Source organism: Haematobia irritans, chromosome 4, assembly GCF_050003625.1.
Source record: "Haematobia irritans isolate KBUSLIRL chromosome 4, ASM5000362v1, whole genome shotgun sequence".
NCBI classification, from domain to species: Eukaryota; Metazoa; Arthropoda; class Insecta; order Diptera; family Muscidae; genus Haematobia; species Haematobia irritans.
Genome location: NC_134400.1, coordinates 166,273,462 through 166,561,819, shown reverse-complemented (window position 1 = coordinate 166,561,819; position 288,358 = coordinate 166,273,462). Strand labels below are relative to the sequence as shown.

General features: G+C 33.4%; 14 protein-coding genes and 1 long non-coding RNA gene across 18 annotated transcripts; 9 read left to right on the top strand and 6 right to left on the bottom strand.

Moving 5' to 3' along the window:
- Positions 1-97,563: 97,563 nt before the first annotated feature.
- On the top strand, positions 97,564-104,386 carry LOC142233888 (CUE domain-containing protein 1). The gene is made up of 3 exons (XM_075304949.1): positions 97,564-97,718; positions 97,785-98,027; positions 98,111-104,386. Exons 2-3 carry the CDS (start codon positions 97,866-97,868, stop codon positions 98,912-98,914), a joined length of 966 nt encoding a protein of 321 aa, XP_075161064.1. The 5' UTR covers positions 97,564-97,718; positions 97,785-97,865; the 3' UTR covers positions 98,915-104,386.
- Positions 104,387-127,510: 23,124 nt separating this feature from the next.
- Positions 127,511-128,648, top strand: LOC142235740 (uncharacterized). The gene is made up of 3 exons (XR_012721864.1): positions 127,511-127,682; positions 127,757-128,201; positions 128,265-128,648. It is a non-coding gene; the product is annotated as an uncharacterized LOC142235740 (long non-coding RNA).
- A 2,368-nt stretch (positions 128,649-131,016) lies between these two features.
- On the bottom strand, positions 131,017-133,956 carry Rap1 (RAS oncogene family member Rap1). Of its 3 annotated transcripts, none has more exons than XM_075303621.1 (2): positions 133,837-133,956; positions 131,017-133,282 (listed from the first exon to the last, which is right to left on the bottom strand). In XM_075303621.1, the coding sequence occupies exon 2, from the start codon at positions 132,230-132,232 to the stop codon at positions 131,675-131,677; it is 558 nt and encodes a 185-aa protein (XP_075159736.1). In that variant the 5' UTR covers positions 132,233-133,282; positions 133,837-133,956; the 3' UTR covers positions 131,017-131,674. The 3 variants fall into 3 exon arrangements, with proteins under 3 accessions (XP_075159736.1, XP_075159738.1, XP_075159737.1); XM_075303623.1 differs by having other exon boundaries at positions 133,716-133,850; XM_075303622.1 differs by lacking the exon at positions 133,837-133,956 and adding an exon at positions 133,468-133,615.
- Positions 133,957-134,697: 741 nt separating this feature from the next.
- Positions 134,698-136,954, top strand: LOC142234316 (acyl-coenzyme A diphosphatase FITM2-like). The gene is made up of 2 exons (XM_075305416.1): positions 134,698-135,550; positions 136,181-136,954. The coding sequence occupies exons 1-2, from the start codon at positions 135,043-135,045 to the stop codon at positions 136,858-136,860; spliced, it is 1,188 nt and encodes a 395-aa protein (XP_075161531.1). The 5' UTR covers positions 134,698-135,042; the 3' UTR covers positions 136,861-136,954.
- Positions 136,955-138,358: 1,404 nt separating this feature from the next.
- On the bottom strand, positions 138,359-140,461 carry LOC142235854 (ganglioside-induced differentiation-associated protein 1-like). The gene is made up of 4 exons (XM_075307108.1): positions 140,447-140,461; positions 139,147-139,339; positions 138,911-139,093; positions 138,359-138,849 (listed from the first exon to the last, which is right to left on the bottom strand). The coding sequence occupies exons 1-4, from the start codon at positions 140,459-140,461 to the stop codon at positions 138,359-138,361; spliced, it is 882 nt and encodes a 293-aa protein (XP_075163223.1).
- Positions 140,462-141,606: 1,145 nt separating this feature from the next.
- LOC142234317 (acyl-coenzyme A diphosphatase FITM2-like) lies at positions 141,607-144,062 on the top strand. Its single transcript, XM_075305417.1, has 2 exons — positions 141,607-142,375; positions 143,006-144,062. Exons 1-2 carry the CDS (start codon positions 141,868-141,870, stop codon positions 143,683-143,685), a joined length of 1,188 nt encoding a protein of 395 aa, XP_075161532.1. The 5' UTR covers positions 141,607-141,867; the 3' UTR covers positions 143,686-144,062.
- Positions 144,063-148,076: 4,014 nt separating this feature from the next.
- Gdap1 (ganglioside induced differentiation associated protein 1) lies at positions 148,077-153,273 on the bottom strand. Its single transcript, XM_075305419.1, has 4 exons — positions 152,770-153,273; positions 149,356-149,548; positions 149,117-149,299; positions 148,077-149,055 (listed from the first exon to the last, which is right to left on the bottom strand). The coding sequence occupies exons 1-4, from the start codon at positions 152,881-152,883 to the stop codon at positions 148,565-148,567; spliced, it is 981 nt and encodes a 326-aa protein (XP_075161534.1). The 5' UTR covers positions 152,884-153,273; the 3' UTR covers positions 148,077-148,564.
- A 4,029-nt stretch (positions 153,274-157,302) lies between these two features.
- On the top strand, positions 157,303-159,331 carry Dhrs4 (Dehydrogenase/reductase 4). The gene is made up of 4 exons (XM_075305415.1): positions 157,303-157,625; positions 157,684-158,086; positions 158,871-159,005; positions 159,081-159,331. Exons 1-4 carry the CDS (start codon positions 157,375-157,377, stop codon positions 159,249-159,251), a joined length of 960 nt encoding a protein of 319 aa, XP_075161530.1. The 5' UTR covers positions 157,303-157,374; the 3' UTR covers positions 159,252-159,331.
- A 492-nt stretch (positions 159,332-159,823) lies between these two features.
- Positions 159,824-160,826, bottom strand: CHMP2B (Charged multivesicular body protein 2b). The gene has a single exon (XM_075305809.1). The coding sequence runs from the start codon at positions 160,748-160,750 to the stop codon at positions 160,109-160,111; it is 642 nt and encodes a 213-aa protein (XP_075161924.1). The 5' UTR covers positions 160,751-160,826; the 3' UTR covers positions 159,824-160,108.
- A 4,170-nt stretch (positions 160,827-164,996) lies between these two features.
- Tcs5 (TP53 regulating kinase) lies at positions 164,997-165,774 on the top strand. The gene has a single exon (XM_075307901.1). It carries the CDS (start codon positions 165,039-165,041, stop codon positions 165,717-165,719), a length of 681 nt encoding a protein of 226 aa, XP_075164016.1. The 5' UTR covers positions 164,997-165,038; the 3' UTR covers positions 165,720-165,774.
- Positions 165,727-168,324, bottom strand: LOC142236663 (pentatricopeptide repeat-containing protein 1, mitochondrial). The gene is made up of 5 exons (XM_075307900.1): positions 167,819-168,324; positions 167,203-167,758; positions 166,409-167,143; positions 166,176-166,350; positions 165,727-166,116 (listed from the first exon to the last, which is right to left on the bottom strand). Exons 1-5 carry the CDS (start codon positions 168,192-168,194, stop codon positions 165,775-165,777), a joined length of 2,184 nt encoding a protein of 727 aa, XP_075164015.1. The 5' UTR covers positions 168,195-168,324; the 3' UTR covers positions 165,727-165,774.
- Positions 168,325-173,149: 4,825 nt separating this feature from the next.
- On the top strand, positions 173,150-175,348 carry LOC142236662 (farnesol dehydrogenase). Its single transcript, XM_075307899.1, has 3 exons — positions 173,150-173,799; positions 174,172-174,312; positions 175,160-175,348. The coding sequence occupies exons 1-3, from the start codon at positions 173,221-173,223 to the stop codon at positions 175,199-175,201; spliced, it is 762 nt and encodes a 253-aa protein (XP_075164014.1). The 5' UTR covers positions 173,150-173,220; the 3' UTR covers positions 175,202-175,348.
- A 1,787-nt stretch (positions 175,349-177,135) lies between these two features.
- Mcm7 (minichromosome maintenance 7) lies at positions 177,136-179,842 on the bottom strand. Its single transcript, XM_075307898.1, has 5 exons — positions 179,659-179,842; positions 179,236-179,605; positions 178,677-179,178; positions 177,563-178,620; positions 177,136-177,502 (listed from the first exon to the last, which is right to left on the bottom strand). The coding sequence occupies exons 1-5, from the start codon at positions 179,687-179,689 to the stop codon at positions 177,301-177,303; spliced, it is 2,163 nt and encodes a 720-aa protein (XP_075164013.1). The 5' UTR covers positions 179,690-179,842; the 3' UTR covers positions 177,136-177,300.
- A 2,419-nt stretch (positions 179,843-182,261) lies between these two features.
- On the top strand, positions 182,262-280,643 carry LOC142232841 (uncharacterized). Of its 2 annotated transcripts, XM_075303531.1 has the most exons (4): positions 182,262-183,030; positions 233,770-233,960; positions 273,209-273,319; positions 277,018-280,643. In XM_075303531.1, the coding sequence occupies exon 4, from the start codon at positions 277,560-277,562 to the stop codon at positions 279,252-279,254; it is 1,695 nt and encodes a 564-aa protein (XP_075159646.1). In that variant the 5' UTR covers positions 182,262-183,030; positions 233,770-233,960; positions 273,209-273,319; positions 277,018-277,559; the 3' UTR covers positions 279,255-280,643. The 2 variants fall into 2 exon arrangements, with proteins under 2 accessions (XP_075159646.1, XP_075159647.1); XM_075303532.1 differs by lacking the exon at positions 233,770-233,960.
- On the top strand, positions 211,737-213,233 carry LOC142236391 (uncharacterized). The gene is made up of 2 exons (XM_075307629.1): positions 211,737-212,218; positions 212,271-213,233. Exon 2 carries the CDS (start codon positions 212,529-212,531, stop codon positions 213,066-213,068), a length of 540 nt encoding a protein of 179 aa, XP_075163744.1. The 5' UTR covers positions 211,737-212,218; positions 212,271-212,528; the 3' UTR covers positions 213,069-213,233.
- Positions 280,644-288,358: the final 7,715 nt, after the last annotated feature.

Sequence of the window (288,358 nt, the reverse complement as noted above, 5' to 3'; positions counted from 1 at the left end):
CAAAAGAAGTTTTTCATATAAAAATTTCAATTTATCTAGGTTTTGGGTGGATTTTTCAATTTTTTTGGGGTGGTCACGAATTAAAGTCCTTTTCGCTCTAGGACGCCTAGTTTAGAAGATATGGGCAAAAGAAGTTTTTCATATAAAAATTTCAATTTTTTTAGGTTTTGGGTGGATTTTTCAATTTTTTGAGGGTGGTCACGAATTAAAGTCCTTTTCGCTCTAGGACGCATATTTAAGGAGATATGGGCAAAAGAAGTTTTTCATATACAAATGTCAATTTTTCTAGGTTTTGGGTGGATTTTTCAATTTTTTGGGGGTGGTCACGAATTAAAGTCCTTTTCGCTCTAGGACGCATATTTAAAGAGATATGGGCAAAAGAAGTTTTTCATATAAAAATTTAAATTTTTTTAGGTTTTGGGTGGATTTTTCAATTTTTTGGGGGTGGTCACGAATTAAAGTCCTTTTCGCTCTAGGAAAGGAGATATGGACAAAAGAAGTTTTTCATATAAAAATTTAGTTTTTCTAGGTTTTGGGTGGATTTTTAAATTTTTTTGGGGTGGTCACGAATTAAAGTCCTTTTCGCTCTAGGACGCTTAGTTTAGGAGATATGGGCAAAAGAAGTTTTTCATATAAAAATTTCTTTTTTTTAGGTTTTGAGTGGATTTTTCAATCTTTTGGGGGTGGTCACGAATTAAAGTCCTTTTCGCTCTAGGACGCATATTTAAGGAGATATGGCAAAAGAAGAAGAAGTTTTTCATATAAAAATTTCAATTTTTTTAGGTTTTGGGTGGATTTTTCAATTTTTTGGGGTGGTCACGAATTAAAGTCCTTTTCGCTCTAGGACGCTTAGTTTAGGAGATATAAGCAAACGAAGTTTTTCATATAAAAATTTAAATTTTTGTAGGTTTTGGGTGGATTTTTCAATTTTTTGGGGGTGGTCACGAATTAAAGTCCTTTTCGCTCTAGGACGCATATTTAAGGAGATATGGGCAAAAAAAGTTTTTCATATAAAAATTTCAATTTATCTAGGTTTTGGGTGGATTTTTCAATTTTTTTGTGGTGGTCACGAATTAAAGTCCTTTTCGCTTTAGGACGCTTAGTTTAGGAGATATGGGCAAAAGAAGTTTTTCATATAAAAAATTCAATTTTTTTTTAGGTTTTGGGTGGATTTTTCAATTTTTTGAGGGTGGTCACGAATTAAAGTCCTTTTCGCTCTAGGACGCATATTTAAGGAGATATGGGCAAAAGAAGTTTTTCATATAAAAATTTCAATTTATCTAGGTTTTGGGTGGATTTTTCAATTTTTTTGTGGTGGTCACGAATTAAAGTCCTTTTCGCTTTAGGACGCTTAGTTTAGGAGATATGGGCAAAAGAAGTTTTTCATATAAAAATTTCAATTTTTTTAGGTTTTGGGTGGATTTTTCAATTCTTTGGGGGTGGTCACGAATTAAAGTCCTTTTCGCTCTAGGATATTTAAGGAGATATGGGCAAAAGAAGTTTTTCATATAAAAAATTCAATTTTTTTAGGTTTTGGGTGGATTTTTCAATTTTATTTTTTGGGGTGGTCACGAATTAAAGTCCTTTTCGCTCTAGGACGCTTAGTTTAGGAGATATGGGCAAAAGAAGTTTTTCATATAAAAATTTCAATTTTTTTAGGTTTTGGGTGGATTTTTCAATTTTTTGGGGGTGGTCACGAATTAAAGTCATTTTCGCTCTAGGACGCTTAGTTTAGGAGATATGGGCAAACGAAGTTTTTCATATAAAAATTTCAATTTTTTAGGTTTTGGGTGGATTTTTCAGTTTTTTGGGAGTTGTCACGAATTAAAGTCCTTTTCGCTCTAGGACGCATATTTAAGGAGATATGGGCAAAAGAAGTTTTTCATATAAAAATTTCAATTTATCTAGGTTTTGGGTGGATTTTTAAATTTTTTTGGGGTGGTCACGAATTAAAGTCCTTTTCGCTCTAGGACGCCTAGTTTAGAAGATATGGGCAAAAGAAGTTTTTCATATAAAAATTTCAATTTTTTTAGGTTTTGGGTGGATTTTTCAATTTTTTGAGGGTGGTCACGAATTAAAGTCCTTTTCGCTCTAGGACGCATATTTAAGGAGATATGGGCAAAAGAAGTTTTTCATATACAAATGTCAATTTTTTTAGGTTTTGGGTGGATTTTTCAGTTCTTTGGGGGTGGTCACGAATTAAAGTCCTTTTCGCTCTAGGACGCATATTTAAGGAGATATGGGCAAAAGAAGTTTTTCATATAAAAATTTAAATTTTTCTAGGTTTTGGGTGGATTTTTCAATTTTTTGGGGGTGGTCACGAATTAAAGTCCTTTTCGCTCTAGGACGCATATTTAAAGAGATATGGGCAAAAGAAGTTTTTCATATAAAAATTTAAATTTTTTTAGGTTTTGGGTGGATTTTTCAATTTTTTGGGGGTGGTCACGAATTAAAGTCCTTTTCGCTCTAGGAAAGGAGATATGGACAAAAGAAGTTTTTCATATAAAAATTTAGTTTTTCTAGGTTTTGGGTGGATTTTTAAATTTTTTTGGGGTGGTCACGAATTAAAGTCCTTTTCGCTCTAGGACGCTTAGTTTAGGAGATATGGGCAAAAGAAGTTTTTCATTTAAAAATTTCTTTTTATTAGGTTTTGAGTGGATTTTTCAATCTTTTGGGGGTGGTCACGAATTAAAGTCCTTTTCGCTCTAGGACGCATATTTAAGGAGATATGGCAAAAGAAGTTTTTCATATAAAAATTTCAATTTTTTTAGGTTTCGGGTGGATTTTTCAATTTTTTGGGGTGGTCACGAATTAAAGTCCTTTTCGCTCTAGGACGCTTAGTTTAGGAGATAAAGGGTGATTCTTTTGAGGTTAGGATTTTCATGCATTAGTATTTGACAGATCACGTGGGATTTCAGACATGGTGTCAAAGAGAAAGATGCTCAGTATGCTTTGACATTTCATCATGAATAGACTTACGATCTGCCACAACGTCGAATTTTCAGTGAATGGGCCCTAGAAAAGTTGGCAGAAAATCCGCTTTTTTATCGACAAATTTTGTTCAGCGATGAGGCTCATTTCTGGTTGAATGGCTACGTAAATAAGCAAAATTGCCGCATTTGGAGTGAAGAGCAACCAGAAGCCGTTCAAGAACTGCCCATGCATCCCGAAAAATGCACTGTTTGGTGTGGTTTGTACGCTGGTGGAATCATTGGACCGTATTTTTTCAAAGATGCTGTTGGACGCAACGTTACGGTGAATGGCGATCGCTATCGTTCGATGCTAACAAACTTTTTGTTGCCAAAAATGGAAGAACTGAACTTGGTTGACATGTGGTTTCAACAAGATGGCGCTACATGCCACACAGCTCGCGATTCTATGGCCATTTTGAGGGAAAACTTCGGAGAACAATTCATCTCAAGAAATGGACCGGTAAGTTGGCCACCAAGATCATGCGATTTGACGCCTTTAGACTATTTTTTGTGGGGCTACGTCAAGTCTAAAGTCTACAGAAATAAGCCAGCAACTATTCCAGCTTTGGAAGACAACATTTCCGAAGAAATTCGGGCTATTCCGGCCGAAATGCTCGAAAAAGTTGCCCAAAATTGGACTTTCCGAATGGACCACCTAAGACGCAGCCGCGGTCAACATTTAAATGAAATTATCTTCAAAAAGTAAATGTCATGGACCAATCTAACGTTTCAAATAAAGAACCGATGAGATTTTGCAAATTTTATGCGTTTTTTTTTTTTTAAGTTATCAAGCTCTTAACAAATCACCCTTTATAAGCAAACGAAGTTTTTCATATAAAAATTTAAATTTTTGTAGGTTTTGGGTGGATTTTTCAATTTTTTGGGGGTGGTCACGACTTAAAGTCCTTTTCGCTCTAGGACGCATATTTAAGGAGATATGGGCAAAAGAAGTTTTTCATATAAAAATTTCAATTTATCTAGGTTTTGGGTGGATTTTTCAATTTTTTTGTGGTGGTCACGAATTAAAGTCCTTTTCGCTCTAGGACGCATATTTAAGGAGATATGGGCAAAAGAAGTTTTTCATATAAAAATTTAAATTTTTTAGGTTTTGGGTGGATTTTTCAATTCTTTGGGGGTGGTCACGAATTAAAGTCCTTTTCGCTCTAGGATATTTAAGGAGATATGGGCAAAAGAAGTTTTTCATATAAAAAATTCAATTTTTTTAGGTTTTGGGTGGATTTTTCAATTTTATTTTTTGGGGTGGTCACGAATTAAAGTCCTTTTCGCTCTAGGACGCTTAGTTTAGGAGATATGGGCAAAAGAAGTTTTTCATATAAAAATTTCCATTTTTTTAGGTTTTGGGTGGATTTTTCAATTTTTTGGGGGTGGTCACGAATTAAAGTCCTTTTCGCTCTAGGACGCTTAGTTTAGGAGATATGGGCAAAAGAAGTTTTTCATATAAAAATTTCAATTTTTTAGGTTTTGGGTGGATTTTTCAGTTTTTTGGGAGTTGTCACGAATTAAAGTCCTTTTCGCTCTAGGACGCATATTTAAGGAGATATGGGCAAAAGAAGTTTTTCATATAAAAATTTCAATTTATCTAGGTTTTGGGTGGATTTTTAAATTTTTTTGGGGTGGTCACGAATTAAAGTCCTTTTCGCTCTAGGACGCCTAGTTTAGAAGATATGGGCAAAAGAAGTTTTTCATATAAAAATTTCAATTTTTTAGGTTTTGGGTGGATTTTTCAATTTTTTGAGGGTGGTCACGAATTAAAGTCCTTTTCGCTCTAGGACGCATATTTAAGGAGATATGGGCAAAAGAAGTTTTTCATATACAAATGTCAATTTTTTTAGGTTTTGGGTGGATTTTTCAGTTCTTTGGGGGTGGTCACGAATTAAAGTCCTTTTCGCTCTAGGACGCATATTTAAGGAGATATGGGCAAAAGAAGTTTTTCATATAAAAATTTAAATTTTTCTAGGTTTTGGGTGGATTTTTCAATTTTTTGGGGGTGGTCACGAATTAAAGTCCTTTTCGCTCTAGGACGCATATTTAAAGAGATATGGGCAAAAGAAATTTTTCATATAAAAATTTAAATTTTTTTAGGTTTTGGGTGGATTTTTCAACTTTTTGGGGGTGGTCACGAATTAAAGTCCTTTTCGCTCTAGGAAAGGAGATATGGACAAAAGAAGTTTTTCATATAAAAATTTAGTTTTTCTAGGTTTTGGGTGGATTTTTAAATTTTTTTGGGGTGGTCACGAATTAAAGTCCTTTTCGCTCTAGGACGCTTAGTTTAGGAGATATGGGCAAAAGAAGTTTTTCATATAAAAATTTCTTTTTATTAGGTTTTGAGTGGATTTTTCAATTTTTTGGGGTGGTCACGAATTAAAGTCCTTTTCGCTCTAGGACGCATATTTAAGGAGATATGGCAAAAGAAGTTTTTCATATAAAAATTTCAATTTTTTAGGTTTTCAAATTTCAATTTTTTTAGGTTTTGGGTGGATTTTTCATTTAAAAAGTCCTTTTCGCTGTAGGACGCTTAGTTTAGGAGATATAGGCAAAAGAAGTTTTTCGTATAAAAAATTCAATTTTTTTAGGTTTTGGGTGGATTTTTCAATTTTATTTTTTGGGGTGGTCACGAATTAAAGTCCTTTTCGCTCTAGGACGCTTAGTTTAGGAGATATGGGCAAACGAAGTTTTTCATATAAAAAATTCCATTTTTTTAGGTTTTGGGTGGATTTTTCAATTTGTTGGGGGTGGTCACGAATTAAAGTCCTTTTCGCTCTAGGACGCATATTTAAGGAGATATGGGCGAAAGAAGTTTTTCATATAAAAATTTCAATTTTTTTTAGGTTTTGGGTGGATTTTTCAATTTTTTTTGGGGTGGTCACGAATTAAAGTCCTTTTCGCTCTAGGACGCTTAGTTTAGGAGATATGGGCAAAAGAAGTTTTTCATATAAAAATTTCAATTTTTTTAGGTTTTGGGTGGATTTTCCAATTTTTTGGGGGTGGTCACGAATTAAAGTCTTTTTCGCTCTAGGACGCATATTTAAGGAGATATGGGCAAAAGAAGTTTTTCATATAAAAATTTCAATTTTTCTAGGTTTTGGGTGGATTTTTCAATTTTTTGGGGGTGGTCACGAATTAAAGTCCTTTTCGCTCTAGGACGCATATTTAAAGAGATATGGGCAAAAGAAGTTTTTCATATAAAAATTTAAATTTTTTTAGGTTTTGGGTGGATTTTTCAATTCTTTGGGGGTGGTCACGAATTAAAGTCCTTTTCGCTCTAGGATATTTAAGGAGATATGGGCAAAAGAAGTTTTTCATATAAAAAATTCAATTTTTTTAGGTTTTGGGTGGATTTTTCAATTTTATTTTTTGGGGTGGTCACGAATTAAAGTCCTTTTCGCTCTAGGACGCTTAGTTTAGGAGATATGGGCAAAAGAAGTTTTTCATATAAAAATTTCCATTTTTTTAGGTTTTGGGTGGATTTTTCAATTTTTTGGGGGTGGTCACGAATTAAAGTCCTTTTCGCTCTAGGACGCTTAGTTTAGGAGATATGGGCAAAAGAAGTTTTTCATATAAAAATTTCAATTTTTTAGGTTTTGGGTGGATTTTTCAGTTTTTTGGGAGTTGTCACGAATTAAAGTCCTTTTCGCTCTAGGACGCATATTTAAGGAGATATGGGCAAAAGAAGTTTTTCATATAAAAATTTCCATTTTTTTAGGTTTTGGGTGGATTTTTCAATTTTTTTGGGGTGGTCACGAATTAAAGTCCTTTTCGCTCTAGGACGCCTAGTTTAGAAGATATGGGCAAAAGAAGTTTTTCATATAAAAATTTCAATTTTTTTAGGTTTTGGGTGGATTTTTCAATTTTTTGAGGGTGGTCACGAATTAAAGTCCTTTTCGCTCTAGGACGCATATTTAAGGAGATATGGGCAAAAGAAGTTTTTCATATACAAATGTCAATTTTTCTAGGTTTTGGGTGGATTTTTCAATTTTTTGGGGGTGGTCACGAATTAAAGTCCTTTTCGCTCTAGGACGCATATTTAAAGAGATATGGGCAAAAGAAGTTTTTCATATAAAAATTTAAATTTTTTTAGGTTTTGGGTGGATTTTTCAATTTTTTGGGGGTGGTCACGAATTAAAGTCCTTTTCGCTCTAGGAAAGGAGATATGGACAAAAGAAGTTTTTCATATAAAAATTTAGTTTTTCTAGGTTTTGGGTGGATTTTTAAATTTTTTTGGGGTGGTCACGAATTAAAGTCCTTTTCGCTCTAGGACGCTTAGTTTAGGAGATATGGGCAAAAGAAGTTTTTCATATAAAAATTTCTTTTTTTTAGGTTTTGAGTGGATTTTTCAATCTTTTGGGGGTGGTCACGAATTAAAGTCCTTTTCGCTCTAGGACGCATATTTAAGGAGATATGGCAAAAGAAGTTTTTCATATAAAAATTTCAATTTTTTTAGGTTTCGGGTGGATTTTTAAATTTTTTGGGGAGGTCACGAATTAAAGTCCTTTTCGCTCTAGGACGCTTAGTTTAGGAGATATAAGCAAACGAAGTTTTTCATATTAAAATTTAAATTTTTGTAGGTTTTGGGTGGATTTTTCAATTTTTTGGGGGTGGTCACGACTTAAAGTCCTTTTCGCTCTAGGACGCATATTTAAGGAGATATGGGCAAAAGAAGTTTTTCATATAAAAATTTCAATTTTTTTAGGTTTTGGGTGGATTTTTCAATTCTTTGGGGGTGGTCACGAATTAAAGTCCTTTTCGCTCTAGGATATTTAAGGAGATATGGGCAAAAGAAGTTTTTCATATAAAAATTTCAATTTTTTTAGGTTTTGGGTGGATTTTTCAGTTAAAAAGTCCTTTTCGCTGTAGGACGCTTAGTTTAGGAGATATAGACAAAAGAAGTTTTTCATATAAAAAATTCAATTTTTTTAGGTTTTGGGTGGATTTTTCAATTTTATTTTTTGGGGTGGTCACGAATTAAAGTCCTTTTCGCTCTAGGACGCTTAGTTTAGGAGATATGGGCAAAAGAAGTTTTTCATATAAAAATTTCAATTTTTTTAGGTTTTGGGTGGATTTTTCAATTCTTTGGGGGTGGTCACGAATTAAAGTCCTTTTCGCTCTAGGATATTTAAGGGGATATTGGCAAAAGAAGTTTTTCATATAAAAATTTCAATTTTTTTAGGTTTTGGGTGGATTTTTCATTTAAAAAGTCCTTTTCGCTGTAGGACGCTTAGTTTAGGAGATATAGGCAAAATAAGTTTTTCATATAAAAATTTCAATTTTTTTAGGTTTTGGGTGGATTTTTCAATTTTTTGGGGGTGGTCACGAATTAAAGTCCTTTTCGCTCTAGGACGCTTAGTTTAGGAGATATGGGCAAAAGAAGTTTTTCATGTAAGAATTTCCATTTTTTTTAGGTTTTGGGTGGATTTTTCAATTTTTTGGGGATGGTCACGAATTAAAGTCCTTTTCGCCCTAAGACGCATATTTAAGGAGATATGGGCAAAAGAAGTTTTTCATATACAAATGTCAATTTTTTTAGGTTTTGGGTGGATTTTTCAGTTCTTTGGGGGTGGTCACGAATTAAAGTCCTTTTCGCTCTAGGACGCATATTTAAGGAGATATGGGCAAAAGAAGTTTTTCATATAAAAATTTCAATTTTTTTAGGTTTTGGGTGGATTTTTCATTTAAAAAGTCCTTTTCGCTGTAGGACGCTTAGTTTAGGAGATATAGGCAAAAGAAGTTTTTCATATAAAAAATTCAATTTTTTTAGGTTTTGGGTGGATTTTTCAATTTTTTGGGGGTGGTCACGAATTAAAGTCCTTTTCGCTCTAGGGCGCATCTTTAAGGAGATATGGGCAAAAGAAGTTTTTCATATAAAAATTTCAATTTTTCTAGGTTTTGGGTGGATTTTTCAATTTTTTGGGGGTGGTCACGAATTAAAGTCCTTTTCGCTCTAGGACGCATATTTAAGGAGATATGGGCGAAAGAAGTTTTTCATATAAAAATTTCAATTTTTTTTAGGTTTTGGGTGGATTTTTCAATTTTTTTGGGGTGGTCACGAATTAAAGTCCTTTTCGCTCTAGGACGCTTAGTTTAGGAGATATGGGCAAACGAAGTTTTTCATATAAAAATGTCCATTTTTTTAGGTTTTGGGTGGATTTTTCAATTTTTTGGGAGTGGTCACGAATTAAATTCCTTTTCGCTCTAGGACGCATATTTAAGGAGATATGGGCGAAAGAAGTTTTTCATATAAAAATTTCAATTTTTTTTAGGTTTTGGGTGGATTTTTCAATTTTTTTGGGGTGGTCACGAATTAAAGTCCTTTTCGCTCTAGGACGCTTAGTTTAGGAGATATGGGCAAAAGAAGTTTTTCATATAAAAATTTCAATTTTTTTAGGTTTTGGGTGGATTTTGCAATTTTTTGGGGGTGGTCACGAATTAAAGTCTTTTTCGCTCTAGGACGCATATTTAAGGAGATATGGGCAAAAGAAGTTTTTCATATAAAAATGTCAATTTTTTTAGGTTTTGGGTGGATTTTTCAATTTTTTGGGGGTGGTCACGAATTAAAGTCCTTTTCGCTCTAGGACGCATATTTAAAGAGATATGGGCAAAAGAAGTTTTTCATATAAAAATTTAAATTTTTTTAGGTTTTGGGTGGATTTTTCAATTTTTTGGGGGTGGTCACGAATTAAAGTCCTTTTCGCTCTAGGAAAGGAGATATGGGCAAAAGAAGTTTTTCATATAAAAATTTAGTTTTTCTAGGTTTTGGGTGGATTTTTGATAGCTTTTGATAGTTTTAAATGTTTTATTGAGACAAAACTGAAAATATGTACAAAGCATTGGAATATATAAATCATGGCTACTAAGACTAGAATGGGAAATCAAAAGTAAAGTACATTTAAACATTCATGTTGCCAAGTATATACATACACATATTCTTAACATTCTAACACTCCTCCTCAACATGGATGTTATAGCAAATGAATAAACAAAAAAAAAATACTTAAGATATTCCAATTAAATTTACAAAATGATTATGTTTTGTCCGACTTAGATTCTTGGTTAAAATATCGGCCACCATATCTTCAGTCGGGCAATATTTGAGTTCAACTTCCTTGTTTCGAATGACTTCACGGACGTGATGGAATTTTACATCTATATGTTTGGAGCGATTATGGAAAACAGGATTTTCTGCTAATTTTCCAGCGCCTTGATTATCGAAATTTAAAATTACTGCTTCCCCAGAATCATAACCAATTTCTGCCATCAATCGCTTCAAATATGTTGCTTCTCTTGCAGCATTTGACATCGCCATATATTCGGCTTCAGTGCTACTTAGTGCTATAGTCTTTTGTTTCTTGCTCTCCCAAGATACGGCACATCCGTTCACGAAAAATATATATCCTGTTGTTGATTTCCTGTCTGTTGTATCGCTTGCCCAGTCTGCATCTGCGTAACCTTGAATTCCTTTCTGACCAGCTTTAAATATTAACTTGTAGTTTTTGGTTCCTGCTAGGTATCGGAGAATATTCTTGACAGCAGTTAAATGCTCCACATGAGGATCCACATTTCTTTGGGCAAGTTTGTTGACAGAATGCTGAATATCAGGACGTGTTGTAATCGAAAGATAAGTCAAAGCCCCAATAATCGATTGGTACTCATGTTGATTTGTCTTCTTGCAATTTTTGTTACATCCTGATTGATATCCACAATTTAAAGGTATATAAGAAGGTTTACAGTCGCTCATACCACATTGTTCTTTTATGTACTGTACTTGACTTAATTTTATAGGACCTGTCGGGGTATCTCTTTCTACCTCCATACCAAGAAAATGTTGCAATTTTCCCTTGTCACTTATGTCGAAATATTCTGCAATATTTGATTTCACCCTCAAGATTTCTTCTTCATTTTTGCATGCAATAATAATGTCATCCACATATACAGCAATTAAAACGGTTTCTCCGTTATCCTTCTTGTACAAGCATGGCTCACTTTCACAAGGAATAAATCCTAATCCTTTTAAAACTGAATCCAATTTATTATTCCATGCTCTACCAGACTGTTTCAGTCCATATATTGATTTTTTTAGCTTAAGAACTTTCTCGTTATCACTACTAAATCCTTCTGGCTGCTGCATATATACATCTTCCTGCAAATCGCTATTCAAATAAGCAGTGCTTACATCAATTTGATGTAAATGCATCTTTTCTTCTGCTGCAATAGCTAAAAGCATTCGTATAGTTGCGTATCTTACTACCGGTGAAAAGGTTTCTTTATAGTCTAATCCATACCGTTGACTACAACCTTTTGCTACCAAACGAGCTTTATACCTCTCGATATGTCCATGTTTATCCCGTTTAACTGCAAAAACCCATCTGCAACCTATAGCTTTACATTTTGGCGGCAAATCAACGACATCCCAGGTCTTGTTTTTCTGCAAGGCTTTGTATTCCGTTTTCATAGCTTCTTGCCAATTTGCAGATTTTTCACTTTCTAAAGCTTCTCGGAATGATTGAGGAATATTTTCGGATACTATTTTGTTTAATTTATTATAAACCTTTTTTGGTCTACCTGGTTTTCCAGACCTAATAATTTTTGGCCTACCGGGTCCAATTTTAACATGTTCATTACCTTCTGAACTGGAGTTATCATCTGCTGTATTAAAATTTTCCTCTCCACAACTGTCACTTCTAATTGCTCGTATTTCATTATTTCCACTTGTATTCGAATTTTCGTTTTCATCTCTTTCAATGTCAATTTCGTATTGATTTGCTTGCCATTGATCCAAATATAGTGTAAGACAATCCTTCTGAGGTAATACTTTTTCCTCAACATTAAATCTATTTTCATCGAAAATAACATCTCTGCTTTCTATTACCTTTTTATTCTCTTTATCATACAATCTATATGCCTTTGAAACTAACGAATATCCCACCATAATATATTCTTTTCCTCTCTTGTCAAATTTGGCTTTCTGGGATTTATTCAAAGCTACGCAATAGCACCCAAAAGTTCGCAAATGTTTCACATTGGGTTTCTTATCGTGCCATATTTCATATGGTGTTTTGTTCATTAATTGCTTGCTTGGGCTTCGATTTCTTAAATATGCGGCGGTCATTATAGCTTCAGCCCACAGAGAGTTTTGTACACCTGCATGTATCATCATGGTCCTTGCCATTTCTACTAAAGTTCTATTGGCACGTTCTGCCATTCCATTTTGTTGCGGTGTATACGGAACAGTTAGTTGTCTAACAATGCCACAATTCTTTAAATAATTGTCAAAATCTGTATTTATGTATTCTCTTCCGTTGTCACTACGAAGGATCTTAATTTTCCTACCAGTTTGATTCTCAACTAGTTTCTGGAATTCTTTAAATTTTGGAAATACTTCATTTTTTGACTTTAAAAAATAAACAAAAATTCTATGAGATTTTTCATCAATAAAAGTCAAAAAATATCTTGAACCTCCTACAGATGGAATGTTTATCGGGCCACAGACATCGCTATGGATGACTTCTAGTATTTCTTTTGCCGATGTATTGGTATCTTTTGGAAACGGAAGTGTGTGTATCTTACCAAGCATACAGCTCGAACATTTTTCGTTTCCTGAATGACCATTTATCTCCATTCCATGCACCATTTCTTTCGTAGATAAATCCATCAAACTTTTATGATTTAAATGGCCATAACGGTTATGCCAAATATCTGCTGTAATCATAAATAATTTTTCCATCCGGTTTTCTAGAACAAACATATTGTCAGTTTTCGACGCTTTCATTACGATTTCATTATTTCTATTCTTAATAATTGCATTTGAGTTTGTGAAGATAGCCTTTAGCCCCTGATTTACGGCCTTACTTATTGAAACGAAGTTAGCTTGTAGATCCGGCGAATGCAATACATTTTTTAATCGAACATTAAAATCCTCGCATTTTAGCAAAACATCGCCAATCCCAATAGCATTCAGAAAATTATTTCCGGCAAGAGCAATTCGTTCGTTATATTTCTCATATGTAGCGAACATATTCCTGTCGTTGCACATGTGCGCAGTTGCACCACTATCAAGATACCACTTAGATTTTTCCAGCTTACCTGAATCCGCAACGGCTATCATTGAAAACGACTGATTTTTCTTGCTGTTCTCCTTGAACTTACAATCATTCGCGTAATGTCCGACTTGGCCACAGCAAAAACATTTACCTTGAAACTGCTTCTTCTTACCAGCATTCATATTCTTTCTAAAATTTTTGCTATTTTCTGAATTTTTCTCCTGTTTCTTGAAAGATTTTACGGCGAAAACCTGTTGTTCCGCACCTTCAATTTCTTGCACTTGGCTTCTTCTCTCTCCTTCTTCCATCAGTTTTTGCTTTAATGCTGAAAAACTAGGAAGGCTGTCTCTAGTTTCTATAGCAACCACGAAATTGTCATACTGCTTTGGAAGACTAGTCAGCAAAATGATTGTCAAGAGCTCCTCCTGAATCTCGATTCCGATTTCTGACAGCTTTTCCGACACTTCCACGAATTCATTTATGTGTTCAGCTATTGATCTGTTCTCCTTCATTGACAAATTCAACAGCTTTTTGTATAGGCCAACCTTTTGCAATGGCCCTTGGGGTTTATGGACGCTTTGAAGTTTTATCCATGCCTCATTCGATGTGGAACAATTTTTTACCAAAATCAGTTGTGTGGACTTAACGCTGAGACAAATTGTTGCCAGAGCTTTCTCATCTTCCATCTTCCACTTTTGAGTCTCACCAGCATCTTTACAATTTTCGAGTTTCGTATCCCCGTTAACAATGCTCCAATGTCCGCAATGTATAAGAACGCTCTTCATCTGGATACGCCAGCTCTCATAATTTCCTTCCTCGAGTTTTTCAATTTGACATATTGAATTCATTTTTCACAAATTATATTTTTTCACAAAATGTCAAACAATACAACTGGTGCCCATAACCTGATAGCTTTTGATAGTTTTAAATGTTTTATTGAGACAAAACTGAAAATATGTACAAAGCATTGGAATATATAAATCATGGCTACTAAGACTAGAATGGGAAATCAAAAGTAAAGTACATTTAAACATTCATGTTGCCAAGTATATACATACACATATTCTTAACATTCTAACAATTTTTAAATTTTTTTGGGGTGGTCACGAATTAAAGTCCTTTTCGCTCTAGGACGCTTAGTTTAGGAGATATGGGCAAAAGAAGTTTTTCATATAAAAATTTCAATTTTTATAGGTTTTGGGTGGATTTTTCAATTTTTTGGGGGTGGTCACGAATTAAAGTCCTTTTCGCTCTAGGACGCTTAGGTTAGGAGATATGGGCAAAAGAAGTTTTTCATATAAAAATTTAGTTTTTCTAGGTTTTGGGTGGATTTTTCAATTTTTTGGGGATGGTCACGAATTAAAGTCCTTTTCGCTCTAGGACGCATATTTAAGAAGATATGGGCAAAAGAAGTTTTTCATATAAAAATTTCAATTTATCTAGGTTTTGGGTGGATTTTTCAATTTTTTTGTGGTGGTCACGAATTAAAGTCCTTTTCGCTCTAGGACGCATATTTAAGGAGATATGGGCAAAAGAAGTTTTTCATATAAAAATTTCAATTTTTTTAAGTTTTGGGTGGATTTTTCAGTTCTTTGGGGGTGGTCACGAATTAAAGTCCTTTTCGCTCTAGGACGCATATTTAAGGAGATATGGGCAAAAGAAGTTTTTCATATAAAAATTTCAATTTTTTTAGGTTTTGGGTGGATTTTTCATTTAAAAAGTCCTTTTCGCTGTAGGACGCTTAGTTTAGGAGATATAGGCAAAAGAAGTTTTTCATATAAAAAATTCAATTTTTTTAGGTTTTGGGTGGATTTTTCAATTTTATTTTTTGGGGTGGTAACGAATTAAAGTCCTTTTCGCTCTAGGACGCAAAAGAAGTTTTTCATATAAAAAATTAAATTTTTTTAGGTTTTGGGTGGATTTTTCAATTTTATTTTTTGGGGTGGTCACGAATTAAAGTCCTTTTCGCTCTAGGACGCTTAGTTTAGGAGATATGGGCAAAAGAAGTTTTTCATATAAAAATTTCAATTTATCTAGGTTTTGGGTGGATTTTTCAATTTTTTTGGGGTGGTCACGAATTAAAGTCCTTTTCGCTCTAGGACGCTTAGTTTAGGAGATATGGGCAAAAAGATTTTTCAGTTTTTTGGGAGTTGTCACGAATTAAAGTCCTTTTCGCTCTAGGACGCATATTTAAGGAGATATGGGCAAAAGAAGTTTTTCATATACAAATTTCAATTTATCTAGGTTTTGGGTGGATTTTTCAATTTTTTTGGGGTGGTCACGAATTAAAGTCCTTTTCGCTCTAGGACGCTTAGTTTAGGAGATATGGGCAAACGAAGTTTTTCATATAAAAATTTCCATTTTTTTAGGTTTTGGGTGGATTTTTCAATTTTTTGGGGGTGGTCACGAATTAAAGTCCTTTTCGCTCTAGGACGCATATTTAAGGAGATATGGGCGAAAGAAGTTTTTCATATAAAAATTTCAATTTTTTTAGGTTTGGGTGGATTTTTCAATTTTTTGGGGGTGGTCACGAATTAAAGTCCTTTTCGCTCTAGGACGCTTAGTTTAGGAGATATGGGCAAAAGAAGTTTTTCATATAAGAATTTCCATTTTTTTTAGGTTTTGGGTGGATTTTTCAATTTTTTGGGGATGGTCACGAATTAAAGTCCTTTTCGCCCTAGGACGCATATTTAAGAAGATATGGGCAAAAGAAGTTTTTCATATAAAAATTTCAATTTTTTTAGGGTTTGGGTGGATTTTTCAATTTTTTGGAGGTGGTCACGAATTAAAGTCCTTTTCGCACTAGGACGTCTAGTTTAGGAGATATGGGCAAAAGAAGTTTTTCATATAAAAATTTCAATTTTTTTAGGTTTCGGGTGGATTTTTCAATTTTTTGGGGGTGGTCACGAATTAAAGTCTTTTTCGCTCTAGGACGCATATTTAAGGAGAAATGGGCAAAAGAAGTTTTTCATATAAAAATTTAGTTTTTCTAGGTTTTGGGTGGATTTTTCAATTTTTTTGGGGTGGTCAGGAATTAAAGACCTTTTCGCTGTAGGACGCTTAGTTTAGGAGATATAGGCAAAAGAAGTTTTTCATATAAAAAATTCAATTTTGTTAGGTTTTGGGTGGATTTTTCAATTTTTTTTTGGGGTGGTCACGAATTAAAGTCCTTTTCGCTCTAGGACGCTTAGTTTAGGAGATATGGGCAAAAGAAGTTTTTCATATACAAATTTCAATTTTTTTAGGTTTTGGGTGGATTTTTAAATTTTTTGGGGGTGGTCACGAATTAAAGTCGTTTTCGCTCTAGGACGCTTAGTTTAGGAGATATGGGCAAAAGAAGTTTTTCATATAAAAATTTAGTTTTTCTAGGTTTTTGGTGGATTTTTCAATTGTTTTGGTGTGGTCACGAATTAAAGTCATTTTCGCTCTAGGACGCATATTTAAGGAGATATGGGCAAAAGAAGTTTTTCATTTAAAAATTTCATTTTTTTTAGGTTTTGGGTGGATTTTTCAATTTTTTGGGGGTGGTCACGAATTAAAGTCTTTTTCGCTCTAGGACGCATATTTAAGGAGATATGGGCAAAAGAAGTTTTTCATATAAAAATTTCAATTTTTTTAGGTTTTGGGTGGATTTTGCAATCTTTTGGGGGTGGTCACGAATTAAAGTCCTTTTCGCTCTAGGACGCATATTTAAGGAGATATGGGCAAAAGAAGTTTTTCATATAAAAATTTCAATTTTTTTAGATTTTGGGTGGATTTTTCAATTTTTTGGGGGTGGTCACGAATTAAAGTCCTTTTCGCTCTAGGACGCTTAGTTTAGGAGATATGGGCAAAATAAGTTTTTCATATAAAAATTTCAATTTTTGTAGGTTTTGGGTGGATTTTTCAATTTTTTGGGGGAGGTCACGAATTAAAGTCCTTTTCGCTATAGGACGCATATTTAAGGAGATATGGGCAAAAGAAGTTTTTCATATAAAAATTTCAATTTTTTTAGGTTTTGGGTGGATTTTTCAATTTTTTGGTGGTGGTTACGAATTAAAGTCCTTTTCGCTCTAGGACGCATATTTAAGGAGATATGGGCAAAAGAAGTTTTTCATATAAAAATTTCAATTTATCTAGGTTTTGGGTGGATTTTTCAATTTTTTTGGGGTGGTCACGAATTAAAGTCCTTTTCGCTCTAGGACGCTTAGTTTAGGAGATATGGGCAAAAGGATTTTTCAGTTTTTTGGGAGTTGTCACGAATTAAAGTCCTTTTCGCTCTAGGACGCATATTTAAGGAGATATGGGCAAAAGAAGTTTTTCATATAAAAATTTCAATTTTTTTAGGTTTTGGGTGGATTTTTCAATTTTTTCGCCCTAGGACGCATATTTAAGGAGATATGGGCAAAAGAAGTTTTTCATATACAAATTTCAATTTTTTTAGGTTTTGGGTGGATTTTTAAATTTTTTCGCCCTAGGACGCATATTTAAGGAGATATGGGCAAAAGAAGTTTTTCATATACAAATTTCAATTTTTTTAGGTTTTGGGTGGATTTTTAAATTTTTTGGGGGTGGTCTCAAATTAAAGTCCTTTTCGCTCTAGGACGCTTAGTTTAGGAGATATGGGCAAAAGAAGTTTTTCATATAAAAATTGAGTTTTTCTAGGTTTTTGGTGGATTTTTCAATTTTTTTGGGGTGGTCACGAATTAAAGTCATTTTCGCTCTAGGACGCATATTTAAGGAGATATGGGCAAAAGAAGTTTTTCATATAAAAATTTCAATTTTTTTAGGTTTTGGGTGGATTTTTCAATTTTTTCGCCCTAGGACGCATATTTAAGGAGATATGGGCAAAAGAAGTTTTTCATATACAAATTTCAATTTTTTTAGGTTTTGGGTGGATTTTTAAATTTTTTGGGGGTGGTCACAAATTAAAGTCCTTTTCGCTCTAGGACGCTTAGTTTAGGAGATATGGGCAAAAGAAGTTTTTCATATAAAAATTGAGTTTTTCTAGGTTTTTGGTGGATTTTTCAATTTTTTTGGGGTGGTCACGAATTAAAGTCATTTTCGCTCTAGGACGCATATTTAAGGAGATATGGGCAAAAGAAGTTTTTCATATAAAAATTTCAATTTTTTTAGGTTTTGGGTGGATTTTTCAATTTTTTGGGGGTGGTCACGAATTAAAGTCTTTTTCGCTCTAGGACGCTTAGTTTAGGAGATATGGGCAAAAGAAGTTTTTCATATAAAAATTTCAATTTTTTTAGGTTTTGGGTGGATTTTCCAATTTTTTGGGGGAGGTCACGCATTAAAGTCCTTTTCGCTCTAGGACGCATATTTAAGGAGATATGGGCAAAAGAAGTTTTTCATATAAAAATTTCAATTTTTTTAGGTTTTGGGTGGATTTTTCAATTTTTTCGCCCTAGGACGCATATTTAAGGAGATATGGGCAAAAGAAGTTTTTCATATACAAATTTCAATTTTTTTAGGTTTTGGGTGGATTTTTAAATTTTTTGGGGGTGGTCACAAATTAAAGTCCTTTTCGCTCTAGGACGCTTAGTTTAGGAGATATGGGCAAAAGAAGTTTTTCATATAAAAATTGAGTTTTTCTAGGTTTTTGGTGGATTTTTCAATTTTTTTGGGGTGGTCACGAATTAAAGTCATTTTCGCTCTAGGACGCATATTTAAGGAGATATGGGCAAAAGAAGTTTTTCATATAAAAATTTCAATTTTTTTAGGTTTTGGGTGGATTTTTCAATTTTTTGGGGGTGGTCACGAATTAAAGTCTTTTTCGCTCTAGGACGCTTAGTTTAGGAGATATGGGCAAAAGAAGTTTTTCATATAAAAATTTCAATTTTTTTAGGTTTTGGGTGGATTTTCCAATTTTTTGGGGGAGGTCACGCATTAAAGTCCTTTTCGCTCTAGGACGCATATTTAAGGAGATATGGGCAAAAGAAGTTTTTCATATAAAAATTTCAATTTTTGTTAGGTTTTGGGTGGATTTTTCAATTTTTTGGGGGTGGTCACGAATTAAAGTCCTTTTCGCTCTAGGACGCTTAGTTTAGGGGATATAAGCAAACGAAGGTTTTCATATAAAAATTTAAATTTTTGTAGGTTTTGGGTGGATTTTTCAATTTTTTGGGGGTGGTCACGAATTAAAGTCCTTTTCGCTCTAGGACGCATATTTAAGGAGATATGGGCAGAAGAAGTTTTTCATATAAAAATTTCAATTTTCTTAGGTTTCGGGTGGATTTTTCAATTTTTTGGGGGTGGTCACGAATTAAAGTCATTTTCGCTCTAGGACGCTTAGTTTAGGAGATATGGGCAAAAGAAGTTTTTCATATAAAAATTTCAATTTCTTAGGTTTTGGGTGGATTTTTCAGTTTTTTGGGAGTTGTCACGAATTAAAGTCCTTTTCGCTCTAGGACGCATATTTAAGGAGATATGGGCAAAAGAAATTTTTCATATAAAAATTTCAATTTATCTAGGTTTTGGGTGGATTTTTCAATTTTTTTGGGGTGGTCACGAATAAAAGTCCTTTTCGCTCAATTTTTTGGGGATGGTCACGAATTAAAGTCCTTTTCGCCCTAGGACGCATATTTAAGGAGATATGGGCAAAAGAAGTTTTTCATATAAAAATTTCAATTTTTTTAGGGTTTGGGTGGATTTTTCAATTTTTTGGAGGTGGTCACGAATTAAAGTCCTTTTCGCTCTAGGACGTCTAGTTTAGGAGATATGGGCAAAAGAAGTTTTTCATATAAAAATTTCAATTTTTTTAGGTTTCGGGTGGATTTTTCAATTTTTTGGGGGTGGTCACGAATTAAAGTCTTTTTCGCTCTAGGACGCATATTTAAGGAGATATGGGCAAAAGAAGTTTTTCATATAAAAATTTAGTTTTTCTAGGTTTTGGGTGGATTTTTCAATTTTTTTGGGGTGGTCACGAATTAAAGTCCTTTTCGCTGTAGGACGCTTAGTTTAGGAGATATAGGCAAAAGAAGTTTTTCATATAAAAAATTCAATTTTGTTAGGTTTTGGGTGGATTTTTCAATTTTTTTTTTTTTGGGTGGTCACGAATTAAAGTCCTTTTCGCTCTAGGACGCTTAGTTTAGGAGATATGGGCAAACGAAGTGTTTCATATAAAAATTTCAATTTTTATAGGTTTTGGGTGGATTTTTCAATTTTTTGGGGGTGGTCACGAATCAAAGTCCTTTTCGCTCTAGGGCGCGTATTTAAGGAGATATGGGCAAAAGAAGTTTTTCACATACAAATTTCAATTTTTTTAGGTTTTGGGTGGATTTTTAAATTTTTTGGGGGTGGTCACGAATTAAAGTCGTTTTCGCTCTAGGACGCTTAGTTTAGGAGATATGGGCAAAAGAAGTTTTTCATATAAAAATTTAGTTTTTCGAGGTTTTTGGTGGATTTTTCAATTTTTTGGGGGTGGTCACGAATTAAAGTCATTTTCGCTCTAGGACGCATATTTAAGGAGATATGGGCAAAAGAAGTTTTTCATATAAAAATTTCAATTTTTTTAGGTTTTGGGTGGATTTTTCAATTTTTTGGGGGCGGTCACGGATTAAAGTCTTTTTCGCTCTAGGACGCATATTTAAGGAGATATGGGCAAAAGAAGTTTTTCATATAAAAATTTCAATTTTTCTAGGTTTTGGGTGGATTTTGCAATTTTTTGGGGGTGGTCACGAATTAAAGTCCTTTTCGCTCTAGGACGCATATTTAAGGAGATATGGGCAAAAGAAGTTTTTCATATAAAAATTTCAATTTTTTTAGGTTTTGGGTGGATTTTTAAATTTTTTGGGGGTGGTCACGAATTAAAGTCCTTTTCGCTCTAGGAAAGGAGATATGGGCAAAAGAAGTTTTTCATATAAAAATTTAGTTTTTCTAGGTTTTGGGTGGATTTTTCAATTTTTTTGGGGTGGTCACGAATTAAAGTCCTTTTCGATCTAGGACGCTTAGTTTAGGAGATATGGGCAATAGAAGTTTTTCATATAAAAATTTAGTTTTTGAAGTTTTGGGTGGTTTTTTCAATTTTTTGGGGGTGGTCACGAATTAAAGTCCTTTTCGCTCTAGGAAAGGAGATATGGGCAAAAGAAGTTTTTCATATAAAAATTTAGTTTTTCTAGGTTTTGGGTGGATTTTGCAATTTTTTGGGGGTGGTCACGAATTAAAGTCCTTTTCGCTCTAGGACGCATATTTAAGGAGATATGGGCAAAAGAAGTTTTTCATATAAAAATTTCAATTTTTGTAGGTTTTGGGTGGATTTTTCAATTTTTTGGGGGAGGTCACGAATTAAAGTCCTTTTCGCTCTAGGACGCATATTTAAGGAGATATGGGCAAAAGAAGTTTTTCATATAAAAATTTCAATTTATCTAGGTTTTGGGTGGATTTTTCAATTTTTTTGGGGTGGTCACGAATTAAAGTCCTTTTCACGAATTAAAGTCTTTTTCGCTCTAGGACGCTTAGTTTAGGAGATATAAGCAAACGAAGTTTTTCATATAAAAATTTAAATTTTTGTAGGTTTTGGGTGGATTTTTCAATTTTTTGGGGGTGGTCACGAATTAAAGTACTTTTCGCTCTAGGACGCATATTTAAGGAGATATGGGCAAAAGAAGTTTTTCATATAAAAATTTCAATTTTTTTAGGTTTCGGGTGGATTTTTCAATTTTTTGGGTTTGGTCACGAATTAAAGTCCTTTTCGCTCTAGGACGCTTAGTTTAGGAGATATGGGCAAAAGAAGTTTTTCATATAAAAATTTCAATTTCTTAGGTTTTGGGTGGATTTTTCATTTTTTTTGGGAGTTGTCACGAATTAAAGTCCTTTTCGCTCTAGGACGCTTAGTTTAGGAGATATGGGCAAAAGAAGTTTTTCATGTAAGAATTTCCATTTTTTTTAGGTTTTGGGTGGATTTTTCAATTTTTTGGGGATGGTCACGAATTAAAGTCCTTTTCGCCCTAGGACGCATATTTAAGGAGATATGGGCAAAAGAAGTTTTTCATATAAAAATTTCAATTTTTTTAGGTTTTGGGTGGATTTTTCAATTTTATTTTTTGGGGTGGTCACGAATTAAAGTCCTTTTCGCTCTAGGACGCTTAGTTTAGGAGATATAGGCAAAAGAAGTTTTTCATATAAAAATTTCAATTTTTTTAGGTTTTGGGTGGATTTTTCAATTTTTTTGGGGTGGCCACGAATTAAAGTCCTTTTCGCTCTAGGACGCTTAGTTTAGGAGATATGGGCAAAAGGATTTTTCAGTTTTTTGGGAGTTGTCACGAATTAAAGTCCTTTTCGCTCTAGGACGCATATTTAAGGAGATATGGGCAAAAGAAGTTTTTCATATAAAAATTTCAATTTATCTAGGTTTTGGGTGGATTTTTCAATTTTTTTGGGGTGGTCACGAATTAAAGTCCTTTTCGCTCTAGGACGCTTAGTTTAGGAGATATGGGCAAAAGAAGTTTTTCATATAAAAATTTCAATTTTTTTAGGTTTTGGGTGGATTTTTCAATTTTTTGAGGGTGGTCACGAATTAAAGTCCTTTTCGCTCTAGGACGCATATTTAAGGAGATATGGGCAAAAGAAGTTTTTCATATAAAAATGTCAATTTCTTTAGGTTTTGGGTGGATTTTTCAGTTCTTTGGGGGTGGTCACGAATTAAAGTCCTTTTCGCTCTAGGACGCATATTTAAGGAGATATGGGCAAAAGAAGTTTTTCATATAAAAATTTCAATTTTTTTAGGTTTTGGGTGGATTTTTCATTTAAAAAGTCCTTTTCGCTGTAGGACGCTTAGTTTAGGAGATATAGGCAAAAGAAGTTTTTCATATAAAAAATTCAATTTTTTTAGGTTTTGGGTGGATTTTTCAATTTTATTTTTTGGGGTGGTCACGAATTAAAGTCCTTTTCGCTCTAGGACGCTTAGTTTAGGAGATATGGGCAAACGAAGTTTTTCATATAAAAATTTCCATTTTTTAGGTTTTGGGTGGATTTTTAAATTTTTTGGGGATGGTCACGAATTAAAGTCCTTTTCGCCCTAGGACGCATATTTAAGGAGATATGGGCAAAAGAAGTTTTTCATATAAAAATTTCAATTTTTTTAGGTTTTGGGTGGATTTTTCAATTCTTTGGGGTGGTCACGAATTAAAGTCCTTTTCGCTCTAGGACGCATATTTAAGGAGATATGGGCAAAAGAAGTTTTTCATATAAAATTTTCAATTTTTTTAGGTTTTGGGTGGATTTTTCATTTGAAAAGTCATTTTCGCTGTAGGACGCTTAGTTTAGGAGATATAGGCAAAAGAAGTTTTTCATATAAAAATTTCAATTTTTTTAGGTTTTGGGTGGATTTTTCAATTTTATTTTTTGGGGTGGTCACGAATTAAAGTCCTTTTCGCTCTAGGACGCTTAGTTTAGGAGATATGGGCAAAAGAAGTTTTTCATATAAAAATTTCCATTTTTTTAGGTTTTGGGTGGATTTTTCAATTTTTTGGGGGTGGTCACGAATTAAAGTCCTTTTCGCTCTAGGACGCTTAGTTTAGGAGATATGGGCAAAAGAAGTTTTTCATGTAAGAATTTTCAATTTTATTTTTTGGGGTGGTCACGAATTAAAGTCCTTTTCGCTCTAGGACGCATATTTAAGGAGATATGGGCAAAAGAAGTTTTTCATATAAAATTTTCAATTTTTTTAGGTTTTGGGTGGATTTTTCATTTAAAAAGTCCTTTTCGCTGTAGGACGCTTAGTTTAGGAGATATAGGCAAAAGAAGATTTTCATATAAAAATTTCAATTTTTTTAGGTTTTGGGTGGATTTTTCAATTTTTTGGGGGTGGTCACGAATTAAAGTCCTTTTCGCTCTAGGACGCTTAGTTTAGGAGATATGGGCAAAAGAAGTTTTTCATGTAAGAATTTCCATTTTTTTTAGGTTTTGGGTGGATTTTTCAATTTTTTGGGGATGGTCACGAATTAAAGTCCTTTTCGCCCTAGGACGCATATTTAAGGAGATATGGGCAAAAGAAGTTTTTCATATAAAAATTTCAATTTTTTTAGGTTTTGGGTGGATTTTTCAATTTTTTTGGGGTGGCCACGAATTAAAGTCCTTTTCGCTCTAGGACGCTTAGTTTAGGAGATATGGGCAAAAGGATTTTTCAGTTTTTTGGGAGTTGTCACGAATAAAAGTCCTTTTCGCTCTGGGACGCATATTTAAAGAGATATGGGCAAAAGAAGTTTTTCATATAAAAATTTCAATTTATCTAGGTTTTGGGTGGATTTTTCAATTTTTTTGGGGTGGTCACGAATTAAAGTCCTTTTCGCTCTAGGACGCATATTTAAGGAGATATGGGCAAAAGAAGTTTTTCATATAAAAATTTCAATTTTTTTAGGTTTTGGGTGGATTTTTCAATTCTTTGGGGTGGTCACGAATTAAAGTCCTTTTCGCTCTAGGACGCATATTTAAGGAGATATGGGCAAAAGAAGTTTTTCATATAAAATTTTCAATTTTTTTAGGTTTTGGGTGGATTTTTCATTTAAAAAGTCCTTTTCGCTCTAGGACGCTTAGTTTAGGAGATATAGGCAAAATAAGTTTTTCATATAAAAATTTCAATTTTTTTAGGTTTTGGGTGGATTTTTCAATTTTATTTTTTGGGGTGGTCACGAATTAAAGTCCTTTTCGCTCTAGGACGCTTAGTTTAGGAGATATGGGCAAAAGAAGTTTTTCATATAAAAATTTCCATTTTTTCAGGTTTTGGGTGGATTTTTCAATTTTTTGGGGGTGGTCACGAATTAAAGTCCTTTTCGCTCTAGGACGCATATTTAAGGAGATATGGGCGAAAGAAGTTTTTCATATAAAAATTTCAATTTTTTTTAGGTTTTGGGTGGATTTTTCAATTTTTTGGGGGTGGTCACGAATTAAAGTCCTTTTCGCTCTAGGACGCTTAGTTTAGGAGATATGGGCAAAAGAAGTTTTTCATGTAAGAATTTCCATTTTTTTTTGGGTTTTGGGTGGATTTTTCAATTTTTTGGGGATGGTCACGAATTAAAGTCCTTTTCGCCCTAGGACGCATATTTAAGGAGATATGGGCAAAAGAAGTTTTTCATATAAAAATTTCAATTTTTTTAGGTTTTGGGTGGATTTTTCAATTTTATTTTTTGGGGTGGTCACGAATTAAAGTCCTTTTCGCTCTAGGACGCTTAGTTTAGGAGATATAGGCAAAAGAAGTTTTTCATATAAAAATTTCAATTTTTTTAGGTTTTGGGTGGATTTTTCAATTTTTTTGGGGTGGCCACGAATTAAAGTCCTTTTCGCTCTAGGACGCTTAGTTTAGGAGATATGGGCAAAAGGATTTTTCAGTTTTTTGGAGTTGTCACGAATTAAAGTCCTTTTCGCTCTAGGACGCATATTTAAGGAGATATGGGCAAAAGAAGTTTTTCATATAAAAATTTCAATTTATCTAGGTTTTGGGTGGATTTTTCAATTTTTTTGGGGTGGTCACGAATTAAAGTCCTTTTCGCTCTAGGACGCTTAGTTTAGGAGATATGGGCAAAAGAAGTTTTTCATATAAAAATTTCAATTTTTTTTGGTTTTGGGTGGATTTTTCAATTTTTTGAGGGTGGTCACGAATTAAAGTCCTTTTCGCTCTAGGACGCATATTTAAGGAGATATGGGCAAAAGAAGTTTTTCATATAAAAATGTCAATTTCTTTAGGTTTTGGGTGGATTTTTCAGTTCTTTGGGGGTGGTCACGAATTAAAGTCCTTTTCGCTCTAGGACGCATATTTAAGGAGATATGGGCAAAAGAAGTTTTTCATATAAAAATTTCAATTTTTTTAGGTTTTGGGTGGATTTTTCATTTAAAAAGTCCTTTTCCCTGTAGGACGCTTAGTTTAGGAGATATAGACAAAAGAAGTTTTTCATATAAAAAATTCAATTTTTTTAGGTTTTGGGTGGATTTTTCAATTTTATTTTTTGGGGTGGTCACGAATTAAAGTCCTTTTCGCTCTAGGACGCTTAGTTTAGGAGATATGGGCAAACGAAGTTTTTCATATAAAAATTTCCATTTTTTAGGTTTTGGGTGGATTTTTCAATTTTTTGGGGATGGTCACGAATTAAAGTCCTTTTCGCCCTAGGACGCATATTTAAGGAGATATGGGCAAAAGAAGTTTTTCATATAAAAATTTCAATTTTTTTAGGTTTTGGGTGGATTTTTCAATTCTTTGGGGTGGTCACGAATTAAAGTCCTTTTCGCTCTAGGACGCATATTTAAGGAGATATGGGCAAAAGAAGTTTTTCATATAAAATTTTCAATTTTTTTAGGTTTTGGGTGGATTTTTCATTTGAAAAGTCATTTTCGCTGTAGGACGCTTAGTTTAGGAGATATAGGCAAAAGAAGTTTTTCATATAAAAATTTCAATTTTTTTAGGTTTTGGGTGGATTATTCAATTTTATTTTTTGGGGTGGTCACGAAATAAAGTCCTTTTCGCTCTAGGACGCTTAGTTTAGGAGATATGGGCAAAAGAAGTTTTTCATATAAAAATTTCCATTTTTTTAGGTTTTGGGTGGATTTTTCAATTTTTTGGGGGTGGTCACGAATTAAAGTCCTTTTCGCTCTAGGACGCATATTTAAGGAGATATGGGCGAAAGAAGTTTTTCATATAAAAATTTCAATTTTTTTTAGGTTTTGGGTAAATTTTTCAATTTTTTGGGGGTGGTCACGAATTAAAGTCCTTTTCGCTCTAGGACGCTTAGTTTAGGAGATATGGGCAAAAGAAGTTTTTCATGTAAGAATTTCCATTTTTTTTAGGTTTTGGGTGGATTTTTCAATTTTTTGGGGATGGTCACGAATTAAAGTCCTTTTCGCCCTAGGACGCATATTTAAGGAGATATGGGCAAAATAAGTTTTTCATATAAAAATTTCAATTTTTTAGGGTTTGGGTGGATTTTTCAATTTTTTGGAGGTGGTCACGAATTAAAGTCCTTTTCGCTCTAGGACGTCTAGTTTAGGAGATATGGGCAAAAGAAGTTTTTCATATAAAAATTTCAATTTTTTTAGGTTTTGGGTGGATTTTTCAATTTTATTTTTTGGGGTGGTCACGAATTAAAGTCCTTTTCGCTCTAGGACGCTTAGTTTAGGAGATATAGGCAAAAGAAGTTTTTCATATAAAAATTTCAATTTTTTTAGGTTTTGGGTGGATTTTTCAATTTTTTTGGGGTGGCCACGAATTAAAGTCCTTTTCGCTCTAGGACGCTTAGTTTAGGAGATATGGGCAAAAGGATTTTTCAGTTTTTTGGAGTTGTCACGAATTAAAGTCCTTTTCGCTCTAGGACGCATATTTAAGGAGATATGGGCAAAAGAAGTTTTTCATATAAAAATTTCAATTTATCTAGGTTTTGGGTGGATTTTTCAATTTTTTTGGGGTGGTCACGAATTAAAGTCCTTTTCGCTCTAGGACGCTTAGTTTAGGAGATATGGGCAAAAGAAGTTTTTCATATAAAAATTTCAATTTTTTTTGGTTTTGGGTGGATTTTTCAATTTTTTGAGGGTGGTCACGAATTAAAGTCCTTTTCGCTCTAGGACGCATATTTAAGGAGATATGGGCAAAAGAAGTTTTTCATATAAAAATGTCAATTTCTTTAGGTTTTGGGTGGATTTTTCAGTTCTTTGGGGGTGGTCACGAATTAAAGTCCTTTTCGCTCTAGGACGCATATTTAAGGAGATATGGGCAAAAGAAGTTTTTCATATAAAAATTTCAATTTTTTTAGGTTTTGGGTGGATTTTTCATTTAAAAAGTCCTTTTCCCTGTAGGACGCTTAGTTTAGGAGATATAGACAAAAGAAGTTTTTCATATAAAAAATTCAATTTTTTTAGGTTTTGGGTGGATTTTTCAATTTTATTTTTTGGGGTGGTCACGAATTAAAGTCCTTTTCGCTCTAGGACGCTTAGTTTAGGAGATATGGGCAAACGAAGTTTTTCATATAAAAATTTCCATTTTTTAGGTTTTGGGTGGATTTTTCAATTTTTTGGGGATGGTCACGAATTAAAGTCCTTTTCGCCCTAGGACGCATATTTAAGGAGATATGGGCAAAAGAAGTTTTTCATATAAAAATTTCAATTTTTTTAGGTTTTGGGTGGATTTTTCAATTCTTTGGGGTGGTCACGAATTAAAGTCCTTTTCGCTCTAGGACGCATATTTAAGGAGATATGGGCAAAAGAAGTTTTTCATATAAAATTTTCAATTTTTTTAGGTTTTGGGTGGATTTTTCATTTGAAAAGTCATTTTCGCTGTAGGACGCTTAGTTTAGGAGATATAGGCAAAAGAAGTTTTTCATATAAAAATTTCAATTTTTTTAGGTTTTGGGTGGATTATTCAATTTTATTTTTTGGGGTGGTCACGAATTAAAGTCCTTTTCGCTCTAGGACGCTTAGTTTAGGAGATATGGGCAAAAGAAGTTTTTCATATAAAAATTTCCATTTTTTTAGGTTTTGGGTGGATTTTTCAATTTTTTGGGGGTGGTCACGAATTAAAGTCCTTTTCGCTCTAGGACGCATATTTAAGGAGATATGGGCGAAAGAAGTTTTTCATATAAAAATTTCAATTTTTTTTAGGTTTTGGGTAAATTTTTCAATTTTTTGGGGGTGGTCACGAATTAAAGTCCTTTTCGCTCTAGGACGCTTAGTTTAGGAGATATGGGCAAAAGAAGTTTTTCATGTAAGAATTTCCATTTTTTTTAGGTTTTGGGTGGATTTTTCAATTTTTTGGGGATGGTCACGAATTAAAGTCCTTTTCGCCCTAGGACGCATATTTAAGGAGATATGGGCAAAATAAGTTTTTCATATAAAAATTTCAATTTTTTAGGGTTTGGGTGGATTTTTCAATTTTTTGGAGGTGGTCACGAATTAAAGTCCTTTTCGCTCTAGGACGTCTAGTTTAGGAGATATGGGCAAAAGAAGTTTTTCATATAAAAATTTCAATTTTTTTAGGTTTCGGGTGGATTTTTCAATTTTTTGGGGGTGGTCACGAATTAAAGTCTTTTTCGCTCTAGGACGCATATTTAAGGAGATATGGGCAAAAGAAGTTTTTCATATAAAAATGTCAATTTCTTTAGGTTTTGGGTGGATTTTTCAGTTCTTTGGGGGTGGTCACGAATTAAAGTCCTTTTCGCTCTAGGACGCATATTTAAGGAGATATGGGCAAAAGAAGTTTTTCATATAAAAATTTCAATTTTTTTAGGTTTTGGGTGGATTTTTCATTTAAAAAGTCCTTTTCCCTGTAGGACGCTTAGTTTAGGAGATATAGACAAAAGAAGTTTTTCATATAAAAAATTCAATTTTTTTAGGTTTTGGGTGGATTTTTCAATTTTATTTTTTGGGGTGGTCACGAATTAAAGTCCTTTTCGCTCTAGGACGCTTAGTTTAGGAGATATGGGCAAACGAAGTTTTTCATATAAAAATTTCCATTTTTTAGGTTTTGGGTGGATTTTTCAATTTTTTGGGGATGGTCACGAATTAAAGTCCTTTTCGCCCTAGGACGCATATTTAAGGAGATATGGGCAAAAGAAGTTTTTCATATAAAAATTTCAATTTTTTTAGGTTTTGGGTGGATTTTTCAATTCTTTGGGGTGGTCACGAATTAAAGTCCTTTTCGCTCTAGGACGCATATTTAAGGAGATATGGGCAAAAGAAGTTTTTCATATAAAATTTTCAATTTTTTTAGGTTTTGGGTGGATTTTTCATTTGAAAAGTCATTTTCGCTGTAGGACGCTTAGTTTAGGAGATATAGGCAAAAGAAGTTTTTCATATAAAAATTTCAATTTTTTTAGGTTTTGGGTGGATTATTCAATTTTATTTTTTGGGGTGGTCACGAATTAAAGTCCTTTTCGCTCTAGGACGCTTAGTTTAGGAGATATGGGCAAAAGAAGTTTTTCATATAAAAATTTCCATTTTTTAAGGTTTTGGGTGGATTTTTCAATTTTTTGGGGGTGGTCACGAATTAAAGTCCTTTTCGCTCTAGGACGCATATTTAAGGAGATATGGGCGAAAGAAGTTTTTCATATAAAAATTTCAATTTTTTTTAGGTTTTGGGTAAATTTTTCAATTTTTTGGGGGTGGTCACGAATTAAAGTCCTTTTCGCTCTAGGACGCTTAGTTTAGGAGATATGGGCAAAAGAAGTTTTTCATGTAAGAATTTCCATTTTTTTTAGGTTTTGGGTGGATTTTTCAATTTTTTGGGGATGGTCACGAATTAAAGTCCTTTTCGCCCTAGGACGCATATTTAAGGAGATATGGGCAAAATAAGTTTTTCATATAAAAATTTCAATTTTTTAGGGTTTGGGTGGATTTTTCAATTTTTTGGAGGTGGTCACGAATTAAAGTCCTTTTCGCTCTAGGACGTCTAGTTTAGGAGATATGGGCAAAAGAAGTTTTTCATATAAAAATTTCAATTTTTTTAGGTTTTGGGTGGATTTTTCAATTTTATTTTTTGGGGTGGTCACGAATTAAAGTCCTTTTCGCTCTAGGACGCTTAGTTTAGGAGATATAGGCAAAAGAAGTTTTTCATATAAAAATTTCAATTTTTTTAGGTTTTGGGTGGATTTTTCAATTTTTTTGGGGTGGCCACGAATTAAAGTCCTTTTCGCTCTAGGACGCTTAGTTTAGGAGATATGGGCAAAAGGATTTTTCAGTTTTTTGGAGTTGTCACGAATTAAAGTCCTTTTCGCTCTAGGACGCATATTTAAGGAGATATGGGCAAAAGAAGTTTTTCATATAAAAATTTCAATTTATCTAGGTTTTGGGTGGATTTTTCAATTTTTTTGGGGTGGTCACGAATTAAAGTCCTTTTCGCTCTAGGACGCTTAGTTTAGGAGATATGGGCAAAAGAAGTTTTTCATATAAAAATTTCAATTTTTTTTGGTTTTGGGTGGATTTTTCAATTTTTTGAGGGTGGTCACGAATTAAAGTCCTTTTCGCTCTAGGACGCATATTTAAGGAGATATGGGCAAAAGAAGTTTTTCATATAAAAATGTCAATTTCTTTAGGTTTTGGGTGGATTTTTCAGTTCTTTGGGGGTGGTCACGAATTAAAGTCCTTTTCGCTCTAGGACGCATATTTAAGGAGATATGGGCAAAAGAAGTTTTTCATATAAAAATTTCAATTTTTTTAGGTTTTGGGTGGATTTTTCATTTAAAAAGTCCTTTTCCCTGTAGGACGCTTAGTTTAGGAGATATAGACAAAAGAAGTTTTTCATATAAAAAATTCAATTTTTTTAGGTTTTGGGTGGATTTTTCAATTTTATTTTTTGGGGTGGTCACGAATTAAAGTCCTTTTCGCTCTAGGACGCTTAGTTTAGGAGATATGGGCAAACGAAGTTTTTCATATAAAAATTTCCATTTTTTAGGTTTTGGGTGGATTTTTCAATTTTTTGGGGATGGTCACGAATTAAAGTCCTTTTCGCCCTAGGACGCATATTTAAGGAGATATGGGCAAAAGAAGTTTTTCATATAAAAATTTCAATTTTTTTAGGTTTTGGGTGGATTTTTCAATTCTTTGGGGTGGTCACGAATTAAAGTCCTTTTCGCTCTAGGACGCATATTTAAGGAGATATGGGCAAAAGAAGTTTTTCATATAAAATTTTCAATTTTTTTAGGTTTTGGGTGGATTTTTCATTTGAAAAGTCATTTTCGCTGTAGGACGCTTAGTTTAGGAGATATAGGCAAAAGAAGTTTTTCATATAAAAATTTCAATTTTTTTAGGTTTTGGGTGGATTATTCAATTTTATTTTTTGGGGTGGTCACGAATTAAAGTCCTTTTCGCTCTAGGACGCTTAGTTTAGGAGATATGGGCAAAAGAAGTTTTTCATATAAAAATTTCCATTTTTTTAGGTTTTGGGTGGATTTTTCAATTTTTTGGGGGTGGTCACGAATTAAAGTCCTTTTCGCTCTAGGACGCATATTTAAGGAGATATGGGCGAAAGAAGTTTTTCATATAAAAATTTCAATTTTTTTTAGGTTTTGGGTAAATTTTTCAATTTTTTGGGGGTGGTCACGAATTAAAGTCCTTTTCGCTCTAGGACGCTTAGTTTAGGAGATATGGGCAAAAGAAGTTTTTCATGTAAGAATTTCCATTTTTTTTAGGTTTTGGGTGGATTTTTCAATTTTTTGGGGATGGTCACGAATTAAAGTCCTTTTCGCCCTAGGACGCATATTTAAGGAGATATGGGCAAAATAAGTTTTTCATATAAAAATTTCAATTTTTTAGGGTTTGGGTGGATTTTTCAATTTTTTGGAGGTGGTCACGAATTAAAGTCCTTTTCGCTCTAGGACGTCTAGTTTAGGAGATATGGGCAAAAGAAGTTTTTCATATAAAAATTTCAATTTTTTTAGGTTTCGGGTGGATTTTTCAATTTTTTGGGGGTGGTCACGAATTAAAGTCTTTTTCGCTCTAGGACGCATATTTAAGGAGATATGGGCAAAAGAAGTTTTTCATATAAAAATTTAGTTTTTCTAGGTTTTGGGTGGATTTTTCAATTTTTTTGGGTGGTCACGAATTAAAGTCCTTTTCGCTGTAGGACGCTTAGTTTAGGAGATATAGGCAAAAGAAGTTTTTCATATAAAAAATTCAATTTTTTTAGGTTTTGGGTGGATTTTTCAATTTTTTTTGGGGTGGTCACGAATTAAAGTCCTTTTCGCTCTAGGACGCTTAGTTTAGGAGATATGGGCAAAAGAAGTTTTAAAGTCCTTTTCTCTCTAGGACGCTTAGTTTAGGAGTTGTGGACAATAGAAGTTTTTCATATAAAAATTTCAATTTTTTTAGGTTTTGGGTGGATTTTTCAATTTTATTTTTTGGGGTGGTCACGAATTAAAGTCCTTTTCGCTCTAGGACGCTTAGTTTAGGAGATATGGGCAAAAGAAGTTTTTCATATAAAAATTTCCATTTTTTTAGGTTTTGGGTGGATTTTTCAATTTTTTGGGGGTGGTCACGAATTAAAGTCCTTTTCGCTCTAGGATGCATATTTAAGGAGATATGGGCGAAAGAAGTTTTTCATATAAAAATTTCAATTTTTTTAGGGTTTGGGTGGATTTTTCAATTTTTTGGGGGTGGTCACGAATTAAAGTCCTTTTCGCTCTAGGACGCTTAGTTTAGGAGATATCGGCAAAAGAAGTTTTTCATGTAAGAATTTCCATTTTTTTAGGTTTTGGGTGGATTTTTCAATTTTTTGGGGATGGTCACGAATTAAAGTCCTTTTCGCCCTAGGACGCATATTTAAGGAGATATGGGCAAAAGAAGTTTTTCATATAAAAATTTCAATTTTTTTAGGTTTTGGGTGGATTTTTCAATTTTTTTGGGGTGGCCACGAATTAAAGTCCTTTTCGCTCTAGGACGCTTAGTTTAGGAGATATGGGCAAAAGGATTTTTCAGTTTTTTGGGAGTTGTCACGAATTAAAGTCCTTTTCGCTCTAGGACGCATATTTAAGGAGATATGGGCAAAAGAAGTTTTTCATATAAAAATTTCAATTTATCTAGGTTTTGGGTGGATTTTTCAATTTTTTGGGGGTGGTCACGAATTAAAGTCCTTTTCGCTCTAGGACGCTTAGTTTAGGAGATATGGGCAAAAGAAGTTTTTCATATAAAAATTTCCATTTTTTTAGGTTTTGGGTGGATTTTTCAATTTTTTGGGGGTGGTCACGAATTAAAGTCCTTTTCGCCCTAGGACGCATATTTAAGGAGATATGGGCAAAAGAAGTTTTTCATATAAAAATTTCAATTTTTTTAGGTTTTGGGTGGATCTTTCAATTTTATTTTTTGGGGGTGGTCACGAATTAAAGTCCTTTTCGCTCTAGGACGCTTAGTTTAGGAGATATGGGCAAAAGAAGTTTTTCATGTAAGAATTTCCAATTTTTTAGGGTTTGGGTGGATTTTTCAATTTTTTGGAGGTGGTCACGAATTAAAGTCCTTTTCGCTCTAGGACGCCTAGTTTAGGAGATATGGGCAAAAGAAGTTTTTCATATAAAAATTTCAATTTTTTTAGGTTTTGGGTGGATTTTTCAATTTTTTTGGGGTGGCCACGAATTAAAGTCCTTTTCGCTCTAGGACGCTTAGTTTAGGAGATATGGGCAAAAGGATTTTTTCAGTTTTTTGGGAGTTGTCACGAATTAAAGTCCTTTTCGCTCTAGGACGCATATTTAAGGAGATATGGGCAAAAGAAGTTTTTCATATAAAAATTTCAATTTATGTAGGTTTTGGGTGGATTTTTCAATTTTTTTGGGGTGGTCACGAATTAAAGTCCTTTTCGCTCTAGGACGCTTAGTTTAGGAGATATATGCAAAAGAAGTTTTTCATATAAAAATTTCAATTTTTTTAGGTTTTGGGTGGATTTTTCAATTTTTTGAGGGTGGTCACGAATTAAAGTCCTTTTCGCTCTAGGACGCATATTTAAGGAGATATGGGCAAAAGAAGTTTTTCATATAAAAATGTCAATTTTTTTAGGTTTTGGGTGGATTTTTCAGTTCTTTGGGGGTGGTCACGAATTAAAGTCCTTTTCGCTCTAGGACGCATATTTAAGGAGATATGGGCAAAAGAAGTTTTTCATATAAAAATTTAAATTTTTTTAGGTTTTGGGTGGATTTTTCATTTAAAAAGTCCTTTTCGCTGTAGGACGCTTAGTTTAGGAGATATAGGCAAAAGAAGTTTTTCATATAAAAAATTCAATTTTTTTAGGTTTTGGGTGGATTTTTCAATTTTATTTTTTGGGGTGGTCACGAATTAAAGTCCTTTTCGCTCTAGGACGCTTAGTTTAGGAGATATGGGCAAACGAAGTTTTTCATATAAAAATTTCCATTTTTTTAGGTTTTGGGTGGATTTTTCAATTTTTTGGGGGTGGTCACGAATTAAAGTCCTTTTCGCTCTAGGAGGCATATTTAAGGAGATATGGGCGAAAGAAGTTTTTCATATAAAATTTTCAATTTTTTTAGGTTTTGGGTGGATTTTTCAATTTTTTGGGGGTGGTCACGAATTAAAGTCCTTTTCGCTCTAGGACGCTTAGTTTAGGAGATATGGGCAAAAGAAGTTTTTCATATAAGAATTTCCATTTTTTTTAGGTTTTGGGTGGATTTTTCAATTTTTTGGGGATGGTCACGAATTAAAGTCCTTTTCGCCCTAGGACGCATATTTAAGGAGATATGGGCAAAAGAAGTTTTTCATATAAAAATTTCAATTTTTTTAGGTTTTGGGTGGATTTTTCAATTTTATTTTTTGGGGGTGGTCACGAATTAAAGTCCTTTTCGCTCTAGGACGCTTAGTTTAGGAGATATGGGAAAAAGAAGTTTTTCATATAAAAATTTCAATTTATCTAGGTTTTGGGTGGATTTTTCAATTTTTTTGGGGTGGTCACGAATTAAAGTCCTTTTCGCTCTAGGACGCTTAGTTTAGGAGATATGGGCAAAAGGATTTTTCAGTTTTTTGGGCGTTGTCACGAATTAAAGTCCTTTTCGCTCTAGGACGCATATTTAAGGAGATATGGGCAAAAGAATTTTTTCATATAAAAATTTCAATTTATCTAGGTTTTGGGTGGATTTTTCAATTTTTTGGGGGTGGTCACGAATTAAAGTCCTTTTCGCTCTAGGGCGCATATTTAAGGAGTTATGGGCAAAAGAAGTTTTTCATATAAAAATTTCAATTTTTTTAGGTTTTGGGTGGATTTTTCAATTTTTCGCCCTAGGACGCATATTTAAGGAGATATGGGCAAAAGAAATTTTTCATATACAAATTTCAATTTTTTTAGGTTTTTGGTGGATTTTTCAATTTTTTTGGGGTGGTCACGAATTAAAGTCATTTTCGCTCTAGGACGCATATTTAAGGAGATATGGGCAAAAGAAGTTTTTCATATAAAAATTTCAATTTTTTTAGGTTTTGGGTGGATTTTTCAATTTTTTGGGGGTGGTCACGAATTAAAGTCTTTTGCGCTCTAGGACGCTTAGTTTAGGAGATATGGGCAAAAGAAGTTTTTCATATAAAAATTTCAATTTTTTTAGGTTTTGGGTGGATTTTCCAATTTTTTGGGGGAGGTCACGAATTAAAGTCCTTTTCGCTCTAGGACGCATATTTAAGGAGATATGGGCAAAAGAAGTTTTTCATATAAAAATGTAAATTTTTTTAGGTTTTGGGTGGATTTTTCAATTTTTTGGGGGTGGTCACGAATTAAAGTCCTTTTCGCTCTAGGACGCTTAGTTTAGGAGATATAAGCAAACGAAGTTTTTCATATAAAAATTTAAATTTTTGTAGGTTTTGGGTGGATTTTTCAATTTTTTGGGGGTGGTCACGAATTAAAGTCCTTTTCGCTCTAGGATGCATATTTAAGGAGATATGGGTAAAAGAAGTTTTTCATATAAAAATTTCAATTTTTTTAGGTTTCGGGTGGATTTTTCAATTTTTTGAGGGTGGTCACGAATTAAAGTCCTTTTCGCTCTAGGACGCTTAGTTTAGGAGATATGGGCAAAAGAAGTTTTTCATATAAGAATTTCCATTTTTTTTAGGTTTTGGGTGGATTTTTCAATTTTTTGGGGGTGGTCACGAATTAAAGTCCTTTTCGCCCTAGGACGCATATTTAAGGAGATATGGGCAAAAGAAGTTTTTCATATAAAAATTTCAATTTTGGGTGGATTTTTCAATTTTTTTGGGTTGGTCACGAATTAAAGTCCTTTTCGCTCTAGGACGCCTAGTTTAGGAGATATGGGCAAAAGAAGTTTTTCATATAAAAATTTCAATTTTTTAGGTTTTGGGTGGATTTTTCAGTTTTTTGGGAGTTGTCACGAATTAAAGTCCTTTTCGCTCTAGGACGCATATTTAAGGAGATATGGGCAAAAGAAGTTTTTCATATAAAAATTTCAATTTTTTTAGGTTTTGGGTGGATTTTTCAATTTTTTGAGGGTGGTCACGAATTAAAGTCCTTTTCGCTCTAGGACGCATATTTAAGGAGATATGGGCAAAAGAAGTTTTTCATATAAAAATTTCAATTTTTTTAGGTTTTGGTTGGATTTTTCATTTAAAAAGTCCTTTTCGCTGTAGGACGCTTAGTTTAGGAGATATAGGCAAAAGAAGTTTTTCATATAAAAAATTCAATTTTTTTAGGTTTTGGGTGGATTTTTCAATTTTATTTTTTGGGGTGGTCACGAATTAAAGTCCTTTTCGCTCTAGGACGCTTAGTTTAGGAGATATGGGCAAACGAAGTTTTTCATATAAAAATTTCCATTTTTTTAGGTTTTGGGTGGATTTTTCAATTTTTTGGGGGTGGTCACGAATTAAAGTCCTTTTCGCTCTAGGACGCATATTTAAGGAGATATGGGCGAAAGAAGTTTTTCATATAAAAATTTCCATTTTTTTAGGTTTTGGGTGGATTTTTCAATTTTTTGGGGGTGGTCACGAATTAAAGTCCTTTTCGCTCTAGGACGCTTAGTTTAGGAGATATGGGCAAAAGAAGTTTTCATATAAAAATTTCCATTTTTTTAGGTTTTGGGTGGATTTTTCAATTTTTTGGGGGTGGTCACGAATTAAAGTCCTTTTCGCTCTAGGACGCATATTTAAGGAGATATGGGCAAAAGAAGTTTTTCATATAAAAATTTCAATTTTTTTAGGTTTTGGGTGGATTTTTCAATTTTTTGGAGGTGGTCACGAATTAAAGTCCTTTTCGCTCTAGGACGTCTAGTTTAGGAGATATGGGCAAAAGAAGTTTTTCATATAAAAATTTCAATTTTTTTAGGTTTCGGGTGGATTTTTCAATTTTTTGGGGGTGGTCACGAATTAAAGTCTTTTTCGCTCTAGGACGCATATTTAAGGAGATATGGGCAAAAGAAGTTTTTCATATACAAATTTAGTTTTTCTAGGTTTTGGGTGGATTTTTAAATTTTTTTGGGGTGGTCACGAATTAAAGTCATTTTCGCTTTAGGACGCTTAGTTTAGGAGATATAGGCACAAGAAGTTTTTCATATAAAAAATTCAATTTTTTTAGGTTATGGGTGGATTTTTCAATTTTTTTTGGGGTGGTCACGAATTAAAGTCCTTTTCGCTCTAGGACGCTTAGTTTAGGAGATATGGGCAAACGAAGTTTTTCATATAAAAATTTCAATTTTTATAGGTTTTGGGTGGATTTTTCAATTTTTTGGGGGTGGTCACGAATTAAAGTCCTTTTCGCTCTAGGGCGCATATTTAAGGAGATATGGGCAAAAGAAGTTTTAAAGTCCTTTTCTCTCTAGGACGCTTAGTTTAGGAGTTGTGGACAATAGAAGTTTTTCATATAAAAATTTCAATTTTTATAGGTTTTGAGTGGATTTTTCAAGTTTTTGGGGGTGGTCACGAATTAAAGTCCTTTTCGCTCTAGGGCGCATATTTAAGGAGATATGGGCAAAAGAAGTTTTTCATATAAAAATTTCAATTTTTTTAGGTTTTGGGTGGATTTTTCAATTTTTTGGGGGTGGTCACGAATTAAAGTCCTTTTCGCTCTAGGACGCTTAGTTTAGGAGATATGGGCAAAAGAAGTTTTTCATATAAAAATTTAGTTTTTCTAGGTTTTTGGTGGATTTTTCACTTTTTTTGGGGTGGTCACGAATTAAAGTCATTTTCGCTCTAGGACGCATATTTAAGGAGATATGGGCAAAAGAAGTTTTTCATATAAAAATTTCAATTTTTTTAGGTTTTGGGTGGATTTTTCAATTTTTGGGGGTGGTCACGAATTAAAGTCTTTTTCGCTCTAGGACGCATATTTAAGGAGATATGGGCAAAAGAAGTTTTTTATATAAAAATTTCAATTTTTCTATGTTTTGGGTGGATTTTGCAATTTTTTGGGGGTGGTCACGAATTAAAGTCCTTTTCGCTCTAGGACGCATATTTAAGGAGATATGGGCAAAAGAAGTTTTTCATATAAAAATTTCAATTTTTTTAGGTTTTGGGTGGATTTTTCAATTTTTTGGGGGAGGTCACGAATTAAAGTCCTTTTCGCTCTAGGACGCATATTTAAGGAGATATGGGCAAAAGAAGTTTTTCATATAAAAATTTCAATTTTTTTAGGTTTTGGGTGGATTTTTCAAATTTTTGGGGGTGGTCACGAATTAAAGTCTTTTTCGCTCTAGGACGCATATTTAAGGAGATATGGGCAAAAGAAGTTTTTCATATAAAAATTTCAATTTTTTTAGGTTTTGGGTGGATTTTTCAATTTTTTGGGGGTGGTCACGAATTAAAGTCCTTTTCGCTCTAGGACGCTTAGTTTAGGAGATATGGGCAAACGAAGTTTTTCATATAAAAATTTCAATTTTTATAGGTTTTGGGTGGATTTTTCAATTTTTTGGGGGTGGTCACGAATTAAAGTCCTTTTCGCTCTAGGGCGCATATTTAAGGAGATATGGGCAAAAGAAGTTTTAAAGTCCTTTTCTATCTAGGACGCTTAGTTTAGGAGTTGTGGACAATTGAAGTTTTTCATATAAAAATTTCAATTTTTATAGGTTTTGAGTGGATTTTTCAATTTTTTGGGGGTGGTCACGAATTAAAGTCCTTTTCGCTCTAGGGCGCATATTTAAGGAGATATGGGCAAAAGAAGTTTTTCATATAAAAATTTCAATTTTTTATGTTTTGGGTGGATTTTTCAATTTTTTGGGGGAGGTCACGAATTAAAGTCCTTTTCGCTCTAGGACGCATATTTAAGGAGATATGGGCAAAAGAAGTTTTTCATATAAAAATTTCAATTTTTTTAGGTTTTGGGTGGATTTTTCAAATTTTTGGGGGTGGTCACGAATTAAAGTCTTTTTCGCTCTAGGACGCATATTTAAGGAGATATGGGCAAAAGAAGTTTTTCATATAAAAATTTCAATTTTTTTAGGTTTTGGGTGCATTTTTCAATTTTTTGGGGGTGGTCACAAATTAAAGTCCTTTTCGATCTAGGAAAGGAGTTATGGGCCAAAGAAGTTTTTCACATAAAAATTTCAATTTTTTTAGGTTTTGGGTGGATTTTTAAATTTTTTGGGGGTGGTCACGAATTAAAGTCCTTTTCGCTCTAGGACGCCTAGTTTAGGAGATATGGGCAAAAGAAGTTTTTCATATAAAAATTTCAATTTTTTTAGGTTTTGGGTGGATTTTTCAATTTTTTGGGGTGGTCACGATTTAAAGTCCTTTTCGCTCTAGGACGCTTAGTTTAGGAGATATGGGCAAAAGGATTTTTCAGTTTTTTGGGAGTTGTCACGAATTAAAGTCCTTTTCGCTGTAGGACGCTTAGTTTAGGAGATATAGGCAAAATAAGTTTTTCATATAAAAAATTCAATTTTTTTAGGTTTTGGGTGGATTTTTCAATTTTATTTTTTGGGGTGGTCACGAATTAAAGTCCTTTTCGCTCTAGAACGCTTAGTTTAGGAGAAATGGGCAAACGAAGTTTTTCATATGAAAATTTCAATTTTTATAGGTTTTGGGTGGATTTTTCAATTTTTTGGGGGTGGTCACAAATTAAATTCCTTTTCGCTCTAGGGCGCATATTTAAGGAGATATGGGCAAAAGAAGATTTTCATATAAAAATTTCAATTTTTTAGGTTTTGGGTGGATTTTTCAATTTTTTGGGGGTGGTCACGAATTAAAGTCCTTTTCGCTCTAGGACGCATATTTAAGGAGATATGGGCAAAAGAAGTTTTTCATATAAAAATTTCAATTTTTTTAGGTTTTGGGTGGATTTTTCAATTTTTTGGGGGTGGTCACGAATTAAAGTCCTTTTCGCTCTAGGACGCTTAGTTTAGGAGATATGGACAAAAGAAGTTTTTCATATAAAAATTTCAATTTTTTTAGGTTTTGAGAGGATTTTTCAATTTTTTGGGGGTGGTCACGAATTAAAGTCCTTTTCTCTCTAGGACGCTTAGTTTAGGAGATATGGACAATAGAAGTTTTTCATATAAAAATTTCAATTTTTATAGGTTTTGGGTGGATTTTTCAATTTTTTGGGGGTGGTCACGAATTAAAGTCCTTTTCGCTCTAGGGCGCATATTTAAGGAGATATGGGCAAAAGAAGTTTTTCATATAAAAATTTCAATTTTTTTAGGTTTTGGGTGGATTTTTCAATTTTTTCGCCCTAGGACGCATATTTAAGAAGATATGGGCAAAAGAAGTTTTTCATATACATATTTCAATTTTTTTAGGTTTTGGGTGGATTTTTAAATTTTTTGGGGGTGGTCACGAATTAAAGTCCTTTTCGCTCTAGTACGCTTAGTTTAGGAGATATGGGCAAAAGAAGTTTTTCATATAATAATTTAGTTTTTCTAGGTTTTTGGTGGATTTTTAAATTTTTTGGGGTGGTCACGAATTAAAGTCATTTTCGCTCTAGGACGCATATTTAAGGAGTTATGGGCAAAAGAAGTTTTTCATATGAAAATTTCAATTTTTTTAGTTTTTGGGTGGATTTTTCAATTTTTTGGGGGTAGTCACGAATTAAAGTCTTTTTCGCTCTAGGACGCATATTTAAGGAGATATGGGCAAAAGAAGTTTTTCATATAAGAATTTCCATTTTTTCTAGGTTTTGGGTGGATTTTTCAATTTTTTGGGGTGGTCACGAATTAAAGTCCTTTTCGCTCTAGGACGCATATTTAAGGAGATATGGGCAAAAGAAGTTTTTCATATAAAAATTTCAATTTTTTTAGGTTTCGGGTGGATTTTTCAATTTTTTGGGGGTGGTCACAAATTAAAGTCCTTTTCGCTCTAGGACGCTTAGTTTAGGAGATATGGGCAAAAGAAGTTTTTCATATAAAAATTTCAATTTTTTTAGGTTTTGGGTGGATTTTTCAATTTTTTGGGAGTTGTCACGAATTAAAGTCCTTTTCGCTCTAGGACGCATATTTAAGGAGATATGGGCAAAAGAAGTTTTTCATATAAAAATTTCAATTTATCTAGGTTTTGGGTGGATTTTTCAATTTTTTTGGGGTGGTCACGAATTAAAGTCCTTTTCGCTCTAGGACGCTTAGTTTAGGAGATATGGGCAAAAGAAGTTTTTCATAAAAAATTTCAATTTTTTAGGTTTTGGGTGGATTTTTCAGTTTTTTGGGAGTTGTCACGAATTGAAGTCATTTTCGCTCTAGGACGCATATTTAAGGAGATATGGGCAAAAGAAGTTTTTCATATAAAAATTTCAATTTATCTAGGTTTTGGGTGGATTTTTCAATTTTTTTGGGGTGGTCACGAATTAAAGTCCTTTTCGCTCTTGGACGCTAAGTTTAGGAGATATGGGCAAAAGAAGTTTTTCATATAAAAATTTAAATTTATCTAGGTTTTGGGTGGATTTTTCAATTTTTTCGCCCTAGGACGCATATTTAAGAAGATATGGGCAAAAGAAGTTTTTCATATACATATTTCAATTTTTTTAGGTTTTGGGTGGATTTTTAAATTTTTTGGGGGTGGTCACGAATTAAAGTCCTTTTCGCTCTAGTACGCTTAGTTTAGGAGATATGGGCAAAAGAAGTTTTTCATATAAAAATTTAGTTTTTCTAGGTTTTTGGTGGATTTTTCAATTTTTTGGGGTGGTCACGAATTAAAGTCATTTTCGCTCTAGGACGCATATTTAAGGACTTATGGGCAAAAGAAGTTTTTCATATAAAAATTTCAATTTTTTTAGGTTTTGGGTGGATTTTTCAATTTTTTGGGGGTGGTCACGAATTAAAGTCCTTTTCGCTCTAGGACGCTAAGTTTAGGAGATATGGGCAAAAGAAGTTTTTCATATAAAAATTTCAATTTTTTTAGGTTTTGGGTGAATTTTTCACTTTTTTGAGGGTGGTCACGAATTAAAGTCCTTTTCGCTCTAGGACGCATATTTAAGGAGATATGGGCAAAAGAAGTTCTTCATATAAAAATTTCAATTTTTTTAGGTTTTGGGTGGATTTGTCAATTCTTTGGGGTGGTCACGAATTAAAGTCCTTTTCGCTCTAGGACGCATATTTAAGGAGATATGGGCAAAAGAAGTTTTTCATATAAAATTTTCAATTTTTTTAGGTTTTGGGTGGATTTTTCATTTAAAAAGTCCTTTTCGCTCTAGGACGCTTAGTTTAGGAGATATGGGCAAAAGAAGTTTTTCATATAAAAATTTCCATTTTTTTAGGTTTTGGATGGATTTTTCAATTTTTTGAGGGTGGTCACGAATTAAAGTCCTTTTCGCTCTAGGACGCATATTTAAGGAGATATGGGCGAAAGAAGTTTTTCATATAAAAATTTCATGTTTTTTAGGTTTTGGGTGGATTTTTCAATTTTTTGGGGGTGGTCACGAATTAAAGTCCTTTTCGCTCTAGGACGCTTAGTTTAGGAGATATGGGTAAAAGAAGTTTTTCATATAAGAATTTCCATTTTTTTTAGGTTTTGGGTGGATTTTTCAATTTTTTGGGGATGGTCACGAATTAAAGTCCTTTTCGCCCTAGGACGCATATTTAAGGAGATATGGGCAAAAGAAGTTTTTCATATAAAAATTTCAATTTTTTTTAGGTTTTGGGTGGATTTTTCAATTTTTTGGGGGTGGTCACGAATTAAAGTCCTTTTCGCTCTAGGACGCTTAGTTTAGGAGATATGGGCAAAAGAAGTTTTTCATATAAGAATTTCCATTTTTTTTAGGTTTTGGGTGGATTTTTCAATTTTTTGGGGATGGTCACGAATTAAAGTCCTTTTCGCCCTAGGACGCATATTTAAGGAGATATGGGCAAAAGAAGTTTTTCATATAAAAATTTCAATTTTTTTAGGGTTTGGGTGGATTTTTCAATTTTTTGGAGGTGGTCACGAATTAAAGTCCTTTTCGCTCTAGGACGCATATTTAAGGAGTTATGGGCCAAAGAAGTTTTTCACATAAAAATTTAAATTTTTTTAGGTTTTGGGTGGATTTTTCAATTTTTTGGGGGTGGTCACGAATTAAAGTCCTTTTCGCTCTAGGACGCCTAGTTTAGGAGATATGGGCAAAAGAAGTTTTTCATATAAAAATTTCAATTTTTTTAGGTTTTGGGTGGATTTTTCAATTTTTTGGGGGTGGTCACGAATTAAAGTCCGTTTCGCTTTAGGACGCATATTTAAGGAGATATGGGCAAAAGAAGTTTTTCATATAAAAATTTAAATTTTTTTAGGTTTTGGGTGGATTTTTCAATTTTTTGGGGGTGGTCACGAATTAAAGTCCTTTTCGCTCTAGGACACTTGAGTTAGGAGATATGGGCAAAAGAAGTTTTTCATATAAAAATTTCAATTTTTTTAGGTTTTGAGTGGATTTTTCAATTTTTTGGGGGTGGTCACGAATTAAAGTCCTTTTCGCTCTAGGACGCATATTTAAGGAGATATGGGCGAAAGAAGTTTTTCATATAAAAATTTCAATTTTTTTAGGTTTTGGGTGGATTTTTCAATTTTTTGGGGGTGGTCACGAATTAAAGTCCTTTTCGCTCTAGGACGCTTAGTTTAGGAGATATGGGCAAAAGAAGTTTTTCATATAAGAATTTCCATTTTTTTTAGGTTTTGGGTGGATTTTTCAATTTTTTGGGGATGGTCACGAATTAAAGTCCTTTTCGCCCTAGGACGCATATTTAAGGAGATATGGGCAAAAGAAGTTTTTCATATAAAAATTTCAATTTTTTTAGGGTTTGGGTGGATTTTTCAATTTTTTGGGGGTGGTCCCGAATTAAAGTCCTTTTCGCTCTAGGACACTTGAGTTAGGAGATATGGGCAAAAGAAGTTTTTCATATAAAAATTTCAATTTTTTTAGGTTTTGGATGGATTTTTCAATTTTTTGGGGGTGGTCCCGAATTAAAGTCCTTTTCGCTCTAGGACGCATATTTAAGGAGATATGGGCAAAAGAAGTTTTTCATATAAAAATTTCAATTTTTTTAGGTTTTGGGTGGATTTTTCAATTTTTTGGGGGTGGTCACGAATTAAAGTCCTTTTCGCTCTAGGACACTTGAGTTAGGAGATATGGGCAAAAGAAGTTTTTCATATAAAAATTTAGTTTTTCTAGGTTTTTGGTGGATTTTTCAATTTTTTGGGGTGGTCACGAATTAAAGTCATTTTCGCTCTAGGACGCATATTTAAGGACTTATGGGCAAAAGAAGTTTTTCATATAAAAATTTCAATTTTTTTAGGTTTTGGGTGGATTTTTCAATTTTTTGGGGGTGGTCACGAATTAAAGTCCTTTTCGCTCTAGGACGCTAAGTTTAGGAGATATGGGCAAAAGAAGTTTTTCATATAAAAATTTCAATTTTTTTAGGTTTTGGGTGAATTTTTCACTTTTTTGAGGGTGGTCACGAATTAAAGTCCTTTTCGCTCTAGGACGCATATTTAAGGAGATATGGGCAAAAGAAGTTCTTCATATAAAAATTTCAATTTTTTTAGGTTTTGGGTGGATTTGTCAATTCTTTGGGGTGGTCACGAATTAAAGTCCTTTTCGCTCTAGGACGCATATTTAAGGAGATATGGGCAAAAGAAGTTTTTCATATAAAATTTTCAATTTTTTTAGGTTTTGGGTGGATTTTTCATTTAAAAAGTCCTTTTCGCTCTAGGACGCTTAGTTTAGGAGATATGGGCAAAAGAAGTTTTTCATATAAAAATTTCCATTTTTTTAGGTTTTGGGTGGATTTTTCAATTTTTTGAGGGTGGTCACGAATTAAAGTCCTTTTCGCTCTAGGACGCATATTTAAGGAGATATGGGCGAAAGAAGTTTTTCATATAAAAATTTCATGTTTTTTAGGTTTTGGGTGGATTTTTCAATTTTTTGGGGGTGGTCACGAATTAAAGTCCTTTTCGCTCTAGGACGCTTAGTTTAGGAGATATGGGTAAAAGAAGTTTTTCATATAAGAATTTCCATTTTTTTTAGGTTTTGGGTGGATTTTTCAATTTTTTGGGGATGGTCACGAATTAAAGTCCTTTTCGCCCTAGGACGCATATTTAAGGAGATATGGGCAAAAGAAGTTTTTCATATAAAAATTTCAATTTTTTTTAGGTTTTGGGTGGATTTTTCAATTTTTTGGGGGTGGTCACGAATTAAAGTCCTTTTCGCTCTAGGACGCTTAGTTTAGGAGATATGGGCAAAAGAAGTTTTTCATATAAGAATTTCCATTTTTTTTAGGTTTTGGGTGGATTTTTCAATTTTTTGGGGATGGTCACGAATTAAAGTCCTTTTCGCCCTAGGACGCATATTTAAGGAGATATGGGCAAAAGAAGTTTTTCATATAAAAATTTCAATTTTTTTAGGGTTTGGGTGGATTTTTCAATTTTTTGGAGGTGGTCACGAATTAAAGTCCTTTTCGCTCTAGGACGCATATTTAAGGAGTTATGGGCCAAAGAAGTTTTTCACATAAAAATTTAAATTTTTTTAGGTTTTGGGTGGATTTTTCAATTTTTTGGGGGTGGTCACGAATTAAAGTCCTTTTCGCTCTAGGACGCCTAGTTTAGGAGATATGGGCAAAAGAAGTTTTTCATATAAAAATTTCAATTTTTTTAGGTTTTGGGTGGATTTTTCAATTTTTTGGGGGTGGTCACGAATTAAAGTCCGTTTCGCTTTAGGACGCATATTTAAGGAGATATGGGCAAAAGAAGTTTTTCATATAAAAATTTAAATTTTTTTAGGTTTTGGGTGGATTTTTCAATTTTTTGGGGGTGGTCACGAATTAAAGTCCTTTTCGCTCTAGGACACTTGAGTTAGGAGATATGGGCAAAAGAAGTTTTTCATATAAAAATTTCAATTTTTTTAGGTTTTGAGTGGATTTTTCAATTTTTTGGGGGTGGTCACGAATTAAAGTCCTTTTCGCTCTAGGACGCATATTTAAGGAGATATGGGCGAAAGAAGTTTTTCATATAAAAATTTCAATTTTTTTAGGTTTTGGGTGGATTTTTCAATTTTTTGGGGGTGGTCACGAATTAAAGTCCTTTTCGCTCTAGGACGCTTAGTTTAGGAGATATGGGCAAAAGAAGTTTTTCATATAAGAATTTCCATTTTTTTTAGGTTTTGGGTGGATTTTTCAATTTTTTGGGGATGGTCACGAATTAAAGTCCTTTTCGCCCTAGGACGCATATTTAAGGAGATATGGGCAAAAGAAGTTTTTCATATAAAAATTTCAATTTTTTTAGGGTTTGGGTGGATTTTTCAATTTTTTGGAGGTGGTCACGAATTAAAGTCCTTTTCGCTCTAGGACGCATATTTAAGGAGATATGGGCGAAAGAAGTTTTTATATAAAAATTTCAATTTTTTTTAGGTTTTGGGTGGATTTTTCAATTTTTTGGTCACGAATTAAAGTCTTTTTCGCTCTAGGACGCATATTTAAGGAGATGTGGGCAAAAGAAGTTTTTCATATAAAAATTTCAATTTTTCTAGGTTTTGGGTGGATTTTGCAATTTTTTGGGGGTGGTCACGAATTAAAGTCCTTTTCGCTCTAGGACGCATATTTAAGGAGATATGGGCAAAAGAAGTTTTTCATATAAAAATTTCAATTTTTTTAGGTTTTGGGTGGATTTTTCAATTTTTTGGGGGTGGTCACGAATTAAAGTCCTTTTCGCTCTAGGACGCATAGTTTAGGAGATATAAGCAAACGAAGTTTTTCATATAAAAATTTAAATTTTTGTAGGTTTTGGGTGGATTTTTCAATTTTTTGGGGGTGGTCACGAATTAAAGTCCTTTTCGCTCTAGGACGCATATTTAAGGAGATATGGGCAAAAGAAGTTTTTCATATAAAAATTTCAATTTTTTTAGGTTTCGGGTGGATTTTTCAATTTTTTGGGGGTGGTCACGAATTAAAGTCCTTTTCGCTCTAGGACGCTTAGTTTAGGAGATATGGGCAAAAGAAGTTTTTCATATAAAAATTTCAATTTTTTTAGGTTTTGGGTGGATTTTTCAATTTTTTGGGGGTGGTCACGAATTAAAGTCCTTTTCGCTTTAGGACGCTTAGTTTAGGAGATATGGGCAAAAGAAGTTTTTCATATAAAAATTTCAATTTTTTTAGGTTTTGGATGGATTTTTCAATTTTTTTGGGGTGGTCCCGAATTAAAGTCCTTTTCGCTCTAGGACGCATATTTAAGGAGATATGGGCAAAAGAAGTTTTTCATATAAAAATTTAAATTTTTTTAGGTTTTGGGTGGATTTTTCAATTTTTTGGGGGTGGTCACGAATTAAAGTCCTTTTCGCTCTAGGACACTTGAGTTAGGAGATATGGGCAACAGAAGTTTTTCATATAAAAATTTCAATTTTTTTAGGTTTCGGGTGGATTTTTCAATTTTTTGGGGGTGGTCACGAATTAAAGTCCTTTTCGCTTTAGGAGGCTTAGTTTAGGAGATATGGGCAAAAGCAGTTTTTCATATAAAAATTTCAATTTTTTTAGGTTTTGGATGGATTTTTCAATTTTTTTGGGGTGGTCCCGAATTAAAGTCCTTTTCGCTCTAGGACGCATATTTAAGGAGATATGGGCAAAAGAAGTTTTTCATATAAAAATTTCAATTTTTTTTAGGTTTTGGGTGGATTTTTCAATTTTTTGGGGGTGGTCACGAATTAAAGTCCTTTTCGCTCTAGGACGCTTAGTTTAGGAGATATGGGCAAAAGAAGTTTTTCATATAAGAATTTCCATTTTTTTTAGGTTTTGGGTGGATTTTTCAATTTTTTGGGGATGGTCACGAATTAAAGTCCTTTTCGCCCTAGGACGCATATTTAAGGAGATATGGGCAAAAGAAGTTTTTCATATAAAAATTTCAATTTTTTTAGGGTTTGGGTGGATTTTTCAATTTTTTGGAGGTGGTCACGAATTAAAGTCCTTTTCGCTCTAGGACGCATATTTAAGGAGATATGGGCGAAAGAAGTTTTTCATATAAAAATTTAAATTTTTTTTAGGTTTTGGGTGGATTTTGCAATTTTTTGTGGGTGGTCACGAATTAAAGTCCTTTTCGCTCTAGGACGCATATTTAAGGAGATATGGGCAAAAGAAGTTTTTCATATAAAAATTTCAATTTTTCTAGGTTTTGGGTGGATTTTGCAATTTTTTGTGGGTGGTCACGAATTAAAGTCCTTTTCGCTCTAGGACGCATATTTAAGGAGATATGGGCAAAAGAAGTTTTTCATATAAAAATTTCAATTTTTTTAGGTTTTGGGTGGATTTTTCAATTTTTTGGGGGTGGTCACGAATTAAAGTCCTTTTCGCTCTAGGACGCTTAGTTTAGGAGATATAAGCAAACGAAGTTTTTCATATAAAAATTTAAATTTTTGTAGGTTTTGGGTGGATTTTTCAATTTTTTTGGGGGTGGTCACGAATTAAAGTCCTTTTCGCTCTAGGACGCATATTTAAGGAGATATGGGCAAAAGAAGTTTTTCATATAAAAATTTCAATTTTTTTTAGGTTTTGGGTGGATTTTTCAATTTTTTGGGGGTGGTCACGAATTAAAGTCCTTTTCGCTCTAGGACGCATATTTAAGGAGATATGGGCAAAAGAAGTTTTTCATATAAAAATTTCAATTTTTTTAGGTTTTGGGTGGATTTTTCAATTGTTTGGGGGTGGTCACGAATTAAAGTCCTTTTCGCTCTAGGACGCTTAGTTTAGGAGATATGGGCAAAAGAAGTTTTTCATATAAAAATTTCAATTTTGTTAGGTTTTGGGTGGATTTTTCAATTTTTTGGGAGTTGTCACGAATTAAAGTCCTTTTCGCTCTAGGACGCATATTTAAGGAGATATGGGCAAAAGAAGTTTTTCATATAAAAATTTCAATTTATCTAGGTTTTGGGTGGATTTTTCAATTTTTTGGGGGTGGTCACGAATTAAAGTCCTTTTCGCTCTAGGACGCTAAGTTTAGGAGATATGGGCAAAAGAAGTTTTTCATATAAAAATTTCAATTTTTTTAGGTTTTGGGTGGATTTTTAAATTTTTTGAGGGTGGTCACGAATTAAAGTCCTTTTCGCTCTAGGACGCATATTTAAGGAGATATGGGCAAAAGAAGTTTTTCATATAAAAATTTCAATTTTTTTAGGTTTTGGGTGGATTTTTCAATTCTTTGGGGTGGTCACGAATTAAAGTCCTTTTCGCTCTAGGACGCATATTTAAGGAGATATGGGCAAAAGAAGTTTTTCATATAAAATTTTCAATTTTTTTAGGTTTTGGGTGGATTTTTCATTTAAAAAGTCCTTTTCGCTCTAGGACGCTTAGTTTAGGAGATATGGGCAAAAGAAGTTTTTCATATAAAAATTTCCATTTTTTTAGGTTTTGGGTGGATTTTTCAATTTTTTGGGGGTGGTCACGAATTAAAGTCCTTTTCGCTCTAGGACGCATATTTAAGGAGATATGGGCGAAAGAAGTTTTTCATATAAAAATTTCATGTTTTTTAGGTTTTGGGTGGATTTTTCAATTTTTTGGGGGTGGTCACGAATTAAAGTCCTTTTCGCTCTAGGACGCATATTTAAGGAGATATGGGCAAAAGAAGTTTTTCATATAAAAATTTCAATTTTTTTAGGTTTTGGGTGGATTTTTCAATTTTTTGGGGGTGGTCACGAATTAAAGTCCTTTTCGCTCTAGGACGCTTAGTTTAGGAGATATAAGCAAACGAAGTTTTTCATATAAAAATTTAAATTTTTGTAGGTTTTGGGTGGATTTTTCAATTTTTTTGGGGGTGGTCACGAATTAAAGTCCTTTTCGCTCTAGGACGCATATTTAAGGAGGTATGGGCAAAAGAAGTTTTTCATATAAAAATTTCAATTTTTTTTAGGTTTTGGGTGGATTTTTCAATTTTTTGGGGGTGGTCACGAATTAAAGTCCTTTTCGCTCTAGGACGCATATTTAAGGAGATATGGGCAAAAGAAGTTTTTCATATAAAAATTTCAATTTTTTTAGGTTTTGGGTGGATTTTTCAATTGTTTGGGGGTGGTCACGAATTAAAGTCCTTTTCGCTCTAGGACGCTTAGTTTAGGAGATATGGGCAAAAGAAGTTTTTCATATAAAAATTTCAATTTTGTTAGGTTTTGGGTGGATTTTTCAATTTTTTGGGGGTGGTCACGAATTAACGTCCTTTTCGCTCTAGGACGCATATTTAAGGAGATATGGGCAAAAGAAGTTTTTCATATAAAAATTTCAATTTATCTAGGTTTTGGGTGGATTTTTCAATTTTTTGGGGGTGGTCACGAATTAAAGTCCTTTTCGCTCTAGGACGCTTAGTTTAGGAGATATGGGCAAAAGAAGTTTTTCACATAAAAATTTCAATTTTTTAGGTTTCGGGTGGATTTTTCAGTTTTTTGGGAGTTGTCACGAATTGAAGTCCTTTTCGCTCTAGGACGCATATTTAAGGAGTTATGGGCAAAAGAAGTTTTTCATATAAAAATTTCAATTTATCTAGGTTTTGGGTGGATTTTTCAATTTTTTTGGGGTGGTCACGAATTAAAGTCCTTTTCGCTCTAGGACGCTAAGTTTAGGAGATATGGGCAAAAGAAGTTTTTCATATAAAAATTTCAATTTTTTTAGGTTTTGGGTGGATTTTTCAATTTTTTGGGGGTGGTCACGAATTAAAGTCTTTTTCGCTTTAGGACGCATATTTAAGGAGATATGGGCAAAAGAAGTTTTTCATATAAAAATTTCAATTTTTTTAGGTTTTGGATGGATTTTTCAATTCTTTGGGGTGGTCACGAATTAAAGTCCTTTTCGCTCTAGGACGCATATTTAAGGAGATATGGGCAAAAGAAGTTTTTCATATAAAATTTTCAATTTTTTTAGGTTTTGGGTGGATTTTTCATTTAAAAAGTCCTTTTCGCTCTAGGACGCTTAGTTTAGGAGATATGGGCAAAAGAAGTTTTTCATATAAAAATTTCAATTTTTTTAGGTATTGGGTGGATTTTTCAATTTTTTGGGGATGGTCACGAATTAAAGTCCTTTTCCCCCTAGGACGCATATTTAAGGAGATATGGGCAAAAGAAGTTTTTCATATAAAAATTTCAATTTTTTTAAGGGTTGGGTGGATTTTTCAATTTTTTGGAGGTGGTCACGAATTAAAGTCCTTTTCGCTCTAGGACGCATATTTAAGGAGTTATGGGCCAAAGAAGTTTTTCACATAAAAATTTCAATTTTTTTAGGTTTTGGGTGGATTTTTCAATTTTTTGGGGGTGGTCACGAATTAAAGTCCTTTTCGCTCTAGGACGCCTAGTTTAGGAGATATGGGTATAAGAAGTTTTTCATATAAAAATTTCAATTTTTTTAGGTTTTGGGTGGATTTTTCAATTTTTTGGGGGTGGTCACGAATTAAAGTCTTTTTCGCTTTAGGACGCTTAGTTTAGGAGATATGGGCAAAAGAAGTTTTTCATATAAAAATTTCAATTTTTTTAGGTTTTGGATGGATTTTTCAATTTTTTTGGGGTGGTCCCGAATTAAAGTCCTTTTCGCTCTAGGACGCTAAGTTTAGGAGATATGGGCAAAAGAAGTTTTTCATATAAAAATTTCAATTTTTTTAGGTTTTGGGTGGATTTTTCAATTTTTTGGGGGTGGTCACGAATTAAAGTCCTTTTCGCTCTAGGACACTTGAGTTAGGAGATATGGGCAAAAGAAGTTTTTCATATAAAAATTTCAATTTTTTTAGGTTTTGGGTGGATTTTTCAATTTTTTGGGGGTGGTCACGAATTAACGTCCTTTTCGCTCTAGGACGCATATTTAAGGAGATATGGGCGAAAGAAGTTTTTCATATAAAAATTTCAATTTTTTTAGGTTTTGGGTGGATTTTTCAATTTTTGGGGGGTGGTCACGAATTAAAGTCCTTTTCGCTCTAGGACGCTTAGTTTAGGAGATATGGGCAAAAGAAGTTTTTCATATAAGAATTTCCATTTTTTTTAGGTTTTGGGTGGATTTTTCAATTTTTTGGGGATGGTCACGAATTAAAGTCCTTTTCGCCCTAGGACGCATATTTAAGGAGATATGGGCAAAAGAAGTTTTTCATATAAAAATTTCAATTTTTTTAGGTTTTCAATTTTAGGTTTTCAATTTTTTGGGGGTGGTCACGAATTAAAGTCCTTTTCGCTCTAGGACACTTGAGTTAGGAGATATGGGCAAAAGAAGTTTTTCATATAAAAATTTCAATTTTTTTAGGTTTTGGATGGATTTTTCAATTTTTTGGGGGTGGTCCCGAATTAAAGTCCTTTTCGCTCTAGGACGCATATTTAAGGAGATATGGGCAAAAGAAGTTTTTCATATAAAAATTTAAATTTTTTTAGGTTTTGGGTGGATTTTTCAATTTTTTGGGGGTGGTCACGAATTAAAGTCCTTTTCGCTCTAGGACACTTGAGTTAGGAGATATGGGCAAAAGAAGTTTTTCATATAAAAATTTCAATTTTTTTAGGTTTTGGGTGGATTTTTCAATTTTTTGGGGGTGGTCACGAATTAAAGTCCTTTTCGCTCTAGGACGCATATTTAAGGAGATATGGGCGAAAGAAGTTTTTCATATAAAAATTTCAATTTTTTTTAGGTTTTGGGTGGATTTTTCAATTTTTTGGGGTGGTCACGAATTAAAGTCCTTTTCGCTCTAGGACGCATAGTTTAGGAGATATGGGCAAAAGAAGTTTTTCATATAAGAATTTCCATTTTTGTTAGGTTTTGGGTGGATTTTTCAATTTTTGGGGGGTGGTCACGAATTAAAGTCTTTTTCGCTCTAGGACGCATATTTAAGGAGATATGGACAAAAGAAGTTTTTCATATAAAAATTTCAATTTTTCTAGGTTTTGGGTGGATTTTGCAATTTTTTGGGGGTGGTCACGAATTAAAGTCCTTTTCGCTCTAGGACGCATATTTAAGGAGATATGGGTAAAAGAAGTTTTTCATATAAAAATTTCAATTTTTTTAAGTTTTGGGTGGATTTTTCAATTTTTTGGGGGTGGTCACGAATTAAAGTCCTTTTCGCTCTAGGACGCTTAGTTTAGGAGATATAAGCAAACGAAGTTTTTCATATAAAAATTTAAATTTTTGTAGGTTTTGGGTGGATTTTTCAATTTTTTGGGGGTGGTCACGAATTAAAGTCCTTTTCGCTCTAGGACGCATATTTAAGGAGATATGGGCAAAAGAAGTTTTTCATATAAAAATTTCAATTTTTTTAGGTTTCGGGTGGATTTTTAAATTTTTTGGGGGTGGTCACGAATTAAAGTCCTTTTCGCTCTAGGACGCTTAGTTTAGGAGATATGGGCAAAAGAAGTTTTTCATATAAAAATTTCAATTTTTTTAGGTTTTGGGTGGATTTTTCAATTTTTTGGGAGTTGTCACGAATTAAAGTCCTTTTCGCTCTAGGACGCATATTTAAGGAGATATGGGCAAAAGAAGTTTTTCATATAAAAATTTCAATTTATCTAGGTTTTGGGTGGATTTTTCAATTTTTTTGGGGTGGTCACGAATTAAAGTCCTTTTCGCTCTAGGACGCTTAGTTTAGGAGATATGGACAAAAGAAGTTTTTCATATAAAAATTTCAATTTTTTAGGTTTTGGGTGGATTTTTCGGTTTTTTGGGAGTTGTCACGAATTGAAGTCCTTTTCGCTCTAGGACGCATATTTAAGGAGATATGGGCAAAAGAAGTTTTTCATATAAAAATTTCAATTTATCTAGGTTTTGGGTGGATTTTTCAATTTTTTTGGGGTGGTCACGAATTAAAGTCCTTTTCGCTCTAGGACGCTAAGTTTAGGAGATATGGGCAAAAGAAGTTTTTCATATAAAAATTTCAATTTTTTTAGGTTTTGGGTGGATTTTTCAATTTTTTGAGGGTGGTCACGAATTAAAGTCGTTTTCGCTCTAGGACGCATATTTAAGGAGATATGGGCAAAAGAAGTTTTTCATATAAAAATTTCAATTTTTTTAGGTTTTGGGTGGATTTTTCAATTCTTTGGGGTGGTCACGAATTAAAGTCCTTTTCGCTCTAGGACGCATATTTAAGGAGATATGGGCAAAAGAAGTTTTTCATATAAAATTTTCAATTTTTTTAGGTTTTGGGTGGATTTTTCATTTAAAAAGTCCTTTTCGCTCTAGGACGCTTAGTTTAGGAGATATGGGCAAAAGAAGTTTTTCATATAAAAATTTCCATTTTTTAAGGTTTTGGGTGGATTTTTCAATTTTTTGGGGGTGGTCACGAATTAAAGTCCTTTTCGCTCTAGGACGCCTAGTTTAGGAGATATGGGCAAAAGAAGTTTTTCATATAAAAATTTCAATTTTTTTAGGTTTTGGGTGGATTTTTCAATTTTTTGGGGGTGGTCACGAATTAAAGTCCTTTTCGCTTTAGGAGGCTTAGTTTAGGAGATATGGGCAAAAGAGGTTTTTCATATAAAAATTTCAATTTTTTTAGGTTTTGGATGGATTTTTCAATTTTTCTGGGGTGGTCCCGAATTAAAGTCCTTTTCGCTCTAGGACGCATATTTAAGGAGATATGGGCAAAAGAAGTTTTTCATATAAAAATTTAAATTTTTTTAGGTTTTGGGTGGATTTTTCAATTTTTTGGGGGTGGTCACGAATTAAAGTCCTTTTCGCTCTAGGACACTTTAGTTAGGAGATATGGGCAAAAGAAGTTTTTCATATAAAAATTTCAATTTTTTTAGGTTTTGGGTGGATTTTTCAATTTTTTGGGGGTGGTCACGAATTAAAGTCCTTTTCGCTCTAGGACGCCTAGTTTAGGAGATATGGGCAAAAGAAGTTTTTCATATAAAAATTTCAATTTTTTTAGGTTTTGGGTGGATTTTTCAATTTTTTGGGGGTGGTCACGATCTAAAGTCCTTTTCGCTTTAGGACACTTAGTTTAGGAGATATGGGCAAAAGAAGTTTTTCATATAAAAATTTCAATTTTTTTAGGTTTTGGATGGATTTTTCAATTTTTTTGGGGTGGTCCCGAATTAAAGGCCTTTTCGCTCTAGGACGCATATTTAAGGAGATATGGGCAAAAGAAGTTTTTCATATAAAAATTTAAATTTTTTTAGGTTTTGGGTGGATTTTTCAATTTTTTGGGGGTGGTCACGAATTAAAGTCCTTTTCGCTCTAGGACACTTGAGTTAGGAGATATGGGCAAAAGAAGTTTTTCATATAAAAATTTCAATTTTTTAGGTTTTGGGTGGATTTTTCAATTTTTTGGGGGTGGTCACGAATTAAAGTCCTTTTCGCTCTAGGACGCATATTTAAGGAGATATGGGCAAAAGAAGTTTTTCATATAAAAATTTCAATTTTTTTAGGTTTTGGGTGGATTTTTTGGGGGTGGTCACGAATTAAAGTCCTTTTCGCTCTGGGACGCATATTTAAGGAGATATGGACAAAAGAAGATTTTCATATAAAAATTTCATTTTTTTAGGTTTTGAGTGGATTTTTCAATCTTTTGGGGGTGGTCACGAATTAAAGTCCTTTTCGCTCTAGGACGCTTAGTTTAGGAGATATGGGCGAAAGAAGTTTTTCATATAAAAATTTCAATTTTTTTTAGGTTTTGGGTGGATTTTTCAATTTTTTGGGGGTGGTCACGAATTAAAGTCCTTTTCGCTCTAGGACGCTTAGTTTAGGAGATGTGGGCAAAAGAAGTTTTTCATATAAGAATTTCCATTTTTTTTAGGTTTTGGGTGGATTTTTCAATTTTTTGGGGATGGTCACGAATTAAAGTCCTTTTCGCCCTAGGACGCATATTTAAGGAGATATGGGCAAAAGAAGTTTTTCATATAAAAATTTCAATTTTTTTAGGGTTTGGGTGGATTTTTCAATTTTTTGGAGGTGGTCACGAATTAAAGTCCTTTTCGCTCTAGGACGCATATTTAAGGAGTTATGGGCCAAAGAAGTTTTTCACATAAAAATTTCAATTTTTGTAGGTTTTGGGTGGATTTTTCAATTTTTTGGGGGTGGTCACGAATTAAAGTCCTTTTCGCTCTAGGACGCCTAGTTTAGGAGATATGGGCAAAAGAAGTTTTTCATATAAAAATTTCAATTTTTTTAGGATTTGGGTGGATTTTTCAATTTTTTGGGGGTGGTCACGAATTAAAGTCCTTTTCGCTCTAGGACGCCTAGTTTAGGAGATATGGGCAAAAGAAGTTTTTCATATAAAAATTTCAATTTTTTTAGGTTTTGGATGGATTTTTAAATTTTTTTGGGGTGGTCCCGAATTAAAGTCCTTTTCGCTCTAGGACGCATATTTAAGGAGATATGGGCAAAAGAAGTTTTTCATATAAAAATTTAAATTTTTTTAGGTTTTGGGTGGATTTTTCAATTTTTTGGGGGTGGTCACGAATTAAAGTCCTTTTCGCTCTAGGACACTTGAGTTAGGAGATATGGGCAAAAGAAGTTTTTCATATAAAAATTTCAATTTTTTTAAGGGTTGGGTGGATTTTTAAATTTTTTGGGGGTGGTCACGAATTAAAGTCCTTTTCGCTCTAGGACGCATATTTAAGGAGATATGGGCAAAAGAAGTTTTTCATTTAAAAATTTCAATTTTTTTAGGTTTTGGGTGGATTTTTTGGGGGTGGTCACGAATTAAAGTCCTTTTCGCTCTAGGACGCATATTTAAGGAGATATGGCAAAAGAAGTTTTTCATATAAAAATTTCAATTTTTTTAGGTTTCGGGTGGATTTTTCAATTTTTTGGGGGTGGTCACGAATTAAAGTCCTTTTCGCTCTAGGACGCTTAGTTTAGGAGATATGGGCGAAAGAAGTTTTTCATATAACAATTTCAATTTTTTTTTAGGTTTTGGGTGGATTTTTCAATTTTTTGGGGGTGGTCACGAATTAAAGTCCTTTTCGCTCTAGGACGCTTAGTTTAGGAGATATGGGCAAAAGAAGTTTTTCATATAAGAATTTCCATTTTTTTTAGGTTTTGGGTGGATTTTTCAATTTTTTGGGGATGGTCACGAATTAAAGTCCTTTTCGCCCTAGGACGCATATTTAAGGAGATATGGGCAAAAGAAGTTTTTCATATAAAAATTTCAATTTTTTTAGGGTTTGGGTGGATTTTTCAATTTTTTGGAGGTGGTCACGAATTAAAGTCCTTTTCGCTCTAGGACGCATATTTAAGGAGTTATGGGCCAAAGAAGTTTTTCACATAAAAATTTCATTTTTTTTAGGTTTTGGGTGGATTTTTCAATTTTTTGGGGGTGGTCACGAATTAAAGTCCTTTTCGCTTTAGGAGGCTTAGTTTAGGAGATATGGGCAAAAGAAGTTTTTCATATAAAAATTTCAATTTTTTTTGGTTTTGGATGGATTTTTCAATTTTTTTGGGGTGGTCCCGAATTAAAGTCCTTTTCGCTCTAGGACGCATATTTAAGGAGATATGGGCAAAAGAAGTTTTTCATATAAAAATTTCCATTTTTTTAGGTTTTGGGTGGATTTTTCAATTTTTTGGGGATGGTCACGAATTAAAGTCCTTTTCGCTCTAGGACACTTGAGTTAGGAGATATGGGCAAAAGAAGTTTTTCATATAAAAATTTCAATTTTTTTAGGTTTTGGGTGGATTTTTCAATTTTTTGGGGGTGGTCACGAATTAAAGTCCTTTTCGCTCTAGGACGCATATTTAAGGAGATATGGGCAAAAGAAGTTTTTCATATAAAAATTTCAATTTTTTTAGGTTTTGGGTGGATTTTTTGGGGGTGGTCACGAATTAAAGTCCTTTTCGCTCTGGGACGCATATTTAAGGAGATATGGGCAAAAGAAGATTTTCATATAAAAATTTCATTTTTTTAGGTTTTGAGTGGATTTTTCAATCTTTTGGGGGTGGTCACGAATTAAAGTCCTTTTCGCTCTAGGACGCATATTTAAGGAGATATGGCAAAAGAAGTTTTTCATATAAAAATTTCAATTTTTTTAGGTTTCGGGTGGATTTTTCAATTTTTTGGGGGTGGTCACGAATTAAAGTCCTTTTCGCTCTAGGACGCTTAGTTTAGGAGATATGGGCAAAAGAAGTTTTTCATATAAAAATTTCAATTTTTTAGGTTTTGGGTGGATTTTTCAATTTTTTGGGGGTGGTCACGAATTAAAGTCCTTTTCGCTTTAGGACGCTTAGTTTAGGAGATATGGGCAAAAGAAGTTTTTCATATAAAAATTTCAATTTTTTTAGGTTTTGGGTGGATTTTTCAATTCTTTGGGGTGGTCACGAATTAAAGTCCTTTTCACTCTAGGACGCATATTTAAGGAGATATGGGCAAACGAAGTTTTTCATATAAAAATTTAAATTTTTTTAGGTTTTGGGTGGATTTTTCAATTTTTTGGGGATGGTCACGAATTAAAGTCCTTTTCGCTCTAGGACACTTGAGTTAGGAGATATGGGCAAAAGAAGTTTTTCATATAAAAATTTCAATTTTTTTAGGTTTTGGGTGGATTTTTTGGGGGTGGTCACGAATTAAAGTCCCTTTCGCTCTGGGACGCATATTTAAGGAGATATGGGCAAAAGAAGATTTTCATATAAAAATTTCATTTTTTTAGGTTTTGAGTGGATATTTCAATCTTTTGGGGGTGGTCACGAATTAAAGTCCTTTTCGCTCTAGGACGCATATTTAAGGAGATATGGCAAAAGAAGTTTTTCATATAAAAATTTCAATTTTTTTAGGTTTCGGGTGGATTTTTCAATTTTTTGGGGGTGGTCACGAATTAAAGTCCTTTTCGCTCTAGGACGCTTAGTTTAGGAGATATGGGCAAAAGAAGTTTTTCATATAAAAATTTCAATTTTTTAGGTTTTGGGTGGATTTTTCAATTTTTTGGGGGTGGTCACGAATTAAAGTCCTTTTCGCTTTAGGACGCTTAGTTTAGGAGATATGGGCAAAAGAAGTTTTTCATATAAAAATTTCAATTTTTTTAGGTTTTGTGTGGATTTTTCAATTCTTTGGGGTGGTCACGAATTAAAGTCCTTTTCGCTCTAGGACGCATATTTAAGGAGATATGGGCAAAAGAAGTTTTTCATATAAAATTTTCAATTTTTTTAGGTTTTGGGTGGATTTTTCATTTAAAAAGTCCTTTTCGCTCTAGGACGCTTAGTTTAGGAGATATGGGCAAAAGAAGTTTTTCATATAAAAATTTCCATTTTTTTAGGTTTTGGGTGGATTTTTCAATTTTTTGGGGGTGGTCACGAATTAAAGTCCTTTTCGCTCTAGGACGCATATTTAAGGAGATATGGGCGAAAGAAGTTTTTCATATAAAAATTTCATTTTTTTTTAGGTTTTGGGTGGATTTTTCAATTTTTTGGGGGTGGTCACGAATTAAAGTCCTTTTCACTCTAGGACGCTTAGTTTAGGAGATATGGGCAAAAGAAGTTTTTCATATAAGAATTTCCAATTTTTTTTTAGGTTTTGGGTGGATTTTTCAATTTTTTGGGGATGGTCACGAATTAAAGTCCTTTTCGCCCTAGGACGCATATTTAAGGAGATATGGGCAAAAGAAGTTTTTCATATAAAAATTTAAATTTTTTTAGGTTTTGGGTGGATTTTTCAATTTTTTGGGGATGGTCACGTATTAAAGTCCTTTTCGCCCTAGGACACTTGAGTTAGGAGATATGGGCAAAAGAAGTTTTTCATATAAAAATTTCAATTTTTTTAGGTTTTGGGTGGATTTTTCAATTTTTTGGGGGTGGTCACGAATTAAAGTCCTTTTCGCTCTAGGACGCATATTTAAGGAGATATGGGCAAAAGAAGTTTTTCATATAAAAATTTCAATTTTTTTAGGTTTTGGGTGGATTTTTTGGGGGTGGTCACGAATTAAAGTCCTTTTGGCTCTAGGACGCATATTTAAGGAGATATGGGCAAAAGAAGATTTTCATATAAAAATTTCATTTTTTTAGGTTTTGAGTGGATTTTTCAATCTTTTGGGGGTGGTCACGAATTAAAGTCCTTTTCGCTCTAGGACGCATATTTAAGGAGATATGGCAAAAGAAGTTTTTCATATAAAAATTTCAATTTTTTTAGGTTTCGGGTGGATTTTTCAATTTTTTGGGGGTGGTCACGAATTAAAGTCCTTTTCGCTCTAGGACGCTTAGTTTAGGAGATATGGGCAAAAGAAGTTTTTCATATAAAAATTTCAATTTTTTAGGTTTTGGGTGGATTTTTCAGTTTTTTGGGAGTTGTCACGAATTAAAGTCCTCTCGCTCTAGGACGCATATTTAAGGAGATATGGGCAAAAGAAGTTTTTCATATAAAAATTTCAATTTATCTTGGTTTTGGGTGGATTTTTCAATTTTTTTGGGGTGGTTACGAATTAAAGTCCTTTTCGCTTTAGGACGCTTAGTTTAGGAGATATGGGCAAAAGAAGTTTTTCATATAAAAATTTCAATTTTTTAGGTTTTGGGTGGATTTTTCAGTTTTTTGGGAGTTGTCACGAATTAAAGTCCTTTTCGCTCTAGGACGCATATTTAAGGAGATATGGGCAAAATAAGTTTTTCATATAAAAATTTCAATTTATCTAGGTTTTGGGTGGATTTTTCAATTTCTTTGGGGTGGTCACGAATTAAAGTCCTTTTCGCTCTAGGACGCTAAGTTTAGGAGATATGGGCAAAAGAAGTTTTTCATATAAAAATTTCAATTTTTTTAGGTTTTGGGTGGATTTTTCAATTTTTTGAGGGTGGTCACGAATTAAAGTCCTTTTCGCTCTAGGACGCATATTTAAGGAGATATGGGCAAAAGAAGTTTTTCATATAAAAATTTAAATTTTTTTAGGTTTTGGGTGGATTTTTCAATTTTTGGGGGGTTGTCACGAATTAAAGTCCTTTTCGCTCTAGGACGCATATTTAAGGAGATATGGGCAAAAGAAGTTTTTCGTATAAAATTTTCAATTTTTTTAGGTTTTGGGTGAATTTTTCATTTAAAAAGTCCTTTTCGCTGTAGGACGCTTAGTTTAGGAGATATAGGCAAAAGAAGTTTTTCATATAAAAAAATCAATTTTTTAGGTTTTGGGTGGATTTTTCAATTTTATTTTTTGGGGTGGTCACGAATTAAAGTCCTTTTCGCTCTAGGACGCTTAGTTTAGGAGATATGGGCAAAAGAAGTTTTTCATATAAAAATTTCCATTTTTTTTAGGTTTTGGGTGGATTTTTCAATTTTTTGGGGATGGTCACGAATTAAAGTCCTTTTCGCTCTAGGACGCATATTTAAGGAGATATGAGCAAAAGAAGTTTTTCATATAAAAATTTAAATTTTTTTAGGGTTTGGGTGGATTTTTCAATTTTTTGGAGGTGGTCACGAATTAAAGTCCTTTTCGCTCTAGGACGCATATTTAAGGAGTTATGGGCCAAAGAAGTTTTTCACATAAAAATTTCAATTTTTTTAGGTTTTGGGTGGATTTTTCAATTTTTTGGGGGTGGTCACGAATGAAAGTCCTTTTCGCTCTAGGACGCCTAGTTTAGGAGATATGGGCAAAAGAAGTTTTTCATATAAAAATTTCAATTTTTTTAGGTTTTGGGTGGATTTTTCAATTTTTTGGGGGTGGTCACGAATTAAAGTCCTTTTCGCTTTAGGAGGCTTAGTTTAGGAGATATGGGCAAAAGAGGTTTTTCATATAAAAATTTCAATTTTTTTAGGTTTTGGATGGATTTTTCAATTTTTTTGGGGTGGTCCCGAATTAAAGTCCTTTTCGCTCTAGGACGCATATTTAAGGAGATATGGGCAAAAGAAGTTTTTCATATAAAAATTTAAATTTTTTTAGGTTTTGGGTGGATTTTTCAATTTTTTGGGGGTGGTCACGAATTAAAGTCCTTTTCGCTCTAGGACACTTGAGTTAGGAGATATGGGCAAAAGAAGTTTTTCATATAAAAATTTCAATTTTTTTAGGTTTTGGGTGGATTTTTCAATTTTTTGGGGATGGTCACGAATTAAAGTCCTTTTCGCTCTAGGACGCATATTTAAGGAGATATGGGCAAAAGAAGTTTTTCATATAAAAATTTCAATTTTTTAGGTTTTGGGTGGATTTTTTGGGGGTGGTCACGAATTAAAGTCCTTTTCGCTCTAGGACGCATATTTAAGGAGATATGGGCAAAAGAAGATTTTCATATAAAAATTTCATTTTTTTAGGTTTTGAGTGGATTTTTCAATCTTTTGGGGGTGGTCACGAATTAAAGTCCTTTTCGCTCTAGGACACTTGAGTTAGGAGATATGGGCAAAAGAAGTTTTTCATATAAAAATTTCAATTTGTTTAGGTTTTGGGTGGATTTTTCAATTTTTTGGGGGTGGTCACGAATTAAAGTCCTCTTCGCTCTAGGGCGCTTAGTTTAGGAGATATGGGCAAAAGAAGTTTTTCATATAAAAATTTCAATTTTTTAAGTTTTGGGTGGATTTTTCAATTTTTTCGCCCTAGGACGCATATTTAAGGAGATATGGGCAAAAGAAGTTTTTCATATAAAAATTTCAATTTTTTTAGGTTTTGGGTAGATTTTTCAATTTTTTGGGGGTGGTCACAAATTAAGGTCCTTTTCGCTCTAGGACGCTTAGTTTAGGAGATATGGGCAAAAGAAATTTTTTATATAAAAACTTAGTTTTTGTAGGTTTTGGGTGGATTTTTCAATTTTTTGGGGGTGGTCACGAATTAAAGTCCTTTTCGCTCTAGGACGCTTAGTTTAGGAGATATGGGCAAGAGAAGTTTTTCATATAGAAATTTACATTTTTTTAGGTTTTGGGTTTATTTTTCAATTTTTTGGGGGTGGTCACGAATTAAAGTCCTTTTCGCTCTAGGACACTTAGTTTAGGAGATATGGGCAAAAGAACTTTTTCATATAAAAATTGCAATTTTTTTAGGTTTTGGGTGGATTTTTAAATTTTTGGGGGTGGTCACGAATTAAAGTCATTTTCGCTCTAGGACGCATATTTAAGGAGATATGGGCAAAAGAAGTTTTTCATATAAAAATTTCAATTTTTTTAGGTTTTGGGTGGATTTTTCAATTTTTTGGGGGTGGTCACGAATTAAAGTCCTTTTCGCTCTAGGACGCTCAGTTTAGGAGATATGAGCAAAAGAAGTTTTTCATATAAAAATTTCAATTTTTTTAGGTATTGGGTGGATTTTTCAATTTTTTGGGGGTGGTCACGAATTAAAGTCCTTTTCGCTCTAGGACGCTTAGTTTAGGAGATATGGGCAAAAGAAGTTTTTCATATAGAAATTTACATTTTTTTAGGTTTTGGGTTGATTTTTCAATTTTTTGGGGGTGGTCACGAATTAAAGTCCTTTTCGCTCTAGGACGCTCAGTTTAGGAGATATGAACAAAAGAAGTTTTTCATATAAAAATTTCAATTTTTTTAGGTATTGGGTGGATTTTTCAATTTTTTCGCCCTAGGACGCATATTTAAGGAGATATGGGCAAAAGAAGTTTTTCATATAAAAATTTCAATTTTTTTAGGTTTTGGGTGGATTTTTCAACTTTTTGGGGGTGGTCACGAATTAAAGTCCTTTTCGCTCTAGGACGCTCAGTTTAGGAGATATGAGCAAAAGAAGTTTTTCATATAAAAATTTCAATTTTTTTAGGTATTGGGTGGATTTTTAAATTTTTTCGCCCTAGGACGCATATTTAAGGAGATATGGGCAAAAGAAGTTTTTCATATAAAAATTTCAATTTTTTTAGGTTTTGGGTAGATTTTTAAATTTTTTGGGGGTGGTCACAAATTAAGGTCCTTTTCGCTCTAGGACGCTTAGTTTAGGAGATATGGGCAAAAGAAATTTTTTATATAAAAACTTAGTTTTTGTAGGTTTTGGGTGGATTTTTCAATTTTTTTGGGGTGGTCACGAATTAAAGTCCTTTTCGCTCTAGGAGGCTTAGTTTAGGAGATATGGGCAAAAGAAGTTTTTCATATAAAAATTTAAATTTTTTTAGGTTTTGGGTGGATTTTTCAATTTTTGGGGGGTTGTCACGAATTAAAGTCCTTTTCGCTCTAGGACGCATATTTAAGGAGATATGGGCAAAAGAAGTTTTTCGTATAAAATTTTCAATTTTTTTAGGTTTTGGGTGAATTTTTCATTTAAAAAGTCCTTTTCGCTGTAGGACGCTTAGTTTAGGAGATATAGGCAAAAGAAGTTTTTCATATAAAAAAATCAATTTTTTAGGTTTTGGGTGGATTTTTCAATTTTATTTTTTGGGGTGGTCACGAATTAAAGTCCTTTTCGCTCTAGGACGCTTAGTTTAGGAGATATGGGCAAAAGAAGTTTTTCATATAAAAATTTCCATTTTTTTTAGGTTTTGGGTGGATTTTTCAATTTTTTGGGGATGGTCACGAATTAAAGTCCTTTTCGCTCTAGGACGCATATTTAAGGAGATATGAGCAAAAGAAGTTTTTCATATAAAAATTTAAATTTTTTTAGGGTTTGGGTGGATTTTTCAATTTTTTGGAGGTGGTCACGAATTAAAGTCCTTTTCGCTCTAGGACGCATATTTAAGGAGTTATGGGCCAAAGAAGTTTTTCACATAAAAATTTCAATTTTTTTAGGTTTTGGGTGGATTTTTCAATTTTTTGGGGGTGGTCACGAATGAAAGTCCTTTTCGCTCTAGGACGCCTAGTTTAGGAGATATGGGCAAAAGAAGTTTTTCATATAAAAATTTCAATTTTTTTAGGTTTTGGGTGGATTTTTCAATTTTTTGGGGGTGGTCACGAATTAAAGTCCTTTTCGCTTTAGGAGGCTTAGTTTAGGAGATATGGGCAAAAGAGGTTTTTCATATAAAAATTTCAATTTTTTTAGGTTTTGGATGGATTTTTCAATTTTTTTGGGGTGGTCCCGAATTAAAGTCCTTTTCGCTCTAGGACGCATATTTAAGGAGATATGGGCAAAAGAAGTTTTTCATATAAAAATTTAAATTTTTTTAGGTTTTGGGTGGATTTTTCAATTTTTTGGGGGTGGTCACGAATTAAAGTCCTTTTCGCTCTAGGACACTTGAGTTAGGAGATATGGGCAAAAGAAGTTTTTCATATAAAAATTTCAATTTTTTTAGGTTTTGGGTGGATTTTTCAATTTTTTGGGGATGGTCACGAATTAAAGTCCTTTTCGCTCTAGGACGCATATTTAAGGAGATATGGGCAAAAGAAGTTTTTCATATAAAAATTTCAATTTTTTAGGTTTTGGGTGGATTTTTTGGGGGTGGTCACGAATTAAAGTCCTTTTCGCTCTAGGACGCATATTTAAGGAGATATGGGCAAAAGAAGATTTTCATATAAAAATTTCATTTTTTTAGGTTTTGAGTGGATTTTTCAATCTTTTGGGGGTGGTCACGAATTAAAGTCCTTTTCGCTCTAGGACACTTGAGTTAGGAGATATGGGCAAAAGAAGTTTTTCATATAAAAATTTCAATTTGTTTAGGTTTTGGGTGGATTTTTCAATTTTTTGGGGGTGGTCACGAATTAAAGTCCTCTTCGCTCTAGGGCGCTTAGTTTAGGAGATATGGGCAAAAGAAGTTTTTCATATAAAAATTTCAATTTTTTAAGTTTTGGGTGGATTTTTCAATTTTTTCGCCCTAGGACGCATATTTAAGGAGATATGGGCAAAAGAAGTTTTTCATATAAAAATTTCAATTTTTTTAGGTTTTGGGTAGATTTTTCAATTTTTTGGGGGTGGTCACAAATTAAGGTCCTTTTCGCTCTAGGACGCTTAGTTTAGGAGATATGGGCAAAAGAAATTTTTTATATAAAAACTTAGTTTTTGTAGGTTTTGGGTGGATTTTTCAATTTTTTGGGGGTGGTCACGAATTAAAGTCCTTTTCGCTCTAGGACGCTTAGTTTAGGAGATATGGGCAAGAGAAGTTTTTCATATAGAAATTTACATTTTTTTAGGTTTTGGGTTTATTTTTCAATTTTTTGGGGGTGGTCACGAATTAAAGTCCTTTTCGCTCTAGGACACTTAGTTTAGGAGATATGGGCAAAAGAACTTTTTCATATAAAAATTGCAATTTTTTTAGGTTTTGGGTGGATTTTTAAATTTTTGGGGGTGGTCACGAATTAAAGTCATTTTCGCTCTAGGACGCATATTTAAGGAGATATGGGCAAAAGAAGTTTTTCATATAAAAATTTCAATTTTTTTAGGTTTTGGGTGGATTTTTCAATTTTTTGGGGGTGGTCACGAATTAAAGTCCTTTTCGCTCTAGGACGCTCAGTTTAGGAGATATGAGCAAAAGAAGTTTTTCATATAAAAATTTCAATTTTTTTAGGTATTGGGTGGATTTTTCAATTTTTTGGGGGTGGTCACGAATTAAAGTCCTTTTCGCTCTAGGACGCTTAGTTTAGGAGATATGGGCAAAAGAAGTTTTTCATATAGAAATTTACATTTTTTTAGGTTTTGGGTTGATTTTTCAATTTTTTGGGGGTGGTCACGAATTAAAGTCCTTTTCGCTCTAGGACGCTCAGTTTAGGAGATATGAACAAAAGAAGTTTTTCATATAAAAATTTCAATTTTTTTAGGTATTGGGTGGATTTTTCAATTTTTTCGCCCTAGGACGCATATTTAAGGAGATATGGGCAAAAGAAGTTTTTCATATAAAAATTTCAATTTTTTTAGGTTTTGGGTGGATTTTTCAACTTTTTGGGGGTGGTCACGAATTAAAGTCCTTTTCGCTCTAGGACGCTCAGTTTAGGAGATATGAGCAAAAGAAGTTTTTCATATAAAAATTTCAATTTTTTTAGGTATTGGGTGGATTTTTAAATTTTTTCGCCCTAGGACGCATATTTAAGGAGATATGGGCAAAAGAAGTTTTTCATATAAAAATTTCAATTTTTTTAGGTTTTGGGTAGATTTTTAAATTTTTTGGGGGTGGTCACAAATTAAGGTCCTTTTCGCTCTAGGACGCTTAGTTTAGGAGATATGGGCAAAAGAAATTTTTTATATAAAAACTTAGTTTTTGTAGGTTTTGGGTGGATTTTTCAATTTTTTTGGGGTGGTCACGAATTAAAGTCCTTTTCGCTCTAGGAGGCTTAGTTTAGGAGATATGGGCAAAAGAAGTTTTTCATATAAAAATTTCAATTTTTTTAAGTTTTGGGTGGATTTTTCAATTTTTTCGCCCTAGGACGCATATTTAAGGAGATATGGGCAAAAGAAGTTTTTCATATAAAAATTTCAATTTTTTAGGTTTTGGGTGGATTTTTCAATTTTTTGGGGGTGGTCACGAATTAAAGTCCTTTTCGCTCTAGGACGCATATTAAAGGAGATATGGGCAAAAGAAGTTTTTCATATAAAAATTTCATTTTTTTTAGGTTTTGGGTTGATTTTTCAATTTTTTGGGGGTGGTCACGAATTAAAGTCCTTTTCGCTCTAGGACGCTCAGTTTAGGAGATATGAGCAAAAGAAGTTTTTCATATAAAAATTTCAATTTTTTTAGGTATTGGGTGGATTTTTCAATTTTTTGGGGGTGGTCACGAATTAAAGTCCTTTTCGCTCTAGGACGCTTAGTTTAGGAGATATGGGCAAAAGAAGTTTTTCATATAGAAATTTACATTTTTTTAGGTTTTGGGTTGATTTTTCAATTTTTTGGGGGTGGTCACGAATTAAAGTCCTTTTCGCTGTAGGACGCTCAGTTTAGGAGATATGAGCAAAAGAAGTTTTTCATATAAAAATTTCAATTTTTTTAGGTATTGGGTGGATTTTTCAATTTTTTCGCCCTAGGACGCACATTTAAGGAGATATGGGCAAAAGAAGTTTTTCATATAAAAATTTCAATTTTTTTAGGTTTTGGGTGGATTTTTCAACTTTTTGGGGGTGGTCACGAATTAAAGTCCTTTTCGCTCTAGGACGCTCAGTTTAGGAGATATGAGCAAAAGAAGTTTTTCATATAAAAATTTCAATTTTTTTAGGTATTGGGTGGATTTTTCAATTTTTTTCATTTTTTTTAGGAGATATGGGCAAAAGAAATTTTTTATATAAAAACTTAGTTTTTGTAGGTTTTGGGTGGATTTTTCAATTTTGTTGGGGTGGTCACGAATTAAAGTCCTTTTCGCTCTAGGAGGCTTAGTTTAGGAGATATGGGCAAAAGAAGTTTTTCATATAAAAATTTCAATTTTTTAGGTTTTGGGTGGATTTTTCAATTTTTTCGCCCTAGGACGCATATTTAAGGAGATATGGGCAAAAGAAGTTTTTCATATAAAAATTTCAATTTTTTAGGTTTTGGGTGGATTTTTCAATTTTTTGGGGGTGGTCACGAATTAAAGTCCTTTTCGCTCTAGGACGCATATTAAAGGAGATATGGGCAAAAGAAGTTTTTCATATAAAAATTTCATTTTTTTTAGGTTTTGGGTGGATTTGTCAATTTTTTGAGGGTTGTCACGAATTAAAGTCCTTTTCGCTCTATGACGCTTAGTTTAGGAGATATGGGCAAAATAAGTTTTTCATATAAAAATTTCAATTTTTTTTTGGATTTGGGTGGATTTTTCAATTTTTTGGGGGTGGTCACGAATTAAAGTCCTTTTCGCTCTAGGACGCTTAGTTTAGGAGATATGGGCAAAAGAAGTTTTTCATATAGAAATTTAAATTTTTTTAGGTTTTGGGTTGATTTTTCAATTTTTTGGGGGTGGTCACGATGTAAAGTCCTTTTCGCTCTAGGACACTTAGTTTAGGAGATATTGGCAAAAGAAGCTTTTCATATAAAAATTTCCATTTTTTTAGGTTTTGGGTGGATTTTTCAATTTTTTGGGGGTGGTCACGAATTAAAGTCCTTTTCGCTCTAGGACGCTTAGTTTAGGAGATATGGGCAAAAGAAGTTTTTCATATAGAAATTTACATTTTTTTAGGTTTTGGGTTGATTTTTCAATTTTTTGGGGGTGGTCACGAATTAAAGTCCTTTTCGCTCTAGGACACTTAGTTTAGGAGATATGGGCAAAAGAAGTTTTTCATATAAATATTTCAATTTTTTTAGGTTTGGGTGGATTTTTCAATTTTTTGGGGGTGGTCACGAATTAAAGTCCTTTTCGCTCTAGGACGCATATTTAAGGAGATATGGGCAAAAGAAGTTTTTCATATAAAAATTTCAATTTTTTTAGGTTTTGGGTGGATTTTTCATTTTTTTGGGGGTGGTCACGAATTAAAGTCCTTTTCGCTCTAGGACGCTCAGTTTAGGAGATATGAGCAAAAGAAGTTTTTCATATAAAAATTTCAATTTTTTTAGGTATTGGGTGGATTTTTCAATTTTTTCGCCCTAGGACGCATATTTAAGGAGATATGGGCAAAAGAAGTTTTTCATATAAAAATTTCAATTTTTTTAGGTTTTGGGTGGATTTTTCAATTTTTTGGGGGTGGTCACGAATTAAAGTCCTTTTCGCTCTAGGACGCATATTTAAGCAGATATGGGCAAAAGAAGTTTTTCGTATAAAATTTTCAATTTTTTTAGGTTTTGGGTGAATTTTTCATTTAAAAAGTCCTTTTCGCTGTAGGACGCTTAGTTTAGGAGATATAGGCAAAAGAAGTTTTTCATATAAAAAATTCAATTTTTTTAGGTTTTGGGTGGATTTTTCAATTTTATTTTTTAGGGTGGTCACGAATTAAAGTCCTTTTCGCTCTAGGACGCTTAGTTTAGGAGATATGGGCAAAAGAAGTTTTTCATATAAAAATTTCCATTTTTTTAGGTTTTGGGTGGATTTTTCAATTTTTTGGGGGTGGTCACGAATTAAAGTCCTTTTCGCTCTAGGACGCATATTTAAGGAGATATGGGCAAAAGAAGTTTTTCATATAAAAATTTCAATTTTTTTAGGTTTTGGGTAGATTTTTAAATTTTTTGCGGGTGGTCACAAATTAAGGTCCTTTTCGCTCTAGGACGCTTAGTTTAGGAGATATGGGCAAAAGAAGTTTTTCATATAAGAATTTCCATTTTTTTTAGGTTTTGGGTGGATTTTTGAATTTTTTGGGGCTGGTCACGAATTAAAGTCCTTTTCGCCCTAGGACGCGTATTTAAGGAGATATGGGCAAAAGAAGTTTTTCATATAAAAATTTCAATTTTTTTAGGGTTTGGGTGGATTTTTCAATTTTTTGGAGGTGGTCACGAATTAAAGTCCTTTTCGCTCTAGGACGCATATTTAAGGAGTTATGGGCCAAACAAGTTTTTCACATAAAAATTTCAATTTTTTTAGGTTTTGGGTGGATTTTTCAATTTTTTGGGGGTGGTCACGAATTAAAGTCCTTTTCGCTCTAGGACGCCTAGTTTAGGAGATATGGGCAAAAGAAGTTTTTCATATAAAAATTTCAATTTTTTTAGGTTTTGGGTGGATTTTTCAATTTTTTGGGGGTGGTCACGAATTAAAGTCCTTTTCGCTTTAGGAGGCTTAGTTTAGGAGATATGGGCAAAAGAGGTTTTTCATATAAAAATTTCAATTTTTTTAGGTTTTGGATGGATTTTTCAATTTTTTTGGGGTGGTCCCGAATTAAAGTCCTTTTCGCTCTAGGACGCATATTTAAGGAGATATGGGCAAAAGAAGTTTTTCATATAAAAATTTAAATTTTTTTAGGTTTTGGGTGGATTTTTCAATTTTTTGGGGGTGGTCACGAATTAAAGTCCTTTTCGCTCTAGGACGCATATTTAAGGAGATATGGGCAAAAGAAGTTTTTCATATAAAAATTTCAATTTTTTTAGGTTTTGGGTGGATTTTTCAATTTTTTGGGGGTGGTCACGAATTAAAGTCATTTTCGCTCTAGGACGCATATTTAAGGAGATATGGGCAAAAGAAGTTTTTCATATAAAAATTTCAATTTTTTAGGTTTTGGGTGGATTTTTTGGGGGTGGTCACGAATTAAAGTCCTTTTCGCTCTAGGACGCATATTTAAGGAGATATGGGCAAAAGAAGATTTTCATATAAAAATTTCATTTTTTTAGGTTTTGAGTGGATTTTTCAATCTTTTGGGGGTGGTCACGAATTAAAGTCCTTTTCGCTGTAGGACACTTGAGTTAAGAGATATGGGCAAAAGAAGTTTTTCATATAAAAATTTCAATTTGTTTAGGTTTTGGGTGGATTTTTCAATTTTTTGGGGGTGGTCACGAATTAAAGTCCTCTTCGCTCTAGGGCGCTTAGTTTAGGAGATATGGGCAAAAGAAGTTTTTCATATAAAAATTTCAATTTTTTTAAGTTTTGGGTGGATTTTTCAATTTTTTCGCCCTAGGACGCATATTTAAGGAGATATGGGCAAAAGAAGTTTTTCATATAAAAATTTCAATTTTTTTAGGTTTTGGGTGGATTTTTCAATTTTTTTGGGGTGGTCACGAATTAAAGTCCTTTTCGCTCTAGGACGCATATTAAAGGAGATATGGGCAAAAGAAGTTTTTCATATAAAAATTTCATTTTTTTTAGGTTTTGGGTGGATTTGTCAATTTTTTGAGGGTTGTCACGAATTAAAGTCCTTTTCGCTCTATGACGCTTAGTTTAGGAGATATGGACAAAAGAAGTTTTTCATATAAAAATTTCAATTTTTTTGGTTTTGGGTGGATTTTTCAATTTTTTGGGGGTGGTCACGAATTAAAGTCCTTTTCGCTCTAGGACGCTTAGTTTAGGAGATATGGGCAAAAGAAGTTTTTCATATAGAAATTTACATTTTTTTAGGTTTTGGGTTGATTTTTCAATTTTTTGGGGGTGGTCACGAATTAAAGTCCTTTTCGCTCTAGGACACTTAGTTTAGGAGATATGGGCAAAAGATCTTTTTCATAAAAAAATTGCAATTTTTTTAGGTTTTGGGTGGATTTTTCAATTTTTTGGGGGTGGTCACGAATTAAAGTCCTTTTCGCTCTAGGACGCATATTTAAGGAGATATGGGCAAAAGAAGTTTTTCATATAGAAATTTACATTTTTTTAGGTTTTGGGTTGATTTTTCAATTTTTTGGGGGTGGTCACGAATTAAAGTCCTTTTCGCTCTAGGACACTTAGTTTAGGAGATATGGGCAAAAGAAGTTTTTCATATAAATATTTCAATTTTTTTAGGTTTGGGTGGATTTTTCAATTTTTTGGGGGTGGTCACGAATTAAAGTCCTTTTCGCTCTAGGACGCATATTTAAGGAGATATGGGCAAAAGAAGTTTTTCATATAAAAATTTCAATTTTTTTAGGTTTTGGGTGGATTTTTCATTTTTTTGGGGGTGGTCACGAATTAAAGTCCTTTTCGCTCTAGGACGCTCAGTTTAGGAGATATGAGCAAAAGAAGTTTTTCATATAAAAATTTCAATTTTTTTAGGTATTGGGTGGATTTTTCAATTTTTTCGCCCTAGGACGCATATTTAAGGAGATATGGGCAAAAGAAGTTTTTCATATAAAAATTTCAATTTTTTTAGGTTTTGGGTGGATTTTTCAATTTTTTGGGGGTGGTCACGAATTAAAGTCCTTTTCGCTCTAGGACGCATATTTAAGCAGATATGGGCAAAAGAAGTTTTTCGTATAAAATTTTCAATTTTTTTAGGTTTTGGGTGAATTTTTCATTTAAAAAGTCCTTTTCGCTGTAGGACGCTTAGTTTAGGAGATATAGGCAAAAGAAGTTTTTCATATAAAAAATTCAATTTTTTTAGGTTTTGGGTGGATTTTTCAATTTTATTTTTTAGGGTGGTCACGAATTAAAGTCCTTTTCGCTCTAGGACGCTTAGTTTAGGAGATATGGGCAAAAGAAGTTTTTCATATAAAAATTTCCATTTTTTTAGGTTTTGGGTGGATTTTTCAATTTTTTGGGGGTGGTCACGAATTAAAGTCCTTTTCGCTCTAGGACGCATATTTAAGGAGATATGGGCAAAAGAAGTTTTTCATATAAAAATTTCAATTTTTTTAGGTTTTGGGTAGATTTTTAAATTTTTTGCGGGTGGTCACAAATTAAGGTCCTTTTCGCTCTAGGACGCTTAGTTTAGGAGATATGGGCAAAAGAAGTTTTTCATATAAGAATTTCCATTTTTTTTAGGTTTTGGGTGGATTTTTGAATTTTTTGGGGCTGGTCACGAATTAAAGTCCTTTTCGCCCTAGGACGCGTATTTAAGGAGATATGGGCAAAAGAAGTTTTTCATATAAAAATTTCAATTTTTTTAGGGTTTGGGTGGATTTTTCAATTTTTTGGAGGTGGTCACGAATTAAAGTCCTTTTCGCTCTAGGACGCATATTTAAGGAGTTATGGGCCAAACAAGTTTTTCACATAAAAATTTCAATTTTTTTAGGTTTTGGGTGGATTTTTCAATTTTTTGGGGGTGGTCACGAATTAAAGTCCTTTTCGCTCTAGGACGCCTAGTTTAGGAGATATGGGCAAAAGAAGTTTTTCATATAAAAATTTCAATTTTTTTAGGTTTTGGGTGGATTTTTCAATTTTTTGGGGGTGGTCACGAATTAAAGTCCTTTTCGCTTTAGGAGGCTTAGTTTAGGAGATATGGGCAAAAGAGGTTTTTCATATAAAAATTTCAATTTTTTTAGGTTTTGGATGGATTTTTCAATTTTTTTGGGGTGGTCCCGAATTAAAGTCCTTTTCGCTCTAGGACGCATATTTAAGGAGATATGGGCAAAAGAAGTTTTTCATATAAAAATTTAAATTTTTTTAGGTTTTGGGTGGATTTTTCAATTTTTTGGGGGTGGTCACGAATTAAAGTCCTTTTCGCTCTAGGACGCATATTTAAGGAGATATGGGCAAAAGAAGTTTTTCATATAAAAATTTCAATTTTTTTAGGTTTTGGGTGGATTTTTCAATTTTTTGGGGGTGGTCACGAATTAAAGTCATTTTCGCTCTAGGACGCATATTTAAGGAGATATGGGCAAAAGAAGTTTTTCATATAAAAATTTCAATTTTTTAGGTTTTGGGTGGATTTTTTGGGGGTGGTCACGAATTAAAGTCCTTTTCGCTCTAGGACGCATATTTAAGGAGATATGGGCAAAAGAAGATTTTCATATAAAAATTTCATTTTTTTAGGTTTTGAGTGGATTTTTCAATCTTTTGGGGGTGGTCACGAATTAAAGTCCTTTTCGCTGTAGGACACTTGAGTTAAGAGATATGGGCAAAAGAAGTTTTTCATATAAAAATTTCAATTTGTTTAGGTTTTGGGTGGATTTTTCAATTTTTTGGGGGTGGTCACGAATTAAAGTCCTCTTCGCTCTAGGGCGCTTAGTTTAGGAGATATGGGCAAAAGAAGTTTTTCATATAAAAATTTCAATTTTTTTAAGTTTTGGGTGGATTTTTCAATTTTTTCGCCCTAGGACGCATATTTAAGGAGATATGGGCAAAAGAAGTTTTTCATATAAAAATTTCAATTTTTTTAGGTTTTGGGTGGATTTTTCAATTTTTTTGGGGTGGTCACGAATTAAAGTCCTTTTCGCTCTAGGACGCATATTAAAGGAGATATGGGCAAAAGAAGTTTTTCATATAAAAATTTCATTTTTTTTAGGTTTTGGGTGGATTTGTCAATTTTTTGAGGGTTGTCACGAATTAAAGTCCTTTTCGCTCTATGACGCTTAGTTTAGGAGATATGGACAAAAGAAGTTTTTCATATAAAAATTTCAATTTTTTTGGTTTTGGGTGGATTTTTCAATTTTTTGGGGGTGGTCACGAATTAAAGTCCTTTTCGCTCTAGGACGCTTAGTTTAGGAGATATGGGCAAAAGAAGTTTTTCATATAGAAATTTACATTTTTTTAGGTTTTGGGTTGATTTTTCAATTTTTTGGGGGTGGTCACGAATTAAAGTCCTTTTCGCTCTAGGACACTTAGTTTAGGAGATATGGGCAAAAGATCTTTTTCATAAAAAAATTGCAATTTTTTTAGGTTTTGGGTGGATTTTTCAATTTTTTGGGGGTGGTCACGAATTAAAGTCCTTTTCGCTCTAGGACGCATATTTAAGGAGATATGGGCAAAAGAAGTTTTTCATATAAAAATTTCAATTTTTTTAGGTTTTGGGTGGATTTTTCAATTTTTTCGCTCTAGGACGCATATTTAAGGAGATATGGGCAAAAGAAGTTTTTCATATAAAAATTTCAATTTTTTTAGGTTTTGGGTGGATTTTTCAATTTTTTGGCGGTGGTCACGAATTAAAGTCCTTTTCGCTCTAGGAAGCTTAGTTTAGGAGATATGGGCAAAGGAAGTTTTTCATACAAAAATTTCCATTTTTTTAGGTTTTGGGTGGATTTTGCAATTTTTTGGGGGTGGTCACGAATTAAAGTCCTTTTCGCTCTAGGACGCTTAGTTTAGGAGATATGGGCAAAAGAAGTTTTTCATATAGAAATTTACATTTTTTTAGGTTTTGAGTTGATTTTTCAATTTTTTGGGGGTGGTCACGAATTAAAGTCCTCTTCGCTCTAGGGCGCTTAGTTTAGGAGATATGGGCAAAAGAAGTTTTTCATATAAAAATTTCAATTTTTTAAGTTTTGGGTGGATTTTTCAATTTTTTCGCCCTAGGACGCATATTTAAGGAGATATGGGCAAAAGAAGTTTTTCATATAAAAATTTCAATTTTTTAGGTTTTGGGTGGATTTTTCAATTCTTTGGGGGTGGTCACGAATTAAAATCCTTTTCGCTCTAGGGCGCTTAGTTTAGGAGATATGGGCAAAAGAAGTTTTTCATATAAAAATTTCATTTTTTTTAGGTTTTGGGTGGATTTGTCAATTTTTTGAGGGTTGTCACGAATTAAAGTCCTTTTCGCTCTATGACGCTTAGTTTAGGAGATATGGACAAAAGAAGTTTTTCATATAAAAATTTCAATTTTTTTGGTTTTGGGTGGATTTTTCAATTTTTTGGGGGTGGTCACGAATTAAAGTCCTTTTCGCTCTAGGACGCTTAGTTTAGGAGATATGGGCAAAAGAAGTTTTTCATATAGAAATTTACATTTTTTTAGGTTTTGGGTTGATTTTTCAATTTTTTGGGGGTGGTCACGAATTAAAGTCCTTTTCGCTCTAGGACACTTAGTTTAGGAGATATGGGCAAAAGAACTTTTTCATATAAAAATTGCAATTTTTTTAGGTTTTGGGTGGATTTTTAAATTTTTGGGGGTGGTCACGAATTAAAGTCCTTTTCGCTCTAGGACGCATATTTAAGGAGATATGGGCAAAAGAAGTTTTTCATATAAAAATTTCAATTTTTTTAGGTATTGGGTGGATTTTTCAATTTTTTGGGGGTGGTCACGAATTAAAGTCCTTTTCGCTCTAGGACGCTTAGTTTAGGAGATATGGGCAAAAGAAGTTTTTCATATAAAAATTTCAATTTTTTTAGGTATTGGGTGGATTTTTCAATTTTTTGGGGGTGGTCACGAATTAAAGTCCTTTTCGCTCTAGGACGCTTAGTTTAGGAGATATGGGCAAAAGAAGTTTTTCATATAGAAATTTACATTTTTTTAGGTTTTGGGTTGATTTTTCAATTTTTTGGGGGTGGTCACGAATTAAAGTCCTTTTCGCTCTAGGACGCTCAGTTTAGGAGATATGAGCAAAAGAAGTTTTTCATATAAAAATTTCAATTTTTTTAGGTATTGGGTGGATTTTTCAATTTTTTGGGGGTGGTCACGAATTAAAGTCCTTTTCGCTCTAGGACGCTTAGTTTAGGAGATATGGGCAAAAGAAGTTTTTCATATAGAAATTTACATTTTTTTAGGTTTTGGGTTGATTTTTCAATTTTTTGGGGGTGGTCACGAATTAAAGTCCTTTTCGCTCTAGGACGCTCAGTTTAGGAGATATGAGCAAAAGAAGTTTTTCATATAAAAATTTCAATTTTTTTAGGTATTGGGTGGATTTTTCAATTTTTTCGCCCTAGGACGCATATTTAAGGAGATATGGGCAAAAGAAGTTTTTCATATAAAAATTTCAATTTTTTTAGGTTTTGGGTGGATTTTTCAACTTTTTGGGGGTGGTCACGAATTATAGTCCTTTTCGCTCTAGGACGCTCAGTTTAGGAGATATGAGCAAAAGAAGTTTTTCATATAAAAATTTCAATTTTTTTAGGTATTGGGTGGATTTTTCAATTTTTTCGCCCTAGGACGCATATTTAAGGAGATATGGGCAAAAGAAGTTTTTCATATAAAAATTTCAATTTTTTTAGGTTTTGGGTAGATTTTTAAATTTTTTGGGGGTGGTCACAAATTAAGGTCCTTTTCGCTCTAGGACGCTTAGTTTAGGAGATATGGGCAAAAGAAATTTTTTATATAAAAACTTAGTTTTTGTAGGTTTTGGGTGGATTTTTCAATTTTTTTGGGGTGGTCACGAATTAAAGTCCTTTTCGCTCTAGGAGGCTTAGTTTAGGAGATATGAGCAAAAGAAGTTTTTCATATAAAAATTTCAATTTTTTTAAGTTTTGGGTGGATTTTTCAATTTTTTCGCCCTAGGACGCATATTTAAGGAGATATGGGCAAAAGAAGTTTTTCATATAAAAATTTCAATTTTTTAGGTTTTGGGTGGATTTTTCAATTTTTTGGGGGTGGTCACGAATTAAAGTCCTTTTCGCTCTAGGACGCATATTAAAGGAGATATGGGCAAAAGAAGTTTTTCATATAAAAATTTCAATTTTTTTAGGTTTTGGGTGGATTTTTCAATTTTTTGGGGGTGGTCACGAATTAAAGTCCTTTTCGCTCTAGGACGCTTAGTTTAGGAGATATGGGCAAAAGAAGTTTTTCATATAGAAATTTCCATTTTTTTAGGTTTTGGGTGGATTTTTCAATTTTTTGGGGATGGTCACGAATTAAAGTCCTTTTCGCTCTAGGACGCTTAGTTTAGGAGATATGGGCAAAAGAAGTTTTTCATATAGAAATTTACATTTTTTTAGGTTTTGGGTTGATTTTTCAATTTTTTGGGGGTGGTCACGAATTAAAGTCCTTTTCGCTCTAGGACGCTCAGTTTAGGAGATATGAGCAAAAGAAGTTTTTCATATAAAAATTTCAATTTTTTTAGGTATTGGGTGGATTTTTCAATTTTTTCGCCCTAGGACGCATATTTAAGGAGATATGGGCAAAAGAAGTTTTTCATATAAAAATTTCAATTTTTTTAGGTTTTGGGTGGATTTTTCAACTTTTTGGGGGTGGTCACGAATTAAAGTCCTTTTCGCTCTAGGACGCTCAGTTTAGGAGATATGAGCAAAAGAAGTTTTTCATATAAAAATTTCAATTTTTTTAGGTATTGGGTGGATTTTTCAATTTTTTCGCCCTAGGACGCATATTTAAGGAGATATGGGCAAAAGAAGTTTTTCATATAAAAATTTCAATTTTTTTAGGTTTTGGGTAGATTTTTAAATTTTTTGCGGGTGGTCACAAATTAAGGTCCTTTTCGCTCTAGGACGCTTAGTTTAGGAGATATGGGCAAAAGAAATTTTTTATATAAAAACTTAGTTTTTGTAGGTTTTGGGTGGATTTTTCAATTTTTTTGGGGTGGTCACGAATTAAAGTCCTTTTCGCTCTAGGAGGCTTAGTTTAGGAGATATGGGCAAAAGAAGTTTTTCATATAAAAATTTCAATTTTTTTAAGTTTTGGGTGGATTTTTCAATTTTTTCGCCCTAGGACGCATATTTAAGGAGATATGGGCAAAAGAAGTTTTTCATATAAAAATTTCAATTTTTTAGGTTTTGGGTGGATTTTTCAATTTTTTGGGGGTGGTCACGAATTAAAGTCCTTTTCGCTCTAGGACGCATATTAAAGGAGATATGGGCAAAAGAAGTTTTTCATATAAAAATTTCATTTTTTTTAGGTTTTGGGTGGATTTGTCAATTTTTTGAGGGTTGTCACGAATTAAAGTCCTTTTCGCTCTATGACGCTTAGTTTAGGAGATATGGGCAAAAGAAAAATTTAAATTTTTTTTGGATTTGGGTGATTTTTCAATTTTTTGGGGGTGGTCACGAATTAAAGTCCTTTTCGCTCTAGGACGCTTAGTTTAGGAGATATGGGCAAAAGAAGTTTTTCATATAGAAATTTAAATTTTTTTAGGTTTTGGGTTGATTTTTCAATTTTTTGGGGGTGGTCACGATGTAGAGTCCTTTTCGCTCTAGGACACTTAGTTTAGGAGATATGGGCAAAAGAAGCTTTTCATATAAAAATTTCCATTTTTTTAGGTTTTGGGTGGATTTTTCAATTTTTTGGGGGTGGTCACGAATTAAAGTCCTTTTCGCTCTAGGACGCTTAGTTTAGGAGATATGGGCAAAAGAAGTTTTTCATATAAAAATTTCAATTTTTTTAGGTTTTGGTTGGATTTTTCATTTTTTTGGGGGTAGTCACGAATTAAAGTCCTTTTCGCTCTAGGACGCTCAGTTTAGGAGATATGAGCAAAAGAAGTTTTTCATATAAAAATTTCAATTTTTTTAGGTTTTGGGTGGATTTTTCAATTTTTTGGGGGTGGTCACGAATTAAAGTCCTTTTCGCTCTAGGACGCATATTTAAGGAGATATGGGCAAAAGAAGTTTTTCGTATAAAATTTTCAATTTTTTTAGGTTTTGGGTGAATTTTTCATTTAAAAAGTCCTTTTCGCTGTAGGACGCTTAGTTTAGGAGATATAGGCAAAAGAAGTTTTTCATATAAAAAATTCAATTTTTTTAGGTTTTGGGTGGATTTTTCAATTTTTTTTTTAGGGTGGTCACGAATTAAAGTCCTTTTCGCTCTAGGACGCTTAGTTTAGGAGATATGGGCAAAAGAAGTTTTTCATATAAAAATTTCCATTTTTTTAGGTTTTGGGTGGATTTTTCAATTTTTTGGGGGTGGTCACGAATTAAAGTCCTTTTCGCTCTAGGACGCATATTTAAGGAGATATGGGCGAAAGAAGTTTTTCATATAAAAATTTCCATTTTTTTTAGGTTTTGGGTGGATTTTTCAATTTTTTGGGGGTGGTCACGAATTAAAGTCCTTTTCGCTCTAGGACGCTTAGTTTAGGAGATATGGGCAAAAGAAGTTTTTCATATAAGAATTTCCATTTTTTTTAGGTTTTGGGTGGATTTTTCAATTTTTTGGGGATGGTCACGAATTAAAGTCCTTTTCGCCCTAGGACGCATATTTAAGGAGATATGGGCAAAAGAAGTTTTTCATATAAAAATTTCAATTTTTTTAGGGTTTGGGTGGATTTTTCAATTTTTTGGAGGTGGTCACGAATTAAAGTCCTTTTCGCTCTAGGACGCATATTTAAGGAGTTATGGGCCAAATAAGTTTTTCACATAAAAATTTCAATTTTTTTAGGTTTTGGGTGGATTTTTCAATTTTTTGGGGGTGGTCACGAATTAAAGTCCTTTTCGCTCTAGGACGCCTAGTTTAGGAGATATGGGCAAAAGAAGTTTTTCATATAAAAATTTCAATTTTTTTAGGTTTTGGGTGGATTTTTCAATTTTTTGGGGGTGGTCACAAATTAAGGTCCTTTTCGCTTTAGGAGGCTTAGTTTAGGAGATATGGGCAAAAGAGGTTTTTCATATAAAAATTTCAATTTTTTTAGGTTTTGGATGGATTTTTCAATTTTTTTGGGGTGGTCACGAATTAAAGTCCTTTTCGCTCTAGGACACTTAGTTTAGGAGATATGGGCAAAAGAACTTTTTCATATAAAAATTGCAATTTTTTTAGGTTTTGGGTGGATTTTTAAATTTTTGGGGGTGGTCACGAATTAAAGTCCTTTTCGCTCTAGGACGCTCAGTTTAGGAGATATGAGCAAAAGAAGTTTTTCATATAAAAATTTCAATTTTTTTAGGTTTTGGGTGGATTTTTCAATTTTTTGGGGGTGGTCACGAATTAAAGTCCTTTTCGCTCTAGGAAGCTTAGTTTAGGAGATATGGGCAAAGGAAGTTTTTCATACAAAAATTTCCATTTTTTTAGGTTTTGGGTGGATTTTGCAATTTTTTGGGGGTGGTCACGAATTAAAGTCCTTTTCGCTCTAGGACGCTTAGTTTAGGAGATATGGGCAAAAGAAGTTTTTCATATAGAAATTTACATTTTTTTAGGTTTTGAGTTGATTTTTCAATTTTTTGGGGGTGGTCACGAATTAAAGTCCTTTTCGCTCTAGGACGCTCAGTTTAGGAGATATGAGCAAAAGAAGTTTTTCATATAAAAATTTCAATTTTTTTAGGTATTGGGTGGATTTTTCAATTTTTCGCCCTAGGACGCATATTTAAGGAGATATGGGCAAAAGAAGTTTTTCATATAAAAATTTCAATTTTTTTAGGTTTTGGGTGGATTTTTCAACTTTTTGGGGGTGGTCACGAATTAAAGTCCTTTTCGCTCTAGGACGCTCAGTTTAGGAGATATGAGCAAAAGAAGTTTTTCATATAAAAATTTCAATTTTTTTAGGTATTGGGTGGATTTTTCAATTTTTTCGCCCTAGGACGCATATTTAAGGAGATATGGGCAAAAGAAGTTTTTCATATAAAAATTTCAATTTTTTTAGGTTTTGGGTAGATTTTTCAATTTTTTGAGGGTGGTCACGAATTAAAGTCCTTTTCGCTCTAGGACGCTTAGTTTAGGAGATATGGGCAAAAGAAGTTTTTCATATAAAAATTTCAATTTTTTTTAGGTTTTGGGTAGATTTTTAAATTTTTTGGGGGTGGTCACAAATTAAGGTCCTTTTCGCTCTAGGACGCTTAGTTTAGGAGATATGGGCAAAAGAAATTTTTTATATAAAAACTTAGTTTTTGTAGGTTTTGGGTGGATTTTTCAATTTTTTTGGGGAGGTCACGAATTAAAGTCCTTTTCGCTCTAGGAGGCTTAGTTTAGGAGATATGGGCAAAAGAAGTTTTTCATATAAAAATTTCAATTTTTTAGGTTTTGGGTGGATTTTTCAATTTTTTGGGGGTGGTCACGATGTAAAGTCCTTTTCGCTCTAGGACATTTAGTTTAGGAGATATGGGCAAAAGAAGCTTTTCATATAAAAATTTCCATTTTTTTAGGTTTTGGGTGGATTTTTCAATTTTTTGGGGGTGGTCACGAATTAAAGTCCTTTTCGCTCTAGGACGCTTAGTTTAGGAGATATGGGCAAAAGAAGTTTTTCATATAGAAATTTACATTTTTTTAGGTTTTGGGTTGATTTTTCAATTTTTTGGGGGTGGTCACGAATTAAAGTCCTTTTCGCTCTAGGACACTTAGTTTAGGAGATATGGGCAAAAGAAGTTTTTCATATAAAAATTTCAATTTTTTTTGGTTTTGGGTGGATTTTTCAATTTTTTGGGGGTGGTCACGAATTAAAGTCCTTTTCGCTCTAGGACGCATATTTAAGGAGATATGGGCAAAAGAAGTTTTTCATATAAAAATTTCAATTTTTTTAGGTTTTGGGTGGATGTTTCATTTTTTTGGGGGTGGTCACGAATTAAAGTCCTTTTCGCTCTAGGACGCTCAGTTTAGGAGATATGAGCAAAAGAAGTTTTTCATATAAAAATTTCAATTTTTTAGGTTTTGGGTGGATTTTTCAATTTTTTTTGGGATGATCACGAATTATCGTTCTTTTCGCTCTAGGACGCATATTTAATTATACCCTGCTCCAAACTGTGGAACAAGGTATTATAAGTTAGTGCATTTGTTTGCAACACCCAGAAGGAGACGTCTTTGGCAAAAATGCTCATGGTGGGCTCCTGAGTCGATATAGCCATGTCCGTCTGTCCGTCTGTCCGTGAACACATTTTTGTAATCAAAGTCTAGGTCGCAGTTTTAGTCCAATCGACTTCAAATTTGGCACAAGTATGTGTTTTGGCTCAGAACAGATCCCTATTGATTTTGGAAGAAATCGGTTAAGATTTAGATATAGCTCCCATATATATATATTTCGCCCGATATGGACTTATATGGCCCCAGAAGCCAGAGTTTTACCCTAAATGCTTAAAATTTTGCACAAGAAGAACAATTAGTGCTATAGTCAAGTGTGCCAAATTTTATTGAAATCGGTTCAGATTTAGATATAGCTCCCATATATATCTTTCGCCCGATATGGACTAATACGGTCCCGGAAGCCAGAGTTTTACCCCAATTTGGTTGAAATTTTGCACATGGTAGAATTAGCATTGTTGCTATGCGTGCCAAATTTGGTTGAAATCGGTTCAGATTTAGATATAGCTCCCATATATAGCTTTCGCCCGATTTACACTCATATGACCACAGAGGCCAATTTTTTGCTCCGATTTAGTTGAAATTTTGCACAGAGAGTAGAATTAGCATTGTAGCTATGTGTGCCAAATTTGGTTGAAATCGGTTCAGATTTAGATATAGCTCCAATATATAGCTTTCGGCCGATTTACACTCATATGACCACAGAGGCCAATTTTTTGCTCCGATTTAGTTGAAATTTTGCACAGGGAGTAGAATTAGCATTGTTGCTATGCGTGCCAAATTTCGTTGAAATCGGTTCAGATTTAGATATAGCTCCCATATATATGTTTATCTGATTTCGACAAAAATTGTCAAAATACCAACATTTTCCTTGTAAAATCGCCACTGCTTAGTCGAAAAGTTGTAAAAATTACTCTAATTTTCCTAAACTTCTAATACATATATATCGAGCGATAAATCATAAATAAACTTTTTCGAAGTTTCCTTAAAATTGCTTCAGATTTAAACGTTTCCCATATTTTTTTTACTAACATTGTGTTCCACCCTAGTGCATTAGCCGACTTAAATCTTGAGTCTATAGATTTTGTAGAAGTCTCTCAAATTCTGTCCAGATCGAGTGATATTTAAATGTATGTATTTGGGACAAACCTTTATATATAGCCCCAACACATTTAACGGATGTGATATGGTATCGAACATTTAGATCTACAAAGTGGTGCAGGGTATAATATAGTCGGCCCCGCCCGACTTTAGACTTTCCTTACTTGTTTTAATTTAATTTATTTATTTTCATATGTAACTAAGCATTAAAAAGGCCTTATACAGTTACTTAAATCAACATTTTAAATACTACTCAAAACAATTCTCTTATTTCTAACATTAATATACCAACAATAATACAACAACAGGATACTACTCTATTATAATGTATAATAAAATTAAAATTATAAATATTTGGACACAATATATATATAATAAATAAACACTTAAAACAAAACATATAACCTATACAACAAAAAAGCATAATTACAAAAAGATATACATTAAAGAAAAAAAAATAAATAAAACTAAAACTTATTTTTAAAAAATATATATAAATAACACCACTTTATGAAACGTACTTTCTCTCTTTCAAAAACTACTCTGAAAGGAGATATGGCCAACAGAATTTTTAATATAAAAATTTCATTTTTTTAGGTTTTGGGTGAGTTTTTCCATTTTTTTGGGGGTGGTCACGAATTAAAGTCTTTTTCGCTCTAGGACGCATATTTAAGGAGATATGGGCAACAGAAGTTTTTCATATAAAAATTTCAATTTTTTTAGGTTTTGGGTGGATTTTTCAATTTTTTGAGAGTGGTAACTAATTATCGTCCTTTTCGCTCTAGGACGCTTAGTTTAGGAGATATGGGCAAAAGAAGTTTTTCATATAGAAATTTCCATTTTTTTAGGTTTTGGGTGGATTTTTCAATTTTTTGGGGGTGGTCACGAATTAAAGTCCTTTTCGCTCTAGGACGCTTAGTTTAGGAGATATGGGCAAAAGAAGTTTTTCATATAGAAATTTACATTTTTTTAGGTTTTGGGTTGATTTTTCAATTTTTTGGGGGTGGTCACGAATTAAAGTCCTTTTCGCTCTAGGACGCTCAGTTTAGGAGATATGAGCAAAAGAAGTTTTTCATATAAAAATTTCAATTTTTTTAGGTATTGGGTGGATTTTTAAATTTTTTGAGAATGGTCACGAATTATCGTCCTTTTCGCTCTAGGACGCATATTTAAGGAGATATATAATAGTTTTTCATATAAAAATTTCAATTTTTTTTAGGATTTGGGTGGATTTTTCAAATTTCTGAGAGTCGTCACGAATTATCGTTCCTTTTGCTCTAGTACGCATATTTAAAGAGATATGGCCAAAAGAAGTTTTTCATATAAAAAATTTCATTTTTTTTAGGATTTCGGCGAATTTTTAATTTTCTGAAGGTGGTCACGAATTATCGTCCTTTTCGCTCTAGGACGCATATTTAAGGAGATATGGCCAAAAGAAGATTTTCATATAAAAATTTCATTTTTTTAGGTTTTGGGTGGATTTTCAATTTTTTTTAGGGTGGTCACGAATTATCGTTCTTTTCGCTCTAGGATGCATATTTAAGGAGATATGGCCAAAAGAAGTTTTTCATATAAAAATTTCATTTTTTTAGGTTTTGGGTGGATTTTCAATTTTTTTTTAGGGTGGTCACGAATTATCGTTGTTTTCGCTCTAGGACGCATATTTAAGGAGATATGGCCAAAAGAAGTTTTTCATATAAAATTAAAATTTTTTTAGGTTTTGGGTGGATTTTTCAATTTTTTGAGAGTGGTCACGAATTATCGTCATTTTCGCTCTAGGACGCATATTTTGGGTTTTGGGTGGATTTTTAACTATTTTGGGGGAGGTCACGAATTATCGTCCTTTTCGCTCTAGGACGCATATTTAAGGAGACATGGCCAAAAGAAGTTTTTTTATATAAAAATTTCATTTTTTTTTTGGGTGGATTTTTCAATTTGTTGAGAGTGGTCACGAATTATCGTCCTTTTCGCTCTAGGACGCATATTTAAGGAGATATGGGCAAAAGAAGTTTTTCATGCAAAAATTTAAATTTTTTTAGGTTTTGGGTGGATTTTTCAATTTTTTGAGAGTGGTCACGAATTATCGTCCTTTTCGCTCTAGGACGCATATTTAAGGAGATATGGCCAAAAGAAGTTTTGCATATATAAATTTCATTTTTTATGTTTTGGGTGGATTTTCGACTTTTTTTGGGGTGGTCACGAATTATCGTCCTTTTCGCTCTAGGACGCATATTTAAAGAGATATGGCCAAAAGAAGTTTTTCATATAAAAATTTCATTTTTTTAGGTTTTGGGTGGATTTTCAATTTTTGTTTTAAGGTGGTAACGAATTATCGTCCGTTTCGCTCTAGGGCGCTTAGTTTAGGAGATATGGCCAACAGAAGTTTTTAAAATAAAAATTTCATTTTTTTAGGATTTGGGTGGAGAAGAATTATCGTCCTTTTCGCTCTAGGACGCATATTTAAGGAGATGTGGCCAAAAGAAGTTTTTCATATAAAAATTTCATTTTTTTATGTTTTGGGTGGATTTTAAATATTTTTTAAGGTGGTCACGAATTATCGTCCTTTTCGCTCTAGGGCGCATATTTAAGGAGATATGACCAATAGAAGATTTTAATATAAAAATTTCATTTGTTTTAGGTTTTGGGTGGATTTTTCGATTGTTTTAGGGTGGTTCGATTGTTTGAGGGTGGCATACGCAGATGATGTGGCGCTAGCAGTCAGGGGAAAATTCCCATCCACAATCAGAGATATTATACAGAGAGCTCTCCGGATGACTGAGAAATGGGCGACAGATAATGGTACTGAAATTCCCCTTGATGAGTGTGCAAAATACCTTGGCGTTATTTTGGACAGGAAGCTGAATTTTAGGCTTAATATTGAAGAGAGGGCGAGAAAAGCCACGGTAGCTTTGTACTCGTGCAAAAAGGCAATAGGGAAAAAGTGGGGACTAAGACCAAAAATTGTGCATTGGCTATACACGGCAGTAGTTAGACCTATAATGCTATATGGTGTTGTAGTCTGGTGACCGGCACTTCAGAAACCGACTTGTTTAGATAAAGTTCAGCGTATGTCGAGCTTATGTATCTCAGGCGCATTTAGTAAAACAGGAACAGACTCCCTTAATGTCATGCTACATCTATTGCCTTTAGACATTTTGGCCAAACAGTCAGCTGCAACAACGGCTGTGCGGTTGCGCGAGCTATCGGTGTGGTCGGAAAAAATGGACGGTCATAGTTCGGTCCTCAAAGTAATGCCAGATGTGCCTAACGTAGTGGATTACACCCTTGCAAAACCACTTTTCGACAAAAAGTTTGAAACTCTAGTTCCCAACGGTGAGGCGTGGTGTACACAGACCCCGGGGAATAAAATATATATAGATTTCTATACTGATGGCTCCAAATTGAATGGACAAGTGGGCTTCGGAGTATATTCTAAAGATCTGGAAATTCGAATAGCGAAAAGATTACCTAATCACTGTAGTGTTTTTCAGGCTGAAATATTGGCAATAAGAGAGGTGGTGAATTGGCTGAGAAGTAATGTTCCAACAAATATTGGCATTAATATATACTCAGACAGTCAACCTGCAATAAAATCCTTGGACTCTGTGTTTCTTAACTCGAAAACGGCCATAGACTGCCGCAAATCTCTCAACGAGATGGCTGAGCAGTACAATATTCACCTAATATGGGTGCCTGGCCATAGAAACATACCGGGGAACTGCGAAGCAGATGTGTTAGCAAGGCTAGGCTGCAAGCTCTTACTGCGTGAGAAGGCTGTTATGATGGCCAATATTCGATGGGAAAATTGCAAGGGTTGTAACGACACCAAGCAAATAGGGCCCCATTTAAACTTAAACCGCACACTAGATATGCTAGTGTTCTCAAGGCGTCAGATAGAACTCCTGACATCTGCTATAACGGGTCGCTGCCTGATAGGCGAATTTGCAAAAACTATAGGTGCAAAGTATAATGACTATTGTATAAGCTGTCATGATGTGGAGGAAAAGGAATCATTTAAACACCTCTTGTGTGAGTGTCCTGCTTTTTGTGTAAGGCGTAAGCGAATTTTAGGAGCATATAGCTTTAGATTACTGGCTGACCTGGAAAACGTTAACTTAAGCAGTTTGTTAATGTTTTTGGAGCAATCTGGTTGGTTCCACAAAAGTAAATAATAGAGAAGGTTCAGTGGTTAAGACTAGAAGTGCCCATATGTAATAGGTACTTTTAGTTAAATGTGGTATCACAATGGACTGAATAGTCTAAGTGAGCCTGAAATTTAATCGGGCTGGCACTTTAACCTAACCTAACCTAGGGTGGTCACGAATTATCGTCCTTTTCGCTCTAGGACGCTTTGTTTAGGAGATATGTCCAAAAAAAGTTTTTAATATAAAAATTTCAATTTTTTAGGATTTGGGATTTCAATTTTTTGAGAGTGGTTACGAATGATCGTCCTTTTCGCTCTAGCACGCATATTTAAGGAGATATGGCCAAAAGAAGTTTTTCATATAAAAATTTATTTTTTTTAGGTTTTGGGTGGATTTTCATTTTTTTAGGTTGGTCACGAATTATCGTCCTTTTCGCTCTAGAACGCTTAGTTTAGGAGATATGGCCAAAAGAAGTTTTTAAAATTAAAATTTCAATTTTTTCGGATTTGGGCGGATTTTTCAATTTTTGAGAGTGGTCACGAATTATCGTCTTTTTCGCTCTAGGACGCATATTTAAGGAAATATGGCCAAAAGAAGTTTTTCATATAAAAATTTCAATTTTTTAGGATTTGACGGTGGTCACGAATTATCGTCCTTTTCGCTCTAAGACGCTTAGTTTAGGAGATATGTCCAAAAGATTTTTTTTTTTTAATTTTTTTTTTTTTTTAGGTTTTGGGTGGATTTTCAATTTTTTTTAGGGTGGTCACGAATTATCGTCCTTTTCGCTCTAGCACGCTTAGTTTAGGAGATATGGCCAAAAGAAGTTTTTAAAATAAAAATTTCAAGTTTTTAGGATTTGGGTGGATTTTTCAATCTTTGAGAGTGGTCACGAATTATTGTCCTTTTCGCTCTAGGACGCATATTTAAGGAGATATGGCCAAAAGAAGTTTTTCATATAAAAATTTAAATTTTTTTAGGATTTGGGTGGATTCGTCAAATTTTTGAGTCTGGTCACGAATTGTCGTCCTTTTCGCTCTAGGACGCTTTGTTTAGGAGATATGGCCAACAGAAGTTTTTAATGTAAAAATTTAAATTTTTTAGGATTTGGGTAGATTTTTCAATTTTTTGAGAGTGGTCACGAATTATCGTTCTTTTCGCTCTAGGACGCATATTTAAGGAGATATGGCCAAAAGAAGTTTTTCATATAAAAATTTCATTTTTTTAGGTTTTGGGTGGATTTTCAATTTTTTTAGGGTGGTCACGAATTATCGTTCTTTTCGCTCTAGGACGCATATTTAAGGAGATATGGCCAAAAGAAGTTTTTCATATAAAAATTTCATTTTTTTATGTTTTGGGTGGATTTTAAATATTTTTAAGGTGGACACGAATTATCGTCCTTTTCGCTCTAGGACGCATATTTAAGGAGATATGGCCAAAAGAAGTTTTTCATATAAAAATTTAATTTTTTTAGGTTTTGGGTGGATTTTCAATTTTTTTTAGGGTGGTAACGAATTATCGTCCTTTTCCCTCTAGGACGCTTAGTTTAGGAGATATGGCCAACAGAAGTTTTTAATATAAAAATTTCATTTTTTTAGGATTTGGGTGGATTTTTCAATTTTTTGAGGGTGGTCATGAATTATCGTCCTTTTCGCTCTAAGACGCTTAGTTTAGGAGATATGGCCAAAAGAATTTTTTTCTTATAAAAATTTAAATTTTTTTAGGATTTGGGTGGATTTTTCAATTTTTTGAGAGTGGTCACGAATTATCGTCCTTTTCGCTCTAGGACGCATATTTAAGGAGATATGGCCAACAGAAGTTTTTAATATAAAAATTTCATTTTTAGTTTCTGGGTGGATTATTCGATTGTTTTAGGGTGGTCAAGAATTATTGTCCTTTTCGCTCTAGGACGCATATTTAAGGAGATATGGCCAAAAGAAGTTTTTCATATAAAAATTTAAACTTTTTTTTTAGGTTTTTGGTGGATTTTCAATTTTTTTAGGGTGGTAACGAATTATCGTCCTTTTCGCTCTAGGACGCTTAGTTGAGGAGATATGGCCAACAGAAGTTTTTAAAATAAAAATTTCAATTTTTTAGGTTTTGGGTGGACGCATATTTAAGGAGATATGGCCCAAAGAAGTTTTTCATATAAAAATTTCAATTTTTTTAGGATTTGGATGGATTTTTACATTTTTTTGAGGGTGGTCACGAATTATCGTCCTTTTCGCTTTAGGACGCATATTTAAGGAGATATGGCCAAAAGAAGTTTTTCATATAAAAATTTCAATTTTTTAGGATTTTGGTGGATTTTTCACTTTTTTGAGCGTGGTCACGAATTATCGTCCTTTTCGCCCTAGGACGCTTAGTTTGGGAGATAGGGCCAAAAGAAGTTTTTCATTTAAAAATTAAAATTTTTTAGGTTTTGGGTGGATTTTTAACTTTTTTTGAGGGTGGTCACGAATTATCGTCCTTTTCGCTCTAGGACGCTTAGTTTAGGAGATCTGGTCAAAAGAAGTTTTTTCATATAAAAATTTAAAGTTTTTTAGGATTTTGGTGGATTTGTCAATTTTTTTGAGGGTGGTCACGAATTATCGTTCTTTTCGCTCTAGGACGCATATTTAAGGAGATATGGCCAAAAGAAGTTTTTCATATAAAAATTTCATTTTTTTTTTGGTTTTGGGTGAATTTTTCAATTTTTTGAGAGTGGTCACGAATTATCGTCCTTTTCGCTCTAGGACGCTTAGTTTAGGAGATATGGTCAAAAGAAGTTTTTTCATATAAAAATTTAAAGTTTTTTAGGATTTCGGTGGATTTTCAATTTTTTTGAGGGTGGTCACGAATTATCGTTCTTTTCGCTCTAGGACGCATATTTAAGGAGATATGGCCAAAAGAAGTTTTTCATATAAAAATTTCATTTTTTTGAGTTTTGTGTGAATTTTTCAATTTTTTGAGAGAATTATCGTCCTTTTCGCTCTAGGACGCATATTTAAGGAGATATGGCCAAAAGAAGTTTTTCATATAAAAATTTATTTTTTTTAGGTTTTGGGTAGATTTTTAACTTTTTTGAGTGTGGTCACGAGTTATCGTCCTTTTCGCTCTAAGACGCTTAGTTTAGGAGATATGGCCAAAAGAAGTTTTTTCATATTAAAATTTTAAATTTTTTAGGATTTTGGGTGGATTTTTCACTTTTTTGAGGGTAGTCACGAATTATCATTCTTTTCGCTCTAGGACGCACATTTAAGGAGATATGATCAAAAGAAGTTTTTCATATAAAAATTTTAATTTTTTAAGGTTTGGGTGGATTTTGCAATTTTTTTGAGGGTGGTCACGAATTATCGTCCTTTTCATTCTAGAATGCTTAGTTTAGGAGATATGGCCAAAAGAAGTTCTTCATATAAAACGATCACTTTGTTTAGGTTTTGGGTGGATTTTTCAATTTTTTTGAGGGTGGTCACGAATTATCGTTCTTTTCGCTCTAGGACGCATTTTTAAGGAGATATGGTCAAAAGAAGTTTTTCATATATTTCATTTTCTTTGGTTTTTTGGTGAATTTTTCAATTTTTTGAGGGTGGTCACGAATTATCGTCCTTTTCGCTCTAGGACGCTTAGTTTAGGAGATATGGCCAAAAGAAGTTTTTCATATAAAACCAAGTAAGGAAAGTCTAAAGTCGGGCGGGCCGACTATATACCCTGCACCACTTTGTAGATCTAAATTTTCGATACCATATCACATCCGTCAAATATGTTGGGGGCTACATATATAAAGGTTTGTCCCAAATAAATACATTTAGATATCACTCGATCTGGACAGAATTTGATAGACTTCTACAAAATCTATAGACTCAAAATTTAAGTCGGCTAATGCTATAGGGTGGAACACAATGTTAGTAAAAAAATGGGAAACATTTAAATCTGAAGCAATTTTAAGGAAACTTCGCAAAAATTTATTTATGATTTATCGCTCGATATATATGTATTAGAAGTTTAGAAAAATTAGAGTCATTTTTACAACTTTTCGACTACGCAGTGGCGATTTTACAAGGAAAATGTTGGTATTTTGACCATTTTTGTCGAAATCAGAAAAAAATATATATGGGAGCTATATCTAAATCTGAACCGATTTCAACCAAATTTGGCACGCATAGCAACAATGCTAATTCTACTCCCTGTGCAAAATTTCAACTAAATCGGAGCAAAAAATTGGCCTCTGTGGTCATATGAGTGTAAATCGGGCGAAAGCTATATATGGGAGATATATCTAAATCTGAACCGATTTCAACCAAATTTAGCACCCATAGTTACGATGCTAATTCTACTCCCTGTGCAAAATTTCAATTAAATCGGAGTAAAAGATTGGCCACTGTGGTCATATGAGTGTAAATCGGGCGAACGATATATATGGGAGCTACATCTAAATCTGAACCGATTTGGCTGATATTTTGCAAGTTTTTCGAGACTCATAAAATATTCGGATGTACGGAATTTGAGGAAGATCGGTTGATATACACGCCAATTATGACCAGTTCGGTGAAAAATATATATGGCAGCTATATCTAAATCTGAACCGATTTCTTTCAAAATCAATAGGGATCGTCTTTGAGCCGAAACAGGACCCTATACCAAATTTTAGGACAATCGGACTAAAATTGCGAGCTGTACTTTGCACACAAAAATACACGAACAGACAGACAGACGGACATCGCTAAATCGACTCAGAATTTAATTCTAAGACAATCGGTATACTAAACGATGGGTCTCAGACTTTTCCTTCTTGGCGTTACATACAAATGCACAAACTTATTATACCCTGTACCACAGTAGTGGTGAAGGGTATAAATATGGGAAACATTTAAATCTGAAGCAATTTTAAGAAAACTTCGCAAAAGTTTATTTATGATTTATCGCTCGATATATATGTATTAGAAGTTTAGGAAAATTAGAGTCATTTTTACAACTTTTCGGCTAAGCAGTGGCGATTTAACAAGGAAAATGTTGGTATTTTGACCATTTTTGTCGAAATCAGAAAAACATATATATGGGAGCTATATCTAAATCTAAACCGATTTCAACCAAGTTTGGTACGCATAGCTACAATGCTAATTCTACTCGCTGTGCAAAATTTCAACTAAATCGGAGTTAAAAATTGGCCTCTGCGGTCATATGAGTGTAAATCGGGCGAACGATATATATGGGAGCTATATCTAAATCTGAACCGATTTCAATAAAATTTGGCACACATGACTATATTACTAATTGTACTCCTAGTGCAAAATTTCTACCAAATTGGGCTAAAACTCTGGCTTCTGGGGCCATATAAGTCCATATCGGGCGAAAAATATATATGGAAGCTATATCTAAATCTGAACCGATTTTAATCAAATTTGGCACACATGACTATACTACCATTGTACTCCTTGTGAAAAATTTCAAGCTAATCGGGATAAAACTCTGGCTTCTGGGTCCATATAAGTGCATATCGGGCGAAAGATATATATGGGAGCTATATCTAAATCTGAATCGATTTCAACCAAATTTGGCACGCATAGCTACAATGCTAAATCTACTCCCTGTTCAAAATTTCAACCAAATTGGGCCAAAACTCTGGCTTTTAGGACCATATTAGTCCATATCGGGCGAAAGATATATATGGGAGCTATATCTAAATCTGAACCGGTTTCAATCAAATTTTGCACACTTGACTATACGACTAAGTGTTATGCTTGTAAAAAATTTCACGCAAATCGGTATAAAACTCTGGCTGCTGGGTCCATATTAGTGCATATCGTGCGAAAGATATATATGGGAGCTATATCTAAATCTGAACCGATTTCTTCCAAAATCAATAGGGTTCTATTCTGACCCAAATAAGGAACATGTGCCAAATTTGAAGGCGATTGGACTTAAATTGCGACCTAGGCGGACAGACGGACATGGTTATATCGACTCAGGGACCCACCCTGAGCATTATTGCCAAAGACACCATGTGTCTATCTCGTCTCCTTCTGGGTGTTACAAACATATGCACTAACTTATAATACCATGTTCCACAGTGTGGCGCAGGGTATAAAAAAAAAACAAAAAAGAAGAAAATATGAAGTGTGTTATTTTTACTGGGCGAAAAATGAATAATAAAGTATTGTATGTGAATGATCAAAAAATAAATAAAAAATGCAAACGTTTAAATACATTATCAGTCTCTTTCATCCAAATGAAAAATAAGAATAAATAAGAAATGGAATCGGATATTTTCGTAACTACACTCATAGCAAAAAGTCTGCTAAAAACAGCAGTCGATGTCTGCTGTTATATTTTTGTACTTCTGGGCCAAATGAACAACAATTTATAAAATTTTTAGGTTATAAATTTTTCCTCAAAGCATATTTAAGAACCAAAAGTAGTTTTTTTGTATATTTTTGCACTGTAATATACTTACAAGCTCCTAAATACGATCAGCAAACATTTTGTTTGCTGTTATGCCTCAATTCGATAAATATTCAGATTTTTGGTCACATACTATAGATATTCATAAAATATTGTTTTAATTATGTTAGGATAGCTCCTAAGTTGACATTTTTATTTGTTTTAGCCAAAATAAAACATGTTTTAGAGTAATCGAGCTTCAAAAATAGCAGGAAATGTTTGCTATTTCAGCAAACAGTGACTGCTGTCCCTTTTTCAGCAGACTTTTCTGCCGTCCCTACTAACAAATTTCTTTGGGTGTAACTATGAATGTGCAATGAAAAATGCAGAGATTAACCAATTCCCCAGTGTACGCCTGAGTAATTGAGAAAAGCTATTTTCATATTTTTGTAGAACTATGTGGTCAACATTAAATGTTATAGTTATATTTGCAGAAACAATGTTAAAACAATACATTATTAAAAAATCGCGCCACACATATTTCTATTAAAAATTTTCAATTAAAATTAGAATCCTTGCGAGGCCGTATTTTCTCAACTTGTATACTGCACTTTTGTTAGTGGGAAGAAATGAACAAATGTCCAGTATATGTTACAAGTGAAATATTGTGCTAGAGCAGAGTAATGGTGAGGAAAAAAATACGTTGTAGCAATTATTATGGATGATACATATCTCCTTGATAATGTGAAAATTACTGTAAGTGACACCTTATCCGAAACAACTCGTTCAGGAAATGTGAACGTGGAAAAGACAGATGCGGAAACAGAACCAACTGCGGAGAAAAGTGTTGATGAAGATAATGTCCAACGAAAGTAACAAAGGCTGCGTTGTTTGCCAGGCCAATAGTCCAAATATAGATTTTTTACCTTGCAAATACTTAGTCGTAAGCTATGAATGTAACAGGCGGATGCAATAGAAAGGCGTCAGGATGTGTATAAATGTCCTTGTTGTCGTCATGTAGTCCAGGATGTAATGCAAGTTGCGCTGAACCCGATTTTTTCATTAATGAATTTAGTAAATTGATTAATTGCTATTGATTGCTATATTTGCACTTATCATAATAACATAAAACGATAAAACCCGACCAAACTCTGATTATTTTGATTTCAAAACCATTTTAAGTAAGTTTTGAAGCTTTAAAACTCAAACAAGTTTTAAAATGAAATAACTATGCGATAGCAGAACCCCAAAAATAAACAAAATTTCGTGTTGTTGTATGACATATAATTATTCATTTTCATTAGACAAAGTAGGGCTCATTTTCATGGGGCCCATATTCATAGCGCCTTAGGAGGTATAGCCAAAAAATATCATATTGCATTTTTAAGGACATACAGCCAAAACATGTTTTCATATACAAAATTTAATTTGTTGAGGATTTTCATCGATTTAACGTCATTTTGGCCCTAGGGCGCCTAATTTAAGAGATATGGCCAAAACAAGTTTTTCATATAATAAAGGTGGGTATTAAGTTCGAGTTTAGCCGCTAATTTTCACTAAAGTGAAATCTAAATCAGTAAAAGAAAGTCATAAAAAATTTAATTTGTTGAGGATTTTCATCGATTTAACGTCATTTTGGCCCTAGGGCGCCTAATTTAAGAGATATGGCCAAAACAAGTTTTTCATATAATAAAGGTGGGTATTAAGTTCGAGTTTAGCCGCTAATTTTCACTAAAGTGAAATCTAAATCAGTAAAAGAAAGTCATAAAATTATACATATTTGTTGCAGATTTCATTATAACTTGATGGGGAATATCCCAAAGCAAATTTTCACAATGTTTGTATTCCTTAAAATGGATTATTAAAGAAAAGTAATCGTGAAAAAATTACAATTTTATCGGCTAAACTCGAACTTAATACCCACCTTAAAAATTTAATTTTTTTTTTTTGAGGATTTTCATCGAAATTTTGATTTTTTTGGTGATGGTCACGAATTAACGTCATTTTGGCTCTAGGACGCACATTTAAGGAGATATGGCTCTAGGACGCATGTTTAAGGACATACAACAAAAACAAGTTTTTCATATAAAAATTGGAACTTTTTGAGGATTTTTATCGAAATTTCGATTTTTGAAGGTGGTCACGAATTAAGGCCCTGTTGGCTTTAGGCCGCATATTTAAAGAAATTTGCCCGAAACAAGTAACTTAAAATATTTAAAGAATCCCGCAAAAAATGCCTGGATTCTTTTTTTTTTTTTTGTAAAAATCGAAAGTAATTCGCAAACAATTTGAAATTGTATTGAAGGTGAGCTGTGTCAAACCAATATATATGTTGAAAATGATATTTACCCTCAAAGTGAAAAGTTGTTGTATTTGAAAAACGCTCATGTGTTTATTGACTTTGAAAACAATTTTATTATATGGAGTTGAACCGATTTATACAAGCTTTTGTTAATTTATGAAAGGCCTATTCGAACATTTTACAATGTAAACATGGTTCTATAATGACATCAAAAACACTTGGAAACAAGAAAAGAAGACATATTATACAGTCGTTGTGAAAAAATGTTTCGACAACCGCCTACCGCAATGGTTTTATTTACGCATTTATTTGAATTTGAGAATCTATATCACCCTGTTTTGGTTTCAGTTTTGCTGTCAAAAGTTGGCTAAGTCGGTAACTTCACCATGTCAAACGAGAAAAGAAATCAAACAGCTGATAACCCGAAGTTCTTCTACCTTTGATTTGTTTGTCGAATAAAAATAAAAGGTGTTGTAAATTGTATACTGTGAATAATGTAAATTAAATTTTGAAAACACGCGTCTTGAAACAGTAGCACGAAAGGTAAATCTGCACAATCATTGATAATAGAAACCTAAATATATTAGACATCCAACTTGTTGTGAATAGGAAAAACACATTTGTGAAGTGAAGAAAACTATACAAAAACGCGAACTATAGGGCCCACGGACGGAAAAGGCTACCGACAAAATGGCCTCAACAATGCAATTAGAATTTGCCCAGGCAATGTCAGATTTCAAGATAATGTTTCCAGACATGGATAGGGATGTGATTGAAGCTGTATTGAGAGCAAACCAAGGAGCTGTTGATGCCACCATTGATCAGCTGCTGCAAATGTCCACAGATAATCAGGTGAGTGTAGCAATTCAGTGAAGGACATGGCTTTTATATATGTATACACATGAAATAATATATTCCCATTATTGCGTATTTAGAATGAAAAACTACGCAATGAATTGGAAAATGTTTCCCCACAAAGAAGCCTCATTAATCTGAGTGACAGTGATACAGAAGCAGTCAGTCGGCAACCTAATAAACCACCAGCAACTGGCCAATTAATAGATGTCGATGATATCGATGGCATTAATAGTGGCATAGCAAAACCTTTACCAACATCTGCTGCTCTCATGAATCTCAATACGAATTCACCAAATCACAGTACAGGAGCTTCACCGAAAGTCAGACCACCAAATCAATCCACCAAATCGTCACAGGGTAATACACCTAAAAAGTCACAAGCTACACGTAACCAACCGTCGGTTAACAAACGTTGGAATCCCATGCTCTTACCTTTGCCAACAACATTTTTACGCATAAATCCAGTAGGCAGTGCAGGCAGCAATACTATAGCTTTGCCCTATGATGCCAATCGAGATTTCGATTTGCCTGATGAACAATTCGCCATGATGTTACAAAATGAAGAATTCATGAATCAATTGCGAATCAATCAAGAGTTCATGAATGCCCTCGAAAAGGAGCACGGGGGTAAAGGTAAACCTGATGGAGATGCCGATTTCAAGGAGCGTCTAAAGAACATGGGAAAAATGTCAAGGAAGAAATTCTTACAGGTAGCTAGGGTATTCACATGGCAACGTAATAAAAAGGTAACAACAGCCAAACAAATTGATTCCTTGCCCCTAAAAGAGGAACCCAGTGATGACGAAGAAAACCACAAAAATCTAAATGCCAGTGATCATCATTCACAAACACAAGCTTCTTTACAACAGCAACGCAAGTAAGTGTCTCTCGTCTCAGCTTTCCCCAAGGCTATGCACACTTTGAAAGAAAACAAAATGAATCTCTTAGGCAGATTCTTAAAGATTTAAGTTCTTATCATAATCTTGTGTTGTTATCAATGTTTGTTATATGATTATACTTATTTTTGAGAGATAAAAATCAGAAAATGTGAAACATTAATACATGTCTGCATCACATCCATATTTGTCATTGAAAGATTTTCAAAATCAAAAAGACGTATCTAATGAGAATCTCATATGTATTGTGTCATAAACCAAAATATTCATATTTTAAATGTTATTATCAATGTACAGTGATGTTATAAGCCCATTGTGTCATGCTCTATTACAAATGTTTAATTTTTATTTTCTTTATATTATAATTCTTTATATTACTGCTTAATAGAAAGCTCCCCTAATAGACTAGAATCGTGTAAGAATCTCTCATATAATAATAACAACTTATCTTTTTATTTCTTGTAATAAGTGCAATATTTACAATGTGATATATTTTCCATTATATTTTCTTTTATTTTTTTTTTTTTGCCATGTTTATATTTGTATGCTAATAAAATATATGTGTTATTTTAAATACAATTAATTTTTAGTTTTTGATTTCTTAAATACAGAACATTAATTTCTTTTGTTTCCTCAGGTGATCGCATAGTAGTCGTGCAAATTACTGCTATTTTACTGTTTCTTGCTGCAATAGCAATACAGTGATTTTTTTCAAATTAATATCTTTATTTACTATATATTTTTTCGATGTTTGAACATCATACCATTTTAATACAATTAATTACTACATCTAAGCTTTTAACGATTTTTAGCAAATTAAAACATTTTCGTTCGTATTTTATTTCGGATTTTAATTGTGAACTACGAACTATCATAAATAAATTTTGCTTTCGGTTTGATAAGATGATGTTAACGCCATCTTAATTTAGTATATATAATAAAACAGTATCGAACTTTTCAGAAGTAAGATCGATTCTTAACATTAATAGGTTAAACAATTAAAAACCTAATTTATAGCCCATTGGCATTAGGCTCGAAATCAACTAGAGTGGATTTGAAATTCATTTTTTATAAGACAAATGATAGCCAAATGAAGTCTAGTCTATTATGGAGTACAAATCCTTAAAATTGTTGCTGGGTATTAAAATCGCAGACTTCCATGTTTAAATCAGGAGGAAATTGTTTGGAGAATTATATCGAGGAATCAGAATAGACCTATAGTGGTATAAATTGACATCACTTCAATTCAAGAATTGATGTCAACCTCTACAACCTAACCTAACCTAAGGAGGGTCAATCACGGATGGAAGGACTTGAATGTGGCCCACCAAGATTTGCAATTTTAGCACCTTCTTTTTGTCGGACCATTACGCATATATCTCGTAAGAAATCTCTTCAAGCCATATTTTCATAGAGGTATAGTCCGTTTAATTAAAAAAATATTAACGATCTTCGTATGGTTCATGTATTAAAAATGGCGACCTGTTTACAAATGTTATGCATAATCAAAAACTACTAATTTTTTTAATATTTGATGGTTTTTTAGAGTTTCATTCGACTATTTGGGCATACATCAATAGTATTTCCATTATCAGATAGACCGGAGTTAATTCATAATTTTATTCGGATCCGCAGAAAGTTTCATCAAACTAATAACTTTTCACCAGTACGTCTGCTACTCTTTGCTATTTCAGGAAAAAAAACTTGCAAAACAGCAGTATTTTAGTAACATAGCTGAAAAACAGCATACATTGTTTGCTATTAACAGCAGTTTTGTTTTCTCACTGCCGATTAAATATCTCATTATTAATATACGGTCTATGAGCTATATTTTGTTCATTTTCTGATGCCATGTTAGGATATTGTATAAAAATGTGCCGATATTTTAGAATATGTATATGTGATTATAAAAATAGCGGGTTAGCATTACAGATTCTAGAGTAAACTCTTTTGGGCGCTATACAAAATATGGACCGATATAAATTATCTCCGTATCGCAATGGTCACCATGGCTACCTTGCATATGTTACACTAGCTTCTATATCAGTTTCAGCTAAACATAAAAACGTTTTTCAACGGTGACTGGGGTCATTGCTGAGGGTTTCAAATATGACCTCAACCAACGAAATTATGTTTTGTGGCTGAAATTATGCAAACAGTGACTGATTTTCCCTTTTCAGCAGATTTTAGCTGATCTTTTTACTGCGTCAAATAAACAATTTCTTTAAGGGCATATTTGCTTTTGGGTTTATTTTTTACGCTTATATTAAATAATCATCAATGTTAGTTTTATTTCGAAGAAAATTGTTGTCTTTCTTTATATTGCAATTTTGATAGTAATTATAATATAAAAGTTTTTGTTGGTCTCTGATATTCACAATAATTACAAAATTTGCGATATTATCAGGTAATATTGTATATTACATACTTGTACATCTTCTATTCCAGAATTGTCCAGCGAAAATTATAAATAAATCATGGAAACCTTTTACCTTGTAGATCATTGTTCATTGTGAGCCCTTTAACAAGTACTATAAACACTTTATAAAATTTCTTCACAATTCAAATAGAAAGTGAATAAATAATAAAGATCAAAATACCAGATTCTATTTTACGGTTAATGCTAAGATGTATGTAGGTAACCTTATATACTATTAAAATATTTATTAAATATATTAGACTGATTTAAGAAAACAAAAGTTAATTTAATTTTTAAATTAAGGGAATCATTTTTATTTTAAAATTATATGGCTGAAGATATTGTATGATTTTAACGTTTATTTTAAGTATTTAGTTGCATGCGGTAATTACTTTAAGAAATATTTACAAAAAAAATCTACCTAGCCAGTAACAACTTAAGCAAACATTCCTGTTGAATGCAGTTTGGTGTTGTGTTTCTAGAAGTCGGTTAACACCTGGATCTAAAATGTTACTACCCATAGTAGCTACTTTTGAAATTTCCCTTAGAACGTTTATCTTTTCTCCCATAAGAAATGCATGGAAAAAATCTATTAATCGCATGCGAACGAAAAATTTCGCTAGAGTTTTGATTAAACGACAATAATACATAATTTGTTGTTTCTTATATCGATAAAACCGAATTTTTCGATAGCAAAAATAGTAATGCATATCTTAGAAATGTTTTATTTCAAAATTAATTGACACAATTACACCCAAAGAAATTTGTTAGTAGAAACAGCAGAAAAGTCTGCTAAAATAGCAAAAAGCAATCACTGTTTGCTGAAAAAACAAATATTGTCTGCTATTTGTGCCTCGATTACTCTAATATATGTTTTAGTTTGGCTAAAAACATTTCGTTGTGCTGTTCACTAAAAAAAAAACAGAATCGAATCGCCAACAGATATTTCAAATACATTATTCATGTTTTTACATTCCGTGGACACTCCGCATCGATACATAATAATAAATTCTCTGCTATTACCAACAAACACCGTGTAATGTTTTTCAAAACAGTTTGTTTGGCTGTAACAGCAACACATGCAATTTTGTCAATGAATACATCCAAACATTTTCGTAGTAGACACAGCAGAAAAATCTGCTACAGCAGCAGAAACAGTCACTGTTTGCTGACATAGCAAACATTGTCTGGTGGTTATACCCTGCACCACACTGTGGAACAGCGTATTATAAGTTAGTGCATATGTTTGCCACACCCAGAGGGAGACGAGATAGACACATGGTGTCTTTGGCAATAATGCTAATGGTGGGTACCTGAGTCGATCTAGCCATGCCAGTCCGTCTGTCTGTGAACACATTTTTGTTATCAAAGTCTAGATCGCAGTTTTAGTCCAAACTTCAAATTTGGCACAAGTTTCTGTTTTGGGTCAGAATGGAACCCTATTGATTTTGGAAGAAATCGGTTCAGATTTAGGTATAGCTCCCATATATCTCTTTCGCCCGATATGCACTTATATGGGCCCAGAAGCCAGCGTTTCACCCTGATTTGCTTGAAATTTTGTACAAGGAGAACAATTAATACTATAGTCAAGCTTGCCAAATTTGATTGAAATCGGTTCAGATTTAGATATAGCTCCCATATATATCTTTCGCCCGATATGCACTTATATGACCCCAGAAGCCAGAGTTTTACCGCAATTTGGTTGAAATTTTGCACAAGGAGAGCAATTAGTACTATTTTCAAGTATGCCAAACTTTGTTTACATCGCTTCAGATTTAGATATAGCTTCCATACATATGTTTTTCCGATTTGGGCAAAAATGGCCAAAATTCCCACATTTTCCTTATAAAATCGCCACTGCTAAGTCGAAAACTTGTAAAAATGACTCCAATTTGCTCATACTTCTAACACATATTTATTGGCCGATAATTCATAAATACACGTTTGCCAAGATGGCTCAAAATTAGTTCTTATTTAAATATTTCCCTTTTTTTACTAACATTGTGTTCCACACCAAGGCATTAGCCGACTTAAATTTAAAGTCTATAAATTTTGTAGAACTCTAACAAATTTTGTGCAAATCGGGTCAGATATAAATATATATAAATATATGTATATGGGAACACAAATCGTTATATACAGCACCCAACAGATTGGACGGATTTGATATGCTATCGAAAATGATGATCTACAAAGCGGTGCAGGATAATATAGTCGGCCCCGCCCGACTTTAGACTCGATTTCGACAAAAAGTAGATTACTTGGATCCAAGGATTTAATGGATCAATGATAATAAACTTTAGATTGATAATATTGCTACTTTTATCATATACCCCTAGTCAATAAAAGGCCAACGTCATGTAATTAAGTAGACAGTTTTATTTTCGTTTGCTTTTTGTAAAATTATTGATTTTTATTTTTGTTCTCATGATATTAAAGTATACAAAGTGCTAAGGTAAAAAAATCATTGTTACAAATTACAATATAAATTATGTCAATAGAAATATTACAAAATATTTACCATTACATTTAAACAAATACTATTAATTATAAAACATTAAATGACAATTATCACAGTATTGAGAAGTGAGAATTTGGAATAACATAAATATTAAAACTAAATAAATAAAAATTAACTAAAAACCAATTTAATTCCTTTTTAAACTACAAAAAAATCAAGCAAATATAAAAAGAACAAAATCACAATTATTCAAATTCATATCAATCATGCTTCTAAGATTAGATGCATTTAGTTTTCCCTTGAAACTATTGTAATTGGTGCATAACTACATAAAAAAACTAAAAACCATAAATTACCAAAGAATATGAAGCATTTGTATTTCGTAAAACAAAATTAGAAAACGACATAGCTTTCATTTTGATTAAAATATGTATAGTAAATATATAGCAAAATTCAAATAATCATTGTCTTTGTGGGAAGGATTTGGAAATCTCCATCTTCTTTATGCAAAGAATATGTCATATGATGTAACTATAACAAATAAAATATATACAACAGAATGGAATATAAAAATAAACACGTTTTTTTTTATTAAAAAGGAATAAGTGTTTATGGGCGAAAGTTCTATACTCACAACCATGGCTAAAAAGGAAATTCACATGTTGAAAAAACTCGTTTGTTGATGTGAAAAATTTGTACTCACTTTTGACCAAAAACAACGTGTTGTTGTTGTAACAGTTTTTAATGTAGTTTCATCCATTTTGTTCTATGCTTATGTAGTTCAATTAGTAGCCAGATCAAGGAACTCTGCGACAAGGATGGGATGTGTCCAGAGTGAATTGGTGGTGAGACGGGTAGGCTTAGCTGGGCAAACGAAAAGTTGACGAGTGTCATGTGGACCTTGATTACAGATGGGTCACACGTCAGCTACCCTGGAGGAGAGTGGATAGAGACCTCCCTAGGTAGGTATCTCTCTTCCGGTGGGCGGTGGTCGGACTCCGAGAACTGGATTAACCTTGTAGCTTCTCACCGCTTCAGCTTATCGCCGAGCTTATCGCAACTTGCAGTGGCATGGGCGGATGACTTAAAGAGGCTGTCGAATGTGACCCCGAGAGTCTTGGGGTGATTTGTGGTCAGAATTATTTCGCCGTCGACTCTGACATGTAACTGCTTTCGTACTTCCGTCGGCCATATAGTGAATAGTGTGGCTGAGGATTTGGTGGGAGATATCCTCAAATTTCTTGCAGCGAAATAACTGGTAAGATCAGCGAGGTAGACGTTCAATCGATCGCATATGTCATCAACAGTGGGCCCGGATGCCATGATTGGACAATAGTCCGCATATGATCTCGACGCCGCCAGGAGGGGGTGAAATCGAGGACAGGTAGAGATTAAACGAGTTGATAATTCAGAGCAGTGCGTTATGAGGCCAATGTCAGGTTTTTGACGCATTATATCATGCAAAACTATTTTTCTCGCTAAACATAAACATGCTTGCCAAAATCAGATACATAGTCTCCGAGTAAGTACCATGTTTACGATAAAAAGTCACATGCTCCCCGTGAAAAACTAACATATTTGGAATTATTTCTCTGTGTAACACTAAGCATGAGAAAACAGTGTAATAAAATTTTTGGACCGATCCGCCCACTGGCACACCTACTTGCTAATTGGAAGGTACATCTAAAATTTTGGAACGTTTCCAAATCTCGGGGATTAAAGGTTCTTTTAGTTCTTAGCCCCTTTTTCTGTAATACAAACATTGTAGGAGAAATTATTCGATTTTATAATTTTTTTAAATTTTACCTTTCGCCTGGACGGAGAATCGAACCGCGGACCATACGATTTGAAAGCCAACACACTATCCACTGGGCTACGAAGCTGTTATTGTCATCAATAGACAATTATCCATATAAGTTATATTTATATAGCATCGTTTTCGGCGCCCACGAGCCGATGCAAAAACATTATTTAACAGAAACATACATTTATTTGGGCACCGTAGAGCAATGGTTAGTACTTCCGCCTTGCATACCAAGGGTCGTGGGTTCGATCCCTGCTTCGACCGAACACCAAATTTTTTTTTACATATATTCCAGATATGTTCGGAAGATTCCGTTCAATATTACATATTACTATATTAATTGTTTAATATGATACTATAAAATGTGTCTTATTAAAGACTTAAAATCAAAAAAGAATAGTGCTTGATATAAACGAAATGAACAGCGTTTTTGGTTCAAAAATTATTTTTTTATTGAAAAAAATAAAAAATGTATAACAAACGATTTTTTATTTTGCTGATAAAAGTTTAAAATTTTCGAAGAAATTCAAAAAACTTTAACAAAAGAAAAACGTTTACGAAACACGTTTTTTTCTTTGCGTGTATACCATTAAAAATTAAAAAATTAAAAAGCTTAACGAATTTACAAAAAAACTATTTGAAGCAATATTTATTGTTGAACTATTAGAAACAGAAAAAAGAATACAGAATTTTATTTTCTAAATGACAAAATATAAAAGTCAAATTCATAGACTACTACGATAGATAGATGACAAGTAGAAATTATTTAAATTGTACAAAGTATGAATATAAAAACTTCAACACGCCTCCTCAAATTAAATAATTTCTTAAACACCCATTGATGATATAAATTGTTTATGTTTGATTCGAGGTAGTGGTTTTGTTAAAACGTCAGGAGGCATTTCACTCGTAGCCATATATTGAATATCGATAACTTTATCTTCAATTGCTTGACGAATAAAATGATACCTATAATCAATATGTTTAGTTCGAGAGTGATGTCCGCCATATTGGACCATCGCTTGAGCACTTTGTGAATCGCTATAAATCTTTGTCGGACTGGTATCAACAAATCCCAATTGGGATGTTAAATATCGCAAGTAGTAGGCCTCTTTAGCTGCCTCAGACAGTGCTATATATTCAGATTGGTCACTCCAAATAGCAACTACGCTGCTTTCTTGGTTCCCAAGATATTACGGCTCCTGCGAGTGTAAAACAAAATCCAGTTTGCGACTTCCTATCATTAGAATCATTCGCCCAACTAACATCGACGTATCCGACGATGGGCAAGATATATTATGGGCCAGATATATTATAATTCGGAGTAAAATTTTGGGTTGAATTCAAATATTTTAATACATTCAGTGCTGCATTCCAATGTTGCTTACGGGGGTCAGAATTCAATTGAGATAGCATATTGACACTACATGCTATATCTGGTCTACTAAATACTGAGAGATGCAATAGAGATCCGATGAGCTCTGGATATTTGGTGGTATTTACTTTTTCGACTTCTTCCGGAATTTTTGGATCTTTCTCAAGACAAATTTGTGGTTGCATTGGAATTTTGACAAGCTTTGAATTTTCTTGACCGTACTTTTGAATTAAATTAGATATATAACCAGGTTGTGATATCGATATTGAGTTATCAGAAATATTGACTTACAAACCAATACAATGCTTTGGTTGTCCTAAGTCTTTTACTCTAAAATCATTTTTGAGAATACCTATACGACGGTCAACTTCGTTGTTATTATTTGACGCTATAAGGATATCATCGACATATAATGTGACAATAGTCGTGGAACCATTAAAAGTTTTATAAAAAACACATTGGTCGGAATTCGATTGCTTCAATCCAAATTGTGTAAAAACGCAATTTATTCGCTTAAACCATTGTCGAGCTGCTTGTTTTAATCCATATATACCTTTTTTGAGTTTGCACACCTTATTCCGATCTTGGACAAACCCTTCAGGTTGACTCATGTAAATTTCTTCCTCCAAGTTACCATTAAGAAATGCCGAGGACATATCCAGCTGTCGAAGTTTCAAATTTTTCTCAACACAAAGAGCATACACTAATCGAATAGTACTTTGGGGAACTACTGGTGCGAAGGTATCCATATAGTCAATGCCGTATTTTTGGACATAACCTTTCGCCACCACTCTGGCTTTTCTTTTGTCCACACGACCATCTGGAAAACATTGTGTCTTAAAACCCATCTGCAATCAATTGGCCTTTTCCAGCTGGCAATCCCAAATATCATTTTCTATAAGACATTCAAATTCTTCCAACATGGGATTATACCAGTCTTTAGAGCTATTTGACTCAATTGCCTCTTTATACGTTTTAGGATCACAAAGTTCGATATTCACGGCCGCGCAAGCTGAATTTTTACCTTTCGCCCATGATCTTAAACTTTGTTTTATAGAACTTACCATGGGAATATTCACTTCAACTTAAGGAGCTCCGCTTTCTTCTTCTACTAGTAATTCTGAGTCATCAAAGCTATCAACAAATATACCTGGCTCTTCATCATCTTGATCTGTTATTTGATTGTCTTCTTGTATTTGCTCATTTTCCGGTTGTGATTTTTGATTTTCTACTTCTTCATTTTCTTGAAATTCATAAAATCTCCGTGATTCTTGATTATTTCCGTCAGATTGATAAAATACATTTCGATTCTTCTGTATGAGATTGGTTCCTGGTTTCCACAAACGATACGCTTTAGATTCTTCGTCATAACCGACCATAATATATTCATAGCTTCGTGGCATAAATTTTGATTCTGTTTTTTCTTATTCAAACCATATGCTATACATCCAATTTTTCGAAAATGACTGACAGTAGGCATTTTTCCCGTCCATAGTTCTTCGGTTGTTTTATCAAGGTACAGTTTAGTTGGACACCTGTTTCTTATATATGCCGCAGTATGTACAAGTTCTCCCCATAAAGATTCTGCTAAATTTGCTTCCATCATAAAACATCTTACAATTGCGATAAGAGTTCTGTCCATTCTCTCGGTAACGCCGTTTTGCTGAGGGGTGTATTCAACAGTCAATTGCCGTTTGATTCCACATTTCTGGAGAAAATATGAAAATTCTTTACTAATAAGTTCAAGTGCATTGTCACTCCTTAAACATTTAATCTTCTTTCCAGTTTGGAGTTTTTCGGTTTACGGTTTTCTTAAAATTTTAAAACGTCTTCAAATATTCACTTCTATTTTTCATGCAATAAACGAAAACTTTTCTTGAAATATCATCGATGAAAGTAGGAAAAAATTTAATCTTCCTACTAGAGATCCGACTTGCATGAGTCCACAAAGACCTGTGTGTATCAAAGCCAAAAGTTCTTCAGCAGACTTCTCATTTTTCTTTGGAAATGGTTCACGTGTCTGTTTGGACCTTACACGGTTGAAAAAGACTGTTTTTCATATGTTTGGCTATAAACATTATATGTTTGGAACACAAATTTTTAAACACAATATTTTTGAGTGCAAGCATATAACGTTCAAAAACTAGCATAACATGTTTGGGACATATATGTTAATATGTTAGAACATATTATGTTTGGGACATAAAATTTTTGTAAATATAATATGCTTGAATGCAAACATATATTAATTTAGAAATAGCCTATAAACATATATGTGTTTAGTAGCTTGGAGCGCTATTTAACAGGGAGCGATATTGAATTAAGTTGGTGGTTGTTGCTTGTTATTACAAAATTAACATTTTATTTTTCCTTGGGCAATTGATCAGCTACTTCTTTGATCCTTACAAACTGTGTGGTCCGCTGTTCGAATCCCCGTCCGGCAAAAGGTAAAATTAAAATAAAATAAAAAATCATAAAATTGAATAATTTCTTCTACAATGTTTGTATTACAGAAAAAAAGGAACTAAAAAATCTCGTGGAAGTGAGAAAGATGTCGGGGAATATACAATTGGTCAGAAACAAAATTTTGAGCATTCAGGTCGAAAACCTATGTTGTTAGCACCTATATTACCTGTTTATTTTCATAATTCATTATGATTGTAAATATATAAATAAATAAATAAAATTTTGAGCACAATATTGTTTGGGAGAATTTTTTTTAAGCATATAATATTTTTGGGTGCAAAATGCTTCCAAACATATTATATGGTCACATAATAACATATTGTTTTTTTGGAAGATAACATTATTGAATTTGGATGCAAAAATACAAAATGTTTGGAACTTAGACTACCCAAACATATATTGTTTAGACCAATATGCTTTCAAACATATTATATATTGGTAGAGATCAAACATATAAATGTTTGGGCAATACCCAAAAATGTATATGCTTGAAGCAAAATATGTTTGGGAGTATATGTTACAGAAGCGATTTTTTGTGAGGGTGTATACACACACTGTCTTGATTCTTGATATCTGGCAAACCATAAATCATCTTCTTCGATTGCAATTGTTTTAGGTCACCAAAATGCAAGTGGCCATACCGAGTATGCCATAAACCAAATTTCTTTGTGGTAGATGAAACTCTCTTACAATCTGCACTGACATAAGATTTCACCAAATATAAACCATTTTCTTTTACAGCTTCCATAAAAGTGGTATTTACTTTCAAAATTTTCGCAGAATTTCCTTTCATTAAAACTTCGTAGCCGAAATCCGTAATTTTAAACATAGAAATCAGATTTCCTCCAAGAAGTGGGACAAATAATGTATTGTTCAATCGAATATTATTTTTCTTTCCGCCAACTAGTAAATTGAGACTGTTCCAATACCTTAGGCTTTCACGACAGTATCATCAGCAAGGGTCACTTTGGCATCATAATCTTTGTTCATGTCAGAGCTTTTCATCAACACACATATGGGAGGTAGCTCCGCTATCAAAGCACCATTCAGAATACGAATTGTCCTTCATAGTATTTACCTTATGATCTTTACAACCCTGTAAGTTTAACTCTACAATCCTTAGCTTTGTGTCCCTTCTTGCCACATCTATGACAATTATACTGAAAGTTCTTATCTGACGTACCTGAATAATGCGACTGATATTTTTCATGTTTTCTGTTCCATCTTTTTACTTTTAACGCATTTTCGGCTTCATCGTTATCTTTTTCAACACCAGCTTCCAACAATCTTGACCGTAACAAATTCAGTGATGGAAACTCATTGGCAGTATCAAATGCGGCTCGAATTTCTTTAAATGCGTCTGATAAACCATCAAGCAAAATAACTACCAATAGACTTTCATCGAGATTAACATCCATTTCCGATAAAGAAGATACACAAATATCAAATTCAATCAGATATTCGGACACATTTCGAAAAGACGACATTTTCAGACTGAGTAACTAGCGGAAAAATTCAGCTTGCGTCTGGTTGACATACGGTCATATGTTTCTTGAAAATATTTCCAAATTTCTCTGGCTGTTTTGAAATTCTTGACCATTGTTACTATGTTTGACTCCAAGGATATGATAATCTCCGATCGAGCATCCAATGCTAGTTAATCAAGAATTCGTTGTTGCTCTAATCGTCTAGCATGTTTATCTTGTTGTGCTGCATCTGCTCCTTCTGGCAAATCTGGAACTATTGGTCGTTTTCATCATTCACAAATTTCAACAATCTTGCTTCTTGTAGATCAGCTTCCATTTTGGAGCCATTAAAGAATGGTATTCCGCTATTCAAACTAGCCATCTTGAACTAATTTTAACGATTTATATATTTATATTATATTATATATATTTATTTAGCAATGGTTATGGTTCTGGGTCCATAAACTGTTAAAATTAAAAAGCTTAACGAATTTACAAAAAACTATTTGAAGCAATATTTATTGTTGAACGATTAGAAACAGAAAAAATAATACAGAATTTTATTTTCTAAATGACAAAATATAAAAGTCAAATTATACTACTACTACGATACGACTACTACGATAGATAGATGACAAGTAGAAATTATTTAAATTGTACAAAGTATGAATATAAAAACTTCAACACCATCAAATTCACAGAATGAGGGTATACGAACTTTGTCATTTCGTCATCGAAATATTGGAATCAGACTCCATAATGTATAAATATTCTGGATCGTGTCCATCCATCTGCTTGCGGGGGCTCTTGGGGAAGCAAATCTCGTTAGATCCGATTGAAATTTGGTATGTGGTGATAACATATGCCTTCTAATGCGCTTTACAGATTATCAGTTATTCCGGACGGAATGTCGGTGTTTGTTAAGAATCTTACAGTGTGTCGGATCGATACGACTTGTCGGCGATGACTAAATAATCGGTAAATGTGTTATCGATCCCATAAACATGCAGCAGTATTGATTATGCCTTCGGACTTAACTTATAATGTGCACAATATATGGGATATGTTCGACACGAGCACTGTCGTCCGGAATAACTGATAGTCTGTAAAGCGCATAACAATCATCCAAAAATTGGTCCATAAATATATATAGCCTCCATATAAACCGATTCCCAGATTCGATTTCCTGTGCTTTCTGGAGGTGCAAATTTCATACGATCCGCTTGAAATTTGATCGTCATTACCGTGCGAAAATTGGTTGATATTGGTTTATAATTATTTATAAACTCCTTTATATAAACCGATCAAGAACTTAATTTGGAATTTACGCAGAGGTTCTTCTCAGTTAGCGCAATATTTAGTCAATAGCTCCAAATATTTTAATTTCTGGTGTTGGGTAGAACTGGCTCTCTTTTGATACAGAAATATGCTGTCATATTACATGGTAACATTTCTCTTTTTGTGGAAGTAGAAACTTGTCCTTGTTGTCCCTAACTAAAATCATTAATGGTCAGTTTCCCATCCTCCGATTAATACTTAACCTAAAGATAGACCACCGGTTAGTAAATTTTTTATATACGATCAGCCAACACATTGAGAAACCGACCCTAAATTTACAAAATAATACCCCCAATTTAAAAATTTTACGTAATAAAGCAAAATGCTAACATTTTTGAAATGTTTTATAGCTTCTTTAAAAGAAACAAATTTTTGCCACAAGAATCTCAGAACTCGTCGAAAAAGTCAAGATACGAATTTTTGAATTTGGTAGATTTTTTCCAATTTTGTTAGACTATATTTTACCCGCGACTATGCCATGACTATGCCACCCGCGATTTCAAATGCCAGATTTCAAATTGGCAAAGCCAGTACATTCAAGAAAAAAACAGTACATTTGCAAAAAACCAGTACATTTTCATTTTAGCAATAAAAACATAAACAATTCAACAATAAACATTAAATGAATAAAATTACATGAATTTTGCGAACGATTTTAGCTAGTTTCGTTTTTCCGCAAGTGAAATCGGAGTTTTTGTGGAGTCCCAATATGCGCTTTACAGATTATCAGTTATTCCGGACGACAGTGCTCGTGTCGAACATATCCCATATATTGTGCACATTATAAGTTAAGTCCGAAGGCATAATCGATACTGCTGCATGTTTATGGGATCGATAACACATTTACCGATTATTTAGTCATCGCCGACAAGTCGTATCGATCCGACACATTGTAAGATTCTTTACAAACACCGACATTCCGTCCGGAATAACTGATAATCTGTAAAGCACAATAAACACAAACGTTTGAAAAATGCTAAATTTCAACAAATTTTCAAACATTTTTTCAAAGGATTTGGGTTATATTCAAGTTGAGAAAATCGCGTTCTCAACAAAAAACAGACATTACCCTCAACAGTGAAATTCAACACATTAGCAATAATATCTCAAGTGTTATCCTCAAATTGAAATGCATCGCTACTCAATAATTTGTCAAACAATTTTCGATACGAGTCAAATTCAAACTTAACATCGTTGCAAATACTTTTCAACCTACACCCTAAAAAAAATCGCTTCTGTAACATATACTCCCAAACACATTTTGCTTCAAGCATATACATTTTTGGGTATTGCCCAAACATTTATATATTTGATTTCTTCCAATATATAATATGTTTGAAAGCATATTGGTCTAAACAATATAATATGTTTTGGTAGTCTAAGTTCCAAACATTATGTGTTTTTCCATCCAAATTCAATAATTTTGTCTTCCAAAAAACTATATGTTATTATGTAAACATATAATATGTTTGGAAACATTTTGAACCCAAAAATATTATATGCTTAGAAGAATTTTCTCCCATAGAAGATTGTGCTCAAATTTTTTCTGCCTAATTATATATTCCCTCACATTTTTCTCACTTCCACGAGTTTTTTAGTTCAAAGCACCTTTTTCTGTAATACAAACATTGTAGAAGAAATTATTAAATTTTATAATTTTGTTAAATTTTAACTTTTTGCCGGACGGGGATTCGAACAGCGGACCACACAGTTTGTAAGCCAGCACACTAACCACTGGGCTACGTAGCTGTTATGGTCATCAAGAGATAATTATCGTTATAAGTCATATTTATATAGCATAGCTTGCGGCACCCACTAGCCGATGCAAACATAACATTGTTAAACATACATCTGTTGGCGAGCAGTGGTTGTTACGTCCGCCTTGCATGCCAAGGGGCCTGGGTTCGATCCCTGCTTCGACCGACACCATTTTTTTTTTACATATATTTTTTTACGTATATTCCAAATACGTTCGGAATATCCCGAAAAGGTGTTCAACATTACATACTACTATATTAACTTTTTACTATGAAACTGTAAAGTGTGTCTTATAAAAGACTTAAATTCAGAAAAGAACAGTGCTTGATATAAACGAAATGGACTGATTTCAAATCATATATTATTTTTTATTGCAAAAATAAAAAATTTATAACAAAAAAGGGTTTTGTACACAAGTTTGAAATTTTCGAAGAAATTCAAAAAACTCTTACAAAGGAAGAATGTGAAGTCGAGTAATGTGCTTTACAGACTATCAGTTATTCCGGACGACAGTGCTCGTGTCGAACATATCCCATATATTGTGTACATTATAAGTTAAGTCCAAAGACATAATCGATACTGCTGCATGTTTATGGGATCGATAACACATTTACCGATTATTTAGTCATCGTCGACATGTCGTATCGATCCGACACACTGTAAGATTCTTTACAAATACAGACATTCCGTCCGGAATAACTGATAGTCTGTAAAGCGCATAATATGTAAATATTTTTCCATCGAATCCTAAAGTTAACGATAACCATTCAAAAGCACATTATATTTAAATTCGAAACAATAATTTTACAACCAACACATAAATTTATTTAGGTGTGAACAATTGTTTGCTTTCTTTAATAATTTATTCTAAAGAAAATAAACTTATTCAATTGTTGCTTTGGATCATTCCCACCAAGTTATAATACAATTTGCCTAAAAAAGTTATAATGTTATTCTGGTTTAACCGATGCGAGTTTTGCCGTTAAAATGAGAAATAATTTTAGTGGCAAAACTCAAACTCAATGTCCGCTTTTATTTTCGAAAGTATCCGTCAACTCCTCTTGGACTACTTATTAATAAAGAGGAACAAAACTTTATTTTTATAGATCTTACTGTTTAGCTTAGACGACGCATTTCTCTAATATAAAGTTTTTTTTGTTCAAAAGTCGATAAACTTTTCAATGAAGTCGTGATTTGACTTGAAAATGGGTATCATAACATGAAAGGAAAAATTTTGAACTAAGGTCAACTTGACTTTAATAATTCAGAAAAAATCTTTTAGACTAATGAAATTGTCTTTAAATTTGTTGCATTTTTGCATCTTGACTACAAACCAAAAATCGTTAAAAAATAGGACATGTTTTTCAACACTTTATTTCAAAGACGTTAAACATAGCACAATTTCTACACTCTCAAAAAAATCGCTTTTCTACACCCAGAAAAAAGTGACCCCTTCTTTAAGTTAAAATGAACTCATTGTGAAGAAAGTTGAACTTCGTATAGCGCCAAAGACATTTTTATTTGTTTGAACGATGTGATTTTCGTAGAAATTAGGAATAATGCATTCCATATATTAGTTAACATTTTCCTATATTTATATACCACTATACTACAGAATGAAAAAATTTAACTAATTTGAATTCATATATGGAATGATTTTATTGAAATTTTTTCATTCATTTCGACAAATCTTACACATTTGTGGTAAAACTTTTACTTCATAATTAGAACTGCTTACCTTCGTTTTTAAATACAATTTCATTTATTTCTATAAGAAATTTTATCTTCAATAAAAGACATGTTTTATTAATATATTGAATATATTTATTAAGAATCGACAGCATCGAATCTCTTTGAAATATTAGTTTATTATTCCACTATTTCCAATTTCCGTGTGATATTATCAACTGTAAAACGCACATTTTCTTCTTCTTGTACTTTTCACTTTTAATAAGTTGCTGCCTAACGATTTTGTCCTCCTTTTACAATTTCAATACCTACAAATATAAAAAATCATAAAACATTTTTGTTGCAAAAGGTTAGCGTCACTGAATATTACCTGATAATTGAAGATTCCAAAATGAAGACAAATGAAAGGGTTGTTATTCTGCTGGTGTTTTCTTTCTTTATACACTATCACGAACATTGATAGATTTATTTAAAAAAACGAAAATTTTTCTCACTAATTTAAAATAACAAATATTTTATATATTTTATTTGTTATTTATTATATTATTTTACCATATTATTTTTTAACAATCTCTCCGAAACAACGCGATTCCAATTAAAAAACAACCGACGAGCAAGTATATCGATTACACCCACGCGCAAACACATCGATTACGATGACAGGTATCGATTGCAGGTAGACAATAGAAATTTAGGAAAATTTCCTATATTCTAACAAGTGTGTTTCCTTAAGTTTTGAAAGGATTGCATACTTCTTAGTACGAATGAACTAAAATATATTTCTATGCCAAGTGTTGTTCGTATGTATGAAAAACTTTCTATTATAAAGGAAGTCGCAATTATCATTTTATAAGAAATTTTACTAATTTTGAGGAAACTTGGTTTTAGTTCGGTTTTTGTTTATTTTTACGAATGCTTTGTTATCGGTGAATAAAATTTTCTTTTTCAGTAGTAAATTCTTATACCCAGCGAAGAAAATAGTATGAGTAAAATTCCATGCCTTATTCTAGTTAATGAACTATTCCTAACTGCTTACAGTTTAGGATTTTTTTACTGAAACGAGTAAATTTTATTATTTTTCACAAAAATTTACCTTAATGGAAATAAAATGGATAAACTATATTGATGAAAATTTTTTCCTTTAGTTTCAAAGGCACTTTTTTCTGGGTGTAACATATGTTCCAAACATATTTTGCAGGAAGCACATATATTATTGGATATTGCCGAAACATTATTATGTTTGTTTTATGTGAACATATTATATGTTTGGAAGCATTTTGAGCCCAAAAATATTATATGCTTGGAAGAATTTTCTCCCCAAGAAGATTGTGCTCATTCCCTCACCTAATTTTCACTTCCACGAAATTTTTAGTTCTTGGCACCTTTTTCTGTAATATAAATAATGTTGAAGAAATTATTCAATTTTATAATTTTTTTTAAATTTTACCTTTCGCCTGGACGGAGAATCGAACCGGGAACCATGCAATTTGTAAGCCAACACACTACCACTGGGCTACGTAGCTGTTATAGTCACCAATAGACAAATATCGTTATAAGTTACATTTATATAGCATCCCAGCAAAAAAAGCGTCGCCAGAAAAGTAGTGAAAATTTTCTTTTTGGATTCGGAAGTGGTGCAAAATTGGCGCAGAAGCGATGATTTTAACATGGGCTTGTCATAGGATGGAAGTCCTCCATTTCAACTGCCGTTGAACTGAATTTGCCTCACTTCTTAAGGTGTGATGCGCATCCAGTGATTTGGATGTGAATAAAGAAATTTTGTGATATTTTGACAAATAAATAATTTTTACAATTTTTGTATGATTTTTAACGCATTATAACGCTTGTCTAGAACGTTTGACATCAAATATTTTTAAAAATTCGCAATTTTTCTAGAAAGGATTTAGCATTTTTTTCGACAAAATTTAAATAATATGCACTATTTTATTAATTTTTAATCTGTTTCTAACCCATTTGAAACAATAAAATTTTAAATTTCCCATTAAAAATATGAAAAAATCGAGTTATAAAAAAGTGACTCAAATGAACTTCCTGTGCAGTTAAAATAAAGAACATCTTTGGGAGGACATTTTTGGAAGTGCTTTTAAAGTTGTGCCTTAAGAAGAACTTCCAAATTTTTTTTGCTGGGATAGTTTGCAGCGCCCACCAGCCCATGCAAACATAACATTATTTAACATTATATTATTAGCATACGTTCCGATTTCTTTTAACGAACCAAGAAAAAAAAATGTGCCCATAATGCCAAAATGATAAACAAAACACATGTCCACACATACATAAAATGCTGCTCTCAAGACGAAAACACACGCTGTTTCTTTTTCAAATGTCCATTCTCTTGGTTCCGAATGTCTATTCTCTTTACTCCGAATACTCATTCTAATATTCAAATTAAATAATATTTAGACTTAAGCATATCAAATTTTTGGCCTTATAAAACATTTTTCCGAAACAACATACAAGCGGTTTCACAGAAATTGCTCTCTTTTCATTCTCTCGCTGTGTTATGTTGACATCTTTCGTCAACCCTCCCGGTTTCCATCTCTATTTCTTTCTCTATACTCTCTCTCTCTCTCTGTCGCTCTCTGAATAAAATATCACAACATATATATGTTTACTCGAAATGTGTAAATTTATATATGTTTACATTCACACATATTATTTTTATAAAACATTCATGCCCCAAACATAATATATTCTAACATATTAACATATGTGTCCCAAACATTTAGTGTTAGTTTAGGAACATTACATGTTTGCACTTAAATATATTGTGTTTAAAAATTGTGCCCGAAACACATTTTGTTTATATCGGAACATATGAAAAACAAATTTTTCTAACAGTATACTGTCTTGTTTTTAACGGACTTTTTATAGTATATGAAAAAGCTGAAAAAGCGAAAAAATAAAATTTGCTTCATAGAGTCAAATACACAAAACCCACATTTAAAAGAGAATTGTGTCTTAAAAGTATTCTTACTTGAATTCTCGGGTTCATTTATTCCAAATACCAAAATTTTTAAAATAGAGACACAATTTTTGGAACGGGGCATGCTATTTTTCAGTGTATAGTGCCCTTTCGTTAGTTTTTATGAAGATCCCTTTAATTACCTTTGTTTGAATATTTTGACTTACTCGTCCTACACTCAAAAAAAGTGAACTCTCTATTTCACTAAAGCCAATTTAACTTTATTTTAGTTCATACACGGATGAAAAAGACTGTTTTTCATATGTTTGGCTATAAACATTATATGTTTGGAACACAAATTTTTAAACACAATATTTTTGAGTGCAAGCATATAATGTTCATAAACTAGCATAACATGTTTGGGACATATATGTTAATATGTTAGAACATATTACGTTTGGGACATAAAATGTTTGTAAATATAATATGCTTGGATGCGAACATATATTAATTTATTTTATTTATTTTTATTTTATTTCATATATTTTATAAATAAATTTACAAAATATATTGATAGGGTGCCGGATAGCAGAGATCATATGCACCCATCCATTTCCAAAAAAATACAAGTTAACTTAACTAAACTAATCTATGACAAAAAAAAACATTAGAATAGAAATAAAAGTAGATCAAGAAATTAAAAAGTTAAAAAAAAAACTATATTATTTAAAACTGTTTTCTGTTCTAAATGTCACATATGTTATGGATCCGAAGTGAAGCCCGAATCTTTGGAAGCATATCGGCTCTGGAGCAATCTAATAATTCAGTCAATGTAGAGTCAGTCCTTGAGGAAGCACATTTAGCAAGGATATGTTTGACCGTAAGAGGGATGAAACAAAATTGACACATAACAGCCTCAGTATCGTCATAATAATGTCTTGTGTTAAAAATACACTTGTTAACTCTAAGTCGGGAAAGTAAAATACACTCGGGCCTACTGAAAGAGGGATAATAATTCGGTCGATCCAATGATGGGTTGACCTCATGAAGAAAAGTCGTCGATTGACTCCAACAATTCATGTCCTTCCTTCGTCTCGCGGCTCGAAAAGGGGTGATAATCGATACGGGAAAAGAGGGAGGGTCAGAAAAGTGCGGGAGAGACAATGCCTCCCTAGCAGCTCTATCCGCGTACTCATTACCCCCTATGCCGATATGGGACGGAATCCAGAGGAGTGTAACTTCCGAAGACAGGGGGATAGAAAAAATAGAGTCGAAAGTTCCCCTACGGTTATTATGAGCGGATCTCATCACACTTAAACTATCAATACAAAGAAGAGTCCTACCTCCGACGTCAGACGCAAAGTCGAGGGCAGACATCAAACCTGCCAATTCAGCAGTAAAAATTCCAGTGCCATCAGGTAGTCTAGCGCTGATTATAGACTCAAATGCACCATCGGAATTACGTCTAACCACTGAATAAGAAGTGCGAGTCCCATCGAACGAACCGTCTGTAAACAATACGTTATCAGGTCGAAGAGCATCGACCTTCTCTAGAAAAAGTGTCTTGAAGCAGACGGAATTCGTGTCACTCTTCTTATATGTCGACAGACCGAAGTCAAATTTAAAATTCCTAGCCTGGGGCCTTGCACGACGTGGTCTATTAGGTACCCTTATACCATACTCATTCAAAAGGCCCAAAATCCTGTCAATGGAGGTGGGTCTACCATGTGTATCAAACTCAATGTGACGCCAAAAGGTATCATGCAGTCCGTCAGAGGGCAAAGTTATGGATCTAGAGGCCAGGTTCATAGAGTTCTTCTCCAAAAGAGAGAAAAAATCTACAAATCTGCCCTCAATTCTCAGAGCCTCCACAGGTGTGGCACGAAGAAGTCCGGTTGCAGTACGAAAACATTCGTTAAGAGACGCATTCAGGGCTGAAATATTCGACCTCGATGTCCAGCCATAAATCGTCACCACATGAGAGAGTACACCCGAGGTCAATGCTCTACAGATGTTGACGGCAGTATCCATATGGGGTCCCCTGGATCTGGGACAAATCAATTTCATCAGATTATTAATCTCCGTAAGTCTGTTTCTCAGCCTCTTGACATGCCTATCCCATAAAAGATTCCTAGAGAAGATCAACCCAAGTATTCTCAGCTCATCCTCGACCGGTACGTCAGAGTCCCCCAGTGAGACATGTTCAATACGACACCCTCTCCGCCTACAAACGTGTAAGGCCTCCGTCTTTTCAATAGGAATTACTGCACCCGATGATGCCGCCCAATCCTGTACGGCCTGATTGAAATCAGAAAGGCAAAGCTCAACATCTTCTGGGTCACCAGAAGAGACGGCAAAAATATTGTCCGCGTAGATGCCGACAAAGTCAACACCCTCAACCGCGGAGACGGCTCTGCTCAGTGAATTCGCATAAACATTGTAAAGGAATACAGAGAGAGGCGAACCCTGGGGCACCCCATTATCAAGTGGAAAAGAGTCCGAGAGATATCCGTCGATCTTGATTAAGATCCTACGGCCAGAGAGAAACGATAATAATAAATGAAGCAAACGCTTCGGCACACCCCATCTATTAAGCTCAACTATAATTCCAGTAATAACCACTCGGTCAAAAGCCTTTTCCAAATCTTGTGAGATAACCAGACTGTGTCTGCCAGCTGACAGATTCGAACGTAGGATCTCCTCCAACTCATGACACAAGGTATGTACACCACGTCGTGGCAAAAAAGCATGTTGATTCAACGCAAATAAATGGACAGTCTCTTGTAAAAAACGTCTGACCAGTAATTTCTCGAGAACTTTGGAAATGACAGATATTAAAGAAATGGGTCTATAACCCTCAAGACCACCTGGGTCTTTACCTCGTTTCGGTATCGGACAGAGGACAGCTATCTTCCAATCATGAGGGAAAGTACCTGATAACAATATCATATTATAAAGTCCGCAGAGCCTCTTCCTAAAATCCAACGGAGCATTCTTTATCATAGGGTAAGTGATCCTATCCAATGAGGGCGTAGACCCCCTCAGAGTGGAAAGGGTGTCGTCAAGTTCACGAACGTCAATAGGACGTATGAGGCCTGGAAAAACCTCAGTGTACGTCTCCAGTCGACGAATATCAAGCTGATATTTGGAATCCATCACCATTTGGTCAAATGCGTCGTCCGAGCTAAGTGAGCTCCAGTAGTTACCAAATCCATTCGCAATGTCGCGAGGATGTGAAAAATTCACGCCGTCGATCCTGACAGCGGGAAAGTTCCTAACTCTGGCTGTCCTCAATTTAGTGACCCTGTTCCACAGGATCCTCACGTCCAAAAAGGGATTCAAAGAATTCAAAAAGTTAGTCCAAGTCTGTCTTTTCGATAGTTTACATTCCCTTCTAACAAGCGAGCAAGACCTCCTGTAAGTAATACAATTATCCGCACTACGGAACCGCTTGAAGTCCCTCCAAGCTTTGGATCTCTGACGAATCAGCTTAGAAATGAGAGAATTAAACCAAACTGGCCTAGGTTTCGGGGTTGGCCTTCTCGTAGAAGGCATAGACTCATTGGCGGACCTCCTGAGCAAGCGTTTGACCTGGGCTGCCTCCCTGTTGATGTTATCGGAGGAATGGAAGATGGAGTTATATTGTGTAACCTTGGACTGAAAAAGAGACCAGTCAGCTCTGGAGTCTATAAAACGGGGGATAAATCCCCGTTTTGGCGTAGAATGGTGGGTGGAGATCTTGATGGGGAAATGATCGCCAGATTCCGGTAGCTCCAAGCAAGTCCAGCTCAGATAGGGCGCAAGAGCAGAATCGCACATCGTAACATCAACCGCAGTGAGGGTATTACGTGTATTCAATAGAGTAGGTGATCCGTCGTTAAGAATCAAAAGACCCCTATCATTCGCGAAATTCTCCCAAAGCTCACCACTACGGGAGGTAAAAGCCGAACCCCAAAGTGTGTTCTGAGCATTCAAATCCCCGAGAACAAGTCGGTGACCCGCGGCAAAATCATCAATCTGATGGATAATGTCCCGACTAACCCTAAGGTCGCATTCCTTGTAAATATTGGTAATCGACAAAGTGTTGCCAAAGTCGATGGTCACCGTCTGGAAAAGTAGATCGCCCGAGGAGGTGGTGTGTCGCGATACATTCAATCCGTTACTCACGAAAATCGCTGTTCCCGACTTAGAGTATGTGTATTCCTTATTATGATGAAGTGACCTGTAAAGTGGGAGATGTAATAGATGTAAGTCCCTCGACGTGATATGTGTTTCCTGAAGTACTATAATGTCCGGACGGTGTAAGGATACGAGAAGCTCCAGGGCGTATTTATTATTCAGAAAGCCCTGAATATTCCATTGAAGTATGGTGACATTTAGATCAAAAACCATAAGAAATTAATAAAAAAAGAACATAAATTATGCACATTCAAGGGAACAATATTAAGAAATAATGAAATTAAAAAGTAATAAAATTAAGTCTTGTATAGTGGATTTGAAGAGGTTTTCTTAAAAGTATCAGGTGAAATTAAAACATTTAAGTTGGGAAATTTTTTATATGCCTGACTGCAAGGCGATAAGGAGTTATCCAAATCGTTAGATTCTGAATTGTCAGGAGAATTTGAATCTTTTGTTTCAGATGATGGCGTTTTTGAATACGGCAAGGCAGGGTTTGATGTATCTGTGGGAAGATCAAATTCGTCCATTGTAAAGTCAGTAATTGGAATATCTTGCGTGTCAGAAGAAACGGAAGTTATTTTGTTGGAAGAAGTTGATGTTTGTTTTACTAAATTGTTGGAAGGTGTAGAGTTGTGTTGAGCTGTCTTAGAGACTGGTGAGGCGGTTGAGAGTTCTTGTAGAATTATTTTTGAGGTAGACGATTGAATTATGGGGTTGAGTTTTACGTTAGGTGTGATAGAAGTGGTGTTTTGATTGTTATTGGTGATTGTTGATCCTTCTATAGTTTGTTCCTGGCTAGTATTCAGGTCAGCGGAAGGAACTACGGTTAGTCTTTCATTGTTAGATGATAACATTTGGGCATATGAGTGTCTTGGGGTAGAAGCTTCAATGAGGTGTGCAGGCGGGTCTTCGTTGAAAATGCGCCAAGCTTCACGAGCTGTACAACGGAAGTTTATTTTTATTTTGTTGACTGATTTATGTTCCAAAAAACTTTGGCATTTACTGTCGTTAGATGAATGAGTATCAATATTGCAGTTAACACAGAATTTTTTTCCACAAATTTCATGACTCGTAGTCACACCACATATCTGGCAAACCTGTATTCGTTTACAATGATTCTTGGTGTGTCCCAGACGCTGACATTTTTTACACCGAAGAGGATTTGGAATGTATTCGTTAACAATCACTTCTTGATATCCAACTTTCATACGTTTTGGTGGATGTATATCGTCAAAAGTTATCACAGCGGCGCCGGTAGCAACCAGTTGTTTGTTTTCGTTTGCCATGATCTTACGGACGTTTGAAATTGAAGGCATGTCTTTCTTTAATTCTGCAAGCAATTCGTCTTCAGGTATATTGATGATTTTTTTGCAAAATATTCTCCCGAAGGATGAATTAAGTGTTTTATGAAGAGAAAATTTCACTGGAATCGAATCAATATATTTTGCGTTCAAAAATTTTTGGGCTGCTTTGAGATTGTTGGCCTTGATAAGAAGATCACCACTTTTTAACTCTGTAACTTCTGCATAGTCTTTACTAATGTGTGTTAATCCACGTCCAATCTGGAATACGTTGTGAGCTCCAAGTGATTTGGTTTCATTAGTAGCATCAGTTGATATAGCAGTTGCAATTAAAAATCTAGGAAGGTGATCGTAATTTGGTAGTGTATTGCTTAAATTGGGGAAGTCATTTGGATCTAATACGCTGCGTTTGGTTCCAGCAAGCTTTCGCCTTTTGTTTGTTGGGTCCAGCGCACTGAACCTATTATAGTTGGGGGGATGAACCCCATTCATTTCGGTATATTAAAGCCCAATACAGGAGAAGAGTTATTAAATCTTCTTTAAACAAAAAAATTAACTCCAAAAAACAAATAGAAAGAGACAGGTATAGTTTCAGTACAAGAGTACACAACAATAATCGCCCGTGTCACAGAAAACAGATGTTTACTCGGCAAATGCCAGAACACGACTGATATATTAATTTAGAAATAGCCTATAAACATATATGTGTTTAGTAGCTTGGAACGCTATTTAACAGGGAGCGATATTGAATTAAGTTGGTGGTTGTTGCTTGTTATTACAAAATTAACATTTTATTTTTCCTTGGGCAATTGATCAGCTACTTCTTTGATCCTTACAAACTGTGTGGTCCGCTGTTCGAATCCCCGTCCGGCAAAAGGTAAAATTAAAATAAAAAAAATCATAAAATTGAATAATTTCTTCTACAATGTTTGTATTACAGAAAAAGGTGCTAAGAACTAAAAAATCTCGTGGAAGTGAGAAAGATGTGGGGGAATATATAATTGGGCAGAAACAAAATTTTGAGCATTCAGGTCGAAAACCTATGTTGTTAGCACCTATATTACCTGTTTATTTTCATAATTCATTATGATTGTAAATATATAAATAAATAAATAAATAAAATTTTGAGCACAATATTGTTTGGGAGAATTTTTTTTAAGCATATAATATTTTTGGGTGCAAAATGCTTCCAAACATATTATATGTTCACATAATAACATATTGTTTTTTGGAAGACAACATTATTGAATTTAGATGCAAAAATACAAAATGTTTGGAACTTAGACTACCTAAACATATATTGTTTAGACCAATATGCTTTCAAACATATTATATATTGGAAGAGATCAAACATATAAATGTTTGGGCAATACCCAAAAATATATATGCTTGAAGCAAAATATGTTTGGGAGTATATGTTACAGAAGCGATTTTTTGTGAGCGTGTAGAAATATTATGTTTGGAGAAAGTTTTCTTTACTCTAATACTTTTTTGTGTACGTTAGTTAAATGAACTAAACCCGAGGAAAAAAATATACTCAAATGAAGCATAAAGATTAACTAAATTCGTGTCTTCCACAAAATAGTTCAGAATTTCTTTAAATTTGTAAATTTTACCAAAAATGCGTCCATCGTGAACTTCGTATGTCACTAAAGACATTCTTGCAATTTTGAACTCCAAGTTTTTTCTTCAAACTACAAAATTTTCTTTAACAAGTGAAAAAACTTAGTAATGTCTAATAAATTTTCTTGTATTTGTCGAAGAATATTTACTTATTTTTATGACATCGGCGTGATGCCAATATTTGTAATACTGTTTAGTTAAAATTTTCTACAAATATTCAAAATTTTCTAAAATTAACCGAAAGTTTTCTTCCTGGTGGGTTCACTGTTTTTTCAGTGTACGTTCCGATTTGTTTTGACGAAACAAAAAAGTGCCCGTAATGCGAAAATGATAAACAAAACTCATGCTTTTTTTTAAATGTCTTTTCTCTTGGTTCCGAATGAATTTTCTCTCCGAATACTAATTTTAATCGTTTTACTTAAGCATATACAATTTTTGGCGGTCTTATATCACAACATATATATGTTTACTCCAAATTTGTAAATGTATACTTGTTTATATTCACACATAGTATTTTTCCAATCTTTAATGGAATTTTCTTTGTGTATATATATTTTTAAGGCGCCAATTGGTTACTTTCATTATTTTACTTCCAGCATAAACTTTATGTCTCTCTTTCTAAACACATATATGTTTATAGTCTATTTCTAAATTAATATATGTTTGCATCCAAGCATATTCTATTTACAAACATTTTATGTCCCAAACACAATATGTTCTAACATATTAACATATATGTCCCAAACATATTATGCTAGTTTATGAACATTATATGCTTGCACTTAAAAATATTGTGTTTAAAAATATGAGTTCCAAACATATAATTTTTACACCCAAACATATGAAAAACAGTCTTTTTCGTCCGTGTGGGTGACGATAATACGATTGAAACATAGTAGATTCCTGATCTTAACAAAGTCCTCAAAGGAACATTGTAGGAATTCCTGAGCAAATGGCGAAACATGATCCCTCATCCTGAGACCGTAAACATATCTAATAATCCTATTAAAAACAACATGCAGCTTCCTCAGAATGCCTAGACCCGTGTCACAGTAAACCTCCAAGCAATACAAAATGTGAGTCATCAATAAAGCATGCGAAATCCGTACTTTGACGGGTGTAAGTAAATAATCAAGGTTGTATAAACAGCGTAAGGTGCTGCAAATTTTGGAAGAAATCTTTGATATGTGTTCCTCAAACTTTAAATCACAGTCAAGGTAGACTCCTAAGCATCTTATTCTCTCAACAAATTGTACAAGAACACCAGTAAAGCGAATATCAAATTGATAAGGAATACTGAAATGTTGCACAAACTCGTTCTTGTGTGCTGGCAGGTCATGTTCGATGATGAGCTATGTCGGTTCATATTTCGAGGTGGCCCCCATATAAACCAATATCCCGATTTGACTTATTGAGCATATAGACGCCGCTGCTGGTATTTGTTTGAAATTCGAAACTTAGCAGTATTTTAGGTCCATGAAGATATATGCTAAATTTGGTATACATCGGTCAATGATTTAATATAGCCCCTATTTATACCGATGTCCTGATTTGACTTCTTGAGGTCAAAAATTGAGGTTTAAATTTTTATCCGATGTGCTTGAAATTTCAAATCTATATGTATTTTAAGTCTTCAAAGGGCTATGCCAAATTTGGTACACATAGCACATTATAAGTTAAGTCCGACGGCATAATCGATACTGCTGCATATTTATGGGATCGATAACACATTTACCGATTATTTAGTCATCACCGACAAGTCGTATCGATCCGACACACTGTAAGATTCTTTACAAACACCGACATTCCGTTCGGAATAACTGAAAGTCTGTAAAGCGCATGAGTAGTGAACAAAATCTGAAGCACCTCCCGTGAATTTGCGTCAATGGGACTGAATGTGCGTAAATAAATTCCCTCACGAAAAAAAAACAAGATTTAATTCTTACTCGTATGTTAACTGAAATTAATTTAGCTGTCGAACTGTATTCTATTCATGAATTTTGTTACATTTGCTCATTCCAGGTTGGAAAATGTCGTGAGTCACGTGAATTGTCGTGAATCGTGCGTGAGCATGAATCTTTAAAAGTAGTTCGTTCGTGAGCGTGCCTGAGTACTGGTTTTTATTGTATTAATGTGCGTGAGTGGCTACCACACGTATCGTGTGAGAATACATTTTGCTTCGTGAATGTTCGTGAGTGTGAGTGAAATTTCACTCACGCGCACACCACTAATCCATATAAATGTTCCCGAATCCAAAACAGAATTTGTTTACTGTTCGACACTTGTTATCATCATCAAACCAGCAATTTGAAAAGGTGCGAATAGCCAAATATGTATACATGCACATGTTGGACTAACATGAATTCCTCCTCTATAAGTCACCACATTCTACAGTCGTCCACCTGTTTATTCCAAAGATAATTATGTGTATTTCATCATCGACATTGCTGTCAGTCCTTCTAATTTGGTATGAAATAATTATTCCGTTAAATAAACAATTTTGACTTAGAATATTTTCCAACAAGTACAGAAACGGGTAAATGAAATACACTTAGGAAAGCATTCTGATGCCATGGATATTTATAATTTAAGCCAATATGCGATACTGATACTATCATCATCATCATCATATGAAGGGATAGAATAATCATCAATGAGCAGAGATTGATAGAACTGAGACTGTTGAATTACACGCAAAAAATTATTTTGAAGCAAAGTATATAAACAATATATAAGATAATTTTCGGTTTTTTGAAAATATACCTTTCGTCCAGACGATCATACAGTTTGTAAGCCAAAACACTATCGACTGGACCATGTAGCTCTTATTGTCATTAGCACATAATTATCGCTATAGCCACCAATGTATTTTGTTTTTTTTTTTTGTTATTGTATAAAGTGACGTTTTTAAGTATTTCATTATATTTTTTTTATTGATTTTATATTTTTTTTTGGACAAAATTATGGATCCAAAATAATGCCAAAGATCAGTATAGGGGTTAAAACGTATACGACTGGTATACTCAATATACTGCACATTTCATTATAGACCTGTAATAACACCAGATTAAAAATGTCAGGCAAATCGAATGAAAGTTGAGGGTTGTATGCGCTCAAGAAGACAAATCAACAGATCGGCCGATGTATAAAAAGATTTAAATAATTTGTTATTAAATGCTGAAAAACGCTAAATAGGGAATTTAGGTGAAATCGGATTTTAAATGAGTCACCCATGACGATGGTTTTAAAAAATGGATGCTGCTAAAGATGTATCCCGAATAGTTTCGTTTATATTACTTAAAAAGGTAACATTTTTCTCCACATATGAGCAAAAAGAAATTTCCAACAGCTAAAGTCTTCCAACAAACAAGTTGTTTTGTAACTTACAATATGAGGATATGTAATGAGAACTTTAAAATCCCCATAGCACAGATTGTGGCACATAATTCTCTGTCCTTTTTTTGTCTATTGTTTTATGGATTTGTAAAGAAGGCGACTACTCTGCATACTCATCAGACATCCATCCCTCAAATAAATAACCTCGACATGTGCTATTTATAACAAGGCAAATGCTTTGCTATTCCGTGGTGTTTATCTGGAGTCAGTGAAACGTAAATAATTTAGATAAAATGACCTTAAACATTTCTCCATCATGGTTTCATATTCTTAAACTGATACCAATGACTACACTGAAAAAATGTTATCGCGAGTGCAACGATTTTCGTTGCGAGTCGATAAAATTTTATAATTCTTTATTTTATTAAAATCTACCTTGAATGCAGAAATATTAGATGTCTTTTAAATCCTTTTTTTAATGTCGCTTTTTGCTTGAAACATTGCATAACTGTCGTGATGAATTTTTTTCAGTGTAGCGTTAGGTTGATTGTTCTCCCATTACATTGAATTATAATCCAACAAAAGACTTACATAGTATACAAACCAATGTCCTAATTATTTACACCATTGGTAATTTGATATAATTACCCAGACCAAATAGTTTCTTTCAGAGGAAATGTTAATTTCCAGCTATCGACCAACAAAAATTGTTTTACTTTGCCATTACCTTATATTTCAAATGTTTTCATAATTTGTAAGTATTTGATATTGAAAATACTGAGGACCAATTTTGTGTGTGTTTTTTGTTTGTATGTTCGGAGAAGGTTCGTAAATGAAACAGTAATGACCTTTCCTAACCGGAGACGATAAGGACCTCTTGACTTTTTCGAAGTACGGTCTTCGATTTATGTTTTCAGGAAATTAAATACTTACTCTAAATGTAAAAGAGGACCGTAACTTCCCGACATCTTGTCGAGAATGGAGCCATGAGTAGAAAATGGTGACATTTGACTCAGGTAACCAAATCTCGGAAATATTGAATTCTCTCGCCGATTACAATGTATCAAAATAGGGCGAGTAATGTTGTAATATGAACATTACTTGAATGAAAGCGAATATTGTAGAGAAAAAAAAGAAAAACAAAAAAATGTAACATATGCATCTAAATAGGATTAAATGTAACATTTAAAATAGAAATAAATGTGGGTTGTATATAGGAGTTGGATTCATGGATAACTAATAAAGCATTTATTTAAAACACAATATGGTAATATCATTAATTTAAAACAATTATTATGAAATAACGTTATATTACATATTCTGTTTTTTAAGTAAATATTCAATTATGCGAATAATATTGTACCTAATGATACCATCATTTATTCTATTTTATTAAGTCATTAACAGCCAACGGCATTACGTCTTGAGAACAACAATTCAAAAATTACCGAGAAGTATTTATTATTGTCATTACAAGTTAGACATTATAACTCACCGCAATGTAATGCAAAGTGTTATGTAAGCTTTACTCCTGCTAATGCAAATTGTAATGATATGTGGTTACCTAGTTTTTGCTGGGGATATACTAACTGTGTCAACTTTGCCCTGTATAGGCCCGTTAGTGGCAATTTGCACCGATTCCCGGTAGGACCCTCTATGTTTCGATATAGCCACCATATCCCAAGACTCATTCTAAGATCACAAAGGGCTGTTATGGTTCACATTGGTGGTCTTTTTGATATAGCTACGTTATATGTTCATGTATTCCGTTGTTTTTCTAAGAAAATCCTTGATTGCAAAACATTTTGGTGGGTATTTAACATTTGGCCTTGCAGAACTTTTGGACGTAATTACTTCTTTCAATATGACAAAAACAAAAGCGAGTTCTATTAGTAATACTACGACAAAACCTCTTATGCGATGCATTCTATAAGAAAAAGCAATAGTTTAAAAGATTTTTAATTTAATTAATAAATTTTATTTAGATTTCTTTACAGAACCTAAAAGGCTTAAGGGTTTACAACTATTAATGGTTTCTCTTTATGTTTATGGAAGTTTAAAGTTTTTTTATTATTATTAAATTATTATTTAGAACTAAGACCTTTCTTTATGAAAAATTTTCAAGAGTAGTTTTTCTTTTTATTTTTTATCGTTTAATATAAATTTTCTTTTGTATATCATTTTTAAAAATAATTTACCCATATATAATGAAAATAATTGAAATCAATAATAATAATAATAAGTATATATAATAGAAAAAATCAGTAGCAAAAGGCGACAATAGTGTGGATTGATTCTTTGTTTCTTTGTATTGTTTTGCTGTTGTTATTATATTGTAAGACTATCCTTTTGTATTTTGTTAATATTGAGACAACTTTTTTAATATAAAAAGTTTAATTTTCATTTTGATATAGCTTTTGGATAGTAGAGAGTACAGTACAAACAGTTGATATAGTGGGAGGGGGCGGGGATAGTTGGTCATAAAAACGGAAGGGATATCTTTTTATTTTTTGTTATGGGTATATAGTTTGAGTGTATGTGTTTTGTTTGAATATTTTCTTAATGTGCTGTTGATGTTTTCCGATTTGATTTATGTTTATAGTCTTAGAGAAGAACACACAGTTTGTTCTTACTGGCTTTTTTCTGTTTCTTTTCTGGTGACTTTTTGTTGATCTGTCTGACCAGATCATAGAATATATCAACAACATTCACTTTTGCTTTGGCAGATGTTTCCATAAAGGCGCAGTTGAATTGATTGGCCAGCGATTTACCCAACTCCTTGCCTACAACACGTTCATCCTCCAAATCGCATTTATTACCCACTAATACCATGGGTACATCATCTGTATCCTTTACACGTAGAATTTGTTCCCTCAAATCTTGCAGATCATTGAAGGTGGATTGTGCTGTTATAGAATAGACCAAAACAAATCCCTGGCCATTTTTCATATACAAATCGCGCATGGCGGTAAATTGTTCTGTACCGGCAGTATCTAAAATCTCCAACATGCATTGTTGCCCGTCAACTTCGACTTGTTTGCGATAGCTATCCTCAATTGTCGGATCGTATTTCTCCACAAAAATGCCTTGCACAAATTGCACAGTAAGGGCCGATTTACCAACACCACCACTACCCAATACAACGATTTTGTATTCGCGCATTTTGATTTATCAAAACTAGGTGCGTCGCCGTATAATAGATAAGAGCAGAAACAATTTAGAATAATCTAGGACACTGGTGAAATGGGAATGGACTTAGTTGTTATTGTTGTTGATTGTTGATAAATAAGGCGTTCCAATCGTTTATATTTTGAAGAGATTTTCCCCGAGTTCTTATCTCGTGATTGTCTTTGTTATTGAGTAATATTTTTGCACAGATACAATAGGTGCAACGATAATGTTACGTTTTATTGTTGTTTTTAATTTATTAATGTTGAGAATATATTTTTATTAGCGTTTTTTTTTTAATAATGCGATAGTTGCCTTTTCGGCGATTTAGCGGCTATCGTATATGGGGGCTGTTCAGCGTTTAAGCGGCTGACGATTCTAGTAATTTAATTGTTGTTGTAGTTTTCGTTTTACAGGCGTTGTTTAATAAAATGATTGCTTTCCGTTTGCTGTATTTTATTGTTGTTAAATCTAAAAGTATATTACACTTTTTTCTACTTTTTTGTTTCTCAGTTTCACATATAATTCTCACTGTATGTGTGTTTGTGTGTGTTATGTGGTGGTTTGTTCAGACTTTATTTTTGTCAAAATATTAACTATTGTGTTGCTGGTTGCGCTATATGTTACTTTTACGATATTCTTATTTCTGCTATCAGTCACTTTCTCTGCTACTGATATTATAACTCAGATGTACGTGTGTAAGTGTATCTCTCTTAATTAACAAAGGAATTGTTTGCTGGCCGCCGCTCACTCTTAACGTCGTAATGTAGAAAACTTTTCTTCTTGTTGCTTTTTAAAGAGGGCCTTGTCTTTTGTTAAATTGTACGTGTTTACTTGTACGTTGTTTGTAGTTGTTGCGTTTCAACAGACACACACCCTTCTTTTCGTTTGCTTCTAAATAAATTTAATTCTACTATTTGGCACTATGAAATCGTCGTGTCTATGACTTTATCATCATTCAATAACCACATACAAAATTGTTGCTTTGTTAGTTTCTTCTTCTACGTTTTGGCTCTCAATAAGTGCCGCCGCAAAAAATCAAACCTAAAAAACGGAGAGAAGAAAACGATATTAAATTTTGTGTGTTTGGACACTGTATGAAGTTAAGCATTTTTCGAAAACAATTTCTTTCTGTATTTTTTCTAAAATTATGGCCGATTCTTCATCACTTAGTTTAAACTACTTGTTCTCTAAGTTTCTTATTCTATTCATTCAATTGATAAACTCACTTTAAACTTCACAGTCATTAGTACAATTTAACTAAATCTCTTAAACGAAGGCATTCAGCGCACTGACACAGCTTTATTATGACTCACCGCCCTTTCTTGTTTCGCTGTATCCGAGCATTTTACTATAAAATTCACTTTATAATTTTTCTCATCATCGCTATTTCTCGCACATATACATTCACTATCCGTACTCTTCTCATGTACCCATACACAATAAAAAATTGAGTACAAATTTCTGTTGAACTTGCCTTTCTCCCTTCAACTAAATCCAAACCAAATGCATGCAAATTTTGCGCGTCCTTTGCTGATTGTTTTTTAAATTATTTATACTTAATTTTAATAAAGAACACATAAATTTTAATATTTTACCGGTTTCTTTTAATTATGTAGTTATTTTGTTAATGAAATTACACGAAACATGAGAGGTATGAAATTTTCCTTTCTGTATTCTCGGTTTCCACAATGAATGACTACAGTGTTGCCACGCTAAATTGTGAGTCATTTGAACATCCCCCATATTAATTCGGGAATTTCCTACCTTTAAAAAGGGCGTTTTCTTTTAGAGCAGTGACAATTGAAATATTTTGAATTTCACGAAATCTTCGCGGCTACTTTACTAAAATAGAAAATAATTTAACTAACTTACTTTTCTTTTCATAATCAAAATTATAAATGAAAACTAACTTTAACTTAAGTCTTCCCAAAATCTAGAGAAACAATAAACTACGCTCCAATGAGCTAATTTTGAACTGTTTTATTGAAGTAACCACGCAAAAATTTTAAATTATATGATCAGTACTATGTTCGCATTTCGCGTTGAAATTTTCGCGGTTACTCTATTCAAACAGTTCAATAGTTCGGCAAGACTTTACAGGAATGTCTGTGTATGTAAAGAATCTTACACTATGTCCAATTGATACGACAATTCGTTGATGACTAAATAATCGGTAAATGTGCTATCGATCCCATAAACATGCAGCAGTATCGTTTATGCCTTCGGTCTTAACTTATAATGTGGCCAATATATGGGATATGTTCGACCCGACCACTGCCGTCCGGATAAACTTATAGTCTACAAGGCGCATTAGACAGTTACAAATTGATACTTTGGAAATAATATTGTGGAAATTGTTCAAAAGACTTGGCACCACTTTTTACATAATGCGAAAACGGGAATATAAATATCCCTTCGATATGCCATAAATGACATAAGGCGAAAAAAATTTCCCAAAATAAAAAAGCAGGTGAAATGATATTTATTTTTACACGGCCAGACACAGCATGCAGAATGACCAGATAAATGTACAAAAAACTTTGAATCAAAATATTTTAAAATCGTTTTTAACTGAAAAAGTTTTTATCATATTTTTGTACATGACGGGTGTTGACAAAACAAATCAAAAACATTGAAAAGCAACCAGTTGCAACGTGAACTTTGACACGAATATCAATCACAACACAAAACACAGTAGAGCTTACTTTCTCTTTTATTGGCGAAAAACTTTGGCAAAACCGTGTTATCAAGCATCTCGTGGCCAGCTTTTTTCAAAAAGTAAGCGTTTAAAACGACGCAACATGGCTACAAAAAGGCGGCCCATTAGACCGACAGCTGGACCCACTCCACACATGAATTTTCGCCCTGGGGGACCAGATGTAGCAAGATCGGAATCGAAGGGAACACGACCCACCGCACCACCGACAAGTATTAGAGAAATATTTGTTATGATGGTCATGCATGTCTGTAAGAAGACGATATTCTTTGATACCAATCTCAAAGTTGCGTTATATTTGGGTAGTTTGTTTTTGGTTTCACTGATCGGTGATTTTATACCATTTCCAAAAACCTATTTCGCCCGGTCCGATAATCTTTTCAATGTGTACTTTGTCAAAATCGGTTGGGGCTGGACCCTCCTATTTACGGTACCATTTCTAGTCATGACTTCCTATACTTTGTGTTGTGGGGATATGAAGAAATTATTGCGTCACCACGCACCGCGAATTGTTATAGCTACATTCTTTTGGTTCTTCTGGACAAAGTTTTTCAATATTATTGAGACTTCATATGGAAAGTGCACTGTACGAAGTGAGTATAAACGTTGTGAAAAAAACACGAATAACATTTGCCTTATCATTGATGTTGTATACAAAGTGGTATTCAGAACAAACCATTAACATTAGTCGAATGTCATACATACCTATCGATACAGAATCACAGCCGACCTTATTTCTATCCATCTATGTGCAATTCATATAATAGAGGTATCATTTCTTAACCATTCTTTACGAAATTTGTTGCATAGCTTTTTTTAAAGTTCGGAAATATCCGATTAATTTCTGAACTTTATGTAAGTCAGATTTGCACAATCATTTAGTAATCTTCATAAATCTCATGCGGGCTTCTACATGTAGGGGGTTCTTTATCTAAATCGAAATATATTTATGAAATTTTGCAGCTTTAAGATTATAAAGATAGGTTAAGAATTTCGATCTGTATCTCGCGATCAACAAATAGAGGAACGGACAGATAGATGACCATAAGAACGAACAAATTTAGATTGACTAAGAATTCTGAGTCGATTGGTATATAGTTTATGATATTTAGAACCAATGTTTCACATTGATAAAATGTGGATTTGTTGTAATTATTTCCAATTATATTATAGCGCAATCTATTTTAAAATAACGTACATCTCTTTGTTTTTATTTATTCAAGGTTTTCAAACAAAATCTAGCTGTCTGAAAGCAGGTCATCTATGGAGTGGTTTCGATATTTCTGGTCACGCTTTCATCCTCATTCACTCAAGTTTGGTGTTAATCGAAGAAGCCAGACCTATTATTAAATGGGAATCTATAAAGGAGCATTTACGTAATGAATTACATGATCGTTCAGTATCAGAACAATCGAGCACGAATCCTTTGAGAAATTTAAATCAAGAACAAATGAAAAATTTGAAATTTTTGTACGAAAGATTAACGCCAGTTATTCGTACATTATTCATTGGTATGGCTGCCTTACAACTTTTGTGGGATGTTATGCTAGTTGGAACCATGCTTTATTATCATCGAATGATAGAGAAATTTTTAAGTGGTATAATAGCTATCCTCACATGGTACTTTACATATCGATTTTGGTATCGCTCGCCCGCCGTATTGCCTGACCCAGCAGGAAGTGGAGAGTTTTTCTATCAACGCGAGAATAAGGAAACCTTTGTATTTAAACGAACGAATAGCATGACGTCCGCCCCATCAACCAGTTCGGGATTGCGAAATGGAGCCAACATAAACAGTCCGGGCTCACAAGTTCCCAAATTTATGGGAATGCCTCTGTATACAAGTCCCAGGACACCTAATAATAATTCTCAATTAGCTAATCCGAGTAATGACACAATATGATTGATTCAGTCAAATAGCTTGGTATTTTGATACATATTCTTGTATTATGTAATAAAGTTAAAGGTCAAAGCTTTTTTTTATCTCTCAAACTTAACTATGATCACAAATTGTGTATAAATAGCATAACTGTAGAGGCTGCTTATGATATTTACCAAAAAAAAAACAAATCAACGAAGAAGAATTTAGTGCAATATGTATTTGTAGTGGTTTAATTAATCATCATGTATATTATAATTTATTTACACATCTCTATTATTTGTCTTAACAACTTTGTGTCTCCTATCCTTTTGGTTTTTTCTCCCTAATGTAGTTGGGTTTATTTTTGTTGCAATTAAATTATGTTCGAATATGTTTCATTACAAATTGGAATTGTGTGTATTTTTTATTTATTTTGCTATTTTTGTTTGTATTCTCTTCAAAAATAGCTCAAAGAAGATGGGAAAGGCTATCGAAATCTGAAACCACGGCAGTATGATAAATGTGTCCATGTTTCCCCCAATTAAGTCAAGCAACATCCATAGCAATAGTTACACAAATATATTTAAATATCGGAGTCAAAAATTGTATGTGCTTGTATATATCTACAATCATATCCGAGAAATTGTAATATATATTCCCGATAAAGAAGACACCCATGTAAAATAGGCGGATCTAATTTGATATGATTCAATTTGACCTAGAAAATTACTTAAATCAATTGATAACTAACTTCATGGAGTGGGGAATGTGTTCTCGATTTTTAAGGCGACTCTCAGTGTGTTTAAACGATATTTTTGATTCGAAAATGTATCCTATATGTTGATGCAAAGTTTGTGTTCCAATGTGAAATTATGCCTTAATGTTCTTGTAGCCCTATTAATTTGTGTATGTCTTGTTTTATTTATTTTGTTTGCATTCACACATGTCTTTTTTTTTTTTTGCATTCACATATGTCTTGTTTTAAGAAATTATACACTTGTATTGTGCTTAGAGTCCTTCTATGTTATCCTGTATCCAGATTAAGGAACTATGGTTTATGAGTCTAAAGTGGGCTAGACCATGGGTCTTGAAAGTTGGTCACATAGAGGGTGTAAAATGATGTTAACTGCTAAATCCGTATTACCGGACCGATCTTTTCCCTGATGAAGAGAACATTTAAAATCCTACCAGAAACGTATGTATATCTGTATATCTATAAGTTGGCTAATATTTTTTCAAAATTTTAACAAAGAAATTTTCTATTTGGGTTTGGCAGCTAAAACAAAAATTCACATCCGCAGAGGTGACCAACTTTCATGTCCTCAACTCGTGAACCCAAACTTATAAGAAACTAACTCAACTTTCACCCAAAAAATGTTTCGCTTTGATATTTTTTTCTTCAAAAATTTGCAAATTAAAAATATGAACGCCTAACTGAAATTGAAAGATAGCTTTCAATTTCAGTTCGACACAAACCAGTTTCCCATCTTCTCTTTTTTTGTTTTGTTGTTATCTTTTTTATTTTGAGGACGTTCTCATCCTATTTATGGGCAAATGCAGCAAATACTGCCATTCCCAAAACACCAGCTCCAGCACCAATAATATAGTTCGATGGAGTCATTTGCCATATATCTTTGAGTATTTCAAAGTTACTAGGCATTAGTTTGTCATATGAAGGTCTCTTTTTAAAGCGCAGAAAATAACTCTCTATTCGGGGCATTTTACCGTAGGACCAATAGTAGTTTTCAAAACCGAGTTGATATAGACGCAATAAGAGCAAACCAAAACAAATATCTGCCATGCAAAAATTATTTGAAATTAACCATTCACGATGTGTATTGGCATTCATATCATCTTCGACGAACCGTAAAACATTTTGGATGGCATCCAAAATCTTTTGATATTCTAAACGAGAGTAGACCAGACGTTTTCTTCGCTCTTGTAAATCCAATTTTCGCAATAATACCGCTTTGTGATCTTCCGTCTTATCAATTGACTCCTTCAATAGAGTATGCACTTTCTCATTATTCTCTATAACAGAAACAAAAATACATTAACTTAATCATCAATTACAAGATTAAATTAGTTTTACTCAAACAAGTTTTCCTAATGGGTCCAATGAATGGTGGTTTTGGTACCAATTTTAAATCATCATGTATGAAAGATCCAAGACTCAATGCTCCCACTGGTAGATTACTGAATATTTGATCATATAGAATAATTTTTTCATTTTCTATTTTATTACTTGGCTTGGGTTTCAATGACTTGTAATCACCTATGTACATAAAAAAATAATATTTTCGTTATTATTTCACAATCAGGACTTACCTCCACGAAATTTATTTTCTATATAATTTATGATATGCACTGAATCCGGTATGACAAATGATCCGTCTTGTAAGACAGGTACATCCGCCTTAGGGTTAAGGTTTAGAAACCATTGTGAATACTGTTCACCATTTAAAAGATCAACCACGTAAGGTGTGAAGTCAACATTTTTCTCGTACAAAAGAAGTAGTACCTAGAATGCACAGTAAATTAAAGAAAATTTAAATACACACATAGAAAACCATCTGCTAATATTAGCAGTTGTTTTTCAGCAGACAAATTGTGTTCTTAGTGCTGTTTTAGCCGTTGTTTTGCTGAAACAGCAAACAATCTGCTATTTTGGAATAACAGACGTACTGCTGAAAAGACTGTAGTTTGTTGAATTTTTTTTTTAATTAAATGGGCGGAAATTTTTGTGTGAGACTTAGAGTTGTCTCTCAAATTTATTTCTATAATACCCTCAAATGCTTAAGTTTACTAATTCAGTAGAAAGGATTAGGGTATGATAACTTTTTTTAATTGAAATTATGTACTTCAATCATGGAAATGATAGTATCAATCACAGAAATAATTAGAAAAAAAAATATAGTCAAGTAAATAATGATAAAATGATTAACTATTTTTTATTTCAGACTATCCATTACTTATTTATCATTATTTCACCTCTATATAAATAATTTTGGTTTTGAAATTATACCCTGCGCCACACTGTGGCGCATATGTTTACAACAACCAGAATGAGACGAGATAGACACATGGTGTCTTTGCCATTAATACTGAGCTTCCGCCTTTGAGTCGATTTAACCACGCCCGTCTGTCTATCTGTGAACACATTTTTTGTGATAAAAGTCTAGGTGACAGTTTTAGTACCGATTTCAAATTTGGCACAAGTATGCATTTAGGGAGAAATCGGTTCAGATTTAGATATAGCTCTCCTAAAAAAGTTTTACTCCGATGTACGTGAAATTTTGCATAGGGAGTAGAATTAACATTCTTATTAGGCATGCCGAATTTAATTCAAATCGGTTCAGATTTTGATATAGCTCCCATATATATCTTTCGCCCGGTATGTACTTATATGACCACAGAGTCCATATTTTCTCTCCGATTTGCGTGAAATTTGGCACAAAGAGTAGAATTAACATTCTTACTAGGTATGCCGAATTTGGTTGAATCCGATTTAGATTTAGATATAGCTCCAGTACATACACATCTTTCACCCGATTTGCACTCATAGGGCCACAGAGTTCATAGTTTCCATCCGATTTTCGTGAAATTTTGCACAGGAAGTAGAATTAACATTCTTACTAGGCATTATGGCTGTCATTCGGGATAAATCCAGTCCCGAAATCCCGTAATCGACTCATTGTTTACTGTGAGAGATGTTTTTCATCGCGTTTATTTGGTGGAACTTTAGATGCTTGATATTTTTATGGTTACTTACAACGATGAAGTACAAAAATTAACACAATGGTACATACCTAATATAATGAAAATATTTGTTTTTGAGTAAATTAGCAATGTGAAATTATTTTCTAATTTATTTTTGTGATAATTTTTTTGGGGTTCTTTTCTTTATAGGACACTGAACTACCAAATACTTTACAATAAAAAATATTTTTTATCGAGTTAGCTACGAATATTGTTTTGTTATTCATTCGATGTATATTCTATCAACTATCAAAATATAATTGTCTCCTAAAAAATACTTTTTTAAATAAACAATCAATTTTGGACAATTATAATTGGTGACCCCGAAGTTTGAATATGCCGCCAACAAGGGTGCAGTAGGTAATTCTGGAAGTCGAACGTTACATTATGGTTTGTGCTAGCAGAGGCTCAGTTTAGCCAACATGGAATCGAAACTGAATCCGCGAAATCATTTATTATAATTGCCGAAATGGATCAAGAGATTCTGAGGTTGGTAAGCGATATAGTATTGGCACAGCCAACAAATATGTATCAACAGCTCAAAAACCGGCTGGTCGATTATTTCGCTGTTTCATCCGAACATCGCATCCAGGAATTGACAAAAAACCGTCTCAAATACTTAGAGAGATGCGCATTCTGTCGCACAATCTAGTCATCGACGACTTTCTTAAAACAATCTGGGTTAGACGTCTTCCTTCTCAGATGCAAAGCATCATTGCGGCATCATCCTAAAAAATACTTTTTTAAATTAAAAATCAATTTTGGACAATTATATCTTCATAAAGTAAAGTTCAATTGGACTAAGTGCTACCATTTGTTTTTAATTTTTTTAATTTGCTCTTGTATTCCTTTGTTGTGTGTTTTTTTTTTGGTGCTGTAGGTTGCTATTACACATAACATTTAAAGAATCCCGAAAAAAATCCAAAAAAAAACAATAAATCAATCCCGAATGACAGCCCTACCAGACATGCCGAACTTGGTTGGAATCGGTTTAGATTTAGATATATGTGGATTATCCACATATGACCACCGTTTCGTTCCGATTTACTTGAAATTTTGTATTTTTGTACATGACGGGAAATTTCAATTCCACGAAGTGTTGACAAAACAAATCAAAAACATTGAAAAGCAACCAGTTGCAACGTGAACTTTGACACGAATATCAATCACAACACAAAACACAGTAGAGCTTACTTTCTCTTTTATTGGCGAAAAACTTTGGCAAAACCGTGTTATCAAGCATCTCGTGGCCAGCTTTTTTCAAAAAGTAAGCGTTTAAAACGACGCAACATGGCTACAAAAAGGCGGCCCATTAGACCGACAGCTGGACCCACTCCACACATGAATTTTCGCCCTGGGGGACCAGATGTAGCAAGATCGGAATCGAAGGGAACACGACCCACCGCACCACCGACAAGTATTAGAGAAATATTTGTTATGATGGTCATGCATGTCTGTAAGAAGACGATATTCTTTGATACCAATCTCAAAGTTGCGTTATATTTGGGTAGTTTGTTTTTGGTTTCACTGATCGGTGATTTTATACCATTTCCAAAAACCTATTTCGCCCGGTCCGATAATCTTTTCAATGTGTACTTTGTCAAAATCGGTTGGGGCTGGACCCTCCTATTTACGGTACCATTTCTAGTCATGACTTCCTATACTTTGTGTTGTGGGGATATGAAGAAATTATTGCGTCACCACGCACCGCGAATTGTTATAGCTACATTCTTTTGGTTCTTCTGGACAAAGTTTTTCAATATTATTGAGACTTCATATGGAAAGTGCACTGTACGAAGTGAGTATAAACGTTGTGAAAAAAACACGAATAACATTTGCCTTATCATTGATGTTGTATACAAAGTGGTATTCAGAACAAACCATTAACATTAGTCGAATGTCATACATACCTATCGATACAGAATCACAGCCGACCTTATTTCTATCCATCTATGTGCAATTCATATAATAGAGGTATCATTTCTTAACCATTCTTTACGAAATTTGTTGCATAGCTTTTTTTAAAGTTCGGAAATATCCGATTAATTTCTGAACTTTATGTAAGTCAGATTTGCACAATCATTTAGTAATCTTCATAAATCTCATGCGGGCTTCTACATGTAGGGGGTTCTTTATCTAAATCGAAATATATTTATGAAATTTTGCAGCTTTAAGATTATAAAGATAGGTTAAGAATTTCGATCTGTATCTCGCGATCAACAAATAGAGGAACGGACAGATAGATGACCATAAGAACGAACAAATTTAGATTGACTAAGAATTCTGAGTCGATTGGTATATAGTTTATGATATTTAGAACCAATGTTTCACATTGATAAAATGTGGATTTGTTGTAATTATTTCCAATTATATTATAGCGCAATCTATTTTAAAATAACGTACATCTCTTTGTTTTTATTTATTCAAGGTTTTCAAACAAAATCTAGCTGTCTGAAAGCAGGTCATCTATGGAGTGGTTTCGATATTTCTGGTCACGCTTTCATCCTCATTCACTCAAGTTTGGTGTTAATCGAAGAAGCCAGACCTATTATTAAATGGGAATCTATAAAGGAGCATTTACGTAATGAATTACATGATCGTTCAGTATCAGAACAATCGAGCACGAATCCTTTGAGAAATTTAAATCAAGAACAAATGAAAAATTTGAAATTTTTGTACGAAAGATTAACGCCAGTTATTCGTACATTATTCATTGGTATGGCTGCCTTACAACTTTTGTGGGATGTTATGCTAGTTGGAACCATGCTTTATTATCATCGAATGATAGAGAAATTTTTAAGTGGTATAATAGCTATCCTCACATGGTACTTTACATATCGATTTTGGTATCGCTCGCCCGCCGTATTGCCTGACCCAGCAGGAAGTGGAGAGTTTTTCTATCAACGCGAGATTAAGGAAACCTTTGTATTTAAACGAACGAATAGCATGATGTCCGCCCCATCAACCAGTTCGGGATTGCGAAATGGAGCCAACATAAACAGTCCGGGCTCACAAGTTCCCAAATTTATGGGAATGCCTCTGTATACAAGTCCCAGGACACCTAATAATAATTCTCAATTAGCTAATCCGAGTAATGACACAATATGATTGATTCAGTCAAATAGCTTGGTATTTTGATACATATTCTTGTATTATGTAATAAAGTTAAAGGTCAAAGCTTTTTTTTATCTCTCAAACTTAACTATGATCACAAATTGTGTATAAATAGCATAACTGTAGAGGCTGCTTATGATATTTACCAAAAAAAAAAAAAAAAAACAAATCATCGAAGAAGAATTTAGTGCAATATGTATTTGTAATGGTTTAATTAATCATCATGTATATTATAATTTATTTACACATCTCTATTATTTGTCTTAACAACTTTGTGTCTCCTATCCTTTTGGTTTTTTCTCCCTAATGTAGTTGGGTTTATTTTTGTTGCAATTAAATTATGTTCGAATATGTTTCATTACAAATTGGAATTGTGTGTATTTTTTATTTATTTTGTTATTTTTGTTTGTATTCTCTTCAAAAATAGCTCAAAGAAGATGGGAAAGGCTATCGAAATCTGAAACCACGGCAGTATGATAAATGTGTCCATGTTTCCCCCAATTAAGTCAAGCAACATCCATAGCAATAGTTACACAAAAATATTTAAATATCGGAGTCAAAAATTGTATGTGCTTGTATATATTTACAATCATATCCGAGAAATTGTAATATATATTCCCGATAAAGAAGACACCCATGTAAAATAGGCGGATCTAATTTGATATGATTCAATTTGACCTAGAAAATTACTTAAATCAATTGATAACTAACTTCATGGAGTGGGGAATGTGTTCTCGATTTTTAAGGCGACTCTCAGTGTGTTTAAACGACATTTTTGATTCGAAAATGTATCCTATATGTTGATGCAAAGTTTGTGTTCCAATGTGAAATTATGCCTTAATGTTCTTGTAGCCCTATTAATTTGTGTATGTCTTGTTTTATTTATTTTTTTTATTTTGTTTGCATTCACACATGTTTTGTTTTTTTTTTTTTTTCATTCACATATGTCTTGTTTTAAGAAATTATACACCTGTATTGTGCTTAGAGTCCTTCTATGTTATCCTGTATCCAGAGTAAGGAACTATGGTTTATGAGTCTAAAGTGGGCTAGGCCATGGGTCTTGAAAGTTGGTCACATAGAGGGTGTAAAATGATGTTAACTGCTAAATCCGTATTACCGGACCGATCTTTTCTCTGATGAAGAGAACATAAACGTATGTATATCTGTATATCTATAAGTTGGCTAATATTTTTTCAAAATTTTAACAAAGAAATTTTCTATTTGGGTTTGGCAGCTAAAACAAAAATTCATATCCGCAGAGGTGACCAACTTTCATGCCCTCAACGCGTGGACCCACAAATTTCCAAACTCATAAGAAACTAACTCAACTTTCACCCAAAAAATGTTTCGCTTTGATATTTTTTTCTTCAAAAAATTGCAAATTAAAAATATGAACGACCTATAGCCCTTTCCGACCGTGTACGCACAATTGTGCGGGTAAGTTTAAGTCTCTACCCAATAAACACAGGATGAGCGTTTTTCAAATGCAACAACTTTTCAGTTTGAGGGTAAATATAATTTTCAACATAAATTCAACTTGACTTGAAATAGCTCATCTTCAATATATCTTCAAATTGTTTGCGAATTACTTCCAATTTGCCAAAATGTTTACGAAATCTTTGAAAAGGTGTTGAAGATAATATGAGAAAACTTTGACAAAACACTACCCTAAAATGCAACGAAAAAACCATGTGGTTTTCAATACTTATTTGTGCAACGAAGTTCGTGGTCAATTGCAAGAAATAAAAAAAAAAGGAAAATTTTAGACAAATAACCAAATAGTTTTTAATAATAGGTAAGTGAAAATAAAAAATGAAATAAAACTTTAAGGAAGTCACTAAATGTATATCTCTTTGTAGAAAACTAAAATTATGGATTTTACGTTCTTGAAAACATTAAAAAGCTGACAAATGAAAAAAAGGTGAACAATTAACTGGAACTGCTTCAAATAGTTTATAATAATTGGTACGTCAATATGAAAAATTAAATCAACACTTTAAAGAAGTCACTAAATTTAAATCTCTTTGCAGAAAACTAAAATCTTTGGATGTTACATTCTTGCAAACAATAAGAAGCCGACCAATGAAAAATGAGTGGCTTATCGACAAGAAAAAGTTTCCAGAAACATTACAAGTGCAACCAATTAAAATTGTTAAAAACAACAAATTGTTGAAATCAACAACTTCTGGATGAAAATGTGCATCACATCGTCAGTTTAATTCATATGCTATTATCAGTTTAAAATGGATATTTTGTGAATTCCTTCTTCTGGAAATCAATTCTAACACGCGGTCCAGTACGTTCCTAATTTCAAATTGCCCGCATGTTAATACATTTTAATGCTGTTTTATGACACCAAAAGGAAGGAAATCGAATTATCAATGCAAAAGTGTTTACTAATAATGTTTAAGATATTTAAAGTTTTGTTGTTTGTTTTTTTTTTTTGTTCTTATTTGTTGATATGTTTAATCAATTGGTATTGTAGTGTATTATGTAGTGTAGTGTATTATTATATATTTTTTTTGATGAAAATGAATAAATTATACAAAATTCATAGAATTTTGGCTTTGACTTTCAATTTGAAGTGGGGATACCATTCATACAAATTTAGGTTGAAAAGTATTTGCAACGATGTTAATTTTGAATTTGACTCGCATCGAAAATTATTTGACAAATTATTGAGTAGCGATGCATTTCAATTTGAGGATAACACTTGAGATATTATTGCTACTGTGTTGAATTTCACTGTTGAGGGTAATGTCTGTTTTTTGTTGAGAACGCGATTTTCTCAACAATTTCTCAACTTGAATATTACCCTAATCCTTTGAAAAAATGTTTGAAAAATTGTTGAAATTTAGCATTTTTCAAACGTTTGTGTTTATTGGGTATAATCTCTTTAATATATGACGTACTGCGATAAGAGCGGCAAAAAAATAATTGTGTATGCTCCCAATAAACACAAACGTTTGAAAAATGCTAAATTTCAACAATTTTTCAAACATTTTTTCAAAGGATTAGGGTAATATTCAAGTTGAGAAATTGTTGAGAAAATCGCGTTCTCAACAAAAAACAGACATTACCCTCAACAGTGAAATTCAACACAGTAGCAATAATATCTCAAGTGTTATCCTCAAATTGAAATGCATCGCTACTCAATAATTTGTCAAATAATTTTCGATGCGAGTCAAATTCAAAATTAACATCGTTGCAAATACTTTTCAACCTAAATTTGTATGAATGGTATCCCCACTTCAAATTGAAAGTCAAAGCCAAAATTCTATGAATTTTGTATAATTTATTCATTTTCATCAAAAAAAATATATAATAATACACTACACTACATAATACACTACAATACCAATTGATTAAACATATCAACAAATAAGAACAAAAAAAAAAAACAAACAACAAAACTTTAAATATCTTAAACATTATTAGTAAACACTTTTGCATTGATAATTCGATTTCCTTCCTTTTGGTGTCATAAAACAGCATTAAAATGTATTAACATGCGGGCAATTTGAAATTAGGAACGTACTGGACCGCGTGTTAGAATTGATTTCCAGAAGAAGGAATTCACAAAATATCCATTTTAAACTGATAATAGCATATGAATTAAACTGACGATGTGATGCACATTTTCATCCAGAAGTTGTTGATTTCAACAATTTGTTGTTTTTAACAATTTTAATTGGTTGCACTTGTAATGTTTCTGGAAACTTTTTCTTGTCGATAAGCCACTCATTTTTCATTGGTCGGCTTCTTATTGTTTGCAAGAATGTAACATCCAAAGATTTTAGTTTTCTGCAAAGAGATTTAAATTTAGTGACTTCTTTAAAGTGTTGATTTAATTTTTCATATTGACGTACCAATTATTATAAACTATTTGAAGCAGTTCCAGTTAATTGTTCACCTTTTTTTCATTTGTCAGCTTTTTAATGTTTTCAAGAACGTAAAATCCATAATTTTAGTTTTCTACAAAGAGATATACATTTAGTGACTTCCTTAAAGTTTTATTTCATTTTTTATTTTCACTTACCTATTATTAAAAACTATTTGGTTATTTGTCTAAAATTTTCCTTTTTTTTTTATTTCTTGCAATTGACCACGAACTTCGTTGCACAAATAAGTATTGAAAACCACATGGTTTTTTCGTTGCATTTTAGGGTAGTGTTTTGTCAAAGTTTTCTCATATTATCTTCAACACCTTTTCAAAGATTTCGTAAACATTTTGGCAAATTGGAAGTAATTCGCAAACAATTTGAAGATATATTGAAGATGAGCTATTTCAAGTCAAGTTGAATTTATGTTGAAAATTATATTTACCCTCAAACTGAAAAGTTGTTGCATTTGAAAAACGCTCATCCTGTGTTTATTGGGCTCTCTCTTTGTCTAAGAATGTGAAGAACCGTTATAAATATTTGTTTTTTATATTAATTTTGTAGTTTCAGCAGTGTACTTTGCGCATTTGTAAAAATTAGTGGAAGATTTCATCAAGTTGTGGAATATTTCATCAACAAGTGTTTTCAATAAGAAAACATATTAAATATTGTATGCAAACAGTAACTTCGTGATTATTTTGTGTTTTTTGATATTTTTACGTCCGGACTTTTACCGGAATTTACCGGACGGCAACAATTGTGCGTATCCTGAAAAAACAGGATACAGGATCAAACTGAACAAACTTATTAATTTAAAATGTTCTATGTGCACATAAATAACAGAATTCAAAAATTTAGGAAAATCTATCACGTGGATCGGCTATAGGTCGGAAAGGGATAGCTATCTTTCAATTTCAGTTCGACACAAACCAATTTCCCATCTTCTCTTTTTTTTTTGTTGTTGTCTTTTTTAATTTGAGGACGTTCTCATCCTATTTATGGGCAAATGCAGCAAATACTGCCATTCCCAAAACACCAGCTCCAGCACCAATAATATAGTTCGATGGAGTCATTTGCCATATATCTTTGAGTATTTCAAAGTTACTAGGCATTAGTTTGTCATATGAAGGTCTCTTTTTAAAGCGCAGAAAATAACTCTCTATTCGGGGCATTTTACCGTAGGACCAATAGTAATTTTCAAAACCGAGTTGATATAGACGCAATAAGAGCAAACCAAAACAAATATCTGCCATGCAAAAATTATTTGAAATTAACCATTCACAATGTGTATTGGCATTCATATCATCTTCGACGAACCGTAAAACATTTTGGATGGCATCCAAAATCTTTTGATATTCTAAACGAGAGTAGACCAGACGTTTTCTTCGCTCTTGTAAATCCAATTTTCGCAATAATGCCGCTTTGTGATCTTCCGTCTTATCAATTGACTCCTTCAATAGAGTATGCACTTTCTCATTATTCTCTATAACAGAAACAAAAATACATTAACTTAATCATCAATTACAAGATTAAATTAGTTTTACTCAAACAAGTTTTCCTAATGGGTCCAATGAATGGTGGTTTTGGTACCAATTTTAAATCATCATGTATGAAAGATCCAAGACTCAATGCTCCCACTGGTAGATTGCTGAATATTTGATCATATAGAATAATTTTTTCATTTTCTATTTTATTACTTGGCTTGGGTTTCAATGACTTGTAATCACCTATGTACATAAAAAAAAAATAATATTTTCGTTATTATTTCACAATCAGGACTTACCTCCACGAAATTTATTTTCTATATAATTTATGATATGCACTGAATCCGGTATGACAAATGATCCGTCTTGTAAGACAGGTACATCCGCCTTAGGGTTAAGGTTTAGAAACCATTGTGAATACTGTTCACCATTTAGAAGATCAACCACGTAAGGTGTGAAGTCAACATTTTTCTCGTACAAAAGAAGTAGTACCTAGAATGCACAGTAAATTAAAGAAAATTTAAATACACACATAGAAAACCATCTGCTAATATTAGCAGTTGTTTTTCAGCAGACAAATTGTGTTCTTAGTGCTGTTTTAGCCGTTGTTTTGCTGAAACAGCAAACAATCTGCTATTTTGGAATAACAGACGTACTGCTGAAAAGACTGTAGTTTGTTGAATTTTTTTTTTAAAGAAATGGGCGGAAATTTTTGTGTGAGATTTAGAGTTGTCTCTCAAATTTATTTCTATAATACCCTCAAATGCTTAAGTTTACTAATTCAGTAGAAAGGATTAGGGTATGATAACTTTTTTTAATTGAAATTATGTACTTCAATCATGGAAATGATAGTATCAATCACAGAAATAATTAGAAAAAAATATAGTCAAGTAAATAATGATAAAATGATTAACTATTTTTTATTTCAGACTATCCATTACTTATTTATCATTATTTCACCTCTATATAAATAATTTTGGTTTTGAAATTATACCCTGCGCCACACTGTGGCGCATATGTTTACAACAACCAGAATGAGACGAGATAGACACATGGTGTCTTTGCCATTAATACTGAGCTTCCGCCTTTGAGTCGATTTAACCACGCCCGTCTGTCTATCTGTGAACACATTTTTTGTGATAAAAGTCTAGGTGACAGTTTTAGTCAAACCGATTTCAAATTTGGCACAAGTATGCATTTAGGAAGAAATCGGTTCAGATTTAGATATAGCTCTCCTAAAAAAGTTTTACTCCGATGTACGTGAAATTTTGCATAGGGAGTAGAATTAACATTCTTATTAGGCATGCCGAATTTAATTCAAATCGGTTCAGATTTTGATATAGCTCCCATATATATCTTTCGCCCGGTATGTACTTATATGACCACAGAGTCCATATTTTCTCTCCGATTTGCGTGAAATTTGGCACAAAGAGTAGAATTAACATTCTTACTAGGTATGCCGAATTTGGTTGAATCCGATTTAGATTTAGATATAGCTCCAGTACATACACATCTTTCACCCGATTTGCACTCATAGGGCCACAGAGTTCATAGTTTCCATCCGATTTTCGTGAAATTTTGCACAGGAAGTAGAATTAACATTCTTACTAGGCATTATGGCTGTTATTCGGGATAAATCCAGTCCCGAAATCCCGTAATCGTAATTGTTTACTGTGAGAGATGTTTTTCATCGCGTTTATTTGGTGGAACTTTAGATGCTTGATATTTTTATGGTTACTTGCAACGATGAAGTACAAAAATTAACACAATGGTACATACCTAATATAATGAAAATATTTGTTTTTGAGTAAATTAGCAATGTGAAATTATTTTCTAATTTATTTTTGTGATAATTTTTTTGGGGTTCTTTTCTTTATAGGACACTGAACTACCAAATACTTTACAATAAAAAATATTTTTTATCGAGTTAGCTACGAATATTGTTTTGTTATTCATTCGATGTATATTCTATCAACTATCAAAATATAATTGTCTCCTAAAAAATACTTTTTTAAAAAAACAATCAATTTTGGACAATTATAATTGGTGACCCCGAAGTTTGAATATGCCGCCAACAACAAGATCCGCAGACGCGCCCACCGAGGGTGCAGTAGGTCAAACAGCGAATTCCTCAACTACAAATGCAATAAAATTACCAAAATTCTGGAAGTCGAACGTTACATTATGGTTTGTGCTAGCAGAGGCTCAGTTTAGCCAACATGGAATCGAAACTGAATCCGCGAAATCATTTATTATAATTGCCGAAATGGATCAAGAGATTCTGAGGTTGGTAAGCGATATAGTATTGGCACAGCCAACAAATATGTATCAACAGCTCAAAAACCGGCTGGTCGATTATTTCGCTGTTTCATCCGAACATCGCATCCAGGAATTGACAAAAAACCGTCTCAAATACTTAGAGAGATGCGCATTCTGTCGCACAATCTAGTCACCGACGACTTTCTTAAAACAATCTGGGTTAGACGTCTTCCTTCTCAGATGCAAAGCATCATTGCGGCATCATCCTAAAAAATACTTTTTTAAATAAAAAATCAATTTTGGACAATTATATCTTCATAAAGTAAAGTTCAATTGGACTAAGTGCTACCATATGTTTTTAATTTTTTTAATTTGCTCTTGTATTTGGTCAAAATCGGCTCAGACATATATCAATTACCGATTTGGGTAAAACTTTCCAAAATGCACAGATTTTCCTTGTAAAATCACCAAATCACCGAAAACTTATAAAAATGACTCAAATTTTCCTATATTTCTAATACCTGTATATCGACCGATAAATCATAAATTCACTTTTGCGAAGTTGCCTAAATATTGCTTTAGATTTAAATATTTCCCATATTATATTCCACCCCATGGCGTTAACCAGTTTAAATTTAAGTCTATTGATTTTGTAGAAGTCTAACAAATTTTGTCCAAATCGGGTCAGATTTAAATATATGTATGTATATGGGAACATAAAGCTTTATAAATAGCACCCAACAAATTTGAAGGATTTGAGATGGTATCGAAAATGTATATCTACAAAGGGTGCAGGGTATATTCTAGTGGGCCTCGTCCGACTTTAGACTTTTCTTACTTGTTTTATATTTTTATTAAGTATTGTAACAAAAATGTAATGAACCAATGGATTTATATACTAATTATTTCCGAAGCAAATTTTCAATTACATTTTTAATTGGAAACATTATTATATGTTATTTGGGAAATCAATATTTTTATTAAAAACTGAAATTCCTTCAATCGCTTTCTTAACTGATTTTATTTATTTAATTTGATTATAACTTTTTAATTAATTACGTTTTCAGCTCTAATCAACTGCTCGATTTTGGTGATATTTTTCTGTGCAGATAATGTTATTTTGTTGTTTTTGTTTTTTCTGCTAATAAAACTTCTACGAGTTCATAAAATTTTTTCATTATTAGTTTTTGTTTTTTTTTTTCGTAAAAAAAAAATCAATAATTAACAATATAAACTACTTTACACCATCTAAAAATAAATATTTCAAAATTTTTATTATAGTCTTGTTAAACCTTTTCTGCATTGAGATGGCAGACGATATGTATGTATTTATTTGCTAATAGATAATTTTGATGATCGCTACGAAAATAAACGACTCATCTTCTTAAGCATTTAGATCACATGATAAAGAAAACAGTAAAAAGTTATCAATTTGTGTTGAATTTTTAACATACTTTTTGTGAATAAAAATTGTAAGGATGCACGTACACCACTACTTCATTTTCTCTAAATGTTGGAGCCTTGAAATCTTTTAATGATTTTACATGACTATCGCTGGATTCACTCATTATTTTCGCTCTGTATAACAACAAAAGTTTAAAATTTTTTGATGACTTTAAATTTTGTTCAATATTTAGTTAGTCAATCACGATAAAAGTATTAACTATTGTTTGCGTTTAATTGATATACGTATGAAGGTGTGTAAGTGCGTTATGTTTTCAAAAAGTAATCACATGCTTTATTTAGTAATATTTTTTAGCCGGTGTTATTAAATAGATATGCTTGTACTTGACATAGGGAAGTTTTTTTTTTAATTATGAATATAAAAATCTGAACACAAACTGAAGGGCAGCATCGTTTTCTAAAGCGCCTATGTGAACCGCTTATTTGAACCGTTACTATCTGTCGCACACCGTACCGGTTTGGATGACGATCTGTTAAAAACTGTTACTCTTACTAAAGTAGTTGCAGTTGCTTAACTTGGCCCAGTGAAAACCATAGAATGGAGTGTTAGTGTTTTCGGGAAAATGTATCTTCGTGTCATCTATATATTACTTACGCCACATACATCCAAACACATACAATGGTCAAAAAAAGTATTCGACATGTATCAATCATGTCATTTATTATTTAATAAAAACCAACTGACAGTGTAATATAATAAAATTAATATAAAATTAACAACAATTAGGAACAACGAATTATATTCAGTACAAAAAATGAAATGTTAAAAGGAAGTTGTATTAGTAATTAAATGTTTTAAACATAATGAAAAAAAAACAAAAAGAGTATTCGACATACTAATTATTTTTAGAACCTAAAGTATTTCTAAGTAATTTAATAACGTGCAGCCCTTCCTTCTAGAATGAATAATTTGCACACTTTTTAACTGCTTATGATAGAACAGCTACAGCACAAATATCATTCTATTGGTAAAATTCAATGTAACATAAACGTATTTGGAAGATTTGCAGAAATTGTATATATTGTCGAATACTTTATTTGGCTAGTGTTTATTTAACTGATGTATACTTACTTAGTTTGAATATCTTGTGTGTAAATTTTGTAGTAATTGCGCTAGTAATTCTCACATACACTTGTGGAAAATTAAACACGCCGCTAAATGTATATTTCTCAGTACACCTAAAGAATATTCGAATTAAACACAAATGACCATATGCAAAACAATTTATTGACAGTTTATCAAAGGAATTTCTATGGTAAAAGTAAGCTTGAAGTTTTCTATATTTTTTTTTTGTAGTTTCAAAGTATATGAGTTGCAGGTGTATTTTAATCAAATGTTTTTCTAATGTAAGTTATGCGAAACTTCGGCCAGGCCTTTTCTTAATTATTGACCACCATGGATAGAATAAATTTATTCGCAACTCATAGAATAAAAGAAGCTCTTAATAATAAATAGTAAACACTGACTGATATTTTTTAGCTTACAAAACGACAGCTATTTTAGCATTTTTTGATAAAGCAGCTTATAATCTGCTATTTGAAAAAGTATGCCTATACGAGGACGGTTCGGAAACTTCTTAGCCTATTAATGAAAGAGAATAGTTAGTTTTTCAAAAATATTTTTATTTTTCAATATAATCTCCTGAAACTTAAATACACTTAGTCCAATGCTTTTCTAGCAACTTAGTCCAATGCTTTTCTAGCAATTCTTAAAATCCCGTGTAAAAATTGGTGGATCTGGCCAGATATTATTAGATCTCCTGCCATATCTGATTAGATATGATAGTATATGCAGGCAGATCTGGTCAGATCCGAAAAATGGTAATATCTGATCAGATCTAATTCTAAAGGAAATATAACACTATATATAACATATCTCCGTAGATCTATTTATATCCACAACCATATCTGAACAGATGTAATTATATATACTTAGATATTATTAGATATGATCAGATCCACCGATTTTTACACGGGTAGTTTTCCTCAATGTCTTCAAAATAGTGGTTTACAACTGTAATTGCATCTTCATTTGAGGTAAAACGCTTGTCAGCAAGGAATTTCTCGTACTTTAATTCGTTGATTTTAGCCATTGTTAAAACACTCTTGTGCGCTGGTGCGTTGTCTTGATGAAAAATTATTTTTTTGTGTAAGCCAGGACGTTTTTCTCGAATTTGAACATTTAATTGATCCAAAATGTTGCAATAGTACTCTGATTTTTTTGTTTTACCCTTTTGCAGATAGTCAATCAATAAAATAGCTTTGAAGTCCCAAAAAACCGTTGCCATAACCTTATCAGCCGATTGCATTATTTTTGCCTTCTTTGGGGCACTTCCTCCAGCTTCAGTCCATTGTTTGGATTGTTCTTTCGTCTCTGGAGTATAGTAATGGATCCATGTCTAATCAACAATTATGAAACGACGCATTCTTATGCGTTTTTGATCGACCATCTTGCAGAAAGCTTTTTCATCTGTAGTTCTTCATGCAAAATTAAATGGACTCGATCATTTGAGATGGCCATGATATTAGCAATTTCACGCACTTTTATTCGTCGATTATTTAGTACCATATCATGCACTTTGGCTACAATTTCTGTTGTTGTTGCTGTTTTTGGACGTCCACTACGTGGTTCATCTTCAATACTTGTACGAGACCACGTTTACATTCAGCAACCCAATTTTTTCACCTAACACATTCACCATATCATTATGAATTTCTTGTCCCAATAAACCTTTTTTATGTAAATATTTAATGACAGGACGCATTTCTAATTTTTCCATTGTAAGAAAATTGCGGATTCGTCTTTTTTGAACACCTGTTTCTATATGAAGGAGTTGCCAGATCGAAACAAAATTTAACAAGTGTTCATAACAGAGATCGAAGTTTCCAAAATACTTAACTTTTTTCTGTTTATATCGCGCTTTTTGTGCTAGGCTAAGAAGTTTCCGAACTGCCCTCGTACTGCTGAAAAGTCAATAGTGTGCTTACATTTTCGACTGATTCTACTGCAATAAGCCCCAAAGAGTCGAATAATACATATTGGACCTTTAAAAACCTCAAACATTAAAAAATTTAAAAAAAGTAGTTTTAAATCTTTTATTACCGAATTAAACGTAATGTCTTCACTTTTTTCTTCTTTTTTACTGTACTAACAGTATGTAGAAAAAATTGTAATTTTGAGGGCCGACCCTAATTTTTTAACTAATTGCTGTATGATTTTTCTTGGTTCTTTAATTATGTGCAAACGGCCTTATGAAGATAAACGTAATTTGGCCTATAATATCTGTTGAAGCGTTAAAAATATAAATAAGGAATCCGAAAAAATATCTGCTACAGTTTTTGAACGAATGTAAATTCACTAGAAAAGTACACTCATAGAAAAAAGTCTGCTAAAAACAGCAGTCGATATCTGCTGTTATATTTTTGTACTTCAGGGCCAAGTGAACTACAATTTATAAAATTTTTAGGTTATAAATTTTCCCCAAAGCATATTAAAGAACCAAAAGTAGTTTTTTGTATATTTTTGCACTGTAATATACCTACAATCTCCTAAATACGATCAGCAAACATTTTGTTTGCTGTTATGCCTCAATTCGATAAATATTCAGATTTTTGGTCAAATACTATAGATATCCATAAAATATTGTTTTAATTATGTTAGGATAGCTCCTAAGTTGACATTTTATTTGTTTTAGCCAAAATAAAAAATGTTTTAGTGTAATCGAGCTTAAAAAATAGCAGGAAATGTTTGCTATTTCAGCAAACAGTGACTGCTGTCCCTTTTTCAGCAGACTTTCTGCTGTTTTAGCAGACTTTTCTGCTGTCCCTACTAACAAATTTCTTTGGGTGTACGTTATAAAAATGGTATTTGCGTATTTTTCGTTGATTTAACGAAGTTAAAAGAAATGCATTTCAGTGCCCACTAATATGGAAAATATTTACATCATACTTAGATTACAGCATCTACTTTAAAATAACGACGAGAAATAAATCGAAACTAAGTGGGAAGTTAGAGTTTGGCGTCTTTTGGCCTCTGTACTGGACATCGGTGGTCAAGGGTTAATATATGACCCAAAAAGAGATCGTAATGTAAATCTCATTTCAAATATTCTTTTAATTAAACGGATCATGAGATTTTTATACACTAAAGATGGGTATTAAGTTCTAGTTTAGCCGCTAATTTTCACTAAAGTGAAAACTAAATCAGTAAAAAAAGTCATAAAATTATACACATTTGTTGCAGATTTCATTATAACTTGATGGGGAATATACCAAAGCAAATTTTCACAAAGTTTGTATTCAATAAAATGGATAAATGGATAGAAAAGTAATCGTAAAAAAATTACGATTTTAGCGGCTAAACTCGAATTTAGTACCCACCTTTAACCTCTATGAAAAAGTGGCAAAAAAATGTTCTCACTGTACAAAATGGTATGGAAAATCCCATATATTTACATATTTTCTCTAATATTTCAGTCAGCTGTTGTATTCTCTCAAATACTTCAATCAGTGGTTGTATTCTCTCAAATGGTGTTCCATAAGTATAGCATATCTATCAAGTGTATTAACGAGAGCGATAGCTATATTCCGTGAACATGTTGAATATTATTAAGCAAACTCACAAAACAGCTCCGCAAACTGTGTCTTTACTTAACGATTATACTGGGTTCAAAGTTCTCGCTCCGTTTAGTATCTACAGTAATTCAGGCAATCGCTACAAGATTAAAATTTCCAGCAATATTTGCCAAAACCAGAAGCGATTTTTAGCCACCAGTAATATAACACAAGTGGAAAGTATGAAACGTCTACAAGGAAAAGTTGCAGTAGTAACAGCATCAACTGATGGGTAAGTAGGCAGTTTATACAGAGTCCATATGTATCATTCATAAAATTTTTTATTGTAGAATTGGGTTCTCCATAGCCAAAAGACTAGCCCAAGATGGATGTAATGTAGTCATTAGTAGTCGTAAACAAAATAATGTCGACAAAGCTGTTATGGAATTGCGTAAGGAGAACTTAAATGTTCTAGGTTTAAAATGTCACGTTGCAGAGGCACAAGATCGGAAACATCTCTTCGATGAGACAATGAAAAAGTTTGGCAAAATTAATATTTTAATATCAAATGCCGCCACTAATCCGGCTGTAGGTGGCGTACTTGACTGTGATGAAAAAGTATGGGACAAAATTTTTGATGTTAATGTCAAATCATCCTATCTATTGGCCAAGGAAGCTCTGCCTTTCTTGCGTAAGGAGAAGAACTCTAGCATTATATTTGTGTCTTCCATAGCAGGATATGATGCCTTTGGTGTAAGTATTTGTCTCTTATCTTCAAATTGCTATACGTATAAACCAAATTTGAACTTTTAATTACATAGCGATAACGATTAAATGTATTGATTGATTATTCACCTATTGATTTCTCTTCAAGAGATATTCTTAATATTTTGTTTTATACAAATCAGCAAAGGGCATATGGATTATATGCATTCATAGAAAACATCAGCTAAAAGCATAACAAAAAGACAAAAGAAAAAAATTAGCCCTCCCAACAGCCTTTAACATAGACATAGAAATACGTCTGGGGAAGGTCTTAACTCCCATCAGAAAAAGTTTAGCCCCCAGAATGTGAAATCCTATTTACGATTTTACACTGCATATTATTACTGTATTTTAGATATGGAGCTATAGCCCCAACTGAAAATTGCCTAGGTACTAATGATTATAGGGCAGAAAAAACTATTTTCGGTTCTTGAAAATAAACATAAACATTTTAAATTTCGAAACCACATTTCTCTTCAGCAAGATATTACTGCGTGTAATATGATAAATGTGTGCTATGAGATTGTCTCAAATGGCTAAAGACCATGAACAATAAAATTAGCACCTCTACTGTTCTGTGGTTTATACTATGTTCGGTTTTCACGAAGAAAATCTGTTTCATTTCGTGGCTTCTTTTTTAATATTCTCATCGCCATGTTTTAATTACTAAATTTAAATCCAATCATTATATATATTTTTTTATTTATATATTATATTTTTATATATAGACCATGTAATTTTCTTTTAATTACTTAATATGATTTGCCTTTAGCTGCTTGGCGCGTATTCTGTAAGCAAGACTGCATTAATTGGACTCACCAAAGCTGCCGCTAAAGACTTGGCTCCAGAAGGAATAAGAGTTAATTGTTTGGCACCCGGAATAATCAAAACCAAATTCTCTAAAGCGGTAATAAAAAAGCCGGAAATTTTCATTGATAATATGCATATTAATTTTTTTATTCCCTTGTGTTTTTTTTTCTAGCTATACGAAGACGAAGCAGCCAACGAGCAAGCACTTTCAAAAATTCCGCTAGGTCGCTTAGGTCAACCTGAAGAAATGGCAGGCATTATTTCGTTCCTTGTTTCCGATGATGCTAGTTATATTACCGGGGAGACCATTGTAGCTGCAGGTGGCATGGCCGGACGTTTGTAAATAGCATTTTTTGTGGTTATATGTAAATAGTTATGATTTTTGATACAAATAAATCTGATAAAAAAAAATCCACAATAGATCCTGTCAGCTAATCATTGCACCACAGTAGTGCATTGATTAGCATTCTCGCATTGCATACAAAGGGACATGGATTAAATTCCATTTTCGACCGAATACGAAAAGTTTCTCTACTAACAGCTGCTCTAAGTGGTTTTAGCAAAATAAAGGCTATAAACATTTCCTCGACATTGAGCTAAACATGGAATCGGGCAGCACTTAGTGATAAACGAGAAGTTCACCACTGTAGTATCACAATGGACTGTATAGTCTAAATGTGCCTAAAAAACGGTCTGACACTATACCTAACTTAATCTAGCTTCAGGTTCCCTTTTTCTATGTACATTATTCATAGTTCGTGTTATGGTATTCATTGAAAGTTTCGGGACTCCTAACCGATGAGTTTTCCTTGTTGTTTCTTATGGCTACCATTTCAAGTTATCGAAAAGGCCGTTTTAGCTGTAATGGTAGTATGTAATGTTTAAGCCCTTTTTTGTTAATAGAAATTAAATATGTTTTTAGTGTTTTTCTATGTAATATTATACGATTTTTATTGGAATACATATACATATATGACATTAAATCAGAACTAAGTAATATAATGCATATCCCTCAGCACAATTGGTAGGCCACATGATAGTCACTTCTTAAAAGCTAAAAGTAAACATGATACTGAAAACAATGAATTTAGCCATTGGAAGAAAAACTTGATAAAATCAACTAAATTTCATATAAATATGATTTCCATAACAACAAAATTGTGGAAAGTTCCCACTTCCAAAACCAATAATTGTAAATTTCTATGTAGATCTCAATTTAGCCAATTGTGCTGCAATGTCTTTATCCGTACGCTGATCTTCCAATTCGCCCATACCCGTCGACGGTATTGTAGACATTTTTCCTGAGATTTCAATGCCAATCTCGTCGAGAACTTGATTGACAATTGCATTTGATTCTTCTTCGTCACCAGATTCAGTTAGCATATCATCCAAAGTGTCATTTATCATTTCATCAGTCATTTCCATTTTCATATTTGCCTGTTGGAAGTTCCTAACATTGGCAGCTATTGCCTCTGGCTTCATTATTTTATTCATATTGCTCATTGTCTCTGCAGTGGAGCTCATCGCATTTGTCAAAGCTATATTAGCGCCCATGTTTTTATTCTGATAGCCAATGGATGTTATTTTACTGTTTGCCGCATATGTCCTGGCTTTTTGTTTCCTTATTTCGATCAATTGTTTGGCCAGAATACGACAGGCATCTTTATTCCCTTGAGCTGCATTTTTCTTGATTTCCTGTTCGAGTTTCTTTTCTTCCTCCTCCAGTTTTCGGCGCTCCCTCTCTATGTCGCGGGTAGCTTTTCTTAAATTTCGATCATTTTCTCGTTGTTGTTCTTTAACGGTTGGTTTTTTACCAAAAATATTGTCGAAAAGATTGGACATTTCTTATGTTTTAATTATTTCGAAATAATTTTTATAATGAATGATTCATTTTTGATAAACAAACAAACAGCTGATATCGGTGATGGCATTGTTGTGATTATCGTGAATGATTTATTTTTGGAAACCGCTTATCCGAATTAACCGTTTACATAATCCGATTTATTTTTATAGGGTGTGTGCGAGATCGAAAAAAAGCTTATTTGATCGACAAAGGCTCAACGAGTAGACATTAATACTAATAGCCTGTTTCTGTATGTCGAACCAAGGCATATTAAAGAGGTAAAGTCCATAGACCAAGAAAATATAGAGACATACTTTGATAATTCACCATGGTTTTGTTTATTTGCAGTGCGCAGTCATTCCACTCAATTGCGCAGTCAAGTGACTCAATTTATTTGTTTGAAAACGACAATTACCGTACAAATCAGTCAATTTGTAGACGAAAAAGAACCATCTACAGTGTGCACACAAACTACAGCGCTGTGAATTAACTTGAGATGTCTATACCTTCCTTGGTCTATGGTAAAGTCATGCAATCAGGTGACTAATATCGACATTCATCTTGTCAAAGGCTTTGTTTACGTTTAGTAGGTTTGTTTACATTCTTTGTGTACATAAATATTGCTTTTATTAACAATGTGTTACAATACAACAACACTACACATACACAAAATGTCAACTTAAGTGACCTGTCATATTATGGTGTTTTCTTTTCTTATGAAAAATGCGCACTTTTTTTGCATTTTGGCCGGAAAATTTACTTTTTAGGTTCTTTTCTAAAAAAACAGGCAAAAGTGCGAAAAGGCTTCGAATTGTGTTGTGAAAATAGTGCCACGCATAGAGGCAAATTACGGGCATTTTCAGCACTGCCAACAAACGAGAGTGCTGCGATTGCCCTGTTTCCTTCTTTGAATTCTTTTCTGCCCGCTGAAATGATAGCATTTTTTTAGGTTGCTGGTAACATTTTAAAAATGCGCATTCTGTACAGACAAAATGACGGCAAATCACATTCTTCAGAAAAGAAAACACCATTAGTTTGACTTCTAAATATCATGGGGTGTACACACGCTTGCTCTTAACTTTACCTTTAATTAATATGCCTTGATGTTGAACGAGCACTATCGATCGACTGAAAAATGCATAGAAACAGCTGATTTTTTGTTATAAATTCAGCTGTTTCTTTCTATTTCAGTCGATCGATAGAGCTCGTTCGACTGATGCGCTTTACAGACTATCAGTTATTCCGGACGACAGTGCTCGTGTCAAATATATCCCATATATTGTGCACAATATAAGTTAAGTCCGAAGGCATAATCGATACTGCTGCATGTTTATGGGATCGATAACATATTTACCGATTATTTAGTCATCGCCGACAAGTCGCATCGATCCGACACACTGTAAGATTCCTTACAAACACCGACATTCCGTCCGGAATAACTGATAGTCTGTAAAGCGCATGAAATGCATAGAAACAGCTGATTTTTGGTTATAAATTCAGCTGTTTCTTTCCATTTCAGTCGATCGATAGAGCTCGTTCGACATACAGAAACAGGCTGTAGGTTCACACTATGCCTGAAATATATATATTTTTTTGAAAGTTGTGAAAGTTGTATAATTCCTTCCAGCATTTCAGTTCGATTTTAGCGATGGGCACCGTTAATTGTGATGGGGAAAATGTACCAAACGAATTTGAAAGCATTTGCCATCACTATTGTTAGAAGAGCCATTTTGATATTTTGTAAGTACTCTTCCAAAATTTTTCGAATTTGACGGCACTTTGTACAATTCTCAGTAGTTGTGGGGATAACTCGAACTTTGAATACCGGCAAAAAGAGCTTAAAGACTGGAAGCAATTCGATTAGCTTCATTTTGCGGCTATTTTTTTAATGAATTTAATAACGCATAATTGTTTTTTAGCGATAAAACATTGAAAATCGTGTCTGTTCTGGTACACACATGTACAATTTTCGTGTGGTGTCACACTTAAAAGGTTTTCTGGCCAACAATATACACCGTAATAGACCTGAAAAATGTACACGAACATTTCTTTTGTGTAGGCTTAGTGTACAGCCATCGTATGCAAAGTTAGAAGTTTTTATAACAAATAAATAACAGATTCTGAAACTTTAATATGTTTTTTATAAATATTTGCAAATTTTATTGGGAAAGTCACTTATAAAGGGTGATTCTTTTGAGGTTAGGATTTTCATGCATTAGTATTTGACAGATCACGTGGGATTTCAGACATGGTGTCAAAGAGAAAGATGCTCAGTATGCTTTGACATTTCATCATGAATAGACTTACGATCTGCCACAACGTCGAATTTTCAGTGAATGGGCCCTAGAAAAGTTGGCAGAAAATCCGCTTTTTTATCGACAAATTTTGTTCAGCGATGAGGCTCATTTCTGGTTGAATGGCTACGTAAATAAGCAAAATTGCCGCATTTGGAGTGAAGAGCAACCAGAAGCCGTTCAAGAACTGCCCATGCATCCCGAAAAATGCACTGTTTGGTGTGGTTTGTACGCTGGTGGAATCATTGGACCGTATTTTTTCAAAGATGCTGTTGGACGCAACGTTACGGTGAATGGCGATCGCTATCGTTCGATGCTAACAAACTTTTTGTTGCCAAAAATGGAAGAACTGAACTTGGTTGACATGTGGTTTCAACAAGATGGCGCTACATGCCACACAGCTCGCGATTCTATGGCCATTTTGAGGGAAAACTTCGGAGAACAATTCATCTCAAGAAATGGACCGGTAAGTTGGCCACCAAGATCATGCGATTTGACGCCTTTAGACTATTTTTTTTGGGGCTACGTCAAGTCTAAAGTCTACAGAAATAAGCCAGCAACTATTCCAGCTTTGGAAGACAACATTTCCGAAGAAATTCGGGCTATTCCGGCCGAAATGCTCGAAAAAGTTGCCCAAAATTGGACTTTCCGAATGGACCACCTAAGACGCAGCCGCGGTCAACATTTAAATGAAATTATCTTCAAAAAGTAAATGTCATGGACCAATCTAACGTTTCAAATAAAGAACCGATGAGATTTTGCAAATTTTATGCGTTTTTTTTTAAAAAAAAGTTATCAAGCTCTTAACAAATCACCCTTTATATGGCAGAAACCACGATTTTAAAAATTCATCTAAAATTTGAACCGAAATTTCCTCTGATTGGTGTATAAATTTTGGGGTTGTGTTAATCAGCTGATTTTCAGTGTGTTCGAAACTATAATGTTGCCACAATTTTTAAAAGTTAACACAAAAAAGTTTTAAGCAAAATTATCTTTGATTTTTGTGAATACTATCCGCTTTAGTAAACAAATCAAAGGTCTTTTTGAAAATATAAGGTAATTAAATTATAACTTTTACAAAATCAATGGGCTAAGAAAAGTGAATTTTACCAAATTTATTGCATGAAAAATATGGCATCTTCAATTCTGCAAAGTGTTCTTGGTGCACAAATCACTGAGCAAATTAAAAAAACTAACGCCGCCAATATCTTTCTGCACATGAAGGTCGCCACGATAGAAAATTTGTTTGCAATATTATTGTAAATATTAAGGCAATACAAATGAGAAAAACCTTAACAGAATAGTTAATTATGCCCACTATAATTAAATTTCCTTTAATGTATGGATGTTAAAAACTGTTTGACCAAAACCAAAATAAAAACTATAATTAAATTTCCTTTAATGCATGGATGTTAAAAACTGTTTGACCAAAACCAAAATAAAAACTTCTCCGCCGTCAAAAACGAGAACGACACGGAGATCGTTTGTTCATGCGTAAAAGTGAGGAGGGATTTGAAGCATCACGCAATTGTCGCCTTGTTCTTGATAAATTGCTCCTCTCCTTACATTATTCACTGCTAACAAAAATCCGGCAGGCATTTTATGGCTTTGAATTACGCACTTACTTTTAATTTTTTATGTTTATACCGGCAAAATATGTTTTGTTTATAATTTCTGTCTGCAAATAATATGGCTTGCAGAAAAAAATCAGCTGTCACATTTTTCGATTAAAAGTCCGAATAAAGTGTTCACACGTTTGACTCAGAACAACTAACTTTGTGTGTGGTGTGTAGAAAGTGTATAGTGTGGTGCACAATGCGGTGTGACCCAGAACAGGCATGATTATTTACCTTCACCTCACAATACTAACAAGTACGATTTTGCATGAAGTAACCGTAACCGGATAAATTTTGAATTATCGATCACCACTAAAATTTCACAAATCATATGTTTTCTATCACATTTTGTAGATACGAATTATTATAGAGTATACATGGCTGTAGAAATTCTGAAACAAGGAGCAGAAGGACGTCTGTTTCTAGGCGACTTCAAGGGCCAAAAGTGTCTTGTTAAAGAACGTTTTGTAAAGAAATATCGTCACCATGATTTGGATACTCAGATCAGTAGACAACGCATGAAGGCCGAAGCAAAGGCAGCAGGAAGATGTCAAAGCGCAGGAATTCTAGCGCCTAAAATATATCATATGGACCTAGCAGAACGAAAGTTGTACATGGAATACTTCGATAAGGCATTAACAGCGAAACAGTTCATACAAAAAGTTGTAGCCGAGAAAGATGAACCTGAAGAAGTCCTAAAGACATTTTGTACAAGGGTTGGTTGCCTTATTGGAAAAATACATGCAAACAATATAATCCATGGAGATTTGACAACCTCAAATATTCTAATAAATCCTAAAGAAGAAGACATTTTCCAAGACTATGATATAATTTTCATTGATTTCGGTCTAAGTCATTACAATCAAGGCACAGAAGACAAAGGTGTCGATCTATATGTCCTTGAAAGAGCCCTTTTAAGTACGCATTCTGAACAACCCTATTTGTTTGACTATATGCTTCAGGCTTACCGCAAGGATTGTGGCACGGATGAGCAATCTGTGCTTGCAAAATTCGAAGAAGTTCGGGCCAGAGGACGTAAGCGAACAATGATTGGCTAAGATACGATTCCAATATGGTTTCATATTTAATAAATAAATGTTAAAATACCTTAAATTATGTTAATCTGAAAGGATTTTTGGTATTGACAGTAGTTGGTTCTTTTTGTTGTACATCTTCAAGTAAATCAACATCGCCGTCATCCCCTCTAAGATTTTGGATTTTAATTTTTTTTATGTATTTTCGTAATTTCTGTTTGCCGGCCAGTTTTTCATTTTTGATAGGTTCAAGGCCGTCATTTGATTCTTCCTTGTATTGCTGATACGGTCGTTCTCTGATTTTTTTAATTGCATCGTCTATTTTCAAACTTGCAATGTCATGCTCTTCTTGATATAGACGATATTTATCGCAGAAATGCATATGTTCTTTCTTAAATTGTTTTGTCTTTGTCGATGGATGCTGCAAAAAAAAAGAAAACTTCATTTAGTATAAGATTGACACAATAGTACAGGACATACCCTTGCATCTATAGCTCTGGCACACTGCACATGGAAGTTGTGTAAATGCCTAAGGAATACATCATTTGGTTTGATATTTTCGTCTAAACTAATTTGCATAATTTCACATATGTAGGGAAATGACTTTTTTGAACACCCTTGACGTAGCATAGCACCTAATATTTGTATATTCATTCTAAAAGAATAAATGACTTTGAAATTGACATGCTGGGGAATATTCAATCTGAATGTACCTTATGTCATTTTGCCTCATTTGCTGTAGTAGTTCCCTAGAACTCTCAACTGTTGCGCATCCTAGGGCTAAAACTCCATATGTCACTATATCTGGATGTAAGCCTGCAGTCCGTATCATAGACAACACTTCTTTTCCTCCTTCGTAGTCGAAACGCATGGCCCTCTTCTTTATCAGAACATTAAAGAAGTCAATGTCAGCTTTAAGACCAATCTTACGTATATAAGTGAGTAGTTGTTTCTCGGCGGAATTAGTTGGTGGGATAACTTCCAACATCATGGTAAATGTTTCTATGTCAGGTGTAATGTGATATGATTTCATTTGCTCTAGAAAACCTTGTAGGCCTCCAAGCAGTAAAAATCGTTCGTGTGGCTTTGTAACTTCCGCCAAAGAAACCATGCTACCCAAATGTGGCTGAGCCGCTAACAAATTTGGTAATTCCAAGGCTATTGCATTTGTTTGAATGTGAAGAGAATTTGGTTCAGATGGGTTTTCATTTACTGTTGCTATTCTAGTATCACTCATTGAAGTTGATTCATTTTCCCCCATTTTAAGTTCTTGTCGGTTTGATGGAAGATATGCGACTTTGTCATGGAGAATTGTCTTCAGATCTTCTTCCATGGACTCAAGCTCACCAAAACCACAATCACGAACACATCTTAATACAGCGTTGAATGAATAGTAATCCGGTTGTATGCCTTGCCGCAACATTTTATGCCATGTAATAAGACTATGCCTAGAAAACCCCAAACATATAAAATAGTTAAAAAATGGAATCCAAATTTTTTTAATTACCTGAATCCCATTTTAGGATCGCTGGCACATGCCTGAAGTAAAAAATTATATGTTTCACCATTCATCTCTAGTTTCTTATCAACCATTTCATCAGCCAACATATATGCTGTCTCAATATCACCCCAACGACCAAAAGCCTTTAACATAGCATTATAGTTCCTAACATTTGGTTCATAACCCTTTTCCAAAAGATTTTCTCTTAAACGTTTTGCTGTTGTAATACCATCCAGACGTGAGGGGGCATTGGCACATGCATTGAACAGGGAGGTATATGTGCTTTCCTTTACTTTTAATCCACGTTGGCGCATTCGGTTATATAATTGGAATGCTTTCCGTGTATAGCCGGCTTTTGCACATCCACTTATAAGTAAATTATATATATAATTTTCAGGTTTAACGCGATCTTCTTTTAGCATGCGAATTTCTAGTACTTCTAAGGCTTCTTTCAGACGATGATTGTTCAGATGTTCCTTAATTATGGCTGCATATTCTTTGGTGCGCAATTGTTTGGAACGACGTGTAGGACGACTAATATATGCCTCTTCCGCAATATCACCTAAAAACAATTGATAAAGCAAAGTAGTATATGTTGCTTAAAAGAAATGGAGGAACTTACCTTCATCCTCTGGCATCGGCTCTTTAGGGGCATTGCCAAATGTGTCGGAATCCTCTGTCAAGTTACCAGTTACACTCTCGCTTCCCGATTTCGATGTGTTTAATATATTCTTGCTCTTGCTATACAACTCTTTATTGAAGGTTTCATTTTTCAATTGTGGCTGAATATTATTACTTTCTTTTTGATCGCTTTCCTGTGTTGATTGCTTTTGTCTATTAACTTCCCGTTGTTCACTGAAACCGGCATCTTTATCGTATACTTTTACATGGAGAAACCTCGAGTGCAACCAAGATGCATGTTGTTGCGTCACACAAACTTTTTGGTGAAGTCTGAACAAATGTTTTGTTGGTCCACATGCTAAAATTCTGGTAAACATAACTTGGTTTGGTTGTCTGGTGTGTTTTATTTAACAAATCACATTAATTTGTTTATAAATTGAAAACACACTTCCTTTTTCCTTACAATCAGAATCAAAAACAATTGTTTTTGATCAGAATAATCATATGTTGTGATTATAAATCCACCACGTTTATGTTTATAAAAGCATAATTCATGACATAACCATCAAGGTAGCGTTCATTCGCAATCCCAAGACCGAACACTTTTCATACGATATGAATTCTTTTCCGAAGGAAAAGAGTACGAACTTCATAGAAGAAGTCAAATATATTCAATCGGTCTGTCATAAGTAGTCTTGTGTCGTTCCGGAACGAACTAGTTCCAATGAACGGTTCACTAAAAGGAACGACTGTCACTAGTTCCATCTCTTTCGTTCTCATCGTTCCTTTTGTTTAGTTCTATTTTCCATTTACGATCCATCGTTCTTCGGATCGCAGTTTGATTTCTTTACTTCTGTTAGAGCTATTTACCAATTCATTCATTTTGGCGCGTATGTATTTAAACCATTGGCTGATATGCTGCTATTTAATAGAATCTTTAATTCCATCTCAGACTCTTCACAAACGACAAAAAAACATCGTAATTACTTCCAATGAATAATTTTGCACAGAGTATAGTATTATTCAATCCAAAAATCCATCCAAAGAGTTTGGCATCCTGAATTTAGTTATTTCCTTAAATTTTCCATTCCTTTAATTTTTGTATATTACTATAAACTATTTGAAGTAATTTCACTCAATTTTTCATATTTTTGTGTCTTTCAATTGACCACGAACTTCGTTACATAAAGTAAACAAACAATGTAATGTTTGTCTTTAGTAGATGACAGTGATGACAAATATACAAATCCGGAACGAAAAGGAACGATGGAACGATTTGAAGAAACTAGTTCCTTTGTACAAAAGGAACGATGAGTCCGAATCACTACGGTGAACGATTTTGCCCAAGACTAGTCATAAGTAAATATTTTCTAGCGAAAAAAAAACATTTCGGCAAATTACTTTTATATTTCTCAGACATGGAATGATCTGTCTAGGACCATCATACTGACAATCGATTTTCTTGCTGTACAAATCTTTTGTATATAATACTTAATTTTTATTAAAAGATTGTGTGCTAGTATAGGCTTAATAGATAGTTTTAAGTCAATTTTTCCTGAATTGTACTAAATTCTATCAACATGTCCTATAGGGCGTTGGTTGATTAAATAAATGAATAAATAAATAAATAAATACCCTGCCAACATTTTTTGAATTTGACGGCGCTTCTGAGAATGCCCACCACGTCGAAAACAGTCATATACGATATCCAAAACTTCTCGCAAAAGCGCCGCCACTATTGAGACGTTGTACCACGCCAAGTTACTACAAAAAAGTATCGCCTGAGTGCAATTATTAGGTGCCTTTTTAATAAATTTAGAACGACGCCAATAAGAGCCTCTTCAAACTATCAGAAAAAGTGCATTTAAAGATAGTTGTAAAAGAATCATTGTGGTCAAGTAAAACACGATTTTTTGGATGTCTATTAATTTGATTAAACATTTATAAATTCTTACAAATAGAACATTTATACGACACATCACATTTAATATAATTTTTTGCATTAATATAAGAGTGATGATGAGTTACAAGTAGAAAGTTACATGTTGCAGCGTCTATCAGCCAGTGTTTTTATTCTCGATGGAGGCAACGTGCCTTCATAATTTTAAGCGAAATAAATATGTTTTCAACACTTTATTATCGTTATTATTTAAATAAATTATAATAAGCTAGTTGCGCTTGGTGTTTCAATATAAAATGGCTCTTGTAACAATAGTGATAGCAAAACACTTTCATGTACATTTCATACTTTTTGATACGCTTCCCCCATCACAGTTGGCGATTGTTGTAGTGTCACTTACGAGTCTGTGGTAGCGATGAGGATCAATCACGAAATTAATTGATCCAATTAATTTTTTAATTAAAATTTCTTCAATCACAGAAATGATAGTATCAATTAAAAAATTAATTGAATGTCAATTCAAAAAAATAATTGATACAATTAGAAAATTAATTGATACTATTAATTTTTGTGACTTATTTTTGTTTCAATTAAAAAATTTGTTGAATCAATTAAATTTTTAATTGAATATTTTTAAAACTCAATTAAGACTTTAATTGGTAAAATTCCGCGAAATTTTTTTCTGTGTAGTCCTTAGTTCAAGCCAAAGTAAAATACGTTCTATTGTAATTGAGGTTTAAAAATGTGCGACAATTGTTACTATTTCAGCAAACAATAACTTCTTTCTATTTTTCAGAAGAACAAATTAAAATAAAAACAAAACAATGACGACGGACTTGACAGTAGGTTAGGTAATGTGACAGCCCTTTAGACTAAAGGTGGGTATTAAGTTCGAGTTTAGCCGCTAAAATCGTCACGATTACTCTTCTTTGATAATCCATTTTAAAGGCCGGTATGCACCTCTAGCGAAATTTTCGGTAGCAAAAATTTATTTAAGTCTACAACAAAAAAACAGGGCTGTGTACACAAATTTTAAACCAGCTAATCGCTTTTAAAAATTGTTAATATATGTTCCAAATATTCCTCAAATAAATTGTTTATTATTTACCTTTTAAGACCTTTTAAAACACAATGATTGTAATAAATTAAATGTTTGCTGCCAAAATATGCTTTTGACAACCCTGTTATTTTCATTAGAGGTGCGTACCAGCTTACGAAATTGAACGCTACCGAAAATTTCGTTAGCATAAATAGCAATGCATTTCTTATGGGAATGAAATTTTTCGCTAGAGGTGCATACCGGCCTTAAGGAATAAAAACTTTGTGAAAATTATCTTTGGGCTATTCCCCATCAAGTTATAATAAAATTTGCAACAAATAGGTATGATTTTATGGCTTTTATTTACTGATTTAGTTCTCACTTTTGCGATTTTAGCGGCTAAACTCGAACTTAATACCTTTAAAAGATATAGATCTATTACACTATTGTTAAATTTATACAACTGTATAGCTGATGGCCTTAGCAGCCAATGCTACTTTTCCCTTTTCTTTTTTATCATACATTTACTGTATGATTAAAATAAACAATAAATAAATAAATAATACCTTTAAGGTGGGTTTTAAGTTCGAGTTTAGCCGCTAAAATCGTCATTTTTTCACGATTACTTTTCTTTAATAATCCATTTTAATGAATACAAACTTTGTGAAAATTTGCTTTGGGATATTCCCCATCAAGTTATAATGAAATCTGCAACAAATGTGTATAATTTTATGGTTTTTTTACTGATTTAGTTTTCACTTTAGCGGCTAAACTCGAACTTAGTACTCACCTTAAGGCTCACTTAGTCTATTCAGTCCATTGTGACACCACAGTAGTGAACTTCTCTCTTATAACCGAGTACTAGCAGATTCCATGGTAGCACAATGGCAATGGCTCTCTTCCAAATCCGAATGGCATTTCACGTTAAAGGTGGGTATTAAGTTCGAGTTTAGCCGCTAAAATCGCTAAAGTGAAAACTAAATCAGTAAAAAACGGCGTATAATTATACATATTTGTTGCAAATTTTATTATAACTTGATGGGGAATACACCAAAGCAAATTTTCACAAAGTTTGTATTCCTTAAGTTGGATTAATTAAGAAAAGCGATTTTAGCGGCTAAACTCGAACTTAATACCCACCTTATAGGTGAGTATTAAGTTCGAGTTTAGCCGCTAATTTTCACTAAAGTGAAAACTAAATGAGTAAAAAATGTCATAAAATTATACATATTCGTCGCAAATTTCATTATAACTTGATGGGGTATTAAGTTCGAGTTTAGCCGCTAAAGCTGAGTACTATGTTCCGTTTTCAAGCTGAAAACTAGCCAGTTTTCACGGTTACTTACAAGACTTGATAAAAATATAATCGTCTTCATATATATTTTTCTACTTTTAATTTATGGCGATTTCGATTGGGAAAAAAGGTGCAACATTCTCGAAATTGATTGCCAAATATAAAGGACACTGTCATAGAATTTGGATCCTGTATCCCTCCCAATATTATGAATTCACTATAACTTTGGAATAACACTATTATTTGAGCGAAAATACAATGAGGGAAAAAGTAGTGTAACACCAGGGCAACATATTTTTTGCAAAACGAAAACGACCTTAGTGTTTTGGTGAAAAAACCGAACATAGCACTCACCTTAAAATCGTATTTTTTTCACGGTTACTTTTCTTTAATAATCCATTTTAAGGAATACAAACTTTGTGAAAATTTGCTTTGGGATACTCCCCATCAAGTTATAATGAAACCTGCAACAAATATGTATAATTTTATGACTTTTTTTTACTGATTTACTTTTCACTTTAGTGAAAAAATGCGGCTAAACTCGAACTTAATACCCACATTTACAGTGAAAGCACTTAGAGTAGCTTTGAAACGCTCAGAAATATCATCGACATTATTGGGGATAAACCACAGCTGATATTTTTTTGGTGTTCGGCCAAAACTGGTATTGAACCCATGACCCTTTGCATGCAAAGCGGACATACTAACCATTGCACTACTGCACTTCCGGAATTGGCGGTTGATGTCATATATTTCCAACCGGACTGTCAAAATTCTTCTTTCAGAAGGCCACTACTATATTCGGGGTTTACATTGAAAACCTCTATATTTTTTCGTCAACTTTTTATTTACTTGTAATTTATAAAATCAATTTAAGTTACTAAAATAATTTAGAAAAAAAAAATGAAAATGTGTTTCCATTACGTAAGTCTAACTACAATACAAGAAATGCCAATGTGAGCTTGGGTGAATTTGGAAAATTTGAATAGCGTACATACGATTCAGCCCTTCCGAATTGTCGGCCCTATTCACTTGTTAGTGTTAGTTTTTACACACATTAAATTACTATTTGCTACATCCCTAATTTATGCACAGAATACTTGTACGGTTTCATTGGATTCGTATAAGTTTGTTCTACAGGAAAATTGATTATTATCGGTTTATTTCATCATGGAACGTTGGACGAATAAGGTAGCAGTAGTGAGCGGTGCAAGTGGTGGAATTGGAGCAGCTTGTTGTAAGGCTTTAGCTTGTGCTGGCATGATTGTAGTTGGACTTGCAAGAAGGAAGGAACGTATTGCAAAAATTAAGGATGACCTGCCTATAGAACTTCAAAAAAATCTCCATCCAGTGTATTGCGATGTTACAAAGGAAGATGACGTGAACAAGGCATTTGACTGGACTGAAAAGGAATTTGGCGGTTGTGATGTGCTTGTTAATAATGCTGGAATTATTGCAACAGCCCTTCTATCCGATCGAAATAATACAAAACCGATACGTGACACAATTGATACGAATTTATTAGGAACTGTATTCTGTACTAGAGAAGCTTTTCATTCAATGTCAACACAAAAAAATGGTAATGGACACATAATTATCGTGAACAGTGTGGCAGGACTGCAAGTACCAAACTTAGGACCGGATTTGCCATCTTTAAATATTTACCCAGCAACAAAATTTGCTTTAAGGGCTATGAATGAAATTTATCGTCAGGAATTCCAAAGACGTAAAACTCAAGTTCGAATGACGGTATGTCTCATAAATTGCGGACGGAGAATGAAGTCGACCTATTTTGCGTTAAAAAAAAATCATTCAAATGGACAGAGTTTCGACCACACAATATTTTAGAATATGGTGTGGATGAACATGGGTGGTCCGATTAGTACTTCGAGAGATAAAAACAAAGATGCGAGTGCGATCTGGCTGAATTTATGACAGTAGCTGTTTACGAGAATATTCTCTTGGACTATGCAGTGAGTCTAAGTACTATTTGGACAACTCGAGTAATTAAAATGAATAATTATAGGAAAATAGCAAATAAAATAGGTGACTTCATACTCTAATTGAAATCAATGTTCTTGATGCCTTTTATATACATATATATTGGAATTTCGAATCTAGACCATTAGTCCCGGTGTAGTCAATACGGATATTCTACCAACTGAAATTCAAACCGTGGTCAAACAATTTATGCCCATGCTAAAACCTGAAGAAGTGGCTGACGCTGTCTTATGGACTTTAGAAACACCGCCAAATGTACAGGTAATCAATCACCCTTATTCCAGATATTATTGTCTATATTTTTGCACAGCAAAAACGACTAGCAATATTATTTCAATGAAATTTTTAATGAAATTGAAAATATATAAAAATAAAAATTATTTGTTTCAATTAAGTTGTTAATAAAAAAAGCGGTCACGTAAATAGATTGTATAAAATAAAATAGTAATTTCAAATTTTTGGCAAAAATTAATTGAAAATTATATGGTTATATATTCAGCAATAATGCATACGAAAACAGTTGTAAAAACTTATTAGGAAATAGGAGAAATATTCTATAAATATTTCGTATTTTATTTCGCAAAAAGAATTTAACAAAAAGTAGACAAATTTTCGGTTTTTAAAAACATTGCAATTTTCAACAAAATATTTGCTCTTATACGATATTTTTCAGTTGTAGCTACTAACAAAATTTTTTATATACATATACATTTGGAATAAAAAAATCGGGAAGCATGGATGATGGAATTTGTATAATAAGATATTCTTTGGTTTAAAACTACTGGCAAGACGAGATCAATAATAGCTTGGTACTAAATTAATCGAAATAAAAAAAAAATACGTTTGCTACATTTCAAATTTTAAATGGCATGTCATCAGCCAACTAATATTCATTATTATATTAAGCTGGGTACATTTAGGTTTCAAGTCACCATTATTGTGTATATACATCGTTCACACGCTACAAGGGAATTGCTCGAGCAACAAGATATCTCTTTTTGAAAGATTCAAAGATGTTATAATTTTATTTTGATTTCAAACAATTATTTTTGATTACCAAACTTAGTATCTAACATTAGTAAAAGTTTTTTTTCTTATTTTATTCCAGGTTCACAATATCACTATTAAACCTATGGGCGAAAAGTTTTAATGTAAAAAGTATGAAAACTAAAATTATTGGAAGCATGTAATTGTAGTTGCATTTGCTAAAAATTTTATTGCAATCGAGAGCTTGGTGTAATAGACATCCATAATCAATATACAGAATAAAAAATTAACGAAAAAATTTTCCAATTAATTCTTAATTGAGTTTTAAAAAATATTCAATTAAAAATTTAATTGATTTAGCATTTTTTTTTAATTGAAATAAAAACCATTCCCGTCAATTACGAATAAATGTAGCCGATTTGTAAAATTGAAAAGAAAAGAATTAACATTTTAAATATATGGGATGGGGTCATTTAAACTTTCCTTTTCACTCAGGGGGCTAATCACGGCATTCGATATCGAATTCATAATCGTATCGAAAAAATTGTCGATAGGATTAAAAGTTTGGATCACGCCATTCGATCGAAATTTGATGCAATTTCTAGCATTGCCAACAGCAAAAAACGAAGCAGAACAAAATGAATTGACAAAATTAAGTTAGCGGCACAAAATAGAATGTAGAAAAACACATGTTTTTGAAGATTTCAAAGTAAAAAGTAAATTTTATTGTATTTTATATTATGGACCCATATCTCTATTTACATTCCTCCGAATACCTTCCTAATTGGAGGATGAGATGAATATAAAATAATTCGGCGACAGATAAGGAATAAAAGTGCACATTGTTATTGGTGTAAGTGTACATGGGTTTGAAATGGTGTGCACTGTTAGAAAGTCACCTTTTTGCAAGCTCAATGGACGATTTCGGCTGACAAAGGATGTATTCAAATGGAAAATAATTTTTGGTGGCATATCAACGTCAATTCTATCGCTTTACAATTGTCTGCCGTCTTGACATTTTTTGCCAGTGGAAGCCTTCATCATTCACTATTCTTACAAGGTGGTCCAGAAGCGTTATGTTTGTCACGGAATGGTACGGTAATTAGTTGATCACAACCTCTTGGATATCGATCTAGCATGTGCACTTTATGTATGGCTCTTTGCCAAGCGAGGATGCTCGCTCCTGAACTCGACTATGACCAATTTTTGTTTAACTTTTATTGGAGTTGCATTAGTCCTAAATATTCAAAATATGTTCATTATATGTAAATTTACTACAATTCGAACTAAAACTAATATATTTACTATTCCTATATGGCGAAAACAATGTAAAAACTAGTGAAAAATGTTTTACGATTGCAATTTACCAATCGAAAATATTGTCGATCAAAAAAACTCGATATCGACTCCCGTGATCCGAAAAATTTAGATTTCGATAAAAAAATTCTCGATATCGAATGCCGTGATTAGATGTCTGTGAAAAGATTTAATGATTTTTTAATGTATTTTAGAATTTCCGCGAAAAATGGGATGTTGATTTTTCGCGCCCTTTAAATTTTAACTCGGGAACAATTTAACATTTTTGAAAAAATCAGCTTTGTTAGCATTGTTCAACCCAAATACTTAAATTTATTACCTGATCTTGTTCCTTATTCTTAACGGACGATTAGGCTTCGAGATGAAATGATGTTCATCCATTCATATGCATCCATTGTCACATATCTCAAACCACTGCTCCTAATCATCAACTTGTCTTTGGTGATGAGTGAATTTGCGCTGCACTTACTTTGCATAGCCTTCGCACGACCATATATTATATATTAGGGGTACATGATATTTCTTCCAAATCATTGATTTCTTCACAATAACAAATATGGATAACTACCAGTCGTATGTGTTTACATCTTGCACTATATATAGGTGTCAGATAGGAAACGTTCAATTGTTCTGGAAATTTGCCGGATGCAATGTTAAAAATAAAAATTGCATGGCTTTAATCAATATTTTACCGGACTGAAGCAATACATTTTACGCGAACGAATTTTGATTCAGTTTCACTGTGCATTGGCCTTTGTTTCTCATTGATACTAAATAGTATTTCAATATATATATATTTTTTTTTTATTTAAAAATATGAACTTGAAATGAAATACGGTCAGATATGAAGGTGAAAACAATCACTTAAACTTAGATAAACTTTAGTTGGTATAAAAAATATTGGATTGAATGCAACAACCCCACCGGCAATGACAAAGAACTTAATTACATAAAAGTTATTTTCGTACGAGCCATATTAACTTGCCAAACATTGAGCTCCTCATAATCTTCAATACATTTATCAACTTGATCTGGCTTAAAGCCCTTTGTCGTGCATCGATCCATGACATCGGCAATTTTAACTGTTGTGCTATTGCCAGCCAACTCGCGAACAACAGCAAAGATCTTGTCGGATGTGTTTGGAACGCTAGATTAAAGAAAAAACTAAGAAATTTGCATACTTGGCTAAAATAAAGCAAATACTTACTGTCCCTTTTGATGTTCATGGATTTGGTTAAGGGAATCTTTGGACATCTCTAAAAGGCGCAATGCTTCTGCCACATCATCCTTTTCAACTTTATCGGACAAACGTAGACGGGCCAAGGCGGTTGACAAACGTAAGATTCCCAAGAGATTACGAGCCGATGTGAAGGTCATGTCCTTTTGAGTCCTTGCCTCACGTCTCAGTTCAACGTATGCACCAACAATGTAGTCGGTTAGTTCATCTGGTATTGTTGGGTTCTTACGTTTACACAGATTTATATAGCGTCGCATTAGATGCATGTCGAGAGCCTTGACACGAGTTGGTGGTTGCTTTGAATGGCTGTGTACATATGTAATATGCTTGGCTAAACGCAAGTCATTGTCACGATCTGGTTTATCCTGTATCAACCATAAAAGATCAAAACGGGAAAGTAGTGCAGCTGGAAGTTGTATATTTTGCTCTACGGTACGTCTGGGATTATAGCGACCGAATGCAGGATTTGCTGCTGCCAAAATTGAAACTCTCGCATTAAGGGTAGTCATAATACCAGCTTTGGCAATGGAAATAGTTTGCTGTTCCATGACTTCATGTATAGCGGTACGATCTGCTTCTGCCATTTTATCGAATTCATCAATACAACAAACACCCTGATCAGCCAAAACCAAAGCTCCACCTTCTAAAGTCATTTCGCCAGTTAATGGATCTTTCATTACGGCTGCAGTCAAACCCACTCCCGACGAACCTCTACCAGTAGTGTATTGTGACCGTAATGCCAAGCGGCTAATATAACCTAATAATTGAGATTTCGCAACACCAGGGTCTCCCATTAGGCAGATATTAATATTGCCTCTAATCTTCATTCCATCTGGTCTTTTGTCTACGCCGCCCACCAAAAGTAACAATAAAGCTTTCTTGACATCTAAATGTCCGTAGATTTCAGGAGCCAAACTTGTGGCCAAGCGTTCGTAGAAATCGTCTTGAGCCAATTCATTTAATTCTTCTGGAGTTAATTCAGAATCCTTGTCGGAAATTTCATCATTTTTATTGATGCAAATGATACGCTAAAGAGAAAACTTATAAATTTGCATATCCAATGGGCAACTTTACTATTACTTACATAGGCTTGCAAGAAAGTCTCCGACAGTAGACCTTGTATGATTTGTTGGAAACCAGTGCGCATTAGTGGAAGGAAAGTACCCGATATTAGGACATGGTCACCCGGTTGCGCCATTCGCGTTACCTCACCACGACACATAATTGTCATAGTACGAGGTATATGTCCTACTGGTACTTGATCGCTGTGCTCCTGTATTTTTATTTCCTGGAATTTCACGAACTTCGAACCGCGAGTTTGCAGATATAGACGACCACCGGCTTTGTTGACTCTGCAATCATCGGAGGGACAGTCACTTATTGGAGTGAAGGACAATGAATTAACGGGCTGATACGTTTCGGCACCACATCGATCGCAAGTGTAGGTGGCTACGACCATCATTGGTTTAACTTCCGTGCACCGTGTAACAATACCTCGCACTGTGACCAACTTTCCAATATGTTCCGCCTTAATTTCACGTATGGAATGAGCTTTAACATTAGATTGAGGTTTAAATCCGACTTCACTGCAAAATAAAAAGTTATTGAATAAGACTAATGTTTCGCAATTTCCATCTACTTACAATCTCTTCATTAGTTCTGCCGGGAAGTGATTGCGTTGATCATGCTGCTCCATTTGATTACGAGTACGGGTTTCCATTAGCAAACGATGTTCAATATAAACATCCAAAGCATCTTTAGCATGGACTTCCCGCTCCTTGTAGCTGGGCAACATTTCAGCAATAACATCGCTGAACATCGACGCGTAGCGCCTACTATTGCTAACTACAGCTTCGGCTAAACCTTCATTGAATTCTGCCAAATGATCCAGATCAATTGTTAAAAGAACTTGCTCCCTATGTGCGATTTTTACCAGTTGTTGTGCATAAACGAAATGTTTTTTTCCATCATCATCTTGTTTGCAGAACTCACCGAGAAATGCTTTGATGGCCTCTGAAAAAATAACACAGCGCTATATAGATGCACGCCTTTATTAAGCAGCCTACCTTTGTCCTGTGCATAATCCCTTCTTGCCATTTTATTAGTAATTTATTTATTCTCTTGTCTGGAGTGTTATTCAATTCAATATGTGTGTTCTTCACCGTCTGCGTGCTCTTACCAAAATATTTTCTTCAACTGCAGAATCCTTTGAAATGCAAGCACCTAAACAACGCACCAACCACACATCTGTCTATTGGCGGGAAAATTATGAACTCAGGGTTGTATCATGGAGACAATAAATAATAGTTGAGTTCCTTAAAGGTCGGTATTAAAGGTACTAAGTTCACTTTTCGAGTTGTTACTTTATTAAAGCAGATAAATTAACTCAATTGATTTGATGCGCAGTTTCTTGTTCCTCTAAATTTCGGCAAGACATTATGGGAATGTGTTTGTTTTCATTTATAATTTTGATTATTTCAGGAATAGTAATCGCGAAAATAAGGTGATTTTCAACGCAAAAACCGAACATAGTACTCACCAAAAAATATCCTTTTTACTAGTTTTCGAGTGTTTTTGATGATGTATTGATCATTAAAAAGTATCCGTAAACAAGAAAATAGGAATTTTTGGAGGACAAGCTTATTGTATTTGTCGTCGCGGAAAAATTGTTTCGCCTACCGCCTATCGCTATGGTTATATTTACACGTAAGGGCGGTATGCACCTCTAGCGAAATTTTCGGTAGCAAAAATTTATTTAAGTCTACAACAAAAAACAGGGCTGTGTACACAAATGTTAAAAAGCTAATCGCTTTTTAAAATTGTTAATATATGTTCCAAATATTCCTCAAATAAATCGTTTATTATTTACAGACATTTTAAAACTTTTACGCACACAATGATTGTAATAAATTAAATGTTTGCTGTCAAAATATGCTTTTGACAACCCTGTTATTTTTATTAGAGGTGCGTACCAGCTTACGAAATTGAACGCTACCGAAAATTTCGTTAGCATAAATCATAGATAATAGAAATACATAGATGTCCCATGGGTGTCAAACTAAGTTTGACAGTTCCGAAGATTAAGAATAAACGAAGAAAATCAAGAGAATTGAGAGATTTTTGGTACTCTTTTTAACACAACAGGGTGTTCTGTAATAAAAAACTCCTCATAAAAAATTAATTGTGAATGGACAACGAATACAAAAGAATCTCTCTTAACGAAAAAAACAAAACGAAATGTCAGAAAATTATTTTTTGGAACTGGCACATTTTTTTTAAAGAGAAGAGTGGGACATCTATGTATTTTTATTATCTATGACGGCGGTTTTCCGAGGAGTTTTGGATATCGTCTACGACTGTTTTCGACGTAGTGGTGATTCTCAGAAGCGCCCCCAAATTCAAAGAATTTTGGCAGGGAAGCCGTTCTAAGAATTTCGTCGGGCGAAACTGCCTTAAGTGGTCTCAAATTAAAGGGAATTTTATATAGATTGAAAATATCGCAAATTTTTCTACTCCGGCTAGTGTATTTCATTTAAATTAGCAAACAATGTTCAATTTTGCAAGCTGTTTATGTGCTATTCTTTCATTCCATCGATTTTCCTGGCAGGGTTGACAAGAAATACAGAATCCCACTACAGATTTTTGTTTTTTATATACGACAGCTCATACAAACGATTACCCAACGTTTGCACAACGTAAGCCTGTCGTAAGATTCAGAAAAAACAGAAATTTACGTGTCGTTGTCGTCATAGATAATAAAAATACATAGATGTCCCACTCTTCTCTTTAAAAAAAATGTGTCAGTTCCAAAAAATAATTTTCTGACATTTCGTTTTGTTTTTTTCGTTAAGAGAGATTCTTTTGTATTCGTTGTCCATTCACAATTAATTTTTTATGAGGAGTTTTTTATTACAGAACACCCTGTTGTGTTAAAAAGAGTACCAAAAATCTCTCAATTCTCTTGATTTTCTTCGTTTATTCCATAGATAATAAAAATACATAGATGTCCCACTCTTCTCTTTAAAAAAAATGTGTCAGTTCCAAAAAATAATTTTCTGACATTTCGTTTTGTTTTTTTCGTTAAGAGAGATTCTTTTGTATTCGTTGTCCATTCACAATTAATTTTTTATGAGGATTTTTTATTACAGAACACCCTGTTGTGTTAAAAAGAGTACCAAAAATCTCTCAATTCTCTTGATTTTCTTCGTTTATTCTTAATCTTCGGAACTGTCAAACTTAGTTTGACACCCATGGGACATCTATGTATTTCTATTATCTATGGTTTATTCTTAATCTTCGGAACTGTCAAACTTAGTTTGACACCCATGGGACATCTATGTATTTCTATTATCTATGACCGCCGTCACCATTGAGAATTTGTACCACGCCGAAGTATCGCATGAGTACAATTATTATTGCAATATTTAGAACGAAATGCAATATTTAGAAATGCATAAATATTTAGAAATGCAAAAAAGTATCGCATGAGTACAATTATTATTGCAATATTTAGAACGAAATGCAATATTTAGAAATGCATAACCAGGCCTTAAGGCCTTAAATCGGTTATTTTGAATTTTTTATCTCTGTGCCACCCTGTAGTTATGTAGAGTTATCGTAATTTACCGACTCCGCTATCTTCACGCAGGTAGTTGATTATCAAAATACTTAGAAAAGTTAAACCTACGAGTTATCGCAGTGGCCTCGCGGACGCTGTTCAAAGTTGCAAATTGGGGCTGTGGGGTTTCGCTCATCGTCTTTTCATTTAAATTCCGAATAAAAGAATTTGTTTTTGCAAAAGCGGTGGTGACTTGCAAAATCTAAAATCGATCGGCTCTTAATATCGAATATGTAGTTTTAAGTGTGCACAAATACAGTTTGCCGAGAAAAGAGCATCATTTATCCATCTATCATCGCATCCACAGCTTGCGAAGTTATAACCAGTCCACACCCCCTATTGTGTTTATCGTTTATCGGCTCTGTGTCGGGTTTTGCATTTCGAATGTGCGTCCTTTTTGATGCGGGTGTTTGGGTGTCAACATAAAAACATATGCTGCTTGTATCTTCTATATATATGTTTCCAGCATCTACACCCAACCGATAGTAAATTATATGAGTTTATAAAGTGAAATTCCAAAGAGGCCGGTAATAAGAAAAAGGTGTAAGGTGGTGGTGTTCAATAAGAAAAACAAAAAGAAGAACGAAATATCGATTGCTAATATCAATGGCAAAAAATGAAATTCCAAGTGAAAACAGTGGAATAAAAAAATCTCAAAGTACTGAAGTGATTCTGTGCAATATCGACTGTGGAATGTCTAAACTGAGTGATGGACACTAACTCTACCATGTGATTATTATCGTGCTCAATCCTTTATCATTCTTGCTTCAATTTTGTCCTTATAATTTGCTGGATTCACGAGTTGTTTTATGTGTTCAGGGTAAGTTAAAGGGCTACTACCCCACCACTGAGTACTCTCTACTTTGACATCTTTTATTTTTTACTCTTTTATATTTTTCGTTGTCATATTTATCGTCCTCGCACCTGGGATGACAAATTCAATACTTTGGTAACCCCTACGAGCTAAAAAGTACTTTTTCTAATAAAATAAAAAAATATTTAGTTTCTCATTCAGTCTCATTTCTTCTGCGAGATCCATTTAAAAAAAGAAATGCTTGCAAATTTTTTGAATTTATGCCACTTTCTTCTTATTTTTATTATCTTCTTATCTCTTTATTTGTGGTTGACTCTTCACCGTAGTGGGTCACCTCGACAGTTTTCTTAGGAGTGGTATTATGAAGCCTAAATTGTCAAGGAAGTAATTTTAAACAGCCTAAATGTCAAGAAATTGTAACCGTAACTGGTTCCCACAATAATTTGAAAATAGCCCAATACTTCAATATATCATTTTACTCAATCAATAGTAATAGATGAAAGCACAGTGGTCTCGAATTTAGCAATAATTGTATGGGGTTTTGACAGGAAGAGTCACGATAGATTTTAGGTTTTAAAAATTCCTGCACAATTTAGTTTTTGAGTAGTTTAGTTTTGAGTTCGAAAAATTCATTAGAAATGTGAATGTAATAGCTCAAATAGAAGAAAAAGACTTATTGAAATTTAAAACTATTTTGGTGCTGATAGTCATGGTGTTTGTTAAATATGCAGCTACAAGATGGCTTTCCTGTTGCTGATAGATTTTTGGATTACTGATATCCGCTTGTATATATAATTTTAAATTAAATGACCGCGCAACATGCGAAAAAAAGTTACATTTATTTTTTCAAGCCTTGCAAATTCAGAGCTTAAAATGTATCATCTGTTTCGGTCGCATATTTTAAATGTCATAAACATTTAATATTAACATATAATTTTATGCATATTAATGGACAAATATACCTAATGAATTGCTACACAGGAAAAAAAATCTCCCGAAAATTTTTCCAATTAAAGTCTTAATTGAGTTTTAAAAACTATTCAATTAAAAATTTTATTGATTCAACAAATTGTTTAATTGAAACAATTACAATTGAAAGAATCACAAAAATTAAAAGTATCAATTAATTTTTTAATTGATACTGTAATTTCTGTGATTGAAGGCATTTCAAGTAAAAAGTTAATTGGATCAATTAATTTCGTGATTGAATCAGAAAAAAATGTGTGTAATAACTATTTGTGTTACTACTAGTGCTACGTATTAATGTCACATTAATGTTACATTAATTATAAAACATGTTATGAAATAAATTACACTTTTGTTTTAAAATTTTACTATTTTGTGTTCATTTTATTAGTTTTTAAAAATTCCACTTTTCATCCCTCTCACTCTCACTATTGCAATGGCTGTACATTCATCTCGGTAGGTACACACAAAAAAAAATTGATTCAATCATGAAATTAAGTGATCCAATTTTTTTTAATTAAAATGTCTTCAATCACATCAATGATAGAATCAATTAAAAATTAATGGATCCAATTAAAAAATTAATTTGTACTATTAATTTTTGTGATTTATATTTGTTTAAAAAATTTGTTGAATCAATTAATTTTTTAATTGAATATTTCTTAAAATTCAACTAAATTTTAGTTGAAAAAATTTTCGTGAAATTTTTTTCTCTGTATGTGATGTGCATTGTATTTGTGCTTTTTGTTTTGTGCCAGTACACCCTTTTTATACCCTGCGCCACACTGTGGAACAGGAACACATTTTTGTAATCAAAGTCTAGGTCGCAGTTTTAGTCCAATCGACTTCAAATTTGGCACAAGTATGTGTTTTGGCTCAGAATAGAACCTTATTGATTTTGGAAGAAATCGGTTCAGATTTAGATATAGCTCCCATATATATATTTCGCCCGATATGGACTTATATGGCTCCAGAAGCCAGAGTTTTACCCTAGTTTGCTTAAAATTTTGCACAAGAAGAACAATTAGTACTATAGTAAAGTGTGCCAAATTTTATTGAAATCGGTTTAGATTTACATATAGCTCCCATATATACCTTTCGCCCGATATAGACTAATACGGGCGAAGTGAAAAAAATAACTAACGCTAAATGAACCAAAAATATGAAATTTCAAATTAAATAATTTTTCTATTTTCTTTTTCTTTCTTTATTTATTTGCTTTCCCATGCACAAGTCCACTTGAGTCTCATATTTCAGCATGAGAAGTTTAAAATCATAATGTACAATTAAATAAATATAAAATAATTACAATATTAGGTTTCATGAAAAAAAAAATTTTTAAATTTAAAAAATTAATCAAAATAGATCTATAAGCAAATAACCTTAATATTTTATATTGAACTACTGATTACAGACTGAAAAAAAAACACTATTAAAATTTAAGTTTGACAATTGTAAAAAGAGGAGAAAAATAACAACAATTAAAATAAGATTTATAAAATTTATAATTACAGATAATGGATAAAGAATATTAAAATTGAAAATATGAAAAAGAAAAACAAAAACAAAAAATTGAACGAAAATTTTATAACAAATAAAAGAAAGTTATAAATAAAAGTACATATTGCATAAAAATAAGGGTACATATTGCATGAAAACGAAAACAAATTTTAAGAATTAAAACTAGCTAGCAAACAGTTTAGAGTAAAATAAAACAAATGATAAAGAATCTTGTTTAATTATTACTCAAAAACGAGATAACATTTTTCTTAAAGACATCTGCATTACTTATACATTGGATATTATAAGTGAGTTTTTTTCTCCATTTCATTTTTTTTTTAATTGTTATTAACCCAAAAACGTGTCATTTAAACACCCATTTATAAAAATTTTCCTAGACCTACTTAAATGAATGGTTGTGAAAATATTTAACTTTAATTTGAAATTGAAATTTTGCACAGGGAGTAGAATTAGCATTGTAGCTATGCGTGCCAAATTTGGTTGAAATCGGTTCAGATTTAGATATAGCTCCCATATATATGTTTTTCTGATTTCGACAAAAATGGTCAAAATACCAACATATTCCTTGTAAAATCGCCACTGCTTAGTGGAAAAGTTGTAAAAATGACTCTAATTTTCCTAAACATCTAATACATATATATCGAGCGATAAATCATAAATAAACTTTTGCGAAGTTTCCTTAAAATTGCTTCAGATTTAAACGTTTCCCATATGTTTTTACTAACATTGTGTTCCACCCTAGTGCATTAGCCGACTTAAATTTTGAGTCTATAGATTTTGTACAAAGTGGTGCAGGGTATAATATAGTCGGCTCGCCCGACTTTAGACTTCGGCCAGGTATTGCACATCAGCATCATTAATGTCGTTTGCGAATGATTTTATACAGGTGATGTGACAGTGTTATCATTTCTTCAATGTTTCATTTGCAATCACAATCAATTCTCCATGTGCTTGTTTGTTATCTTGAAATCAAGGGCATTGGTTATGATACTGGGTTCGTTTTCTTACTGCCCGCTTTGCGACACATACATTGGCCCCTATAAAATTTATGCAGTGAAGCAGTCAACAGAGAATGTTATTAGAAAGTGTAAGCATTGACATCCTACACAGAAAAAATATCACCAAAATATTTCCAAGTTGATTCAAGTTGAAAAATTTTTGATTAATAAATTAATTATATACAATATAATTGTATATGTTAAACAAAACTATTAATGTATAAAATCCGAGCTAAATTATAATTTATATTATCTAATAGCTTTAAATTGCTAAATAAATAAATAAACTTTTTTCAAGATAGAAATATTAAGTTAATTATGTCAATGATTGAAATTTTTAAAATTTTTAATTAAAAAATTAATTGATACAATTAACTTTTTAATCAAGCTCGGAAGACTAAGGGCGTTTTCGTTTCGCAAAAAATATGTTGCCTTGGTGTTACACTACATTTTCCCTCATTGCATTTTCGCCCAAGTTATAGTGTCATTCCAAAGTTATTGTTAATTCATAATAATGTGAGGGATGCAGGATCCAAAATCTATGACAGTATCCTTCATATTTACTAATCAATTTCGAGAATGATGCACCTTTTTTCCCAATCGAAATCGCCATAAGTCAGTTAAAAAAGTGATGGACATTTTTTTTTTAATTTTTAATCAACAAATTTATTTCAAACAATCAGTTGTTAGCCAAACTAAAAACACTACGTCAATTCAAGGAGTAATTGAAAATAGTTACCTTTTTTAATTAAAAAAATTAATTGACTTTTGCATCAACATCAATTAAATTTTTAAATGAATCAATTAAAAAATTAATTGAAATTTGCAAAAGAAATCAATTAATTTTTAATCATGTACATTATTTATGCCCAATTAAATTTTCAATTTTCGTGATTGGCGACCTTTCAATTGTGATTGAATCAAAAAAAATTTTATGTTTGTTTAAATTCAATAAATAATAAAAGAAAACATTGTCTGACATTTTTTAAGCTTGATTACACTATGTCTGAAACAAATAGAAATGTCAACTTAGGGGCTATCGTAACACAATTAAAACAATATTTTACGAATATCTATAATATTTGCCCAAAAATCTGAATATTTATCAAATTGAGGCATAAAAGCAAACAAAATGTTTACTGGTTGCATTTAAAGGGTGATACGGTCAAAATTTGGTTAATATAAACTTGACGTATTTCTTTCAATTTTGCATTTAAAAAACCTGAACACCCCTCATTTTGAAGGTGTGTGTGTGTAGAATGTTGCTCCTATTTTGATTTTGGAATTCACTCTTCAGTTGTCAAAATGCCGTCCAAGCAAGAAGAGCAGCGTATCAAAATTTTGCTCGCGCATCGCGAAAATCCGAGCTACTCGCACACAAAGCTGGCAAAATCGCCAAAAGTTGCCAAATCAACCGTTACAAATGTAATTAAAGTGTTTGGAGAACGTTTGTCGACAGCCAGGAAGTCTGGATCGGGGGGAAATCGAAAACCGGAAGCCGCTGAGACGACAAAGAGAGTTGCCGGTAGTTTCAAGCGAAACCCCAAACTCTCTCTCCGAGATGCCGCAAATAAGCTGGGTGTATCGTCTACAACCGTGCATCGAGCCAAAAAACGAGCCGGACTATCGACTTACAAGAAGGTAGTGACTCCAAATCGCGATGATAAACAAAATACGACAGTCAAAGCGCGATCCCGGAGGCTGTACACGACGATGCTGACGCGTGGTAATGGACGACGAAACCTACGTCAAAGCCGACTACAAGCAGCTTCCGGGACAGGAGTTTTATACGGCAAAAGGAAGGGGAAAGGTAGCAGATATTTTCAAGCACATAAAACTGTCAAAGTTCGCAAAGAAATATCTGGTTTGGCAAGCCATCTGTACCTGTGGCTTGAAAAGCAGCATTTTCATAGCTTCCGGGACTGTCAACCAAGAAATTTACGTGAAAGAGTGTTTGAATAAACGTCTGCTGCCTTTCCTGAAGAAACACGGTTGTTCCGTACTGTTTTGGCCGGATTTGGCATCCTGCCATTACGGTAAAGAGGCTATGGAGTGGTACACCGTCAACAACGTGCAGGTGGTTCCCAAGGACAAGAACCCTCCCAACACGCCAGAGCTCCGCCCAATTGAGAAATACTGGGGTATTGTCAAGCGGAACCTAAAGAAGACCAAAAAAACTGCTAAGGACGAGTAGCAGTTCAAGGCAAACTGGCTTTCTGCGGCGAAGAAGGTGGACAAGGTGGCTGTACAAAATCTGATGGCAGGTGTCAAGCGTGAGGCTCGGCAATTCGGATTTGGAAAAGCGAAAGCCTAACTGAATATTTTTCCTGAATTTTATACTAATTGAACTTGAAAAAGTAATTTAATTTGATTTTTTAAATAAACGAGTTCACCGATTTACAGGCGCTTTCCCTTGACCAAATTTTGACCGTATCACCCTTTAGGAGCTTGTAAGTATATTACAGTACAAAAATATACCAAAAAAATACTTGTGGTTCTTAAATATGCTTTGGGGAAAAATGTATAACCTAAAAATTTTATAATTTGTTGTTCGTTAGACACATAATTACAAAAATATAACAGCAGACATCGACTGCTGTTTTTAGCAGACTTTTTTCTATGAGTGTAGCATTATACAAATCTGTTATGTTCACCATGACATCTTTCTATATATGGCTAAATTTGAACTGATTGGGACAAAACTCAGGACACACAGAATAAGAGTCCAACTCTCTGTGCAAAATTTCAAGTAAGTCGGAGACGTATCAATAAATCAGATGTAAGTACTAGCTTAAATCTATTATCAGGTCAACATATTTGTCATAATTTCATTTCGTTTCATCAGAACTATATGCTTGTAATGGCGACAATGACCTTCACTTACAGTATCATTAGAAAACTACTAACCACCGTACATATCAAAAAGTCCTCATACCAATGCTACATTTTAAAATAAGTGTATATAATGGCTAGACTCGTGGCACGCACAACATAGTATACAACATAGTCATATATGCCATCAACAGAAGTCTTGTGTGGGATCCTATTTTTTTTACACAATGAGGCAGGAGTGAATCATTAGATGAGAGTCTATTCGAAAAAAACTCACATATTTCAATCGAATGAATTTGTTGACTGTTTCCAATTCAGAGTTACAAACTAAGTTCAAGGTCAATGTATGGTTTCTTTTCTCGAACATAGGAAGGGGGTGTTCCCAGCTGCATGTATTGTAGACAAGTGTGAAACTCTACAGCGATAGTGGTACCCATCGTTACATTGTCGAGGGAAAAGCAATGAAAATGAGTGGTAGAAAATCGGATCAGAAGAAATGAATTTTATACCTCATTCCAATTACACTTCCAAAAACAACTTTAACTACACAGAAAAAATTATCTCCAAAATATTTCCAATTAAAAAGTTAAGTGAAGTTGAAAATGTCTTCAATTAATAAATTCATTAATACAATTAACTTTTTAATCAAGGTAGAAACATTAAGTTAATTAAGTAAATGATTGAAAATTTTAAAATTTTTAATTAAAAAATTAATTGATACAATTAACTTTTTAATCGAGGTAGAAACATTAAGCTAATTCAGTTAATGATTGAAAATTTTAAAATTTTTAATTAAAAAATTAATTGATACAATTAACTTTTTAATCAAATTCGAAAGACTAAGTCAGTTAAAAAAGTGATGAACATTTTTTTTATTTCATAATTAAAAATGTATTTCAAACAATCATTTGTTATTCCAAATAAAAACTCTAAGCCAGTTCAGAAAGTAATTGAAAATATTTACCTTTTTTAATTAAAAAATTAATTGAGGTTTGGAATCAACATCAATTAAATTTTTAATTGAATCAATTAAAAAATTAATTGAAATTTGCTATTGAAATCAATTATTTTTTTAATCAAGAATTTTTTCTAGGCCCAATTAAAACTGTGATTGATACTATTATTTTCGTGATTGAAGACATTTCAATAAAAATAATTAATTGGTTCAATTAATTTCGTGATTGAAACAGAAAATTTTTTGTGTAGATTTCAACTGTCATTTGCCTTATAAATAACGTATTTAATTCCAATAATCCTTTATTCAATCGTTATATATGTGTACGGTATCAAACGCCTTGTTAGTTGTGCTAAATGGCTTAATGGTGTAGAATTTGCGCAACTACACAGTCTTACACAAGTTTACATACGGTTTAAGAAATTGTATTTTCTTTAATTATTAAAATATAATAAAATATGCATATATATGCTTTAGATTTTGTAAATTAATTTGAAAAACAAAGTATTTGTCCATTTTCAAGAAGATGTTTTTAGTCTGGATTATAAACAACAACAAGAAACATGTTTAGTTATAAGGTAAAAACCTCAAGGGTATGTAAACTTATGTGAGACTGTGTATATTCAACAGCAGAGCGTTAATTTTGCTGCAAAAGATTATCTATACCAAAGAACCAAAATATCTTTATGATAAATTACGTTTTGGGAGATCCAACAGAAGTTTTTTAATAATTCCACAACAACATTAGCTACTAGTATTTGAATGGCACTTCTTCTTCAACGCCGTTCACCTGTGGGACTATTTACCTGAGTCGACACAATTTATTGGCAATACATTGAAGAATACATTATATGGATATTTATCTGCCTAGTACTAACCTATGCTCGCCATTTTCATTCTTATTTATGTCTACATATTTTGTTAAAAAATTCTTTCGTTTTTGATACATATTTGTTATGATTGTAATTGCTTAATGTTCAATCACATACTGAAATTTAAAAGATTTTTTATATCTTGTAGTATGTGAATGAACAATTAAAATAAAATAATCTTTAAATTTTGAAGTGACTTGGACCCAAACTCCCGAGCACAGATCCTATTTAAATTTAATTTTAGCTAGCAACTCGTATTTTATTCATGGTTTTATATACCAAAATCGATTGTATCGTTTTTATCGAGCTATGCATTTTCGTTTTTTACAATCTACGTTTGGTTAGGTGAGGTGCTTGTCTCTATTAAACACACACTGTATCGGCCACAGACGATGCGCGTCTCTCTTATCAATGAGTTATGCCCGAGTCTATTTTTAGCTCAATCAAAGCATGTACCGTATTTTTCCGTATGGATTTTTATACCCACTTTGGAACAGGGTATTATAAGTTAGTGCATATGTTTGCAACATCCAGAAGGAGGCGAGATAGACACATGGTGTCTTTGGCAATAATGCTCAGGGTGGGTCCCTGAGTCGATCTAGCCATGTCCTTCTGTCCGTCCGTCCATCCGTCTGTCCGTGAACACATTTTTGCGATCAAAGTCTAGGTCGCAGTTTAAGTCCAATCGCCTTCAAATTTGGCACAAGTTCCAGTTTTGGGTCAGAATAGAACCGTATTGATTTTGGAAGAAATCGGTTCAGATTTAGATATAGCTCCATATATATCTTTCACCCGATATGGTCTTATATGGACCCAAAAGCCAGAGTTTTACCCTAATTTGCTTGACATTTTGCACCAATAAGTACCATAGTCAGGTGTGCCAAATTTGGTTGAAATCGGTTCAGATTGAAATATAGCTCTCATTAATATCTTTCGCCGGATATGGACTTATATGGCCCAGAAGCCAAAGTTTTTGTCCAATTTGGTTGAAATTAGGAGTACAATTAGTAGTGTAGTCAAGTGTGCTAAATTTTATTGAAATCGGTTCAGATTTAGATATAGCACCCATATATATCTTTCGCCCGATTTTCCGTAATATGACCGCAGAGGTGTAGTCCGATTTATTTGAAATTTTGCACAGGGAGTAGAATTAAAATACTAAATATGCATGTCAAATTTGGTTTAAATCGGTTCAGATTTCTATACAGCTTCCATATATATGTTTTTCCGATTTGAGCAAAAATGGTCAATATACCCACATTTTCCTTATAAAATCGCACTGCTTAGTCGAAAACTTGTAAAAAATACTCAAATTTTCCTTTATTTCTAATACATATCTATCGCCCGATAATTCATAAATACACTTTGCGAAGTTGCCTCAAAATTGGTTCAGATTAAAATGTTTCCCATATTTTTATACCCACCACCATAGAATGGTGACGGGGGTATAATAAGTTTGTTATTCCGTTTGTAACACATCGAAATATCGATTTCCGACTATATAAAGTATATATATTCTTGATCAGGGAGAAATTTTAAGACGATATAGCCATGTCCGTCTGTCCGTCTGGCTGTCTGTCTGGCTGTCTGTCTGTCTGTTGTAATCACGCTACAGTCTTCAATAATAAAGCAATCGTGCTGAAATTTCGCACAAACTCGTCTTTTGTCTGCAGGCAGGTCAAGTTCGAAGATGGGCTATATCGGTCCAAGTTTTGATATAGTCCCCATATAAACCGACCTCCAGATTTGGGGTCTTGGGCTTATAAAAACCTTAGTTTCTATCCAATTTGCCTGAAATTGGAAATCTAGAGGTATTTTATGACCATAAATAGGTGTGCCAAAAATGATGAGCATCGGTCCATGTTTTGGTATAGCCCCCATATAGACCGATCTCCCGATTATATTTCTAGGGCTTCTAGAATCGATAGTTTCTATCCAATTCGCCTGAAATTGGAAATCTACAGGTATTTTAGCAGCATAAAGAGGTGTGCCAAAAATTGTGAGTATCGGTCCATGTTTTGGTATAGCCCCCATATAGACCGATTTCCCGATTTTAGTTCTTGGGCTTCTAGAATCCGTAGTTATTATCCAATTTGGTTGAAATTTAAAATCTAGAGGTATTTTAGGACCACAAAGAGGTGTGCTAAAAATGGTGAGTATCGGTCCAGGTTTTGGTATATCCCCCATATAGACCGATCTCCCGATTTGGGGTCTTGGGCTTATAGAATCCATAGTTTTTATCCAATTTGCCTGAAATTGGAAATCTAGAGGTATTTTAGAACAATAAAGAGGTGTGCCGAAAATTATGAGTATCGGTCCATGTTTTGGTATAGCCCCCATATAGACCGTTCTCCAGTTTTTACTTCTTGGGCGTCTAAAATCTGTAGTTTTTATCCAATGAGCCTGAAATTAGAAATCTAGAGGTATTTTAAAACCCTAAAGAGGTGTGTTGAAAATGATGAGTATCGGACCATAGCTCCCATATAGACCGATCTCCAGATTTTATTCTTGGGCTTATAGAAACCGTAGTTTTTATCCAACTTGCCTCAAATTGGAAATCTAGAGGTATTTTACGACTAGAGGTCTGCACAATTGCATTTGTAAATGCAGAGTACACGTGTACTTGCTACATGAGTACATCTATTTGAGAGAGTCGCAAAACAATTGGTACACATTTTAATGAACATCAAAAGCCACGAGTAACTTCTTGTTGCTACTCTGATGTCTTCACTACCAACAAACACATATTCCTCTTTCTCTCTTATTGAAGTGTACTCAGATTGATCACGTCGAGTATGTTGCGAGAACAAAACTTCATAGAGTACTCCATGTACCACGTGAAGTTTCAGAAATACAAGAAAACAGTTACTGTCCATAATATATGTTTTCGGATTGATATAAAGAACGGAAAACATTAAGGTAAGTAGGTAAGTGTGTGACATACATAAATATATGAAATATGTGACATACATACATATCTATGATTAATAATAATGGAAAGTTTTGCTTCGCACATAGCTAAGCAATACTTGTGGTACCACGTGAAGTGAAGAGAATCCATGTTGTACTTTTTCTCAAGTACTTACATTTTTATTGTTCCTTTTTTTCGGAACACATATTGTTTCGGATAAGTAATTGGTGGTATTTGACAAGCAAGCGTTCTCTTCACTTCACTACTTGCGCTCTGAGAGAAAGACAGTGTATGTACTATATTCGACAGCGAATTGCATACATGTAGTGAAAAGTTATTCGATGCAGACCTCTATTTACGACCATAAAAAGGTATGCCAAAAGAGTATAGGTCCATGTTTTGATATAGCCATCAGATAGACCGATCTCCCGATATTACTTTTTGGGCTTCTAGAAACCGTAATTGTTGTCCACTTTGCCTGAAATCGAAAATCTGGAGGTTTTTAGGAGTACAAATAGGTGTGCAAGAAATGATTTTATTTTTTAGGCTTCTAGAATCCGTAGTTTTTATCCAGTTTGCCCGAAATGAGAAATCTACAGTTATTTTAGGACCTTAAATATGAGAGCCGAAAATGGCGTGTATTGGTCCATGTTTTGGTTTATCTCCCAAATAGACCGATATCCCGATTTTACTTCTTGGGCTTTTAGAAACCATGGTTAGGTTAGGTTAGGTGGCAGCCCGATTGTGATACCACATTGGTGAACTTCTCTCTTATCACTGAGTGCTGCCCGATTCCATGTTAAGCTCAATGACAAGGGACCTCCTTTTTATAGCCGAGTCCGAACGGCGCTCCATATTGCAGTGAAACCACTTTCAAACCCTCAGAAATTTCACCAGCATTACTGAGGTGGGATAATCCAACGCTGAAAAACGTTTTGGTGTTCGGTCGAAGCAGGAATCGAACCCACGACCTTGTGTATGCAAGGCGGGCATGCTAACCATTGCACCACGGTGGCTCCCACAGTTTTTATCAAATTTGCATGAAATTTTAAATCTAGAAGTATTTTAGGAACATAAAGAGGTGTGCCGAAAATGGTGAATATCGGTCCATGTGCACTGATAATGAAAATGGCTTGAAACTGAATTATAGTTTCCATATTTTACTTCTGGTAATCATTTAAATAATGGGGGTAAAAATCTACAGATGTTAGATTTTAAATCAAGGCGTTATTTCATTTTCATTTTCTTGCACACTTGCACACGATGTTTATGATTCCGCTAAAACTCAAAAAAATATGCTTCTTATAAATCCAGAATGTTATGTAGTCTTCATAGGCAAAATCTTTGAATTAATCTTCGGGACGTGTACTGGTTGAACTGATCTGCTTGTCACCAAATCCCCGTGAGATTTTCACAGGAAACTATAATATTTGATTCATGGTGGTGGGTATTTAAGACTCGGCCCGGCCGAACTTACTGCTTTATATACTTGTTTTTACTAACATAGTGTACCATCCCAGGGCGTTAGCCGACTTAAATTTTAAGTCTATAGATTATAAATTTTATTCAGATGGAGTCAGATTTAACTGTATGTATTTGGGACAAAAACCTTTATATATAGCAACCAACACATTTGACGGATATGATATTGTATCGAAAATGTGGATTTACAAAGTGGTGTAGGGTATAATGTAGTCGGCCCCGCCCGACTTTAGACTTTCCTTACTTGTTTTGTTTGTTTTATAGCCTGAACAAAGAAAAAATGGGTATTCGAGCGTTAAAGATTAACCACTCAGTTTGTCGAAGCCCTCATTGCAGTCGGTCACACTTACCGGGGTCAACAGGAGAAGGTCTTCATTGTTTAATGTTGCATGGCTGAATATTTTCCATTTTTTGAGTTCTAAACAAAGTAACAACTTAATGCATGTTTTCCCCAAAAGAAATCAATATCATAAACATCAATATCACAAATAGCGAGACAAAGTTTTTGGATTTGGAAAAGCATTTTTGCAATTAATGTAAAATTGGACTTACTATTATTTGCCTTCCTATTACAAAACATAAAAGCTGCGATTTTGCCCAAATATTTTAAGTATCACATGTCTTAGTTTATATTTTAAATACCTATGGATGAAATCAGCATTTTTATTGACATGACATTGTTTAATCCAGATTGTGGTAAGAGGTATATGTATTCCTTTTGTAAAGGCCAGATACACACACAGCTTTTAACGCTTTGAAATTTTCTTACACGCAACAAGGAGTTCCCAATAATAACAAGGACGTACTGTGACAAAACCCAATCATACAGAATAGCAAATGACAACAATTTGTCACACCTTCATTTGTCGTTTCCTGAAGGGGGGAAATTTGAAAACGTGGGGGTCTGTTGCCCCGACGTTTTCAACGCTAAAAGGAGCGCCTTCTATAATATTCTCCTATTATGTCCAAAGATTGTTTACAAACATAAATACTACTGGGTAGCTGAAACGAAGTACCATCATTTGAAAAAAAAATATATATCTTTTTATTCACGTTAATAGGAAATATCACATATTAAAACAACCAAGCAAAAACAAAAATTGGAAGTTGGTCCACAAACATTTCTTCTAAAGCGTATCCCGGAATCCCCCATCAATTTTTGTCCTTTTCCGATGCAGTCCTTTTGGAAAAGTCCACAAACATTTATTTTAAAGCGCATCCCGGTATGCTATATCGATTTTTTCAACTTCCGATGCAGTCCTTTTGGACAACCCAGCAAAACTCTCGTTAACTCTCATTAATTGGCATCGCTCCGGATTACATTTACGTACGCATGTCCTACACGCTCACAAAAAATCGCTTCTGTAACATATACTCCCAAACATATTTTGTTTCAAGCATATACATTTTTGGGTATTGCCCAAACATTTATATGCTTGATCTCTTCCAATATATAATATGTTTGAAAGCATATTGGTCTAAACAATATATGTTTGGGTAGTCTAAGTTCCAAACATTTTGTATTTTTGCATCCAAATTCAATAATGTTATCTTCCAAAAAACAATATGTTATTATGTGAACATATAATATGTTTGGAAGCATTTTGCACCCAAAAATATTATATGCTTAAAAAAATTCTCCCAAACAATATTGTGCTCAAAATTTTATTTATTTATTTATATATTTACAATCATAATGAATTATGAAAATAAACAGGTAATATAGGTGCTAACAACGTGGGTTTCGACCTGAACGCTCAAAATTTTTCTGCCCAATTGTATAGTCCCCCACATCTTTCTCACTTCCACGAGATTTTTTAGTTCTTAGCACCTTTTTCTGTAATACAAACATTGTAGAAGAAATTATTCAATTGTATGATTTTTTTTATATTTTAATTTTACCTTTTGCCGGACGGGGATTCGAACAGCGGACCACACAGTTTGTAAGGATCAAAGAAGTAGCTGATCAATTGCCCAAGGAAAAATAAAATGTTAATTTTGTAATAACAAGCAACAACCACCAACTTAATTTAATATCGCTCCCTGTTAAATAGCGCTCCAAGCTACTAAACACATATATGTTTATAGGCTATTTCTAAATTAATATATGTTTGCATCCAAGCATATTATATTTAAAAACATTTTATGTCCCAAACATAATATGTTCTAACATATTAACATATATGTTATGCTAGTTTATGAACATTATATGCTTGCACTCAAAAATATTGTGTTTAAAAATTTGTGTTCCAAACATATAATGTTTATAGCCAAACATATGAAAAACAGTCTTTTTCATCCGTGTAGGAGGGAAGTACTTCACCCCAGGCTTACCTTCGGGCATAAAATAAGTAATGCTCTTAAAGCATATAATCACCTAATATGCAATCACTTATTGGTAGATATACCAAAGTTTGAAAAATAAGTACTTATTGTCTCAGGTAACCAAATCGTGAAAATAACGACTTCTCTCGCCGATTACAATGGTTCGAAATATGTCGAGTAATGCTGTTATATGGACACTATTTGAATAGAAACGAATATTGTATAAATTAAAAAATGTTAATATATTCATATAAATAAGATAAGATGCAATAACATAAATAATTACACTAGTTTACACTGAAAATGTACACTTGATGAGAGTCGACTTTTCTTATCTATTTTGATCTGCTGAATCCAAAAAAAATGTTTAAAATTTTTGTATGGAACAGTTTTTGAAATATCCCGTTATTTTTAGTTTTTCGCTCTTTTTTCACTAAACAAATTATATCTCGAGTAAAAAATGTCCGATTATATCGTTGTTGGTACTTAAATGAAAGGTATTATGATGACAAATAATTGTGTATAATTGGATCTGTGATAAGTTAAGTGGTTCAAACAAGTATATACGGCCGTAAGTTCGGCCAGGCCGAATCTTATGTACCCTCCACCATGGATAGCGTAGAAACTTCTGCGAAAGATTGTCATCCACAACGAATTACTTGCGTTGTGGTAATACTCACCGATGGTAAGGTATCTTAAAACTTCTTAACATCGATTTCTAAATTGTGAGTTAGTCCATACGTGGTATATATTAGACAAAAAAGTTATTTATAGGTAAGTCTACAAATAATTACGAACCGATATGGACTTTTGCGCGGTACATGGAGAACCAGAATTGAAATATGGGGCTACAATTATGAACTTGATATGGACCAATTTATGTGTGATTGGGATCGATTTATCTGAGGGCTATATATAACTATAGACCGATATGGACCTAGTTAGACATGGTTGTTAACGGCCATATACTAGCACAATGTACCAAATTTCAACTGACTCGGATGAAATTTGCTCCTCCAAGAGGCTCCGAAACCAAATCTCGGGATCGGTTTACATGGGGGCTATATATAATTATGGACTGATATGGACCAATACCTGCATGGTTGTTAGATACCATATAATAACACCATGTACTACATTTCAATCAGATCGGATGAATTTTGCTTATCCACCGGTGGTCAAATCTGGGGATGGGTTTATAGGGGGGCTATATATAAGTATGGACTGATATGAACCAATTCCTGCATGGTTGTTGGATACCATATACTAACATCGCGTACCAAATTTCAACCGAATCGGATGAATTTTGCTCTTCCAAGGGGCTCCGGAGGTCAAATCTAGGGATCGGTTTATATGGGGGCTATATATAATTATGGGCCGATTTCGACCAATTTTTGCATGGGTGTTTGAGGCCATATATTAACACCACGTACCGAATTTCAACTGAATCAGATGAATTTTGGTCTTCCAAGAGGCTCCGGAGGTCAAATCTGGGGATCGGTTTATATGGGGGCTATATATAATTATGAACCGATGTGGACCAATTTTTGCATGGTTGTTAGAGATCATATACAAACACCATGTATCAAATTTCAACCGGATCGGATGCAATTTGCTTCTCTTAGAGGTTCCGAAAGCCAAATCGGGGGATCGGTTTATATGGGGGCTATATATAATTATGGACCGATGTGGACCAATTTTTGCATGGTTGTTAGAGATCATATACAAACACCATGTATCAAATTTCAACCGGATCCGATGAAATTTGCTTCTCTTAGAGCAATCGCAAGCCATATTTGGGGGTCCGTTTATATGGGAGCTATACGTAAAAGTGGACCCATTTGCAATACCATCCGACCTACATCAATAACAACTACTTGTGCCAAGTTTCAAGTCGATAGCTTGTTTCGTTCGGAAGTTAGCGTGATTTCAACAGACGGACGGACATGCTCAGATCGACTCAGAATTACACCACGACCCAGAATATATATACTTTATGGGGTCTTAGAGCAATATTTCGATGGGTTACAAACGGAATGACAACGTTAATATACCCCCATCCTATGGTGGAGGGTATAAAAATATCGAAGCGAAAAAGCCAAATTTTCAAAAAAATCGTATTTTGCATTAATTAACAATTAAAAAATTAATTGATACTATTAATTTTTGTGATTAATTTTAGTTTCAATTAAAATTTTTTTTGAATCAATTATACTTTTAATTGAATGTTTTTTAAAACTCAAGACTTTAATTGGAAAAATTTTCGTGACATTTTTTTCTGTGTAGCTTGTTTAGGGGAATTGGATTCGTTATAATATACCAATAGCCCATTCACATTAGGTTCGAAAGTGAACTTTGAATCCCTTTTTTATAAGGCAAATGAAGGAAGGAAGTATAATATGAATGAGGTATAATAAAGCATTTGCTTAAAACATAATATGGTAATGTCATTAATTTAAAACACAATTATTATGAAATATTTATGAAGAATATTCGTTAACGGAAACATTTTTAGCATTACCGTTACATTACATATTCTTTTTGCGTTTTTTAAGTAAATGCTCAATTATTCGAATAATTATACCTTATGATACCATAATTTTTTCTATTTATTGAGCCATTAACAGCAAACTGCATTACATTTTGACAATAAGAATTCAAACATTACCTAGAAGTACTTATTATTGTTATTATAAGTTAGTCATTATAACTCACCGCAATGTAATGCAATGTGTAATGACAGCTTTAAAAATAAAAAGTGAAATTGGAGAATGTTGTTTTGTTTTTTAGTATTTTAAATTTCTTCATCCAAATGAACATCCAAGGCGCAACTTCTAAAACAATGCAAAGGATCCAAAAATGGCGTACTTCCATCCTATGACAAGCCAATGTACCATGTCAATGATTTCTGCTGAATCCTAGCATTCACTCAACGAGCAATTTAAGGTATTGTTCAAGTTTTTTTGGACTAGACGTCATTTGGTTTGGCAACGCGCGAGACTGAAAGTTTTGTACATTTTAATTTGTTTAATTTCGCCAACAAGAGCCTGTTATACTTTTACAACATTACCCATTAAATGCTTTTAGACTCCTAAACGAAAACTTGGTGGTTTTGTGAGCTGCCATTTCTAGTTTGATAGATACACTTCGTGTCAGTTTCCCCATTAATAAGTCCGGTATTATACTTTACGTTTTCATTTGCATATTAGTTTTTTATTCAGAAATAAAACTGACTATGGGACTTTGAAAGCCAAAAAGGGCAAGTGTTTTAATATTGGCAATTAAGTTCTACAAATTGATCATCATTGATTCCAAGAATTAAAGCTAATTTTTGTATATCGAATGAGAGCCTTCTTTCGTATTTCAAACGAAAGAAAATTGATTTGGGTTCGTTATGTCGAAAAGTCACTTTATATTTTGTTGTCGTGTAGGAAATATGGGTCAAGAAAATAGTAAAAAACATTGTTAAAATATGAAAATACTCATTTTTGATAACACTAGTTTACAAAATAAAATTTTTTTCATGTACATTTGATGACATGTGACTTTTATGTATTTATTATGTTTTATGTATTTTAATCTGCTGAGTTCGAAAAAAAAATTATGGAACCGTTTTTGAGATATCCCGTTATTTTTAGTTTTTCGCTCTTTTTTCACAAAACAATTTATATATCGAGTTAGAAATATCCGATTATTGTTGGTACTTAAATGAAAGGTAATGAGATGACGAATAATTGTGACAGTATCAAATAACTGAAAATTTATTTAATTTAATACTTGTATACCTCTGTTGTGAGAAACCATTAAAACTGATTGGAACAATCCAATGCTACGTGTACCCAGAGAGATCACATTTTAGATCAACTGCATCTGGAGGAAATAAGATTATAATTTTAAAATTAAAATACAAACTTTTTAAGTTAACATGTTTTTTCATTATTCTCTTTAATTGAATTAAATGTCAACGAACATGTGTATTTATCAAAAAAAATTGTTTTCAATGTTACCAGAAAAATGTAAAAATAAACTGCTACCAAAAAATAAATCCTATAATAAAAAAATTAACAACAGAAGGAAGATCAAAAAAAGAGAGGGAGAAGTAAAATGAAAACAAATCACATTAAAATGCCAACGAACTTTGGAGTGTATCAAAAACCAGCAGATTGGGAGACAAACAAAATGGTCGCACATGAAACGTGCGATTTTTTAATTCGTACGAAAAAAATATTGTATATCTTTTTTATATTTGTTTTTATTGTTTATAGGTAATTTTTGTTATTGTGCTTCTCATATGATGCTATGTAAATAAATAGTAGGCAAACACAAATTAGAGTAGTCGTTCATATAAAGGGTGATGACAGTAGTTGTCATTTAGGGAAAGTTCTGTAAGAATATCTACCAACAAATTTATTTATCTATCATATCAAAGTAGCAAGCATATTGCGGTTAAGATTTTAAATTTTGGAATCTTATCACTAACTACAACAATTTCTTAAAGATCAAGGTTAAACGGCAATACTGATAGCGATGTTGTATTGAAGTCTAATTAAATGCACATGAGAGGAGGTACAATGTATATTGTCAGTAAAAAAAATAAACTTTCTTTTTATTATCAATTAGATCTTTAGCGAAGACAAATTAACAATCACATATTGATGTAAAGTTATTTTCATCACAATAAAAAAAAAAAAAAACAAAAAGTTAAAATGTAAATATTTCTTATGGATGACACACCAAGATAAATTAATAAATTCAAGTCGATGAACTTTCAATGAAGTCGTTTTGTCCTTATACTTAAGTGATTCGACTTAAAATTGGGTATCCTAATATGAAAGAAAATTTTGTTTGACTAAGGTTAACTTGGCTTTAATAATTCAGAAAATTTTTTCGTAATTAAAGAAATCATTTTTAAATTTGTGTATCTTCACTACAAAGCAAAAAAGCGTTCAGAAATGTCTTTCAACGCTTTATTTTAAAGACGATTTTCACTTGAAACATAACATAATTTCTGCATGAAGTCGAGTCTGAATTTAAAAATTTAAGTTTTCGTTAATATGTCTTTGGTAGCACACGAAGAAAAAAAGCAGGGAAACCGAATAAATTCAAATTGTTTCCTAGATGTCCGTGAAAATAAAGTTAACTTTAAAATTTATGATAACATTGTCTTAACGTTAACAGAGTGTTAACAGAGCTCTGCTAAGTGCTTAACAGAGAAAAATAAAGTTAACTTTAAAAAGAACAAATAGTTAAAATAAGAAAACGATCATTGTGCAAAAACTAAAGAGGGGGCAGTATACACCCATATACCAAATTTTAGGGCACGATGAGTAGAATCTAAATCCGAAATAATTTCATAAAGTTCATTGCCAAAATTCGAGATATTTTCACTTTAAGTTGCGATTGAGTTAAAGTTAAAAACAAATGTGACAACTGTGTAAAGACAAAATTTTTGGAACCGGGCATGCTTTTTTCCAAATTTTTAACTCAACGTTAAGAATTTGGACGTTCGTTAAATTGAATTTCCCCTAAATACACTGTAATGGTTTGGGAAGTTTTTGAGTGTTTTGTTGGTTTTGTGGTGTTTAAGAATTTTTTTGATGGCCTGCCTAATGAGGTGCCGGAACTTAAAAGTTTACTTGGATCCAAAGATTTTGACCTTCCTTTAAAGATTTTGGTATTGATTCCGAGCGAAAGATGCGGATTCTTTAAAATAAGGAAATTTTTTTGTGACCTATCTGGCTTTAAATCTAGGATCTATAAAATTAAAATTATGATACAGATCTCAATTTTTGAATTTTCATTCTATTTTTCCGGTATATTAATAAAGCTATTCACGTACAAACAAATGCCAGTTTAAAAATCCAAATTATGACGGATATTTCGAAGTACATATTTTCTTAATTCCAAAATAACTTTAAACCAAAGATGCTAAATCCTCAAAATAAGTCTTAGCCTATATATGAAGCGTTTTTATCTTAAATCTAAATATTCAATATTTCAGTTAATTTAAGGACGATTTCTTTAAATCAAAAATGTGCTTCTTTACTTTAACGAAAATTTGCCTTAGTTTAAAGTCATGTAACTTTAACGAAGGGACGCAAATTTTCAAAATGTGTGTCCTAAATTTAATGAAAAAAATCTTTGAAGCAAAGATTATAAACTTTCTTTTAATTAAAATTTCATTATTTTAAAGAAATTTGTTCTAAGTAGTGTGTAAATTGCGCATCCTAAAATTTAAGTTGCGTAATCTTTAATATCACGTAAATATTTTCTTTAGTGTAGGGTATTTGTGGTTTATCAATTCCGTGATTGAGGCAATATCATTAGAAACAAAAAAATCTCTCACTGCGTAACGTTTCTAAACATACTTTTCCGAAAATGTAATATTACACATACCACATTTTATAATGGTTTATAATATTTAGTTAAAATTTCATTCATAAATATATGGGGTTTTGCATCTGGGTACACACAGAGAAGAAACATGATCATATTCGAAGAGCTAAATAATATGATAGGAGCTATTTTTGCTGCGACCATGTAACATTTTCAACTGCAACCATGTTGGCTCAGTGAACATGGTTTTACGAAAAATAAAATTGTCCTTATCTAAAATGTTATTATATTGATAAAAAGAATTTTTTTTTTGTATCAAAAGACAATGGTCACGATATAAAATGTTATGGTATTCATCAAAAATGTTTTTCTTCCAGTTAAATGAACATGGTCACAACCTAAAATGTTTTGATCTTTATCAAAAATTTTTTCGTCGTCGAAAAAAGGACGCCATTTGAGAAAAGAAACCCCAAAATTAACTTTATTTATTTGTTTTTTAATTTATTTATAAACTAATTCATTGTTTATTGTATTTATACTGCCGTGCAAGCAAACATCACATATTTTTACACACTCTATTTTGTTTCAATTTCAACAATAAGTAATCATTCCATATTCGTGCCCATCGAATGTACAAACGCAGTAACTGCAAATAAAAATAAATGGTACCATATAGCAAAATACAGAACAAAAAATTGGTACATTTTTCGTGTTCACATAAAACCACGTGCCACTACTGAATAAATAAATTAACACAAAACACAATAATTCCGTATTCTCCGTCCATTCCAAGCAACAATCAACACACGACAGACGCGCAAAATGAAAATTGTGTGTACCCAGCAAAAAAAGTTGGAAGTTCTTACAATGGCACAACTTTAAAAGCACTTCCAGAAGATGCACTCCCAATGATGTTCTTTATTTTAACTGTCCAGCAAGTTCGTTTAATTCAATTTTTTATATCTTGGTTTTTCGTACATTTAATGGGTAATTTAAATTTTTTTGTTATAAGTTAAAAACAGAGTAAGAATTCATAAAATGGTACAAATCATTTAAATTTTGTCGAAAAAAAATGCTAAATCCAATCTGAAAAAAATTGTGAATTTTTGAAAATATTTGAGGTCAAACGTTTCCGACAAGCTTAAAAATTATAAAAATTATTTATTTGACAATATATCACAGAATTTTTTAATTCACACCCAAAACATTGAATTAGGATCACACCTAAAGAAGTGATGCACTTTCAGTGCAACAGCTGTTGAAATGAAGGACTTCCGTCCTATGACAGGCCCATGTTAAATTCATCGCTTCTGCGTCAATTTTGCACCACTTACGGATCCAAAAAGAACATTTTCATTACTTTTTTGGCGACGCTTTTTTGCAACCTGCTCAATGTTTTATAAAATTCTTTTCGCTGCAAAAAAGTTAAAAAATTAAATGGTCACGAATGTACATGGTCTTTATGACCATGTAATAGTTCTAGACATATCAATACGTAACCCATAAAAATACTTTTTTTTTCCCTGTAAACAAGTCAAAAAATTGAATGGTCAGGTATATGAATTTCCCGACCATTTAATGGTCTCAAATTCTATCATTTAAATAATTGAACATGTTTGCGGCATTTGAGAACCATTTAAATGCTTATTGACAGCATTATTTTTACAATGACAAAATACATGGTTTTCGCGACAATTACATGCTCCAGATAAGCATTAAATGGATGCGGAAACGTTGTCCAAACATGTGTTTTCTGTGCGTGTATATAAAATAGGATCTTTTGCCGTGAATTCATGTGCGAAATTAGGATTGACAATTTTTATGTTGGAAACTTGATCTGGGTTAATTACATAAACTATAAAAATATCGTATGTGAAATTAGTTAATCTTTTATACTAATTACTAGTATTATGTGATTATAACAAAATTATTATGAATATAACCAATATAAATGTCACTGTGAACATTGTAGTATTAATTTGACCACCACCGATATGAAATACATATCTATACATTCAATCAATTCATTTGTTTTCACACAAACTTAGTAAAGAGAAAATAATTTTGATACCATCCAGCACTATACCATAGGTGTTCAATATCTAATTTTGTGACATTTACAGCTATGGCAAATTCAATCAAAAAATCAAGATAACAACATGTAATAATCAATACAAAGATATAAACATATTTGTATCTTGGGTCGTTAGTGTTAATGATGCATTAACCTAATGGTATAACTCGCTGCTAGGTATAGCAAATTTTGTTTTTTGATTAACGTCTGTTGTATATTTATACGTTTGTTGTATATTTTTTGTTATAAATAGAAAAGCAAATCGGTTGTAGGCGGATAAAAATTAAGTGGATCGAAGAAGTAAATGAAAATATTAATTTTAAATTTTTAATCAAACCAGAAATTAATTAAAGTATTTTTTAATGAAACCTTGATGTGGTGATTAACTCTTTCACTACAGAATTAAACCGAATGTTAAAAACTTAAATTTTTCTTCTTTTTTAATTGTACAAACAACATATAGAAAAAAATTTTAACTTTGAGAGTCTACCTCAATTTGTTAAAAATCAATATAAGTTTGTTCTGAAAACTTAATTCTGGAGTTGTGACAAAATGGCCTTACCAAAATGGGCTCTAATATCCGTCGAAGTGTGAGAAAAAATACAAAAACGACTATGAACTAATATCAGCTATAGTTTTTGCATGAATGTCCATAGAAAAATGGTCTCAATATTGCATATTTTTCGTTGATTGTTAAAATTTTTTATAAAAATGCATTTTAGTGTCCACCAATATGTAAAATGTTTATAGCGTATTTAGATTACATGCCTACTTTAAAATAACATCGAGAAATAAATCGAAACAAGTTGGGGAGTTAGAGTTTTCGAATGTACTCTGTAGTGGTTGGTAAAGGGTAGGTAAAGGGTTAATGCCAGTGATTGTTATTACACTCAAAAAACATTGAACCCACATGGACGAAAAATACTGTTTTTCATATGTTTAGGTGTAAAAATTATATGTTTGGAACTCAAATTTTTAAACACAATATTTGTAAATATAATATGCTTGGATGCAAACATATATTAATTTAGGAATAGACTATATTTGAAAAAAAAGAGCATGAGTTTTGTTTATCATTTTCGCATTACGGGCACAAGTAAGTCAAAATATTCAAACAAAGGTAATTAAAGGGAACTTAATAAAAACTAACGAAAGGGCACTATAAACTGAAAAAAAAAAAACCATGCCCGGTTCCAAAGAGAATTCAAGTAAGGATACTTTTAAGACACAATTCTCTTTTAAATGTGTGTTTTTTGTATTTGACTCTATGAAGCAAATTTTAATTTTTCGGTTTTTCAGCTTTTTTCATATGCTATAAAAAGTCCGTTAAAAACAAGACTTCCAGTAGAAATTACGAGGGTAGTTCGGAAACTTCTTAGCCTAGCACAAAAAGCGCGGTATAAACAGAAAAAAAGTTAAGTGTTTTGGAAACTTCCATCTCTGTTATGAACACATGTTAAATTTTGTTTCGATCAGGCAGCTCCTTCATATAGAAACAGGTGTTGAAAAAAGACGCATCCGCAATTTTTTTTACAATGGAAAAATTAGAAATGCGTGCTGTCATTAAATATTTACATAAAAAAGGTTTATCGGGACAAGAAATTCATAATGATATGGTGAATGTGTTAGATGAAAGTGCTCCTTCATATGCAACAGCAAAAAATTGGGTTGCTGAATTTAAACGTGGTCGTACAAGCATTGAAGATGAACCATGTAGTGGACGTCCAAAAACAGCAACAACAACAGAAATTGTAGCCAAAGTGCATGATATGGTATTAAATGATCGACGAATAAAAGTGCGTGAAATTGCTAATATCATGGGCATCTCAAATGATTGAGTCCATTTAATTTTGCATGAAGAACTACAGATGAAAAAGCTTTCTGCAAGATGGGTGCCGCATTTGTAAACAGTCGATCAAAAACGCATAAGAATGAACATTTCTCAAGCTTGTTTGGATCGTTTTAGGCGAAATAAAATGGTTTTTAAGCGTCGTTTCATAACTGTTGATGAGACATGGATCCACCACTATACTCCAGAGACAAAAGAACAATCCAAACAATGGACTGAAGCTGGAGGAAGTGCCTCAAAGAAGGCTGGTAAGGTTATGGCAACGGTTTTTTGGGACTTCAAAGGTATTTTATTGATTGACTATCTGCAAAAGGGTAAACCAATAAATTCAGAGTACTATTGCAACCTTTTGGATCAATTAAATGTACAAATTCGAGAAAAACGCCCTGACTTACAACACAAAAAAATAATGTTTCATCAAGACAACGCACCAGCGCACAAGAGTGTTTTAACAATGGCTAAAATCAACGAATTAAAATACGAGTTACTGCTCACTCCTGCACTGACAAAAAAGCATACTCGGTAACAAAGATTTTGTTTTTACTTTAAAAATTTTGGTATTGATTCCGAGCCAAAGAAGCGGAGAATACAAGTAAGGATACTTTTAAGACACAATTCTCTTTTAAATTTAGGTTTTGGGTACTTGCTTCTAGGAAGCAAATTTTAATTTTTCGCTTTCTAAGTTTTTTTTTCTTCATATGCTATCAAAGTCCTTTAAAAACGAGTTACGGCAACTTTATTTTCCAAATTAGGACTCGACTTCCAGTAGAAATTATGCTATGTTTGAATTAAAAAACTTCTTTAAAATAAAGTTTTGAAAAACATATCCCATATTTGAACGATTTTTTGCTTTGTAGTCAAGATGCAAAAAAACAACAAATTTAAAGACAATTTCATTAAATTTAAAGAATTTTTCTGAATTATTAAAGTCAAGTTGACCTTAGCCTATAAATTTTTTCTTTCATGTTAAGATACCCATTTTTAAGTCAAATCACTTAATTATAAGGACAATATGACTTCATTGAAAAGTTTATCGACTTTTGGACAAGGAAAATAACTTTACTTTAGAGAAATGTGTCTTCTATGCTAAGCAAAATTTGTATTCGTATTTTAAAGACATGAAATCTTTGACCTCACTACAATATTTTTTCAGTGTGGTTTAGCTCCCAGTGACTTTTACTTGTTCCCAAATCTAAAAAAATTCCTTGCTGGCAACCGTTTTACCTCAAATGAAGATGCAATTACAGTGGTAAACCACTATTTTGAAGACCTTGAGGATAACTATTTTAATCAAGGGATAGAATTGCTAGAAAAGCGTTGGACTAAATAAGTGTATTGAAGTTTCAGATGATTATATTGAAAAATAAAAATATTTTTGAAAACCTCACTATTCTCTTTCATTGATAGGCTAAGAAGTTTCCGAACCGCCCTCGTATGCTTTGTTTCAAGTAAAAACGTCTCTAAAATAAAGTGTTGTAAGCATGTCCTATTTTTTAATGATTTTTGCTTTGCAAGATGCAAAATGCAACAATTTTTTTTAAAGACAATTTCACTAATTTTAAAGAATTTGTCTGAATTAATAAAGTCAAGTTGACCTTAGTCCAAAAATTTTTTCTTTCATGTTTTGATACCTATTTTCAAGTCAAATCATTTAATTATTAGGACAACGCGACTTCATTGAAAAGTTTATCGACTTTTGAACATGGAAAAAAACTTTAGAGAACTTTATAGAGAAATGCGTCTTCTAAGCTAAGCAAAATTTGTATTCTTATTTTAAGGATATGAAATCCTTGGTCTCACGACAATATTTTTTTCCGTGTACTCTTTTTAGAGTTGTGACAGTAAAATGAAAATATTGGGAAACAGTGAAAAATTAAAAAGTAAGATCTATAAAAACAAAGTTTAGTTCCTCTTTATTAATAAGTAGCCCAAAAGGATACTTTCGAAAATAAAAGCGGACATTGAGTTCGAGTTTTGCCACAAAAATTATTTCTCATTTTAGCGGCAAAACTCGAATCGGTAAAACCAGAATAAAATTATAACTTTTTTCGGCAAATTGTATTATAACTTGGTGGGGAATGATCCAATTGAATATGTTTATTTTCTTTAAAATAAATTAATAAAGAAAGCAAACAATTGTTCAAACCTAAATAAATGTATGTGGTGGTTGTAAAATTATTGTTTAGAATTTAAATATAATGTGCTTTTGAATGGTTATCGTTAACTTTAGGATTCGATGGAAAAATATTTATATATATACTCGACTTCACGTTCTTCTTTTGTAAGAGTTTTTGAATTTCTTCGAAAATTTCAAACTTTATACAAAAACCTTTACAAAATTTTTATTTTTGCAATAAAAAAAAATATATGTGATTTGAATTCAGTCCATTTCGTTTATATCAAGCACTGTTCTTTTCTGACTTTAAGTCCATTTCGTTTATATCAAATCACATATAAAAAAATATATGTGATTTGAACTCAGTCCATTTCGTTTATATCAAGCACTGTTCTTTTCTGACTTTAAGTCTTTTATAAGACACACTTTACAGTTTCGTTGTAAAAATTTAATGTAGAACACCTTTTCGGGATATTCCGAACGTATCTGGAATATATATTTAGGAAATTATTGTAATTTTATTATGATACATTGGTATTACTCAATTATGTATGAAACAAAATATCGGTCAAATGGGCGCCGCGACCTCGGTGGCACACCTTCATCCGATGGTCCAAATTTTCGATGACGCTGAGGCATAATGGAGGTTCTATGCCGTTAATGTGCCGAATTATCTCATCCTTTAGCTCTTGAATTGTTGCTGGCTTATCGACGTACACCTCCTGCTGAAACCACATATCGTCCACATCCATATCTTCCAATTCGGCCCATAAAAAATTCGTTATCATCTCGCGATAGTGAACACCATTCACAGTAACTGCCTGACCGGCCTCATTTTGGAAAAAATACGGCCTGATGATGCCACCAGCCCATAAACTGCACCAAACAGTCACTCTTTGTGGGTGCATTGGTTTTTCGACTATCACTCTTGGATTCTCATTTGCTCAAATGCGGCAATTCTGTTTATTGATGAATCCACTGAGGTGAAAATGTGCCTCATGACTGAAGATGACTTTCTTCGAAAATTGATCATCCACTGTTGCCATTTCTTGGAACCATTGGAACGTTGTTGGATTGTGTATCTCTCCATGGTTCAAATTGAGTACGTCTGAAATAGAGAAATGTCAAATAAAATTCGGAAAAAAACTTGGCGTTTAGGTGTGGTTCACATTCAACATCGGCCCTTACAATTTAACCACCCTTTATGTAAAAAAATATATCGCCCATGTTCTTCATTTCGATTTAGCTCATTTAGAGAATATTCCGATTGTCAAGGTGTTCTTCAATCCGAATTAGAGGAAAAATTCTCTAAATATTTTAGAGCAAACACAAGTAATCTAAACCAATTAGAATGACAATATATTAAAAAATTCTCATCCAAAATAGCATTAAAAGGCGTATATTTATAAAGTACAATATGTTTTCTAGCTATTTCTTACATAATATATGTTGTTGGATAACATGAAATACAAGTAATTTTTAAAAATAAATAGGTCTCTTTTTCCTGTGAATATTTAGAGTGTGATTTTCTCTAAATGCCCGGAAAAAAACGTTCGAGAGAAGTTAGAGTTGCCTTAGTGTTTCGTGTGCACTGCAGACTGTATGTAAAAACCATTGCAACCAGAAAAAATGCAATTTGGTAACCCCGAATGGTAAAAACATATGACAAAAAATAAACAAAACATTTGCAGTCAGTGACGCGGGAAACAAAGTTTGTAAAATGTAAGTAAATAAATATGTTGATAATAAAACTACTAACAATTTCTCATTTTGCAAGGGAAAACATAAAACTGCTGCCCAAGATCAAATATTTTTAGATTTTTTTACTATACATCCTGGATTAGCAAGAGGATTTGAGAAGGGAGACCGTGTGGTTCACGACGAGCTATGGCTGAAATTATCTGAAGAACTAAATGCGTCAGGACCACCAGTGAAGGATGCTAGCAATTGGAAGAAGGTTTTTGATGTCATTTATTTAAGTTTCATAAAATTATTTGAATTTGTTTCAGGCATGGCAGGACTGGCGGCTCAATATTAAGAAGAAACTTGCAGATAATAAAGCTGAAGACCGTCGTACTGGAGGAGGACCCTTCAACAAGCACCACTTAACACGCACGGAAGAAGAGTTGGCTGTTATATGTGGATTGTATGCAGCAGTAGAAGGAATAGAAGGAGCTAAAACGTTTGGTTGTTCTCAAAAAGTGCCGGGGAAGAAAATTATTGTTGGTCAATCAAAAAAAAGTGAATCGGACATAGTACATAAAGACATGTGTACATCAAAACAAAGTGCTTATTCATCCAAGAAAAGTGTTACTTCCAATCAAGCGGACATGGATTTTAATAGCATGTCTTCCAGCAATTTTCAAGTCCTTGCTACAGAAGATGGTAGCGTGTCTGTCGACTTCACAAATGGAACGATCGGTGAAGTAGACGTATCATTTACAAACGGTACACAGGAAATCGAAACTCCTAGTCCATATGCTCCACCGTCACCGAAAAAAAAGAAAGCTCTTAACGATGTAACGCACATAATGGAAGAAGAGTCCAAAAACTTTAATCTCTTAGGAGAAAAAATTGAAAAGCTATGCGGACAAAATGAGTGCCTCTTAAAAAGACTTAAAAATATAGATAGTTCTCTAGACAAGCTACGTTATCTCAAAAAAGAAGAAATTCAGGAAAACAAACGACATCATATAGAGATTGAGAAGAAACTAGCAGAAAAAAACGAGATGAAACTTGAACTTATCAAACTTAAAAAACTGAAACTAGACATAATGGAAACCATGGCCTATGGGAAACAGAATTAAATCAACCCATTTTTAATGCTAAAAAAATATGTTTACTATTATAAGATATTGATAGCTAAACTCGGCTGGACCGAAAATGAATTGTTATTTTTTGTTTTTATCGTTATTGTTTTTTTCTTTTATTTTAATAATATTAATAAAAATGGAACTGATTTTATTTTAAAATGTGGCTTTCTATCTTAGTGACGCGGCAATGCTATCCCTAATAGATAAAGCTTCCTCACTGGTAAAAAATTCCTGCTCATCTTCGCCAGATTCTTCTGTTGGCTGTGGGGGTTCTTCGTCAAAAATTACATTATAATGTTTGCAAATATTGTGCAATGCACAACACACGTTGATTATTTTCACAGCTTTTGATGGTATATAATGAAGGGCGCCTTGTTGAAGGCACCGGAATCGGCTTTTTATATTTCCTATAGTTCGCTCGACAATGTTTCGGGCAGAACAGTGTCTCTTGTTAAATTTATGCTGTGTACTACCATAACTTGGAGCTCTATAGGGTATCATCAAAAAGGGTTCTAGTGCATATCCGGAATCACCTAAAAGCCATCCACTATATTCGCTGCTTTGATGTAGATCCATGAAATAACTTCTCGCTGCGCTTAGGCCCCACACAAATGAATCATGGCATGAACCAGGACGACTTGCATCTACTGCTCTAATTTTCATTGTGTTATCACAAATCTAAAGAAAAACTTTTTTTAAACAAAATGTTAATGCATGTATGAGGCTTATGCACTCACAATCATAACATTTAAACTAAAATAACCTTTGCGGTTGTAGTATAAAGATTCATCCGATGGGGGCTTGATTATACGAACGTGTGTTCCATCGATGCATCCAATCACGCCCGGTATTCCATATTTTGTAAAGAAGAAATTTTTACTAGATCTTATTTCTTCACCAGTCATCTCCAATTTTATCCATATCGGACATATCGTGTCTTCCAACAAATTTATGACACGCCACATAAGTTTGCAGAAGGTTGTACGTGCAAGGCTAATATTGAGGTCATTGGCAATTACTCCTTGAAATGATCCGGTAGCCAAATATCTAAGGGTGGCCGTTAATTGTAGAATTGGTGGAATGGAATATTTTCTTAGACGCGGGGCTACCTCTCGCAGAACTGACACGAATGAGTCCTTGTTAAGGCGATATAAAGCAACAAAGCTATGAGCGGATAATTATAATTTTGAATATAGCACAACAATTGCTTTATATAGACTTACGCAGCATCTGGAATGTCCATGGGATCTAAAGAATTCCTAAGGCATCGTCTCATAACACGGGACTCTTGAAATTTGCGCTTCTTTAACAACAAAACAGATAATAAAAATCCGCACGGCATTTTAACAACACTTCAGAAGAAATACTTTTTTAAACAGCTGACTCGAAAATGAAATCCAAAACCACTCTAATTTAAGAACAGGAAATTTGTACCGAAAATAATTAGAGCGGATTTTATTATTTTTTCGGATTCGGAATAGACTCGAAAATAAGAACATGGCTGTATGTAAAAAAATAAAAAAAAAATGTTGTCGGTCGAAGCAGGGATCGAACCCAGGACCCTTGGCATGCAAGGCGGATGTACCAACCACTGATCCACGTCGCCAACAAGTGTATGTTTAACAATGTTATGTTTGCATCGGCTCGTGGGCGCCGCAAGCTATGCTATATAAATATAACTTATAACGATAATTATCTCTTGATGACCATAACAGCTACGTTGCCCAGAGGATAGTGTGCTGGCTTAACATACAAACTGTGTGGTCTGCTGTCCGGCAAAAGGTAAAATTTAAAAAATTTATAAAATTGAATAATTTCTTCTACAATGTTTGTTTTACAGAAAAAGGTGCTAAGAACTAAAAAAAACTCGTGGAAGTGAGGGAATATACAATTAGGCAGAAAAAAATTTTTGAGCACAATTTTCTTTGGGAGAAAATTCTTGCTTCAAGCAAAATGTGTTTGGGAGTATATGTTACAGAAGCTATTTTTTTTTTTGAGGGTGCACCAGGAAGGAAGATGTTGGTTAATTTTAGAAAATGTATTAGTTCATTCAAATATCGCAAAAAAATATTAAAATCTAGGAAACTTTCGCAAAACATAATAATTCCATGATCTAAAATAGAAGTAAATTGGTTTTAATGCCAAAAACATAAATGGGAGATATTAAATAATATTTGAAATAAACTTATTTTTATTATTATTATGGGAGCCACCGTGGTGCAATGGTTAGCATGCCCGCCTTGCATACACAAGGTCGTGGGTTCGATTCCTGCTACGACCGAACACCAAAAAGTTTTTCAGCGGTGGATTATCCCACCTCAGTAATGCTGGTGACATTTCTGAGGGTTACAAAGCTTCTCTAAGTGGTTTCACTGCAATGTGGAACGCCGTTCGGACTCGGCTATAAAAAGGAGGTCCCTTGTCATTGAGCTTAACATGGAATCGGGCAGCACTCAGTGATAAGAGAGAAGTTCACCACTGTGGTATCACAATGGACTGAATAGTCTAAGTGAGCCTGATACATCGGGCTGCCACATAACCTATCCTACCTATCCTATTATGGTGGTGGGATTAAAATTCTTTAAAAATTCTTTAAAATTCTTTTTGATGTTTGATAAACGAAACTATGAAATAAAATAATTTAAGTAAAAATGTCAATTACTTTCGAAATTGTATTCCGTTTAAAGGAAGGTTTATCTTCCTAAATAATGATCTGATCGCAATTTTTTTACGAATGTACCAATTTACCTTACCCACAGACAAAATCAAAAAGTTCTTGATTAAAAAATTAATTGATTTCATTAACAAATTTCAATTAACGTATTAATTGATTCATTTGAACATTTAATTGATAATTTATTTGATAATTCAATTTAAAGGATGATACCGTCAAAATTTGATCAAGGGAAACGCGTGTAAATCGGTGAAATCGTTTATTTAAAAAATCAAATTAAATTTCTTTTTCAAGTTCAATTAGTATAAAATTCAGGAAAAATATTCAGTTAGGCTTTCGCTTTTCCAAATCCGAATTGCCGGGTCTCACGCTTGACACCTGCCATCAGATTTTGTACAGCCACCTTGTCCACCTTCTTTGCCGCAGAAAGCCAGTTTGCCTTGAACTGCTGCTCGTCCTTAGCAGTTTTTTGGTCTTCTTTAGGTTCCGCTTGACAATAGCCCAGTATTTCTCAATTGGTCGGAGCTCTGGCGTGTAGGGAGGGTTCTTGTCCTTGGGAACCACCTGCAGGTTGTTGGCGGCGTACCACTCCATGGCCTTTTTACCGTAATGGCAAGATGCCAAATCCGACCAAAACAGTACGGAACAACCGTGTTTCTTCAGGAAAGGCAGCAGACGTTTATTCAAACACTCTTTCACGTAAATTTCTTGGTTGACAGTCCCGGAAGCTATGAAAATGCTGCTTTTCAAGCCACAGGTACAGATGGCTTGGCAAACCAGATATTTCTTTGCGAACTTTGACAGTTTTATGTGCTTGAAAATATCTGCTACCTTTCCCCTTCTTTTGCCGTATAAAACTCCTGTCCCGGAAGCTGCTTGTAGTCGGCTTTGACGTAGGTTTCTTCGTCCATTACCACGCAGTAAAACTTCGTCAGCATCGTCGTGTACAACCTCCGGGATCGCGCTTTGTTTATCATCGCGATTTGGAGACACTACCTTCTTGTAAGTCGATAGTCAGGCTCGTTTTTTGGCTCGATGCACGGTTGTAGACGATACACCCAGCTTGTTTGCGGAATCTCGGAGAGAGAGGTTAGGGTTTCGCTTGAAACTACCGGCAACTCTCTTTGTCGTCTCAGCGGCTTCCGATTTTCGATTTCCCCCCGATCCAGACTTCCTGGCTGTCGACAACGTTCCCCAAATACTTTAATTACATTTGTAACGGTTGATTTGGCAACTTTTAGCGATTTTGCCAGCTTTGCGTGCGAGTAGCTCTGATTTTCGCGATGCGCGAGCAAAATTTAGATACGCTGCTCTTCTTGCTTGGACGGCATTTTGACAACTGAAGAGTGAATTCCAAAATCAAAATAGGAGCAACATTCTACACACACACACCTTCAAAATAAGAGTGTTCAGGTGTTTTAAATGCAAAATTGAAAGAAATACGTCAAATTTATATTAACCAAATTTTGACCGTATCACCCTTTAATTGATAATTCAATTAATTTTTTATTAAAAACATAACTATTTTCAATCCCTTTCTCAACTGACTTAGTGTTTGATTATATATTTAATTGTTTCAAATTCTTTCTTAATTAAAAATTGTACAAAAAAAATCCTTAGTCTTCCGAGTTTGATTATAACGGTAATTGTGTCAGTAAATTTTTAATTAAAAATTTTAAAATTTTTATTTTTTTATTTATTATTCCTTGTAAGATTAAAAGGTAGTTGTATTAATTAAGTTTTTAATTGAAAAAGTTTTCAGCTTCAATCTGTGCATATTTTAAAACTATTTTCATTATATTTATTATATAAATATTATTGTAAGGATTTTTTATTAAATATAATAATGCCATGACAGATATTATTTAATTTAAACACATCTAAGGGTATGGTCAAATTAGGCAAATATTTGCCCAAAATGAGTGTCAAAGTTTTTTCCTGGAGCACTTTCGAAATATCTGGATACCGTTTTAGAAAAATACTCATATTATGAATGTATGAAATATGAGCTGAAAATTTTTTCTGGGTTGACTGTTGCGACGAATTCCTGTTTGATTTCTGTCAAATATTTGCCCAGTGTTACCATACCGTAATTCTCCAAAAATACCTTAATTTACCAACAATTTTTTTATTAAGGTGAGTATTAAGTTCGAGTTTAGCCGCTAAAATCGCTAAAGTGAAAACTAAATCAGTAAGAAAAATGCAATAAATTATACATATTTGTTGCAAATTTTATTATAACTTGATGGGGAAAAGCCCAAAGCAAATTTTCACAAAGTTTGTATTCCTTAAAATGGATTATTAAAGAAAAGTAATCGTGAAAAAATTACGTTTTTAGCGGCTAAACTCGAACGTTATTTGGAGACCCTACACGCACAGAAAAAACATGTTTGGACATGGTTGCCGCATCCATTTAATGCTTATATAGAGCTTGTAATTGTCGCGAAAACCATATATTTTGTATTTGTAAAAATAATTTTCGAGCGGAGAAAAATATATGTTGGCAATAAGCATTTAAATGGTTCTCAAATGCCGCAAACATGTTCTATTATTTAAATGATGGAATTTGAGACCATTATATGGTCGGGAAAATCATGTACCTGACCATTCAATTTTTTTACTTTTTTGCAGAGAGAAAAGTATTTTTATGGGTTACGTATAGACATGTCTAGAACCATTACATGGCCATAAAGACCATGTACATTGTTTTCGTGATCATTTAATTTTTTATTTTTTTTTGCAGCGAAAAGAATTTTATAAAAACATTGTACACACGATTTTCAATTTGCGCGTCAGTCGTGTGTTGATTGTTTTTTTGGAATGGAAAAAAATGTACCTGTTTTTTGTTCTGCATTTTGATATGTGGTATAATTTATTTTTATTTGCATTTACATGATGTCTGCATCGGTACATTTGATGGGCACGAAGTAAATATGGAATGATTACTTATTGTTAAAATTGAACCAAAATAGAGGTGTAAAAATATGTGATGTTTGCTTACACGACATAGTAAATACAAATAAACAATGAATTAGTTTATAAATAAATAAAAACAAATAAATAATGTTAATTTTTTCATAAAGATCAAAACATTTTAGGTTGTGACCATGTTCTTTTAACTGGAAGAAAAACATTTTTAACGAATACCATAACATTTTAGATCGTGACCATTAGATAGGGTCACGAAAAAAAGTTGATGCGACCATCAACTTTTTTTTTTCCTTTAGGCCGTGGCCCTATCTAGTGACCATTGTCTTTTAATGGAAACAAAATTCTTTTTATCAATATAGTAACATTTTAGATAACAATTTTATTTTTCCTCCAGACATAAGCTCCTACCTAGTTTTTAATTAAGATTTCATTATGCCTCGTGTATTATACTTTTATCGCTACATTTAAGGTTTAAGTCAACACCAAACCACGTGAAAATAGTTTTGTGCACACGCAGCATGGTGTAGACGTAGAAATGGTAACCATTTCAACGACGAAGTTAGCATGTGACAGACAAAAAGACGTACATGTCTGTCTGCATATGTACATGGTAATACGAAACAAAATTTGCATTTCCAGCTTAATGAATCACAAATGGCTGTATGGCAAAAGACAAACCTAACACGTAGTAGTGCGGAAACTGCCCTCCCCATCTTCATGTCCCATACTCTGGATACCTTTTTTGATTTCAGACAATTGAAGTATTTGTCACAATGTGCCTTATAAGAATATATCCATATTTTAAGTAGGAATGTATTCTAAAAGGAAATCCGAATTGAATGGGCCAATATTTATATATGGAGTAATATTAAGGATACCAAAGTTTCGACTAATAGACATTTTGTCAGAAAACGTAAGGGCTCATCGGTCGCATTCATCATGGTCAAACCAAAGCGCCTGTCTCTAGGCGAACAATTGTTTTTATAACCTGCGTCACACGTCAACTAGAAATGGCTTATACAGGTTCCTCACTTCTTTTCTACAGCACAATGGCCAACAAAATATTCGGATCTCAATCAAGGTTGCCATAATTGGTAGAATTCTACCAAAAATGGTAGATTTTTTTATTGTTTGGTAGATTTCTTGATGTTTTGGTAGATTTTGTAAAATATTCCTCCCCAACTAACAGGTGCTTCACAAATTTTCTATAGAAATAAATTTTTGAGAAAATTTTCTATAGAAATAAAATTTGAAGAAAAGTTTCTATAGAAAACGAAAATTACAAAAATTACTATAGAAATGAGAATTTTGACAAATTTTTTTGTAGAATAAAAATTGTAAGAAAATTTTTTATAGAAATAAATTTTTGCAAAATAAGATTGTTTTGTTTGGTAGTTTTTTTTTGGTAAAATGTTCTCGAGTGGCAATCGTGATCTCAATCCGTTGGACTTCTGTAGCATTTTATTTGACACTGAAAAATATCAAAGTGTCAATCATATCAAGACAGCACTTCACCGGGACTGAGCCACTTTCGTGCAGCGTGTGATGGCTTGTCGGACTTTTGATGGCCATATGTTAATTCGTGCCAAAGGTATCCAATTCGAACAAATCTAAACAAATGAAAAATATAGCGCTTTACTATGCTGTATTACATAATATCCACCTTGTATACTAATTAAGGGAGTTTTCGTCCTAATGGTAGAAAAACTTAAAATATTTTCTGTTTACTAGTGTCCATCTTGCAACATAGCTATTTTACAATGGGTCCAACGGACATGTTGTCTTGGCATAACTAGGGCAATGAAGAGCCCGTCAATCAGAGTCTTGGGGACTATACTGGACTTAAGACCTATACAGGTTCAGATCAAAACCGAAGTAGCCATGACTGCGATGAGATTGAATATGTTGGGAAAATGGACAGAAACACCAAACATGACGAACCATCAAATGATAATATCGTGGTGGGTGTAAAGCGGATGTTGCAACAATCCATAATCGTGGTGGCCATGGCAGCCGAGTGTGACATTCTGACGCCAGTAAGATACTGCTGGGATAATGGGACCCCAGAACCGATACCAGAGGGAAATAACTTATACACCGAGGGATCGAAAATCGGTAAGATGAAGGATATGGGCGTATATGTGGAGGACCCAGACACCGAGATCCTATTCCGATTACAGGACCACAACACACCCAGAGAAGGAATATGATCACCTCAAACATGTTTTAAGAGCAAAATGTTATTTTTGGGTGGTGACCATGTACCATGGTTTTCGCAACCATGTTATTTTCTCGGAACACTGTGGAACAGGGTATTATAAGTTAGTGCATATGTTTGCAACACCCAGAAAGAGGCGAGATAGACACATGGTGTCTTTGGCAAAAATGCTCGGGGTGGGCTCCTGAGTCGATATAGCCATGTCCGTCTGTCCGTGAACACATTTTTGTAATCAAAGTCTAGGTCGCAGTTTTAGTCCAATCGACTTCAAACTTGGCACAAGTATGTGTTTTGGCTCAGAATAGAACCTTATTGATTTTGGAAGAAATCGGTTCAGATTTAGATATAGCTCCCATATATATATTTCGCCCGATATGGACTTATGTGGCCCCAGAAGCCAGAGTTTTGCCCTAATTTGCTTAAAATTTTGCACAAGAAGAACAATTAGTACTATAGTCAAGCGTGCCAAATTTTATTGAAATCGGTTCAGATTTTGATATAGCTCCCATATATATCTTTCCCCCGATATGAACTAATACGGTCCCAGAAGCCAGATTTTTACCCCAATTTGGTTGAAATTTTGCAATAGGAGTACAATTAGTAGTGTTGTAGAGTGCCAAATTTGGTTGAAATCGGTTCAGATTTAGATATAGCTCCCATATATAGCTTTCGCCTGATTTAAACTCATATGACCACAGAGGCCAATTTTTTGCTCCGATTTAGTTGACATTTTGCACAGGGAGTAGAATTAGCATTGTAGCTATGCGTGCCAAATTTGGTTGAAATCGGTTCAGATTTAGATATAGCTCCCATATATAGCTTTCGCCCGATTTACACTCATATGTCCACAGAGGCAAATTTTTTGCTCCGATTTAGTTGAAATTTTGCACAGGGAGTAGAATTAGCATTGTAGCTATGCGTTCCAAATTTGAAATCGGTTCAGATTTAGATATAGCTCCCATATATATGTTTTTCTGATTTCGACAAAAATGGTCAAAATACCAACATTTTCCTTGTAAAATCGCCACTGCTTAGTCGAAAAGTTGTAAAAATGACTCTAATTTTCCTAAACTTATAATACATATATATCGAACGATAAATCATAAATAAACGTTTGCGAAGTTTCCTTAAAATTGCTTCAGATTTAAATGCTTCCCATATGTTTTTTACTAACATTGTGTTCCACCCTAGTGCATTAGCCGACTTCAATTTTGAGTCTATCAAATTCTGTCCAGATCGAGTGATATTTAAATGTATGTATTTGGGACAAACCTTTATATAGCCCCCAACACATTTGACGGATGTGATATGGTATCGAAAATTTAAATCTACAAAGTGGTGCAGGGTATAATATAGTCGGCCCCGCCCGACTTTAGACTTTCCTTACTTGTTTTTTATTTGTTTTTCGTTTTTATTTTGTAAATGAAGAACTTAATTTTCTTAATGAAACAATGTTAAATTTTAGACAACAACAAAAAAATTACATTTTCCCCTTTATGGAAATTTATTTCGTGCAGTTAATTTCTTTTTATTTGCATTTTAATGCTATGTCAATACTTGTCGTATACGCGTTTGGTTCTATAAACGAAAAGTATCAAACTAACACCGTAAATGGTTTGATCTCCTCAGTAGCCAATTTCCTATCTTCCTAAAGTTTATTGTCTTTGGTCGCAACAATTTATGATCGTATATCTGAGGTGGCCATAGCTGCCGAGTAGAGGTGTGCGCGTGAGTGAAATTTCACTCACACTCACGCACATTCACGAAGTGAAATATTTATTCACGCACGCTCACGCACGATAAGTGTCGTAGCCTCTCACACTCACGCACATTCACGAAATGAAAAGCAGTAACCACGCACGCTCACGCACGAACTATTTTTACAGACTCACGCTCACGCACGATTCACGCACGATTCACGACAATTCACGTGACTCGCGACATTTTCCAACCGGGAATAAGCAAGGATAACAAAATGCATAAATAAAATATAGTTCGACAGCTAATTCAATTTTAGTTAATATACGAGTTAGAATTAAATCTTGATTTTTTCGTGAGCGTGATTTTGCACAAATTTTATTCACGCACATTCACGAACCGATTTTATTACTCACGCACGCTCATGCACGACATATTTGTTTTAGGCCCATTCACGCACATTCACGAGAGTTGCTTCAGATTTTATTCACGACTCACGTGATGCACGCGTGAATCACGCGTGTCACGCGCACACCTCTACTGCCGAGTGTGACATTCTGACGCCAGTAAGATGCTGCTGGGAGAATGGGACCCCAGAACAGATACCAGAGGGAAATAACTTCTATACCGATGGATCGAAAATGGGTGATATGACGGGAAGGGGCGTATATGTAGAGGACCCAGACACCGAGATCCTATTCCGATTTTATTTCTATAGAAAATTTTGTTAAAATTTAATTTCTATAAAAATTTTTGGCAAAATTTTATTTCTATAGAAAAATTTGTAAAAATTGTATTTCTATAGAAAATTTTGTCAAAACTTTATCCCATAGAAAATTTTGTCAAAATTTTATTTCTATAGAAAATTTTATTTCTATACAAAATTTTGTCAAAATTGTATTTCTTCAGAAAATTTTGTAATAATTGTATTTCTATAGAAAATTTTGTCAAAATTTTATTTCTATAGAAAATTTTGTCAAAATTTTATTTCTATAGAAAATTTTGTCAAAATTTTATTTCTATAGAAAATTTTGTCAAAATTTTATTTCTATTATTAATTTTGTTCGGCTTGAGGTCATAGAAACAATCGATTATTGATTTGTTTTAATATTTATTTCCAATATTTCGGTTAGTGCCACTAACCATCTTCTGGCACTTGCAGCTCACTGTGCAACAACAGGACACAAGCCCAACTTCACAGACGTCGAGATACTTGCTCAAGAGAATAATCATAGACGAAGATACACTCTTGAGATGCTCAATATAATAGATCTCTCTCCTGACAAAAGAATGAATTTTGAAAAAAGACACGGAAGAATGCGCCAGAATGTATCGACATATTATAAACAAGCATCGACACAAACGAAGTTTAGTGTACGGTGAATTGCGAAACAAACAGCAGCACAAGAACTCAAGTTAGTTATTTTTCGATAAAATATATTTTCAATAACAATTGTGATTTTTGTGAACATTAAATGTAATTTAATTTTTGTATTTTATGTAGACACAAAATCCCAGAAGATGGTTAGTGGCACTAACCGAAATATTGGAAATAAATATTAAAACAAATCAATAATCGATTGTTTCTATGACCTTAAGCCGAACAAAATTAATAATCAGAATAAACATAAAATAGGTCAACAACACTCAAAAATATTTTTAAAAAATTTTATTTCTATAGAAAATTTTGTCAAAATTTTATTTCTATAGAAAATTTTGTCAAAATTTTATTTCTATAGAAAATTTTGTCAAAATTTTATTTCTATAGAAAGTTTATGAAGTTCCTTTTTACAAAATCTACCAACACATCAAGGACACATAGGGAAGTGAACTTAGAGAACATAACGTCAATAGAGGCAACGCGAGCCGAGATGGATGTATGGACAGGGAAGACACATAAAGCGATGTACCAATGCAATGGTCGAAAGGGCGATGAAAATAGTATGGGGTGGCAAAGATTAAGAAGGACTGGGGCACTACTTAAGCAGAGTAGGACGACTGTTAGGAGGACCGAGGGAATAATAATCGGGTACCTAGAGTTGGGGGCCGAATAGGAGCAGCAGAAAATGGTGCATGTAGGGTATATTTTGAGGATGATGAGACCTTGGAACACTACTTTTGCCACTGCCCTTAAGATGTATAACCCATATAAACCGATCCCCAGTTTCGACTTTTGCAGTTTCCTAGGGCCGCAATTCGTTACGTCATTATACGCCCTTTAACTTCCAGTACAAGTACTTATAATGTGGAACATTTTGAGCCATAGTGAAATTTTATACATATCCATTATATCCAAATGTGTCTTCTAGAACACTACAGGAACTCATTTTGTGTAAGACGCGCTTTAAACTGCACATTCATAACTCGATTGTGGGCGGCTATTTTTAGTACAATTTTACTCAATCCATAGTATGTTTTTGTTTCTACTAGGCCACTATCAGAACATTTCTATGTGGTCACTATTAGAACATGATCCAGAATGAAGATGTTGTATGTTCACCTTAAAAAGCTTCCCAATTATTTAATGTTACCGTATGATCACGACAATCAAGTTTCTTCTCTGTGTGTACTATTTATTTGTAAATGCTAACGATTACTTAATACAGATAGAGAGAGAGACACACGTCCGCATTTAAATTTCAAACGCTCGAAAATAATTTTTATTGCGTGATGGAACATGGTTTCCTTATTTCTTGTGTCCCTTTGGTATGCAACTATCTTTCATGTGTGCTTTTGAGTTTACTAAATGGTATTATATTCTTACGGCATGCCATGTTTGGTGAACATTTTATTTATTTCACTAAGGCCAGCGACAATTATTCACTTTGGAAAAGATTCCACTTTGTCCCTAAAAAGCTTTATTGGAACGTCCTACCACTCCTTAAATAATGACTGACAATGCGTCTCACCACATATGTTCTATTTACCAGTCAGGAGCACATTTTTCACCCCCTATTTAACTTCATGACTGGAAGTGTTAACGTGAACTTGTTTTTAGCCGTGAATGTAGTTTATGTGGGCAATATTTAAAATAAATTATTAAATAAGAAAATGAAAACTGTTGCAACCACAAAACATGGCGAAAATGTAGTTTTTAACCCACACTGAAAAGAAACTTAGACATTCTGGAGAAACCCGACAACCGGCACCACAGTATTATGTTATCATAAGCTTACATAACTGTCATGCTTAATACGAAAGTACTTATTTGGATCCGACAAAATGGAGTAAAATCGTTACAGAGGCTACAGTTTTGTGCTAAGGCTGTCAAGCATGGAGTGGCCTACGTCAAGATCTGGGAATGATTTTTGGCTAATGGGCTAGGTCCACTGGATCGAATTAATGGTATAATGGATAGTTGGGTGTACAAAAACATTCTCGATGATGTTATGTAACCATGTAACCATATACCGAATGGGAGATGTCGCGTTGGACGTTTCAACAGGAAAACGACCCAAAACAAACTTCAAAGCTTGCAAAAACGTTGTTTCCGCATTAGAATATTAATGTTATGTAGTGGCCTCCCCAATTGCCGCAACTTAATCCGATCGAAATCCTTTGGCCAATTGTGGATAAAAATATTTATCTAAATAATATAAGAAATAGTGGCTATTTTTTTCATGCGGCTACACGGATGAAAAAGACTGTTTTTCATATGTTTGGCTATAAACATTATATGTTTGGAACACAAATTTTTAAACACAATATTTTTGAGTGCAAGCATATAATGTTCATAAACTAGCATAACATGTTTGGGACATATATGTTAATATGTTAGAACATATTATGTTTGGGACATAAAATGTTTGTAAATATAATATGCTTGGATGCAAACATATATTAATTTAGAAATAGCCTATAAACATATATGTGTCTAGTAGCTTGGAGCGCTATTTAATGGAGCGATATTGAATTAAGTTGGTGGTTGTTGCTTGTTATTACAAAATTAACATTTTATTTTTCCTTGGGCAATTGATCAGCTACTTCTTTGATCCTTACAAACTGTGTGGTCCGCTGTTCGAATCCCCGTCCGGCAAAAGGTAAAATTAAAATAAAAAAAATCATACAATTGAATAATTTCTTCTACAATGTTTGCATTACAGAAAAAGGTGCTAAGAACTAAAAAATCTCGTGGAAGTGAGAAAGATGTGGGGGAATATACAATTAGGCAGAAACAAAATTTTGAGCATTCAGGTCAAAAACCTATGTTGTTAGCACCTATATTACCTGTTTATTTTCATAATTCGTTATGATTGTAAATATATAAGTAAATAAAATTTTGAGCACAATATTGTTTGGGAGAATTTTTTTAAGCATATAATATTTTTGGGTGCAAAATGCTTCCAAACATATTATATGTTCACATAATAACATATTGTTTTTTGGAAGACAACATTATTGAATCTGGATGCAAAAATACAAAATGTTTGGAACTTAGACTACCCAAACATATATTGTTTAGACTAATATACTTTCAAACATATTATATATTGGAAGAGATCAAACATATAAATGTTTGGGCAATACCCAAAAATGTATATGCTTGAAGCAAAATATGTTTGGGAGTATATGTTACAGAAGCGATTTTTTATGAGCGTGTACAGAGTGCTTGGAATAATAAAGGGTGATTTGTTAAGAGCTTGATAACTTTTTTTAAAAAAAAAACGCATAAAATTTGCAAAATCTCATCGGTTCTTTATTTGAAACGTTAGATTGGTCAATGACATTTACTTTTTGAAGATAATTTCATTTAAATGTTGACCGCGGCTGCGTCTTAGGTGGTCCATTCGGAAAGTCCAATTTTGGGCAACTTTTTCGAGCATTTCGGCCGGAATAGCCCGAATTTCTTCGGAAATGTTGTCTTCCAAAGCTGGAATAGTTGCTGGCTTATTTCTGTAGACTTTAGACTTGACGTAGCCCCACAAAAAATAGTCTAAAGGCGTCAAATCGCATGATCTTGGTGGCCAACTTACCGGTCCATTTCTTGAGATGAATTGTTCTCCGAAGTTTTCCCTCAAAATGGCCATAGAATCGCGAGCTGTGTGGCATGTAGCGCCATCTTGTTGAAACCACATGCTCTTCACTCCAAATGCGGCAATTTTGCTTATTTACGTAGCCATTCAACCAGAAATGAGCCTCATCGCTGAACAAAATTTGTCGATAAAAAAGCGGATTTTCTGCCAACTTTTCTAGGGCCCATTCACTGAAAATTCGACGTTGTGGCAGATCGTTCGGCTTCAGTTCTTGCACGAGCTGTATTTTATACGGTTTTACACCAAGATCTTTGCGTAAAATCTTCCATGTGGTCGAATAACACAAACCCAATTGCTGCGAACGGCGACGAATCGACATTTCACGGTCTTCAGCAACACTCTCAGAAACAGACGCAATATTCTCTTCTGTACGCACTGTACGCATTCGTGTGGTTGGTTTAATGTCCAATAAAGTAAACTGAGTGCGAAACTTGGTCACAATCGCATTAATTGTTTGCTCACTTGGTCGATTATGTAGACCATAAATCGGACGTAAAGCGCGAAACACATTTCGAACCGAACACTGATTTTGGTAATAAAATTCAATGATTTGCATGCGTTGCTCGTTAGTAAGTCTATTCATGATGAAATGTCAAAGCATACTGAGCATCTTTCTCTTTGACACCATGTCTGAAATCCCACGTGATCTGTCAAATACTAATGCATGAAAATCCTAACCTCAAAAGAATCACCCTTTATATAACAGAATGCAATTGAACATTTGATAAAGTCCATGTCCATATATGGACGAAAGAGACTGTTTTTCATATGTTTGGGTGTAAAAATTATATGTTTGGAACTCAAATTTGTAAATACAATATTTTTAAGTGCAAGCATATAATGTTCATAAACTAGCATAACATATTTGGGACATATATGTTAATATGTTAGAACATATTATGTTTGGGACATAAAATGTTTATAAATATAATATGCTTGGATGCAAACATATATTAATTTAGAAATATACTATAAACATATATGTGTTTAGAAAGAGAGACATAAAATGTGTGCTGGAAGTAAATCATGAAAGTAACAAATTGGCGCCTTAAAAATATATATACACAAAGAAAATTCAATTAAAGATTGGAAAAATACTGTGTGTGAATATAAACAAGTATAAATTTCCAAATTTGGAGTAAACATATATATGTTGTGATATAAGACCGCCAAAAATTGTATATGCTTAAGTAAAAAGATTAAAATGAGTATTCGGAGAGAAAATTCATTCGGAACCAAGAGGAAAGACATTTGAAAAAAAGAGCATGAGTTTTGTTTATCATTTTCGCATTACGGGCACTTTTTTTGTTTCGTCAAAACAAATCGCAACGTAGGACGAGTAAGTCAAAATATTCAAACAAAGGTAATTAAAGGGATCTTCATAAAAACTAACGAAAGGGCACTATACACTGAAAAATAGCATGCCCGGTTCCAAAGATTGTGTCTCTATTTTAACAATTTTGGTATTGATTCCGAGCCAATGAAGCCGAGAATTCATGTTTCAAGTAAAAAACGTCTTTAAAATAACGTTTTGAAAAACATGTCCAGATGCAAAAATGCAACAAATTTGAAGACAATTTCATTAGTTTTAAAGAATTTTTCTGAATTATTAAAGTCAAGTTGACCTTAGTTCAAATTTTTTTTCTTTCATGTTATGATACCCATTTTCAAGTCACTTAATTATAAGGACAACACGACTTCATTAAAAAGTTTATCGACTTTTGAACATGGAAAAAAAAACTTTATATAGAGAAATGCGTCGTCTAAGCTAAGCAAAATTTATATTCTTATTTTAAGGACATGAAATCTTTGGCCTCACGACAATATTTTTTCATGTACTCTTTTTAGAGTTGTGACAGTAAAATGAAAACATTGGGAAACAGTGAAAAATTAAACAGTAAGATCTATAAAAACAAAGATTAGTTCCTCTTTATTAATGAGTAATCCAAGAGGAGTTGACGGATTCTTCGAAAATAAAAGCGGGCATTGAGTTCGAGTGTTGCCGCTAAAATTATTTCTCATTTTAACGACAAAACTCGAATCGGTAAACCCAGAATAACATTATAACTTTTTTTAACCCTTGTGTATGTGATAACACCGGATGCGATACCAGCGTGATAAGGTCCCGTGGGACCTATAATAAAAAACGAATGGTAGAGAGGTTATCCCTACGATATTTTTCGATTATTTACTATGGGTGGAGTCTTCTATGACTCACAAATTGCATATATAGATATTTGTTAGTAAATATAGAGTTTTTTTTAATTTTTATTAGAATACAGATAATGTTTAAATTTTTGATTAGTATTCTAGAGGCCCTGATGTTTGTCAAAGGCCTGGTACCTATAAGTATCCTTATACGTACCAAGCAACAATATATTGTTTTAGAAGTTGAATGTTCTGAACAAACTGGATTTTTGAAGGAAAAACAAAACGATTTTTTGTAGTGACGTTCGTTTTGTTCGCAGTATTATGTGCAGTGGTTGCTTCAAACTTGGTCAAAATTGAGGAATATTTTGCCAAATTCCAGGAGCCTATGGGTCTGGAATATGTATAGAAATATAAAAACTTAGATCGACCATGATTTCTATGAAGTTCAAATAACTTTTTTTCCACTTGTAGTTTCGCTATAGTGGATATATCCTCGGAACACATAAAATTATGTAGTATTAAGCAATGAAACCAATGGAAACTTCAAAAATGACAAGTTCTTCTAAATAACGTAATTTTCTGAAAGGATGTTATTGTTATTAATTGTTCCAAATATAAAAATCGCATTATCTTTATGCAACTTTTTAAACTGCGCTAAAACCACTGATGCAATTAGTGGTAGGTCCCAATGGACCTCATCACGCAGAATCGCACTAAACTTTTTAAAATACCTATAAAAACCGATTTAATGATTCAATCACATAAAAATTTACAGTTTTCAACTTAAAACCCTTTTATACAAGAAGTCATAAACCATCACGCTGCAAATCATGCAAAAGATAAAGTTATGTAGGAATAAAAATCAAAAAAGTCCAGCGGGACCACATCATGCACAGAAGGGTTAAGCAAATTGTATTATAACTTGGTGAGGCATGATCCCAAGCAACAATTGAATAAGTTTATTTTCTTTAGAATAAATTATTAAAGAAAGCAAATAATTGTTCACACCTAAATAAATTTATGTCTTGGTTGTAAAATTATTGTTTAGAATTTAAAAATAATGTGCTTTTGAATGGTTATCGTTAACTTTAGGATTCGATGGAAAAATATTTATATATATACTCGACTTCACATTCTTCCTTTGTAAGAGTTTTTGAATTTCTTCGAAAATTTCAAACTTGTATACAAACCCTTTTTTGTTACAAAATTTTTATTTTTGCAATAAAAAATAATATATGATTTGAACTCAGTCCATTTCGTTTATATCAAGCACTGTTGTTTTCTGACTTTAAGTCTTTTATAAGACACACTTTACAGTTTCGTAGTAAAAATTTAATATAGTAGTATGTAATGTTGAACACCTTTTCGGGATATTCCGAACGTATCTGGAATATATGTAAAAAAATATATGTAAAAAAAATAAAAAAAATGGTGTCGGTCGAAGCAGGGATCGAACCCAGGACCCTTGGCATGCAAGGCGGACGTACCAACCACTGATCCAAGCCGCCAACAAATGTATGTTTAACAATGTTATGTTGTTAAACAATGTTATGTTTGCATCGGCTCGGGGGCGCCGCAAGCTATGCTATATAAATATGACTTATAACGACCATAACAGCTACGTAGCCCAGTGGTTAGTGTGCTGCCTTACAAACTGTGTGGTCCGCTGTTCGAATCCCCGTCCGGCAAAAGGTAAAATTTAAAAAAAAATATAAAATTTAATAATTTCTTCTACTATGTTTGTATTACAGAAAAAGGTGCAAAGAACTAGAAAACTCGTGGAAGTGAGAAAAATGTGAGGGAATATATAATTAGGCAGAAAAAAAATTGAGCACAATCTTCTATGGGAGAAAATTCTTCTAAGCATATAATATTTTTGGGTTCAAAATGTTTCCAAACATATTATATGTTCACATAATAACATATAGTTTTTTGGAAGACAACATTATTGAATTTGGATGGAAAAATACATAATGTTTGGAACTTAGACTACCCAAACATATTATATTGTTTAGACCAATATGCTTTCAAACATATTATATATTGGAAGAAATCAAATATATAAATGTTTGGGCAATACCCAAAAATGTATATGCTTGAAGCAAAATGTGTTTGGGAGTATATGTTACAGAAGCGATTTTTTTTGAGGGTGTAGCTGTTAAAAATTGAAAAAAAAGAAAACTAGTAAGTTTTTCCCAGTCTAACATTTTCATAATATTTATCAGAAATTTTGAATTTAGAGTTATTTGAGATTCATAAACAAATGCGGAATTTTCCCGTCGCCCCAGATTTTGAGATAGCCCTACATAATTGAGAAATATACACCCGATGTCTTTGGAGGCTGTAATTTTAAATTAAACCACTGCCAGACTTTTGGGGAAAGTTTGTTTCATCAAAGCCACTCGAAATTCTTTACATTAAATTAATGGCCTATAATATCCATAACTGTCCAGCTATTCCTGTCATATGTTGTATGGTAGTTGTTATTTAAAATTCCGCCCGTCCTAATTTTTGGCAGTTTATACATCCGACAAATTACATTTTTTAACATGTGAACATTCTATCTGATTAGTCCGACATTTTGATTTTATTATTATTTTTCTTTTTTATGTAAAATTATTTTTTATAAAATGCCTATATAGTCCAATACCAGGATTTTACTTCTAAAACTTCTGGAAGCCTAATTATTTTTTTAAATTTTGTGTTTTTATAAATACCCTACAGGAAATGGATCAACCACAGAACCGGTACAGGACTAGTCCCTGGTGTGTATGGACCAGTCCCAGTTCTGGTCAAAACGTATGGAAGGGACCGGTCACTTTAGCATGGGTTTGTCATTGATGGGGTAAATTTACATTTTAGGACGCGTCTTGGAGTCATCCCAACGGACACGTCCTGGGACAATTTCGCAGGAGCACCCCATATACAGGTTCTCAGGAACCAGTCTCGGACAAACCCTTAGAAATCTGTTTCAATTTGGGATCCCAATCGAACCCAAATGAAAAAAAAAACAACTTTTGAAATATGTCGAACAGGTCCTCAGGAACCAGTCTCGGACAAACTCTTAGAAATCTGTTTCAATTTGGGCATCCCATTCGAACCCAAAATGAAAAAAAACAACTTTTGAAATATGTGCCAATATTTATGTGCGTTACTATAAATTTAAGATATGCTATATTGTCCTTAGATTAAATGTGTATCTGTTGCATCCCATTAGATTTCCGCTTAGATTAGATATGGTCGTGAAATTCCCTCTTATCAATGAGATTCTACATTGATAATTGCCTTAATAGGAAAGATTATATAGACTGAACTTGAAGAAAAAACGTACTGTGTGTCTGGATAAATTCGATAAACAAATAAAATTTAATTAACTAATTTAATTAGTAGATAAAAATTGTTAGCTTTGAAATCTTTTAGGGATGATCTATCTTGGGTCTTGTATACTAAAATTCCTATGGAATACTCGAATTATTCTTACCAAATTGAGTCATTTTTTTCACCACTACTGTAAATCACTTTTTCATATAACTACAGTCAATGGTACATTGCTCAATTGTAAACATTTTCAAGTATATTCTTAATTGCAAATACAATATTTTTTATTTACTTAAAATTTTGATTGCAATAATTAATTTTTTATATAGAGATGTAAAAATTTTCAATCATTTTCTTAACTTTGTTTAGTTTTTAATTTAATTAATTGTGTTAATTGTGTCAATTAATATTTTAATTGTTTATGTTTCAGTCAACATTTAATTGCTATTTTTTTCTGTGTAGTAAAGCATTACCTTGATTTGATTTCGACCTTTACTCGTGGTTTAAGAAATTGTATTAAAGATATATAGTTCCCTTTTCGTTGCTAGTAAATTTAACATTTTCAATTTGAAATTGCAAGTTTTCATTTAGACTTGTTAATTTTATTATATTTTTCGATAAGTGTAGTGTATTCTCATTTTAATTGCATATTTGAATATTTTATTATTGCAGGCAATCCCACAAGCCGATATTAACTTATTTTAAGCATATGATGATAATAATTTTACTTCCTGCTTGCCCAAAATATTTTCCTATTCCATTTGATGGGATCAACGTTTAATTTCCGAAACAAGCTTCCTTTGGTGGAATTATTTCAAATTTTTAAAACTGGAAATGTTAACGAGGCATTAACACAGAGACCGGTAAGTTAATCTAGAAACGAAAATGGTTTTACGTATATAGATATAGAAGACAAGTATGTGGTAATAGAATAACAAATTATAAAATATACATAAATACCACAATACTACTGGAATGCAGTGTATTATAAGTTGGTACACACATACCGTGTTCAGAAGAAAATAGTCTGAGTAGATATCTTCCGTCTACCGTCTGTATTTTAGTGTGCACACGCAAAAAAATAATTCTTTCCTCCCAAACGAAATTTTAGACAAACAAAGTTCGTTTCTCATTTGCTTTAAGGAAGTTTATTTAGAAGAAGAGTATATACTTTTTGTGATAAACGTTTATTCTTTTCCAGGATATAACAACAATTTTATAAAGACTAACTAAAAAAAAAACTTTTCTGGCTAATTGCATTTTCCCTCCTATCTTTCTCACTTCTACGAGGGGTTTTAGTTCTTAGCACCTTTTTCTGTAATACAAACAATGTAGAAGAAATTATTCGATTTTATAATTTTTTTTTTAAATTTTACCTTTCGCCTGGACGGAGAATCGAACCGCGGACCATGCAACTTGTAAGCCAACACACTATCCACTGAGCTATGTAGCTGTTATTGTCATCAATAGACAATTATCCATATAAGTTACATTTATATAGCATAGCTTGCGGCGCCCACAAGCCGATAACAGAAACTTACGTACCAAGGGTCCTGGGTTCGATCCCTGCTTCGACCGAACACAAAAAAGTTTTTTTTTTTACATATATTCCAGATATGTTCTCAAGATTCCAAAAAGGTATTCAACATTACATACAACTATATTAAATTTTTACTATGAAACTGTAAAATGTGTCTTATTAAAGACTTAAAGTCAGAAAAGGACAGTGCTTGATATAAACGAAATGGACTGTGTTGTTGGTTCAAAAAATGTCCCAAATACGTTATGCTAGTTTATGAACATTATATGTTTGCACATAAGAATAATGTGCTAAAAATATGAGTTCCAAACATATAATTTTTACACCAAAACATAAGAAAAACAGTCTTTTTCGTCCGTGAATCTTATTCACACATGTCGGTGGCAGTGAGTGAACATAGATATGAATCCAGATTATATTGAAAAATAAGGACAAAAAAGTTACCTACTTTCCCATACATTCCCAAACAATTTTCCCTATAATATTTTTCGTTAAATTTGAACAAATTTTACAAAACAAAAATGGTTCTAAGTACTTCATTATCTCAAAACATGGAAATGCAACGCATATAACTTAGAATATAAATTTGTATTACCACCACAGTTGCCACAGTTGGTAGAATTCTACCCAAAATAACATAGTAATTTTTTTTGTTAAATCTCTATAAAAATAAAATTTTGGAAAACGTTTCTATAAACAAATTTTTGTGAGAAATAAGAAGCAATAACATTTTGAGAACAAAATTCCATAGAAATAAAATTTTGAGAAAATTTTTTATAGAAATAATATTTAAAAAGAAAAATTCTATAGAAATACAATTTTGACAAAATTTTCTATAGAAATAAAATATTAACAACATTTTCTACAGGAATAAAGTTTTGACAAAAATTTCTATAGAAATATTTGTGATAATCTTCAAATTTTGTTAGATTTTTTTTGGCACGAGTGGTAACTGTTGTAATTTCCTCCTCTAGAGCCACCAAAATGTAAAAATTATTACAAATTGTGTTGAGTGAAAATGCCCCTACATTGCGGCCCTACGTCCTACAAGACGCTAAATATTACAAAAAAATTACATATAGGGATTTTCCCCTACTTCTAGCAACACTGGCTGTAGTTGATTTTGCACCTACGGCAGATCAAACTTATTATACCCAGACCACTGTGTGGTTTAAATAGGGTATACAAATAGCGCCCGTAATGGTGTTTAAATGTGTTAAACCGATCAACATCACAGTAATGCTTGGATAAAAACTTAGTGTGGTCGTATACATCAGGGCTGATAAATAACATTCTTCAAATTGTACTGAATCAGCTTCGAAAAAGTACTTTTTTAAACCAAAAGGTACTTTTTTCATTCAGACCTCATCCCTTTTTGCTTATGAAAGAGATCAACCATGATAAAAAGGTTATCATTCATAACTGCCATATAGATTTTCATGGTTTTATTGGGGCATTTTCTGAAATAATGCTGGAATTCATAAATTGCTCAAGTGAACTAATATGCTCCTCGTGTGTAATATATTGTATGTAGGAACAATTGGTTACGGTTGAAACCAAAGTCTTATCGACCGAAGAATTGGCATTCGGCCGAAACTCGGTCTTCAGCGTCAAGAGGCCGATTAACCGAATCCGAAGCGTTTTTAATAATTTATTTCATATCAAATTGTCCCAGTCCTCCATAACATCATATCCATTAAAATTGAGAAGAGTAAAAAAAACATATTTGATCAATAAAATATGCTAATATTGAAGTAGATTAAAGTTAAAGTGGCAGCCCGATGTATTTTCAGGCTCACTTAGACTATCCATTGCGATATTGATGTAAAACACTCCAAACTCCTTCAATTACAAATTTTAGAAAAATATAATTTGTTTGTAGGTTTTTATTGTTATTCGTTTATTTGCAACGGCCAAATTTCTGGCTAAAAATCAAAGCAAATTGGTCTGGGAACCTCTGGCATAGACAATGATCCACCACAATCTTTAGCCATTCACAAATAAAATTTTCTATTTTTTTTTGAGAGAAATTTCCGCGTTCATATTTTAATTTACAACTTTAAAGAAGGTTGAAAAAGATACCAAATGTTTCGCGGGGGCACCACTGTACTTATTTTGCTCAAATAGTATCAAAAAAAGTACAGATGTGTCAACTTTATCAAACCTGGTATGCATATACTGAGTGCAATTGCAATGAACATGTGAATCATTCAATGTTGACAACAGCCTTGTTTAAAATAGATTTGCTGTTTTATTCATACTAGTTCTGGTGGTTTCATAAGAAAGCTAAGCATGGATTATTGGAGACCCATTTTAAGCTTTTATACACTCAAAAAAAAAAAAAAAGTTTACTTGGATCCAAAGATGTTGACCTTCTCTTAAGGAGTTTGGTATTGATTCCGAACCAAAGATGCGGCTTCTTTAAAATAAAGAAATTTTTTAGCGATCTATGTGTGTTTAAATCTAGGATCAATAAAATTAGAATTAGGATACAGATCTCATTTATCGAATTTTCATTCCCTTTTAGCGGTATATTAATAAAGTTATTCACGTATAAACAAATGTCATTTTAAAAATACAAATCATAACGGATTCTTCAAAGTAAAAATTATTTTCTTAATTTCAACAAAACTTTATACCAAAGATGCTAATCCTCAAAATAACTCTTAGCCTATATTTGTAGCGTTTTTATCTTAAATCTAAAGATTCAATATTTCAGTTAATTTAAGGACTATTTCTTTTAATCAAATATGTGTTTCTTTCCTTTAAGGAAGTTTTGCCTTATTTCAAAGACACCCGATTTAAACGGAGGGAGGTAAATTTCCAAAATTTGCGTTCTAAATTTTTTAAAAAATAATTGAAACAAAAATTATAAACTTTATTTTAATTAAAATTTCATTATTTCAAAGAAATTTGTCCTTAATAGTTTGTAAATTGCGCATCCAAAAATTTAGGTTGCGTAATCTTTAATATCACGTAAATATTTTTTTCAATGTAAAAAAGTAAAATGTTAACTTCAATTTGGGAAAGCCTATGTCCTCCTATATAAATGTGTAGAACGTTTTGAATAGATACGGGCAATAGTTTAGAAATTTTAATAAGGCTCTTTTCTTATAGCACTGTATGCAACATTTGTATGGGCTATCCAGAACATCGTTGCACTGGTGTTCTATCCAGAACATCTCACTACAAGTCGCGTCGGAGTTGCCACATTGCATTTTGATAAAGTGACGCTTTTTAGATTCACAATAGCAATTTATTATGACTAATTTATGAGATTCAAAGCGGTACAGTGTCATAAATTATCGCAGGGGTAAATATTTATTACTATTTGAGCATTTCATACATTAAAAATATAAGATTTCACTTGTTTTCTGTGATTGTTTTTAAACAGCTGATGACAGTGTTGCATATTTTTTTTTGAGATGTCCTGGATAAACGAGTAATCTGGTTTTTTTTAGTCCGTGATTGCTTAGGCTATCCAGTGCTAAAAGAAAACAGCCCTAATATTGTTTCCAAGTATTATTGAAATAGCCCACTATTTGAGGCTAAACATATCTTTAATATAAAGTGTGAAAATCGTTGAAATGAAATCAATAAGTAACAGCAGTTAGCATCACCTAAAGAGAAATGAGAGAGTAACCAATAACACTGGGGTTAGGCTTTTTGGTCAATGGCTCCAACGAACGCAAAAAATTAATTTCATTTCTGGGAAACGAAATTTTAGAAGTTTTGTTTTCTTATTAAAATATTGTTCATCTAGACGAGTTCGTTGGGGACAAACGTGACAACAGCTATCATAAATATTAATTTGCTTTTAAGGAAATAAATTTAGTACGAAAATAAAATATTTCATTGGTGTAAAATTTTGTTTCGGAGGAAAGAACTATTTTTTTTTTGGTGTGCGGATGTAAGGGCAATGAATGTTGCGGTTGTGGCTAAAATAAAGTATTTTTTCCATTCCCTGCTACATAGAAAAAATGTCACCAAAATATTTCCAATTAAAACAAGTATATACGGCCGTAAGTTCGGCCAGGCCGAAGCTTATGTACCCTCCACCATGGATTGCGTAGAAACTTCTACTGAAGCCGATGGCAAGGTATCTTAAAACTTCCTAACAACGTAATATATACCACATAGTCCATACGTGGTATATATTAAACTACAAAAGGGCCGATAAAATACGTATATAATTAAGTTTAAAGTTTCTATAGAAATAAAATTTTGACAAAATAAAATTTTGACAACATTTTCTATAGAAGTAAAATTTGGAAAAAATTTTCTATAGAAATGAAATTTGGAAAAAATATTCTATAGAAATAAAATTTCGACAAAATGTTCAATAGAAATAAAATTTTGTCAAAATTTTCTTCAGAAATAAAACTTTGACAAAATTTTCTATAGAAATAACATTTTGACAATATTTTCTATAGAAAAAACATTTTGACAATGTTTTCTATAAAAATAAAATGTTGGTAGATTATTTTTGGCTCGAGTGGCAACCATGATTATGAACCGATATGGACCAATTTTTGTGTGATTGGGGATCGGCTATATATAACTATAGACCGATATGGACCAATTTCGGCATGGTTATTAGCGGCCTTATACTAACACCACGTTGCAAATTTCAACCGGATCGGATGAGTTTTGCTCCTCCAAGAGGCTCCGGAGATCAAATCTGGGCAACGGTTTATATGGGGGCTATATATAATTATGGACCGATATGGACCAATTTTTGCGTGTTTGTTAGAGACCACATTCTAACACCATGTTCCAAATTTCAATAGGATCGGATGAATTTTGCTCCTCCAAGAGGCTCCGGAGGACAAAACTGGGGATCGATTTATATGGGGGCTATATATAATTATGGACCGATATGGACCAATTCTTGCATGGTTGTTAGAGACCATATACTAACACCACGTACCAAATTTCAACCGGATCGGATGAATTTTGCTCCTCTAAGAGGCTCCGTAGGTAAAATCTGGGGATCGGCTTATATGGGGACTATATATAATTTTGGGTCGATGTGGACCAATTTTTGCATGGTTGTTAGAGACCATATACTAACACCATGTACCAAATTTCAGCCGGATCGGATGAAATTTGCTTCTCGTAGAGCAATCACAGGCAAATTTGGGGGGTCCGTTTATATGGGGGCTATACGTAAAAGTGGACCGATATGGACCAATTTTTGCATGGTTGTTAGAGACCATATACTAACACCATGTACCGAATTTCAGCCGGATCGGATGAAATTTGCTTCTCTTAGAGCAATCGCAAGCCAAATTTGGGGGTCCGTTTGTATGGGGGCTATATGTAAAAGTGGACCGATATGGACCAATTTTTGCATGGTTGTTAGAGACCATATACTAACATCATGTACCAAATTTCAGCCGGATCGGATGAAATTTGCTTCTCTTAGAGCAATCACAGGCAAATTTGGGGGTCCGTTTATATGGGCGCTATACGCAAAAGTGGACCGATATGGCCCATTTCTAATACCATCCGACCTACACCAATAACAACTAAAACCAAGTTTCAAGTCGATAGCTTGTTTCGTTCGGAAGTTAGCGTGATTTCAACAGACGGACGGACGGACGGACATGCTCAGATCGACTCAGAATTTCACCACGACCGAGAATATATATACTTTATGGGGTCTTAGAGCAATATTTCCATGTGTTACAAACGGAATGACAAAGTTAATATACCCCCATCCTATGGTGGAGGGTATAAAAATGATGAAATTAAATCAATTAAAAAATGATTGAAATGTCATGACACATGACATTCGTTATTTGGTAAATCAATTGCTGAAGGCAATATACTGGGGAGGTGTACATGGAAAGTAAAAATTTTTCTACTGAATTTCTTTTTTTGAACTTGTTGATTTTTTTAAAACTTGTTCTTTGCGATAGAATAACATTCGAAATAGAATAACATTGGAAATCCGAAAAAGATGTCTTCCCAACCATTTTGGTCACGAAATGGTTGGTCTCGAATGCGCATCGCAGACATTGTTACCGTTGTGTAACTTTAGGGGCAAATTTGTCAGTTTTTTCAAGCGATGATATTTTTGTGTCAGTTTTTTTTTCTTGTGCCACTAAATATGATACTTTTTACATTTTTGTGCTACATTTTCATAATACTGTGTCACTTTTTAATAACATTTATATTGCAAGATTTTTTTTGATCCGTGGTGCAATGTTTATCTCCTCTCAGTAATGTTAGTGATATATCTGAGTGTTTCAAAGCTTCTCCAAGTGGTTTCACCGCAATGTGGAACGCCGTTCGGATTCGGCTATAAAAAGGAGTTCCCTTGTCATTGAGCTAAACAAAGAATCGAGCAGCACTCAGTGATAAGAGAGAAGTTCACCACTGTGACATTGGTCTGAATAGTCTAAGTGAGTCTGAAATATTTGTTTAAGATTTCATTATAACTTGATGGGGAATAGCAAATTTTCACACAGTTTGTATTCCTTAAAATGGATTATTAAAGAAAAGTAATCGTGAAAAAATGTCGATTTTAGCGGCTAAACTCGAACTTAATACCCACCTTTACGGTTAAATTCAGTATATGCTGCAAAGCCTCTTGAACAGTTTAAACTAAGTTTTCTTTTTATTTTATCCATTTTTATTGTCTTAAGGTGTGTTTTACTAAAAGCTTCCTTATTAAATGAAGCCCGCCTAAAGGCGGTATTGGGCATTAGAGGGTTAACGCTCATCTTCTAAATGTTATATGATTTGATTCCATGCCGTAATGGTGAATGAAGTGCCATATCTCTACATGGGCTTCTCCATTTTTTCATTCACCTTTATCTAAAGGTGTTTGTACTAGTACTTGAAAATATCGTTCAAACCTATTTGAACCTCACATCGGTCGATGCAAATGGCTTATTATCAAATGGGTAAATTTCATGTTGGAACGTTTAAATAAACAATGAATTGTGGTCTTACGAGTATACCCTAAAGGAGGTTTGCTTTTGTTGCTGTTGTCTGCCATGCCATTCCTATTGACTGAGAAATTCACAATTTGTATTTTGGCATTAGGCCAGAAACCAGCTACTTACACTAGATACTTCTACCAAATGCTTTTTTATTTGCAACCACTAGAGTCTTGCTAACAAGCAGCTACTATACGATAGTCTGAATAAATGAATAGTTAGATATTTGCTGGTATTTAGTCAGGGCCATTCACTTTGTTTACAAATAGTTGTACGAAAATGGAACTTGTACATTAGGATAAGAAGGACAATTAATTTGACTTAATAAGAAACTATAATTGAAGTAAAAGCTTGGCTTGATGGCGAGTTTACGGATACTGACATACACTCAGAGAGGAGTGAACCCATTAGCGAGTTATTTTTAACTAACCAGTGTTAATATTGAACTTCGTATGTCGCTAAAGAAGTATGTACCCATAGTAACCCTGTAGGAAATTGAGGTGACTTTAAGTTAATAAATTGTTAGTTATAACTGAGTCACAGGTGACTCAAATCCTAACTCATTTCCCATATAAATTCCTATTCAGTTTTAACACGTGTTGTCATTGGAAGGAGTCAGTCCTCACTCAAACCTGCATAAGCTTCAGCTAACCAAAAGTTAGCTCAAAGTGAGTTAGCTTTAGGCTGATAATATATGAGCATACTATGAGTTAGCTCTTAACTGATTAGTTTATGGTGAGCCCTTTGTGGATAATAAAATATTTTGTTTTTGTTCTATTATTTTTGATTCATTTTATTTTGAATTAATTAAAAAATAATAACAATTCAGATTTTTTAAAATTATTTTACAATAAATAAAATATAATGTAAGTAAAAATTCGGATAATATTAGTTGAGTTCATCTTGTCTTGAGTTTGAGTGTTGTGTTAATTTTCTCGTTTAACTCAGAGGGAGTTGTACCTACTTTTGTAATGACGCACACTGAATGGAAGTGGCATTCGTCAGGGAAGTCCAAAAGGCTTAAGTGTATTTCCCAATATCTTCGTCCTCAAACAGCCATTTAACACTTTTATTCGAAGTTTCCATTTATTCCTTCACTGATAATGATGAGTTCTAGTGGAAATAAGGAAAGTTTAATTATTAAATTGCGTTTGAATTATGCATTTCTATGCATAAGTTCTCTAAAAATAGACGCTAAATTGAAACAAATATAAAAAGCCAAATCCAAATTGACAGTTATAGAAGCCAATACATATTTTTTGTCTGTTTATTTGAATTGTTTCCATGACTTTAATTCACTTAAATATGTGAGTAGAGTGAGTAAAAAGGTAACTCATTGCTGATCGAGAAAAAGTGAGTTTGGGAAAAATTCAACTGACTCAAGACTGCATAAATAACGAGTTAGCTTAAAGTCGCCTCAAATTAGTTAGTAAAAAGTTAGTTTGATTTTGAATGAGTTCGAGACGTTCCTACAGGGAAGTTCAGACTTTTGTCAAGTTCAAATTTAACTCTTCAGAAGTAAAAAATTAACTAAATAATACTTTTTTTTTTAAACGAAAAAAATAATGTTCTGGATATCCTAGACCACCTGGTGACTTGGAGCAAAGATACCTCAAGGGGAGGGAGGATTTGAGTTATTATTACATCCCCATTTCTACATGTCATATTATATTTAGTACAAACCACTTACTCTTCTGTAGTACAAATCATTTAGAATCATTTATTCGATTTTGTTTTTATCATTTTATAAAATTTTACATTTTGTCCGGACGGAGGATCGAACCGCATACCATCAGTTTTCTAAACAAACACACTATCCACTGGGCCACTTAGCTCTTATACTCATCAACAACCAAATGTGACTTTGTTAATTCTTTCTTGCTTGGCTGCTTATATTCATTAACACATACAGTCAAGGGTGTCCATTTAGGAGACGAACTATTGTCTAGAAATAGATTCACTTTCCGGAAGTTAGAATTGACATTCATCATTTATTTATACTAAAAATGGAAGTTTCGTGTCCAACTAGACTTCGTAATATTGTACAGTAAAAGTTGAGTATCGCTGAGAAACTTCTTCGTACGTTCGAGAAAATACGTATTCGCTATTATTATATTTGCTTCAGTCCATTTACGAACTCATTGGGAGTTCTTAACCATTTTGCTGGTAATGGCCGTAAGTTCAATTTACTTCCACTGAGTTAATTTTGTTCATCAATAGTTAAATTTAACTAACTGTGAATAAAATTTTGAACTACTCAATATTATGGAATTTACATGTAGTTACGACGTTCCCTTTTCTGAGTGTAGTAATCAAGATCTGCGTCCCTCCGTTAAAGTCGCAAGTCTTTACACTAAGGCGAATTTTCTTTAAAGTAAAGAAACACATTTTTGATGTAAAGAAATCGTCTTAAATGAACTGAAATATTGAATCCTTAGATTTAAGATAAAAACGCTTTAAATATAGGCTAAGACTTATTTTGAGGATTTAGCATCTTGGGTATAAAGTTTTTTTTTTTGGAATTAAGAAACAGTTTTTACTTTGAAGTGTCCGTTATAATTTGAATTTTTAAAATGGCATTTGTTTGTACGTCAATGGCCGCGAAAAGAGAATGAAAATCCTATAATTTTTTTTTTAATTTTATTGATCCTAGATTTAAAGCGAGATAGATCGTTAAAATGTCTTTACTTTAAAGAAGCCGCATCTTTGGCTCGAATTCAATACCAAAATCCTTAAGGGGAGCTCAAAATCTTTTTTAAGTGTATTTATAACCAGAATTCATGCTGATTTAATTCTATTAGCGCTCAATACGAGTCGGGTCGTCGTTTTTTCAATTGATCTGTGGAGTATATTAAAAAATAACCTGAAACCTAAATTTTAAACAGGTATAGTTCCACTATACACCCCATTCTAACAATTTCGAACCCTAGAGGTTCATGTAGTCAAGTGGGGCGATTGGTTTATACGAGGGATACATAAAAACATGAGTCAATATAGCAAGTGAGAAATTTGGGTGGAATTATTATCACACTGAAAAAAATATTGTCGTGAGGTCAAAGATTTCATGTCTTTAAAATACGAATTTAAATTTTGCTTAGCATAGAAGATACATTTCTCTAATACAAAGTTTTTTTCCTTGTCCAAAAGTCGATAAACTTTTCAATGAAGTCGTATTGTCCTTATAATTAAGTGATTTCACTTAGAAATGGGTATCATAGCATGAAAGAAAAAATGTTTGGACTAAGGTCAATTTGACTTTAATAATTCAGAAATATTCTTTAGATTTAATGAAATTGTCTTTAAATTTGTTGTCTTTTTGCAAAATCTTTGGAACCGGGCGTGCTTTTTTCAGTGCATGCAGAACATTTGAGAAAACGGAGATATAGGGCAAGGTTACCTAAGGTGGTATACGAAAAAACAAAAAATATCTTTCTTTTCAAACCATTCCCAGCAAAAAAGCGTCGCCAAAAAAGGAGTGAATATTTTCCTTTGGATCTGAAAGTGATGAAAAATTGTAGCAGAAGCGATGAATTTAATATGGGCTTGTCATGGATGGATAGATATCCACAATTTCAACAGCCGAAATAAATAATTTTTATATTTTTAATGATTTTCAATGCATTTTAACGCTTGTCTGAAACGTTAGACTTCAAATATTTTTAAAAATTCGTAATTTTTCTTGAATGGATTTAGCTTTTTTCGACAAAATTTAAAAAAATGGTACCATTTTATTAATTTGTACTCTGTTTTTAATCTATTTGAAACAAAAGAAGTTAAAATTACCCTATTAAAAATGTTTTTTCCTTACCCTATTAAAAATGTTTTTTCCTTACCCTATTAAAAATGTTTTTTCCCTTTTTAATACATGAATTCCTAGATTAGTATAAAAATCCGCAAATGAATTTCTGTGTACAGTGTGGCATCGGTCGATGAGTAATCAGATAATTAAGTTAAGTTTTATCCATAAAACCAGTAAGCCATTTTGAAAATAGTATTTATTGTATAAGTCACTTGCTTTTCATCCCTGCGACTATTAATACCTATTGGTAAGAATTCGACCAAAGAAAATAAAAATACAATCCGTACATACAGTCCAATCCCTAATTGCTGTTTCATTTCTTTTGGTCAATGGTTTTATCGTCATCTTTGGTCATCTTTTCTGTGAGCGATAAACAAATTGATTTGTCATCATAAAGCTTTTGGTTTATCTTCGGCTCATGAGAGATCCATGATCATTCTGTTCATCTCACACAGATTTAAGTAATCCCAGTTTATCCCCGCTGACTCCACCAAAACTCTGTTACACCCAAACAGAAGTAGATTGGACGAATTTCTAAACAAGGAAATAATCCTCATTTAATGTCCATACACGCAAAGAAAAAAAACGTTTGGAAAACGTGTACCGAAAACGTTTTTCTTTTGTTAGAGTTTTTTGAATTGTACACTTTTATCGCCCAAAAAATTCGTTTGTTACAAAATTTTTATTTTGTCAATTAAAAAAACTTATTTTTGAACCAACAACACAGTCCATTACGTTTATATCAAACACTGTTCTTTTCTGACTTTAGGTCTTTAATAAGACACATTTTACAGTTCATAGTAAAAACTTAATATAGTGGAAGGTAATGTTGAACATTTTTTCGGAATCTTCCGACCATATCTGGAATATATGTAAAAAAAAAAACTTTGTTCGAAGCAGGGATCGAACCCACGATCCTTGGCATGCAAGTCGGACGTAGCAACCACTGCTCCACGGTGCCCAACTAAATGTATTTTTCTGTTAAATAAAGTTTGTTTAATCGGCTCGTGGGCGCCGCAAGCTATGCTATATAAATATAACTTATATGGACAATTTTCTATTGATGACAATAACAGCTATATAGCTCAGTGGATAGTGTGTTGGCTTAAAATTGCATGGTCCGCAGTTCGATTCTCCGTCCAGGCGAAAGATACACAAAAAAATTTTAAAAATTTATAAAATCGTACAATTTCTTCTACATTGTTTGTATTACAGAAAAAGGTGCTAAGAACTAAAAACCTCGTGGATGTGAGAAAGATGAGAGGGAAAATGCAATTAGCCAGAAACATTTTTTTTGAGTTAGTCTTTATGAAATTGTTTTTACATCCTGGAAAAGAATAAACGTTTATCACAAAAAGAATATACTTTTCTTCCAAATACACTTCCTTTCAGCGAAAAGCAAATGAGAAATGAACTTTGTTTGTCTAAAATTTCGTTTGGGAGGAATGAATTATTTTTTTGCGTGTAGGTATCAACTTCGTCTCAATCTATTCCTTTATAATGTTCCGCAAACATGCAAGTGTTTGGCTTAAATTGGTTGTTTTAAAATTTCATTTCGGAGAAATTTATTATTTTTGGTGTGCAATCTTGAAAATTGCAAAAAACAAAAAAAAAAAACATTTTGTTCACATTTTTGTTCGTCATTTGCCATGCCATCCTATTGTACGTGCAATAGAGTATCTTTGTGAAACCCTCATAGCCTCTATACCCCTTTTCGGGTGTAGGGATTTTTCACTGACTTATGATTCTGATAGCATGTAAGTATGTGATTTCGTTTTCGTTTTCGTTTTGTAATCTAGTCGTTATTAATATCTTTGTTCAAGTGTACTGTACATAAGCAAGATTGCAATTGAAGGCGTGAAATTGTTTTTCTTTGTTTTGAGTAAAAAAAAAAGTGAAAACAGACAATGAGTATTTAACCTTGATTTGACAACGGGAATTTTGATATCACCAACCGTACAGAATTATCGTTAACTTGCCAAGTTTTATTTTCTAAGCCAAAAACCGACCACATATTAACCTTTGGTTATAGAAGACAGTGGCCAGAATTGAGAGGGAAATTCATTCTAGTTTCTTTTATTCCTAAAGTAAAGCGTTTCTCGGAAAGTGTTTGTATGTGAACACATATGCATCTAAATATCAAATGCCATGCAAAATAAATTTGTTATTATACTCTTATTCAATGGTACAGTTTGAGTTTGTGCATTTGTACACCCAAAGAAAAAATACTTTCCTCTGAAAAAAAAAAAATGTCTTTAAGAGCAAATAAACGCGAGCGTTGGAACGATTGTCTCTGATTTTTATACCCTCCACCATAGGATGGTTTGTAACACATCGAAATATTGCTCTAAGACCCCATAAAGTATATATATTCTGGGTCTTGGTGAACTTCTGAGTCGATCTAAGCATGTCCGTCTGTCCGTCTGTTGAAATCACGCTAACTTCCGAACGAAACAAGCTATCGACTTGAAACTTGGCACATCCGGTTGATATTTGATACATGGTGTTAGTATATGGTCTCTAACAGGGATCCGGAGCGGAGCGGAGCGGAGCAAGCCCTTTTTTTGCCGGAGCGGGAGCGGAGCGGGAGCGGCATTTCTAAAATCCGGAGCGGAGCGGGAGCGGAGCGGTTTCCAAATGAAAAACCGCTCCGCTCCGAATAAAATATTACTAGAATGAAATGTGTAACTTTGAAATTACACTGTGTAGGTAATTTCAAATTTAGCTAGTACTTAGCGTAGTGTGAGTAAACGTTTAAAATGTACGATATGTATTTTTGTACGTACGTACATTGGGGAAAACACAACGTGTTTTTTAGTAATTGTTTTCAAAAACGGCAAATGTCAAAATATATATCTAGTATGTGTTGTAAAAGTAACAACAGTACTTTCGATCAATTTCATCCCGTATTACTACAAAGATGTTTGTAATGAACGTCAAATAAATGCAATTAAACGATCTTATTTATATTTAATTATTTAGTTTTCTACACTGAAAAAAATATTGTCGTGAAGTCAAAGATTCCACGTCCTTAGAATAAGAATGCAAATTTTGCTTAACATGGAAGACGCATTTCTCTAAAATAAAGTTTTTTTCTTGTCCAAAAGGCAATAAACTTTTGAATGAAGTTGTAATTTCCTTATAATTGAGTGATTTTACATAAAAATGTGTATCATAACATGAAAGATAAAATTTTTGAGGTAAGGTCAACGTGACTTTAATAATTAAGAAAAATTCTTTAAAATTAATAAAATTGTCTTTAAATTTGTTTCCTTTTTGCATCTTGCCTACAAAGCAAAAAATCGTTAAAAAATAAGACATGTTTTTCAACACTTTATTTTAAAGACGCTTTTTACTTGAAACATAGCATAATTTCTACTGGAAGTCGAGTCTTAATATGGAAAGAAAATAACTCGTTAACTCGTTTTTAAAGGATTTTGATAACAACTGACGAAAAAAAATCTAAAAAAATTAAAAATTAACATTTGCTTCCTAGAAGCAAGTACATAACCCCCAAATTTAAAAGAGAATTACGTCTTTAAAGTATCCTTACTTGTATTCTCCGCTTCTTTGGCTCGGAATTAATACCCCAACTGTTAAAGTAAAGACAAAATCTTTGGAACCGGGCATGCTTTTTTCATTCACATTTGCTTTACTATTGTACTATATCCTAGCATTCTCTTATTTCTGATATTAGTTCTCGAAAATTTAATTAAAATTATGGATAGTTTCAATTTTGGTTGAGAAATGTGCGCATATACATTTATTATGCAATAAAGGGGAAAAAAGCGAAATTAGGTAACACTAGATCTGAGTAAGAATATTCGTAGGTATACCACGGACTGAAGTCGATGGAGGTTGTTGCAAACATAAACATACACACACACATTACAAATATAACAAAACCTCTTCTTTACGTCTGTTGCAAAACAAAAAAAAAACTTTCGGAGAGTAGTTACTTATACTCTGTGTATAGACTTTCAATTCCAATCAGCGTTGCCGTTTTGGTCCGATCGGACCAAAATTGGTCCAAAAGATTTCTAATTTTTAAATTTGGTCCGATGGTCAGACCAAACAGAATTTTGGTCTATTTTCATAAATTTGGTTTCTATCACATATTAAATAGTAGATGGTGCACCGCAAAGAATATTGTCGGGAGGCCAAATATTTCACATGCTTAAAATACGAATACGAATTTTGCTTATAATAGAACACATATTTCTCTGAAAAAAAGTTTTTCCTTGTCTAAAAGTCTCTAAACTTTTCAATGAAGTCTGTTTGTCCTTATAGGTAAGTGATTCGACATAAAAATGTGTATCCTAACAAATAATACAATGTTTGTACTATAATTTTCTCGAAGAGGAGCGGAGCGGAGCGTGGAGCGGAGCGGAGCGATTTTTTTTTTTCTCGGAGCGGAGCGAGGAGCGGAGCGGTTTTTTTTTCTCCGGAGCGGGAGCGGAGCGGAGCGAAAAAAATGGACCGCTCCGGATCCCTGGTCTCTAATAACAATGCAAAAATTGGTCCATATCGGTCCATAATTATATATAGCCCCCATATAAACCGATCCCCCGATCTGGCTTGCGGAGCCTCTAAGAGAAGCAAATTTCATCCGATGAAATTTGGTACATGGTTTTAGTATATGGTATCTAACAACCATGCAAAAATTGGTCCACATCGGTCCATAATTATATATAACCCCCATATAAATCGATTCCCCGATTTGGCTTGCGGAGCCTCTAAGAGAAGCAAATTTCATTCGATCCGGCTGAAATTTGGTACATGGTGTTAGTATATGGTCTCTAATAACAATGCAAAAATTGGTCCATATCGGTCCATAATTATATATAGCCCCCATATAAAGCGATCCCCAGATTTGGCTCGCGGAGCTTCTAAGAGAAGCAAATTTCATCCGATTCGGTTGAAATTTGGTACGTGGTGTAAGTATATGGTCGCTAACAACCATGCAGGAATTGGTCCATATCGGTCCATAATTATATGTAGCCCCCACACGCTCACAAAAAATCGCTTCTGTAACATATACTCCCAAACATATTTTGCTTCAAGCATATACATTTTTGGGTATTGCCCAAATATTTATATGTTTGATCTCTTCCAATATATAATATGTTTGAAAGCATATTAGTCTAAACAATATATGTTTGGGTACTCTAAGTTCCAAACATTTTGTATTTTTGCATCCAAATTCAATAATGTTGTCTTCCAAAAAACAATATGTTATTATGTGAACATATAATATGTTTGGAAGCATTTTGCACCCAAAAATATTATATGCTTAAAAAAAATTCTCCCAAACAATATTGTGCTCAAAATTTTATTTATTTATATATTTACAATCATAACGAATTATGAAAATAAACAGGTAATATAGGTGCTAACAACATAGGTTTTCGACCTGAATGCTCAAAATGTTGTTTCTGCCCAATTGTATATTCCCCCACATCTTTCTCACTTCCACGAGATTTTTTAGTTCTTAGCACCTTTTTCTGTAATACAAACATTGTAGAAGAAATTATTCAATTGTATGATTTTTTTATTTTAATTTTACCTTTTGCCGGACGGGGATTCGAACAGCGGACCACACAGTTTGTAAGGATCAAAGAAGTAGCTGATCAATTGCCCAAGGAAAAATAAAATGTTAATTTTGTAATAACAAGCAACAACCACCAACTTAATTCAATATCGCTCCCTGAAAAATAGCGCTCCAAGCTACTAAACACATATATGTTTATAGGCTATTTCTAAATTAATATATGTTTGCATCCAAGCATATTATATTTACAAACATTTTATGTCCCAAACATAATATGTTCTAACATATTAACATATATGTCCCAAACATGTTATGCTAGTTTATGAACATTATATGCTTGCACTCAAAAATATTGTGTTTAAAAATTTGTGTTCCAAACATATAATGTTTATAGCCAAACATATGAAAAACAGCCTTTTTCATCCGTGCATATAACCCGATTCCCATATTTGACCTCCGGAGTCCCTTGGAAGAGTAAAATTCACCCGATCCGGTTGAAATTTGGTACATTGCGCTAGTATATGGCCGCTAACAACCATGCCAAAATTGGTCCATATCGGTCTATAGTTATACATAGCAGATCCTACCGAATCTACCAAAATTTTATTTCTATAGAAAATTTTTCCAAAATTTTGTTACTATAAATAATTTTGTCAAGATTTTATTTCTATAGAAAATTTTTTAAAAATTTTATTTCTATAGAAAACTTTGTCAAAATTTTATTTCTATAGAAAATTTTTGTCAAAATTTTATATCTATAAATAATTTTGCCAATCTGAATTATATACCTATTAAGTCGGCCTTTTTTTGTTTTATATATACCCCGTATGGACTAACTTACAATTGAGAAGACGGTGTTAAAAAGTTTTAAGATACCTTGCCATCGGCAAGGGTTACCGCAAGACAAGTAATTCGATTGTGGATGACAGTCTTTAGTACAAGTTTCTATGCAATCCATGGTGGAGGGTACATAAGATTCGGCTTGGCCGAACTTACGGCCGTATATACTTGTTTTTAATAATTAAAATTTTAATTTCTTTAGCGTCAAGAGAAAACTTTGCTTGTCTAAAATTTCGTTCCTCAGATAAGAAAACTCTTCTTTTAGTTAATGCAACGGTCAGAATGAGCACTCAGAGGCCCATCTTTAATTGCCTCGGAATTCCGATTCGATTTTACGATGTCCGTCTGTCTGTCCAGTAGATTTTGACCGAAGAAATGGGATTCTATAAATTGGCCTCCTTGAATATAATCAAGTAATAATCAGAAAACAAAGAAAACCCGTTTTGGAAAACGTGTATCCTAAACATTGTTCTTTTGTTAGAGTTTTATTTTAATTTCTTCGAAAATTTCACACTTTCACAATTTCACACACACAGACCTCAAATTTTGACACAAATCATTTGTAAAATTTTGACACGAATCATTTGTAATCATAAAAATAATATGCATTTAATACTAGCGACGCCATCTATGTGTCAGACCGGGGACTTATCAGCCAACCTGTTATTGCAATAAAAAAATAGTTTTGTATCAGAATCAAAGTCCATTTTGTTTATATCAAGCACTTTTCTGACTTCAAGTTTTAATAGAGACACATTTTGAAGTTCCATAGTAAAAATTTAATTTAGTAGTATGTAATGCCGGACATTTTTTAAAAATATTGCGAACATTTTTGGAATATATGTAAAATTACATTATTCCCGTTTCTAAAAGTTTTATTTTTAAGTCAACTAAAGCTATGTTTCTGTTAAATAAAGTTTATTTACATCGGCTCATGGGCGCCCAAAACCATGCTTTATAAATATAACTGCTTAACGGTATGCATTGCTTGCGCATTGATGGCAATATCGATAATTGTCTGTTGATAAGAATTAGAGGCGTGTACGTGACATGAAATTGTATATCTTCGTGCGTGAGTAAAGAATTACGCTCACGAAAATAATCTCGCTCACCAACATAAAACGCTCAAGAGTTAAATTCATTTACAATTTTAGTGACACCTGGGATTTTAAGAGTGTAATAACGCTCTCGATTTTAATAATGCTCATGTTTTCAGACACGTCGCTAAGGTAAATTACTCAAATAATTATTCGTGAGTCACGGTATTTTTCGTGAGTCACGACATTTTCGTGCATGAGTAGAAATTTTCTTTTCGTGAGTGTGCGTGACTCTTACCAAACAATATCGTGCGTGAATAAGATTTTTCCGTCGTGAGTGTGCGTGAGCGTGAGTAAACTATTACTCACGTGCGCACCTCTAATAACAATTACAGCTACGTAACCCGGTGGATATCGTGTTAGTTTACAAACTGTATGGTCCTCGGTTCAATTCTCCGTCCAGACGAAAGATAAAATTGAATAATTTCTTCTACATTGTTTATATTGCATAAAAAGATGAACCTCGTGGAAGTGACAAAGATGTGAGTGACCAGAAAAATATAAAAACAATTTTTTTGAGTTAGTCTTTATGAAACTGTTTTCCCATCCTGTAAAAAAATCAGCGTTTATCACAAAAATTATATATTTTTCATCCAAACAAACTTCCTTACAACGAAAAGAAAATGGGCAACAATATTTGTTTGTCTAAAATTTGGTTTGGGAGGAAATTATTATTTTTTTGCGTGTAAAAGAAATTTCCTTGTTTAGTTGTTTTATGCGGGGCTATGCATCTTCTTTATTGATTTTGTTTTAAGAATTGCTTTATAAATTAGATAACGCAGATAAAAATTTTTCTTAAGAATTTTTTTCAGAATATAAAAAACGCATATAAGAAACAAAAATATCCGTTACCTACACAGAAAAATGTTTCACCAAAATATTTCCAATTAAAATTTTAATTGAATTTTCAAAAATATTCAATGAAAAATTTAATTGATTCAAAAAATTTTTTAATTATTAAAAAAAAATCAACCACAAAAACTAATATTATGAATTAATTTTTTAATTGACTTCGGTGATTGATACTATCATTCCTATGATTGAAAACATTTCAATTAAAAATTAATTGAATAAATTAATTTTTTGAATGAATTCAAAAAATACTTTTTTTGTGTGTACTTTAATAATTTTAATATTTTTAGGAGCCTATGCCACAGCTGCTGGCTCGATCACGCCACTTCTTATAATGCTTGATCATGGCATATTCTTGTCTCCCACCGTGGAGAGTAATGTGAGCTTTTGGTTGGAGATTGAATGATGCTTGAAAAGTTGCTGTCCGTATAGCAGATTCTTTTCAAAATTAAAAATAATTGGCGTTTGATGGACAGATGTTTGAAAAAATTAATTAGAAATAAAAATACGGACGAAACAACACGTACACGATGTGGCAACCGCTGGCCAATGGGTGGGATCCATCGGGTCAATCCGGTACAAAGAACCCGCCGCAGTGGGATTGGGTAGGGTGATTCCACTACTGAAGCCAGGCAAAGACTCGAGTGAAGGTGAATCGTACAGCCCATGTCGTGCCCCAGGACGGTCCTCGTGGCGCTTGACCTATTGAAGGCATTCGATACGGTCAACCATGCTACACTATTTAAGGACATCGAGAATACGTCCCTACCGGCAGGAACCAAGCGTTTGGTTCTGAATTATCTGTGCGGACGCCAGTCGTATGTGGAATTCAGGGACAGGAAGTCAAAACTCCGTAGAGTTTAACAGGGAGTTCCCCATGGTGGGGTGATATCTCCGGCACTGTTTAATCTCTACCTCCTCCTGACGGCGTCGGGATTGTATCATATGCGGACGATTGTACAATTATGGCATCCGGGCCCATTGTTGATGACATATGCGATCGATTGAACGTCAACCTCGCTGATCTTACCAGTTATTTCATTGCAAGAAATTTGAAATCCTCAGCCACACTATTCACTACATGGACGGCGGAAGTACGCAGGCAGTTGAATTTCAGAGTCGACGGCGAAATAATTCCGACCACAAATTACCCCAAGATTCTCGGGGTCATATTCGACAGCCTTTTTAAGTCGTCCGCCCATGCCACTGCAATTTGTGATAAGCTCCGCGGTAGAAACAAGGTTCTCAAGTCGCTAGCCGGTAGCACTTGGGGTCCGGACAAAGACACCTTGTTGATTACATATAAGGCAATTGGCCGGTCAGTGGTAAACTATGCAGTGCCAGTGTGGACACCTCAAATGAGCGACACGCAGTGGAATAACATACAGACCTGTCAGAACGCTGCCCTTAGAAAGCAACAGGATGTCTCCGCACTACACCCCTGGATCACCTTTATGCGGAGACCAAGATCATCCCAGTGCGTCGACACAATTACATGTTGCCTAAGTAGTACCTCTTGGGTTGCTATCGTAGTTGTCATCCAAATCACCATCTTGTGGATAGACAACCTCCACCCAGGAATGTAAGGGTTGATCTTCACCTTCTAGAAACCGAGATCCAGCGTTATAAAAGAGAGCCTCTAGGCTCACAGCATACCAGACAGGTCTGAACAGGATTCATGAGGATACTGTAGCTGAAGCGGTGAGAAGCTACAAGGTTAATCCTGTTCTCGGAGTCCGACCGCCGCCCATAGCACCGGAGGAGAGAGACCTCCCACGCCAGACCAAGGTAGTTTTGGACCAACTAAGATCAGGCAAGTGCAGCCGCCTCAATTCCTACTTATCAGTGATTGATAGCAGCGTAGCTGACTCGTGTCGCAGAGTTCCTTTCCTGGCTACTAGTTGTACTACACAAGAATAGAACAAAATGGATGAAACTACATTAAAAATTGTTACAACAACAAAACAAATAAAAATTATACTTAATAAAAAAATTAATAGATTTCTTAGGTACTTTCAATTAAGTTTTGAATTGTTGTAATAAAAAATGTAAGTGATTTTGGTAGCAATTAATTAATTAATTTTTTAATTGAGGCTATCAACCATATATTTATTTATAATTATTTTACAATTAGATAAAATAATTTTCTTTGTAAGTTTATACTTTCTTATGCATTTTAAGCGTCGCCAAAAGAGGGGTGAAAATGCCGTAGGTGATTGAAACAATGATCGCTATAGCTATCAATGCAGAAGCAACGTCATATTGTCAAGTAGTTCTATTTATAGAACACATTGTTAAGCACACACAAGTCGATGTAAAGAAGCTTTATTTAAGTAAACAAACCACTTTAGTCCCTTTCTTAGTCAGTCAGGCTTCAGACCAAACCGCAGCTGTCTCACTGCCCTAACCGACGTGGTCGAAACGCTTCGTGAAGGGCTTGACAATAACGAAGTCGCTGTACTGGTTTTACTTTACTCGACTGTGTGAACCATTCTATACTTACTAATAAATTGTCAAATAACTTTAATTTTTCTACAACAGCAACGAGACTAATATCATTTTATTTATCACATCAATCTCCATACACCACTAATGGATTGCAAAACTCATGTCTCACTATTGCTCAGAAGGCTCCATTCCCTCTGCTCTATTCTATATATGCAAATGAAGTAAAATATGCCGGTATTCAAATGTACTCTGACGACGTTCAATTATATATAACTAGTAATTCGGCTTGTTTTGATGTTTGCGTACAGAATATCAACTTGGATCTTGCCAGGATCAATAACTGCGCCACAAAAAATGGTTTACTACTAAATCCAAGTATGTCGAAAGCAATAATGGTTCGAAATAAGAATTCTACTGTAAACCTCAACTGCTGTCTGCGAATGGGAGACTCCACAATTGAAATTGCTAATAAAGCCAAAAACTTAGGCGTAATTTTTAACGAAAACTTAACCTGGTCGGATCATAGCACCGCACCGCATGTTGCAAAACTTATTCAATACTAAGAAATCTTTGGACGTCTCAATCCTATACACCTCTGAACATCAGAATACTTTTAGTAAGGACCTACATTCTACCTACGCTGTTTTATGGTCTGAGATCTTTGCAGGCTGTGACGCAAACTCTAAAAGGAAACTCCAAACCATCTTCAACAATGCCATACGATATATTTTTGGACTTAGAAAGTTTGATCGTGTTTCATCGTTCTCACTTCAAGTGCTAAAAATGCCTTGGGAAAAATACTTAGAATACAAATCTCTGCTATACACAAAATAATTTATACAAGGAAGCCCTCCTACCTATACAATAGACTACAATTTGCTAGGTCATCTAGAGGAAAGAACCTCATACAAATATCATATCGTCGAATATCATCACAAAACATTTTTCTCATATGATAAATCCGTCTCTGGAATCATCTCCCAAATCTTATTCAAACCATTAGCAACGCGCAATGTTTTAAGGATAAACTCTTTTCACATCTAACACAAGAAAGATAAATATTGTTTTTATACCCTCCACCATAGGATGGGGGTATATTAACTTTGTCATCCGTTTGTAACACATCGAAATATTGCTCTAAGACCCCATAAACCATATATATTCTGGATCGTGGTGAAATTCTGAGTCGATCTGAGCATGTCCGTCCGTAACTTCCGAACGAAACAAGCTATCGACTTGAAACTTGGCACAAGTAGTTGTTATTGATGAAGGTCTGATGGTATTGCAAATGGGCCATATCGGTATACTTTTACGTATAGCCCCCATATAAATTTGGCTTGCCGATCCTCTAAGAGAAGCAAATTTCATCCGATCCGGCTGAAATTTTGTACATGGTGTTAGTATATGGTCTCTAACAACCATGCAAAAATTGGTCCACATCGGCCCATAATTATATATAGCCCCCATATAAACCGATCCCCAGATTTGGCTTGCGGAGCCTCTAAGAGAAGCAAATTTCATCTGATCCAGTTGAAATTTGGTACATGGTGTTAGTATATGGTCTCTAACAACCATGCAAAAATTGGTCCACATCGGCCCATAATTATATATAGCCCCCATATAAACCGATCCCCAGATTTGGCTTGCGGAGCCTCTAAGAGAAGCAAATTTCATCCGATCCAGTTGAAATTTGGTACATGGTGTTAGTATATGGTCTCTAATGACCATGCAAAAATTGGTCCACATCGGTCCATAATTATATGTAGCCCCCATATAAACCGATCCCCCGATTTGGCTTGCGGAGCCTCTAAGGGAAGCAAATTTCATCCGATCCGGCTGAAATTTGGTACATGGTGTTAGTATATGGTCTCTAATGACCATGCAAAAATTGGTCAACATCGGTCCATAATTATATATAGCCCCCATATAAACCGATCACCAGATTTGACCTCCGGAGCCTCTTGGAAGACCAAAATTCATCTGATTCTGTTGAAATTTGGTTCTAGCTCTCTACGCACCGTGCAAAAGTCCATATCGATTCGTAATTATTTATAGAATTACCTATACATACCTTTTTTGTCTAATATATACCACGTATGGACTAACTAACAATTTAGAAAGCGAAATTTGAAGATATCACAACCCAATTAATTCGGTGGAGGGTACATAAGATTCGACCTGGCCGAACTTACGGCCGTATATACTTGTTTTTTTTTCATGTTATAAAATTGTTGCATTTTTGCATTCGCATTAGTTGTAAATGTTAATTTTGTTTTCTTTTTAATTTTAGCAGTGTTGATTAAAGCCAAAATCATTAACATCATTATTAAATTTTATCTTATGTTAAACTTCTCATAAAATGTTATTATGTATTTATGTTACTTGTTACCATTTTTCTATGCGAATATTACTATACTTAACAGGTTGGCAGATAAGTCCCCGGTCTGACACATAGATGGCGTCGCTAGTATTAAATGCATATTATTTTTATATAGTACCTACCTTCAAATGATTCGTGTCAAAATTTGACGTCTGTAAGTCAGTTAGTTTGTGAGATAGAGCGTCTTTTGTGAAGCAACTTTTGTTATTGTGAAAAAAATGGAAAAAAAGGAATTTCGTGTATTGATATAATACTGTTTTCTGAAGCGGAAAAATACGGTGGAAGCAAAAACTTGGCTTGATAATGAGTTTCCGGACTCTGCCCCAGGGAAATCAACAATAATTGATTGGTATGCAAAATTCAAGCGTGGTGAAATGAACACGGAGGACGGTGGACGCAGTGGACGCCCGAAAAAGGTGGTTACCGAAGAAAACATCAAAAAATACACAAAATGATTTTGAATGACCGTAAAATGAAGTTGATCGAGATAGCAGAGGCCTTAAAGATATCAAAGGAACGTGTTGGTCATATCATTCATCAATATTCGGATATGCGGAAGCTCTGTGCAAAATGGGTGCCGCGCGAGCTCACATTTGACCAAAAACAACAACGTGTTGATGATTCTGAGCGGTGTTTGCAGCTGTTAACTCGTAATACACCCGAGTTTTCCCGTTGATATGTGACAATGGATGAAACATGGCTCCATCACTACACTCCTGAGTCCAATCGACAGTCGGCTGAGTGGACAGCGACCGGTGAACCGTCTCCTAAGCGTGGAAAGACTCAAAAGTCCGCTGGCAAAGTAATGGCCTCTGTTTTTTGGGATGCGCATGGAATAAATTTTATCGATTATCTTGAGAAGGGAAGAACCATCAACAGTGACTATTATATGGCGTTATTGGAGCGTTTGAAGGTCGAAATCGCGGCAAAACGGCCCCATATGAAGAACAACACTTTTCCACCAAGTCAACGCACCGTGACACAAGTCATTGAGAACGATGGCAAAAATTCATGAATTGGGCTTCGAATTGCTTCCCCGCCCACCGTATTCTCCAGATCTGGCCCAGCGACTTTTTCTTGTTCTCAGACGTCAAAAGGATGCTCGCAGGGAAAAAAATTGGCTGCAATGAAGAGGTGATCGCCGAAACTGAGGCCTATTTTGAAGCAAAACCGAAGGAGTACTACCAAAATGGTATCAAAAAATTGGAAGGTCGTTATAATCGTTTTATCGCTCTTGAAGGGAACTATGTTGAATAATAAAAACGAATTTTAACAAAAAATTTTCTTTGTTAGACCGGCGACTTATCAGCCAACCTGTTATATATATGTATATGTATATGTGATACAGTGATATTTTTTGCATCTCAATTCTATTCTCACATTGAGAGATATTTTTGTTTTGTTGTCATGTTATTCTCACAAAAATAACTGTACACTTTTATTTTTTTGTAGCTTGACAATACTACTCATCATAACATTGTTTGTTTTTGGATTCTGATATTTTGTTAGTAACATGCATCTCTTGTGATAGATTTGACTCAAAACACCTGTAATGTTAGACACTCAGAGCTTAGCTTGGTGCATAATCAAATTGTAAAATTCATTTCTGTACTTGCTTGTAAATAAACAAGGAGAAAAACGGAAAGACAACGTTTGTTTCATTTCGAAAGGCAAACTTAAAAAAATTAAATATAACATTATATTTGCAAAGCCATAAGAAGACCTGGTGTCTATTGTGGCTTGTATTCTGAGGACTTGTACTTGCGTTCTGTCTTACTGAATCTCCGAAAATAAAAATATAAAAACTTTATAAAATTACAAAATTAAGGCGATTGATCCCCTTTTTTAAAATTAAGGAGATTTGTCACCTTACAAAATATTAAATGTTTGTCAAGTTTTTTTTGTTTTTCTTTTACAATTAATTTTAATCCACATTTCAATAACATAGAGATTATTATAACATTGTAATTCCAATACTGTAATATTTAAGATATAATTCAATAAATAAATAAATACATACATACATAAATCGGGCAGCACTCAGCGATAAGAGAGAAGTTCACCACTATGGTATCGCAATGGACTGAATAGACTAAGTGAGCCTGGAATATCGGGCTGCCACTATACCTAACCTAATCTTGGAAGTGCTTTTAAAGTTGTGCCTTTGGAACAACTTCTAAATTTTTTTTCTGGGTATGGCAATAATTGTTTATGTCAGTTGAAATAACATTGCACAGTGGATAGTATCTTTGCTTACAATCTGTATGTACCACGGTACGATTCTCCGTCTGGACGAAAGGGAAAAAGTGCTCAGAACTAAATCAACCACATGGAAGTGAGAAAGATATGAGGGAAGATGCAACTACTCAGCAAAATAAAAAAGAATGTTGAAATTGTCTTTATTAAATTGTTTTCACATTCTTTACATTTCATCCCAAGAAACATCCTTACAATGAAAAGGAAATGATAAACTATGGTTGTTTGTTTAACATTTCTGTTTTTTCGCAATTATTGTATTTGGCACTTTATTCATTAGCACTTTGATCTCGGTAACAAGGATATATGTTCTCCTGGAAATGTAGCCGTCCAATCATTTAAAACAAAAACTTCAACAATGTATTTAAATTTACACGCAAAGTGACTTTGTTTGTATATAGTGGCATTGGTTTGCATGGATCTATTTGAAGGCTTATTATATCCTCGTCCATTAATGTCGGAGTAAAACACATGTCACATAAACAGATTGTATTATAATAATGTGGGGAATCTTTGCATGTTCCATTACGTGCAATTGCATATACTTTTTTTGAATTTGCGAACATATATACGAGGGCGGTTCGGAAACTACTTAGCATATCAATGAAAGAGAATAGTTCGTTTTTCAAAAATATTTTTATTTTTCAATACAATCTCCTGAAACTTCAATACACTTAGTCCAACGCTTTTCTAGCAATTATATCCCTTGATTAAAATAGTTTTCCTCAAGGTCTTCAAAATAGTGGTTTACAACTGTAATTGCATCTTCATTTGAGGTAAAACGCTTACCAGCAAGGATTTTTTTTTTTTAATTTGGGAACAAGTAAAAGTCACTGGGAGCTAAATCAGGAGAATAAGGGAGGTGGTCAAGTAACTCGTACTTTAATTCGTTGATTTTAGCCATTGTTAAAACACTCTTGTGCGCTGGTGGGTTGTCTTGATGAAAAATTATTATTTTTTGTGTTGTAAGCCAGGACGTTTTTCTCGAATTTGTACATTTAATTGATCCAAAAGGTTGCAATAGTACTCTGAATTTATTGTTTTACCCTTTTGCAGATAGTCAATCAATAAAATACCTTTGAAGTCCCAAAAAACCGTTGCCATAACCTTACCAGCCGATTGAATTGTTTTTGCCTTCTTTGAAGCACTTCCTCCAGCTTCAGTCCATTGTTTGGATTGTTCTTTTGTCTCTGGAGTATAGTGGAGGATCCATGTCTCTTCAACAGTTGTGAAACGACGCTTAAAATCCATTTTATTTCGCTTAAAACTATCCAAACAAGATTGAGAAATGTTGATCGACTGTTAACAAATGCGGCACCCATCTTGCAGAAAGCTTTTTCATCTGTTCTTCATGCAAAATTAAATGGACTCGATCATTTGAGATGCCCATGATATTAGCAATTCCACGCACTTTTATTCGTCGATCATTTAATACCATATCAAGCACTTTGGTTACAATTTCTGTTGTTGTTGCTGTTTTTGGACGTCCACTACATGGTTCATCTTCAATGCTTGTACGACCACGTTTAAATTCAGCAACCCAATTTTTTACTGTTGCATATGAAGGAGCACTTTCACCTAACACATTCACCATGTCATTATGAATTTCTTGTCCCGATAAACCTTTTTTATGTAAATATTTAATGACAGAACGCATTTCTAATTTTTCCATTGTAAAAAATTGCGGATGCGTCTTTTTTGAACACCTGTTTCTATATGAAGGAGTAGCCAGATCGAAACAAAATTTAACATGTCTTCATAACAGAGATGAAATTTGCCAAAACACTTAACTTTTTTCTGTTCATACCGCGCTTTTTGTGCTAGGCTACGAAGTTTCCGAACTGCCCTCGTACATTTCGCTTTCTCGCGTGTTCATGATTTAATTACATTTGCCGTAAACATAATGCCATGTTTCTCGACAGTAGAAAGTATTGTACAAGGTTCTAACCTCTAACTATTGCACTTTGCTAAATGATTTCTGTGCAACATTTCTTATCAAATTATATGCACAGATGTTTGTTTAAGTGTGGACTACAAAAGCCACTTAATGTTCATCTTTTTTTTATCTAAGAAAAACGAAAGTACTACAAAACCCAGGTTATTTTTCTACAACATTGTATTCTTTAATACCTTTTGAAAATACACGCGCACATATGCCTTTCATAATGTCCTGAGTGTTAGAATAAAAAAGAATCCTTGTAAAGGTGTGTGTTTGAAGTGTTATTTCTAAAAGGTCAAAATCGGTAAGCTTAATTGGTATTGTCTGTAAATTTTGTAGGTATGCAAACTTTTTACGACCTCTTTAAGGTTTTATTAAATCGGTCGGAGAATCCAAATATAGGTGGGCATATGTTAATTCGATTTGATAAGTTAAAAATACTCCTAGCTTTGATTAAAAACCCCAAGAAAATTCGAAAGCCGGATAAGTATATGGTATACCCTACATCAATTATGCTGGCATGCTTATTTACACTGAAAAAAGCTTACTCAGTTCCACAAATGTTTCCTCAATTTAATTATTTTGGTATTGAAACGAGGAATACACTAAAAAAAGGTTACTTGGATCCAAAGATTTTGACCTTCCTTTAAGGATTTTGGTATTGATTCCGAGGCAAAGATGAGGCTTCTTTAAAATAAACACATCTGGCTTTAAATTTTAAATAATATTAAATTAGGATACTGATCTCATTTATTGAATTTTCATTTTCTTTTCACGGTATATTAATGTCAGTTTAAATTCAAAAAAAAAAAAAAAAAAAAAACTTTAAACCAAAGATTCTAAACCCTCAAAATAAGTCTTAGACTATGTTTGAAGCGCTTTTATCTTAAATCTAATGATTCAATATTTAAGGACGATTTCTTTAAATCAAAAATATCTTTCTTTACTTTAAGGAAAATTTGCATTAGTTTAAAGATATTTGACTTTAACAGAAGGACACAAATTTCCAAAACTTGTGTCCTAAATTTAATAAAAACGGTTATAAAATTTATTTTAATTAAAATTTCAATATTGTAAAGAAATTTGTCTTTAATATTTTGTTAATTGTGTATCCTAAATTTTAAGTTGCGTAATCTTTATTATTATTTTTTTCAGTGTAGTTAAATTTTATTTATTTTTTCTAGAAATTTTCCACAACCTTATAAAATTTTCTTTATCCCAAGTATGTCTCAAAAATTTCATGAACTAAACGTGGGTATAAAGTTTAATAACCGTACGCATAAGCCCCATGGGAACTAAAGCAGAAGATTTTGAACTTTCTTTTAACAAAAATTGTAAAGAAATTTGTCCTTAATAGTGTAAATTCCGTGTCTTCAGTTGCATAATCTTTAAACTTAGGGCAATTTTGTTTTCAGTCTACGTGGAATTATTCTAATGATACATTTAAGACACAACTCACTTCAATTTAAATGTAGGTTTTTTCGTCCTATAAATTATCCCAAGTTTCCTGTAAAAAGCGTCTTTAAAATAAAGACTTGAAAGATACCTCCTACATTGAAAAAAATATTTACGTGATATTAAAGATTACACAACCTCAATTCAGGATGCGCAATTTACACACTATTAAGGACAATTTTCTTTGAAACAATGATATTTTAATTAAAAGTTAATAATCTTTGCTTCAAAAAAATTTTTTTCATTAAATTTAGGACTCAAATTTTGAAAATTTGCGTCCCTTCGTTAAAGATGCATGTCTTTAAACTAAGACAAATTTCCCTTAAAGTAAAGAAACACATTTTTGATTTAAAGAAATCGTCCTTATATTAATTGAAATATTGAATCTTTAGATTTAAGATAAAAACGCTTCAAATATAGGCTAGGACTTATTTTGAGTATTTAGCATCTTTGGTTTAGAGTTTTTTTTTTTTGAATTAAGAAAACATTTTTTACTTTGAACTATCCGTCATAATTTGGATTTTTAAACTGGCATTTGTTTAAATCTTTATTAATATACCGGAAAAATAGAATGAAAATTCGATAAATGAGATCTGTATCCTAATTTTAATTTTATAGATCCTAGATTTAAAGCCAGATAGGTTGCAAAAAAATGTCCTTATTTTAAAGAACCCGCATCTTTGGATCGGAATCAATACCAAAATCTTTAAAGGAAGGTCAAGATCTTTGGATCCAAGTAAACTTGTTTTTGAGTGTAGTTTAATAGACAAGTTAAAAAGTCATCGAATGTATGGAGGATTTCTGTAGTATTTAATAATTGCTTCATAACTATTAAAGTCATGTTGGGCACAGCTCAAAAGAGTTCTTTTAATGTACACAAAAATTGCAAAATCTTTGTATTTACGACAATATTTCTTTTTTCAGTATTTACTAGAGACCAAGAATTAATCGACACAGTGAACTGCGCCTCGTCACGAACTAATTGATTGATTTGGACTAGGAACTGTTACCTCATGTAACGTGTTCTCCTGAAGTTTTTTTTTCACCCCATTTCTCGATGTCTACAAGTATTAAAGAGTAAAGTTCATTGCCTTGTGGCTTAAGTACTAATTTATTTATGAATTTCTTTAGAAACCACCATATAATGTCAGTTTAAAATATTCAAAATGTGAAAGCAAACCAATTCGGAAACTTTAACAATAAGTTCCTTTAACAACAACCGCTATAGAGGCAATTTAATTGAAAATGAGGACATGTAATTAGGTCCACTGAAAGACTGAACATGTGGCATATACGTTGGTGGTAGGCTTCTACTGAAAATATCTATCGGTTATGGTCGGCATTCCAACCAACAACAACAGATTCGATTGGTTCCCTGAAATGTCCGTCCTATAATCACACAACCGCTTTTCTTGCAAACTGAAAAATGTTTAAATATTTATTAAATGGAATGGTGCGTGCTTTCTTAACTGTCTCCTGTGTCGTCGATATTATAATAAAAAGAACAACTTTATAAATTTGTAATGCCAGCATTATCGATTGGAGGGATATACGAGGGCGGTTCGGAAACTTCTTAGCCTATCAACGAAAGAGAATTTTTATATTTTTATTTTTCAATATAATCTCCTGAAACTTCAATACACTTAGTCCAACGCTTTTCTAGCAATTCTATCCCTTGATTAAAATAGTTTTCCTCAAGGTCTTCAAAATAGTGGTTTAAAACTGTAATTGCATCTTCATTTTGAGGTGTTAATGTTTTTGGAACAATCTGGTTGGTTCAACAGAAGGAAATAATCGAGAAGGTTCAGCGGTTAAAACTAGAAGTGCCCATATGTAATGGGTACTTTTAGTTAATGTGGTATCACAATGGACTGAATAGTCTAAGTGAGCCTGAATCTTAATCGGGCTACCACTTTAACCTAACCTAACCTTCATTTGAGGTAAAACGCTTGTCAGTAAGGAATTTTTTAGATTTGAGAACAAGTAAAAGTCACTGGGAGCTAAATCAGGAGAATAAGGTGGGTGGTCAAACAACTCGTACTTTAATTCGTAGATTTTAGCCATTGTTAAAACACTCTTGTGCGCTGGTGTGTTGTCTTGATGAACATTTTTTTTTGTGTTGTAAGCCAGGACGTTTTTCTCGAATTTGTACATTTAATTGATCCAAAAGGTTGCAATAGTACTCTGAATTTATTGTTTTACCCTTTTGCAGATAGTCAATCAATAAAATACCTTTAAAGTCCCAAAAAACCGTTGCCATAACCTTACCAGCCGATTGAATTGTTTTTGCCTTCTTTGAAGCACTTTCTCCAGCTTCAGTCCATTGTTTGGATTGTTCTTTTGTCTCTGGAGTATAGTGGTGGATCCATGTCTCTTCAACAGTTATGAAACGACGCTTAAAATCCATTTTATTTCGCTTAAAACGATCCAAACAAGCTTGAGAAATGTTCATTCTTATGTTCATTCGCTTTTGATCGACTGTTAACAAATGCGGCACCCATCTTGCAGAAAGCTTTTTCATCTGTAGTTCTTCATGCAAAATTAAATGGACTCGATCATTTGAGATGCCCATAATATTAGCAATTTCACCCACTTTTATTCGTCGATCATTTAATACCATATCATGCACTTTGGCTACAATTTCTATTGTTGTTGCTGTTTTTGGACGTCCACTACGTGGTTCATCTTCAATGCTTGTACGACCACGTTTAAATTCAGGACCCTATTTTTTACTGTTGCATATGAAGGAGCACTTTCACCTAACACATTCACCATATCATTATGAATTTCTTGTCCCGATAAACCTTTTTTATGTAAATATTTAATGACAGAACGCATTTCTAATTTTTTCATTGTAAACAAGTAAGGAAAGTCCAAAGTCGGGCGGGGCCGACTATATTATACCCTGCACCACTTTGTAGATCTAAATTTTCGATACCATATCACATCTGCCAAATGTGTTGGGTGCTATATTTAAAGGTTTGTCCCAAATACATACATTTAAATATCGCTCGATTTGGACAGAATTTGATAGACTTTTACAAAATCTATAGACTCGAAATTTAAGTCGGCTAATGCACTAGGGTGGAACACAATGTTAGTAAAAAAATATGGGAAACATTTAAATCTGAAGCAAATTTAAGGAAACCTCTCAAAAGTTTATTTATGATTTATCGCTCGATATATATGTATTAGAAGGGAAATTAGAGTCATTGTGACAACTTTTCCACTAAGCAGTGGCGATTTTACAAGGAAAATGTTGGTATTTTGACCATTTTTGTCGAAATCAGAAAAACATATATATGGGAGCTATATCTAAATCTGAACCGATATCAACCAAATTTGGCACGCATATCTACAATGCTCATTCTACTCCCTGTGCAAAATTTCAATTAAATCGGAGTAAAAGATTGGCCTCTGTGGTCATATGAGTGTAAATCGGGCGAAAGCTATATATGGGAGCTATATCTAAATCTGAACCGATTTCCACCAAATTTGACACGCATAGCTATAATGCTAATTCTGCTCCCTGTGCAAAATTTCAACTAAATCGGAGCAAAAAATTGGCCTCTGTGGACAAAGGAGTGTAAATCGGGCGAAAGCTATATATGGGAGCTATATCTAAATCTGAACCGATGTGAATGATATTTTGCAAGTTTTTCGAGACTCATTAAATATTCGGATGTACGGAATTTGAGGAAGATCGGTTGATATACACGCCAATTATGACCAGATCGGTGAAAAATATATATGACAGCTATATCTAAATCTGAACCGATTTTTTCCAAAATCAATAGGGATCGTCTTTGAGCCGAAACAGGACCCTGTACCAAATTTTAGGACAATCGGACTAAAACTGCGAGCTGTACTTTGCACACAAAAATACATCAACAGACAGACAGACAGACGGACAGACAGATAGACAGACAGACAGACGGACATCGCTAAATCGACTCAGAATTTAATTCTAAGACGATCGGTATACTAAACGATGGGTCTCAGACTTTTCCTTCTTGGCGTTACATACAAATGCACAAACTTATTATACCCTGTACCACAGTAGTGGTGAAGGGTATACAAATTGCGGATGCGTCTTTTTTGAACACCTGTTTCTATATGAAGGAGTTGCCAGATCGAAACAAAATTTAACATGTGTTCATAACAGAGATGGAAGTTTCCAAAACACTTCACTTTTTCCTGTTTATACCGCGCTTTTTGTGCTAGGCTAAGAGGATTCCGAACTGCCCTCGTACATGACATAAAAAATAACTTCCACAACCTTGTGGAAAAGAAAATATGGTAAACAGAGAAAAGGGGTGGGGGCTATTCTTTTGGATTTTACTATTGTGCTTTATTCATTGTAAAACTTCATTCAAGACAAAACAAAAACCGGTAGTTTCAAACGGCTGAATGTAATTGTACATATGTTCTAAAACTCTTCGCAAGATTACGAAAGGCTCTATTAAGTATGTGTAGCATTTCATGGGACAATTCTACAATTTTACCATGAAACCTTAAAATATGTCAAGTATCGTTTTTCAGAAATATACAGTTATGTGAAAAATAATAGAGACAGTGTCCTCCCACATTTAGATAACATTAAAACCGAACAAAAAGTCGAAAATTCTTTCTTGTTTAAATGATTTATTCTTTCTTAAAAGATAGAGACAAAATGAGAAACACAATTTTTGTTACTATTGTACGTGTAGTTCGTATTTTTTGCGATTTGTTATAAATTGGCATGATTTACGTGTGAAAAAAATAAGGACACTTCATGAAAGTTTAAACTATTACAAAATTAAATAAAACTAAATAGATATTTATACTGAATATTGTTTCATAAAGCCGTAGTGCTACATTAGCACTTATTTGCGGACCCTTTGTTGTCCAGAACGATTGAACATCTTCTAGGGATTGAATCGACCAAATTTTGGACAAAAATGTAACGGTATTTCGTTCCATGCATCCTGTATTGGATACTAGTGCTAATCGCAATTTTATGTACACTTTTCCCAGATTACCCGCTTAACTTCGTTGCACAAATTTCCTATTGGGTTCAATTCTGGGGATTGTACCACTCATTCTAATACATTGATTTTATTGTCCTGAAACCACTTCTTTGTGTACCTTGCCGTATGCTTTGGGTTATTATCCTTCGGAAAGACCCATATGAGTGACATATTTTCTTCGGCATACGGCAACATTGTATTTTGCAAAATATCTGTGTAATTAACTGATTTCATTATATTCTGTATACGGTAGAGAGGACCCACACCATAATACCAAAACGACCCCCATACCATGATGCTGCCACCACCGTTTTGGACTGTCTTCGAAGTATATTTGGTATTGAATTCTTAATGGATATGTCTTCTTACATGGTGGGCACCTCTATCAGAAGAAAACAAGTTTACTTTTGTTACATCGGACCATAAAATATTACGCCATTTTGGCTTAGGCCTATCGATTTGATTTTTAGCAAACTTTAATCCTTGTTAAATATTCTTTTTGGACAACAATGACGCTTTTCTTACACCACGGACTCTAAGTCTATCTGCAATATGTGTTTTTCGAATATGTTAGTTGATGCCTCATCGCCAATATTTAAATCATTTATTACTTATTTAGATGCGATAAATGGATCTTTTTTATGCATAAATTGATATTTATCTTTATAGTAGGTGTAATTTTAGATTTTCTGGCACGGGTTTCAATCTTGGGAATCTATTTATTGGCATTTTTGCCATCAGTTTTGGATATTTCGAGCATTTTTATAATATTTATGTACAAATTTCAACTTTGAATTATATTTTTGGTACTATTTTCGGTAGCGCGGTCATAGTGCTTTTTATACCCTCCACCATAGGATGGGGGGTATATAAACTTTGTCATTCCGTTTGTAACACATCGAAATACTGCTCTTAGACCCCATAAAGTCGATCTAAGCATGTCCGTCCGTCTGTTGAAATCACGCTAACTTCCGAACGAAACAAGCTATCGACGTGGAACTTGTCACAAGTAGTTGTTATTGATGTAGGTCGGATGGTATTGAAAATGGGCCATATCGGACCACTTTTACGTATAGCCCCCATATAAACTGACGCTCAGATTTGGATTGCTGAGCTTTTTGGAGGAGCAAAATTCATCCGATCCGGTTGAAATTTTATACATGGTGTTAGTACATGGTGTTAGACTATACACCCATAGAAAAAATCATGAACGGCGTGGTCATTTTGAAACGATCCGTTCATGAAAGTGAATCAACACACATGTGTTGTCAAACTGAGAACATATGGGGTCAATCTGACAACGTAAAAATGACACCATACGTAGTCAAAACAACAACCAGCGTTCATGATCTGAAAACGTAATGGTTACGAATTTATAAATAAAATAAAAAAAAAAAAATATTTCCGCTACCGTGACTCGAACCTGTGTTGCCTGCTCGATACGCGTAAACTGTCGCCTTAGCACATTGTACCAACGGCGGAGTTGCCATAACAAAATCTAACGATTATTTTAAGACTTTTCATGGGCAAAGAAAAACGGATGCCGTTCGTGAAATCGTGAACGCCCGTGGACGAAATCGTGAACATTCCGTTTTGATTTTTTGTGAACGTTTCCGTTTCATTTTGACAACGTCCGTTCACGATTGAGAAACGCAATTTTTTCTATTAGTGTAGTCTCTAATAACAATGCAAAAATTGGTCCATGTCGGTCCATAATTATATATAGCCCCCATATAAACCGATCCCCAGATTTGGCTTGCGGAGCCTCTAAGAGAAGCAAATTTCATCCGATGCGGCTGAAATTTTGTACATGGTGTTAGTATATGGTCTCTAACAACCATGCAAAAATTGGTCCACATCGGTCAATAATTATATATAGCCCCCATATAAACCAATCCCAAGATTTGGCTTGCGGAGCCTCTAAGAGAAGCAAATTTCATCCGATCCGGCTGAAATTTGGTACATGGTGTTAGTATATGGTCTCTAACAACCATGCAAAAATTGGTCCACATCGGTCCATAATAATATATAACCCCCATATAAATCGATCCCCCGATTTGGCTTGCGTTGCGGAGCCTCTAAGAGAAGCAAATTTTATCTGATCCGGCTGAAATTTGGTACATGGTGTTAGATATGGTCTCTAATAACCGTGCAAAACTTGGTGTTTTCATAACAAGACATATTCTTTGCAAAATTGGCGATTTCTGCTATGAAAAATAATAACGACAGTTTTGCGTTTTAGTACAAAAACGATACTAAAAATTATTCATAGCTTCACATTAATAGCTAAATAAGTTGCACTCTGGTAATCTTTTTGTGAAATATTGTCAAACTTAGTTTTTATAATTCAACATAGTACCCTTCAAGAGCGATACAACGATTATAACGACCTTCCAATTTTTTGATACCATTTTGGTAGTACTCCTTCGTTAGGCCTCAGTTTCGGCGATCACCTCTTCATTGCAGCCAAATTTTTTCCCTGCGAGCATCCTTTTGAGGTCTGAGAACAAGAAAAAGTCGCTGGGGGCCAGATCTGGAGAATACGGTGGGTGGGGAAGCAATTCGAAGCCAAATTCATGACTTTTTGCCATCGTTCTCAATGACTTGTCTCACGGTGCGTTGTCTTGATGGAACAACACTTTCTTCTTCTTATGGCGCCGTTTTGCCGCGATTTCGACCTTCAAACGCTCCAATAACGCCATATAATAGTCAGTGTTGATGGTTTTTCCCTTCTCAAGATAATCGATAAAAATTATTCCATGCGCATCCCAAAAAACAGAGGCCATTACTTTGCCAGCGGACTTTTGAGTCTTTCCACGCTTCGGAGACGGTTTACCGGTCGCTGTCCACTCATCCGACTGTTGATTGGACTCAGGAGTGTAGTGATGGAGCCATGTTTCATCCATTGTCACATATAGACGGAAAAACTCGGGTGTATTACGAGTTAACAGCTGCAAACACCGCGCGGCACCCATTTTGCACAGAGCTTCCGCATATCCAAATATTGATTAATGATATGACCAACACGTTCCTTTGATATCTTTAAGGCCTCTGCTATCTCGATCAACTTCATTCAAAATCATTTTGTGGATTTTTTTGATGTCTTCGTCGGTAACCACCTCTTTCGGGCATTCACTGCGTTCACCGTCCTCCATGCTCATTTCACCACGCTTGAATTTTGCATACCAATCAATTATTGTTGATTTCCCTGGGTCAGAGTCCGGAAACTCATTATCAAGACAAGTTTTTGCTTCCCCCGTATTTTCCCCTTCAAAAAACAGTATTTTATCAAAACACGAAATTCCTTTTTTTCCATTTTTTCACAATAACAAAAGTTGCTTCACAAAAGACGCTCTATCTCACAAACTAATTGACTTACAGACGTCAAATTTTGACACGAATCATTTGAAGGTTGGTACTATATAAAAATAATATGCATTTAATACTAGCTATGCCATCTATGTTTCAGACCGGGGATTTATCAGCCAACCTGTTAGTCTCTTTTATAAGCCGATGGCCTCGGTAGTTCACAGAAAAAAATTTCACGAAAATTTTTCCAATTAAAGTCTTGAGTTTTAAAAAATATTCAATTAAATATTTAATTGATTCAATAATTTTTTTAATTGAAACAAAAATCAAACACAAAAATTAATAATATCAATTAGTTTTTTAATTGACTTTCAATTAATTTTTTAATTGATACTATCATTTCTGTGATTGAAGACATTTCAATATAAAAATAATTGGATCAATTAATTTCGCGATTGAATCAGAAAAAAAAAATTTTTTTGTGTGTTGTAATGTTTATTGTAGTTCTTAAACTTTTAATAAATAATAAATAAATAATATCGTTTATATTAAATCATCTAATATCCATGTAAAAATCTACACCTAATAAGAAATAGTCACATTTAAAACTATTTTCTTTAACACAGCAATATATTTAGTTTTTTTTTTTAATACTAATATCGATCATTCTTTACATTTCATTTCAGATTTGTTTGCACAACTATCCCAAATAATCGATAATGATGTCAAAAACCGCTCGAATACTGAAAATGCATAGATCATACTCAACAATCAATATTTTTATTTAATATTGTAAAGTAAGTAGATTATAGAGTTTAAATTTTTCATTTTACTTGCCGTAAAAATTATAAACATTAATTAGTAAAATATAAAAAAAATTAAAAGTGATTTGTTGATAATATTGTTATATTCAAACGGAAACAATTGAATTTATAATAAACTTTGTGCAACTTAATTTTTATGACACAACATTTAAAGGCACATTCTTTGATATAAAGTCATTTATATTGAAATTAGTATTTTTAAACTTTATATAAATGTGTGTGTGTGCCCGTAATCTTCGAATACTCGTCTTTCAGCGATCATTTTCAGCGAATCTATGATCTAAAAAGAACTTCATATACCATATCTCTTCTAAAAAAGACATCAGCTTACGAATTCTATATGCTCAACTGGCAAACCGCTCCATATGGGTCTATTAAGAATAATTTCAATCTCACTAAATTCAAAAGTTTTTGTTTAACTGTCTGTAAATTGTTGTTCCTTTATATACAAAACGACTGTTTTGTCTGAGTACATATATATATAGGTTCGTTTTTCATTGTGCTATGTATGTCCATTTAGCAAAATAATTGGATAATCGCCCATTCACGGTTCGTAGGTCATTACACGACTCAATTTACTATTGACATTCACAATTTGACATTTAACTTCTGTAGTAATAAGAAATTCATTGGTAACACTTTGTGATGTTGAATTTTTATTTAACTACTTAATTTAATGTTTAACGCAAAGAAAAAAATAAAACGTTTGGAAAACTTGTACCGAAAACGTTTTTCTTTTGTTAGAGTGTTTTGAATTTCTTCGAAAATTTAAAACTTTCATCACCAAAAAAACATTTTTTTTCCTTAATTTTTTTTTTTTAATTTTATTTTGTAACAAAAGAAATAATTTTTGATCCAAAAACACTGTTAATTTTTGGTGTTCGGTCTAAGCTGGGACTGAACCCACGACCCTTTGTCTGCAAGGCGTATGTGGTAACCATTGCTCCACGGTGGTCAACTAAAGGTATGTTTCTGTCAAATAAAGTTTCTTTACATCGGCTCGTGGGCGCCGAAAACTATGCTTTATAAATATAACTGCTTTACTTTTTGCGTTACTTGTGCTTTGATGGCTACAGCGATAATTGTCTGTTGATGACAATAACAGCTACGTAGCCCAGTGGATAGTGTGTTGGTTAACAAACTGGACCATACAGTTTCGATTCTTCGTACAGGGAAAAAGTAAAATTTAAAAAAAAATTATAAAATCGAATAATTTAATCTACATTGTAAAACCTAAATAAACCTCGTGGAAGTGAGAAAGATGTGAGGGAAGATGCCAAAAAAATTTGTTTTGAGTTAATCTTTATGAAATTGTTTTAACGTCCTGTAAGAGAATCAACGTTTATCAAGAAAAGTATATACCTTTCTTCCAAACAAACTTCCATACAGCGATAAGCAAATGGGAAACGATGTTTGTTTGTCTAAAATTTTGTTTGGAGGAAAGAATTATTTTTATTAGCGTGCGTATACGGGTGTTAGCAACAAAGTAAAGTGCTATATTTCTTGTTCATTTTTTTTTTCATTGTTCAAAAGCAAAATTGTCGATAGAGACTCTGAGGCAAAATGTCTCAGGGGCAAAAGTCCCACGGATTGAGGTTTTCGTGGTCCTTATGCTGTAAAACCGAAGCGAAGAAGCTCTGATAATATTCGGCATTTATTTTGAACCCATTGTCGATACGATACGAGCACGGAGCGGCAATCTGTCGTTAGGACGGCTCACACCATTACCACGCTTGATTTCTGATGTCATATCGAAGGTGTCAATTTTCAGCTTACCTCCGGATAATTTTTTTTTCACAAACTGTTCAATTTGGAATGGCTTCTCACCGGAGAAAACCAAATTCGCCAACTGGCTACTTTCGTGCAAGCGAAGCAACTTCATGGCTCTTTTTCTGACAAAATTTTCTATAGAAATAAAATGTTGACACATTTTTTTATAAAAATAAAATATCGACAAAATTTTCTATAGAAATATTTTTTTTTAGATTATTTTTGGCAATAGTGATTATACCCCCATCCTTTGGTGGACTACTGGTTTTGATTTCAGGATCGATCTTAAAATGCCAGCTGCACTTTGAATTATGGAAATGAAAATATATAAAATTGAGAAAAATATTTGTCTTCGGCCGATTATTGCTTTTTTACTGCACATTGGCTTCGGCCAAAAACCCGTTTCGGCCGAGCTCTAATGAACATATAAGGCCATTTTTATACCCTGCTCCACACTGTGGAACAGGGTATTATAAGTTAGTGCATATGTTTGTAACACCCAGAAGGAGATGAGATAGACACATGGTGTCTTTGGCAAAAATGCTCAGGGTGGGCTCTTGAGTCGATATAGCGATGTCCGTCTGTCCGTGAACACATTTTTGTAATCAAAGTCTAGGTCGCAGTTTTAGTCCAATCGACTTCAAATTTGGCTCAGAATAGTTCCCTATTGATTTTGGAAGAAATCGGTTCAGATTTAGATATAGCTCCCATATATATATTTCGCCCGATATGGACTTATATGGCCCCAGAAGCCTGAGTTTTACCCTAATTTGCTTAAAATTTTGCACAAGAAGAAAAATTGGTACTATAGTCAAGTGTGCCAAATTTTATTGAAATTGGTTCAGATTTAGATATAGCTCCCATATATATCTTTCGCCCGATATGGACTAATACGGTCCCAAAAGCCAGAGTTTTACCCCAATTTGCACAGGGAGTAGAATTAGCATTGTAGCTACGCGTGCCAAATTTGGTTGAAATCGGTTTAGATTTAGATATAGCTCCCATATATAGCTTTCGCCCGATTTACACTCATATGACCACAGAGGCCAATTTTTTTGCTCCCATTTAGTTGAAATTTTGCACAGGGAGTAGAATAAGCATTGTTGCTATGCGTGCCAAATTTGGTTGAAATCGATTCAGATTTAGATATAGCTCCAATATATAGCTTTCGGCCGATTTACACTCATATGACCACAGAGGCCAATTTTTTGCTCCGATTTAGTTGAAATTTTGCACAGGGAGTAGAATTAGCATTGTTGCTATGCGTGCCAAATTTGGTTGATATCGGTTCAGATTTAGATATAGCTCCCATATATATGTTTTTCTGATTTCGACAAAAATGGTCAAAATACCAACATTTTCCTTGTAAAATCGCCACTGCTTAGTGGAAAAGTTGTCAAAATGACTCTAATTTCCCTTCTAATACATATATATCGAGCGATAAATCATAAATAAACTTTTGAGAGAGGTTTCCTTAAATTTGCTTCAGATTTAAATGTTTCCCATATTTTTTTTACTAACATTGTGTTCCACCCTAGTGCATTAGCCGACTTAAATTTCGAGTCTATAGATTTTGTAGAAGTCTATCAAATTCTGTCCAGATCGAGTGATATTTAAATGTATGTATTTGGGACAAACCTTTATATAGCCCCCAACACATTTGACGGATGTGATATGGTATCGAAAATTTAGATCTACAAAGTGGTGCAGGGTATAATATAGTCGGCACCGCCCGACTTTAGACTTTACTTACTTGTTTGTTTTTTTTTACTTTTGTAGTGTGGAGAAAATTTTTGTTGCATAGTGTTTTTTGTTGTTGTTGTTGTAAATATTGAAATATTCCAAATTTTGTGGACATTGATTAACATAAGTTTTTATGTTCTTATTGACTATCATTTCAGCGCATATTTGACCTAAGTAAATCAGACAACATATTGGGGACTATCATAGTCCCCACAGAAGACCTCATATATATCGAAAATAAGCAAACGTGGAAAACTGCAATAACCTGCAATGCGGTACCAGAAAACTCGTAAAAAAAATCCCAACTATAACAACAAGAACACCAACAGCAGCAATAAAAATAAGAACTATAGCACCACAGCGTTAGCAATACATTTCAACAAATATCGATTAAGAAGGCCACTACTACCACCATTATCATCATCGCACAAAAAACCAAGTACAAAATTTAAGCACACTTAGTAGGAGTTAATATTTTTGGATTAGCAGCTACAAGCACTAGACTAGAATTACAAAAGCGAAGGGGGAGAGAGAAAGATCAAACAACTATAATTGGAATCTGAATATATAAGTGAATAACGACTAGCAAGGGACTGTAACCAAAGACATTTAGAGAATACAACATATCTTCATCAGAGTCTCAGATACTACGGAACTATATTAAATATAAACGTGGAAAATCGTAAGGAGTTTGAGGGTCATGTTCGAAAAGCCACCCATTTGGGGTATTATTGTTGGCCTAAATGTCTGTGTACTGATATGGTTCATCACAGTACAAGAACCGGTTATGTACGATGCCTCCACATCTATTATAAGCAGTGGTAATACTAATAATCCACATCAAACAAACATTGCAACTACTCTACAACAGCAATATGCTGGAGGGCGAGACGATCGTGAGGTAAGGGAAATTCCACCATCCCCATCAAAACTCCTGTACTCTTCCGGTAGACGCCATTTATCATCAAATGAGGTTCTTGGCTCTACATTGAGCACCCACTCGAATATTAACAATACACTCACCGAATCTCATAATCGAGTCGATGATGAGACATTGGTCAAAAGCACTACAAGCGCCATTGGCATCTCATCACCCGATATACATGCTCTGACATCTAGTCTGGGAACAGGAGTTCTCAAAGATAAACAAAAGCCAACTCCATCATGGATAAAAACGACTGCTGTCTCTTCAGCACTGCCGGATGAAGACTTTACTCAATTGATAGATTTACACGACTTCCATTATATTGTGCCTCAGCCTGTATGCAACTCCGAAGTTGAAGCACTAATTTTGGTTCATTCAGCGCCAAGGAATCATGAGAAACGTCAAATAATACGAGAGACATGGGCCAGTATCGGTCATCACAATATCGATACCCCTTTCAGAGTTTTATTTCTGCTGGGATCGGTGGATGATCAACAATTGCAACGAGATATTTTCCAAGAAAATATCCTATACGATGATATTATACAGGGCTCCTTTGTGGATGACTATCGTAATATGACGTATAAACATGTAATGGCTTTTAAATGGTTCCTCTACAATTGCCCCGGTGCACAAATTTTGATAAAAGTAGATGATGATGTCTATGTAAATACGCCGCAGTTAATGAAATATCTAGAAGGCGGCCTGGAAAACCAAAAGCCCTTAGAGGGACGAGAAGAAACTAAAAATCCCACCATCATAACTATAGATGATACTAAACCAAAGTCGATGACTACCACCAAAAATTCAATTTTTGACTCTTTGAAAAACTATGCAATCTCATTCACATCATCGGCATCGGAATTACCCTCCACCGTTACTCATTCTACATTTAAACCTTCGACGGAATTGTTTCATCAACCCCATAATTTACTCTTTTGCCAAAAAATAATTGGTTCTTTGGTTAAACGTTCCTATCGTTCCAAGTGGCGCGTGAGCTTCAAAGAATACTCTGAACGTTATTATCCACCCTATTGTCCCGGCTATGCCATCATCTACTCGCCTGATGTGGTCTTCCGTTTATATACCGCCGCCCAAAAGTTCAAATACTTTTGGATCGATGATGTCCACATAACCGGTGTTCTAGCACAACAAACCAACACCACAATAACCACCTCATCACATTATGTTCTCTATAGTGACGAATGTGAACGTTTATTGACAGGCAAGACTGATCTCAAAGATACGGAATTTTTATTCGCCTGGCATAGTATATCAGCCCAACAAATTAGAGCCATATGGCAACTGCAGATACAATCTCTGCCCACACCGAATGATATACAACAGCAATACAGCCACAGGAGAAGGGGAAGAAAGAAGACAAGGCGACGACATCCACCACAGGATATTGAAAGATTAGCATATAATATAACCAATTATATAGAGGAACCATCGGAAGATTTTAGATAGTAGATTTCCAAAGAACCTATAAAAAACAAATATGGGAAAGGAGGCTTGGCAGAGGGCCAAGGACGCGAAGCACAAAATGCGATTAGTTGAAGAAGACGAAATAAACGCTTACATTAGTTTAGGTTTATTATATATTAACCCTTTCACTACCGATGTCCTCCCCAAAGGACATGACTTTGAGAGTAAATTAAACATTTCTCTTATGACCAGTTTTAAAATTTTTTGTTGTGATATTTTATTTTAATATGTATTGATTTCTCAGTTGTATATATCTGAGCACGTTTTTAATTGATTTAACTTTCTGTAGCTCAGGTGGTGTAATTTTAACAATAAAACTGACGTGGGGTCCAGCAGACCTCATTTCTAAACTGATATCCTACGTTCACATTTCGAATTAAATTTTTTCTTGCCATATTTTCCTTAAAAGCATATGGTTATTAAGTAAACAAATCTGAAATATTTTAAATAAAAAGAAAATGTACTGAGAGCGGAGACATTGATGCTTTGTACTTTAGGAAGATACGCAAGAAAATTAATTTTGCGGTGTCTGTCAGACCACGACGTCATCTACAGAGAGTTAATGTGAATTGTAAATGTAATAAATGAAATCCCAACATTTTCGTTATTTCTGATGTTGGTCTTGAGTATACAGATGTTGATCTTTTTTGTACATGAGTGGAAGTGTTAAAGAATGAGGGTATACATAAATTGGATATCGGATGAACACTATGCACAGTGAATGAGATGTACATTGGTAGCTAAAGGTTGAATATCTCTACATTTGTTACATCACATAATAATAGAAAAAAATTATGAATGCGTTTGATAATTTGCCACTGAATTTGAGATTTCAAGCAACTCGACTCCAATTTTAGTGAAAGTGATTCTAGAACTGTAAGAAGTTCAATTTCTGGTTTACGAATTCTCAAAATAAATCATTTTATATTATATATTTATATATAGCAATATTATTATCCAAAATATAACAATATTATCTGACTTAATGGAAAAATCAAGCATAAAAAATCTAATTGACTCCTTTAACTACTAATGTCCTCTCTGCAGTGCTTCATCCAAAAATTATTGTTTTGTGCCCCTTATTCATATGAAAATATATTTTGAAATGGCTAATTTTATTCGGTAGTGAAAGGTTAAACTATGAAGGGTAATTATTTGAAATTGTTTTTTTTTTTTTGTTTTTTTATTGTCAAGAAACATGGGCTTTATTATTATTTTTAATATTTGTACCTAGTAATAATTTATTTTGTCGATGGTAAGAAAAAAAATTTGTATAAAATAAATTGTAAACCAAAATAATACAATTTGATTAATGTTGTATGTCGAATAAATAAAAACGAAATAAAAAAATCTGTTGGGATTTGTGCCAAAGATTTGTTTTTGTGATCTATAACTATCGATTTCATGTTTGACATGAACAATATTATCCAGTACATTTAATTGTTATGTAGTTTGTTTATCATTGTCCATGTTCGAGGCGATAGGAAAATGGGTCCCTGGAAAATTAACCCCAAAACGAATCGGGCCCCATAAGTGGGACGGCGCTTCGTAATGAGCCATGAGCCCCATGAAAATAAACGCAAACAAAATTTAACTGCAGTATGAAATTAGATCCCAATGCAAGATTAGGTCTCATTTTCACTTTTGATTTAAACCAATAGATTTAAGACTTTCTGTCTATAGAAGAAAATTGAAACCCCTGCCGAAGGCATGCCACTTATGTCACTTGGTTATCGCGCCAGCCTTCTTTGGACTCTGTACATAGGAAAAAGTCTTAAACCCTGGTCAAAGGTCAGCCACTTTAGAATCTCGTTAGCCTTCTTTGCACCCCGAGAAGGAGGAATATTATTACCTCACACATGTTTCAAGAGAAAATGTTATTTTTGTTTAAGGTGATCATATTTGTTCTCTGCATGAGAAAGCCCTAACCACGACCAAGTGTCATCCACTCTTTTTATACCCACCACCATAGAATGGTGACGGGGGTATAATAAGTTTGTCATTCCGTTTGTAACACATCGAAATATCGATTTCCGACTATATAAAGTATATATATATTCTTGATCAGGGAGAAATTCTAAGACGATATAACGATGTCCGTCTGTCCGTCTGTCTGTTGTAATCACGCTACAGTCTTCAATAATGAAGCAATCGTGCTGAAATTTTGCACAAACTCGTCTTTTGTCTGCAGGCAGGTCAAGTTCGAAGATGGGCTATATCGGTCCAGGTTTTGATATAGTCCCCATATAAACCGACCTCCCGATTTGGGGTCTTGGGCTTATAGAAATCGTAGTTTTTATCCAATTTGCCTGAAATTTGAAATCTAGAGGTATTTTATGACCATAAAGAGGTGTGCCAAAAATGGTGAGTATCGGTCAATGTTTTGGTATAGCCCCCATATAGACCGATCTCCCGATTTTACTTCTTGGGCTTATAGAAACCGCAGTTTTTATTCAATTTACCTGAAATTGGAAATCTAGAGGTATTGTAGGACCACAAATACGTGTGCCAAAAATTGTGAGCATCGGTCCATATTTAGGTATAGCCCCCATATAGACCGATCTCCCGATTTTACTTCTTGGGCTTATATAAACCGCAGTTTTTATTCAATTTACCTGAAATTGGAAATCTAGAAGTATTACAGGACCACAAATACGTGTGCCAACAATTGTGAGTATCAGTCCATGTTTGGGAATGGTCCCCATATAACCCGACCTCCCGATTTGGGGTCTTGGGCTTATAGAAATCGTAGTTTTTATCCAATTTGCCTGAAATTTGAAATCTAGAGGTATTTTATGACCGTAAAGAGGTGTCCCAAAAATGGTGAGTATCGGTCCATGTTTTGGTATAGCCCCCATATAGACCGATCTCCCGATTTTACTTCTTGGGCTTATAGAAACCGCAGTTTTTATTCAATTTACCTGAAATTGGAAATCTAGAGGTATTACAGGACCGCAAATACGTGTGCCAAAAATTGTGAGTATCGGTCCATGTTTTGGTATGGTCCCCATATAAAACGACCTCCCGGTTTGGGGTCTTGGGCTTATAGAAACCGTAGTTTTTATCCAATTTGTCTGAAATTGGAAATCTAGAGGTATTTTAGGACCATAAAGAGGTGTGCCAAAAATGGTGAGTATCGGTCCATATTTTGGTATAGCCCCCTATTTAGACCGATTTCCCGATTTTACTTCTTGGGCTTCTAGAATCCGAAGTACTTATCTGATTTGCCTGAAATTGTAAATATTCTGGTATTTTAGGCTCACAAAAACGTGTATCGGATTAAGTTTTTATCGGTCCATTTGGTAATGCCTCCATATAGACCGACTTCACTTCTTGAGGGTGTAGAAGGCGCACTGATCATGAAAATTGCTTGAAACTCAATGTAAAATTTCCAGATTTTACTTCTACAGATTTAAAATTTCAAATCAAGACGTTATTTTATAATTTTCTTGCACACTTACAAGAGATGTTAATGATTCCTCTAAAACTCAAACAAAAATGGTTCTTATAAATCCAGAATCTGATATAGTCCTCATAGGTGAAATCTTTAAATTTATCTTCGGGAAGTGTCCTCAAGCCCTCCTGAAATTTCAAAGGAAACCCTAATATTTGGTTCATGGTGGTGGGTATTTAAGATTCGGCGCGGCCGAACTTAGTGCTGTATGTACTTGTTCTTTTTAAGTTCGCGTTAGCCCAATTTGGATATCTCCGAGAAAGTCTTAAAGCCAGTCAAACAATAAGCAAATCTATTGCAATACAATGCTATTTGGAATTTTAATTTGACAATGGTATCAAATCCTAGAAAACGAAAGCAGATACCCAAGGCAGACCGATATAACCGATATAAACCGAAATTGGTTTATATCGGTTCATAATTATTTATAGACTACTCTATAATATATTGGCATTTATTCTGTCTGTTTATACCCTGCGCCACACTGTGGAACAGGGTATTATAAGTTAGTGCATATGTTTGCAACACCCAGAAGGAGACGAGATAGACACATGGTGTCTTTGGAAATCGGTTCAGATTTAGATATGGCTCCCATATATATCTTTCGCCCGATATGGTCTTATACGCCCCAGAAGCCAGAGTTTTATAATAATTTGCTTAAAATTTTGCACAAGAAGAACAATTAGTACAATAGTCAAGTATGCCAAATTTTATTGAAATCGGTTCAGATTTAGATATAGCTCCCATATATATCTTTCGCCCGATATGGACTAATATGGTCCTAGAAGCCAGAGTTTTACCCCAATTTGGTTGAAATTTTGCACTAGGAGTACAATTAGTAGTGTAGTAAAGTGTTCAAAATTTTATTGAAATCGGTTCAGATTTAGATATAGCTCCCATATATATCGTTCGCCCGATTTACACTCATATGACCACAGTGGCCAATCGTTTACTCCGATTTACTTGAAATTTTGCACAGGAAGTAGAATTGGCATTGTAGCTATGCGTGTCAAATTTGGTTGAAATCGGTTCAGATTTATATATAGCTCTCATATATATGTTTTTTCTGGTTTCGACAAAAATGGTCAAAATACCAACATTTTCCTTGTAAAATCGCCACTGCTTTGTGGAAAAGTTGTAAACATGACTCTAATTTCCCTTCTAATACATATATATCCAGCGATAAATCATAAATAAACTTTTGCGAGGTTTCCTTAAATTTGCTTTAGATTTAAATGTTTCGCATATTTTTTTTTTACTAACATTGTGTTCCACCCTAGTGCATTAGCCGACTTAAATGTTGAGTCTATAGATTCTGTAGAAGTCTATCAAATTCTGTCCAGATCGAGTGATATTTAAATGTACACTGTTAGAAAAATGTTTTTCATATGTTCCGATATAAACAAAATGTGTTTCGGACACAATTTTTAAACACAATATATTTAAGTGCCAACATGTAATGTTCCTAAGCTAACACTAAATGTTTGGGACACATATGTTAATATGTTAAAATATATTATGTTTGGGGTATGAATGTTTCATAAAAATAATATGTGTGAATGTAAACATATATAAATTTACAAATTTCGAGCAAACATATATATGTTTACAATTTCTGTGAAATGGTTGTATGTTGTTTCGGAAAACTAATTTATGATAAGGCCAAAAATTTTATATGCTTAAGTCTAAATATTATTTAATTTGAATATTAGAATGAGACATTCGGAACCAAGAGCATAGAGATTAAAAAAAAAACAGCATGTGTTTTCACCTTGAGAGGAGAATTTTATGTATGTGGGGACTGTAAATTTTTAATAACCCACATTTCGAAGTTTCATTATAAAAATTTAATATAGTATAAATGACTAAATTGCAACAAAAAAAATTGGTTCGGTCGGAGCAGGAATTGAACCCACGACCCTTTGCATGCAAGGCAGACATGCTAACCACTGCTCCACGTGGCCAACAAATGTATGTTTCTTTTAAATAATGTTATGTTTGCATGGGCTCGTGGGCGCTGCAAAGTATGCTATATAAATGTAACTTGTAACGATAATTGTCTACTGGTGACTATAACTACTACGTAGCCCAGTGGATAGTGTGTTGGCTTACAAACTGTATGGGCCTCGGTTCGATTCTCCGCCCAGGCGAAAGGTAAAATTAAAAAAAAATTATAAAATTGAATAATTTCTTCAACATTATTTGTATTACAGAAAAAGGTGCCAAGAACTAAAAATTTCGTGGAAGTGAAAATTATTTGAGGGAATGATCACAATCTTCTTTGGGGAAAATTCTTCCAAGCATATAATTTTTTGGGCTCAAAATGCTTCCAAACATATAATATGTTCACATAAAACAAACAGACGTATGGTATGCCCATGGGGAACCCCTTGTCACCTACAATAGCAAACATTGTATTAGACACACTTCTGGACGACGTTATAGAAGAACTTGATAAAACCAAAATAAAGATTAAATACATATCAAAATATGTTGACGATCTGCTGGCTATTATTAACAAAAAAGATGAACAAATCATACTGAATCTTCTGAACTCATACCATACAAAGTTGAAATTTACGGTGGAACATGAAAAAGATGGAAAAATTCCCTTTCTAGATATGATGGTAATAAGAAATGGCTCACGTATCATGACAAACTGGTATAGGAAACCAACAGCTTCGGGTAGAATGATAAATTTTCATTCCACTCAACCAAGAAGTATGAAACTAAATACCGCTGAAAACTTTATAAGGAAAGTCATAGAGATAAGCGATGAACAATTCAAAGACCAAAACATAAAAAGGATAAAAGAAATTTTGAAATTGAACAACTATCCAATAAAAACAATAAATAATTTAGTTAAGAAAGAACTGACAGGAAAAAACTTGACAAAAAGGAAACAGAAGACTTAAACCATTTTTTCAGTGTACCATACATACCATCATTAACGGAGAAAAAGACACTATCATCTTTAATGAGAGAAAAACAAGCAATGATAGCATACAAATCAAACCACACACTCAGAAGTTTATTCACAACAAAAACACACACTGCAGACAAACTTGAAATGGACAATGTGGTCTATGAGCTGACATGCAAGGGAAACGAAAGGGAACAGTGCAATAGCCAATACGTGGGGACAACAAAACGAAGATTACAAGTTCGTATGTCAGAACACAAAGCGGACATCGATAAAAACAAAGAGACAACAGCATTGGCGCAACATGTAAAAGAGACGGGACACATCATCGACTTTGAAAACGTCAGAGTACTAGACAGGGAAAAGAGAACAAATAAGAGGTACACACTCGAAAGCTTACGAATACAACAGAGGATTGAGAGATCGATGAACACAAAAGAAGACAAGGACAATACAAAAGCACAATATTCCATTGCAATAACTTAGAGAGTACAGTTCTGTGATAATAGTTTTAAGTTTGACTACACAAGTTTTACTTTAGATTATTGATTTATTTATAATTTAATTGTCGTGAAGTCCAGTTTTTTTTATATAAAATAAATGAAATAATTGGGATGTAAAGAACAAAAAATTGTAAGTCAAACTTAAAAATCCAGAAAAATTTAATTCATATATAAAGTTATTACTCCTTCAATAGATTTTTCAATAAACACCCTGTTGAAAAAGTCGGAAAAAAGCCGACGAAACGTCCAGGAAATGATGAAATAAATTTGTTTTATTTGCATCTTCAAAAACTGACCAAAAATAGCCCATCATAAATAACTAAAAACATATTAATATTTCGGCAGTATCCAATAATATATGTGCTTCCTGCAAAATATGTTTGGAACATATGTTAAAGAAGCGATTTTTTTTGAGGGTGTATGTATTTGGGACAAACCTTTATATATAGCACCCAACACATTTGACGGATGTGATATGGTATTGAACATTTAGATCTACAAAGTGGTGCAGGGTATAATATAGTCGGGCTCGTCCGACTTTAGACTTGCCTTACTTGTTTAAAGACGTAAGATTGTGCTAGGTCGATTTTTCGTCCTATATACTTGTTGGAATTATGTTACTATTGTGCCGCAGTATACTATTGTGCCGTAGTTTATGTTTTTAAACAGAAAACAGTCAGTCAAATTAACTTATATTTATTGCAATGAATTTATTGTGTATTAGTTTATTTTTAAAATCGTGTAAGAAAATTTCCCCAACCCAACGATATTTTGTTTTTATTCCAAGTATGTCTCAAAAATTTTCTGAACTAAATGGCAGTAAAATTTCAATGACATACAAATAAGCTCAATTCTAACTAAAACGCAAGAAGTTTTTCGTACACTTCGCAAAAATAGTAAGAATGAACTACAACATGCTTAAAATGAGAATAATCTGGCGCCTAAGATTTTTTTAATTTTTTAATTCCTTTTTGCTTTTCGAGATGGATGCATTCCGTAAATGTTAGTTAAAAATCCAAAAATGTTCGTTAATTTATTGAATCTCAAACTTTGGAATATAATTTAGTTCAATTTTCGCATGAGATAGTTAATTTTCCCATTACATAGTTTACTTTTTTTGTGTTAACAGTGGTATTTAAACAATTGTTATGCCGGTTTGCAGGGTTAATGGCTAGAATGAATGTACAGTTTGCAAAGCACAGCAATTAGAACGACACGGACAAAATCCAGCTAAGACATAAACCACTCACGGTTAGGATAACACAAATAAACGAAATCATTGGAAAAGTCATTGTATTCAAGGCACTTTCGAACATTTTTCAAAGGAATAGTTACAATTCAATTTGAGTGTTGTTTTGAGAAAATCGCTTGCACAAAAACTGTCACTACCATACAATTCAACACATTAGTAACCACTTATCAAACATATTAAGCAATGTGTTGAATGCAAGCAATTTGTAAGTTTAGTTTAATTTAGATCTTGAATTGGCTTTAACCTCAAATTGATATAGTATTGATATGAAATTATTATTGTCAGGATTGGAAAATGCTTTAATTCCACTCCAGGGATGGTAATCATAAGTTGGGTATTAAGTTCGAGTTTAGCCTCTAAAATCGAAAATACATCTGTAATAGCAGAATAAAATTAAAACTTCTTTGACAATCTTTATTATAACTTATTGAGGAATGATCTAAAGTAATAATGGAAATTGATTTTTGACGACGCAACTTTTTGGTATAAAAAGAGCTAATAACATCCCCGTTCAATTCAAATACTACTCTTCGACTTTTTCGTTAGTCGATTTTCAAAAAAAAAAAAAAAAAAAATCAGAAGTCGATTTTTCAAACTACAAAAAGTCGATTTTAGTCTATTATATTCCTATTCCACCACCTTGTCGTATTGGTCTCCTAGATTGATTATCTGGATATTTATATGCATTAAGCACTAAGTGTGTAAATATAACCACAGCGATAGGCGAAAACTTTTTTACGTGGATTTCTTATGGGAAGCCCAAAATCCGCAACGGAATACTGTGATGGCTTCAATATTTCCTTGAAATATGCCCAATAGTTCTTTTCCGGTATAACCATTGACGCCTTCTTCGATTCATCTTTTATCTCGTCAATCGATTCGAAACCCATCTCATTCCCAAAACTCAAGAGACCACTCTAGTTTTAGGAATAGCCCATAAGTTTTGAGTTAATT

Coding starts and splice junctions, on each gene's coding strand:
- LOC142232841 (XM_075303532.1), top strand. CDS start 277,560: ATGTTCGAAAAGCCACCCATTTGGGGTATTATTGTTGGCCTAAATGTC.
- Tcs5 (XM_075307901.1), top strand. CDS start 165,039: ATGGCTGTAGAAATTCTGAAACAAGGAGCAGAAGGACGTCTGTTTCTA.
- Mcm7 (XM_075307898.1), bottom strand. CDS start 179,689: ATGGCAAGAAGGGATTATGCACAGGACAAAG. Junction 179,179..179,235: donor GCAGAACTAATGAAGAGATT/GTAAGTAGATGG, acceptor TTTATTTTGCAG/TGAAGTCGGATTTAAACCTC. Junction 177,503..177,562: donor CATGAACATCAAAAGGGACA/GTAAGTATTTGC, acceptor TCTTTAATCTAG/CGTTCCAAACACATCCGACA.
- LOC142234317 (XM_075305417.1), top strand. CDS start 141,868: ATGGCTACAAAAAGGCGGCCCATTAGACCGACAGCTGGACCCACTCCA. Junction 142,376..143,005: donor TGGAAAGTGCACTGTACGAA/GTGAGTATAAAC, acceptor TATTTATTCAAG/GTTTTCAAACAAAATCTAGC.
- Rap1 (XM_075303621.1), bottom strand. CDS start 132,232: ATGCGCGAATACAAAATCGTTGTATTGGGTAGTGGTGGTGTTGGTAAA.
- LOC142236662 (XM_075307899.1), top strand. CDS start 173,221: ATGGAACGTTGGACGAATAAGGTAGCAGTAGTGAGCGGTGCAAGTGGT. Junction 173,800..174,171: donor AAACTCAAGTTCGAATGACG/GTATGTCTCATA, acceptor TTTCGAATCTAG/ACCATTAGTCCCGGTGTAGT. Junction 174,313..175,159: donor AAACACCGCCAAATGTACAG/GTAATCAATCAC, acceptor ATTTTATTCCAG/GTTCACAATATCACTATTAA.
- LOC142235854 (XM_075307108.1), bottom strand. Junction 139,094..139,146: donor AGAAAATAAATTTCGTGGAG/GTAAGTCCTGAT, acceptor TTATGTACATAG/GTGATTACAAGTCATTGAAA. Junction 138,850..138,910: donor CATTAGGAAAACTTGTTTGA/GTAAAACTAATT, acceptor TTTCTGTTATAG/AGAATAATGAGAAAGTGCAT.
- LOC142233888 (XM_075304949.1), top strand. CDS start 97,866: ATGGCCTCAACAATGCAATTAGAATTTGCCCAGGCAATGTCAGATTTC. Junction 98,028..98,110: donor AAATGTCCACAGATAATCAG/GTGAGTGTAGCA, acceptor TTGCGTATTTAG/AATGAAAAACTACGCAATGA.
- Gdap1 (XM_075305419.1), bottom strand. CDS start 152,883: ATGAGTGAATCCAGCGATAGTCATGTAAAATCATTAAAAGATTTCAAG. Junction 149,549..152,769: donor ACAATTTTTATTCACAAAAA/GTATGTTAAAAA, acceptor TGTGCATTCTAG/GTACTACTTCTTTTGTACGA. Junction 149,056..149,116: donor CATTAGGAAAACTTGTTTGA/GTAAAACTAATT, acceptor TTTCTGTTATAG/AGAATAATGAGAAAGTGCAT.
- CHMP2B (XM_075305809.1), bottom strand. CDS start 160,750: ATGTCCAATCTTTTCGACAATATTTTTGGTAAAAAACCAACCGTTAAA.
- LOC142236391 (XM_075307629.1), top strand. CDS start 212,529: ATGTGTACATCAAAACAAAGTGCTTATTCATCCAAGAAAAGTGTTACT.
- LOC142236663 (XM_075307900.1), bottom strand. CDS start 168,194: ATGTTTACCAGAATTTTAGCATGTGGACCAACAAAACATTTGTTCAGA. Junction 167,759..167,818: donor GCCGATGCCAGAGGATGAAG/GTAAGTTCCTCC, acceptor AATTGTTTTTAG/GTGATATTGCGGAAGAGGCA. Junction 167,144..167,202: donor GATCCTAAAATGGGATTCAG/GTAATTAAAAAA, acceptor GGGGTTTTCTAG/GCATAGTCTTATTACATGGC.
- Dhrs4 (XM_075305415.1), top strand. CDS start 157,375: ATGTTGAATATTATTAAGCAAACTCACAAAACAGCTCCGCAAACTGTG. Junction 158,087..158,870: donor CAGGATATGATGCCTTTGGT/GTAAGTATTTGT, acceptor ATTTGCCTTTAG/CTGCTTGGCGCGTATTCTGT. Junction 159,006..159,080: donor AAACCAAATTCTCTAAAGCG/GTAATAAAAAAG, acceptor TTTTTTTTCTAG/CTATACGAAGACGAAGCAGC.
- LOC142234316 (XM_075305416.1), top strand. CDS start 135,043: ATGGCTACAAAAAGGCGGCCCATTAGACCGACAGCTGGACCCACTCCA. Junction 135,551..136,180: donor TGGAAAGTGCACTGTACGAA/GTGAGTATAAAC, acceptor TATTTATTCAAG/GTTTTCAAACAAAATCTAGC.